The sequence below is a fragment of the Echeneis naucrates genome, chromosome 7 (genome assembly GCF_900963305.1).
Source record: "Echeneis naucrates chromosome 7, fEcheNa1.1, whole genome shotgun sequence".
NCBI lineage: Eukaryota > Metazoa > Chordata > Actinopteri > Carangiformes > Echeneidae > Echeneis > Echeneis naucrates.
In genome coordinates this window covers 23,998,654-24,242,446 of record NC_042517.1, presented here as the reverse complement: position 1 = coordinate 24,242,446, position 243,793 = coordinate 23,998,654, and the positions used below count along the sequence as shown (strand labels likewise).

Genomic DNA, 243,793 nt, shown 5'->3' with positions numbered 1-243,793 from the left:
ATATCTACACGGATGAAGGGTCCTAGGTTTCCCAGCAGGACATTCTCCAAGCATTACCCTGATTCTCACGTGTCCGCATGGATGTTCTGACAGCTTTCTATCAGAATCAGTTTCAACACTAGCATGAACATGAATATTGCTGCAGTGTTGGAGATGCTCTGATTTAGTCATCTGCACATCACAATTTGGGCCATGTCAAAGTCATTCACATCCTCACACTTGATCGTTTTTCCTGATTCAACATCAACTTCAAGACTAAATGTTAACGTGCTGCAAAGAGACCACACCCACTGATAGGGAACCAGATACCAAATATTATTTACTACACCTATAAGAGCTCATGAAGCTTTCACTTATGATGCAGTCACCCCAGACTCATTGACTGTATAACTCATAGCTTCTTCTCATCCAGTCTAAACAGTAAATTGTCTATAGTTGCCTCACTTTCATAGAAGTGTTCAACCCAGCAGGTTTAAAAAGGGCACCAAAGCATTTTTTTCCACCTTTTGCAGATTGTGTGTATTTTGAACTCAAGATAAGAGGCATAATAAGTTATTAGCAACCACAGCTGCTCTTGTTTCCTTGCCAATGAGACAGAGCAGAAATAGATTTCCAGTGAGAGAATTGACAGGCTGGAGCCTTACTGCTTAAAATTCCAGAGTGGGTACCAAGATGAGCAGAGACTCCAAGATTAACTCATGTTTCAATCAGCTGACTCTATCGGAGGCGGAAAACGAATCCCGTGTGTCTTTCCTTTGATACTAAATTGCTTTTGCCAGATTGCACAAATACAACTCAGTATTCCTTCTTCATGTTGATTTTGTCATTTGTGCCTTGGAGCTGAAGGAATGACTATGTCATTCAGACCACTTCTTTGACTGAGAATAATGGTTGAATATGAAATTCCAGACGCTCGTGCTGACATCATGTTGAATTGTGCCATCAACAGATCAAAATTTCACCAAATTTCTTTCATGATAAAGTACTTTGCATGTAGTCGTAATTAGCAAGAAGAACTCAAAACAGAGAGAGCATGCCAGGCAATGTATTTTGAGTACCAGCATGACAGCGCCATCATTGTGAACCACGTGTTCGCTAGTTCAGTTCAAGTCTAAGTCTTTGGTCACAAACATAACTCAGGTTGCTGGTCTTTGAGTCCAAGTCCAGTCTGTGATCACAAAGCATTTCCGTCTCTTAAGTTTTTGGTCACAAGCCAAATCAAATCTCTTAGGCTTGTAATTTACAGCCTACTGTCTGCATTTAGACACCGTGTTGCTCCATCTGAGGCATATAAGACATCTTCTATATTTCCATCACTCACTTATCTATCCAGCTGCTCATGAGAATAAGGGACAGTATGACAAGTCTGAATCAAGTCTCAGGTCTTTTGGTGACAAACTTCCAATGAGCCAAGTAGAGTTCATTTCACAAAGCTCCCCTTTGTGTTGTGAGCATGAAAAAATTCAGGCAAATACAGTTTCATAGAATCTTTACCTACCTACCTACCTAATCTGTGGCTCTGGACCAGGGTTTGGCTTTCATCCCCCATCTTTCATCCCTCTGCTGTGGCTCCCTGTCAAAATGGAAAATAAATTATTTATATTTAATTTGTATTTATTTTATTTTAGTATGTTAGTTTTTTAAAATATAATTCTAAATTTGAAGAGTATGGTGATCTTGTGTTATGAAAATAAAACGTGTTTAATTTTTTTGTCGCTCAAAATATGCGTCACAAACTCCTGGCTTCAGAGGTTCAGGGCAGTGCAGATTCTGGGAGAGCGTGCAAGAGGAGGATTGTATCATTTGCTGGGGGTGCTCTTTTGAATTATATGAATATACTATGTTTAACCTACAAACTATTGACTCTTGATGCAATGCAATGCAAGACGAGTAAAAAACATAAAACAAAAACTTTTCAACACAACTAGGGCTAGCATCATTAAGCATTGCTTAATATGTGGTGAGAAACTGGCAAACAACAAAAAGTCAAAGGTCGTGATAATGATGACATCATACAGCCCTGAGGTGCAGATGCTGTTCGCTGAGGTTCAGGAGCAAAAATCACATTAACCAAGTAAAATAAGGATTTGAATTGGCCATTATTTTGCAAATATATATTTTATATCAAGTGAAATAGTCCTTTTTTTTTATTAAGGTTTACAGCTGACTGCTCGCTCCAGTACACCCAATGATGATGATGATGATAAAAGGATGAGAGCTCAGAGAAGCAGAAAACAGTTTGGTTTGCTGCAGGTGGATAATCTAAGTTCGGCTTTTCATTTCATCAATGCGAGGTGGACTCAAATAGACATTGAGTATTTTATTTGCAAGTAACCTTCAACCCAGTGGATTTTTTTTTGGAGTTCAAAATGTTGCAAGCAAAAATAACATTTTATTTTCTTTGTTGCATTTATTTGACTCTATAAATGCAAAAAACGAAAGCATAAAGGTAAAAAAAAAAAAAAAAACAACGATATGCAGTGATTCATTTTAGATGTCAATATAGTTTTGTGGCTCCCAGTGATCTCTTGTCTGTGGAAAACGGGCTCAAATGGCTCTTTGAGTGTTTAAGGTTGCCGATCAATGCTCCAGACTCTGGTGTCATTATACCAAAAGTAGCAGGCCCTGCTGGACCTGGGGACCAAGAGAAACTGAAACCTTTGTGTTTACTTTGTTAGCACAGAAAAGTGGAGTGCAGAGCAGCTTTTTGAAAACACACTGTACATTTTCACCTTGTTTTTTAATCAGGGGCTGATGGCTTTGTGTCTGGTCTACTTCCTGTTTCCCTTGCCTTGTCTAGCTTTTTTCCCTCCTCTTGGTTGCCTTCCATATCCCAATGCGATACACCTGTGTCTTGTTAACACCAGTGCATATCCCTTCCTTCCCTTCTGTGCCACATTGTCTGGTCAGTTTTCTTTCAGTGTCTGTCCTAGTGTGAATTCCTAGTGTTAACTGACCAGTTTTGCTTCTTTGGATTTTCAGTTTTGTTTTTGTTTTTTTTTTACTTTTGGGATCTCTTCTACCCAGTGCTCCTGTCTCTGCCTATTTGTGGCTACGGGAGATGTCTTTGTTTGTTTACTTGTTGTTTGACTGACAAAGCAACAGCTAAAACTGTTAAAGATGAGGTATAGCTGTGTGAGCTCACAGGTCCACTTGCACGCCTCTTAAGTTACAGATGTCATAAGTGCAAGGACAAGTGAGCAGCAGCGAGGACAGGGAGACGGGCAGATGGATGGGTTCACAGACACTGTGGAAGGGGCAAAGTATCTGGGCATGCAGTGAGGTGTTAATCTGAGTGTGCACGTTTGTGATGTGTGTAAGTGTGCATGCACTGGGGTTCTTCCACAGTATGTGAAATCAAGCATCCATCTGCACCGAGATGCCCAGTTGATCCTGTGCCAAAATAACCCCCAGCTGCCAGATGCCTCCGATGTGTTTTCTTTTTTTTTAAATAAATGTCACTGAGCTTATCTGTTATCTAAATATGGGGGATTGGAGAGTATGCCACACAAGGGGATGTCCATCAGGAGTTTGGAAGAGGGCACAAATTAAAGCTGGATTTGATTGGCTGGTTTCCTCTGAGGAGGGAGGCTCTTGCCCAATCCTGATCATTTTCAGTAAAAGCGTGGCAGGATAAGAGGGTACTTATGGAGAAAGTAAAGTCACAGTGCTACCTAAACTCGTGTAGAGAGGAGACTGTGTTACCCAGACGTCTGTTGTTTCTCCTGGTGTCTGTTGTTCAGCTCAGCCGGCCACCATGGTAAGAAACCAACAGTTGAGAGGGAAGTTAAAAGGGGAAACAACTGGGAGAAGGATATCTAATTGTAATGATTGAGGAGTTCCCTTTTTCCCACTGATGAGGATTAAAAACCAGGTCACTGAAGATGGACACGATTATGTGATCTGCTTCCCTGCAGTCATCCACCAAGTCATCTGCATGAAGGCTGGATTTAAATGCTCTTGGAAATCCTGAAAGTCTGGGGATTTATGTATTAAGGGCTCACACGATGGCTACCTGTGTTTTTCATGGCTACATACTGCGGACAGAAAATTAATTTTCCTCACTGTTTGGAAACTTCTGCAGAACTTCAATAGGAATCCATGTTGTTCGGACTGAAGTGATTTTTCTCCGCTTCTGTGTTCCATTACTTTGTATCTCAGCTCAGTCTGATTAATATCGAGATTGAAGGGCGACGATACTAAAGTTAGAAAGCTCACCGCTGAGTAAAGTGAGAAGACATGCTGACTTTTCTCACAGGTCCTAACTTAGTGCATTCACCTTGAGAAAATTCCTGTCAAATCCTCCCTCAAGTCTCCCCTTAAAATTAGCTTTAAGTCAAACTAACCAGTGCGTTTATTTGGCCCTCCAAGTGTGACATTGATGACAATCTTTCAAAGAAACAGGAGGACAGAACATTATTCATTGCTCTCCATTACACAAAATGAAGGGTCTGTATAACACATAGATAAGAACTGAATAGAAGGAGCTTTTCGTCTTAACTAAACATATGTGCATTGAAACAACAAGAAAAAGGAAGTCAGTGCTGTCGAGAAAGATTTCCATTTGACATATGAACAACTTTACAATTTTAAAGTTGAAATTTTAAGTTTTGAGAGCTCAGGCTGGAACAATACAGATCAAAAACCACTTTATAGTGGTACATAGTATAGACCTTCAGAAATACTCCACTCCTACATTTGTGAATAGTCAGTTTCATATTGAGTGATGTTCCCCTTTAAGAGCCATCACCAACGAGAACGGACAGCTGGAGGGGGATTAAACATGACTTCTTACCTGACCTAGCGCTATTTCCAGTCTTTGGCTGTCACTTGGTCTGTAGTGGTTCTATCTCCAGCTTTAGGTTTCTCCTTTGATTTTCCATGGCTCGCTGAAAAATGCAGCTGAACTACGAGGAGCATATCTGCAATATCAGCTGCAGCAAACTAGTGTTTGAGTTACTTTACTTTGTAAAGAGCTGATGAAGGTGTTGGTGTCGTGCATGACTCGTTTTAGACTCATTAGGTCAGGGACGTGTTGAAGTAGCTGCAGGTGTATACAACTTAAAGGAAACGTAAATTCTCTTTCTCTTTTGTTCAACTCTCCTCTCAACTCTGCCCCTTCTTCCTTTTTTAATTTACCTCTCTAAAGCCCACCGACGCCCAGAGCGATGCTCGCTCCTTCCTGACTGAGGAGATGATTGCAGGTCAGTCACTCCCTGTCAATGGTTTTATGTCATCTCAGTGCCCCAGCGTGTTTGATTACGTATCACCCACACATGAATCGCAATTCAGCACTTTTGTCAGCATTCTCAATTTGAACTGTTTCCTCATCTCATCCAGAGTTCAAAGCTGCCTTCGACATGTTCGACACTGATGGCGGTGGTGACATCAGCACCAAGGAGTTGGGTACCGTGATGAGGATGCTTGGCCAGAACCCGTCAAGGGAGGAGCTGGATGCCATCATTGAGGAGGTGGATGAGGATGGTGAGATCACTGTGTACCTAAATGCAAAGAGTTTCAAGACTTGGTTCAACTCAACATGGACATTGAGTGTTGGACTTCCCTAAAGTCAGGGTGTCTGAAGATTTTCTGTCATCCAGGTCAAGTGGACTTGGTTGTAGATACTTGAAGATGCTTGACAGGTGTCTGCAGTCCTGACTGATGAAAAGAATCAGCTATTCAAGTATTTACAATCAAGGCCAATTAAACTTTTATTAGACTGGGGGTACTTTTTTTCTTTTTAACACAACCACTGGAGCAGGACTCATTACTCATGCACAAATATCAGAGGTCAAATTGGCAAGAAGAATAAAGCTGAAATGAGAAGGAAACGTAAACAGCATACAGACAAAAAAAAAAAAAAAAAAAAAAAACAGGAAATGATAAGAAAACAAAACCTAAAATGCAGGGTGGGACATGATACTCTATATGTGACACTCACACAAATTCTAGGATCCTAAAATTACCCGATTGTTTAAAGCTTTGTCTTTCATTTTTAACACCCCAGGTTTCTAACACAGGTTCATGTTCAGGGTTATTTTTAGACTCAAAACATCTTGACGCAGAGCATAACATATGCTATGCTGCTATTCCCCACACTATGTGGGATTGTTCATGACAATAACAATATATTTATTTATGTAAAAATAAATGTGCTGGACTCCCATCCAGTTGTTTTCCAGAAAGGATTTGTTTTTTAGTTAAATGTTGCAGAAGAAAAGTCACTGTATTGATAAATGATATTTAATAAAAATGGGAACACATGCTGTGGTGCCACTAAAGTCTTAACTCAAGGTGAGACAATCTAATGGTGACAGCCATGTGTAGACAATTGATGATGCTGAAACTGTCCTTTTAATTAAGAGAAGAAACAAATATTGCTAATGCCCAATGTGATGATCCCCACCGGGCTTTCCACAATAAGTATTTCATTCAGTCATTCCTTCACATTGGACAAGGGCAGGGTACATCCTGGACAGGTTGCCATTCCATCACAGGGCTACAGTAAGTAATGGTTTTAGTTTATGGCAATGCTCTCCTTCTGCAGAGGTATAAAGGGACCTGTCTGGAGGTTTAGGGTTTAGGTTTAGGGCTAAAAAGTAGGCTGTATTGGGACTTGGCCTTAGTATCACAAAACATTCACATGATCTTTTGCTGATTGTTACAACCCGGCTCTCAGGGGAAAGGGATTTAGCACAAAGAACCCAGGTGTTAATGGGTATAATGTTGTTTATTGTAACTCAAATTAGAGAAAGTGGTTAACAGGCAAACCAAAGATAAACCAAGGAACGGGGCCGGTGGGTGCTGCTTTAGATCAAAACAGAATATAACCAAAAGAGAACTCTCTAAGAGCTAAACAGTACCATTAGGGCTAGTGCAAACTAAAAGGACAACAAAGGCTGGCTGAAGCTAACTAAACCAAAACTACAACACAAACAGCACCCCTGAAACTAAAGTAGACAATAAGCCCAATGGCTACAAGGCAGACAATCAAAGTAAATCTGGCCTCCACTTCCAAGCTTTCACAGAATATCAAGTTTTCACAATTCAAACACATAAGCTATAACAAGGGCTGCTATCTTAGCTTTTACAAAACAAAGGGGCGAGCTGTCACACACAGTCAGGGGTTTTGAATCAGCTGTTCTTGACTGGGGCGGCTGGGATTGGCCAGTCTCCAAACACATTTGGACAGAATCCAAAAACCTGATATTAATATGACATTGTTAGAAACAGACAAGTCAGAAAGATGTTAATCCCGAATATTAATGTATTGTATTGCAGATACATGAATATTAAATAGTGCAACATATATTGCTACATTTCAGGGCCCTGAGTCCTGTGTCCTGTCTACTCCTGACCTAAACTTGTTCAGGCCATCATTTCCTCATTTGTAAGTTTACAAAGTAATATTTGGATAAATCTGAGACAATTTAAATAAGCGCTGTGACAAAATAAAGTTACTTTGGCCCTCAAAGATTTTTAATTTTTTGATGTAAGTATGGACCCAGTTGGAGTGTCCAAACCTTTGTAAATGTCACAATTAGTTCAATTTAGTTTAATATTTTAGTTTCATGAAATACAACATAACAACATGCTAACAAATTAATCATTCTATTGTTGTAATGTTTGTTTATTTTGTTGTTTGTTTGGCTAATTTTCCCACCCCGTTTCCTCCCATGTTCACCTTCCCCTCATCAGGTAGCGGCACCATCGACTTTGAGGAGTTCTTGGTCATGATGGTGCAACAGCTAAAGGAGGACCAGGCTGGAAAGAGTGAAGAGGAGCTCTCAGAATGCTTCCGGATTTTTGACAAGTATGACACCACATAACGTTAAAGCCAAACATTCTTGGATGTGTTACTGTATTTGATATGTATTGAGACATTAATGACTTGAACTTTATTTTGCACCAAATCCACAGCCAGTACAGACAGCACATTGACTAATTTACTATCTAACTTCTTTCATTAGCATGTAAAACTAAAATAAATAAGTATCAATGAGATGATACTAAGGGTTTGTATACATGAATCATTCTCACCACTGCTGGATCTTCATTACAAATACAGAGAGCGAGCAGGACCTAACCAGTGTCTCTTTAGGAAACCAAAGCGATTTCTATATGTATATTTCTGTATCTGAAATTCTGTATGGCCTGTCTCCTGTCTTTTAACATATTGTCAGCTATTAAATTAAGGCAAAATGACTGCAAATATTTCTTTGTAATAATTTCTATTATTTATTAATTATTACTTAATTATTAATTTATAATATTTAAGGATAACTAATTATTAACAGAATGAACCATAATTTCAAATCAATGTCTCAAAATAAAACACATTGGAGTTACTGAAACTGACTTGACCTTTAAAGAAAATCAGCACTCCACAGTACAGTTTGTCTACTGTAGTTGCATCATTTTTCACTGGGAATTTGTTTCACAGGAATGGAGACGGATTTGTTGACCGTGAGGAATTTGGAGAAATCCTTCATCTCACTGGGGAGCCAGTCACAGAGGAGGATATCGATGAAATGTTTGGGGAATCAGACACAAACAAAGATGGAAAGATTGACTTTGATGGTAAGATTGGTATACTGAGTTAGAAAAAATGATGGGACTATGTTTTCAACAGTCTCTTACATTGATTGAGGCAGAATTTAAAAGTAGTTTCTTGGGACTGTTCTATGTGAGAAACAGTGTCAGTAGTGCACTTATAAATTACATTTATCAGTAAGATTTATTCTGAAGGCCAAATGATGTCAGAAGAAACCATATTTGGAGGAGAAGTTGGGGAGGCGAAAGGGCTGGAGCTGATCTGTGCTCTATCCTAATTGGGTGGTACAGTCTGTTGATCACAAAGTAACCACGCCCTTTCCTCAATATGAACCGTAATTTAAAAAACGAACATCATGTAGTATTAAAGAATATTTCAAACTAGAGACTGAGAGCATGAAACTTCTTAACGGAGCTTTATGTTGAACTTAGCTCAACAGGAAGGTGGAAGCAGCTAGCCAAGGTAATTCTATCCGGATAGGCATGACCTCCTGGGTTGACCTCTTCGTGTCTCCCTGGACATGAAAACAGAAATTCAACCACTTGGGTAGACAGCCAGTGTTTTTATGCTCCAGGATGTTTCAGTTGTGTAACTGTTTCTAAGTTGTTTTGCTAATTAAGAAATGCATGTCTCCGTTAAAACCCTGCAATGTTCCTTTACCAGTACGTTCAGGTTCATTGTGCTGGAGGTGGGTGAACCTCCATACCAGCCTCAGACCTCTGACAGAAATACAAAAATTGAACCGTTATAAGTGAAATCTAATACTACCTTCTTGATGGGAGGCCAGTCCTAGTTTGGTTCCATATGCTATCTATTGTGTAATAACTGATTCATAATTGATTTTTATTCAAAACTTGCAACTCAGTCCAAAACTTTGGCTCTGAACTGCTCAGAATGGTCTTTCTTTTCAGAAAAGGTGTATAGTGACATCATGTGACAGATCATGTGACAGTAGGATTGCACTCCAGTGGACCTTAATCATTCATTCATTCGTCTTATCCTTTTCTGGGTGACCTGGGGTGCTGGAGCCAATCCCAGCTCACTCTGGGCAAAGGTCACCAGTCCATCACAGGGCCAACGCACAGAGACAGACAGAGGCAAACACAACCACTCACACTCACACCATCACACCATTTAGAGTCACCAGTTAACCTAAAGATGATGTCCTGGGTAACACGCAGCCTTCTTCTTTTGAGGGAGCAGCTAACCACTATGGCACCATGCTGCCGCAGACCTTAATGAACTTAATCAAATTACTGGCCTACATATGTCTTCTCATTTCAAAAACACAAAAGGTCCAAAAGCCAAATTAAGCCAGGTTTCAAAACAGCAGTTCACAAAGCAACGGGTATTGTCGACTCTTGATTCCAATCAAAATTAATTCATTCTATCCATCCATTATTTTTCTGCAGTATAATTCAATAGAAGAAAACGTTGAAATGGGGTGAATACTTTTATTAGGCACAACACAATGTAATTCTTAGAAAGTAAGTCAACATATTTCCCAGGATTCTGAACTTTTGCTTCACTAAAGTCCCTGGTAATAAAACAATTTTTGATTGATTAACCAAGATTATGTAACATTCCTCTAACAATAATTAGGCTCAGATTGGAGGATTACACATCAAATCCAAACCAGATAGTGATTTTAGTGTTTGTACTGTCTCGTCTTCTTGTGTTGCCAACGTGAAGAAGGTTTGGTTTATTAACTTCAAAACCAGCACCAGATTATATCATGTTCATATATGGTATATAAGAGAGAGCTGACACAGAAATATTAGCATTTTATTATGTATTATATATAAACTTTGAAAAGACTTGAAATCTGACAATGAAAAGCATAGAAATGTACGTATGTTGTTTTTTTGTTTTTTGATTTTTTTTTTTCGAGTGACATTAGATTTGGACCTTTGCTGGAACAAAATTTTAGTAACTGGACCTCTTTGAATTTATATTTCTTTGATCACACATTACTTTCGCATGTGACCTGGATCCAGTAGCCCCATGTACAGGCTTTGTCTGTGCTTGAAGCTGATTGATTTAATGATTGCTCTGACAGCTGGGTGGTGGGTTGGGTCTTTGACTGTTACATTTTCTTTCTCTCGCCAGAGTTTCTGAAAATGATGGAGAATGTCCAATAATGAGACCAGCTCTACATTCCTTGGTGACCCTTTCTCAGAGAGAAGCCCACTGTCTGATGGAAATCTGCCCGGAAAAAACTCAAATTGCTGTAGAAACCCACACAAGTCATCACCCCTACCCCCATCCCCTTCTCATATGAAACCCTGAAGCTTGCTGAGGATATCTATAAATATCCGCTCAAACCTTTTAAGACGAAGACACTTTCTCCTGGCCTCCTCCTTGCGTGGAACGCCTCTCAGCTGTCCATTTGGCAGCTGTTTTTTCAGAAATGCAACACCACCTAGCCTCGGCCCCCACCCTTCTACTCCTCCTCCTCGAGCTCAAAGCTGAATATCTCCTCCACCCTGTCCTGTGCTTTCTAAATAAATTCACTCTCTCTTTCCGCTTACTGTTCATCTTTTTTAAGTTATTCTACCATGCATGCTTCACATGACTTATCTTTCCTTACTCTTGTCTGTTTCATGAAATTTTCTGTAGCCTTCCTGGGACTTCTACACAACCACTGCTTGCCTTTCCTTACGATTCTCGGAGACACACAACCACCACAAACTCATGAACTTTCTACATCAACAGCAACGCTATCCCTTTATACACACATGCACACACGTTGAAGTACAACTAGTCTGATCTCTGTGATGCAGTCCAAACTTCAATCTAGCTTCAATGCATTTGCATAAATCTCGCCTGACACCGACTCAGCCTCACTCCCTGCCACATTCAACAATAAAAAACTGTCATTTCTGTGGTAAATTTCTGCTATCTGGTTTAAATTGTTGTCTTCCAGTCTGTCAGAGTTCTCAAATGCTGGTCTTCACACAGCAGTCTCCGGGTACAGAAATCAGTACTCCAGCTAGGACTAAAGGCTTCAGCAGTCACAAAGCAGATGAGTTAATTCTCCCTTTGGAGACCACAGGTCTCCCTCCGAGTTTATAGCCTGCAAGCCCCCCACCACCTCTTAAGATCAACATCTCCTCCTCTTCCATCACAGCTGCTTCTCAGCACCCTATCACCCCCATCCTACCTCTCACCTTGGGCCCTCCCCTCCAGGAACTACCAACCATATAAGGAGTGTTGGGTCTTGTTGATCAGCTGATGTACATTGGAGTGTGAGAGTGCTGGCCTCGAGTCCCTGTTCCTTCTGTGCAGGCCTAAAATCTGCCTGCTATTCAGGGCACAGCTAAAGGGGTGGAGGCTCCATGGTTCTGGTCCTGGGTTTAGGGTTGGAGGGGGTTGAGATTGGGGGTCCACCCTGTGCATTTTTCCCTTGGTTTTGAGTTGCACTCCCAGATTGAATCTCCATCATCACAAAATCCCAATTCAGTCCTCCTCATCCACTGTCCACATCCACTTATATTTGCCAGGTCTAAATGGAAATCAACAGTGTCACTGCATCAATCTGAAAAATACTGTGGATTAGATTAACCTGCTGCATTAGTTTATTTTACAAAATAGCTGAGAAATGTTTCAGCAAACTGTCTTAAAATCAGCGTTCAGTGGTCTCAGTTTTCGCTAATCATATGACCGAAAAAGTGAAACATCTTCTGCGTAACTGCAACATCCCCTGAGGATCTCTGGCTTTAGTTACTTTGCATCTGAGGCCTTTACTGCAGATTTTTCTACCTTGACCCAGAATCTGACAGTGCTAAAAAACTCCTGCTTTACTTCTTTTACATTCTTAACCCTGCAACTTCAAGAAACCAGTGTGATTGGCTTGCTGTGGCCCCAGAACCCTAAAAGTTCAGGATACTAAATCTGGAGGCCTGTGAGATGCAAGGGGCGGGACCTGGCTGTCCCGTTTAAAGTGTGTCTGAACCGTCACTTGACGTCTAGTCTCTCTGTCGGGGTGCACACGGATTGACCACTCCTTTGGGCTTTTCTTTTATCCTTGGATATTTGGGGGGGAAAAGCTAATCAGCAAACATGGTAAGACCAATGGTGCAAATGATCTGCAGCAGCTAAGGCCAAGCTGCCAAAGTTGATAAACCCATAGCAATTAAGGTCGATGTAATAGTGATTGACTGATTGATCAGGGCTTTTGATTGTGTAAAAACCAATGTGGGTGGTTGAAGAGCATGTTCTTCTGCTGTTAGCAAGGTTTAGATGTTCACATATTGACTTCTCTAATTGGCTGCATTTTTTTTTTCTCTAGATGCATCACAATCTTTAGAGAAGTTCCTACTTGTAAATACGCTTCAACCGTTTAGCCTTAAAAATGCTTCTAATCCATGGAGAAAGCTAAGAATGGGTGCTTAGGATCAGGGAGGGTGTCGGTTGTGGATTCTGCTTGGGCGACAAATTCCCAGGGATTGGATGTCTGCAGGCCATATACAGCCAACCTAATGTGTTGAGCCTGAAATAGCCCAGGAAGCATGTCGCGCAGCAGAAGTTAATCTACATACCCTATTTACAAATGCTTATTATCACAAACTTTAATCACAATACTGTTTCTAACATGTATACATAGTGGGTGTTTTTTTTTTTTTTTCATTTTGTTTGTTTCTTTTGTTTTACGGTTTTCATTTAAAGATTCACACATTTCTAAAATGAATCATAGGAGATCTCTATGTCCTGGAAATGGACAGCCTTTTTATATGCTAAATGTTTTTCACCGCAACAATGAGTGAGGTCTAATTTGACGTGTACTGGCTGATGAAGTGACACAGTGGACCCTGTTTTCTTTCAGACTGACGCGCAACAAGAGGCCCGCTCCTACCTGAGCGAGGAAATGCTGGCTGGTGAGTATAAGTTCAGACCGCCACAACACGTTACTTTTGCCCCAGTAAGGAGACAAATTACTCTGACCTCAACCATCTTGGTCCAGTCAGCCTACTTCTAAATATAAAACACACACTTTTACGTGTTGTTGTTGTTGTTGTTATTGTTGTTGTTATTGTTATTATTATTATTATTATTATTATTATTATTATTATTATTATTATTATTATTATTATTATTATCATCATTATCATTAAGTGTCAGTGGACAGTATGAGATCCTGTGCATCAAATAAGCCACATACAAAGTCACGGTGCTTGGGGATGATTTACTTCAATTATCAATTATCCAGGCAGAAACGACCTTTCTGAAATTGAACCATCTCCTATTTTCCTCCAGAGTTCAAAGCCGCATTCGACATGTTCGACACCGACGGTGGCGGTGACATCAGCACCAAGGAGTTGGGTACCGTGATGAGGATGCTGGGCCAGAACCCGACAAGAGAGGAGTTGGATGAGATCATTGAGGAGGTCGACGAGGACGGTGAGCGAGGGATCGGATTGTTTATCTGATAGTGGTGTCGTTACGCCTGTGCGCACTGTGCACGCATGGCGTGTTTACGCACCGGTAACAGTACCTTGCACTTGGAAACCAGAGTTTCCTCAGCTTGGTTCCGTCCGAAATGACGAAGATCAGTAAAATGTCATTCTATTGTGGTTCATGCGTAAAAGTGGCGCGCTGTCATCTCCAACATGGAAACGCTTCAACTTGAATCAGTCATGTGGCCTTTTGCTGACCCTCAGGCAGCGGTACCATCGACTTCGAGGAGTTCTTGGTCATGATGGTGAGGCTGCTCAAGGAGGACCAGGCCGGCAAGAGCGAGGAAGAGTTGGCAGAGTGCTTCCGTGTGTTCGACAAGTACGTTCACGTACTGTTGCTGCGTAGTTCACTCTTGTCTTCTGCTGATTATCTACGGACCCGCCTCTGTTGCTCTCTGATGTCGTGCATGGGTCTGTGTGTTAAATCCAGGAACGCGGACGGCTACATCGACAGAGAGGAGTTCGCCCTCATCATCCGCAGCACCGGCGAGGCCATCACAGAGGATGAGATCGATGAGCTGATGAAGGATGGAGACAAGAACGCTGACGGCATGCTGGACTTTGACGGTATGTGCATGATGATGATGATGATGATAGTGAGGCATAAGTGTGATGAGGTTTTAATAACTTCAACTGGTCAATTCAGTCGTCTTTTATTATGGTGGTGCAACTTTAGCATGTGTGATGATGAAGAGCAGTAATAACACTGTCCTGTAACTCTTATTTTTCCCAGAATTCCTCAAGATGATGGAGAATGTGCAGTAAAACCAGAAAGACTCATGGACATTCCTCCTCCCCGCTCTGAAGACATCTGACTCCCCCCTCACACACTCCTCCCCCTGCTCCCTCCTCTCCTCCTGGTTCACTGGGTCTCTTCTACATCCTCATAGACATCCTGAACAGAAAGCTAGGGCGTCTGACAGGGGTCGCTGGCTGGGCTGCATACCCCACCCACACACACGGCTTGTCTTTGAAGGCACACCTGCTACAGATGATGGGCCGACACTTTACCACCTTGGTGAGAAATCCCCTGCACACACCTTCGGCAGTCCATGCTTGGCGTTAATATGCCATCAGCGACCCTCTCACCCCCTCTGCTGGTAATGCTCTGATCTAGAGCTTGTCTAGCTAGATGGGCACCCTGTTACCTGCTGCTTAGACCAATTCATCCAAACACTTCATTGTACAAAGAAGTAATTTGCTTGAACAGAATAAATCAACTAACACATGCTCACTTGTAGTTGGTCTGTCATATTTATGGTCTGTGTAAAAAGTTTGTTTTTGAGGAATATCAATAAAATCTGTTTGTTTCTTCTTTTTGTCAATTTCGTTCTAACCACAGCGAGTTTGACCTTAAACTTTCAAACTATCTTAAAATAAATTTTTGAATGGCCTGTAGGGACAAAATGACATTACAACTGGGGAATGCGGTGCAAACCTCAGAGTCCAGAGGGTCCACACCACAAGGCTCTGACAAGAAAGGCACTGTGTGGGTAATATTCATTTTATACAAGAGCCCAATGAAATGACAGCACTGAACCCAGTGTATTGGACCTTCTTAGATTTGAAGAAATGCATTTTTCGTATCAAAAACTCCTGGCACCGCAAATGATAGTGGCAACGTCAATTTCGGACAAAGATCTTTAAAATTCTCAACACAAGTCAATTTTTCTTCACAAATAACTTAAAGTTCCCATATTTCTGACTTGTCCCTTTTATGTGATGCTATGACATCCCAACAAAGATACGTCTTTTATGAACCAAAAACCAGTTTAGTTTTACATTTTCTCTCTTGGACTTCTCTCCGGAGCGCTAGTAACAAAAGTTCAGTTAAGTGAGAGGATCTGACCCGCAGATCCATGTGAGTTGGACCTGGGAGTACTTTCATCTACACCTGATTCATAAACAGGACTTATAAAATATAGGAAGTTTTTCCTGCTCATTGGAGGATCTGTTGGGTCTCTTTAAATCATATTATAAAGAGTTTGGTCCTGACCTGCTCTATATGTAAAATGTCTTGATGTAACTTTGTCATGATTTGGCGCTATACAAATAAATCTGATTTGATTTGATAAACAGTTTTAAAGGCCACATGTGATTCTATGGGGACCCTAAAATGTAATTTGTGCTGTGAATCTCATTTCTATTCTTGACTCAATTACTACTTATCTTTTTTATAGGGCACAGAATTTTAAAAATTAAATATCCTCTGCAGCCTCCCCACAGACATTTAGTTTACAGTCCTTACAGAGGAAAAAGGAAAACTGCAAAAATGTTCACATTTCACATGATTTAAATTGATTAACAAAATTGCTGGTGAATAATGTTGAGGCATTGTAGGGTTACTCATCATTACATCCCTACACTAAGCTGAAATGATGCTGTGCTTGCAAACAGTGATGATGCAACTGCTGATACAACACGCAGTGTGAGGCTTGTTTCATTTGGCAGATCTAAAGAGCAGCATCTCCTGCCTTCTTTGGTGCTCTAATCAACGTCCACATCTGTGTGTAGTAAAATCTTATGAAAGGTACTTTATTAAATGTGTCTCAGGAGCCCTGACATCATTTTGACATAGCTCCATATTGTCACAAGCGTAAAATAATGCAAATCACTTCACAGGTTACAAAAAGAGGTTAGGAGAGCACAAACCGGACTACTTCTAGGGAGGTGGGAGGTGGGAGGGGGGGGGGTGATAATTAAAGGAAATAAACAGCAAAAGGATGTTTATGATCCATAGTTGGCTTCATCGAAAGCTTTCCGGGCTCTCTTCAGCTCCTCGTTCATGGTAAGCAGGTCTTTGACTCTGGCGAACTTCCGGGGGTCTTTGCGGATCAGAAAGACGATGTCCTCCACCTGGACGCGGCCCTGGCGTCCGATAGACATGGCTTTGTGGGTCATTTCCGTGATAAACTCGATCACCAAGTCCTCCAGAATATCCACGGACTCCGTGTACGGGTTCTGGTCATCCCCGAAGCCGTACATCATACACCGGAGCTCCTTGGAGAAGAGCCTCTTTCTCTTCCCGTGGCCGGCGTCCACCCCGCTGGACCCGTCGTCCAGCTCCTCGTCAAAACCGGTCTCCTCGTCCTCGTCCGCCATTCTGATGAAAAACACACGTGGTCGTTACACTGCACCTCGATAATATGAACGTTAACAGTCAAAGCAAAAGTCGGCACCTCTGAGTTCGGCCAGACAGCAACGCAGCTCAGGCTGTTGACTTCCGCCTCTGACTCTTTCACCCCGGAAGTGAAGGCGGAAGAAGAAGAGAGCTGCTGAGTTTGCTGCCCCTGGCGGTCACTTCCAACAAGCTTCTGTCTCCCTGTGATGATCCAGGCGAAACGTCAACACAAAGTTTTGATAAATTCATCAGCCGAGAGACAACACGACCCCCGGTAGGTGTTTTCTGTTCAGACAACAGCTTTACTCTCCTCTGAGATGATCTCTGCTTCGGTGTTTGGAGACCAAACAAAGACGAGCTTCACTCGAGCAGTGTGTTCATTGAGACATCTGTTTATGCGCTCAGTGTTTTCAGTGCATCGCTCTACTAGGAGCTAAAGCACAGCAGTCAAACGTTTGCCTAAAGTGTTTAACTCTGACTGACATGTGAAAGCGTCATTGAAGACCGACCGGGCAGATTTCAGGGGAGAACCTCCACCGTCTGCGGAGTTCGGTGCGCCGGTGTCGGCTCCTGAGAGTGACACGTTACCAGGCTGGGTGATGGTGGTGATGATGACAGCTCACCGGAGTTCACTGTCTAGATACAGAGAATAGCAGCTGCTTGTGTCGCTTTAGCAAATGGCTAACATTAGCCGGCTACTATCGATCAAAGCGCTGTGAAACTTTGCTAAACAACGACCTGTTAGGCTGAACGGGAAATAACTCACTTCCCGTACGACCACCTGATGTGGGCCAGCAGTTAGCTCATTGTGGCTGCCAAAGTTGAGCGAAAACTCGCGTGTTCGTGGAGATAACAGACTTCTTCTTCATATTATTATTATTATTGTAATCGTCCACATGGGGGCTCTGTCTCCTCCTGAAGCACCCAGGAACGACTGGCGGCCGGAGGGGGGCCGTGTCAGTGTGCAGATGATGGCCCATCTACAGTAACTGTCTGACCGGACAGCTGAGCCAGGCAGCCCCGCATGGCGTGTCCAGTCCAGTTCCTATGCCGGGGTCTCCGCACCGTCGGATTAGTCCTGCTCTACTATGTCTTCTCCATAGGGATCACCTTCTATAACAAATGGCTGATGAAGGTAAGTCATTGAGTTCACTGGTTTGCTGTTAGTAACACTGTCCCTCCTATTCAGTTCAAGAATATTAATGAAAACAATCAGAACTGAAGGCCGGCGCTGTTGTGTAGATAAAGCCACGTGATTCATCTCTCTGGAAATCATTGGGGGTGGGTTGAAGTTGTTTGGCCCACAGAGTCTAAAGATCCAGGACTGTGGATCAGAACCAGTTCACGTGTGTGAAATGACCCAGTCTGTTTCTCTCTCTCAGAGATTCCACTATCCCCTTTTCATGACGATGGTTCACCTCACCATGATCTTCTGCCTGTCAGCTCTGACGCGTCGGGCCATGCAGTGGCGGACGGGGAAACCTCGTGTGATTCTGAGCTGGAAAGATTACCTCTATAAAGTGGCTCCCACTGGTTAGAATTCAGTGCCGCCCCAAGCATTTCCCCAAACTTTTCAAACAGGCAGCAAGGAGAGTTTGTAGAACACAACTAGAAAATGGACACGCTATCAGTTCTTATCACGCTTACTGACTGATGAAGCTTTGCACTGACAACACTTTGGCCAAAATCCACACTGATAGAAACATAGTGGCGTAGTTGAATGTTTTAGTAATCTGACAGAGCAGTCAACCACAGTAGATGAGCAGATGTATCTCTTCGAGCTCATGTTTGGATGTATCACCCGTTTTCTGATTTGTCTTCAGTCAGGAACAGACGGGAGCAACTGCAACATATATGCATTGAAACTGATGGATTGATTTACTCCAACTCGGTGGAAATTTGTTTTTGGCCTCTCCAAAAGAATGTCCAATAAAAATAAAAACAGTCCACATAACATAGCACACCATTTAAAATATTTGCGTACATCATATAATAGGGAAAATACCTTGCTTATCTTATATCTTTCATATTTTTCAGTTAGTTATGCAAATCAACAAAGCAACTCCCTTTACCTTTGATATCCTAGCTTACTCATGATTGATAGTTAGAAAATAGTAAACAGGCACATTTGTTTGCCTTCTAAATTCTTTTTGTCTCCCCCAGCCTTGGCCACAGCACTGGATATCGGACTTTCCAACTGGAGTTTCCTCTTTATCACAATCAGTTTGTAAGTATGTGTGTGTGTTGTTGTTGTTGTTGTTGTTGTTGTTTTTATTTAAATACTAAAACATTACTTCAACTTATTGTTTTATTATTAATCTGTTAGCTGATTGTTCCATTCCTCTATGGCTTTTATTGTGTCTCATTGAAGGTACACCATGACCAAGTCATCAGCTGTTGTGTTCATCCTGTTTTTCTCCCTGGTGTTTAAACTTGAGGAGCCAGTAAGTGACATTGGGTTTTTATTGTTGTTTTTTTTTGCCTAAAGCATTTATATGGTGGCTGAATTATTCCAAATTGACAATTAAATTGTATCGAACATCGAATCACAGTGGTTCCGACCAGTCTGTGTCTGGTGAGGGAGAAACTACAGACAGCTTCAGGAAGTTTCCCTCTGAATGATGGAAACGATTATCTACAAACACACTAACAAACTTTCAAAGCGCCTCACACTGTGGTTCGTTGTGTTCTTGTCTTTCCTCTTCTGCACTCTCTAACTACATTAAATAATGGACGTATTGGTCCTTGACTCAGCTGCCTGTGTGTGTATACGTGTATGTATCGTTTCCATACATTTTAAAACAAAGCCTTCTAATTTAACTCTGCAAAACAAACCATCTGGTACTTCAGGTTATTATTCACAACAGTGTACACAGAGCTACTACCAAAGAACATCTGCTTCTCTTCTTTAATTTCATGCCTTTTGTTTGTTTCTCACCATCACTTTCATTTGTCTTTTTCAACCAGAACCCATTATTGATCCTGGTGGTACTGCTGATTTCCAGTGGCATGTTCATGGTAACATTTCAGGCCCAACAGTTCAACCTGGAGGGATTCATCATGGCGCTGATGGCATCCTTTATAGGGGGGATCCGCTGGACCCTCACTCAGGTCCTCATGCAGAAAGCAGAGCTGGGTCTGTATTGAGCCACTGTTTGTTTTAAAATGTAATATTTGTTAAGCAAACCTGTAACAGTTGTTTTGCTTAAGGGCACTGTAGCCATATGATCAAAAAATATAAATATGACCTTAAATTAATTGAATAAACAGAAAAATAAGAAGCTTTCCATGAAACGTTGAGAGAAAAACAGCAGCACACAAATCTCAACATGCAGTAAAGAGAAGAATAAAGACAGCAATTACATTGGCCACACATGACAGGGCTTTTTCACACTTTTGGAGTTACAGTAAATTTTAATTTGAATGGAAAGAGTGATTTCAGAAAGCTAAAGCTTAAACAAGTTTATGGCCTTCCTCTTGTCATCCTCCAGGCCTTCAGAACCCAATAGACGCCATGTACCACCTGCAGCCTCTCATGTTCCTTGGCCTCTTTCCCCTCTTCCTGTTTAATGAAGGTGAGATTTCATAAGATGCAGTTTGGGTTTAAGCCATCTTTATATTCCAGGTTACAGTGTTAATATCAGAAACATGGATGAAACTGCAATGAACAGGTTCATGTTTTTTCATGACCATGCTACGATGCGATTGGTTTAAGTGATGGCGCGGCTGGCCATGTTTGTCTCTCTGCAGGGCTGAGCCTCAGTACCTCAGAAAAGTTGTTCCGGGTCACGGAGCTTTCACCTCTCCTTTATTCACTGTTCACACTGAGTATCGGCGGCTCACTGGCCTTTGGTTTAGGCTTCTCAGAGTTCCTTCTGGTTTCCCGAACATCCAGCCTCACTCTATCCATATCAGGGATCTTTAAGGTACTTTTTTAGTTTAATATCTTGCTTTAAATAGAGGATTTGAGAAAAAACATGTATTAACTAATAATACAGTCCACTTCTTGTCAGAGCCTCATGGTGTGAACCCATTGACCCTTCAGGTGGGCGCGGCCTTTCCCAAATGTTATGTCATTGTACAGCAGTTTATGTGGGTTCCCCATAGTGAGATGGCTTTTGGTACAAAGATATATTTCAATGGATATCAACACTTTTGTCAATGAGTGACATAGGTCAAGAACTAAGTTTGGTTCAGATATCATCATCTCCTGTTTGCCTCAAGATTGAAAATACCATTTAAGTATTTTGTCTCAATCTTCTGGGTGAGCTTTGATCAGAGTTATTTTCTCCTGTGTTATGAGCATTACATTTTTGTGGAGTCTCATGAGGCTGCGACGTTGAGGTCTTGTACAGACCTACCAAACACATAATTTTTTCTGCTGTCTGGGTTACCTGTAGGAAGTGTGTACTCTGCTTTTGGCAGCAGCTGTGACGGAAGACAAATTGAGTACACTCAATTGGCTGGGATGTATCGTGTGTCTGTGTGGCATTTCACTGCATGTGGGACTCAAGACATATTATTCAAAAAGTAAGTAAATGTTACTGTTCATGCACATATATATTGAAATACAGAGTTGATCAAATGTTTAAAAGTTCAGTTTTCTACACACAAGAAAAACAGACTAAACCAATGTTCATTCTTTTTTTAGTGAAAAATTCAATTGTCTAGTTCATGACGTTCATGAACCTATTCTCGTCCTTAACGTCTTTACACAAAGTGTTTCTTTTTAAATTGAACAGACCTCAAGTCTCAACATCACGCTTATTGCACACTGAACCGTTATTGGCTTGCATGCATGCTATGCATGTCTTACTCAAAGATTTAATTAGGCTCAGAGACATTTTCCCTCCTCAGTTGGAAAACATGAAAGCAGCCTTCAGTGTTGTGCTCCATCAAGTTAACACATCGAAGTAACTATTAGTCTATTAGGGACTGAGAACTAACAGTTTTAAAAAATTTTTCCATCTTGGTTGTTTTATAGCTCTATGCTTCAGCAGGATGAAGAATTTTATCATACATTAGATGCTTGCTCCATAGCCAAAGTCACATTAAACAGGTGATGATAACATTGTCAATGTCAAATTTGTCTTCCCATCAGATAAGGTTCTTTCCTTAAGGCAGTTGAACAGTAAGAGCCCAGAGCTGGAGCTGCCGTTACTGCAGCAGACAAGAGAAGAAGCAGAGGATTCAGATGCGGACGAAGACAAAGAGCAAGAAATCAATCTACATTGACGTAACAGGATGCCAGTCCTCTACACATCTGTGTAAAACACACTGCCACAAAAAAGAGGGGGCAGTTTTTAGCCCTTTACCTCTACTGATCTTGTCTTCAGGTGAGGCCTTTTGTCAGCTCACCATTAACTGTGGACTTGGACATAAGTTATGATCGCCGCCTTTAGGCTGCTCCAGCAATGTAGCCAATACATAAAAGTGTCAAATGAAATGATGTGTGGAGGAAGAGTGCCACTTCTCTCAATGATCTGACACCTTGAATTGTAGCGGGTTTTTCTTTGTTCAACACTTCAGACACATGTGCCCTCAGAATTAGCTGAAGGACAGAGTGGAAACTTTGTCTTGTGGGCTATTTAGGAAGGGTCAAATAGAATTTTATTTGAAATTGTAAGCAGTGATATAGTCCTACACCAAATAATGTTAAATGTGAAGCCTTATTCTGGAAAATACATTCTGAAGTTATTTTGGATGAAAGACAGATTGTAATTGTGTGGCCCTTTTTCCAGAAGGCCTTGTATTTAATACAACCAGACCAACCGGATCTTCAGGGCTATGTTGATTGTCTTCATTATAAATCAGTCTGCAGGGTATTTTATTATTGACTAATCAAATAGTTATTCTGTGTTAAAACAGAAAAATACTCATCACAACTTCCTAAAGCCTTAATGTTTGTCTTGAAATGTCTTGTCTAACTCACATTAGACAAAAGCAGTAATTCCTCATTTCATAGACGCTTTCAGACAGTAGGAAATGTTATTTATATTTGTAAAATGATGTAAACAATTAACTGTCAAATTGCAGGCTCGTCTTCTGTTGACTAATTTGAGTAACCCACAGTTTGAGCTGCCGCTACGTAATGCCGAGGTGTGAATCAGATGCCAGAAATGGAAGAAAATAGATATTCATTGTGCTATTATAAAGGATGAATTGCAGACTTGAAAGAGATGTGAAATTAATGTATCTTAATGTGCCTTGCTAATGTGGAAGTTTTCCTAAAGGTTACTTTGAAGAGCTATTTTCAAAATCCATTAAACCAGTGATTAGGGAGTTGAAGTTCTCAACTCCATGCCCTTTCTGAGGGTAAATTGTGTTTGTTTTTTTAATTATATTTGCAGCAGGTAAAATAAGGTCACCCTTTTTCTCAGCAAATATATTTCTAAAGGTGGTGACATGAAATTTACACCTATGCAACCCACACATGAAAGGAAATCAAACCTTAGATGTTCATAAATTAAGTTGTGTGATAAAATGGAATGACACAGGGAAAAAGTATTGAACAAACTTACTTCAATTTATTTAATACTTCGCACAAAAGCCTTTGGGGGTAATAACAGCTTCAAGAGGCCTCCTGTATGGAGAAACTAGTTTAAAGCATCGCTCAGGTGTGATTTTGGTCCATTCTTCCACACAAACAGTCTTCAAATCTTGAAGGTTCTGTGGGCCTCTTCTATGAACTCTAATCTTTAGTTCTTCCCATAGATTTCCTATTGGATTAAAGTCATGTTCTAGCAGCTTTATTTTCTTTCTCTGAAATCAAGTGAGAGTTTCCTTGGCTGTGCTTTGGATCATTGTCTTGCTGACATGTCCCCCCTCTTTTCATCGTCGGGAACTGAACCCGTGACCTTATTGTGCGGTGACAGTGCTAACCATTATGCTGCCGTGCTGCAATTATGGCATCCAAAGAGTTCAATTGTGGCCTCATCTGGCCGTTGAGTGCATTACTTAGTGTTTTCTTTGAAACAATTGTACCTGCTAATTCCAGTTCTTTCTAGAGCCCTCCACAAGTGGTCCTCGGCTCTCGGACAACTCTTCTGATAATTCTTTTGACGACTCTGTCAGAAATCTTGCGAGGAGCACCTGGTCCCGCTGGTTCCCTTGTTTATGGGGAAATTATGTTGTTTCCACTTCCAAATTATGGCCCCAACAATGCTCACTGGAACATTCAGAAGTTTCAAAATCCTTCTGTAACCAATGCCATCAGTATGTTTTGCAACAGTCTTTAGAGAGTTCTTTGCTTTTACCCATCATGAGATGTTTCTGGTGTGACAGCTTTTTATAGGCCATCAGTCGGGCCTGAACCAGCTGATATTAATTTGCGCTGACAAGGGGCAGGATTGCTCTCTGATTACTGATTTCTGCTGGTGTCTTGGCTTTTGGTGCCTTTTTGTACGTCCATTTCTTCATGTGTTCAATACTTTTTCCTCTGTGTCATTCCATTTTATCACGCATGACTTAACTGACATCTCGACATCTAAGGTTTGATTTCCTTGCATGTGTGTGTTCATTGTTGCCGACATCTGGTGAAAATTTCACGGCAGAATAGATAGAAATATATTTACTGAGAGAAATGGTGATGTGTTCAATACTTATTTGACCCACTCTATATTTATATATGCAAGATTACAGCAATATTGCATGTAAAATGAATGAAAAATAAAGAGGAAAAAAAATACAATATTTTTGACCCAGAGTAAACATGAGCGAAGGCTAATCACGTATAGCACATTTTAAAATCTAATTCGCTGTTTTGTCCTTGTCGGCTTGGATTTCATTGCATACCTGTCCATCCATTTGACTGCAGTTGCTCAGGATGTCATGCTAACTTGAGCTGTCATTTGTATAACCGAATTTATTTATACTCAACTCAGCTAAATGGATTCCTGCAGGGTACAGAAGTCTCTTTAAGTCCTGCTCTAGTCCAATAATCAAGTCCTACATCAACAGCTGGAAATTGACATTGAAATCTGTTTCCTCTTACTCCCTCTCCTGAATATAACTGTTGTATGTATTTGCGAATGCAGAGTCTACATTTTTCCTTTGTCCATTTCTAATGTTATACTTTGATATGTATAACAATTTATGCCTGTAGTTTTAAGAACAATTGAGCTTTACACCTCCTCTCTCAGGTGCCTCTATGGAGCTTGGGACTACAGGTTGGTGAGCCAATCAGAAGAGAGAATCAGAGCGTCTATTCTGGTTGGCTCACCAACTTTCCGTTTTCTGGCTTTTCCCTATAAAAAACAGAGCCTCTCATAGAATCTGCAGAAGACACGAATAAATAGATAAGATAATACGTTATTGATCCCAATTGGGGAAATTCAAATGTCACAGCAGCACAAGACAAGCAAACAGGTGAGGGCCGGTGACAAAAACATTAAATAAGACAGAGACAACAAGAGCACAGAACCACGACAGAACAAAGTGATAAAGTTACAGAAGCTAAAACACTTAATTGTGACATCACAAAGTCCCAGAAGTCCTGACAGCCGGCTCTATGGCTCTGAATACAGGGTGTGAGCATTTCTCTGTGGAATGAGACCTTTGATACGTTCCCTGATTAATATAGGACCCAAAGCTAAACCTGATGAAAGGCCAAATGGAGGTCTGCCTTCAGACATCTACTGACCTTTAACAACGGACATATTTAAGTTGTTGCCCTTGACTCAGTGGCGGGATCCACTGTGAGGTTACTGCATGCTGTCCCGGTTGTGCTTTCTGCAGTGGATTGAAATAAATAACACCCACCGCTCACCTGGTTGACCTGCCAGTCCAGACGAATCTTTGGAATCTATCGCAGGGATTGAAATCCAAAATAACTCCCGTAGGCGGAGAGTCTGAGCTTCTACACCTACAGGCACAATCTCCAGCGCTCCCCGGAGCACCACGCCCATGCCGGGCCGGCGGGAGGGCCTCTCTTCTCGGGTTTCAGGCCGGGCAGTCCACCCACTACCTGCTGCCGCAGCTGGATCCACTTCTCCGGACCTGGCCCGTGGTTCGTTTTGCGGAGGGAGACGCTGGACTCACCGAGCAGGTAAGAGCTCACCTGGCGGACACTCTCAGGCTGAGGCCACTGTTTCACCCTGGTGTTAGAAAACGAAGAAAAGCGTCCAGGCCAAGTGAAAACTGACGTCTTCCACTCAGCCGTCCGCATTTCATTTGGTGTTCATTCACCGTTCGTCGTCAACAGCTTTGCGTCTCTCGTTGCGCCAATAAACAGCCTTTAGCTGCTGAGTGTCCATCTATAACTCAGTATGATGAAGTAAGAGCATTTAATTATGTTTACAACAAGCATATAATCTCTAAATATGTGCTGTTGGCTCCATAATATCACATTTTTATTAGTATGGATCTCACAAGGGGACATATAATGAATAAACCAAATTGTATGTACGTATATCTACTCTTAATCTAATGTAAGTGTGTTATGAACATTTATTGATTTAATTTACAGATAATTGCTTAGCAGCGTTATACATAATAATGCTTAACACCATTTTTGACTAGTGCAGTTAAATGTAACAACAAGGACATTTTAAAGTATTTTGAAATATGCAGTGATTTACAACAAATACAAGATTATCTTTTTTTTTTTTCCTTCATCTGTTTGTATAGATATGCTCACTATGGGTTCCCACAGGAGGACTTTATCTTTAACACTTATAGATACTAATATCTGCTGTAACCTCAGTATTTCCATTTATTCATGTTCATATAACTCTTATAATCCATACATATGTGCAGTTGCATTGCAATTCATGTCTTCATAGCATCATAGTCATAATACTATGAGTTCCCATAAGAATTCAAATAAACAAATTAACCCCATTCATAATTTGATTATAGTGTTTTATAAACATTTGGTGTTGCTGAGAAATTATTCAGTAACTCCTTAATTTGTGTCTTTAGACATACAGTTATGTGTGACCTCAAAAATAAATCTGTCTGTTGTTGCATCAGTTGGACACCTGGACACTTGCTGGGTTAACTGGAGTTCAAGCAATTTGAAGGAGGTCATTCCTTCTTCAAGGACTATAAAAGCATCAATAAATGAATAACGATATTGGCTTGAGGCTATGTTCACTTCACTGTCGTGGTCATCTGCAAATCCATAGTAGGCGAAATCAGACCAATCTCAACATGAAATAACTAGTAGATATTAATAACGGATATTGAATCTCAATTTGCAAGAATTTAGTTAGTTGTTTGTTTGTTTGTTTTTTCCTCAGGATGAATTGAGATATTAGCGTTTTTTTGTTTTGTTTTGTTTTTTTGTAGTTTTTTTGTGTGTTTGTGTGTGGTTTTTTTTTGGGACAGGGGAGACAGTGGACTACAAATACCTTTTAAAAAACAATTGATTCAAGACATCCATGCACGGAGAAGTTAAAAAGGGGTCATGGAACACATAAAAATTCTGATACGCTCTTGGAAAGTAGGCCTGCCGACATTACATAACAATACCCATCTTTTCCTCCATGTCTGACAGACAGGTGGGCTGACAGGTAAATGCAACTCAAGCATTAACTCAGACTTGGCAGCATTCAAGCAAGCATGTACATGCGAAACACAGGAAAAAATAGGAAAATGGCAACATAGTCACGTCACATTCTACACACGACGGCTGTATATCAAATCTGAAAGGCTTTTAGGCATCCTCCATGGTGGCCAGTGAAATCATGGCCTATGTCTGAAATACAGGTGGAAGACTCTAAAATACAGGAAGAAAGCTAAAAGTGAAGACAGAAAGGCTTTGCTTCTGTCATATGAGATAATGTGTGGTTAATATCGAGCCTCTGCTCATGTTGCCAGTAAACCTGCCTGTGGCTTCTCACCTCTCACCCATTTTCCTTGTTCCTTGCATCATTTTCACTTTGAGCCCATTAATCCTGCTCTTTTACCACACATGAAGGAATGAGAGCAGGATTTTCAGTGAACACGTCTCTCGTGCCTATTGTCTGCTCATTGTGACAGCTGAGCTCCCAGTCAGTCAACTGCAGCTTTGTTCTGCCTGCAAGTCACTTGAACAGTCTTCTTATTCACAGAGAACAAATGTCAAAGGTTTTCTAAAGAGCACCTGCCTACGCGACTTATATTCATTTTTCCACCATTTTCCAGCAAATTTTCAAAATTATACATCACATTCAGCTGTATTGGACTCTGGCTTCTTACATTTATAGATGAAATCTGGCCACTTGACCATTTAAATCATGGCCCTCTTAATGCCAGTGATACTCCATTCATGATGTTGGTATATAGATTTTATAACAGTGAATGCCAAAGCTGTGTCATATAAAAAACAGCATGGTTGCAAAAAGTCTTTCTCTCTGAGACAATAAGCATCAAAGTGGTCGGATAATGTTGGAGTATTAAAATAAGTTAAAGTTATTCAGTGTAGATTCCTTGTACTGTAAAATGCTGACCATTTTAGACTGAGGTGTGTTGGTTTATGACCTCCTAAAGTGCTGCATGCTTGTTAAGATGACAGCTCTGTGCATGTCATTATCTGTGTGAAGTCTGAGGGTCTGTAATGGGGACTGGAGCACCTGTAGTCTGAGTAATCCATAAAAACAGTTCCCATGGGAAAACAGAGCAGGATCTGCTCAATAAGTGTCCCGTGTCTTTTTCCAAAATGAAAAGGATTCCATATATATTTTTTCATGAAACCCCCTCGAGAGCCAGCTTACCTTTCCAGAAAAGAGCGATATTTTGATCTGATATGATTTTGATTGATATGATATAAATATCTTTTATTCATTCACATATTTGCATTTTTCACATTTAAAAAAATTACTTCAGTGATGGCAAAAATCAAGTCATCCAACTCTAAATTGATTGATAATGAATAATAGGAAAATAAATTCGTACTACTTCTCTCTTTTTCTTGGTTCCAGGCAGCACCTGTCTTATGTCTCCTCACCTCCCTTTGTCACCATCATCATCATCATCATCCCCATCTCCACCACTATTCTGTCTAATGCTGTGTTTCCTGCTCAGTGTTGTGCTGCTGTCCCCAGGAGTCCATGGCCAAGGTAGGGTGCCTTTGATTACTTGAGTAGTCCACAGATTAAGATAAAAAAAATAATAAAATAAACAACCTGTCAGCAGCATGTCTGGGAGAGAGCACTTGCAATTTCATGATATCAGCGCAGATATTGACAAGAATGGCATCTTGTCTTATCTTATTTTTTTATATATATAATGTTCCACTCATTCCCCATTAATATATGATGTATTATCAGTTATTATATTTTCATCTTATCTGTAGCACACTTTTTGCTGATGAGAGATTATGCCAGTGATGCCCTGGAGAAGGAAATAAATGTCGATTGGGGAAGTCTTCAAATGGATATTCAATTAAATATACTCAGGATGATGATTGATTTTGAGAATTTTTTTTTAGTTTTGATGGTTTCTTCATTCAATGTGTTGCTGAAAATCTTAAAGGAATTACTATTTCAGTGCTGGACTAAAAATGAGAGCCAAGACCTTACAAATCTCTTACCCCATAAATCAGTAAAGAAAATGCAGCCACTGTGCTGGTCTATGAATACGTCTGTCTAGAAAGTTGTTTTTGTTGGTGGTCTGTGAGACCATCAGACTCAATCTCTTCTTCTGCCCAGCACTCAAGAGAAGGAGGACCCTCCAGAAGCCATTGGCACAATTATACAATCACACACAGTCCCACACAGACACACACACCCACACACAAACAGACATACACATACATGAATACATATATGTCAGTAAAAGGTCGGTTGAGTGTTTGGGGTCATACATCCACAGAAGCGATAAACTTCTGTGATTCATGTTCATGTCTACACTCCTTTGTCCTCTTTGCTTCCGTTTCCCCTGTTCCCCGTCATCTTCCTCTCGGTCTATTACCGTGCCACATTTTACATACAAAATCCTGACACAGTGTATGTCTCTGACAGTCCTCTGACATGACCCATGACCCTCCAGTCCCCAACCAGCATCTAGTTCCTGTTGCTATACCAGACAAGAGGACAGGGCATGCTTTTATGGAAGAACGAGCAGCTGGAGAGAGGGATAGATCGAGGGCAAAAGGATAGAAACAAGAATGCTTCTTGTTAAAAAGCCCCTGCTGGAAATTATGTAGATGAAGTTGAGACAAGAGCTTGATTTGATTTAGAGAGCAGGAAGTGAGAAGGCTCATTTCTTTGATCTCTGAAAAGCCAACAACTGTCATGCCCTTTTTCTTCTTCTTGACCCAAATCTTTCACAAAGCAACATGGAGGCACCCGTATTTCAAAAACTGAATCTTTTTTTTTTTTTTTTTTTATGTGACTCCCCTTTGTGTCTGCCGATGTCAAGGTCGTCTGAAGCTGACGGTCCTATCCGAGGACAGGCTGCAGATGAAATGGAAGGAGGCTGAAGGACCCATTCAGGGCTACAAGGTCAGAGTAAGGCCCATCTCAGGTGAGACTTTTCTGACTCAATCAAAATGTTGAAAACAAGTGAGAGTATTCAAACGTGACTTTATGTGACATCCTTCTGACAGGTCTCTATTTTTATAACTATGGAGAAAGAAAGATTTTTGTATCATTAGGATAGCAGTGATGAATTGTCTGAGCACCGAGCTCTGAGGAACACCATATTTTATTTTTAGCCAGATACAGTTATTTGATTTGTGTGATTGGGCACAAAAGCACACAATATTTAAGACAGCAATGCGCTCCATCTTTGTGCCAATAGTCTGAAGAAGTGACAGCCAAAATCTATTAATCTATTAAGGCAAATTGAAACTGAGCAAGGCAGCAGCAAGCAGTTGTTTTTTGCTGCTGTTTTTTGCGGGGTTGGATCAGGCACAAGGATGGCGAGATAACAAGGGAAGGAGGAGAGAAGATGCAATAAGAAATGCAAACATACTCAGTGCTCAGTGCTTAGTGAATCCCCCAGCAGTCTAGGCCTGTAACAGTGTAACCAAAGTGTGAAACTTTAACTTTTAGCTATAGGTTTTGTCACCAAGGAAGGAAGGTTTTAAGCCTGATCTTTAGCCAATGACGGAAAGCTTGCACAGGAGAAATGTGACCTCTTTTCCTAGTTCCTTTTAATATTCATGCAGCAGCATTCTGAATCAACTGAAGGCCTTTCAGAGATTTGTTGGGACATCATGATAGCAATGAATTGCAGTAGTCCAGTCCAGAGGTAAGAAATGCATGGACTGGTTTTTCTGCATCCTCTTGAGACAGGAGCTTTCTGAGCGCTGCAATATTTCGTAGGTGAAAGAAGGCTGTCCTACTGACTTGTTTTATATGAAGGACAAAAGGCATGTCCTGATAAAAAAAAAAAAAAAATGACTCCAAGATTCCTAACAGTGGAACTGGAGGCCCAATTAATGCCATCCAGAGAGGTTATATGATCAGATAGTGCTTCTCTAAGGCCAAGTACAAAAATTTGTATGTCATCCAGGCTTTTATGTCTGTAAGACGTGCCTGAAGTGTGTTAGGGTTAGTTTCATTTGGCGACAGGTAAAACTGAGTATCATCTGCATAGCACTGAAAAGTGATGCTGTGCTTCCTGATAACATTGCCTAAGTGAAAAGGATTAGTACAAGGGCAGAACCTGTGGAACTAAAACTGAGTAACTAAAGTGCGTAAGGAAGAGTCGTTGTTAACATGAACAAAGTGATATTTGTCTGATAAGTTTGATTTGAACCAACTTAATGTGGTTCCTTAGTGTTTCAGCCTTTGTAATAGAATACTATGGTCAGTGGTGTCAAAAGCAGCAATAAGGTCTGACAGGACAAGTATGGAGGCCAATCGGTTATCTGCAGCCATTAGAATGCCGTTGGTAACTTTTACCAGGGCTGTTTCTGTGCTATGATTTACCCTAAAACCTGACAGAAACTCTTCAAACAAACCATTTCTATGCAGATGTTCACAGAAGCCTTTTCAAGAATATTAGAAAGGAAAAGGATCATATATATATATATATTTATATATATCTGGATTAAGATTAGATTTTTGCATTGGAGGTTAGATAATTGCAATAGTCAAAGTTGTTGATATGTAAACTAAAGGTATATGCCAGTAATGATCATCTCTAAGTAAAATGGCTGATAAGCAAGCAGATCTGAGTTTAATATATAAATGCTTGGGATGAATAACTGATAGAAACGTAACCATGCTCAGTCTCACCTATTGTAAGTATACTACTAAAACGTGCCCATCAGGACCCAAGTGAAAAGAAGTTTCAATTCTAAGTGACTTGATGAATACGGACTCTGATGTGCCTCTAAGTCCTTGGTTTGGGGTCAGTGGATGCCAACACAAGCTTGAGCAGCTCAACCTCTGCCTCAGTAGACAATGAAAAAATGAAAGAAAAAAAAAAAAGATCATCACATTTTTATTACTGGAGTGTGAAATGACATGTCAGTGTACAGTGTGAAAGCGCCTCTTTATCTCAGTGTAATCCAGACTAAGTGTGGGCCAACGATGTGTTAGTGTCTTTTGCTCCACAGATGATGGTTTGGATAAGAATGCAGTCGCCTCTCCTTCCTCCTCCCTCATGTCTGTGTGATTTTCCTGCCCTTCTAACTTCACATTTTTTCTCGGTTACCCTCTTATCTGCCATTCCCTACTGCACAGCTAAGTCCAGGCAGGTCTCGAAGACAGACAGCGGTGCTTAGGGAAGGATTTGCATCCGACACAAGACTTGATGTGCCTAGAGGTGTTGGGTCTGGGAAATCTATTCCAAAACTGGTTGTGAAGTCTGTGATTTGAAAGAGGGAAAAAGAAGCATTGAAATGATTCTTAGGTTTATCGCCAGGTCGAAATGTAAATACAGTTTCTATTTAAAAGTGATTTTACATTAAGATGATAGAATAGATACACTGCACACTTCACTTCACTCTACAGCTCCAGCTGTAGAGTTGACATTGAGGTTTTACATCGATTGTTCTGTATTGTGGTGCATTGTCACTGCAAAAAATACTGTAGCAGAGACTTCTTATTTGATGACACTTCTAGTGAGACCTGCAGCCTAAACTCCTGTCGAGAAGAAGGCTTCTCATCTGGCCATGTTTGTTAGGATTCAATATTCATATTTACGCTTGCAAACAATACAAAAAGATCATACACTGTGAAAAGAAATACGAGGGCAAGAACACAAAGGAGGCTTTATATTTGAATATTATATATTCAAATGTTGTCAAGACAAGTTAAAATAATAAGATGATGATGACTATATCAAACTTAAAACAAAACTCTGTTCTAAGCCTCCAAGCCAGCAGAGTTGCTCCTATTGCTTTAATGTTTGTATGCAGATGATTGACTTAGATTTGCTGTGATAAAGATCAGATGACTCAACATCCTGGAAGGAGGTGTCAAAACTTGTTAGCTGGTGCAGATATAATTGCATTCAATTTAAGACTATCAAAGCAGTAGAACAATCTAAAAGATTATTCATTTCCTCTGCAAACTCTGCAAATATCTTGTCAGCTCACCCACTTTTTTTACGAAGTGTTGCTGATATTTTTAAAATTTGATTTAGAAGTGACACTAGTCATGGAACTAATGCATTTACAGAATTATGACAATGGCATCTAAAATCCCTAAATTACAAGCTCGGACTGAAAGGTCAAAACTGAGTGCTGAACATTTGGCACTTAAGTCTGCACTTTGTTTTTAGCTAATAGTTTTTGTTGGTAATAGCTATTGGACTGAGTTGTTAAAAGTCCCATGTGGTTGTTTTATGTGACGCCTAAGGCGGGTGGAGGACCTGAGCTAGACAGAGGAAACAGAGAACGCCTGCAGAGATGAATGGGGAATTTTTTGAAGTCTCTCTACTGGTTGGCTGACTGTTTTCTCAGTAAAACAAATTACATTCAGTAGTTAAAAAGTCACCTAACCAAATCAAATGCTCTATGCTTGGCTGGTGGGGCCAAGTAGGCGGGGCTTTGCATATAGCTAAGGGCACTGACTGCAATGCTGTGACATCACAAAGTCCCAAAAGTCCTGATGGCTGGTTTTAGGGTTTCTGAATCCAGGCTGGGAGTTTTGATCCTTTCACTGTATTAATATAGAAGCTAAACCTGATATATAAAGACCAGATGAAGGTTTACATTTAGGACATCTAGGACATCTGTATCAGTAAGTGCAGGTGCACTTACCCCCATGTCATAGGGGACCTTACCTTCCCGGCCCATGGACCCTCAGGCAAGAGGCAGCCAAGCATTAAGACCACAACAACAAGGCTTAAATGCAGCTTCTGCCCAGAGGCTGTTAGACAGGTGAAGTCCATGCCTCATAGAAGCACTTTTGCTTAGTATAGGACTAATTACTACATGCAATTTTATAGGTTAGTTTTGACTTATTATATTGTGACCTGAGTACAAATTTCATTTCATGTGCAAAGATGCAAATCAACGTTGAACGTTGAACCTTGGGACTGTACGAAACTTTAATGTTTGGGTTTATTGTTATTGTCTTTTTATGCCATGGTATTCTGCTTAAATTCTTTTGCATGCGTGGTGACTTAATTAGGATTCTGCTGTGATTGTTCTTTGTGCTTTATTATGAGCTGATGAGGCTTATAAAGCTCAGCTCAACTCAAATTTAAAGTACAGGCTCTCTCCCATTTTTCTCCTCATCTTCAATTAAGTCTGCAGATGTGAGTTTCTCTTTAGACAGAGTGTTCAACACCGATGTGGTCATTAATCACTATAAAAGTTCATCATGTTTTCCAGATATTCCGCAGCCAGAGCTGATGCTGACCACTATGCGGGGCCGGGCCACAGTGGCAGGACTGGACTCCTCCCAGGAGTACGCCCTCCAAGTCCTTGTGCTTAATGGGACAACAGAGAAACTTCTTGCCAAGAGACGATTCACAAGTAAGAAACACACAGCGAGGCTTATTTGAAGAATTAGAAAGATTAGGCTGAGAAAAGAAAAGGAAATGAGGGGGCTGCGGACAGCAGAAAAGTATGAAGGGAACAAAGAGCTTATTGAGATTTAAATCAAGTAGTAAAAGAGAAAAACAGACTTTGCTAATGTTGGACACTGATGGTGAAGGCTAAGTGTTGAAGGCAGTGTATTACTCACACTGTACAGATTCTAAACTTTTGTCACTTGTTTGCATTTTTTATGGCTTAAGATTTGGCACAATTATGTTCTTACCCTCAGAGAGTGACAGGTGGGTTAGCGTATCCTTGCCACAAACCAGCACGCAGTGACATCTCAGCTCAATACGCACCAACCAGGCACAGCTAACAGGGTGACAGTGGAGAGTGTATAGTTTGAACAGGGGACAGAAGATCCAAAGGTATAAAGTGATGTATGACACTCACTAAAGATAAAAAGAAACTATCAGCCCGGCTGTAACAAAGTCAGTGGCATAACAGCAAAGTTGCATCATCGGAAATGGTCAGACTTTGACATTCTTGCACACACATACTGTATACACAAACACTTGTGTTTGATCTTCCTGTGTGTGATTCACATAAATTAAGTGTGTTCCTGGATTGTAAATCTAACCACCAACAGTAAAACAAACAAACAAAAATGAAACATTAATGACTGTCTACCCACACCATGGAAGGATGAGAGGCTCAGAAGGACGAGAAGCGACTGTTGACAGGTGATTTTTGAGACGCAGGAGGAAGAGGTTGGACCTTGACCTTATTTCATCTCTGTCTGTGGCTCTATTGATTCCCTTCCCATCTGGAGGCCCTTTTTACTTTTTACATTTATTGCTTCTCTGTGTTTAACACTCTTCCAAGCATACAAGACTTCTAGATCACCCCCACTTCTATAGAGTTTCTTCTCAATATATCAACTACAGAAATTAAGATTTAATGCCAATAATAATAATAACAATCACACTATATGCTGGATTTATAATTTTTTCTTTTTTTTTTACAACTAATGCCTTTCTCTTTATACATCGGGGAATATGTGCATGGAGCCCGTTGTAGCTTGTGAAATGTCGAGTGAGAGCGGGTTACTGTGTCGAGGTGAGCATGTCCTGGCAGGCCAGAAAAACATGTGCAATTGGAAAATTGTAACACTGGCTGTCTTGCTGGAATGATGGCAGTCTGGGAATTCCTTTATGATGTGTCCTGCCTTTCCCATTTGCCTTAAATCCCTCTGGGCCTAGTACTTATTTTGAGCCAGTGCTTTTAGGTTTCTGTGTTTAGACAGTCTTTATTTCCTTGCAAGTTTCACAGTCAATTTGCTGCTGTTGACCTTGACTCTTCACTCCAGGGAAGGATTCGCTGATGACCTGACAAGACAGTTAACACAGTGAAGTAATATAAAACACCAAAACAGCTCTGTCTTTACCTGCAGCATTTTCAGTTTTATCTCAAACCTGAGTACTGAAATCCGGTCTTATGTACACATGTTGTCCAGCCATGTTGTTGCATAGTGAGCATACAGACAGCCTGGCAGTCATTTTACTCAGAAAGCCCCACTTCTATTAAAAAACAAACCTGCGTGTGTGGCTGTGTGGCCTATACTGACAGATCATCATTTCCAATTGACTTTTTGTCTGAAATAATGAAAAGTAAGCAATTTTTGGTAATATTATCCCACCAGATGCCTGACCAGAGATCCCTGACACATTGCTTTAACACACCATTTTCACTTTGTGGCGATCACTCTGACTACACTTTAATCCTGCTGCATGCTATGTATTGAAATTGAAATATTCACAAACAGATTATGTTTATCCGCACCAGAAAAATATTTGTGTCCGTGTTGCTAGGTTCAAATGATCCTCAGATAAGGATTAACTTTGGTAATTCTCCCTCTTTCCATCCAGAAGCACCAAAAATCAAAATTTTCCAGCTTTTTAAAACTCAAGTTAATGATCAAATATCTGCAATACTAATAAGAGCATCAACCAATATGATGAATATGACAACGATATCACTGGGCTCGCACTGTTGTCTGCTGCTGCTGCTGCTGCTGTTGGCCTGCTGAAATAAGCAAGTAGCTCAAAGCATTGTTAGGCCCGAAGGGGTTTTTTAAGATTAAAGTAAAATGTCCATTAGAATTGTATGAAATATAAATATTTCTTTGACAGTCACATTATAAACTATTGTCATTGCATAGATGATTTTTTTGAGGTGGATTGTTGTGTTCCTGCAAACTGCTACATCTGGTTTGTGACTTTTGATTCTTTTCTGCACCATTGACAGTGTCATATATCCTATAATTATTTCAGCTTCTATTTCTCTCTCTTTCTTAGTGGAGGGCCTGCGGGAGGAAGAGATGATCCGCAGTGGCAGCCGAGAACAGAGGAAGAAGATGTTACCGGGTGGGTCAGGGTCTGGAGACCTGGATGATGGAACAGAGGCTCTGCTGGGTCTGCCAACTGTTCTATATCCAGACCCCACCACCACCACCGTCACCACCACTGCTGCTACAACCACCACAGGTAGCATGTGCTGCTAGACAATAACGCATATCCACTCACACTCACAAATATCTGGTTGTGATTCATGAAATTAATAGAGTTAACGTGATTCTGGGGAGCTGAACCTTGATGCAGAGTACATATTGGCTTTTTATAGTAATTTTTTAATAGCAATTAATATTACTATTTGATACATTTATAATTATTATTTTCATGATATAGGTGAGCACGAAGTGATTTTCACTGGGGAAAAAAACTGTAAAAGTAAAAGAAGTGTATAAGTCTGTGTAAAATTCAGTGTTTGACAGGTCTCTGTGTTTGGTGCCGTCTGTCAGTCACACAGTAGCCTCTTCCCCTAATTCATACCCTGCTTTATGGCCTTTATGGACGTTAACAAGCTTGTAAATCAAGCAAGAAGTGGTGTCATTTTCCCTGAGAGGTCGTTGCATTCTGATTTCCTTTTAAAACCAAGTCGCCCCCCGATGGTCATTAGATAGAAAGCAAGTTTCAGGCCCTTAACCTTTGGCTTCACTTCACTAGGTGGACCTACTGCAAGAGTTTTTTAGAGTTGTGTAACCAGCACAAGCACTTACAATTAGGCTCTTTTGAGCTAAAAGGTAGAGCTGTAACAGATCGTCCAATCATAATTTAGCTGAAACTATTTGGGCTTGCAGACTCCTTACATTATGACAGGACCACCGGGACGATGTCAAGCAACACTTTTTCTTTCTTTCCTTATTACCAATTTTAAATGAAGACTTCAGTGAAAATCAAACAAGTTCCAGCTTAATGTTATGGGCATTTTTCAATACTGCTTCTCACGAAACTACACTCTTTGGATTGTTAACATGAGAAAGCTGATTTGACTTTGCAATTGTACATCAATGTGCATGAGGTGTCCTGCATGCACACAGACACTGGAAATGTGCTTGATGGATACAAACAAAAGTGTTAAGATGCTTTCATCCATCTCATGAAAATTAATCCCACTACCCCCCAAAAAATGGCTTTAATAGCAGTTAAACAGAGAAACCGTGATTATGTCAAAAAATCGCGGTTTCAATTATGAAATAATTGTTACAGCCCTACTAAAAGGTCTAACTGATCAGACCTGAGAGGCCCTTTGACACAACGAGGAGCTTAGAGTTTATGGATCTACACTGGCACCTGCCAATGTAGAGCCCTCTTTAAAAGGATTTCACAAGGAAGCCATTACAAAGAACCTAAAAGTCTGGGTGATCTTTGTCTTAGTCAGAAGCCTGACTGATCAGATCAACACACCTATTACCAAGCAGGCACATGTGAACCCACTGTACTGTATCCTGTGGTTATTCAGAGCTTGGTACCAGCATAAAGACCGTAATGACAATCGAGCAACAGAGGTTAAAGTGATCATTAGAGAACAAAAACAAACACGGGAAGGAAAGGCAGAAATGAGACAGAGAGGGTATAAATTTAGTATAAATTGTTGGTTGCTGGTCCTCTAAACAATCTTTGCTTATCTGCTCTGACCCCACCCAGAGCTCCCAGCCACAGAAACCCCCTCTGAGGTCCCTGACAAGACCCCAGATAAAACTGCCAAAGAGAAGAGGAAGAAGAAGAAGGAAAAAGAGAGGGCTCGGTCGAAGGTGGAGAACAAGGAGGAGCAGGGAACGACACAGGGGAAACAGGACGAGGAGAAACCCCGGAAGACGCCATTGCCCACCCAGCCGGTTACAGGTGACCCCTCCCTGACAAACGTGATACAACAAACTCAGATATACGCTTCTATTTGGGATGCTTTAATGAGCCAAAGCATGGTGATGATAATGATTATTAGGACAGCTGCTATTTTACCAGGAAGTTTAACGGGTTACCTGACGTCTGGACACCATCAGCTTCAGCAGAATGAAGGAACAAACGGCTTGAGAGCAATAAGTGTTGGTTTGAAATGTAATAACAGTGTTTACACAAGGGGAGGGACAAGTAAATGAAAGGATAATGACAAAGCATTCAGTTTGGCTGCAGGGCGCATGTGTCCTCCTTCATAATCCGAGGGAGCAATCACATTCACATGCACAGAAACTCATTCATGTACATGTGTGGGCTCTGCCAACACATGTAGAACCTCAGATTTTTGTTTCCTGTTTTGAAACCATACGTCTACCTCATACTCACTAATGCATATATCTGTGACAAATGAAAGAAAAACACAATGTAAAATGAATAAAGTCAGTCATTTGTGTTTTATTAAGGCATGTCTCCAAGGAAACCATTTGAATGTGACAGTGATGCAACTGCGGACATCATGCTGTTGGTGGACGGCTCCTGGAGCATTGGACGGACTAATTTCAGACGTGTCAGAGACTTCCTGGAGGGGCTGGTGACACCCTTCCACATTGGGCCGAACCACATTCAGATAGGTGAAGATCAAAGAGTGAAGGATGAAACCTGCTCTGCTCTCCTTCCTTCTCTCCTCTCCTCTCGTTTCCATTTCCATGGAGGAAATTAACCTCTTCCGTGAGTGTGAGCATGAGTGGCGGTGGTGGACGTGAGTGTGGCGCAGAGTTTTGAATTGGTTTTCTTTCCCTGGTTTTCCTTGTTTTTCACCTGTTCTTCCAACTTTTCATACCCGCATCGATTAAGTGAGATTTATTGGTTTTGATCACTGGTAGTGTCGCGAGGACGTTTTAGGAGGGATGCCGTCCTCTGAGACGCCACCTCCGTCTAGCCAACAGGGATGCGGATAGTCCCTCTGGACAGTTCTGTCACTGTTGAGGAGGTTCGGCTGGCTGTAGGCGAGCAGGTCGCATATGAACAATTAACTAATGCATCTTGAATGAACAAACCGGTGGTCATGTTCATAAAGAGTGAACTTCTGGTCTATCGTCTGGTTGAGAGCAGGGTGTTTATCAGGGATTTATTTTTGCAGGTTTCCCTGTTCTTGGTTCCCTCCACACGGATCACCATTTCAGGTGCGCCGCCATTCATCCCCAGTGAGCTGTTAGAGAACAAGCTCCGTTGGTTTGGAAAATGTGCGAGTGGTTTTAAAACTGTCACTCTGGGGTGTAAAGACCCTAAACTTGAGCATGTACAAGTCTCTGAGGAGACAGGTGTTCATGTTCATGTTCAGCTGCTTCACACTTGACTGTGGACTTGTCCAGTGAGCGCTGGAGGTCACAGACCGATGGAGCCAATAGGACCACATCATCTGCAAAAAGCAGAGATGCAACCCTCAGCCCCCCGAACTGCAGCCCGCCTCCCCCAATTCTACGCCTTGAAATCCTTAAAATTTCCCAGTGAGGCTGAGGAGTTTGATGCCTCTGTAATTGGCACACATCCCACCTTACCTAACTCACCTCCAGGTGATCATCAGTTGACAGCTCCGCCCCTCTGTGACAGCGTCACGGATGACAGTACAGTTTGTTGCCAGTAGGCCAGTAGGAGCAAACGGCACCGCTGTCTGCTCTTCTTGTCCTGCAGACGGTTTCATCACCACGGCTGTGCCTGCAGAAAAACGCAATAGCTTTGGCAGCTTTGAAATAAAATGCTGCCTTTGATCTCTTTTCTTTTTCTGTGACCTACTTTTGTAGCTTCACTTCATCTTCCTCTCTTCTCTCTCTTTTACTGTTATTTACTGTTTTGAATTTTCATTCATTTTCGCATGCATTTAGATGATGATGATGAGTAACATGGACCATGTAGCGCAGACTGAATGCGGCTGGACAGTCGGAGACCGTCAACAAATGAGTAATTTATCAAATTAGGCATCTCAATGCTATTGTGTGAAGGAATTCTTCTAAAAACAACAAAAAAGGGGGAAAAATATAGAGAGGGCATATTTGGGGGCCCAGGTTTCCAGGCGAATGCCTGGTGTTCCTAATAGTACGCTCATGAGTTTTTGATTTTTTAGTTTACATAGGTCTGTTCACACACAGGCGCAAATACTCTTGTTACTGCTCTAGCAATGTCACAGGTTAGGCATCACTTGGTAATATAGTAGCAACCACATCGAATACAATAGCAACAGCTAGCACCCCAGTAGTAAGCAGTTTGTAGAGTAACTTTTGAGTGACCCAGCAGCAGGCAGGAAGTCCATGACAACCAAACCACACAATAACCAAATAGATTAAAACCATAAAGACACACGGAGGAGAAACCTGGTCCAGGGGCCGCATTTATAAAGCTTGCGTACGCACAAAATCGTACCTAAAACTTGTGTACATAATTTCTGCACAAAGGTTGTGATCTATAAACATGTAAAATTGACGTAAAATGCACGCACCACTACAGAAACTCTGACCCATGTGTACGCACATGTTGAAGGAAAAGGGGACTTGGTGATCCCTTGCTGAACTGAAGTCAGATTGAAGAAATGAAGAGTGGGAAGAATGATTATGTTTTTATTACTGACCCTCACACATTCAATTTCAACCCGTATCATGCCTTAGAGCCATGTCATCAGAATGATGTAATTCAACTGCGTCATTTTGAATTGGACTGAGTCGTAGTTGAAACATCTCCATCGAATCTAATAACAGAAAATTCTAAATCAAGATCCCTTCTCTATATTTAATCACCACCGTCTCCCCGTCATACTGTCCACTCCCGGAGCGCAGGAGGAGGAGAGGACAGCACGGCTTCTGCCTAATGTGTAAATAACATAGTGTTTTCCTGTGATGCTGTGAACACATAATATAATGCCAATGAAATCCTCAGTGTGGAAAACAAAGCCATTAACAATCACTACACTTTATACTTTCCTGTTCTCAGTTCATCAGCTTTTCATAACAAACCAGGCATAAAGAAAACACCCATGTTCACACACTTCAGTCTAAAGAATATTTTTCATGGTGGGGGTTAGCACGAACTGATTATCAGTCTGATGATTGTAAACCTATAAGTACAGCGGTGAGCCCCGTGCGTAATGCTGCACTGCTGGAGGACTAAGCCAATGGCAGACTTAGGAGGGAGAAGGTCTTCAAGGACCGTTACGACTTGTTGGCTCTGGATGATGACTGTCTTGGCAGCCACTCAACAACTTGCCAGTTGATCACAGGACTGGCGTAAGGAAACAGTCATTCATGCTCATACTCCCATCTGCAAGAAATTTAGAATCACCATGGCCCAGTGTTTGAACCCTCCTTACTGTGAGGCGACACTGCTGATCAATGACACAATCAAGATTTAGTCTAGACATAGAAATGGATGATTCTTGCTAATTTAGCCTTTACGCCATAGAAATAATGAAGGTTCCTTTTCATTATCACGTGGAATGTTTTAAAAATGTTCATACATAACTGATGCCAAAGCTTTTTGTTTTTTCTTTTTTATATCCAATCTCTTTTTGGCCTAGGTCTAACCCAGTACAGTGGGGACCCTCGCACAGAGTGGCACCTCAACAACTTCACCACCAAAGACCAGCTGCTGGAAGCAGTAAGGAATTTCAGATATAAGGGAGGAAACACATTTACAGGTAAACACACATAACACAGTATGGAGCCTATCTGACACTGTACTATCTGCAGTGATGGCTGGATAATGGGTGGGGGGGTAAACTAATGCATATTTGATCTTGTGTCCTTAATTGCGCAATTATGCATCAATCTCCTAGGCCAGGCGCTCCTCCACGTTATGGAGAAGAATATGAGGGCTGAGGTTGGAGCAAGGTCAGACACACCTTTTTTCCTGGTCTTGTTGACTGACGGGAAATCTCAGGATGATGCCATTGCTGCCGCGAACCGTCTGAAGAATGCTGGTGTGGAGATCATTGCAGTAGGTGAGGATGAGGTGGTGTAGACATTAAATACCTTAGCGGCACATTCATCCCCTGCATTTCTCTGCACCATATTGTGATTTCACAGCACCTGTAACCGTCTCAGTGTTGGGTGTTTGTATTGGAACTATCTTTGTGGTGTTCAGGTGTGAAGAACGCGGATGAAGCAGAGTTGAGACAAGTGGCATCGGAGCCAGTGGATCTCAATGTGTACAATGTCAATGACTTCCCTCTGCTCAGTAAACTGGTGGCACGACTGGTCCACATCCTGTGTGGGAGGATAGAGGACCGTGGCATCACTAAACGTAAACCAACCTTTTACTGCCTGTCTACTGACTGACATCTGTCTGTCAGTCTGCTTTTCATGAAATGCAAACCATGTTTTTGGTTTGGTTTTCAAAATGATCTCTCATCAAGTTATACGGTGTGACTACGTTGTTGCTGCCTCTTCAGGAATGGAGCCTGCACCCACAGCAGACCCAGCCTTGTCCTACCCCAGCCCTACCGATCTGCGCTTCTCTGACCTGGGCTCCAGAGAAGTGAGGCTCCACTGGACCAATCCTGCTAAGGCAGTCCAGCAGTACAGAGTGGTCTACCACAGCACAGAGGGCCAGAGACCACAGGAGGTCAGAAACATCCCGACTGATTAGACATGAGCACTGTTGTCGAAAGGAAGGACTAAAGAATGAAGATTTATTTCATTTCAATTTATTTTGTAACATACATTGAAAGTACAGTTTACAGTCATTACAAAGAAAAGCGTATTGTCAGACACCTCTCCGCACTAACCTGAGCATTAAAAAAACATACAGTCAAAGAGAAGTCAATTAATAAAAAAACATCACAAACAGATAACAATGAGTAAATAGTAAGCCAAACACATTAAGTGCTGCTGGTCAGTAGTCTAATGGCCTGGAGATCAAAACTGTACTAGGTGGTTGGTTGCCTTGATGCTCTGCAGCTTGTGTGCTGAGTACTTTTAGTCCTTCAAGTTGTTGTGTATCTTCTTGCTGTAGCAGGAAAGTGCAAATGTCAGACAACTGTGGCAGTGGTGATTCAAGTATTTTGGAAACAGCATTTGTTGTCCTTTTTCTAAGTTGTGCTACACAGACAGCATTTGAAGCATGGAAATTTGCTGGGGTTCCTATGGACATGTTGTTTTTCTTGAGACACCGTCGGAAAAATAGTCTGTGTTGCGCTTGTTATTTCAGTTCAGACAATGCTGAAGCTGCCAAAGAGGAAACCAGAAAAGCACATTCCTATCAGGATACAAAAATTCACCAGCCATTGTGTGTTTTTCTATGTGTCTCTGTGAGAGGCTATTTATGAGGACCAGCTAATTTATCATGGCTGGGTCACTTTCCAAATGTAAGTCCATGTAATGACCTTTGACTACAGAAAATTTATGGGATATAACATTGACATGTTGTGTCACAAGTTTTGCACAATTGCTACTCCACCCTTTCTATTGTTGAGTCAGCACCATGGCTGACATCTGGCAATTTGAAAGGAGGCTAATCAGTATAAACAAAAGTTTTTTTTGCATTGTCAACGAGCGGCTTTTGTTTTTAAATGACAAATAAAATATCGCTCAGTTTCAGCTGAAAGAAAAACAATTTAAAGACTTCCATTAATCATGGTTTCTGTTTTATGTTGGCACTTTTTAGATGTCTGGGTTTGAATCTGGGTTTTGTGTATGCTTCATCTCCAGGTGGTGTTGGCAGGTTCAGAGTCCTCAGTGCTGCTGGAAGGCCTATCCTCTCAGACACTGTACCACATGTCCATCTTCCCTGTGTATGAAAACAATGTTGGGCAGGCACTCAGAGGAACTGTGACGACAAGTAAGACCGACAGCACTGTTTAATGTCATATATCGAAGGATTTCTGTGTTCACAAATCACGTTTTTCTTTCTCAGTTTATCATTTGGAGGATTTCAGTCAACATTAAATCTAAAACTTTATTATTTGAGTATTTTTTCTGCTAACCTATTTAAGTGTCACAACTGATGTTAATATAACAGTGAAACTGGTGTTGGTTTACAGCAGCACATGAATGCCAAGAAAGAATTTACAAATTTGTAAGCTGTTATAAAAGACCCCTTTGTGAAGGTTAATTTATATTATGTTCATTCTATAAAAATTGCATTTTGCTGCTCACTTCAGTTTCTGAAAGATTGTTAAGCAGATACATAAATGATTAACTTATTGAATTACATTTAATCAGCCCTACTTTGCCGTATCAGATCAGATCAAATTGTGTAGAATAAAATCATATTGAATCAGATTGTATCATGATTGGGATGGCAAATTATATTGTGTTGCATCCGTAGTTGCTGTATCATTATTAGAAATTGTCTGATCGTTGGCAGTGCATTTATATTTGTATTGGCCACAGAGTAGAGTTGTGCATTCCTAATATATATGCTGCAGACACTTCTGACTTACTCTCCAGACAACACTAACTCTGCCCACTTCATTCCTCCCTCAGTGCCCCTCGCCATGCCTGCAAACCTGGAGGTGACTCCTTTCTCTTTCAGCACATTGCGAGTTAGCTGGGATGCGGCATCTGGAGCAACACAGTACATGATCCTGTACTCAGCCTTGAACCACGGAGAGCCTGAAGACGCCAAGGAGGTGAGAGCTGCCTGCACTTCTTAGTGCAGCAACGGCTGACTTGCAAGCTGCAACTCTATTGTTTACTAATTCTTTACTCAATATCCCAGGGAAGCATGTTGTAAATTACTGCAAAATAAACAAAAACAGACAAGTAAAAAAAATAAAAAAAAATCCCTAATATGGATAGACAAAAGAAAAACTGTCCATCCTTCTCCTCATCTTCCCCCAGTCCTCCCACAAGAGATAACAGCATGTTTAATTAATATTCCAACACTTATTTCTAGAAACTACCTAAAGCAGCTTGTAAATATAGATCAAAAAGTGTAGCAAAATCAAGACCCTTTCCTTCTTTAATTCTGTGTGAAACTAATTCTGGTGCCCAGTTGTCAGCAGGATGTCGTTAAACTATTTGTACTGTTTCAATGATTATATAAATGAAAAAAAAAAAAAAAATGTAAATGTATAAATGTAGGATTAAATTAATTTACAAGCCAGTCTTTAATACATTGCACACTTTTTCACTTATATTACACTTTCTAACCTTAATGTGCTGTCTTTTAAAACAAGTGCAAATGAAATAATCTTATGATGAAATGAGGCGTTATTATGGGGCTGGTTACTAAGGTAAATTAGGATATTGTATGAAGTTAAAATGTAGAGCTCATATGGTCTTAAACTTTTCATAAAATATGCAAGAAAATGGTCTATAAAGTCATTCTTGAGGCCTATTAATATTAATAATAATATTTCCTTGCAATGCCGCAATGCGAATAGAAATTTCAAACATATGCTTTTATTTCCATTTTACTTTTTGTAACGACTGGTTTATGAGGGTGCCCAATTTTCTTTCCTTAGTTTAAATTGATAAGAATGTATGTGAACATATTTATCGATCAACCATGACATTATGATCATCTGTTTAAGGCCAAAAAAATCTTTAAGGTCTGGACTCTTCCAAACATCTGAACCTGAGCTGTGGTATCTGGACCAAGATGATAGCAGCAGATCCTTTAAGTCCTGGGAGTTTTGAGTCTGACCCTGTGGTCCAGTGGTTTTCCTTCTTGGGACCACTTTTGGTAGACTAGGAACATGCCAGTGTGTTGCAGATGATCTGACTCCATCGTTCACATCACAGTTTGGTTCTCACACTGGACCATTTTTCTACCATTTTCTACTTCAACCACAATTTCAGGGTTAAATCTTCACCTGCTGCCTGATAGACCAAACTCACTCACAGGTGCCATGGCAACCATATAATCAATAATATTCATTTACCTGTGGTTATAATGTCATGGCTGGTTTGTGTATAAGTTTGAATATGTTTGGTTATTTATGCTGTCCAGTAGGAATGATATTGTTTATTTTTTGCTTTCTTTATTATTTATATGAATTCTGTGTAATAATTGATGAAACATCACCACTGCAGGAGAAGTTCAGTGCAGCTCAGACGGTGGTGGAGCTGAAGGGCTTACTGCCAGAAACGGACTACTCTGTGACGTTGTATGCTCTCTATGATGAGGATCCCAGTGACCCCGTCACTGCTGTCGCTGCCACGTGTAAGACTCACAATAACACAAATATTCTCACCCCTTATTTTATCCTATTCAACTTCTACTTTCACATTTTCATGTTTGTCCTCCTTTATCATTTTCTTCTTCCATCTTTTTCTTTTCTGCCAATGTTGTTTGTGTTTATGCTCGTTATTGATTTCCTTTTCTATTACAAAGGCTCAAGCTCAGTGTCGCTTCAGTGCTCTGACTGATAATATTTTTTTCTTCTTGTTGTCTCACCCTCTCCCCCTGTACAGTCCCCCTCCCGCCACCTTTAAGTGTTCACTTTCCGATGGTCACCCACAGTGGGCTAAGGGTTAGCTGGGTGCCCGGCGCTGTGGACGTCCCCGGCCACAGAATCACCTACAGCACCAACCACGGTAGTGATGTAAAGCAGGTAAACAAGAGATGACAAAACTTCAGCTGCAGTGCTGAGACCTTATTGCATGATTGCTTCAGTTTCCTATAGCATCAGCCACTTGTCATGAAGGAAGACACACATCTGTGCAGATTGGAGCATCCACAGAAATCCATAACAAATTATGTGTAAGAAGGAAAAAACTTCTTAAAGGAAGCTACTGTCACCAAGTGCTTGCTCTTTGAGGGAAATGTTGGGTCTCTTTAACAGCTCCATAAAGAGTTTGGTGTAAAAGCCAACATTTTGTTATAATTTGGCACTACATAAATAAATGTCATTTGATTTGATTTGATTTAATCCATGACAATACATAATAAGAAATCCATGCTCCTAATTAAACAGTAATAATCTATGTTATCTTTGAAGTCAACACAGGTTTCAGTTTTGTATCTGGACACATGCACTTTATATTTCCTTCATGTGTTAGATTTATAGATGCAGCCTGAGATTAACTTGTGAACATCCCTTTAAACCTAAACCCCAATGTGAACCTGTTGGCCATGTGATTAGAGCATTTGATTCTGTTTGAGTACTTATTAAGATGAATAAACTGCAGCCACAGTCACTGATGATTAACATCTTCTCAGGTGGAGGTAACAGGGCTCAACTCACTGCTGGTGCAGAACCTGTCCTCTTTGTCCAGATACCTGGTTTCAGTTCAGTCTAACTACCCACAAGGCCTTTCTGCAGCGCTCACCAGCAACATCACCACACGTAAGGACCTCGTCTTAGATTTCCTTTGAGGTGTGTGTGTGTGTGTGTGTGTGTGTGTCGGGAAGTGAACATTTTTTTTGTTGTTGTGACATTAAATGAAAGCCTTTGTCTTACCTTACAACCTTCCTGATCTCCCAGTGAAGGTGCCTTCACCATCAGACTTGCGGGTGACAAACTTTTCAGGAAGTGACATCACAGTGCGCTGGGAGGCAGCAGCAGATGATGTTGTGTCCTACCTCATCAAGTGGATCTCCCTCAGTGGGGGAGAACTCAGGCAGGTGAGGACGGATTAACAGGTGGTTGATGTTTACATCAACCATGGGTTGTTACAGTATGATGAACGTAACATGCAATTTCAAGTTTGTAAGCTTGTTGTGTGTTCAGTTGAGGGTGAGTGGTGAGAGCGAGGGGGCCATCTTGGAGGGGGTGGAGGACGACAAGGAATACCAGATTTCTCTTTCTGCACTTTATGGAGATGGAGCTCAGAGCGAAGCTGTGGCCATAAGATACAGCACCTGTGAGTCACACACATTCGTCTAGCATGAAATTCCCACACACTTACACACCGCACAACAATAACAGGAAGTGTGGACAAATATCACTCATGAATTCTAATTAGCATTGAGGATGATCATGCATTGATCATGTTTGTATCAAGCATCAGTATTGTAGGGCTGTGATGTGATAAAAATTGTTTATCTGATTTATCACAGTGTTGCTGCAGGTTAATAAAGACTTATCACCATTCCTAAACATGACCAGAAAATTCAAATTTTCTGTGTATATTGTTGGAAAGATAAATGACAGTAAGCTAATATTCAACATTTTTTTGCTTGCTTATGACAAATCCAAATGAAGTAAATACAGGATTGCTGGATTCCTGATTTTTTTTTGGTCATATTAGTAATGTAAAGCAGTTTTCACCAATGTGTCCTGATTGGCCATCAAAGAAAATGGCTTTATGAACTTGCCTTTTAGATTTATTTCAAATCAAAAGAGACATAATAGACCTGAGGGCAATGTGTACTTCAGAATTATACAAGCTGCTGATTACTTTTGACCTGTCTAATGAGATGTTTTGAGTCTCTTTTTAAGTAAGACCAACCATCAGAAGCGAATCATTTGTCGTTTACCTCCATGATGTAAGCACCGTCAGGAAACTGCAGGCGGCTAGACAGCATGTTACGGGTGCAACAAAGGGACAAAACAGCAGTATGCATGCAATGCGACTTAAAAAAAAAAAATGTATGTATTAATTGCGATCAATTAAAACTACATGATTAGGGTTTTTGGGTTTTTTTGTTTTTTTGTTTTTTTTTCCTCTGAGCTTGACATTATAGTAGGTGTCCATTAGCTGCATGCAGTGTTTCTGAAACTGCTGACCTCCTGGATTCCTCAAGTCTCACAATAAAGTTATTTGTATTTTATCCTTGCAGTGTCCGGTGGAGGCCCTTCCATTGTTACTGTTTCTGATGAGACTGCAGTCAGCATGGTGGTCAGCTGGGTGCCCCCTAACGCCCACGTCCTTCAGTACCGCGTGTCTTACACTGCATTGACTGGAGCTGAAGGCCAGGACAACACTGTAAGTGCCATCATCCTTCAGCTGCTTTGTTCTTCATCTTCTGTGCTTTGTCCTGCTGGACAATGAATCATTTTGTTGTTCGAGGTTCAGTGTATCCACAGACATACTCTTTTTTTTGGATGTTTCATTTTAAAAGTTGTGTTGGTTTCCTACAGGTGTTAGTCCCAGGGCCACAAAAGCAGGTTGTGTTAGAGTCTTTGGAGCCAGATACACGTTACAGCATCCTGGTCACCGCTGAGTACCGCAGCAGAGAAGGAGGCAGCAGTTCTGCCCAGGGCAAAACCAGTGAGTCACACACACTGAAAAGATGCATACAGTCTCATGCTAAGCGCGAACACGCTTTACACACTCACTCATTTATTTTCTACCGTTTATCCGTTTCTGGGTCACGGGGGATACTGGAGCCAATCCCAGCCAAGGTTCTAGGTAAAGGCGGAGTACACCCTGGACTGGTCACCAGTCTATCGTAGGAACAACACAAAGAGACAAACAGAGACAAACAAACATTCACACTCAGACTTACGGACAATTTAGAGTCACCAATCCGGTGAGACTGGTAAGATCTGGAGTGGAACCATCTGGAAAGAGTGCACACATTGCTTGATAGAGATGTGGCTGTGCTAAAAAAAAAAGCACGGTGATCACATGCTAATGTTATTCTAATCCCAACATAGCCTTTTGATGGGAATGCATGCAGTCGATACACAATAAGACACGTTAAACAGCCTCCATTGATTCACATGCTTGGTTTATCAGTTAAATTCCAAATACGATTTATTAATTTTGTCATTGTAACTGAAACAGAAGTGTCATGTATATGCCATTTCCAGCAGCAGCTTTAAATGTCTTCAGTATGTTTAATAACGTCAAAACTATTTTATTAAACACTGGTACTCCCAATCTAAATGCTGTTGAAGGACGTTATTCTCTTTGCTTGTTCATGTGCTCATCCTTTTTTCGATTCACGCCAACTTCTCCATCCATTTCTTATCTCCCTATTCAGTAGCTTCCCTTCCATCCATCCATCCATCCATGCATGCTTTATAGAGGGCAGGGGTCAAATAGAGACAAACAAACATTCACAGCTATGGCCAATTAAAAGTCACCATTTCATTTAATGTTGGGGAGAAGAAGCTGTAGAACCTGGAGGGAACCCACACAGGCAGATCCTGCAAACTTCACACAGAAAAGATCAAGACTCGAACACATAACCTTCTCATTTTGAGGCGACAGCTAACCATTGCACCACTATGCTACCTGAACAGCCTTTCATTTTGCTTTTCTGTCTGTCTCCCCACTTTCTCACTCTCTCCAGCCAGTCTGCGGGTGAGCAGTGTGAGTGTGGTCAGGTCTGACCACTCCAGCATCTGTGTGTCCTGGAGACCTGTGTCTGCTGTTGATGGCTATCGTATTGTTATTCAGTCTGTTAAAGGTAACCAATAGTGACATGCGTAGGAAGCAGCGGCCCCATGTGCTTAATACTGCGTTGATTCACCCACTGGTGTATGTGTGGCTGTGTTTGTGTCTGTGTGTAGGCAAGGACACAAAGGAGGAGACTGTGGACGAGTCTAGCAGCAGCCACTGCTTCACTGATCTGCAACCAGAGACTCTGTATCGTATCAGTGTGCACTCGCTGCTCGGCTCAGCAGAGGGCGCCGCTGTCTCTATCCTTCACCCTACAGGTTTGATCTGACGCAGACAGTAAAGGTCTTTGATATACATGTCTAAATGCATTCAGGCCTCCCTTTAAAACCAGACGTGCTTACACATACAAATTGCTGAGATGATGGTGCAGGTTTTGTCACAGAATTAAATTAGTTAACAGTAAAATCCTGCAACACTGACTTAAGACCTGGTTTTGTTGGTCAGTCACTTTTCACTGTCTCAAGATATCAATGTGCCAATAATGCACCTGAGCATGCAGCATTTTAAAACCACCACACCCAAGGTTGTGCTGATCAGCCATCTGTGTGGGAGTGGGTTCTGGACAGGAACATGACATCTGTGCCAATCTGAAACAAAGACAGAGCCCACTGTTTCTGATGTAAACATTAGTTTGTGTGTTCCTGTAAGGACTGCTGCTCCCACATCTTCATGAACTCCATCCCGCATCATTTCTATGAACTTCATACAGCATCATATGTTCCTGCCAGTGCCTGTATTGAATGTCTCCTTCCATGCTCTCATCTCTCCCTACTCTACCCAACTTTGCCCCCCTCCGTGCCTCCCTCACTCTCTCTCTCTCTTTCTCTCTCTCTCAACCCAAACAGTCGAGGCAGATGGCCGCCCCCCCTGAGCTGTTCTGCTCGAGGTTTCTGCCTCTTAAAGGAAGTTTTTCCTTGCCACTGTCGCCAAGTGCTTTCTCCTCGGGGGATCTGTTGGGTCTCTTTAAATAATTTTATAAAGAGTTTGGTCTAGACCTGCTCTATATGTAAAGTGCCTTGATGTAACTTTGTTATGATTTGGCGCTATACAAATAAATCTGATTTCATTTGATTCATGACAGCTGCTTTAGAGGACTTTCTAATTAAATGAGTAATTGACAAGTAATGGTACTAATAATATAAATAATAGATTTTCTAAAGAGCGAGATGGGGTTAGGATTTGTACAATAGAAGTTTGGACATTTTTATTTTTGGTTAAATGTATCTTCTTTTTGTTTCTTTCAGCCACAGCTCCAGCCAGAATTCCCATACATCCCCGGATGTATCCCATCCATAACGAAGGTGATTCATCACACTAATCTTCATCAAAGTGCCTTTGTTATGATTTGGAACTATATAAATAAATCTGATTTGATTTAATCATAATTGTTCAGAAGTACACCTCTTGGTGTTACTTGGACACATCATCAGTGATGAACCAGAGGTCATAGGGTGTTTCAGGTCTTAGATCATCAGACACCATACTTCAAGGAGCCCCCTCCGGATCCACAGCCATCTAGAGGCTTTTTCCATAGCCTTTGTGATGTTCTTGATGGCTCTTTTGCACAGCTGACCTTTTACTCCAAGGAGTTTGAGGGTTCGGTGTAATGACTGGCCAGCGAAACTCTGGCACCCCACCTCAACTGGTTCGCCATGTGCTTTCCAGCCATTGCTCCTGCACTCCATCACCAGCTCAGTGTATTTGGCCCTCTTGCGCTCATTAGCCTCCTCAATCCAGTCTTCTCACTGGACAATAAGCTCTACCAGAACCACTTGCTTTGTTGACCTTGATGTTAACACCATGTCTGGGCGGAGTGAAGTGGTTGAGATGTGTTTTGGGAACTTGAGCTGCCTTCCCAGGTCGACTTGGAGCTTCCAGTCCTGTGCAGTGGTCAGAAGCCCTACGGAGGAACTTGGCTGCTGTTGTGCCTTCTCCCCAGCTCTGACGAAGGTGATGGATTGCCCAGCATGTGCTGGTACTTGCTGCTGATGATCACCATGCTAACTGTGTCGGCCAGGGCCCTGAGAACTTGGTCATGACACCAGTGATACCACCCATCGCCCAATCCCTTCAGACAGCAACTGAGGATGTGTTCCAAGTTGCCTCTCTTCTGACACAGCTGTTATGTCGGAGTGTCTGCTAAGCCTCAGTGGTGCAGGTTGTTTGGATTTGGGAGAACTTCATACACGGCTTTGATGAGGAACTGGGTGTGCTGGGGTTCTAATCTCCAGAGCTCTGGCCAGGTGAATTTACGGTGTTCAATGTGCTCCCACCTTGTCCAGGCGCCTTGCTGGTATGCCGACCATCCTTTTCCAGTGGTCTCCCTTCGCCTCTGCTCTTATCTCATCCTGCACCATTTGACGTTCCTCCCTTACTCTGACTTTGTTGTAGCGGGGTTTGGTAAAACTACCAAGTCCTGCCCGTCCCACTGCCAAATTGCCAACCAAGATGCTGTGCTGTAGCCAAGCCTTTGCTCCATCGACAGTTTCCTGTGCCTTCCACTTCCTTCCAGTTTTCACCAGGATTCCCACTACAGAGGAGTAGCGGTACATCATCACCTCCGAGCACGCACAACCAAATTACTCTGACAAGCCACTGATGGGAAGCCTTGGCAGGACTACATGTTGGTACATCCAGGCTTTGAATTTTCCTGTGAGCTCCAACTTGTGTATTGCTGTGAGCCAGGATATCAAGTCGCTCTTGGTTTTTTGGAGTGCATCTGAATCCCTATCATCATCATAAATTGTAAAGAATCTGATCAGGACATTCATTCAGTCCAATATGAGCAGCAAAGCTAAGGAATATGCCAGTGCTGTGTTTCTTTTGTCCTCTACCGATAAACACCATTTTATCATGATCCTGGTGTTGAACTTTATGTTCCTTGTCAGTTGCATTAAATTAGCAAAGACCATTTGAATGCACACTTCTTTCGTGTATCATATCTCATAACATCTTTTTATTCTAAATGGTGTTGGTTGAATGGGTAATTTATAGTAATGTACCTGGAGACTCAGAACTCAAAACGCTGCCTGAATTTATTAATTTATTTTCCACCTCTTATGTTTTCAGTCTGCCCTGAAGTCACCATCAGGAACATCATTGTCAAAGGTGAGACATTGTGTCCTCACACATGACTACACTCTTTCTCATTTTAAAAAGCTAAATTACAAGGTTTTCTCATGCTGCTTAATTTTATTCCTTTTCCTGTTTGCGGTCTCAGGATTTGACATGATGGAGGCATTTGGTCTGACTCAAAGAGCTCACTCCTCCGTGGAGGGTGTGGCAGCTGAGCCATTTGTCTTCAACACTGTCCCTACCTACACCCTGTACAGAGATGTCCAGCTGACACAGAGCACCAGGTCAGATTTACTCTTATCTACACCCTGGACAGGTTGCCAGTCCATCACAGAGCCAACACATAGAGACCAACAACCACCGACAATTTAGAGTCACCAGTTAACCCAAACATGTCTTTGGATGGTGGGAGGAAGCCCACACAGGCACGGGGAGAACATGCAAACTCCACACAGAAAGGCCCTGGGCCCAGGAACAGCACCAACCATTATGCCTCCATGCTGTCCTGCTGGTTAAATTAAATTAACGCATTATCCATCCACCCATCCATCTTCTGCCACTTTTCCGTTTCTGGGTTGTGGGGCTGCTGGAGCCAATCCCAGGATACGTTCCAAACAAGGGGCAGGGTACACTCTGGACAGGTCAAATTAACAGTATTTATTTATTTCAAATCTAATTTGAGGTAGCACGATGGATGGTGGTTAACTTTGCCATTCCCTGCCAGCAAGAATGTTTAGCCTTTGATTCCTGGGCCTATGTCCTACCCTCCAGGTAGTCTGGCTTCTTCCAAAAGTCCAAGGACAGATAATAAATGAATGAATGTACAATTTGAAAGTCTGCATGTAAACTCATCTGATCCTCTTCAGCATAGCTGAAAGTGGCAGGCAAATGGCAGATGTAACAAGGCAGTGACTCTTCCTCGGTCCCTTCCCTTTGAGCTCACTTTTTCTCTCTCTCCTTCAAGGTTTATCCACCCTGCAGGTTTCTCTCCAGAGCACACCATAAGCATCGCCTTTCGCATGCTACAGGAGACTCCCAGGGAGCCCTTTGCCCTCTGGCAGCTCACTGACAATGACTTCCAGCCCAAGATGGGAGTGGTGCTGGACCGTGAGTAGCATTTGTGGTCCTGCCAGTGTCCTGCACAGTAACAAGCTTCCATTTCCTTCAGTTTGTGGGGAAGCCCAGAGATGGATGCACAGAGCTGCTTTTTTGATCTTTCATTTTTTTCAGTGGCTGTATATCCTTAGTGGGCTTCATGGGTTTTATTTCCAGCTGAACAATTGATGACATTAAGAGTGAGAAACTGTGTGAGAACCTCACTAGAGGCCAGATCCAACTGGTGTAAAGCAGAGAGATGGCTATCAAGAGCCCAGTGTTTAATGGGAGAAATAGAGGTTATGTCTGAATCTCTTTCTCTCTTACTTTACACAGCGACTGCAAAGCATTTGGTGTACTTCAGTCTGGACTACAGGGGAGAGGTGCAGGAGCTGACCTTTGACCAGCCACAGGTCCACAGACTTTTCTATGGCAGTTTTCACAAGGTGAGATTATCAATACATAGCTTGTTTTACCTTCACCTTCATTGTAAATATGATAAATATGGACAATATGTTTTTAGTCATCCTCTTAATTAACCTTTAGAGAAGAAAAATATCAGTGCAAGAAGAGCAAGGAGGATGATCAAAGATTAAAGAGATGTGAAGAAAGAGCACAGAAAGAAAAAAATTAAAGGAAGACTTAAAAAAGACCAAAAGTTACGTTTTAGAACCAGCGAAGAGTCTTTAATGGTCAATGGGCTCAATTCATAGACCTGAAGTTAACATAAAGCGTGACCATGGCAAAAAGGGTGGACAGAAAGAGGGCAAGAAGGCAGTAAGACAGGGGAATGAAGGTTATTTAGGCGCCAAAGCCCACCTGGAGGCCTCAACATGAAACCACATGGTTACACTCAATGATCCGGCAACGCCACACCCAGAGACACATAAGCAGTCACACACAAAGACAATAGAGAGGGGCACAATTCGGGAAACCAAGATCATGAAATGAAGTACAGGAACGTAATATAATCTTTAATACTGTTTTTTTTTTTTTCTTCAACATTTTTCATTTGGCAGGTCCACCTGTCAGTCAGCCAAGTGAGTGTGTCCCTGTCTGTGGATTGCCAGCATGTGGGGGAGAGACCTGCCCGTCCACTCGGCAACCTTCCAACTGATGGTTTTGAGATGCTGGGAAAACTGGTGAACACCCGAGGACCCAACAGTGGCTCTGCCCCGGTACGATTGTCCCATTCAGTCCGACACCTTTGGTCTGAAATCTTAATGGAACTCATGTCATTCTGCTCTTCATTGTGTTCAGTTCCAGCTTCAATCATTTGAGATTGTCTGTAACACCACGTGGGCTTACGAGGACACCTGCTGTGACCTGCCAGGACTGGTCAGTCTCTCACAATTTACATGTACCCTCATTGAACCGGCACTTAACATCGGTCTCAGGAGATCACAGCATACCCTAAACACAATGAGGACACGTGCTGATCACAAATATATCCTTGGCTGCATTGAAGGACATCACAGCCTGACTGGTCCCAGCACAGTTTTACTGAAAGCATCTTACAGTGTTTACCCCACACTGATTTATATACGGCAGCAATATTGTCAGATGGTTAAAATATTATTTAATCACTTCATCAAAGAGTTTCCTGTTGAAGGAGCAGCAAAAGCTGAAGTTAAGGAATGATCTGCTGTGTATGCGAACAGTAAAAAACACAATTTGGCTACTTAAAAATACCCACAGAAGAAAGCTAACATCAGACTACGCATCAGCTCTGCCTGACTGGAACAGCTGAGTTTACTAATACAGTAGTTCCACAGTTCACTGTGCCAGGTGTGAATATCTGTGATACACTATGCCTTTTTTGCCAAATTCTGTCTTTTTTGTCTGTCTGTTGTCTGTTGTGTGTGGCAGAGAGATGAGGAGAGCTGTCCCGCCCCAACATACACCTGCACCTGTTCCTCCGACATCCCTGGAGCTCCTGGCTCTCCCGGACCAATGGTACATCAAGGATCAACCAAAAATTTACATTACCTATTGTAGCCATGCCCCCTAATGTATACCCTGGTTAGTGGTCCATTTTCCTGTAATAATAATAATAAAAAAAAAAACTACATCATTTTGTATTGAACTAAATCAAGGGAGAAGTAGGGACATTTTCTCATAGACCTCAATGAAATCTGACTTCTAGCAACCAGTGAAGTCACCCTCTAACAGTCACAAGATAGAATGACGGTTTAATACTCTTCAGAAGTGACTTCATTTTTGAGCCCCAGGGTCCAGGTGCTCCTTCATACACTTTTATCTGTGGTCACCATTACACCCCATGTATAATTTTTTTTATTTTATCAGGGAAAACCAGGTCCTCGTGGAGTGAAAGGAGAGAAGGGGGAACAAGGTCAAAAGGTAAGAATATTCAGATGTTTTTGATTTTACATGCTTCAGCATTTGGACATTACTAATTTATTTCAGAATTATTTACAGCCAAAACGTATATATTCAATTTAGTTTACGTTTTATTTCAGGGGGAGGTGGGTCCCCCAGGCAAACCTGGATTTGAGGGACGCCTCGGACTCTTGGGTAGTGCCGGGCCCAGAGGCATAACGGTCCAGGGCAAAGTGGTGGGGAACTTGTTTTCTGAAATGCCTACCTTCAAACAGTATTAGTAACCGTAGTTCACATTGGGCTGCTCTGCTATAACTTTTCATATGTTCCTGCCAGGGTCCTCCAGGTGCTAGGGGTGAAAAAGGGGACCCTGGGAGACCTGGACTCCAGGTGTGTCGCAAAATTTCACATTTAGTACCAAAAACACACTTCCTCCCTCTGATGTTGCTTATTAGCCAATGCCTTTGTCTTATCCTGCAGGGTTTATCAGGACTTCCTGGTCCTAAAGGGGAAGAGGGCCCCCCAGGGCCCCAGGTGAGATGTTCTATTTGACCCCAGGCAATATAGAACAGTAAATGCCAGAAGCTCTTCATCTGTTCTCTTCTTGTCATGTGTCTTCAGGGCATCAGAGGGCTCGAGGGCAGCATTGGAGCACCTGGCATCAATGGACCCAGGGTAAGATTAAGCTTCACCTTTACAACCATCTTGGCCTGATTGTTCAATGTCGATCCGGTTGACAAGTTCTCCTCTGGCACCACCATCAGGTCAAGAATGATTTTTCTATGCTGACAGTTTTTTATGAGTCAGATGTAGATCAAGTTCTTTTATTGGCACAGAAAAGGAAACACTTCATGTCAATAACTACTGCTACTGTTTAAAAATGTGTAACTAGTTTTTTTCACAATGCCTTTAAACTGTATTTAACTGATGTGCAACTAATCTATTTCTGACATAATAACTGAAAGTCGTATATTGTCATATTGTGGCCTTATGTGTTGACATAATGTGTTCATTGTGAAGGATTATAGCTCTATTTAACAGTGTTTGGGAGGAGACAGCTCTATGTAAAAATCATCATACATATAATGGATGATCAGTCCAGAGTGAACCCTGCTCTGGATGTTTTGTGCATCTTTGTTCAGAAATTTGTGCATTAGTTGGCCTATTTGTTTTGGGTGATGAAAAATTTTATTAGGCACTTCCATACAAAATCTTGTGTGAGCTGTTTTCGTTGAAGTTTACAAAAGTTGTACCTTCTGTCTTTAAAGTCTTAAACACACACAAAGTCTGGATATAATAATTTGACTCTGACTTTTTGGTTTCTAAAACCGAATACAGTTCTATCAGATAGACATTTTAGTGGTACTGACCAGCACTGTAGGTCAAACAATGGGATGCAGTGAGATATTCTGGAGATGAAACCAAAATGAGAGGATGCAGATTTCACTTATACCGGTCTCACTGTCGGCCTGACTCCCTGTCCTCTCCTGTTACACCCATCCATCTGTGTGTTTGTTGTACAGGGGTTCCAAGGAATGCCAGGACACCCAGGGCCAATAGGGGAAAGGGGCCCATCGGGACCTGTAGGGCCCACGGTACGACCAACGGGACACACGGCGGCATCAGCTGTCTCCTCATGTGATGATTTATAAATGGGCTCATGTGTCTCTCACTTCACAGGGTCTGCCAGGTAGCAAAGGGGAACGAGGCGAGAAGGTGGATGATAATTTTATAAAAGCACAGAGATCATCAGACAATGATTGTAACTGGAGCCACAGCTGGTGAATCTGCTCATGTTTTACAGGGTGAACCTCAGTCTATGGCCGTGATCTACCAACTGGTTACACAAGCCTGTGAACACCTGGTGCACAGTAAGTAACACGGAGCACCACGACATACATGGTCCCTGGATATATATATATATATAAATATATATAAACTTAACACAAAAAGTAAGGAAATTTGTGTTTTGCTGTACCAATGTTTCTTGGCAATAAATATTATATTGTTGCAAAGCCTGTTTTCCCTTTTAAATTGAGCCACATTTGTACATGCATTTGTGGGATGAGCAGCAGAGATGAGTATGCGAGTTGTGAAAAATGTGCCAAACAGCCTACGGTGCCTAAGTGCTGACAAGGTGAGGGACATCCCTCGTTATATGGAACTGGGCCTTCACTGTGGAGGTGCTAGTAGGGCTCACTCCAAGTAATGTTGAGGCTTGGTTTTGCTTGAAGTTGGCCTATAGCAGGGGCCCTATGCAGATCAGTCAAACGTGGCATGCAGACTCTTCGACACCTACTAACCACTGCAGCAGGTCCCATGCTCACAGGTGATTGGCACCTGATTGGCAGCACCTGGGGGTACCAGAAGGTCAAAACAAAAGTCAACAGCAACAGCAGAATAAGCAGATGGGCACTGGCAGAGAACAAATTTCTTATGGTCACAACCCACACACTAAGCTCTGCTGCTCATCCCACAAATGCAGGTTCCTTTCAAATGTGGCACCATTTAAAAGGGAAATAAACAGGTTTTTCAACAGTATAAGATTTATTGCCAAGAAGCACTGTTACAACAAAGAAATAATCTAGCAAACATAAATGTCCTTACTTTTTTGTGTGAAGTTTATATCAAACTCCTGGTTCAAAAACCTTAACTTGTTTTTCCAGAGGAGGTATTGAAGCTCGACATGTTCATAAATGAGATCAATCGCAAGCCGGTTCCTATTGAGGAGCCAGTGGGGCCCCCTGGGGAACCTGGTATACCAGGACCCAAGGGCCCACCAGGTGCAAGGGGTAATGTGGGTAATACTGGCCCAAGGGGGAGGCCTGGCAGACCTGGATATCCAGGAGAGCAGGGTAAGAGTCCATGTACATAAATGATCATTATGCTACTTATTGTTATAATAATATGTGCTTTTCACTTTTCTGATCATTGTCGTCCTTGTCTGCAGGACAGAGAGGACTGCCAGGGCAGAAGGGAGAGGCAGGGAACAACATCCAGGGCCCCACAGGGGTAAAAGGATTTGCAGGTACCTCCTCATACATGAATAATTTCATATCAGTGCTGGAGTGTTACAGTTTACTGAGGCTCTAAAAGTGTGGACACTTGGAAGTGAAAAGTACTACTAATAATGTCTGAACTGACATAATCTATTAACCTTTCAGGAAACAGCTCTGCACTGATGTTTGCCTCTGATGCTCGTGTGTTGTCAATCTGTAGGTCCTCCAGGTGAGTCCAAGCTGGGGGTCTCAGGTTCCAGAGGTGATGATGGAAAACCAGGACCCCCAGGGATCCTTGGACCTCCTGGACAGCCAGGGGAGATTGGACCCCCAGGTGTCTGTGACAACAGTGGAGGCTGCCAGAGAGTTCCCCAGCAAACAGGTTGGTTGCTGGTAAAATTAGCATGGAAGTTGAGGAATATTAAACAACATGGACTAAAACATATGGCAGAGTTCAAGATTAGTGAAGTATTTCCTGAAGTCTTCCGCAGTAGCAAGAAAAAGTTTGTTCTTTGTAAAAGGATTATATTTTTATAAAATTTCAGAAGTTATGTAAAGTTTCTATAAAAGCAGATTACAGTTGATTTAGTTCAGTTCCTATTTGAAATGACGGTCCATTTTAGAGAAACAAAGACCAAAAAATGGGATTGATTTGGTGAAAGGCTACTGTGTGATCAACAGACTGTACCACCCAATCAGGACACAGTGCAGAGCAGAGCTCCTCCAAATATGGGTTTTTATGGTTTCACTCACAAAGTGGAGGCTTCAAAACAACTGCTCACAAACTAAAGTGTTTTCTTTACCTCACAGACAGTCAGCTAATAATTTCGGGTATGTTTGGGTAGACCAATAGGCTGAAAAATACAACACTGTATAATGGATATTTTACTGTCTAAGAAAAACTTTTATCGTTACAAATCCAGCAGACACAGCTACATTTACATTCATTGGACCTGTCTTTGTGTCTTCCTAATGAAACTGAGTTCAGCAATTTTATTATGTTTTTGTGTGTGTGCTTTCCTCATCTAGAAGACCCTTATTATGGCTACCAGCCCTGAATGGATATGAAGAAGTAGGCGGTGATGGTGGAGTGCCTAAGAGCTGTATGAAATGACTGTGGTTCCTTTGAGCTGAGCACCACACAGGACATGAAGCTGAACATAGCACTGCTGAGGAAGTTCAGAATGTTGAACTTTCAACTGACTGATGCAGAAGCTTGATCATATGTAAGAAAGAGGAAATGATACAGGAAGGATCTTGTATTCTTTGACTTCAACAAAACAGCTTAGAAAGAAATAAAGGATAAGGAGGAGGCTCTCTAATATAGAAACAAATTCTCCCACTGGGATCAAGAAAGTTCCGTCTTATATGCCATTATTCGCACTGAACCCCCTTTTACTTTGTTTATGTATTCATGCACTGTATCAATGCCAATGTAGTTTAGCCAACTGTGTTATATTCTACCTATTTCATCTGCCATTGTAACCTTAACTGCCTCAGTGATAATGAAAACACATAATCCATGGTGTAAAAGCTTTTTTTGTTCCATGGTAGAAATGATACTGTGAGAATGTCTGTTGTCATATGTATGATATGTAGTTTGTATATGGTTTATTATATTTACCATTATTCCTGTTATATTTTATCCTGTATGTATTCATATTGGAAAATTAAGTTTACATTTTATGATGAAATTGTTGGGTTTGGGTGATTTGCGTGTGTGTGTTTGACAAGGAGTGTGTGTGTGTGTGTATGTGTGTGTTTGACAAGAATTAAAAGAAGCAGTATCAGAAATTAGGAATTTGATTTGTTAATAAAGTTCCATTAGTATGTGTCTCATAAAGTAGAGATTTTATTCCATAAAAAAATGACTGTCCTGAATTCAGGGACAGTATAGGTCTTAATACTTTTATTTTTGAGGAAAACTATCCATAAAACATTTGGGATAATTATTGATAATGGTAAGTTGCCGGAACCATGTTGAGGAAAGTGTTTCCACTGGCATCTATTTTGAAGAGCACCCCGGAGGTTCCAGTCTGTAGGCAAACGTTCTGTGACGTTAGTTTTGTGACGCCCTCCATTTCTGGTTTTATTAACAATTGTGCTTTATTTTTCAAAATAAAGTGAAGGATACCGCTCACGGCCAGGGCAGCCCAAACCTTTAGTGGAATAACTCTATGTTTTTTTTTTTCTTTGCTAGTACAGTGAGGTATTAGTTTTGTCACGTTTTAGATGTTTGCATGTTTAACGTTTCGATGACTTCCTGAAATTTAACACAAAATTCAAGAGTTTAACTGATTCCTTCTTATTGGGCTACAGAGTAGAATTCACAACAGCTGGAATTGGGTGCAATTTGTACATATGCAGGATTAGTGAAATGAATTTTAATTTAATTACAATCTATAAAGTCCAGCGCGTACATGTCGTTGACCTGTGAACATGTGGCATTGTACGGTTTGGTTAAGCAGAATATCTGACCATGCTAATCGAGCGTTCGTGTCGCATGAGTCATAGCAAAATTTTATTGTGAAAATCCTAAAGCGGATGCTATGAGGCGTCTGAAAATTAGGACCTGTGGGTTTAAGGAGATTGACGTCGCGATGGCAAGCCGAAAGTCTTCTCACCCAAACCGGGATCGGGTGGACAAATATTCCGTTTTATTGCCGACCTACAACGAGAGAGAGAACCTGCCGCTGATAGTTTGGCTTCTGGTTAAATATTTCGGGGAAAGGTGAGTTCCGGAAAGCTCGCGGAGCTGCTCGGCTAGTGCTATGGTTAGCTAACATCACTGTGGTAGTGATGAGCTGTCACTCACCTGGGCTGTCTGTGGACCAAGACCTGCACGGCTGACCGTGTAGTGGAAGTTAGATCTGTGTGTGGGGGGGTTACCTGAAGTTTACTTTGCTGTACTTACAGTGGCTATAACTACGAGGTAATAGTCATTGACGACGGAAGCCCTGATGGGACCCTGGAGGTGGCAGAGCAGTTGCAAAAAATTTATGGAGAGGACAAGATAGTAAGTGAAGGGTAACTGCTCATTCTGCTATTAACTGTGTATCAGCGTTAATTATAGATACAGATGATGGTTTTGTTAAATGTTGATAACTGCTGTGATCTCAAAATCTTTATGCTCACTCTAAATCTCTCTATTCTTTGTTTCAGCTTCTACGGCCCAGAGCTAAAAAGTTAGGCCTTGGTGAGTTTCAAGTCTGTCAAAATGTATGTATTCATTAAAATAACCTTTGACAGCTATTGATGAATTCCCTCTCTCTTTGAAAGGCACTGCCTACATCCACGGCATGAGGCATGCAACAGGGAACTTCATCATCATAATGGATGCAGATCTTTCCCATCATGTGAGTGTAGTTTATTTTGTTGTGTGTGCACAGCATGTTTACCCCCATTAGGTGTCTTTGCTTCGTCTTTGTGCATGATATAAACAGATGGCCACATTTCAGAAAATGAAGCTGAAGCTTTATTTATTTATTTATAATAGTCTGATAGTTACTTTTCCTATTAAGTTATTAATCTTTTGGTTTGTACAGTGTACAATCATCAATTATGTCTTAAAATGTCTTGTTTTGTTACAATGTAAAGAAAAGCTCCTTTATTAAAATAGCTGTTGATGTATTTTATTTTGGGTGGCTTCTGACTAATTATTTGATCATCTCAGCTCATTCTGTAACTGAAATGCATTAGAGCAGCGGTCCCCAACCCCGGGCCGCGGACCGGTACTGGTCCACGGGTCACTTGGTACCGGACAACACTGAAAGAATAAGTACACTTAATAACACTTAACACTTAATATTTGTTTGTGTGGTGTATCTTATTTTGAAGGCATGTTTAAACATTACCATAGCAACCAGAGAGGGGCAGAGAGGCTGTTGCTAATGTTATGTTGTTGGCACGATGTTAAGGGAACGCTGCTAATAAAGTTGCCTATGAGTGCACAGTGGATTCACACTTTGTGTTATATTTAGAAAAGGCCACCATTTTTATGCTGGTTAGGGTTAGGGTGATCATTTTATTTTGTTGTATACACCTTAAAGGCTGGTCCATGAAAATATTGTCTGACATTAAACCAACCCTGGTGCAAAAAAGGTTGGGGACCGCTGCTTCAGAGGTAGTGTTTGGCTCTGAGTTGTGTTTACATTATTTCTGTTTTTCATTATTCAGTAAGTGATATTTAATTCCTTTTAATCTCTGCAAATTTTTCTCCAGCCCAAATTTATCCCAGAATTCATTGCGTAAGTGTTTTCATTATGTATCTTGTGATTTTATTGTTTTTCATTATATTCATTATATTTTTCATTTCATAGAAAATGAAACTGTGTGCACCCATTAAAAGACTATTTTGTTTTGTGTGCCAGAAAGCAGAAGGAGGCTAACTACGACCTGGTGTCTGGTACTCGATACCGAGGCAATGGAGGCGTGTACGGCTGGGATTTGCGCAGAAAACTCATTAGGTGACTGCAAGTCAGCAACAACTTGCAGAATTTAGTTCATCTTGTACTGAGACTGATCACAAAAGGCCAAGACTGAATCCTCATCTTTTTTCCCATCCTCATCTTTTGTTAATAGTCGGGGAGCAAACTATTTGACTCAAGTGTTGCTGAGACCTGGAGCCACAGACCTAACAGGCAGCTTCAGGCAAGTGGCGCAAGTGCTGTAAAATAAAAAATAAGCACAGACTGTTGAGTTGTACATGCATAGAGCTGTGTTTGCTCATATGTTTGCTTCTCTGTGTCTGTTGTGTCAGGCTGTACAAGAAGAAAGTGTTGGAGAGTCTGGTTGAGCACTGCGTGTCCAAAGGATATGTCTTTCAGATGGAGATGATTGTCCGTGCCAGACAGCTCAACTACACAGTTGGGGAGGTAAAGTCCTCATCCCGTCAACTCATTCATGTATTTCTGTATTGCTAAAGTGAAAAATTACAGCAAATACTTTCAACATTTAAACCCATTTTCTGCGATGTAAAAGAAATACGGGACATTGCCTGTGAGAATAACCCAGGAGGTGGTTATTAAATAGGAGTTGAATAACAGAGCTCAAGAAGGGTCCTGGAAAAGAGCTAGCATCTACATGTATGTGCAACAAAGTCCAGTTCCTCTCAATTCAACTCCCCATGGTTTTGAATAGAAGTACGCTTTTTCATTTCATCCAATACATTACACTGATTCACACTTCAAGACCAATTTACTTAGATTTATTAAGTACAACTTGAGACTGCAAAAACAAGAGAGCCTCTTTATGACTTTTACTGTATCCCAACCAAGTGTCAACCCACTGTGACGTCACCTATTGTTTTGGTGAAATTCAATTTTATATTTTATATATTTATTTTATATAAAGCCACTAGTTTGATTTTGCCAGTCTGGAATTATTTTGAACCAAAAGAAACCATATTTGGAGGAGAAGATGGAGCTAAAGAGGAGTGACGGGCGGATCTGCACTTATGTGCTTTGTATCTGATTGTCTGGCAGATCATTGTGTTTTAAATCACTTTTGGGACTTTTCTCTTTATTCCATCAAAATTAAGTGGCAGGGACACCAACAGGAAGTAGGGAGAACGAGAGAGGTGGTCAGAATCAAACACACCACAGCACACAGCAATAATGTAGCATGTGTGTGAACCACTTCACTTCATATGCATCATCCCGTATACTATATGGTCATAAATTTATTAGGAAAACATTTACTGAACTACTAAATCAAATAAGAAGTAGGGCATTTTCCCTCTGACTTCTCTTTACACTCATTGCTCCCAGATGCTCATCAGATAAGATGCAGGCTTAAAACTCTTCAGCATTGGCTTCACTTTTCAGCCCCACAGTTCAGTCCAGGTTTACAGGCCCTCTATGGTCCAAACCACATTCGACTTCATGCAGTTTATTAAAGAGCTATTCTAGGTCTAGCTTACTTTGACCCTTTAGAGTGGACTAGATTAAAAATTACACTTGAAAAACTGTTTGAAAGCTGTATTCACAGAAGTAATTTCACGGATGTCTCTGCAAATTATCAGCATTGTGAACCTGCAGTTAGGCCATGATAGATGTGCCCTCAAAACCAACACTGTCCTCTTCTTCCAAACAACAGGTGCCCATCTCCTTTGTGGATCGAGTTTACGGAGAGTCCAAACTGGGAGGAAATGAAATTGTGTCGTTTGTGAAAGGACTGCTCACTCTCTTTGCCACGACATGATCGGTGGTGTATTTACTGTGGACCTCCCACAGTTGTGTAGTTTTTGTCTTGTTGTCTTACATACTTTACTGTAGTTCAATAAGGATTATAATGAGAAAGGGAAAAAATTACTCCATTTGGCCTGTCAGGCAGCGCAACGACACCAAATGACAATGACATCTCTCTCCACCGTTACTGTCAGGATACTGAAGAAATGTAGTGTATCGCATTCCCACCATCCTCTTTAATGAATTTTAAACAAACCAGATAGTGTATCATTGTACAAAATTAAACTTTTTCTATCGTTGTCTTTTTTTCTTTTTTTTACACAGTTGCATCCTCTGGGACATTACTCATTTGTTACATTACAAGCTCCTGCTTTATTGTATGTATTGTATTTTGAAACCACAAAGAGGAGAAGAGAAAGTGGAGCTGAGGAGGACTAATGGTTGGATCTGATTGTGATTGTACAATCTGTCAATCACACAGTAGTCACACCCTCTGATGCAAACCCTCTATGTTCCCCAAAATGGGCCATCATTTTAAAATATTAACATCACGTTGTATTGAAGAAGCTGTAATCTAGGGACTAAGACCATAAACTCATTAAGAAAACATTTACTGAGCTAATAAATCAAGTGAGAATTATGGACATTTTCCCCTACACTTCAATACAGTATAACTTCTTTTTACAACCAATGGCATCACACTCTCACATACATCACATTAGATGAAATTAAAGATTGAAGGCTCTTAAGCACTGACTAAGTTCTCAGACCCAGACTCCAGGTCCATGTTTATAGACTAGTAAAATCTGAAGCAAATATGAGGGGTTGCTGATCTGCTAAACACAGGCAGGTCAGATAACACAGACCAAAGGACAGTAACTTTTTTTTTTTTTTTTTTTTTTTTTTTAACCTGCAACGATGTGCCAGAATTCTGAATACTTGATCACTTATGTCACTGAAGTCCCAGCTCATTATAGGCTCATCCAGCGCAGAATATATATATATATATATATATATATATATATATATATATATATATTCAACTTCATTCCTGACCTTGGGAATAATAGAAGTCAGGGTAAAGAAAGTCAACATCCCAGCGCAAATGCCCCGTGTGACTTGCAGTAGCCCAGAAGGTCCCTGAACACTCCAGGCATTTGTTTATCAAGCTAACTAGAGAAAATGCACCTGAAAGCATCAACATTTCTTCATCACAAAGACACGACTCAAAGAGAGTTCTTATTCTGACATGACAATAAGAAGCTAGCATCACTTTACCCATTTATAACCCCCCCTCGAGGTTTTTGTGTCTGGTTAATGATAATATATAGTATAATAAATAGCAGTGCCGCCTACTGTTGGCCTTGGGGTTATCTCTCCCTCAGCTGGGTTCTGTAGCACTTTGTACATCTGACCCTCCAGTCAGTGGGAGGGGGGGGGCACCAGATGTAGTCAGACTGCGCATGCGCATGAGGTGGAGAGACCCACTCCAGGAGGACGCCCGCTGTCGGCCGGATCCCGCCATCACTACGCCGGGTTGTTTACCCCAAAGCCCTGGACAGAAAAGCCAAAGGCTGGCCTCAGCCTCTGAAGGACGAGACAGGTACTGTTTACCACACATTTTCTTAATTGGCCAAATTGATTGGCGAACCAATCAAGAGTTTTAATGAGGCGGGCTCGCGAGGATCTCACAATGAGATTATTTATGCTAATCAAGTAGATGTCACTTCCGCCCCTTTTATTTGCGCCATTTTGGATAGGGCAGTTTCTAGGCTGGATGTGTATTGTCTGTCAGAGGAGAATGGTCCTAACGTTGTCGGCTGCAAGGCAATCCTAGGCAGACTTTGGGCAACCTATTTGAAAGAGAGGCTCGGCCACTTGCTTGTCCCAACACCGGGACATGTATCCGCTTCCTCCGCTCCGGGTAATGGAGGTTTTAATTGTCTAATGAGGTTCGGAGGATCCCAATTCCTGTTTGCCGACCAGAGGGAAGAGGACAGCCCCCGTCGGCGAGGGACAGTCGGTTTCGGAGGGTGCACCAACGGCTGGGCTCCCCCGCCAGGCTAGCTGTCACCTGAAAGGACATAAACCGGATATCGGGGGATACAGTGAAATAGTCTGGCCATCGTCTCAGTCCACCTTAGCAGACACCTTTCACTTGGACTGGTGCGCTGGATGTGAAAGCAGGTAAACTTGTCTGCCATAGCCGGTCGTGTTCCTCACAGGGGAGAGTAATCTGTTAGCTACCTGCGGTGATGCGATGGGTGGCGGTGAACTACAGCCGAGGTAACTTGGCTGTGGATAAAGCTAATGTTATGTTTGGAAGTCCTGATGTGAGGGGTGGACGTGACTTCAAGTTGAATAACTTCTCCAGTGGGTTTGTTCAGTTGAAAAACGCAGACAAATGTGCTCTTTGTGGAATTAAGGGGGGGAACGGTAACATTAGTTTGTGAATAATCCATGTTGTTGGTGCGAGTTGCTAGCTTAGCATGCTAACTTAGCGCGCTGTGTCTCCATTCTTTGTCAGCGGCAGCAGATCCCTGCCAAAGCTGCCGACCTGAATCCAGCCAGATGTTGATCAGAGACCAGACTGGCTGACACTGACGATGTCGCGACACATCTGGAGAGTTAATGTTTTTCAATACCAGTATTGAAAGTACAGCTTCATCACTGTACACAGAGTTTCCTCTTAAGGGGCACGATCCGTATTGACAACCACAGTCGGCGTGTAGTGTCATATTATAAGTTTACCTTTGAGTAAAAATAAAAATTAAAGCTTTTTTCCCAGACGATCCCGATATGACTAGGATCCAGCCAGGTGACACCGGTGCTGTGATGCACTCATACCTCGTGTTTAAGCAGGTGGAGGGGAGGGGGCGGGGGTGGTTGTCACTAGGTCAGTGCAAATGTCAGATGAATGGATGAACCATCTTCTACCATCGGTTACCTACCACCACCCCCCCCGGTACAGGTGTTCAGCCCATTGACACAACTAACCACAGTGCATTTTGAACAGCCGAAACTTTTCTGGTGTCTTTGTGAATGTAGACGTCACTAGAAGCTTCTTCCCTTGGTAAACATCTGCATCTTAAAGGAGGCGTGTAAACGGCTGCCAGAGCACAGGTTACCACGTCCCAGCGGAGGACTGGGGGAGCACAAGGAAATCAGCAGTTGAAGGTTTGTAGGCCTCTTGTTTTTTCTTCTTCACTCCACAGTCGAATGGGGAAACCTGTTTTCTGCCAGCAGCCCTCAGCAGAGCAGAGCAGCCGACTATCGCCTCTACTCCCTCTCCTCCTTCTCTCCCTCCCTTTCCTCCTGCTCTGCCTCTCCTTGGCTTATTTCTGTCTCTTTTTCTTCCTCCAAACCCCCCTCCCCTGCGTCCACAGCCATCGCCCCCTCCTTCTCTCACCCTTCTTCCATTTTCTCCCCCCAGCCTCTTCCCCTCCTTTCCTCCCTCCCTCACTCACTCACTCACTCACCCACCCACCCACCCTCCCCTGAGCCTGTCTGTCCGACCTCCCTGCCCCCCCCCTCCACTTCCGTCGCTCACACTGTCCTCTCTCCTTTCCTCTCATCTCTCCCCTAGCACTCCTTCTACCCTCGCTTGCTCATTGCTCCCCCTCCCCTTCCTCTCTCTCTTTTTCTTTCTCTTCCTTTCCTCTGAGCTCTCTCTTCCTTCTCCAGACCCCCCTGCCCCCCCCCTCCCCCCTCACACTCCCCCCTCACACTCTTCCCCTCTTCATGCTCTCTCTCTCTCTGTCTCACTCCCGCTTGTTCTGTCCCTCCCATCCTCCCCTCCTCTCCCCTCCCTTCCCCTCCCCCTCCACTGCAGACATATTGTAGAGGCTGCTGCTGACTCAATAGGAGGCGCCATTCTGTGATGGTATTGCGAGGCAGGGAGAAAAGGGGGCAGGCAGAGCATAGGGAAGCTTACATAATAGAACTCCTCTGTAGCGCCATCTAGAAGTAATGGGTGGAGAATGTGATGGAGGGGAAGTGAGACAAGGGGCAGGCAGCCAGGGTAGGTTTCCCAGTACAAGACAGACAGCATGGTTGACAGTGGGACAGACAGGAGGGTTGACTTTGGTCCTCTGGGCCCATTACTAGACCAACAGTTGAAACAAGCAAACAGAGAGACAAATGCAGCCCCCCGGCCCCCCCTCTTCTGTTTTTGATTTCTAGAAGGTAAATAAGCTGAGCTATTCACAGGAACTGTCTGGGTCAGTGTTGCCTGTTGTAATTGAGCTTACTCGGTGTCATAATGCATTACTGACCTTTGACCCCCTCCTTCTACATCTAATTCTGATTTGAATAGACATGTTTAGCTGCAGACAGTGAATTAAATGGGTCTTACTTCCTCTGGTTAAAGGGGACTAATAATAAAATAATTGATATTGAAAATCGCACATAATGAATAAATGGCTCAGGGTCACAGTCGGGGTTTGACTGTTTTTGTATTGGCCCAAATTGGTCTGTCTAGTTTAAAAAGACAGCTTTACGTGGTGAAAGTGAAACGTGATCATTAAGTCATTAGCTGCTTAGAAAAATTTGTTAACAAAAATTGAGGTAGTTATCGTGTAAACGGGGCATTGTCTTGTGACTTTGTAGCAAGAGTTTTCTTGATGGCGATAAGTTTGCTTGCTTAAACTCTGGATCAAGGGTTTGCTAACAGAAAACTTTTAAAATGTCACAGAAGGAAAGGTGCAAATGATATATAATTCTGCTGACCTCCACACTGTCGTGGTCTGCTGGGATACTGTGATCATTGTGAAATGTTGTGATTCTCCTGTCAACACAGTGGGGAGGGAGCGACGTTGGGCAAAACAATGCAGGGTGATCCGGCAAACTTGCACCAGGCTCCTGCTTTTGCTGCAAAGTAATTGCAATTCTTTGAGCTTTTCTACTGTCTTTCTCAAAGAACTCTACATTCTATGACCCGGGGTTCAGCTCTCAGGTTCCCATCCTAATCTCACCTACAAGTGTTGATCAGTGCTTTGTGTGTCTTTTCTGTCCAGGTGGGCAGAATGTTCCAGCTCCCTGTCAATAACCTTGGCAGTTTGCGGAAAGCAAGGAAAAATGTCAAGAAGGTTCTGGGAGACATCGGCTTGGAGTTTTGTAGAGATCACCTAGAGGTGGGTCTGCCCACACTGTGGTATTTTTACAATGACAACACACTCTCCTGCACCTTTTGGATAAATCTATGCCTGAATTTCTTTGACCATCTTCAAGAATGTTCCCAGCTTCATTTTAATCTTTCTTTGAAGTTTCAGGATGGTTCTTCTGGGGGTCTATGCAGCACCACTGTAAATACTAGCGATATGTATGGCTTTAATGATGAGTTCCGCTTATGAGTTCAGGCAGTTTTTCTGTTTGGTTCGCTGCAGGAAATGAGCGTTAACAGTGGGGTGCCAGTTGCTGCTTCATCAATGTAGATAATGCATGATAAGAATCTATGAGTTGGAATTTCAATGCAAAACATTATATGCTCATCATCATTGACACCATGTCCTCATTCTGTTATGTCTCACTTAATAGATGAGAGGCTGCTGGTGCTCTGAGCTATAGTGTTAGCTTTTAGCATCCTCACAGCTATTGTCCGATTGCATGCATTTAAAAACTGCTGATATTTTGGTCTAATTTTCAGATGTCAAGGTTTGACATCTGTCCATCTTTTGGTTTTACATGGATTTATAAAACTTTAATCGATTACTCATCTCCAATCGATCCAATATATTATTCAATTTTATTTTTTTGTTTTGTTTCCTAACTTTCACTGCTGGTTCTGCTGTTATGTTTCACACGGACACTTATTGTGATGCACATGATGCTAGGATCATCACAAACAACATGGAGTGAAGTTGAGAAGAGACAACAAAAAGGCAGAAAATGTCTAAAGTGTGGGAACACTTTAAAATGGGGGGGGAAAGTACAGTGCATCAACTGTTGTTGCAGAGCTCGGACAGCACAACTTCAATGATGCAGCATTTACAGGGGAAAAAAACCCAGTCTGCATTACTCCTATATAGATATTTTTATGTATACTTTTACACTGTTATTTCTATATAGATATTTATTATATTTCGTTTTACATTTATACTTTTTGTGGTTGTTTCGGTTGGTTTTGGAATAAAGGACAAGTTGTTTGTCATATTCAGACATGTCTTTTTCGTATTTTTACTTTTTTTTTTTTTTTTTTGTTGGGGGGTTGGTACTATTCAAGAAGAAAACAGATATATTAATCAGTTACCCAAATAATCAATAGCTGCAGCTCTACTCTAAATATAATTAGTGGTTAATCAGTCTTGGTCCACATGTGGTTGGGGCTAAATCCTGGTTTTGATTTGTGTGTTGACGTGGCCCAGTTTATTCGGTGTAGCTGTGTATATGTCCCATGGCCTGACATGCAATTCCCCAGAAACATGAGTACATATTGCTGCAAGGTTGACTATAACAACTTTATCTGGTCTCCTTGGTAACATGTTTGGTTTGTCAGTTGCAAGTTAAGTTCAGAAAACTTACCATCCTTTTGTCTCAGTCAGGCCAATAGATGGACTCACCCTTTCCTCCAAAGTTTGCCATATTCCCACGTTGCTGCAATTAAGGTGATTGTAGCAATCTTCAACATTTGTCCAATTCCAACTCCCGCATGATCCACTTAGCATCCCTGTGCTACTCTGTGTGAAGCACACACACAGTTGGGACCCGCAGCCAACTAGTGATTTGGCTAGTTACTGTAGAGCGACATGGACGCACCAGTGTACAAGTATAAATGCCCACATCAACGTAGGCCACTTGTGTGGGCTGCAGCGTAGGTTCTGCACTGAAGTATAAACCAGGCAGTTCCACGCAGTGGAACAAAAAGTAGAGAAGGGAACCTCTGCTGTAAATGACAACACACTGAAGAGCCTCGCACTGAGCAGGAATGAAACAAGTGAACATAAATTATGAGTGTAAAGGCCATCAGTCACTGCTTGGTGAATGTAAATAAACAGATGGATTGTGCATTTGTTTCATCGTCAAGTATTAATTTTCATCTCCTTGTCATTTAGGACTATAAAGACTTTACTCCTCCTGAGGTATACATCAAGCACACTACCTGGGAAGATGTGTGCATGTGGGAACCCTCGCATACAAAAGTACAGGTGTGTAGCGCACACAAAAATATCCTGGTTCTTTGAAGCTGCTGTTTTTAATTATTTGTTCTAACTGCACCAAGAAAAAGAACATGAGATTAAATACATTTGTTTAAAATCTTATTTTTTCCCCACCCCTTTGTCTCCAGGACTACAGATCAAAGCCTTTCTGCTGCTCTGGCTGCCTCTTTTCGTCCAAGTACTTCTCTGCATATAAGAGCCACTTTCGCAACGTCCACAGTGAGGACTTTGAGAACAACATTCTGCTCAACTGCCCCTACTGCACTTACAATGGCAACAAAAAGACTCTGGAAACACACATCAAACTTTTCCACATGCCCAACAACACTGTGCGACAGGGTCCCAGCGGACTTGTGGCAGGGGCTGGTGGGCTCATGATGAAGGATGGGGTTCTGAAGAGGGCGGGGGACAGCATGGAGCAAGCTGTCTACTACTGCAAGAAGTGCACCTATAGGGACCCTTTATACAATGTAGTGCGAAAGCACATCTACCGGGAACACTTCCAGCAAGTTGCCCAGCCCTACATCGTGAAACCGGGAGAGAAGACTCACACTCAGAATGGCGGCACAGGGAATACAGAGAGCCACAGTGCAAACAGTGTGAACAGCAACCAAATTCATTGCAAGAAGTGTCTGTTTGTTCCAAGGACCTATGAGGCACTAGTTCAACATGTCATCGAGGATCACGAGAGGATCGGCTACCAGGTCACCGCTATGATTGGGCACACCAGTGTGATAGTCCCCCGTCCCAAACCAATTGTCATGATCCCCCCTAAATCCCAAGGAGACAAGACCATCATTGGGATGGGCCCTAAAGGTGCCGTCATGGCCACTACCAGATCTCCTGGCTCACAGCATGCGGGTCGGGTACTGATTTCATCAAAGACAGGCTTCAACTCTCACAGTCTTCTATCTGGGATGAAACATGATGCGATAGGATTAAAAACTGGGGTCTCCCAATCCTTCTCTGTTGGCGGCCAGCAAGTCAGGGTTACTTTACCTGGGAACGCCCAGGTGTCGGTGCCCCAGCAGTCACATGCAGCGAAGCAGCTTATTTCTGGTGGCAGCCTGCGAAGTCCAGTTATGGTCAATGCCTCTTCCTCGCTCAAATCCAACCCTCTGGGCTCACGTGTTCAGGCAGCAGCTACAACTGTAGCATCTGTCACGGCCAAGAAGGGTGGTTCCTCGGTCCTTGGCACGTCCTACACCCAGAAATGGAAAATCTGCACCATTTGCAATGAACTCTTCCCAGAAAATGTGTACAGTTCTCATTTCGAGAAAGAGCACAAGGCGGAGAAGGTGCCTGCTGTTGCCAACTATATCATGAAAATCCACAACTTCACCAGCAAGTGTCTCTACTGTAACCGCTATCTCCCCAGTGACACACTGCTGAACCACATGTTGATCCACGGCCTGTCTTGCCCACACTGCCGTGCAACCTTTAATGATGTTGAGAAGATGGTGGCCCACATGCGGCTGTCACACCCAGATGAGAGTGTAGGCCCACGCACAGACTCCCCCTTGACATTTGACCTCACTCTGCAGCAGGGCAATCCCAAGAATGTTCAGTTGATCGTCACAACATACAACATGAGAGACGCCCCAGAGGAATCGGTGGCATTTCATGCTCAAAACAACAACACCTCTGTGTCATCAGCGTTGTCTGCCTCCCTAATATCCAGCAAGAGGTTAATGCCTCAGCACCCACCCAAAACGCCATCAGTGGCTGCTGACAGTGCACCGACCAAGAGTGCCCCACAAGCATCTGTGCCCTATAAGAGGGATGTGGGCAAGACACTATGTCCTCTGTGCTTCTCTATTCTTAAGGGTCCGATATCAGACTCACTGGCTCATCACCTGCGAGAGAGGCACCAGGTGATTCAGACTGTCCATCCTGTAGAAAAGAAACTGACGTACAAATGCATCCACTGCTTGGGGGTTTATACTAGTAACATGACTGCCTCCACCATCACTTTACACTTAGTGCACTGTCGAGGGATAGGGAAATCCCAGAACGGACAGGACAGCCGGGTGGCTCATTCCTCTCGGGTCAGTCTGACCCAGAGCAGCACCCTCAAACGAGCCAGCTTTGATAGTTCAGACACTAGTGCACCAAAACGAAGGAGACCTGGCCCACCTGGGGAAAGGGCTCATCCACGAGATAGCAACGGTCCGTCTACATTTGTTGAAGATCCTGATGAACTTGTTGTTCTGGCTCTAGACCCAAAAGGACATGAAAATGAGTCTTATGAGTCCAGGAAGGCATTTCTAACACAGTATTTCAACAAAGCACCATACCCCACACAGCGTGAGGTGGAGAAGCTGGCAGCCAGTTTGTGGCTGTGGAAGTCAGACATCTCCAACCACTTTGTCAACAGACGCAGAAAATGTGTACAAGAATGTGAAACCCAAAATGCAAGTGTGCTTCTTGGGTTCAGTATGCACGAGCTCAGCAAAGTGAGTCATGAGCTGGCATTTTCCCAGGATGGCAACTATGAGGGCCGACCCTGCAAGAGGCGGACGTCCAGGAAGCGTAAGGGAGTGTCAGAGCAAGCCCTACAGAGACACCAAGAGCTTGTAGCTGCTAATGGTGGTGGGGCCCCACCAGCTAAGGGAAGACCAGTAGGGACCGCTGAAGAGTCTAAAGCAACACTTTCCGCCCTCAGACCCAATAATGCCAGCATAGACCAAACCAAGACAATCAACTGCACCTTAGCACAGAAAATGCCTCTAGAGCTCTATGAGCCCATTGCCATTGACTCTGATAGTGATGAGGAAGAGCAGCACAAAGATAATAAGGAACTAGAGGGAGAAGTACATCGCCATGGTAACAAACAGCTTATTGGAGCTAAGGAGAAAATGGAGCAGGGGACAGAGTCCAAGATTGTTTCAGATCTGGATGACTTGTCGGAGGACGACGACGATGACGATGAGGACGACGACGATGATGACGACGACGATGATGAGGAGGAGGAGGAGGAGGAATATGAAGGGGCACACGTGGAGAACGGCTTCAGACCCACAGAAGGCTCAGAGAGACAGACTGCTAAGGGGAGAGACACTCTGCCTATCATTATCCCCAAGTTTGTACCATCATCGGCAAGAAGCCGGAGAGATGGGGCCCAGCTGGGCAAACAGCAGGTCTGACTGCAGGAATCAGAACCAGTCCTCTGTCAGAGACACTTTAGGTTTGATCCTCGCCAACAAATCTGCCTCGCAAAAATTGAAGGACACTGCCGTGTTACATTGGGCATCTAGGAGGGAGGGAAGCAGGTGAGGTCTCTGTGAGTGAAAACTAAAACAAGCCATTCAAAGACATTAAAAGGCAGGAGTCGATGCACAGCTAGGACTGATTTCAAGATTTGTGAACAAAGTTTTAATGTTTCCTCCCCCACCCCACCCCCTCTGAGTGCGAGAGGGGGAGGCACAAAGACAAGTGAAGTTACACCAAACAAGTAGAAAGTTTTCTGCCTTCTATATTCTTTATTAAATGGAGGATTTATTAACATTGAGTTAGCCACTGAACTTGTTAGTGTGGCTGAAAACATTGAGTTGTGAGGTAAAGCTTTCAGGCCGACCAGATAATCCATTGTTTTTCATGTAGTTATACCGACATAGGTAGTGTAAATTTGTACAGTCTTTTAGACATGTTTGGACAGATGTTACCGTACATGTACCATTAAATATTTGCTATTACCTGTGTGTAAGGTAGCCTCATATGTTCTATATTGATATGCTTAACGATAGGTGTTGCTCTGGTGGCTGGTATTTTTCTTGTATGTTTAAATTTATTTTTAACAGATCTGCTCATTTTCTTTCTTTTTTTGCAAAATAATATATCTATATACATATATATATCTATATATATATGAAAGAACTGAATTGATTTGTTTTTTCTTTGATTTGATTTTATTATTTTATTTTGATTTTTTTTTTTTTTTTTTCCCACTATTGTGAGAATATCATCTACTTCCAGCCTTGTGCTCATTAGTCTAAACTCTACTTTCTATTTTCAGTTTTAACTTTATGGTTATTTTCCCCACAAAACTGGACTGTAACCACCGTAAGAGAAAGCATTATTTTATTTTATTTTATTTTATTTCGGACAGTTGTCTTTAGTATGTGTTTTTTGAATTGTGTGTACTTGTTTTTCAGTTTTCATTTTTCACTTAAGCATTTATGAACAATAAAGTGCTGTAATTGTGCTTCTCACAATTAATGACCATGTGTTTTGTCTTTTCTTATTTCTTTTCTTTTTTTTGGTTGGTCGGGGGGGTCGGGATTGTGCAACAGAAGTTGGTTCTGGATAACCCATCCAGTCATTATAAGACTTGTCTGTACAGGGTCACACCATTCAACATAAACACCCAAGGGTTCAAATGCAGAACCTTGTTGCTGTGCAACACACAGTGGTTGATATATTTAGAAGTTTGAAAATCTATTTGTCCTTAAACCTGTTTGTGAATGCTGCAACATGTTTTTCAGTTCAGGTTAGCAGTCTTCTGGTTGATGGTGCAAAGTGCTTGCCATAGTTAAATACTGTGGTGCAGTGGAGCTCACCCCCCTCCCCACCACCCTCTATTGCAAAATGTTCCTCACAGCTGACACATGTTGCTCAATCAGAAAACTAGCTCAGCACCTCCAGACTGAGCTCTGTTTGATTCTGTTAGCTGGCTGCAGCCAGGGGGACAGGGAGCCTACATGGCTGTGTGCAAAGCCAAAAAGTTGCATTTGGTGGTTAGTGGTGCTGTTTTGACATCAAAGTGTCCCCCACCCCCAATGAGCACTTATGTCGGAAGTGTCCTGATGCCACAAGACTTCACAGGATGGAGTTATTTCTACAGTTGTGTAAAATTCTAAATTAGTTGCATGTGACAGGAGAGTAAATCATCAGGACGCATTTCTGTGGCCTATTGTGATCATGTAATCAGTTTCTTAGCGAAAGTAACTGAAACAGCAGGCATGCTAACAGGTAACCTGACCTGACTGATGTGCTTGTCTGTGTTTTGTTGAGAACCACAGCAGCAGCATCTGAATCAGCTGTAGCTGCATATTGGTTTATGCAGCTACAATGGTTTGGTTGACCTGTGAAAACAGTTGCAGCAGTCTACGCCGGAAGAAGCCATAAATATTTTTCTTTGTAAGTCTTTCTTAGACATCAGGTCTCTGACAGGAGTTGTGTTTTTGAGATGTCAAAACACAGATAAAGTTGTAACTTTAGGCCTCTGAAACTAACATCCTCATCATTTAAGACCAAGATCTTTAACATGGGTTGAAGTCTTAAATGTGCTGGTCAAAACTTGCTTTAATATATAGAAACACAGACACACACTCACCGACCACTTTATTAGGTACACCTGTTTATTTGCTTGTTAACACAAATAGCTCATCAGCCAATCACATGGCCACAAATCAATGCATTTAGGCACGTAGACATGGTCAAGACAATTTGCTGAAGTTCAAACCGGGCGTCAGAATTTGGAAGAAAGGGGATTTAAGTGACTTTGAACGTGGCATGGTTGGTGGTGCCAGACGGGATGGTCTGAGTATTTCAGAAACTGCTGATCTACAGAGATTTTCCCCCATAACCATATCTTGGGTTTACACAGAATGGTCTGAAAAAGAGACAATATCCAGTGAGCAGCAGTTGTGTGGACAAAAATGCCTTGTTATTGTGAGAGGTTCGAGATGATTGAAAGGCAACAGTAACTCAAATAACTACTTGTTGAAACCAAAGAATGCAGGATACATACATCTCTGAAACGCACAACGCGTCGAACCTTGAAGGAGATTCGGCTACAGCAGCAGAAGACCACACCGGGTGCCACTCCTGTCAGATAAGAACAGGGCTAGGGTTAGGCTAGGGTGAGGGTGAGGCTACAGTTCACACAACTCACCAAAATTGGACAGTAGAAGATTGAAAAAAATATTGCCTGTTCTGACGAGTCTCGATTTCGGCTGCAACATTCAGATGGCAGGGTCAGAATTTGGCAGAAACAACGTGAATATCAACGGTTCAGGCTGGTGGTGGTGGTGGTGTAATGGTGTGGGGGATCTTTTCTTGGCACACTTTGGGCACCTTAGTACCAACTGAGAATTGTTTAAACACCGCAGCCTACCTGAGTGTTGTAGCTGACCATGTCCATCCCTTTATGACCACAGTGTGCCCATATTCTGATGGATACTTCCAGCAGGATAATGCACCATGTACTCCGATGGCCTCCACAGTCACCAGATCTCAGTCCAATAGAGGACCTTTGGGATGTGGTGGAATGGGAGACTTGCATCATAAATGTGCAGTGGACAAATCTGCAGCAACTGTATAATGCTATCATGTCAATATGGACCAAAATCTCTGAGGAATGTTTCCAACACCTTGTTGAAAGTATGCCACAAAGAATTAAGGCAATTCTGAAGGCAGAAGTGGGTCCAACCTTTTACTAGCAAGATGTACCTAATAAAGTGGCCGGTGAGTGTATATCTTCCCATATTTTTCATAACAGACATAGACCTTTATTCTTCAGATGTGAAGTTAATCTTTGTCACACAGCAGTTGTTTCTCCAAGTCGCCAAAAATAGTTGCAGGAATAACCAGCATTGCTTGGTAACCAACATTAAATTGCCCAAAAAAATAAAAGTGGTATGATGTCTCCTGGGTAATCCTGCGAAGACTCAGCCTTCACTGGCAGGTGAAGCTTCATCAGTGTGTTATAAACAGTAAAACCTACAGATCAGGGAGATCATGATGTCATTGTTATGATGGTAGATGGGTTTGAATGAAATGTGACTTTGAGTGTCTATCCTCGAAATACAGTACCTGTTTCCCTGTCCATATATACATATAGACAGAGACAGCGATGGAGCTTTGTTTACATGTCTTTGTTTCCAGATGTTGTAAGGAAGCATGAAAAAGAATGTATGGTATGTTTTGTCCAAAAGCTGCATTCGGTCCCTTTGTGTTCTGGTGTTTAACCCTGATGCCAAATAGACCGTCTGCATGTTAGCTGAACGATACATTATTAACCCTTTGCTGAGGTGCACCACTGGATGTAAGGTGACTCTCCCAGACCAGGAATCAGTCAGTTCTGACTGAGTTACACCCAGTGAATCACCCTGTTCTATCAGCCCAAGTAAACTGAGTGAGGTTGATATGAACATTCACTATGTATATTTTTATCTCCAAGTATTTTATCAAAATCCCATCTTTCGCCGCCCAGGGATGAGAAATCTAAAATGGAGGGAAATTACCCCAGTGCAATAGGGAGAGAGAGAGAGAGAGAAAGAGAGAGGCAATACGCTCCTTGGCTGGCTAGTCAGTGTTGCTATGCTGTTGAAAGGAGCAAGGGAGAGGGAGGAAGGAAAGGATGGAGGGAGGGAGGGAAGGAGTGGTGGGGGAGGCTGAGGGAGAGTGAGAAAGAGAGGCCTGGCAGACTGTGGGGGAGGCGGAGGCCTCATCTGCAGTGCTGTGTGCAGAAGGAGCGCTTAACAGCCCGTTCAAAGGGGGGAAGGGGAGGGGAGAGAAGGGGGAGAGAGGGAGGCAAAGGGAAGGGCTGGGGAGAGGCACTGGGGGGAGGGGAGGAGAGGAAAAGGAGTTGCAGAGGAAAGGGAGCACGAAGGAGGAGAAGTAAAGCGGAGGGAGAGGAAGGTGGAGGAGATGAAGGTGGTAAGGTAGTAAGAGGGGAGGAAGTGGTTGGGGCAGATGGGGGGGGGGGTGTAGTGAGAAGGAGGAGGCAAAGAGGAGAAAAGGAGGAGGGAGAGGAGGATTTGGGGGGAGGGGAGGTGATGGTTTAGAGATGGCGCCCCCTGTTGCTGGAGGAGAGAGATGGAGAGGCTTGTGTGTGTGTGTGTGTGTGTGTGCCAGACACAAAGAGGTGCAGCAGGCTTCAGGGACAAAACAGCCCCTTTACAGGTAGGTAATGAGTGGAACTAGACACAGGTCAGTTTAGGATTTGCCCCCCACCTTACCTGCAGCCTTCGCTCACCTGAGCTGAGATGACCAGGGAGGACAGGGAAGAAAGAAGGAGAAGTACTATGTGGTGGTGGGATGGCAGATTATAAAATAATACCGTCTGTGGTAGCGCCCTCTATAGGAGGCTAACAGGAGCCAGTGGGCCAAAGGGGCAAAAGATAAATAATGTGTGTGCAAGTGTGGGCATTTTTTTGTCCGTTCGTGTCTTTGTGTGGAGGTCAAGGTTTCATCTTGTTCCTCACATCTTCTGAAAATTGCAAATCAGTAGAGGTCATCAAGATAGATCGGGGGTGCCACACAAATGGGACAACAGCATTAGCACAGAGACAGAGAGTCAGAGATGGAGTGGAGGTGATGGAGGGAGTGGGCGAGTGTGCGCATGGAGGGTGGGGGGGCGCTAAAGAAAGGTCTTGCAGACTCCATGGGGAGACAAGAGGCCTCTTCTACACTGCTGGGCAATGGAGAACGTGATGATGGGAGGGCTGGTGTGAATGGGTGGATGGGGGGGGCATAGACTCAGCAGAGGGATGGGACTGAGGGGGGTAGTGTGACAAAAGCGGGGGGGGGGGGGGGGGGGGGGGGGGGGGGGGGCAGAAAGAGATGGTTACAAGCCTATCCCACCACCAGCGCCTCCTGCAGTCAGAACAGTGTGTTGCAAACACACACACACAGTAGAAATGATTCATGGAAAGAATATGGTAGAAATTTATCATTCAGCAGACAATATGGACAGAGAAGAAGGGGGGGGGGGAGGTGATTCTTAAAAAAAAAAATCAGCTGGGGTGGGGAGTGGGACAAGGAGAAAGCAGGGGAATAAATGGGAGATAGAAAAGCAAGCGAAGATGACACAAGTCATCAAAGAGATGACAAGAAACCAGGCTCCTGCCACTCTGGAGGACATTCATGCTCTTCCACTACTGTAGAGTGGCCTGAGTGCACCGTGGTAGCATCCACTTGTGTCAGCACAGAGGAACAGGTAACTGGATTGATTACTCAGACAATCTGAGTGGAGAGAGAGCAACTTTGATTAAACTCATAGAAAATCAAGACATTTCAGACAGTTCTACATCCAGGGAATCCAAATGAAGTAGGATGGCTGAGAAGCTTGCGCAAACCTTTGACCCCTAAGTAAAAGGTCAGGCGCACACTGTGTGGTTATGGGCCGATTGTTTTTAAGCACACTTACAATCCAGTGGTAGACTTTAAAAAAGCAAAATATCATCAAGATAAAATCACAGGAACAAAAAGACAAAAATTTGGAAAAGTTCAATCATGTGGTGAGCCTTTACAAAGATGAAGCCGGATTACGGTGGATATTTTGAACTCTGCACTGTTAACAGAACCAGCTGCAGCAGATCAGGGCAAACAGTGGGAGTGTGTCTTCACTTTAACAAAGTAACAAAGTAACAGCCAACACATGCTGCAAATAGGCTACAATTTGCCAGTCAAAATGTGAATCAAACTTTCCAGGGTGCTGCATGAATAGGTTCGCAGAAACTCAGCTGGTGACATCATCATCATTATCATCATCAGCGTCGTCATCTTTCTGGAGCGGGAGAGAGACCGAGAGAAAAAGCGAAGACTGAGGACTTTCTCTGCAGTGGTGGGTGGACTAAAGAAGAAGGATGGACTGAGGAGGTGTGTGTGTGTGTTTTTGTGCATGTATTTGTGCCTGTGTGTGATGATGAGGCAGCTGCTGGCGCCCCTTGTAGGTGGAAAGATGTCTGCTGCAGCGCAGTGCACATATCATGGGAAGGGAGGGGGAGTGTGAGGCTCTGGTGAGAGATAAAAGGTGTTCAGTTACAGTACAGATACACTGATTTCTTGGCCTGACATCTGGGAGGTCAATGCTACAGATACGATATCTAAACTTTTATTCTGAAAGGAAATGTTTCATTTCCTGTTGCTCACAAGCAGGTGGAGTTGATAGCACGAACAACTCTGGTCAGTGTCCTGAACACCATCATGTCAGCTGGACATTTGCTTGCAATGCATCAGTCTCCTCAGTCACCACATAACCCTGTTGCTATAAAAATACTTATTTTAGTCCAAAATAAATGAAGTTGTTCTTTATGGGCTTTATGGGTGGTGGCCTGTTGCTGTTTGAGCCAGAAATTTATAGAGGAGGCGGAAATAAAAAATCTGTATTGAAAAGGGAATCTTTGTTGAGGTCATGTGGAGAAATATTCATTCATCTTCTACCACGCATCCATTTCTGGGTCGCCTGGGGTTCTGGAGCCAATCCCAGCTCACACAGGGTGAGGGGCGGGGTACACCCTGGGCAGGTCACCAGTCCATCGCAGGGCCAACACACAGAGACACACAGAGACCAACAACCACTCACACTCAGACATACGGACACTTTAGAGTCAGCAGTTAACCCAAACATGATGTCTTTGGATGGTAGCATGCAGGCAAACTCCATATAGAAAGGCCCCAGGCCTGGGATCAGAACCCATGACCTTCTCATTGGGAAGTAACAGCGCCAACGAGGAGCCCCGAAACAGTTCTTGCATGCTTGTTACCCATCATCCTGGATATTTTGTTGAATTAAGTGGCTTCCATAGTTTGGTGTAGTCTTGCTAAATCTTGTGATAGAATTCCTTGTAATTCCTTTTTATTGCAAAGGCTATTCACTGATTGTCATCTATTTGATTACCTTGCCAGGTTTAGCGTTGGTTATGTAAACTGTGATTTTCTTCATGGTTTGGATACTTTGCTTGCAGATGAACACTTTGTACACAACCTTGAGTTTTCATTCTTTTTGGACAAAACTATTTAGTTGTTCAGAGAAATTGCTGGCAAAGATATTTGTTTTAAATTCACAGTTGACATTCTGCTTTTAGTTCCACAATTTCTTTTCATTTTGACTTCACATATTTTGTGCTTGTATTTCACAGTTTGTTTCTCAATTACACTGTTGTATTTTATCCATGATATTTGCTGCATTGCCCATTAAGTTGTGCTTTGCATATAAAGTTATATTATCATTATGTACCAAGTAGAAAGTGGTATAGCTATAGTTGGACTGCTGTTGAAAAGCCTGTTGCTGAATAAATACACTTACACTAACGAAAGATGCTACACTGTAAATGAGTCCCTGGGCACTGATGTACTCCACAAAAAAGTTACATTTTCTCCTTCGTTGAATGCTGGAAAAGTCCGGGCAAGAACCCTTCATATGCATTTATTTTTATTTATATTATGAGTCTCATTCTCGGATTTTATTTACCGTTAAATGCATATGGCTATTATACATTGTTCATGCTCACAAATGTAGACTGTCCCAGAGTAGAAATCCCTTTATAACCCTGTTTTAGTTTTCTGCACTTAAGTATGCTCCCTCTAATTATTATAATTCCATTATCTATTTATTTACCTTCTTTTGACCAAATGGAACAAAGTAATTCATTTTGATATACACTGAACTGATTTTTACAAGAATCGGTGCTTTATGATGATCAACACCAGTAGGCCAAAGCAAAACAACAGCTAAATTCAAAACATTTTTGTATTTATTTTTTCTTTCCTTCTTTAATCACTGTAGAATCGAAGGACATACCTAGTGTGCTCTAACATTTGAGGGAAATCCATATTTAGCTGAGCTGCCCGCAGCAGTGTGCTGGTATGCCTTTTGACCAAAAGATGTCACTATACAGCAAGAAATGGCTTGCAGTCATCTGTCACGATTTACATTTATTACCCATATAAATTTTTAATCCACAGCTATTTCTGTCATTGTAACGACTCTTCTAATAAACTTGCTATTTACTATATACTCTAACCCTGATGTAATATGCTAATGTTTCTACAGAGAGTAAACGCGTTTCCTGTAAAATTTTGATTATCAAGCCGCTGCTTGAGAGCAGTAATGACAATGTATTATTTGCAAATGATATATGATTAATATATTATACACATATTACACATGTAACGACGATATCAATCATATATTGCTAAAATGACCGCTATTGTAAGAAATTTAGACTTACATATTTCCATCATTCTTATTTTAGCTTAACCAAAAATTTGTATCTTCAAAATTACACTTTTGGCACGTGAACATTTGACATGATTTTTTTTTTCTTTTATTACAGTTCATGCTCATCTTTCGTTTGTGTTTAGTACAAATCTTTTTGCTGTACCTGAGTCTCGAGTAGAGGTCTTTGCATAAGTTATGTCACCTCACACGTGACATGCTTTTATTTATAGCTCTGAAAAATATGCAGTTGAGGCTGATAATGATGACGGTGTGTGATCGTCAGTATTTTTTAATCACCTATAGGCCTACTGCCGGAGGGGCTGGGTGCAGGAAGGCTTTTATTTTGAAGTCGACGCCGCTCTCCTGGTGCAGAGAGGGAGGCAGAGTCCCGTCAGAGTCCGGTCAGAGGCGACTCCGGCTCGGTCTGCGCTCACTGTGTCGTAGCGGCGCTGGCTCCAGCGACCATGAGGGGGGGTCAGTCTGTGGGCTGAGCTGGTCGGCAGCCACTGTCACCTTCCCGGAGAGACGACGCTAAACCCAGGACGTCGAGAGGTCGTGGGGCCGTCCGTGTTGTTGGAGAAATACCCGGCGTACGGAGACACGGCGGCAGGAGCAGGACGACCGAGGAAGGGAGAGATTTGGCGGCAGTCCCGCTGCTCACGAAACATGAACAAAAACCAGCGAGTGCCGAGCAGCCGGTCCCTGAGCGCGGTGGAGGTTAAGAGCAAGGTGCTTATGCAAATGTATTTATCTGTGTTTGCGATCCGGACTGCCGCCCTTATCCCGATTCGGGCTAAATTAGCCTGCTAAGTGGCATGATAGCAACTTGGCGATATCGGACACATCAGAAAGGTGCGAGCTGAAGCTGAACCAGCCAACACCGGCTGTGTTGGTGGGGCCGACTCGCCATGTTTGAAACTTTAAAGCGTTGACCGAGGCGTAGCTCCGTTACAGGCCGACCGCAGAAGTTTGGCTGTCACCTGTCCGCCTCCTCCACCAGGCTGTGAGCCGAGTTTCGCTCTAGACATTATACGGCGGGACTTTTACAGAATTTCACACGGCGTATGTGTCAGATAATCCCGGGGTGGTGTGTTCCAGCAGGTCCCGGCGCGGTCCCGGCTCCCGCTGAGAGGTGGCTGGCTTTGAGGCGCATTTACCGGTTCAGATAGTGACACATGTCGACGTATTTCTGTTTCCCCCACCACTTCAAACAGCAGCAAAACAATATGGTAGCGACGCTGCAGTGGTGTTGTCCATGTTGGGATGTGCTGTGGAAGCGGAGCAGGTAGGGGCGGTGTGTGAGAGCATATGTTCAGCTGCGGAGTTTGTTGTTTGGCCCGGTCACGGCTGACAGTTACCCAGCAAACTGTCGTCCTGGCGGACGCTACAATATACTTTTCCCCTGAGACACTTATTTCAACTTCGTCCAGCTCCGTCCCAAATGGAGCAGGCCATTAAGAGGTCTTTAAGCACGTGAGGAACAGGCCTTGGACCTGCTCTGTACTCAGTCATCGTCCGTATGGTGAGCAGGGCTCAGGTAGATCATCTTCTGTTAGTGCTGGGCAACAGTAACTACAACATGTGGTCACCAAAAACCAGGCATCTGCAGCCAGACTACGCTGACGGGGACGTGTTTTTGTGGAAATGGTGTTTCTGAGAACAGCTGCATATCAGCCTTTTAAACATACTACATCCATGAACACAGGAAGAGAGAGATACACCACAAACTACATGAATTATTCATGGAAAGTGGAGTGTTAGAGCTGGTCCACATGGAAGACAACTCTCTTACACACAAGTACAATGGTTTGGATAGGATGAAAGTTAGTGCCGCAATGTATGCTCATCAGCCACAACACCTGTGACTCTATTCAGGAATGTTTTCCTTTTTCTCCTTAAGGTTGTGTGTGTGAATTATACGAGTACTTTTTATTACAATTCATGCAGTTTTCTTTGGCTCTGAAATTCCACCTTCAATAGCCGTGTGTGTGTGTGTTTTTTTCTTTTTTTTTTGGCTTGTGCATTTGTGGTTACAGTGCATACCTGTATGTCCTGTCCCAGTTTGGTGCAGAGTTTCGTCGGTTCTCCCTGGATCGGTCCAAGCCAGGCAGATTTGATGAGTTCTATGGCCTCCTGCAGCACGTGCACCGCATCCCAAACGTGGAGTTGTTGGTTGGCTACGCTGACGTGCATGGTGACCTGCTGCCCATCAACAATGATGATAACTACCTCAAGGCCATCTCCACTTCCAGCCCTCTGCTCAGGCTTTTCCTCCAGAGGAAAGGTAAGCTCAGAGGTCTGTCCCACATTCATAAAGAGGTACAAGCTAAGATTATGTTTGAGTTTTTAGCAGACAGTTTGTCACTGTAAACAAGCTACTAGAACCTTTCTATGTCCCACTTCTGATATACAGCAAGCTTATTTGCAATGACCTTGCAGAGAAGCTGTATTCACTCACAAACAAAACTATAGTAACACTCACTGCTTTTATTTTCTTTTTAAATTATCTGTCTGATGACCATTTATCAAACTGTACAGCAATCACACGGGAACAGACTACTGACAGATACAACTCATACACTTTTTGTGTATGGTGTGCCTCCTGTTTTTACTTCTTTACAAAATTAATTCCAATCGTTCCTATACTATGCTGATTGCCCTGGTTTTGGAATAAATAGTGTCTTAATAGCTTTGCGTAATTTACAGCTGACAAAACTTAATTTCCCAGGCTTTGAGACAGTCAAGGAGACCCCTGTATTTGAGGCCAAAAGTGACTATAGATGAGCTTCACACATGCATAGGAAATTTGTAAAGTTCCAAAGTGCCTCCTAACTAATGAGTTGCTGAGTGTGACCTGTTGAATGCAAGGGGACCCCGGGTGTGCTGGTTTCAGCAGCCCAGGCTGCACGCTCTGTTGTGCTTAAGCTGTCTCGTTGTGCCATATGACCCTATAGAAGCTAAGCCACTTTGTCAGGAGGAGATTAGTGGGGTCACTGTGTAGTGCTGTGTGGGACCATGTTTCAATTACATGCCTCAGACACTAGCCCCATACTGGGTGCACTGCTTCTCACAAGCTCACGTGCACATATGCACGCACACACCCCACAACATGAAAACACAGTCACACAGGCATCACACATCAGTCATGCACTCACAGAAAAACACACACATTTCCTTGTTTAAAAAAGATAAAACAAAGTGAGGAGACAAACACAAACGTTCACTCATTCATACCCCTTGCTCCACCCACTTCACCTTATTGCTAAACACCCCTTAGTCCCATCTTAAAAGGTTCTCTAGTGTGCAGATGCAGCAAATTGGCAGCTTATAAATCATTTATTATATATCTGCTGACACCGGTTGTTATTATCTCTGGTGATGGCTATATTGTGAGCTAATGGGTTGAGTGAGTCATGTCAGGCCCACTCAGAACATTTTGAACACTGAACACTAAGCGCTGTATGTTTATCAGCAAAGTTTTGACATCTTTAAATCCTGTTCTCTTGGGGAACTTGATATGAGACTGAAAGAACAACAGATTATTTTGTTTTGTAGAAATAGTTTTTATGATTATGATTATTTTTGCCTTTTAGCCATATTTGTTGTTACAGTCTTATCTGGATGAATGACCCCACATGGAAGACATACAACGGCAAACTGGTTTACATTATCAGCAGTACAAGAGGTACATGGGGTCATAGGGTCACAGTTTTCATGTCTGGACTGCTGAGTAAACTAAACAAACTAAACCAGTTTGTGTTTAGTGCACCACAGTACAGAGTTTCAGTTTTGCTGTCACAAGCTGGTTTCCGATGCTGTTAGACTGAAACTGAGTCCTCTTGAGACTGTCGATGATACACTATGTAAATGACTTGGAGAGGCAGTTGTTGGATTTGAGTTTGGTCATTATTGGACTTCACACAGCAGTGTGATTCATTTTTTGCTCCAATAGTACAGTGAGGTGTCACTACAATGAATTCTGTGACGTGTTTGTCTCTGTAGTTGTACATCGTTTGAGTTGACAGTTCAGACCATATGTTAATGTATTCAGTGAGTGTACATCCCAGGACAGGTCCTGTGTGGGTTTTGTTCATTCATTGGTATCCAGCTGGTCAAATGGCTGGACAGAGAGATGGATGTTAGGCTTTACTGTCTGTTGTTGTCTTGTTGTGGTCTGGTTCTTGAATAATGCCCACATTGTCATCAACGCTACATCACTGATCAGCCATTAAAAGTCGTATTGTTTAATGCTGAAAAATGGGCAAAGTGTTTTTGCCCATGTGGACGAGCAGACGCTGTTGTGGGGGGGGGTTTCAGCACACACTGATACAAATCAGCAACACCGGCTGTCCCCTATGCCCCGCCCCCGCCAGGGAACAATGTGTTGATAACTGTTGAGCTGGCAGTGAGATGTACACTGTTTGTCGGTTGTCATGGCAGCAATGAACAGGCCCCTTCATAGGTGGATTGCAGGGCAGGAGGCTCTTTAAGGCTGATGAGAGCTGCAAAGCATGCTGGGAGCATGGCTTTAAGAAATTAAAGCACAAATGGTCTATGTGGCCTGACTAAACATTTGTGTTTGATGTTCTCTGATATTTGTGGAGTGTGTTTGTCACAGAAACTCCACAGAACTACTTTTGGCCATAAAGTGAATCAATGAAATCCCAATTGCACCAAGCCTAGGCATCATAGTGCAATTCACTGACGTGTGAGGCTCCTGCTTCCTGATACTGTTTTTTGATAACCTCAGTGTGGAGAACATGAAGGCCATTAATGTCCTTCACTGTCACAAACAAAATTGTTCACTGAGTTGCGTATGTTTGTTTATCTTTAAAAAAGATTATCGCTGATATTTTAGTGACTTTTTAATGCTGCAAGTCAGTCTGTGTCTTCTTACTGCTAATTGTATGACATGTACACATACTACACATTCTGTACTGTGCACAAGCACGAAGCACACATGAAAAAAGTAGAGTGAAGTAAAAATAGCTTTAAAACTAGAAGTCTTAATAGTTTTTTTTCTCGATTAACAAAATCCAAAGTGAATGAACAGATGGGAAATCTAAATCCCTTTTTTTTTTTTTTTTTTTTTTTGAAAGCCTTCTTGCTCTACAGCACTTTTCACACCTGCCTAAAACGTTTACACCATACTGTACATGCTATTATTCATTGTGTATTGTGAAGAGGCTCCTCATAAGCCTCTGAAGACTCAGGTTTTTTGGGGGTCAACTAGTCCAGAAAGGTATTGACAGGACCGGAAAACACTTAAATAATTATAGGAAGGAAACAAATCAACATAAACATTAGAAAAATTTAAATCACACAATAAAATGAGAAAAATTATGTCATTTTTGCTGACTTACACTTTGACTATTTGGATGAAAACTGTGAAAGGTTTCTGTCTGCTTTTCAGCATCTCTACTGCAGAGTTCATGCTTGTGTTGAGTATATTTAGGCTCAGCCCAAAAGAACTGAGGTCCTGATCAACAGGATTCTCAGCTGGAGCCAGGAAAATTTAGAATGCATTGTTTGATACGACTGGTGCAGGGCTGGTCTATCATCTCTGTTTTGCATTTATCTAATTCCAGGTGATATCAGGGCCTGGCTAATTTTAGCTGCCCTGTTCCTGCTGACGTTTTATAACTGCCACAAATATCCCAAGATTGATATGATTGTGTGATTGCAGTGTGTGATTCATTTGTTCCACATTCCCTTAAATATTTGAACACACAGTAAACTATCATAGGTCTGTGTAGGCTTGTGAAAATAACATATTTCAGCTGTCCATGTTGGAAATCCAAATTAAAGAAAAGTTGGCTTTATGTTTGATTGACTGTCAAGAGGTTTCCTGGGTTAATGCCATGTTTGCTTTCATCTGTCATCAAGAACACCCAACATGCACAGAGTCATCCATATGCAGGATTCTGTTTTTTTTCCTAGGGTGTAGTTTTGTTTGGTGATGCTGCTAATTACGGGTGCAGTTTCAGTCCTGAAAGGTTAGTAACTCCTCACCAGGAAGTTAGAGTGAGAAGGTATGGGGAGAAACTGGAATGCTTGTATTTGCATATCCCTGTAGGGACTGCCTTAGCAAACAGTCATCAGCTCATGAGTCAGTCAGCCACAGAAAAAGAAAGTTACAATGTGAAGGTAGAATGCAGTCGACCCACCCGGTAGAGCAAGATATCAGGATTGAGTCTGTAAAGTAATGACAGAGAGAAATGCTGAAGTGAAGTGAGAAGTGCATAGTTGCGGGTGACAAATCCTAAAAAGTCCAAATGAGCAAGACATCACAACATGTACAGAACGAGAGATTTATAGACCAGGTTGGAGATGAAAGGATTATAAGAGTAAAGATGGCGTCCTGGCAGGTGCAATGGATGCCATTTCCCCCCACATAGCGCAGAAGTTGAGTTCAGTGAAAAATAGTTTTCCAAAAAAAGGTTTCCACGGAGCACAAATTATCCCGTGGGATTCTGTGTGCAATGAACAGGGGAATGGGATTCATAATGGAGGAGGAACATATCTTAGACCTAATAAGAGAGATTGAAGGAGAAAACGGGAGGGAGAGCAAAAAGTATTAAGGAGGGAGTAATGTATAAGGCATTGTGTAGCCAAGGCATGTAATTAGAAGCATGGGGGAAAGAGAGGGAGTAGTGTAAGTGTGATAGGAATGCAATGACAGAGAGAGAGAGAGAGAAGAGGAAAGGGAGGATAGTGGGAATAGTATTAGTGAGGGAGGAATGCAGATTGAGGCCCAGGCTGGGGAGGTTGGAAGAGAGAGAAAGAAATAAAGGGAGAGATGGAGGAAGAAGGGAGGGAGGGGGCATTTTGGGTGGAATGCGGCCAGGCTCTGATCTCGTCTGCTGGCTAGAGTAGATGGGACAGCAGGCGTGGACTAGACGTTCAGCCACTGAGGGGTAAAAGAGGTAGATGGATGGAGAAAGAGACAGGGGGTGGGCAGTTGAGAAAGGATAAGATGAAACGGAGAGCCATTTATTCATTATATATTTAGAATATATAAGACAAGAGAGGACAAACTGCCCAGCAAACTAAAATTACACACTCCAACCTCTGAACCGTGACTAATGAAGACCAAGACTAGGACCTCAACATGCTGGAGGGAGGCAAGATGAGATGTTGGCATTCCAGGTCTCAGCTCAGAGCTGTGAGGGAAAGAAATGGACTTTGCCTACTCGGGACTCAAACCAGTTATACATGTTAGCTGAAAACTTCTCCCTTCAGACTTTTTCTCATCCTTCCTATGTCGATGCTGTAGTCAGTTGGCCAGTCTTCCATGTAGCTTTGGAGTTTTTTGGAGATATTTTTCATAATTGAGGCAACTGTTTTATGGATTTTTTCAGCCTATTAGACATGATGTCATTAATGAGAAGGCCGGCAGTATCCTTTAATGAAGTATGACTTTAATGAGTGGCACCTCCTCCTGTCTTCATATTGAAGAGTCCTGAAGACACTGAATTCTAGAATTGCCTGTTGTGTCATCTGTGTGTGAATGTTGCTCAGTGGAACAAGTGATTCATCAGTAGGTGTGAACAAGTTGATAAGACAAGCAAAGTGCAGATCCTTCAGGTTCAAAGGTTTACTCACGTTGATATATAAAAAATCCTGGTGTACACACACACACAGACACACACAGTACAGGCCAAAAGTTTGGACACACTTTCCTATTCATTTGAATGAGAAGGTGTGTCCAAACTTTTGGCCTGTACTTTATATAAATGTAAACAACAATATGTTTTGCGCTGAAAAGATAATCTCATTCGTTCTGGTCAATTTTACTTGACACCTATTTGCCTCAGACAGTTTGATCTTTGTGCTGTGTCTTCTTGTTACTAATTGACATGTGAGGATAAACATGTACACAACTCAAACACGTTTACATGCACAGTTAAGTCAAGCTATGGTCATAGCTGAATAAAGCCATCTAATAGGACCTCTGTCCTTGTCCCAGTATACATGCACAGGAATGAAATCGATTTTATTTGTTGAAATCATGTTGCCTCCGGTATGATAGGTGGTGATATGCGCACTTTCGGCTTGTGGGTAATGGACCACTACCGATTGACCTATGACGTCACAGACCACAACAGAGGTGGAAAGAAAAAAAGACCAGTGAGCTACCAAGTTAGCCTCTGTATCCATCCGCAAATGACCTTTTGCTGTCGACTGCCATGTTTGACGCGTAGCAGTTAGCCAGCTTATTTTGTCTGACCTCCTACGTTTGCGTTTTAAAATGCTGTTAGACTTTCGGATCATAGCTTGGCTCCAAACTTAAGCACATGCACAGATAACCTCCTCCAGCTCCAGTCCGACCATCCGTAGGCATGCAGTAGTAGATCGACTTTGAATCGTATTATCTGGGCGTGTTAGTTCAACAATTATAAATTCAATTTCAGTTGAGCTAGCGTGTTTACATGTACTTTAAAAGTCAGGTTTTGGTCGGACTAATGCAATAATTCGTTTTTAGGTATCATGGAAACATAGTGAGTGATTATGACCAAGGATGGTGGATTTTTGGCAGTAGGTGAGGAGATGGCTGTCGTCGTCAGATATTTGCATTTTGAAATAATAATAATGGATTTTGATGAAATGAAAATCACCAAAGACCAGAGTTTATTTCTTCCCAAAATATAATAAGGTAAGAAACGTGATTGTCATTGTATAGCAATACAAGATTTTGTTTGGCATCTCTCATATAGCAGCTAAAATATCAATTTTTAAAGGTTACTAAATAAATAAATAAAATAAAGTGCCGTTGCAGTTGCAGGGAATCATGGTTCCTGTAGTAGTCTCTTCACAGCCATGGGGAAGAAGCTGTTCTACATTCTGTTGGTGCAGGATTTCGCAACTGAGTCTGCCAGAGGGGAGGCTGGAGAACAGAGAGTGTCCTGGGTGGGCAGGGTCATTCCAGATCTTTGTGGCCCTTCGATGAAGACGGCTGGAGTAGATCTCCTCCAAGCGTGGGAGTGAGGAGCCGATGATTCACTGAGCTGCCTTGATAACCCGCTGCAGTTGTTTTTGCGTGGCTTGCATACCACACTGTACATCCATACAGACGCACCTTCTCATTCAAATGAATAGGAAAATGTGTCCAAACTTTTGGCCTGTAGTGTACGTCAGGACACTCTCTATTGTGCAGTGATAAAAGTTTTTCAGCAGAGGTGGAGGAAGTTTGTTCCTCCTCAGCGTTCTTAGAAGAGACGCTGCTGGGCTTTTTAAATGATGTGGGTGGTGTGCACAGTCCAGCCCAGATCCTCTGAAATGTGAAGTCCAATGATATCAGAGAAAGACTCCTCAAATTCCCTTTATTCCCTGCTTTAAAATAAAGTAATAATGTGCTTTATGTGGTTTTATTTTGCCTTGCTTTCTCTCAGATCTTAATTAAAATGCATTCTTTCTGTCCCTTGTGCTGAAATGATACTGATATAGAGCATGATAAATCATATGCCTAGGACAAGTCAGACGTGCGATGCTTACTCCAAACAGTGTGGCCTCACTGTTGCCACTGTAATACCTTCCTGGAGTTAAGAATCTTCATGATTAAATGAGATAATCAATACACTGCAGGGAGGCTTCAGCTAATGTGAGGACATGTTGACATTTAGTCGTGATGGTTACACATCTTGAATGGTCACAAAAGAAAAGGTATCTGTGCAACAAATTGAATCAAACTTAGATTTGTCTAAGAAGACGTTTCGCCTCTTATCCAAGGGGCTTCACCAGTTCTCAACACATCAGTGTGATTAGTCCCCACTAGTCTGGTATGGTACTCCAGATATGACTATGACCTGGATGAATGAGAATATACACAGACAAAAGGAAGGGTACTAAGCCATAACAGCGAGATGTATGAGTGACAGGCATGTGAGACGAGAGGCGGGTTCCTCCAGCACACATAACCTCCCAAAGGTCCTCCCTCTCCCCCTCTTTTTCCTCCTAGAGGCTTTATATCTCAGGGCTGTGTAGAGGGATAGGTTTTTCAGACCTAGATCTAGCCACCATACCGCCATACTACCACCTATCACCAAATTTCCACATGACCTTCCCCTGTCCCACTTTACCTTGCCCTAGGCTCAAATACAGCCTAGACCCCGGGTCCATCCTGGCTACTCGCTGCCTAATGAGTCCAGGCTGTTTCGGCATCAAGTTACAAGGCAAACCTTTGTTTCCATACCAGATGCTTCATCTACTGTCACAGCACCGGTCTCAAAAGAACCACTGTGGCAGCAGCGTTGAGCATCATGGCATTGAGAGGACAGGAATAATATTGGGGGAAGAAAGAGGAGAATCTGTAAAAGCAGGAGGGAGAGACAGAGAGGCTGCAGAGAGATGAAACAGCGACTGAAGGACAGACTAAGTAAAAGGTGCGGGGTGGGGTGATGCAGGAGATAGAGAGGTGTCTTTGTCAGCACAAAAGAAATGAATTAAATTGCTTCATACTGCAATGACGAGATACAAACATACTCGCAGAAAAGTGTAAACGAATTGTAGTGTCTGTGTTAATTGTCCAGAACATGCTGCTACATTACACCTGAATTTTAGTTCCTGTGTGGCTGATAAATGGTTGATATCAGGACCCAGTAATAAAGAAGGACTAATGAGTGTAATAGAGAATTCATGAGTGAGCTGATGTGAGGAGGCCTCGTTTGTTCATTAAAGGATATAATAAGGAATTTCCTCAAATTGGCTGCTTGGCGACATATCGAAAGGTTTCATTTTGCTGTTTGCCTCTTCAGGTCTCTAGACCTCCAAAATGTTTAGTTTAGTTTTTTCTGGCCATCCTGATTCTGTCCTTTTTTTTCTCTCAACACACTCCCTTTGCCCCCACATCCTTCTCTTTCCACTCTTATCAGCAGCGTTAAGGCGCTTTTATCTGAGCTGTGCCAGGGAGGTATGCTCACCACACTAGGAATAGTAACCCTCCGGGAATTTACTCCTTTGAAAGTTTTTTTTTTTTTTAATCACACCCCACCCCCACCTCTCCTCTGTGTACTTGTATATCTATGCCTCCCCTACCATCTTTTGTTTTACTCCACCCCAAGTTTTTTCACTGTTGCACAAGTTCGCGCGCGCGCACACACACACACACACACACACACACACACACACACACACACACACACACACACACACACACACACACACACCCACACACCCACTCACCCTCCTCCTCCTCCTCCTCCTCCTCCTCCCCCCCCCCCCCCCCCCCTCCCCCTTGTGTATCGTTCTGTGTCAGGAACACTATGGCACTGGGTCTGTGGTGGACATCCTGGCTTGTCATCACAAACTTGACTGTTTCCAGAACACCACGACCTTTAACTGCTGCTCACTGTCTCTGCTTTTCTATCTCTGACTTTGAGACATGTTTTATGTTTGGATCCCGTAGACTGAGATTGTCTTGAATTAAACGTCTGTTGCTTTCAGCTGGTCCAGCACTGATGCATCAGAACATAGATTAATTTTCTGCTCTGCGATTTTGTTCATTGTTTTTAGTTTCATTTCTTTTTATGTTGTCCATAACTATATTCACATAACAGTAGCTACAGTTGTGCTGAGTTGCATCTTTACAACACAGATTCAACTTTTGCACCCCATCACCATCAGAGCAGTTAAACAAATACCTGAAATGAAAACGGAAATGGATTATTAGTATTACACATGAATAACTTTTAAAGTACTTGTAGTAATAATAGTATCAGTCACTTGGCTCCTTCCTGACTGTGTTGTGTCACCTGCACAAAGTATCAGGTATCTCTCTCATAGCAACTGGCACAATGAACAGGATTGTTAGTGTCATCAATGTCGTGAGGAGTCATTGCATTACCAAGAAAGTGGGAACTCCTGTCATCTGTCATCCTGCATCATCATTGATGATAACACTGTGTAACTAGACATGCATTGCTTACCAGATGTAATGAGAGTGTGGACAGGTCATTTTCAAACTGTAGAACATCTGATTATCATTTTTTTGTGTTTACAAAAACATTTTTTATGTATTCATTTTCTGGTCAAGAATGCCTGAATGCCTGCACATCCTACTTGTTCTGAGCCATTAAAGTTGGCTTTTTAAAGCAAGAGTATAGAGTCTGAGTGTGATGTGTCCAGAATGCATTAAAAATAGAGTGCAGTGGGAGATGATGTGTTTAACCAATTCACGCCAGCTCACACAAGTGGTTTCCTCGCCTCAGGCAGATTTGTCTTAGGCTCTTCAGTGTCAGGATGGAGATGCATTGGCTGCTTGTGTGTGTGTTTGTGTGTGTTATTTACATAGCATTGAGAGGCATATCTAAGCAACGCTCTGTGTCCTCACTTGTGACTGTGTGTTGCTGGGCTGTCATTTTCTCCTTTACTGCATCGCTTCCTCTGCCCCTCACTTACTCTATTCACTGTGTGGGAAATCAAAGTTGCCATTGCATAGCTGAAATACCTACCCTGTGCAGAGTCGGGTAGAAGTAGGGTTTGAGATTATTCTTTCTATTCATTATATGTGATTAATACCTAAAGTATGAGCACTGACTCTGACTCACTGCAGGTTGATCTTGGTTTGTGGGAAGGAGACCAGCAACAAAAAGAGCTATACAATAGTATTTTTTCACTCAACCCTCATTGCTTGAGGGTTGAGTGAAAACCCTCATTCTCTGATATAGGCTTTCAGTAAATATGTGTGGTCATAAGTCCATGATGAAAATACCCTGTTGACATCATTATGACAGTCGAGCCCTATGATCATGAATAGCAATGGTCCAAAATATCTCAAGATTTGTAAGGGACTGCAGTGAGTTCTGTTGTGTCACCTGCACAAAGTATGTTGGGGTACTGGGATTTTTTTGTTGTCACCAATGTCGTCAGGAGTCATTACATTACCAAGAAAGTGGGAACCAGACATGTATTGGTTACCGGGTGTGAACAAGTAATTTTCAAACTGCAGAACATCTGATTAACATTGTTTGTGTAGTCATATTCTTGTCAAGATAAATGGTTAGTGTCTTGGTGTCAATAGCTGCATGTCTGCACACCATACTTGTTCTGAGCCATTAAAATTGGCTGTTTTAAAGCCAGAGTATAGAGTTTGTGTGACTAGCCTAGCCTTTCTGACTATTTTAGACTAGACTAGTTTATTCTAATCTGAAAGGCACAGGATAACAAAGCCTCTTAGATGAGAGGCGAAGCCTCTACACTAATATACAGCAGGTAAAATAAGAATCACAATCATCACAATTTTTCTCAGCAAATATATTTCTAAAGGTGCTGACATGAAATTTTCACCCATGCAACCCACACATGAAAGAAAATCAAACCTTAGATGTTCATAAATTAAGTTGTGTGATAAAATGGAATGACACAGGGAAAAAGTATTGAATTCAATACTTCAATTTATTTAATACTTCGCACAAAAGCCTTTTTCAGTCTTCAAATCTTGAAGGTTCTGTGGGCCTCTTCTATGAACTCTAATCTTTAGTTCTTTAGTTTTTTATTTTATTTTTCCTTTCTGAACCCAAAAATAGAGTGTGCCACTGTCCACACACACCCCCACAAACAAACAAACAAAAAGAAAAACACGATATGAAACATTAACAACCTGTGATTGAAGGACATTTTGGGCAAAAGTCAATGATTGTTTGCTCTCATGTATGCTGCATGTATCTATGTGACATTAGGAGTCTGCTTGAATATTGTCGTTATTGTATTATAATGTATATAATCTCCATATGTGAAATCCAAACACAGAAAGATGGGCAGGAGTGGTTCTAGAAGAGTCATTTTTTTAACCAAAAAAAAAAAAAACATATTTAGAGGGAAACAATAACAATAAACATGCCCACATCCCATCCCCTGTTTTATGGTCTAGTTTCTTCTTGGGACCAGCATTAAAAAATGAACATCATGTTGTATTGCAGATTTTAAACTAGAGGCTGACATGATAAACTCAGGAAAATGTTTACTGAGCTAATACAGCAAGTGACGAAGGGACATTTTTCCATAGACGTCAATACAATCTGACTTCTTTTTACAGCCAGTGGCGATTCCCCCCAATGGTCTGTTCAATGCTTTTCATGGTCCATAAATATTAAAAGAAAAGCATGGCCATCAGCCTTCTGAGCATTTCAAACCATAATTCTCCTCTGATTTATTTTTATACGATTTTGTTATCTGTTAGAATTAATCATAAGACAAACCGGCTGCATACCTCTTCACTTAGTCATGCGTCTCGTCTATTCAATTCTGAGGGACCAAAAGTGGTGTGTGCGTGCGTGCGTGCGGTGCATAGTCCAACCCACACAACAGAAAAGAAGAAAGGGATGAATCTGCTAAAATAAAGGGAGAAGCAGTTGACAATTTCAACTAATAATAACAACACATAGACCTGCTGCTGTTCTGGCTTATTCAGTGGCTCATACTGAGACACAGCTGTCAGACTATGTGGTCAACATTGTTAACTCTTCTGACCTCATAGATGGAATAATCAGTCTTTGGTGTCAAAAAGCCTGGCAGCAGGTTGGTGGCTGTTTGTTATAATGGACCTCAGACATGCTTTCTGCTGTAGCCTGTTCTTATTATTGGACTGTGGGTTTGATCCCATAATGCAGATCAAACCTCTGGATCTAAAATGGAAATGTTCACGGCCATGTGGATATAACAGGATAATTGGTAAATGTATGTATGCATGTATGTACACACACACATATATAGATTATGGCATGCTGTTTAGGAAATTAATTAGTGAAACTTTAACATATTGAATGAAACGTGAAGATATATGGAATGGATGTTTGTATAGATTGAATACAAACTGACATCACAGCACCAGCGCCATCTTTTGTTCTGACATTATTTTATACGGATGTTGCAGGAAGAGGTGTGTGTGTCTGTATGAGCGAGTCAGCAAAAAAACTTAGTTGCTGCAATACTGAATAATGAAGAAGCAATCAACACCCTGGCGAATGCTTGTAATGTTTGTGTCCAAAAGACTAACATTAACCTATACCGTTCAATCGAAGCAGATGGAATACCTTCTCAGGCCAGACAGTTTGTATCAGGCTAACTTTCCGAGAAACATGCCTGCACTGCATCATTATTATTATTATTATTATTATTATTATTATTATTATTATTATTATTATTATTATTAATATTATTATTATTTTATAAATTACATTGGATGTACATCCAATGCTGTCTTACAATTCTGTCCTTTTTTTCTTTATCAAGTAGGCTATTTCTACTTGGTGATAAGATTTAATATAATATTTTCTTGTTTATTTTACATATAGTCTTGTATTTCCTTTCATGAAATGACTTAACAACATAATGGTTTTAGAGATGCTCCAATTGATTGGACACTGATCATGATCGCCATGGCATGACACCATTTTGCAAAGCTAGGAAATTCAGAGGGATTATCACTCTCGTGACAAGTTTCATTCCATATAGTCATTAATTTCCTAAACTGCATGCATATGTATGGATAGGGATAGGGATGCACCGATAACCCTTTAAGACTTTCGTTTGAGTACTCACCGATACCGATACCAAGTACTTACGCTATTACACGAGGTTACTTAGATTTTTTTTTTTTGTCTGTTATTTGAACAACATTCCTCAGTATGATTTTCTTGTACATGGGTGACTGTACTGCAGTGAAACTTGTGACAAACACAAATTTAACTAAATTGTCATATACTGACATTCAACATTAGTGCTTTTATAAACATGGCACTGCCACACATACTGAAAGATTTCATTAGAACTTTGTCATATACTGAGTACTGATGCTTAATAAAAGTGCTTTTATAAAAGTGCTGTTGAATTTTGTTCAACAGTAAACAAATTATTATATATATATATATATATATTTTTTTTTTTTTTTTTGATGAAAATAATGCTGGTTTGGATGCTGCGTTTGCGAAACCTTGGAACCAAGAATCCTATATTCCAACTCCCGATATCATAACGTTCACGCCACAGGTTAACTCGAAGGATAACAAATATGTTTGGTATATTGTCACTGTTAGCTGAACACTAAAAATATGTGCAGCAGCCATTTATGTTTATTCTAGAAGCAGTAGTTTTGAAGTTTGACAGCTGAGAGCTTGTTTCCCCCAAGTTGTTCCTGCATCAAAAAGTGCAGGATATTGCGGGATTATTGTTTTAATATTGATCTTTTTTTTCTTTTTTAATTGCAGTCCAACGACACTTGCCAGACCTCGGGCACAGTTCAGGAATACTTTAAGCCCCAGACATAATTTGCATTCTGCTTTGTTTTTGTTGAAAGTAGTTCCACACTGCTGACATGACTCCCCGCTTCCCGCCTTGTAGTCAAGCGCTGTAAACCGCGCGCTGCCATAAAGTGGTATCGTGGCAATTAGTACGAGCATAGTGTGAATTACGGAAGGGTTTGACCCTCCCAATCACGACTTCATCCCGCTGAAAGAGGTACAAGTAACAGAGTGGGGGGTTGAAACCTGTGTTCCCTTCACACCCTGGGGAAAATGTTGACAGCCTTCAATTGTCAATTCGCACACTGAATACAAGTACTCATGCCCGGACTGATACCTGATACCAGTATAGGTGGATCTCTAATATCTATAAATATATATATATGCCCTGAGGGACCTTCACAATGTTTTACCCAGCTGTATCTCTATTATCAGATCTTTCCCATGCTGGACGTGGAGAGATTTAGAGGAAGAGTGAAATGAGAAGTGGAGGGTGGCCTTCTTCCATGCATGACTGTGCTGTAAGAGCAACCCTTGTCTGTGATGGAGGAGCGTGTGTGTGCACATTTAAATATCCACCTTTTCCCCTTTGCTTTTGTTATGGTCTCCTTTATGTGTGTGGAGAGAAAACACAGGTCAAACAGGAACAGCCATCCAATGTTTAAAACTTGGACTTAAGTTCTGGCCTCTAAGATCAGAGGATGTGGTAAATGTCTGTACACTAGACTTGTGCCTAATGAGAATTGAAATGTGAAACTCATGCTCTTTTGTGGGACAATTGATCCTCGTGGGTTTTAGAGATGAAGAGGGGAGTGGTCTTTATCAGCCACCTGAATGGATGTTTTCCCAGGTTACTTACACATGCACACTCAGGAAGGAGAGAGGAATTCAGTGTTGCTCAAGCACTTACAGAGAACTCTCACAATCAAAAACATATTTCAAGTGTGCTGGAAAAAGTGGAAATCTTTAGGATATTTTCAGATGAAAAAAAAAAAAAAAAAAAAACAACTAGAAAGAATTTAAAAAGTAAAAGAAGAAAATAAATTGAAAATGATGTTAATGTTTAACAATTTATATCATGCTGGTTAACTATTAGGGAGACAAGGTCCAGCTCACTCACCTGGCCATAGTCATTGTTAATGTGAACCACTCTGGGTCAAAGTCTACAGCAACCTGGCAGTGAATACACTTCCACCTACAAATGTACACAACAAAGGGCACAGTTTTGTGGTCTCTGAGTGACTCATACAGCTGAAATGCTTTGATAATATTCTTGGATATTTTTGGCCTGTGAGACATACTCTGTCTCTCAACTGAAATGTTAACACCAAAATAATCTCTAAAGGAGCAGTTTGTAACGTTTTGGAAATATACTTGTCTTTTTACTCTCATATATGTGCAACAGTGTGAAAGTACAGCCAAGAGATAGTTCAAGTTAAAGCCTGGAGGGAAAAAAATAGCCGGGCTCTATACAAAAGTAACACTGATTCACATGTTATATTTAATTTGCTGTATCTAATATCAGGAAAGTACAAAGGTTTGTGGAGGTGTCAAAAACACTACAGGAAGATACATGTTTTTATATGAACTATACAAAATAAAGCTTCCACTGTGAAGCTTATTTTTTACCATTGCTACCAATTTGACCAACTGGCTCTATGTTGGAGCTTCAATATTAATAATTAACGATAATGATGTGAAACATCCATACAATCTAAAGTTAGACATTAAAGAACCATAGGGTTAAAGGTACACCGCCATGTGGTCTATACATCACTTGGTATAATATTGCTGTTAAAGTATCAAAGATCTCAGTAGCAAAAACAGATACGTGGAGTGCTGCTTGGGCGTAGATAGGTGTAGGCAGGTTTCCCTCTGGTGCTCTTCAGTATGGAGATTCCAGTAGTTGAAAGTTACTGAAAGGTTACAGCAATGGGAGCGTGCTTTGCACCTAACTATTTTAATCTGTTTATGGGACTTTGGGAAGAAAGGTTTGTATGCTCAAGCTTGAATGTTTACTTGGAAAAGATCATATGGTGGGGCAGGTACATAGATAATATTCTTCTACTATGGTCGGGGACGGAGACAGAACTTCTAGAATTTCACTCATATTTAAACAACACAAATAGTAATCTGAAGCTTAGCCTAGAATTTTCTCCAACTGAAATCCATTTCCAGTTTTCATCCTCCTTGGTTGATAGATAATATACTCTTCGGTCAATTTCAAAGACTTGAACGCATCTGCAACTCAGAAGATTTTGAAAGAAATGCCCAAGACATGAGCCACAGATTTAAGAAAAGAGGATTTCAACAAAAAACTACAGATACAGCTTACAATAAAGCAAAAAGTCTTACGAGAGAACATTACTGGTCCATAAACAGAAGTCACAACACTGCTCAGTGTATTTTATGACACAATACAGTAGTGAAGCAAACAGAATTAAACAAATCATTTAAAAGACAGTTCTCTCAGAGAAGCTCTTCCAGATGTCCCCACCATCAGTTTTAGACCAACCCTTAATGATAAACTTGTGAAGAGTTATCCCCCCCGTACAACAGAAAACTTGGTTAAGCATCAGGTAACCACAGGTGTGGAAATTGCAATCATTGTGGTAACATGAACAATAACAAATACTTTACTGATAAAACATCAGGTCATAATTATATCATTAAGTCATTTATAAATTGCAATATCCCATATGTGGGTTATAGACTCAAGTGTCCATGTGGTTGTTTTTATACTGGGAGAGCAAAGCAAACTGGCAACCCCCAATATCCCATGGCTTTACACTACTCATGGCAGCTGTAACTCTAAAGATATCTGGCATAGACCATATAGCAAACTCAATAAGGGGTGGAGACAGGTTACAAAGAGAATCATTTTGGATAAATACATTGAAAGCTAATCAATATCCTGGTTTGAATTGAGAACTTGATTTCTCTCCTTTTCTGTAAATTGTCTTTGATTTATGCATCTGAGTTCTTTGAATGCCATTGCAAAATCTGGCAAAAATTAATATTAGTTTTTTGTTGTTATTTAATTTCTGTTTTTGCCTTTATTATGGAAATTTTTGATGTGTGGCTTTTCCTACTGAACTGTCTCAAGTGACTATTGCCTGTCCATACTGATCATGTGATCACTTACTAACCTATATAGGAAGCAGCCTAAAGGCAACCATTTTGTACTTGCACAGATGAAGGCCTCAATGGCTGAAATATGTTGGCATATTATGATTCGGTAGCCATGAAGTATTAAAGGCTTTTTAATTTACTACCCTCCTGAGTGCCTCCAATGTTTTCAGTAACTATCAAAGATCTACAGAATAGCAGTTTGTATTCAGGAACAGAGCCTTAAAGCCAGTCATCGGGTCTTCTGGGACTTTGATGTCACAAAAAAGCAGTCACGAACCCAAGCCTGACCCAACTGGACCCATCAGAAGAGTTCCAGAGAAAGTCTTGAGAGATTTAATACTGAGAGTGTTGTGGTTCTTAAAACAATAAGAAAATATAAAGAAAATACACCAGAAAAAATAAGCAGTTCTGCTAATTAGCTTACTAAACTAAAAGTTGGTCAGCAGAACTTATGCCACATAATTGATCCCAGCAATAAAATATGTAGCCCAGACTGACAGTGAAGGACTCAATCAAACAAACGATGACACCACTCATATGCTCATAATGCCATACCACAAAACCTGTGCACCTGTGAGCCTGTGTGGAGCATATATGTTTATAATTTGTGGGTGGCAGTGTGTCAGTGTGTTGATTAAGGACTTGGAGTTAGACTGGCTGGCATGGCACTTTGCATCAAGCCAACCTGACGGGCTTGTGAGGATCAGCTTCTTGTGTGTGTTCAGCACAGACACCCTGAAGCGAAGCCTCAGGCTCAAAGACGATGTATCAGACTGTTATATATTCTTCTATAACTACATGATGCAACAGACTGTTAGCCTGAATAACTGCTTTATCCGTAATGAGCCCAGAATGATATTAATGAGAAATTAACCAATATCTCCTGTTTCTCTCTTCCTCTTTTTTCTATCACTGTTCTTCATTTTTCTCTTCTTCCCTTTCTTTATTTCCTCTGTTTTTTTTGTTTTGTTTTTTTTTTTTACTTTGCAGAGGAAGCCGATTATACATTTGGCACCGACTCCCTGACCAGGAAGAAAAACACAGTGCTTTCTGCGGTTCTTCTCCGGCCTGACTCCAACAGAAAAAAGCCACCGGTCATCATTAGCCTCCCTAAGGACTTTCGCCCTGTGTCGTCCATCATTGACGTGGACATCCTCCCCGAGACGCACCGACGTGTGCGCCTCTACAAACATGGCCAGGAGAAACCACTGGGCTTCTACATACGTGATGGCTCCAGTGTCCGGGTCACTCCGCAGGGCCTGGAGAAGGTCCCGGGCATATTCATCTCTCGTATGGTGCCTGGTGGGCTGGCTGAGAGCACTGGCCTGCTAGCTGTCAACGATGAGGTGTTGGAGGTGAATGGTATCGAAGTAGCTGGGAAGTCTCTGGATCAGGTGACGGACATGATGATCGCCAATAGTCACAACCTCATCATCACTGTCAAGCCTGCCAACCAGCGGAACAATGTTGTTCGCAGTGGAGGAAGTGGGGCAGCGTCTGGTAGCTCGGGACGCTCCTCAGACAGCGGTGCCAGCTATTATGGCTACTCATCACAGGGCGGGGTCGGTGCAGTGGCCTCCATGCCATCACACATCATCCAAAACTTCCCTGCTGGGGAGCTGGAGAGTGACGAGGATGACGAGGACCTGGTGATAGAGGGGGGAGGGGAGGCTGAGCCTATCAGACGTGCCCCTTCCAACTACAGCATGCCCTCCCTGCCGCGGTATGAGCCGCACCTCAACCTCCGCACCACCACCACCACGTCCACCTCTGCCCATTCCATCAGCACCAATGGGACCATGCCTGCGAGTGGAAGCAGCGGCTCCCTAAGCTACGCCAATGCCACTTCGTCCACACCATCACCAGACAGAGCAATGGAGCAGCGGAGTCTCGAGGAAGATGGCACTGTTATAACTCTTTAAACTGGGCATTCATACATGAATCACTGGGAATCTGAGAGACTCAAACACACTCAGTTACTTCTACTCACACTTGGGGGGAGTCATAAACTTGCAAACCCAACACAGGAACTACGACTGCACCTGAGAAGCACAATGATATGTGGATATATTACACGTAAACACTTGAACATTTTTCCATACACTCTATCCTATACTCACATCCTTTACATGCCAATCATCAAGCATGTGCCATAGTGGTGACACCCCCACTCCTCATCTTGAGTTCTGCAGGTTTAAAATTTCCACTAGAGATGACGATCCATCCTCTTTTCTTTCCCACAAAAACATAACGGTAGACCCCCTTCAGAGAATCAGTGCTGGTTTGATTTCTTTTTGCCCCGTAATCCCAATCCACCACTGCCATACCACACCATGGCAACCTGCCTTCCACGATCCCTTCCTCCAGCATGTGTTTGGTAAATAGCACCCCCCCCCTGCAGAATCCAGTACCACAACGTTGGACCGGATCCTGACACCTGCAATAAAACTGTGGTTTTTACTGTAGGACAAACGGCTTTAAAGTTAAATCTAGCCTCTTTGTGTTAGGGTTCGTGCTTTCAGCCACTGGTTCTTTACTGTGTCTCCTCTCTTCACCTGCTGAGTTAACGACTGACTGAACGTTTGATGATTTTTAATAATTCTTTGGAGCAACTTGTATTTCGCAGATCCCTTTACCATTAGGCCTGTGCTTTATATTATTTGAATAATGCATTTCTTTCATAGTCGGTGCTTGTATCTCACAGGTGACTGCACAACCATGTTCCATCTGACCAAGTGGTTACGAGTCACTCCCTGATATTGCTACGACCTGGGAATGAGACATCTTTTAGAATTAATTGACTTCTTATTGCACTCCTTCTCCTTTCCATGACAAGGGCTATTTCCCCTGCTGCATGTGTACAGATGAGAAAATGTGAATGTGATTGAGTTTTTTTTGTTTGTTCTCTCTCGCTGTCTTTTTTTCTCTCTATTTCTGCCTCCCTGGTCTTCCTGGACAACAACTTTATATATCGAATCTCAGTGCTGTGCGGGTCACTTATCTCTGGTATTTTCATGCCGGCTCATGAGTTCACTTGGAAGTTTCCTGAATCATTCACATATGAAAAGTGTTCTCTCCTATATTTCTACATCATTTCATTTTTTTTTCCCAATATGTGGTTCACTCAGCAAAAATAAGTAACACAGCTGCTGTATCCAAAATACGTTCTAAACATTGTAGTTGGATTTTAACAATATTAGCAAATAGAATGACTTTAAATGAGTGGTGCAAACACAGAGTTTTCAAATTTCTGTCCTCCTTGAGAGAGACTCTGAAGCACCAACACATTTTCATTATGCAGCTTTCAGGTTTATTTGTGGGATTTTTTAATGGCACTTCACTCCAATAGAATTGCTGAGCACTCAGAAATGTGCATTCCTAATCACATCCACTAAACAGAGTGATTCTTTGTGAGTTTTATTTACTGTTGGTGACACAGATCCATAGATGCCACTTACTGGAAGTCCGTGACCATCACTAACTGCTGTTAACTGCAGTGTGGGAGCAGATTGCCCAATATTTCCCTTAATGATATATATATGACACATATATGACATATATTAGATTTGTTTTCTTTTCTGTCCCTAAAGTGTGGTTGACACACGCACCCAGACATTTTATCGTATTAACTGGTTTCATTTGAGCCATTGTGCATGCGTACTTTCATACAGATCATCAGCAAACTGAAGTTAATCATGTTTAAATCAAGTTCATTTTTTGGATATCTGATGAACCTGTCAGGCAGTGAATTATCTGACTGGAAACCAACACACAGATAAACGTGTCCCACTATCATCTCATGTACAAAGCACTGTATCTTTGGTCTTCTCTAGTGCAGCAGGTGATGGGCTTTTGTCTTCTTCCATGTCCCTACATTAAACACAGTAATGAATGGTACTCTGAATGGATGACTTTTTAGAAATCAATGTTAATTTATTGTCTTTATTGCTTACTTTACTACAGGACACTGGGATTGTAACGACGACAACATCTTTATTTATTCCCTAATCATATGTTTGTCTTTCTTCATACACATATTTTTTATAATGGATGTGTTTTTTGTTTATTTGTGATTTCTTTTTTTTTTTTTTTTTAGTCATAAATCTCATGGTACAGCAGATGTTATTGCCCATTCCCAGGTTACAGAAGAATCTGTACAAGATGGGACATTTCTGTTTTTCCATACTGTGAATATCATTAAAATTTTTGTGGGAGATAAACAGTTGAATTAGCACAGCCTCAGAAGAAGCTACATGTTCTGAGTCCGGTTTGTTTGTGTTTTGTTCTTTTTAAACGATTGAGCAATAATTTTTGCTTGCCAGATAAATCCTATGGTATAGATTTGTAATGAAGATTGTCAGTATTTTCATATCGAGTCTATATATGATGTACATTTTTATCACATTTAATGAAAAATGTTTTAAGATTCAACTGGATAAAAGTATGAATAAATAAATAGATGTACACCTGTAATCTCTGATTGAAGGAGCTGGATAAAATAAACTAATATGTAGCAGTTGTCTCTGTTTTGATGTCAAGTGTGTGGCGACAGGTCTACAGGAAGTAGCAGTACGACGACCCGGTGGTTAGGTCTGTCGCTCCACATTAAGATGTTTTTCGGTGGGTTTGGTTCCTGGGCCTCGAAGTTTGCATGTTCTCGCCATCTCTGTGTGGGTTTCTTCTGAATCCTCTGGTTTCCTCCCAAGTTAACTGGTGACTCCAAATGGTCCGTGGGTCTGAGTGTGAGTGGTTGTTGGCCCTGTGATGGACTGGCGACCTGTCCAGGCTGTACCCCAGCTTCACCCAGTGTGAACTGGGATTGGCTCCAGCACCCCCTGAGACCCGGAAATGGAAAAGCAGTAGAAGATGGATGGATGGATGGATGGTCCATAGGAAGCACAGGAAGTATACACCGATGAGCCATAACAGTAAGATGGGAAATGAATCACATTGATTATCTGGTCAGTGAGTGGGGTCTATCAGGCAGTAAGTGAACATTTAGTCCTGAGGGACGATTGGTGTATACTGTCATACAGGGGTGTCTCAGGCTTCTCAGCAAAATACAATTTCTCAGGACTATATTTCCATCCTAATGAAGAATTTGAAGAAATATGGAAAATGTGACTAGCTTGGTCTTGGATTTCTACCCAAATTCCTTTCTAAGAGACTTTTTTTTTTTTTTTACAGTTTATTTTCTAAAACATTTAAAAGAAACGTTTCACCGTATGGGGACCAGTGGAGTGATCTGTGTCAGTTGAGGGTCCAGGCAGTGGAAAAGTTTGAGAACCGCAGCTGTTCACATGTGATGCTTCAGTGCCGCCTGCAGGACTGCACAGGAACAGCGTTTCTGTTTTTTGTTTTTTGTTTTTTTTTTGAGCGCTTGATTTGCTTCAGCGGCAAACGCGACGAACTGCTGCTAAGCTTGATGTCGCAGTTCAACCGGCTAAAGCTCGTCTCGTCTATTGGACCTTCAACCGGATCCCTCGGGTCATGTGGACGGGATACAGGTTTCTGTGAGCGAACACCGCGTCTCTCTGACCCCGCCCCGCAGGTTACCTGCTCCTCGGGGTGCCGGAATCAAAACCCAGACAGCTGAGAATCACGTGACATGACGTTTACCCAGCATGGCTGCGCTGAGCTGAGGTAGCAGCTCGACTGGACCGACACCGATAGCTCGGCTTTCGTTAGCTCTCCCTCGTCACCTGCCTACTCGCAGGGCCAGGCCGAAGATGTCGGCCTGAGAGAGTAGCGGCAACAAGACCGAGCAATGCAGCAACAAAAACAGCGGCCACCGCAGCAGCAGCAGCAGCAGCAGCACTACTCACAGTCGAAGGCAGAAAACAGTAAAACCAAGAGTATGTTCCTGTCCAGGGCGCTGGAGAAAATCCTCTCTGATAAGGAGGTGAAGAGGAGCCAGCACAGCCAGCTGCGCAAAGCCTGTCAGGTGGCGCTCGGTGAGTGTGCTTGTTTGGCGGAGCCCCGTGTTTTCTGCGGTGACTCGCTGAAATACGTCTGTCATCTCAGGCTCGGTGAAGCTACACTGGGAGCTAACGGAGCTAACGGAGCTAACGGTACTACTAGCATTCAAACGGCCTCCGTCGTCTGCCCAACTGTTTGCTGACGTTCACAGCGGCGTCTTCTAAATGTGTGTTAACATCACTCACACACACTAACGCTACTTAGGACACGCTAACACCCTGATCTGCTCACAACAGCAGCGGGACTGTCAGTGTTGGCGGACACGCAAGTTAATTGTGTGTCTGCGGTTAGCTTGTCAGTTAGCTTAGCTAGCCAAACGGACCAATCCCTGTGTTGTACGTAGCACTGTCAGACAGCCGGATCGCCTGTACTCGGACAGGATACTGTGCCACCCCGGGGAGAGTTACACACGCCGGCCTGTATGCTGCGTCGGTGTTTGTGTATAGTGTAGCCCGAACGGCACACCTGTGTGTGTCCAGATGTTGGGGCGACAGCTGGCCAACCTGTGACTGTGAAGCAACTGTCACTGAGATCAGGACAAACAGGTCTGGGCCTCAGCTCGCTCTCTCGCTGTCCCCCAATGACACACTTTCATTATTCATGCCTTTTCACCGCTCGCTCTACTGCTGCAGACTACTTTGTCTTTCTGTTTAATTTGGTCTGTGTGTGGAACCTTCACTGTGTAAATATCTATGTTGCAATGCCTTAATGTTAGATGTGTGTGAAAAGCAACAGAAAGAGTTGTTCAGTTAATACCTTGCTATATTTGGGTCTTGTGCTAATTCATACACCACAGAGAAAAGTACAGGGTTTACATTTTTACTATAATCAACCATCGGGTCATACATTTCTGTCAGTTATGTAAAAATGCACATTCAAAATACCAGTGACTGTGGCATTTCTGTGAGTATTGCATTGGCAAATTTTCTTTGTGAAGCTCTGAGTTTATTAAAGTTGAGTTTAGCTTGATTTTTACCATAATTCTGTGTGAGTCTGAACAGTTTGTTTGGTCATATGCGACTTATGCGAAGTGTGTCTGGCTTTCAATAGATCGATGAGAGATTAAAAAAAAAATGAAACGAAAGGGGAACAGATTTAGAACAGTTAAGAAATAATGACAGACGGGGAGATCTGAAGGAAACTGCTTAGTTGAACCGTTGGCAATAATACACAGGGATATTCTCAGGTTAAATCTTGCTTTGGATATGAGAGCATGATTTGATTTTTTTTTTTGTCAAAGACATATAACATGAGGTTAGATTTGTAAGTGGCCCATTAACCCTGGGATAATGATTCAAATTGTGTCATACTGCAATGAGATGCAAAGGACAAAGTTCAAACTTAAATAATATGTAATTCCCATGTATCTCTTCACAGATGAAATCAAGGCAGAGCTTGAAAAGCAAAAGTAAGTATTGGTATTGACACATCCCTTCTTCCCACTGTGCAAGTGAATGAATGAATTCATATATGAATGAATGCACATCAGTTGACTCAAGCTGTTTTCCAACTTTCTTTTGTGACGTGTGACAGGAAGCTGGAGTAAGACTTTTGCTGAAGCAGTCTACAGTAAACTCGGACTGCTCATAGTGATTTCTGACTAAGGAAATACAGCAGTTCCTTTGGTGTATATCAGCAGTGTTTCAAATTACCTAAATGTCATATGCTACTCATAAAAGAAAATTGTTTTCTTAAAAGTAAAACTTCAGTGTTGTGTAAAACTAGGCAGAAAGTAAAAATTGATAATAAGTATGGGGTATTTATTTATTTAGTTCGTTTTTAACATCCTCAGTTATCTTTTTAGTTAAGTTTCAGTGGCTTGCTTATTTGTGTTTATAAGAAAGCTGCTGTCATTATAGTGCTTGAAGTTCACTCAGCTGTTTGCTCCTGTCCATCCTGCAGGGATGGAACAGTGGTCGCACCCAGAGCCAACTACATTGAGGCTGACAAATATGTGCTACCCTTTGAGTTGGCCTGTCAGTCAAAGTCACCCCGGATAGTTAGCACCTCATTGGACTGTTTGCAGGTTAATAGTCACACACACACACACACAAATATATCCAATGGCTTATCCACACTCTTTCAGTTAAATACACTCAACAGCGTTTGTTTTCTTAGTGACTATTTCACCTTCTAACAACAGGTTTATTTTTGCATTATCTGCCTGGGTGGGGGTTGGGGGTGTGTGGGTGAAATCTTGCTATACCTGCTTCACATGTTGGCTGTACAACAAAAGCAATGACTTAACAGTCCACACAAACACACGCACACAAATGTGAAACTCTGTTTTCTTGCATGTAATCTTCATGTAATGCATATTATTTCATCTTTGTCATTGATTTGTTCATTAGCTAATTTTACCACCTGTAATTTTAATCATGGTTTAAAGTTCTTTGGGAGAAATACATTGTCACATTATCACTAGATAGCCCTTCCAGTTTTACTTGTTAAGTTCAGTTCACTCATCATAGCATAAATGTTATTTTTACTTTGGCTCGGAATAGACCATAAAGATGAACGAAGCAATGCTTTGTATTGCAAACATTGGAAATGTTGGATCCAGTGTTTTGAGGGCTGGATCTCTATTTGAGACTAAAAGTTAGGAATTCTCAGGTTCTAATGTTTTGTTTTGTTTTTTTTTTTCCATTATTGTTTGTAATCCATCTCAGTTTCTTTCTTGTGGCATAATTCAACTAAAACACTGCAAATGAACCAGGAAGTCACACACAGACATCTGAGAAGAAATGCAGACACTTTACAGTGAAGTTTGCTCCTGCAGCTCTAACCCATGTGCTGTCTCCCTTCGGTAGAAGCTGATTGCATATGGCCACATCACAGGCAATGCCCCGGACAGCAGAGCTCCCGGTAAAAGGCTGATAGACCGGCTGGTGGAAACCATCTGTAACTGCTTCCAGGGGCCGCAGACTGATGAGGGAGTCCAGCTTCAGATCATCAAGGTACACCCAACAGCTCTCTGCACATCTGGCATTCTTCACATCCTCCAGCTGTCACTGCTGCTGTTTATTTTACTTCCAGTTAGGTCCAATCCTAACACCCCCATCCTTATAAAGCATAAACCCTCAAAACCATAGACTTCACAGATCTTTCCTGCTACGTGATTGTTAGGCACTCCAAGGGCTCTTGTTGTATTGCCATTTTAACAAAATAGTCACGTAAGATCAGATCTGACGAAAGCAGATTTGTAGACATTTTGTCTCTCTGTTTTTCCTTTCATGCTTGTTTGATATCTGTTCTTCTTCTGTCTTGTTATTTTTTCCATTTGGTAGTTGTTATATTACTTTTTTTTTCTCTAGGTGCTTGCAGCTAACCAGTGTAAGTCTTTGTTTAGAGCCCCCATATCCCTCTAATGATTTCATAGGGGGACAGTCTTGAGCCTTCACACAGTTATCACAAATGTAGCCCAAAGTCCATAATGGTGGACCTTTGGATGCATGATTGATGAAACAGGACTGGGTCACTTTAGTCAACCATACTTCAGACCAAATAAAAAGGTTTTCATTCTTTCCTTCATCAATCTAATCTCAATAGCCTCAAAATGTATCTCCCATTCTGAATAAAGTCAACAAAGTGAGACAAGAATGATAAGGATTTATTTATTTTATTTTAAGTGTTTCTTCTCACAAATCAGTTGCATATATGTTGTTATCAAGACTTGCTACTTTACTTCATTTTATATTTATTTAGAATTTCCTGTGATCACACAAAATTTGTCGAAACGAAAAAGTCTTTAATCACAAAGCCACCTCTAGCTTGTTACATCTGTTCCTAAAAACATTTCTCTAAAATAAAGAAACTTGAAAAGTTTCCAGTTTTATACTTGTTGTAGTAGTTTTATAATTTACCCCATCAATCTAAAAGAGATTCAAGGGTTGATTTCACACCTCCATATGCAATTTAAAATGTAGCTTGATAACCATTTTGGTGTGTGTGTGTGTATCTGTGTGTGTGTCTGTCTGTCTGTCTCTCTGTCCAGTGGACTCAATTTACTACTGCTGCGTATTGAAGTGTCCCCGGTTAATGAAATAAACATCCTGGTTGGCTGTAAAGGGCAAAGTCTGGCCTGTAGGCAATGGACTGTATTATCACTGTTGACAGAAGATTTATTGGACAGATTATAAATATCAGTTTGGCTTATTTACATTCACCCCATAAGGACACATCAATGTCAGTGCAGTCATTTTTGACTCACAGATATATTTTGCTATAAGCAATGTTTAAATTACTCTGCTTTTAAGGTGTTGTAATGACTTAATTGGTGATCATCTGTTTTTCTGACTTTATAATGGAAACATAATTGAACTGTGAACTAAACACGCAGAAAAAGTATGAGAGATACATGTTCATGGCTTGTCCCAGAAGTAGGGAAGTCGACGGGTGATTCAGCAAGTGCAGCCCCTTCTTCTCAAGTACATCCTGTGTGATAATTCTTGACTTCCTTCTCTGTCTGTCAGGCCCTGCTGACTGCGGTGACCTCCCCCCACATAGAGATCCATGAGGGTACGGTGCTTCTCACTGTCAGGACCTGCTACAACATCTACCTGGCAAGCCGCAACCTCATCAACCAGACCACAGCGAAGGCCACACTCACACAGATGCTCAACGTCATTTTCACCCGCATGGAGAACCAGGCTGTTAGTTGAGCTTATTATTTACTTTATTGAAACTTCTCTACACTTGGTTTAAAAAAATAAAAAAAATCTGTTGCGCAATGTATTTCATGGACAAATTATGTGACTGCACAAAAGCAGCAACAGGAAAATGAAGGTCAAAAGACTCTCTTTGCAGCACCTATTAAGGTAATGTTTGCCAAATGTTATAAATTCTGCTACTTTTCTGTGATTCAAGTGAGGCAAGGCTTGGGTACATTGCTTGCAAGTTTGCGAAGTATGAACCTCAAGTACAGCAAGGATTACAGTGATATGGAGACCCAAAACTTTTACCTGACAGTTGCTACAAATCTAGTGACTCAGTGTGCCCTCCTGCATACAATCCTGTGCCCATAGTAACAGAGCAATGAATGCACATGAATCAGCTAGTCTGAATTTAGAACATGAAGAGTCTGTATTATAATGATCTTATTTGTATTCCTTTTCATTTTTTATTTGCTTATATAATTTTTTTTTATAAGGCATCAACATGCCTCATCTTCTGTGCTTCCTGCTTCCACAGGCTCTGGAGGCTCAGGAGCAGGAGAAGGACAGACTGCGACTGCCCCCCCAGAACCCATCTCCAGTCCCAGGCACTCGGAGGTCTGGCTCCCCCTGGTCTGACCGGACACCTACCCCAGATCCACAGAGCTCTCCATCCCCAGCAGCCAGTACTCCAGACCTCACCACCAATGCCGGCTCCACAACCCTGACATCAGCCCCTGACCCAAACCAGGACCAACCACCAGACACACCAACAATCAATGGTGAACCTGAGAGTGGCAACACTGTGATGAATGGAGGGGCAGAGCCGGGCATACCATCAAGAGGTTTGTGTCAACTTTTAAGTTCCTCTCCAGTTCAAGCTTGAAAGTCTTTCTTTGTCTGTCATCTAACTCTGCCAGGATGTAGGTGGCATGTCTGGATTGGTTTTAATCAGTAATCATTCTACATACTCAGTTTTTGAAGATGAGGGTGCCGAAATGCCTCCCACAGCATCACAGCAAGCTGAGGATGGGGACAAGCCAGCGAGCAATCAAAATGCAACAGAGCCAGAAACCACTGAAGGGGAGGAGGCAGAGCTACAGCCTACACAGATACACAGTGGAATAGGTCTAACGTAACTTCCCTCCTTGTGTTCTCTGTGAAAATGGATCTTTTCCTCCCCTGTTGTGACCTGGAAATGTGTATTGTGTACTGTACTCCAGCAGGTGAGCATCCCACCCACCCTGTCACTGAGCAGACAGAGGTGGCTCCCCCTAAAGTCTCAACAGAAGGCCAGCAGATGAACGGTATCATTGAGGACCGCTCGTCTGTTTCCTCCACAGACATGCTGGTGAGCAGCGTGAATAACATCACATTAATCTCCATTTATCCTGATCTACCACTCATATAATTAATCTTCTCCATTTGACTAAGTTACAGAGTAAAATTTCATTCAGGATTTGGGAGCATTTTATTAATGCCATATTCGTGTGCATGAATGGTGTCAAACTTATGTTCTTATACAAGGAGGGCAGCTAAAAGCCTCACAGCACCACTTTAGATAACTCACTTCCTTTTGTAGTAATGTTAAACCTCTTTGATTTTTATCAAGAAAAGCATCTGTTGCCTTCTGTTTCTCTCCATATTCATACTGGGTGGAAGACCCAAGATGGCTAAAGAGACTTAATAACAGTTAGTGATTTGGTGAGGAAGGTAAAATGTTTAAAGCAAAGCATCTTTAGCTAGTGAGACGGAGAGAGTGACCTAGGACACACCAGGAGCAGTTCAGTAGCCTTGGTCTCTTTTCAATAAAGTCAACTTTCATTTGTTCTTGTCTTAGGATTCTGAAGCCCTACAGGGACCCCACAGTGCAACCCGGTTCTCTCACATCCTGCAGAAAGATGCCTTTTTGGTTTTTCGCTCACTGTGCAAACTCTCCATGAAGCCTCTCGCTGATGGACCTCCAGACCCAAAGTGAGTGGTTTGTTGTTGTTTGTTGTCATCTCATCTCTTTATCTAGATCGCTTATCCTTCAGGGGGGTCCTGCAGCCAGTCCAAGCTGATGTTGGAGGGGACACCAGTCTATCACAGGGCCGACTTTCATTCATTTATCTTCTACTCTTATATGTTTCCATGTTTGTGAGGGTAGCTGGAGCCAATCCCAGCTCACACTAGGCCAGGGCAGAGTACACCCTGGCCAAGTCACCAGTCCATCGCAGAGCCAACACACAGAGACCAACAACCACTCACACTCACACTCAGACCTACAGACAATTTAGTCACCAGTGAACCTAAACATGATGTCTTGGACGGTGGGAGGAAACCAATGCAAGCACAGGGAGAACATGCAAACTCCACACAGAAAAAGAACCATTCACACTCACACAACAATCAACCTACAGTGCATCCGGAAAGTATTCATACCACTTCACTTTTTCCACATTTTGTTATGTTACAGCCTTATTCCAAAATGGATTAAATTCCTTTTTTCCCTCAAAAATTCTACACAAAATACACCGTAATGACAAATGACACCTGTGGCAAATTCAGTTGATTGGATGATTTGGAAATCCACACCTGTCTATATAAGATCCTACAGCTGACAGAGCACAAGCCAAGCCATGAAGTCAAAAGAATTGTCTGTAGACCTCCAAAACAGGGTTGTATCGGGGCACAGATCTGGGGAAGGTTACAGAAAAATATCTGCTGCATAGAAGATCCCAAAAAGCACAGTGGTCTCCATCATTCAGAAATGGAAGACGTTTGGAACCACCAGGACTCTTCCTAGAGCTGGCCGCTCAGCCAACATGAGCAAGCAGGAGAGAAGGGCCTTGGTCAGGGAGGTGACCAAGAACCCAATGGTCACTCTGACACAGCTCCAGCGTTCCTCTGAGGAGATGGGAAAACCCTACACAAGGACCACCATCTCTGCAGCCCTCCACCAGTCAGGCATTTATGGTAGAGTGGCCAGACAGAAGCCACTCCTCAGTTAAAAGCACATGACAGCCCGCTTGGACTTTGCTATGTTTTTCAGTGGCAGGAACTGGGAGACTTGTCAGCTAAGTACATCGACATCCTTGATCAAAACCTGCTCCAGAGTGCTCGAGACCTTAGAATGGGGCGACGCTTCATCTTCTAGCATGACAATGACCCTAAGCACACGGCCAAGAAGACAAAGGAGTGGCTTCAGGACAAGTCTCTGAATGTCCTTGAGTGGCCCAGCCAGAGCCCAGACTTGAACCTGATTGAACATCTTTGGAAAGACCTGAAAGTAGCTGTGCACTGACGCTGCCCATCCAACCTCACTGAGCTTGGGAGGATGTGTAAGGAAGAATGGGAGAAACTCCCCAAATCCAGGTGTGCCAAGCTTGTTGCATCAGGCACAAGACAACTGGAGGCTGTAATCGCTGCCAAAGGTGCTTCAACCAAGTATTGAGTAAAGGGTGTGAATACTTATGTATATGCAACATTTGAGTGTCTTATTTTTAATAAATTTGCAAAATGTTCTAAAATAAGTTTTTCACTTTGTCATTATGAGGTCTTTTGTGTAGAATGTTTGAGGGGAAAAAAGGAATTTAATCCATTATGGAATAAGTCTGTAACATAACAAAATGTGGAAAAAGTGAATTGGTATGAATACTTTCTGCATGCACTGTAAATGTGCATGTCAAGCCAGAGTACCTGAAGGGAACCCGCACAAGAAGAACATTGAACCGCCACACAGAAAGGCCTTAGGCCCAGGACAGCACTCAGTATCTCTTGTGCATTTACATGACAATCCCTGTCCCTAATGTACATAACTAGCAAATTTCTATATAATTTCAGTCACATGGATGGAACACAGAACACGAATCTTAAACCATCAGCACTCCTGCTTTGGAGCACCTTTGACCTTTTACCTCTTCTTAATGCTGCGGTTTGCCTTCACAGTCCTTCAGCTCAGTATCCTCAGTTTAATTTGCTCGTTTCCACCCCGTTGTGCCCGTCATCTCTGGTTACTGTAACATTAGATGACTAGGCAGCCACTGTGAATAGGCCAGAGTAAACTGAGCCAAGGAACAGGCTCTGAGAGAAGTCAGTCTGGCTTACAATTGATACCAAGTATCTATTGTTTCCCCCAGTTTGGAGTTAACCATGGAACAGTTTTAATACAAAGGACAATGGCACACATGAATCTCAGAGCTTTCTGTGATACACCTGTCTTCATAAGTACTTTTCAAGCCCTATAACTCATGCTAATATAATCCCTCTCCTCTGCAGGTCTCATGAGTTGCGTTCCAAGATCGTCTCCCTTCAGCTGCTGCTGTCTGTGCTGCAGGGTGCTGGGCCAGTGTTTCGCACTCATGAGATGTTTGTCAATGCCATCAAACAGTACTTGTGTGTGGCACTCTCCAAAAATGGTGTCTCCTCTGTGCCTGAGGTCTTTGAGCTCTCCTTGGCTATTTTCCTCACCCTGCTGTCCCACTTCAAGGTCCATCTGAAGATGCAGATTGAGGTACAGAGCCCAGACGGTGCAGATCAGTGAAGTCCCTGTCAGTCTTGTCAGTCTAGCAAATCTTAGACAGGGAACAGGGAAATGGGAAACCACAGTTGTGACATTTGAGAAACATTTAGGCAGGTGAAGCTTGTTGGTTTGAATGTCACACATCTCTTGATGTTTATCTCTTTTGTCCACTTTACCTCAGGTGTTTTTCAGGGAGATTTTTCTTACAATCTTGGAGACATCAACCAGCTCCTTTGAGCACAAGTGGATGGTGATCCAGACCCTCACACGGATCTGTGCAGGTACCACCTCACTGATACAAGTTTTCCACAAGAGCTTTAACAAAAAAAAAACAAAAAAAAAAAAAACAACAACAAACAAACAAACAAACAAAAAAAAAAAAAACACAAATCTTTTCCAGGAACAGATATATTTTTAGTGATCGTCAAACATCAGTGACTTAAATGTTAACATCACAGTTTATTCTCTTAACTTATATAAAGACAGAGCCAATGGCTGCCACAGTATTTGGACTCTGCCTCCTGTTTCTAAAATTCTAATAACCTGCATTAAATAACTAGACCTTGGACATCATTTAACTTGCTGGCTGTGTAGACCATGTTTCAGTTGATGTTCATTAATTCAACCATGCAGTTTATACAAATGAAAGTTGTTTATCCAAGGTTGGAGACAGCCAGTCACTGTGATACTACAGAATGAGGCTGCCATCATGTCAGATTTTCAGATTATCTTGAGGAAAAAAAAAAAACAAAAGACACAACTACAACTGTACTTGCAAAAAGAACAATTACACTTCATGGAGAGAAAAAAGGCAACAAGATGAACTAAGCCCAAGGTCCATGAGGTTTAATAACTACTGTCACATTATTATGCATTTACTATTAAAACATTAATTTTGAATTTGTAAAATATCACTGTATTCCGTGAACCCTACATGTAACATTAACTTGCTATTTACATATCCAAGTTCCTGACCAAAAGGGACTTGCAGTTGCCACTTCTACTTGTGCCACCTAAGGGAACTTTTATTCTTCCTGGCAGGTTTCGGTAAAGGTGGCACAGGCTGCATTGGAAATCTTGACCTAAAACATCAAGACTTCAGATTAATAGGGCAACCAACCATACATACATACATATATATATGTGTGTGAGGGTCGGCGTTGTCTTCATCCTGTTGTCTTAGCTGCAACTTTGCCCCCATCACTCAGAAGTTGTGTGTGCTGCTTCTTTTTTCATCATTTCTATCCCTCAACACTGTCCTGCTTTTGAGAGATTCCCATTTTTTTAAGATTATTTTCTCCTCTAGATGCTCAGTGTGTGGTTGACATCTACGTGAACTACGACTGTGACTTGAACGCTGCAAACATTTTCGAGCGCCTTGTCAACGACCTGTCCAAGATCGCTCAAGGCCGGAGCGGTCAGGAGCTGGGGATGACACCTCTGCAGGTACATCCTCATTCAGGATTTAATCTCAACACCATCTTTAAACCATCAGCAGCGGCTGCAATAGATGCAGTGACCGGGCAGGACTGTTCTAGTTTAGCACTGCTGGCATGTGTGACTTGTGTGTCTCTATGAACTACACAGGAGCTGAGCCTGCGAAAGAAAGGTCTGGAGTGTTTGGTCTCCATCCTCAAATGTATGGTGGAGTGGAGCAAAGACATGTACGTGAACCCGAACCTTCAGGCCAATCTTGGTAAGCGGAGAGCACAGTGAATATGCAAACAATGAAAAGGAGATTGATAGCATGTAATGATTGTGTGTGTGTGTGTGTCTGTGCGTGTGCGTATGCATTTGCAGGCCAGGAGCATCCTTCTGACAGTGAGGGAGGAGAGTTGAAGCTCCCAGAGCAACTGGTTGGACGTCGGGACAGCATAAGCTCGCTGGATTCTACTGTCTCTTCCAGTGTCCCGGTCTCCCAGGCCGACCACCCGGAGCAGTACGAGGTCATCAAACAGCAGAAGGACATCATCGAGCATGGCATTGAACTGTGAGCCCCTTTGTCTGAGCCTGGTTTGGATTTCCATCAGTATTAGTTGAGATCAGTGTGTGTGAGATTTGCAGTTTTGTGAAGAGAAGATGAGCATGCATGTGTTCCTCCCTTCTTATTCAAGCTTCAACAAGAAGCCGAAGCGAGGCATCCAGTACCTCCAGGACCAGAGCATGCTAGGCTCCACAGCTGCAGACATCGCCCAGTTCCTACACCAGGAAGACAGGCTGGACACAGTGAGGGTTAAACCACACAGCCCCATATTCCCAAGGCAAAAACTAGTCAATTCAGGTTAGTTATTCTCCAAACTCTTTTTCCCTGTGTGCACAGACCCAGGTGGGAGAGTTCCTGGGTGAGAACATCAAGTTCAACAAAGAGGTTATGTACTGCTATGTGGACCAACTTGACTTTTGTGGGCGGGACTTTGTCTCGGCACTCAGAGCATTCTTGGAGGGCTTCAGGCTCCCCGGTGAGGCCCAGAAGATTGACAGGCTGATGGAGAAGTTTGCTGCCCGATATCTGGAGTGTAATCAGGGGTAAGGTTTCACTCTTACTTTGTCAAAGACATGGGCTCACAGAGATTTATTAAAGCCTCTCAAAGTGATCAGTCTTGCAGGTAGCTGTTCCCTGACACGCTTCTTTCTCTGCAGACAGACTCTGTTTGCCAGTGCTGACACTGCCTATGTCCTGGCCTACTCTATCATTATGCTCACCACAGACCTGCACAGCCCTCAGGTGAGAACTCTGGATTTTTTTTTTTTTATATCTCCATCATCACCACTGTGTCATGGGCGAGGCGGCTGTGTCTCATGTCTTCTGTCCAGTTTCACATAGCAGTTTAACTTGCTATTACTTACTTCTGACTTCTGAAACACTTAATGGCCTGAGACTATTTCTATTATTTCTATAGACTATTTCTCAGAATCAAGTGTCCCAAAATTAGTAGCTTAATTTGGTAACTTTTGTTGTAGAATTTTGGAATTTTTTTGTGCCCTTTTGTTTGGAGAGAGGGAGAAAGAGCAAGGAAGAGCAAGTTTTTGAAAATAATCTTTAATTTTTATTTCAAGTGATTTTTCTGCATCTTGTTTGCTTTATTTTTTTGTTATTTTATAACAAATTGCTAAATAAACCTCTATAATTATTATTATTGTTGTTGTTAATATTAGTTAGAGATAAGTGGGGATTTGTTTTTTCAGGTGCCTGCAAAATATGATCCAAGAAATCGTACCCACAGGGGAAAAAAATCTGTCAGTTTTTTTTAACACTGTGTGTGACAGGACTTTATCATGCACAAATGATTTAATGAAAGCTTAGCTTTGGTCAATTCTTAGGCTGGGCAACTTGATGTTTGTTTGTTGGAGGCACCAGTGAGAGGGAGAAAGAAAGAGAGAGATGTGAATCAGGCATCAGACAAGGAGACCCTGTCTCGACACTGACAGCATTAATGACCATTACAGTAAACACTCCTCCTTTTACCCTCAATGGCTTCCTGCTTGACTGCATTCTAACATTTCTCCCTCTGTTTTTGTAACTACTATCCTATTTCCAGGTGAAGAACAAGATGACAAAGGAGCAGTATATCAAGATGAACCGTGGTATTAATGACAGCAAAGATCTTCCTGAAGAGTATCTGTCTTCTATATACGATGAGATTGCAGGCAAGAAAATCGCCATGAAGGAGAGCAAAGAGTTTTCAATCACCCCAAAATCTACTAAGCAGAGTAAGTGCTTCTACTTGTTGGGATTTTTCCCTCAGCTGTTCACCATCTGCTGAAAATCTCAATGATGTCTTTTCTCCAGGTGTGGCCAGTGAGAAGCAACGGCGTCTGCTGTACAACATGGAGATGGAGCAGATGGCAAAGACTGCTAAGGCTTTAATGGAGGCAGTGAGTCACGCCCAGGCGCCCTTCTTCAGTGCCACACACCTGGAGCATGTCAGGCCCATGTTCAAGGTATTGTGTGCGAGAAACATTTAAGGGATGAGTTCAGAAGACCTGAAGCAGAATTAAGGGTATTGGTGCCAATGTGTGTTCCAGTTGGCATGGACTCCTTTGCTCGCAGCATTCAGTGTGGGCCTGCAGGACTGTGATGACCCAGAGGTGGCCTCGCTGTGTCTGGAGGGCATTCGCTGCGCCATCCGGATTGCTTGCATCTTCACCATGCAGGTTTGCTGATGTTTTACACTCAGAATAAACCAGATTTTTATAAACAGCTGTCCATGTCTTATGTAATTCATTTTTAAATGGACTCAGTGTGGTTAGTGATTCACAACAGACACTGATCATCTGTTGCTAGTTGGAGCGAGATGCATACGTTCAGGCCTTGGCCAGGTTCACCCTGCTGACAGCCAGTTCCAGCATCACAGAGATGAAGCAGAAGAACATAGACACCATCAAGACCCTCATCACTGTGGCCCACACAGACGGGAACTACCTGGGCAACTCCTGGCACGAGGTGACAAAGTTTGATTGAATCTCTAAATAACAATACGTTGACACAGTTAATTTGTCATGTATCATGTAGTTTTAATTTAATTTAGGTGATTTGACACCCCCCTCTCTTTTTTTCTTCTTCTTTTTCTTCTTAATAAAATATGAGAAGAAAATCACTCAGAACTGAGTGACTGTGGGTTTGGTTAGGAATTTAAGATCAGGAGTATTCCTGATCTTAAAATTCTCCTTTCCGTGCGTGACGTCAGTGCGTTGTGCACCTGATTGTCTGATGAATATATCAATTGGAAACATACATTTGATAGACAGCTTTATCGGCCAGTGGTACTGTTGACAGTTGTCAGGTCAGTCTCAAAATTCAACGTACAGATTTCGTAAACGCACATTCAGGAATTAATATGCTCCTTGAATTTATATTACAAGTGTGCCTCAAAAAAAACGAAACTACTACTAAACTACGAAACATTGTATGTGCATTTCCCTCCCATTTTTTAAAATCATTGAATCATTTAACATACATGAAAGTCCTGTACCTTATCAGATCTTTCAAACTCCATTTTGGCTTTGATAATAAGAATTTTCTCTCATAAATAACTTCTGAAAGGCTAAAAAAATAAAAACTGACCCTGGAATTCAGGTTTTGTCACACAGGGAAACTAACGCAACCTTCAGGGCTAAACAATGAAATCGCTGATTTCAGTTAAGAGGACCATTAGTCATCTAAATTGGTTATTGTCTGCGCGTTGTAGATCCTGAGGTGTATCAGTCAGCTAGAGCTTGCCCAGCTGATCGGCACAGGGGTGAAGACACGCTACATCTCAGGGGTGGTTCGGGACAAGGATGCTGGCATCAAGGGCTTGCCCTCGGGCACAGAAGAGTTTATGCCTCTGGGGCTGGGTAGGACACATGTATACAATTATACATAACAATTCCCATTATAACCCCAACACAATTTCAAGTGCTGACTCTAAAGAAGCTGCTGTTAAAGCAAAAACAATAGTAAGAGTGAAGCTGTTCTGTGGGCCTTTAAATGGCAGACAAATCAAGAAGCTTGTGTTGAATACATTTGGTGTTGCAGGAAACCTGGTAGGAAGTCAGGACAAGAGGCAGATGGCCCACATCCAGGAGTCAGTGGGTGAGACTAGCTCTCAGAGTGTGGTGGTGGCTGTGGACAGGTGAGACAAAGTTCTCATTAGGGTGCACAAACATTCAACAAATAATCCCTTAATAATGGATAGTGATCTCTGTTTCTGTCAACACTAAACCTGCTTGTTATGCTCTCAGGATCTTCACTGGCTCCACTAGACTAGATGGAAATGCAATTGGTGAGTAAGGCACTCAGTGCCTGTGCATCTTGAATGAATAAGGCAAGCATTTACAGTGCTGCTGTTCAATTGTTTTCAGTGGACTTTGTGCGGTGGTTGTGTGCGGTGTCTATGGACGAGCTGGCCTCAGCACACCAGCCCAGGATGTTCAGCTTGCAAAAGATTGTGGAAATTTCCTACTATAACATGAACCGTATCAGGCTGCAATGGTCTCGGATCTGGCAGGTTATTGGAGACCACTTCAACAAGGTCAGTGAACCAGTGTGTTAAAACTTCATCACCTGAAAATGGATAAACTACCCTGTGTTTCATTACGGAGAAGGATGACAAAAAGGGATGAACCTGCTCCTCTGTGCACTTATGTGTTTTAGAAGAGGGATGTTAGTCTATCCAGTCTAAAGATAGATGTTTACGCTTCATACAGTGTAAAGTTACACCTCCATGTGGTCTTAAAGGTCTCAGTCTGCAGAAAAATGCTCACAGCCTGAATTAAGACACCGCAGCTTCTAAATGACTTATTGTTATAGCAGAGATATAAAATTATGATCTTTGTTTTGTTTTGTTTTTTTTACCCAAAAATCTAAGTTAAAATATAGACCTTTAAGCACCTTTCAGCTTTTTCCTCCATCTTTTATTTGCTGTTTTGGTTCAGTCCAACTGTTTCCACCAATGCTGTTATCAGCAGCAGCAGGCGCTCTGATAAACAAGGTTCACTACCTGCCCATTACCACACAGCAGACATACACCACCCTGTGAACACAGCAGATATTTATGTGCTGATGTAGAGGGGGAAAAAACAAACTGAAGTCTGAACATTGAACGTACCTTTGCTGAGGGTGAAGGGACATAACTAAATCAACTTGATCATAGTTGCTTACACAATGAAGTTACTGCAGAGCTGATAGCTTTGACTGCTGGTCTCTTACAGGTGGGCTGTAACCCCAATGAGGATGTTGCCATTTTTGCTGTGGACTCACTGAGACAGCTCTCCATGAAGTTCTTGGAGAAAGGAGAATTGGCCAATTTCCGTTTCCAGAAAGACTTTCTCCGGCCGTTTGAGCACATCATGAAGAAAAACAGGTAAGTCATGTTGTATTATTGATTGGTGTTTTCTCTACATAACCAGCCAAGAGATACTTTCATAAACATATTGACAGGCTTATTGGAGTGAGAAAGGTCAAGAACAGAGGCTTATATATACACATTGAATTTGGTGTTTGTTACGACCCCCGGTCTAGGGGAAAGGAGGACGCAACACAAAACGCCAGATTTTTTTTGGCAAATCAAGGTTTTATTGCCATAGGGGAAAAAAGGAAATTGGTAATATAACCAAAGGAGCAAACTGAGGAAGAAGGCCGGTGGATGCTCTTCAAATCAAAAAAGGAATAAAACATAAAGAGGACTCACTGAGCTATTTTTCTCGACTTATTTTTGATTTAAAAAGAAAAGAACACAAAAGCTGCCTGCTTAACTAAAAACCGAAAATACAAAGGACCAGCACCCCTGCACCTAGGAAGACCATATATCAAATATTTAACAAAACTATGTCAGTCTCCAGATATGACAAATAAAAAGGAGGTAAACCTGGCCACTCTTCTTCAGAACGTAAGGTTGAATCTATAAGATTAGAACTAACAAACAAGAAAACTCTCGAACAAGGAACCATCAAATCTCAGGACTTCCTGATTACTAAGTTCTGCGACGAAGGCACAGTCGAGGCAAACCGTTCGTTTCAAACAGCCCCCCGGACTGACTGACGAGTTGCCTCTCTTATAGTCTGTAGTCAGGCAATTGACAGGAGGCGTGGCCAGTTGGTCAGGTGCCGCACCAATCCGAATAGGTGGAACGGTCAAGGTGCAACCGGAGGAAAGATGCCATTCCAATCGGAGGGATGGAGGCGTGGCTAAGTGTGCGAGAGAGAGAGAGAGAGAGAGAAATAGAGAAAGAAAGACACACTCATACAGCACGGACCGCTGTACCCATATCATACAACCGTAACAGTGTTGCATCCCGTGTTGCCAGGTCCCCCACCATCAGAGACATGGTCATCAGGTGTGTGGCTCAGATGGTGAACTCCCAAGCAGCCAACATCCGCTCTGGCTGGAAGAACATCTTCTCAGTGTTTCACCAGGCAGCTGCCGACCATGACGAGAGTATCGTGGAGCTGGCCTTCCAGACCACAGGCCACATCGTCAGTGAGTATGACTGCAGGTGTTTTTCCTAGTAGTAATGATAAAATTAAGGTTTAGTCACATTGGACGCTTCAGATGGCTATGAAAGTGTCATACCAGTAGTTGAATGTTTTCTTACTTTGTTTTCATCGCTTTCTCTACCCTTAGTGAAAACTTTCCAGGAGCACTTTGCAGCTGCTATAGATTCATTCCAAGATGCAGTGAAGTGTTTGTCAGAGTTTGTGTGCAACGCAGCTTTTCCTGACACCAGCATGGAGGCTATCAGACTCATCCGACACTGTGCTAAATACGTGTCAGACAGGCCGCAGGTATCGTGTGCAAGAAACTTTTAAGGGATGAGCTGCATTTGTGTCAGAAAGCACTGCCATTTGTTCTTCATTTTACAAATTCCACTGGTTTCCTCCTTTGTCTTCCTGTCTGACTGTGTCCTAGGCTCTGAGAGAGTACACCAGTGATGACATGAACGTTGCCCCAGGTGATCGGGTGTGGGTTCGAGGCTGGTTTCCCATTCTGTTTGAGCTTTCATGTATCATCAACCGATGCAAGCTGGACGTGCGGACCAGGTAGGCAAATATAATCAGATGGGCTGACTTACTTTATGAACGGTTTGATAATTCAGTTGTGTGATGCTGCTGAAGACTCGACATGATCAACCAATTCAATGACATTATCATCAATGCTAAGATCTAGTAGGTTGTAGTTGATGTGAAGCAGCTGAACACGCACAACTTGTGTTGAAAGAAATAATTCAGTTGGATGTTTTCTGGCTTTTCATTAATAGTTAACCATTTAATTTTGAACCTACTGCAGACATTTAAGGTGAAATGTCACACAACCATTTCTTTTTCTTTCTTTTTTATTAGCCCTCCTCGTAGCACACATTTTAGTTTCTAAGAGTATTGGACTTTTCATAGGAAGATCAATTTTAATCAAATCAATTTATTTTAAATATCTACAACAGTCATTACTGTGGCAACTAGATTACATTTTTAGCAGTCAATTACTCAGAATTCTTGATTTATCTTAAACATGTCTGCAAAAATGTTGCCGCTGGTGCTTTACCTGACTCGATGTTTTGCCAAAACATTTGCAGGACTTAACAGTATTAGCAAAAAACAGCAGTAGGTGCCCTGCTTAACACCGTTTAGTAGTTCACCTATTCTACATATTGTTCAATCAGGAAGCACAGTGTTCAACTTCTGGCTTCATTCATGACTTGTGGTCTAAAACAGCAGTGATGAAGACTGTGTGGACAACTGGGTCAATTTGACATTTAACATCATGTTTTTTTTTTCATATCAGTTAATTGAAAAGATGATTAGCATCAACTGGGTAAGTACTAATAGTTAGCTGCCCTTGACAATGTGTACATTTCTATCACACATTTGTGTAATTTCCATTTTGTGCAACACAAACTTTTTACAGCTGGTTTTAAGATGGTTATAGATTCTGAGATCGCACATCATCATGTATTGAGCATAATTTTGCCCTCTGAGAAGAGTGGGACATCTCACTCATGGTTTTGGTGCTCTCCTATGGTGCTTGCATTCTACTGACGCCTCTATTCTTTTGTCTCTGTTCTCTGACAGAGGTCTGACAGTCATGTTTGAAATAATGAAGAGTTACGGCAACACCTTCGAGAAACACTGGTGGCACGACCTCTTCAGAATTGTCTTCCGCATATTTGACAATATGAAGCTCCCTGAGCAGCAGACAGAGGTCAGAAGTCACTGGGTGTTAGTGTTTTTGACAAGAACATTTGAAGGAAATCCTCTTGTGTTATTTAGACAAGAAATGCGTGAGCATATCTGCTCATTTTTGTTTCTTGTTTTCTTCAAGAAAACAGAGTGGATGACGACAACTTGTAACCATGCCCTGTATGCCATCTGTGACGTGTTCACCCAGTTTTATGAACCTCTCAGTCAAATCTTGCTGGTTGACATTTTCACACAGCTACAATGGTGTGTCAGACAAGGTGGGTGTTCAGATCCATGTGGAAAGGTAAATCATGATGCTTCCAGACCAGATAATGCTCAGCAAAAGAGACAACACCTTTTATTCCGACTATATATGCTGGTGTCTCCCTCAGACATAATATGTCTCATCAACATAATATAAATTTTGGTCTTTATTTTACCTTTGGTGACAGTGGCAAATATAGTTTTGACTAGTTAACCACCAATATGATTTTATTTATTTATTTTTTTTTGTCAACGGAAAGTTATTAATATAAATCTGAAAATGAGAAAGTTTTTTTTTTTTTCTATTGCTCTTTCCTTTTTATTTTAGCATTTTTAGGAAGATGTTTTTCCTTGCTAGATGGCTGACAGGTGAGAACTGATGGGGAAAATGTGCAAAGAGTAAATTAAAACAATGGTGCCCAGCTGCACTGGGAGACCTGGTAGCTGACTCGTTGTGGTGGGTTTAAGTCATACTAAACAGTTGGCCATCTGATTTGCCTAAAAATATGGAATACTTTCAGCCATCAAGACATGATAGTAGCAGCTTTATCAGTACATGCCAAAGAGATCTGTGTTTCTGCGTATCAGCTGTGAAGCAATTCCCTCTTACACACAGACAATGAGCAGCTGGCCAGGTCAGGAACCAACTGTCTGGAGAACCTGGTTATTCTGAATGGGGAGAAATTCAGCCCCGAAGTCTGGAACATCACCTGCTCTTGCATGCTGGAGATCTTCCAGAACACCAGCCCTCACACGTGCGTCCCCAACACTTAGCCTCACATTTAAGTGTGCTTTAGTCATTGGAAGTTAGTGCTGTGGTGCAATGGCACAATACAAACACTAATCAGTTAGTTTTTGTCTGCTCTTCACCTCAGTCTGTTGACATGGCGACCGGCTGGACAGGATGAAGAAATGACTGATGGGAAACATTTTGTAAGAAAACAAATAAATTGACTTTCAGACTAACCAACTAAAGATGTACAAAAGCAGCTGTGTCACACTGCAACTGTGGATGATATTTTTGCCAGGATGCTGATTTTGACAGTCAATCCCAGAGCAGCTACGACAGAGCTCTGTCTGAGAGAGGACACAGCCAGATGTCCAGCGATGACACCTGGAAGGGCAAGTCCAACGCCAGTGAGTACACAGCACGTACAAGCATAAACATCTGGAAACTCAAGCGCATGCAAACACAGGACTAATAGAATGAAGAATACAAAAGCAGGGGATTGAAAAAATGACTTGATATATATACACACTTTCCAGGGAACTGAATGTGTGCAGACCAGTAATTAGAAAATAAAAAAACAGAGCCGTTAGTGACTCCACATAATATATTTTTCTTTCTGTAATCAAGTGCTAGTCTCATGTATGTTTTTTGTGCTCCAGGAGTTTCTGACCAGAAGCTGTTTGCTGGGCTTCTAATTAAATGTGTGGTACAACTTGAACTAATTCAAACCATAGACAACATTGTCTTCTACCCGGCAACCAGCAAGAAGGAGGATGCTGAGAACATGGCTGCTGCACAGGTATGCCATAACAGCTGATATTTGCTTTGTTTGAACATTAACTTGGAGCATTTGTGACCATTCATTCATCTTCAACCGCTTTATCCGTTTTTGGGTCACGGGGCTGCTGGAGACAATCCCAACTCACATTGGGCGAGGGGCGGGGTACACCCTGGACAGGTCGCCAGTCCATCACAGGGCCAACACACAGAGACAGACAGAGACCAACAACCACTCATACTCACACTCACACTCACACTCAGACCTACGGACAATTTAGGTCAATCTCAACGTGTCTTTGCACGATGGGAGGAAACTGGAGTACCTGGAGAAAACGCAGGGGGAGAACACGGGGAGAACATGCAAACTCCACACAGAAAGGGCCCAGACCGGGAACCGAACCTGGCGACAGCGCTAACCATTGCACCATCTTTCCTCATTTATATTTGTTTGTAAAATTAGATATGTTCCTCATGGCCTGTTCTGAATTGCTGATCTCTAATCTGAATTAAATGAGCAGGTGATCAAATGTCACATCAGATCTAAGTACAGAATCCTAGAATTAAAGCCCTGTTAACAGTAAACCATCAATTTAAGATATCCAAACTTTTCTCTGGTCAGCGTGATGCTCTAGAGGAGTCTGAGGCAGAACAAGGTGAACTGGGTCCAGATCAGGGCATGTACAGACATATGACCTCGGCACACCTCTTCAAGCTGCTGGACTGTCTGCTAGAGTCGCACATGTTTGCCAAGGACTTCAACTCCAACAATGAACAAAGGACAGCACTCTGGAGGGCAGGTAAATCGAAAGGGATAGTCACTCATTTATTTATAATAATAATTATGCCTTTTATTTAAAAGCACCTTTCAAATAAAACATTAATGAGCAAAAGCAGCAGTGTGGAGGTGGGTGGATTGTGTAGTCATTTAGAGTTTCATGAGGATGGAGAAAGCTGAGGGCTTGGTATGAATGTAGATTTGTGCGTCATCAGTATAACAGTAGTGATTAATTACAACATATAAGTCCAAGGGGTACAATGTAGCTAATGAATAATAATATGCCAAGAACTGAGCCCTAGGTAAGCCATGGGAGATGGGGAGGTGGGAGACCTGAGGTTGTTGATGGTGACAAAATTACAAACTTTTCTATATGTTCTGTGGTCCTGAACAAAGATAATGGCGTGCTACATCCTGTCTAATGACCATCACAGGGTGAGACGACAAGTTGCGTCTATGTGAAAATTGCCCAATTTCTTACTCGATTTACAATCTCAGGAAACATTTTCCAAATGAGTTTATGCTGTCCATCTCTAGTTTCAAGTCCTTAATAAAACAATATGATAGTTCTTTAAATGATTGTCGCATTCAGAGGAAAGTAGACTATAAAGAGGGGGATTACATAGGGGGTTTGGCTACTGTGTGACTGACAGTCTGTACCAACCAATCAAGATAAAATATTTGTTTGTGATTTTTATAGTAATCAGCTGTCTCTTTGATTTCAGGGTTTAAAGGGAAATCCAAGCCCAACTTGCTGAAGCAAGAAACCAGCAGCCTTGCCTGCAGCCTGAGGATCTTGTTCAGGATGTACTCTGACCTTCAGCTGCAGGACTCATGGCCTGACATCCAGACACGCCTGCTGCTGTAAGTCCAATTTATGACTTGGTCACTCAGTTTCTGACACAGTTTAAAGCCTGTGACAGAAATGCACCATAAGAATACCAAAACCAACAGAATATGTAATCCCTCTTTTTCATACTTTAAAGAAAAAAATCTTTATGAATCAGTTATAAATGGATATTCTACTGTCCTAAAACATCTGGGCACTTTACAGTTTATTAAATTGTTCATTGAGGACAACTGTCAGTTGCTAATTCATACACATTTGTTGCACCATTGAGTGTTTATTATAACAAAGTGAGTCATATTTAAATAAAGGATCGTTGCTGTGTTCAATAGTTTGTGGATAACAAAAGAATGTGTTCTATCAAACTTTGTCTACACACATGGACAAAATCGTTGGTGCCCTGCATTAACGAAAGAAAAATCCACAATCGTCACTGAAATAAGCTGAAACTGTCAAAAATAATAATAATTTAAAAAATAATGGACATTAACTAATGAAAGAGACAGATCAGACATTGCTTTTAAATTGTAGTTCAAAAATTATTGACATTATTGATAATTATTTTAAAAAACAAACTAATGAAACTGGCTCGGCCAAAATTGATGGTACCCTGAGAAAAAGTTGAAAATAATTTGACCACTGTGACAAACTAAAATGTCTCCTGTAATGAGCATAACAGGTATCTTCAATCATCAAATCAGTCAGTCTGCCTATTAGCAGTCTCTATGCTGTTTGATATCATGGTGTGCACCACACTTAACATGGATCAGAGAAGGCTAAGAGGAGAGTTATCTGAGGATGTGAGCAAGAAAATTATAGACAAGCATCCATCCATCCATCCATCTATTTTCTACTGCTTGTCCATTTCAATTGGCTGCTGGAGCCAATCCCAGCCAGCGTTCCGGGAAAGGGGGCTGGGTGCACCCTGGACAGGTCACCAGTCCATCACAGGGCCAACACACATAGACAGACAGAGACCAACAACCACTCATGCACACATTCACACCCACGGGCAATTTAGAGTCACCAGCTAACCCAAACATGATGTCTCTGGACAGTGGGAGGAAACCTGAGTACCCGGAGGAAACCCATGCAGACATGGGGAGAGCATGCAAATTCCACACAGAAAGGCCAAAGGCTGGGAACCAAACTCATGACCTTCTTATTATGGGGCAACAGTGCTAACCACTATACTGCTGTGCTGCCCATTTCTTATTTTCATCAGTTAATTTTCAGTAAATTTTTATTCATTATTGTCAGTTTCAAGTTATTTCAGTGACCTGTGTGTGTATTTTTTATTTTTAAAGTGAAAGGATTCATTTGACATAGATACTAGGTACAACAACAATCACGGAGAAGACTGCTAGCTTGACAGTTGTCCAAAAGGATCAGCGACAGAGGCTCATGCCTGAAAGGTCTGGCTGTAGGCAGATTTTAATCCAAGATATTAATGGAAAATATGCTGGAAAGTGCCTCAAGGACAACTGCAGTGTGGTTAAGATTTCAAACAACTGTCCCATCCCATGGGGTGAAAAATACCTGGACTGTAGCTCAGTGGCCAAAAGTCTCCTTTTAGATGAAAGACATGTATATTTCATGGGTAAGTCCAGGTGGAGACTCTGGAGGGAAGTGGGAGAGGCTTAGAGAAAAAAAATTAAGGACCTATGGTGAAGTTCCTTCAGTGTGCGATGGTTTGAGGTTATGTCGTCTGCTGCTGTTAGTCTGCTCAGTTTGATCAAGTCCAAAGTCAAAGCAGCATCTACAGTAGACTTTAGAGACTCCAGGTTTCATCTGCTGACCAGCTTTATGGAGAACCCCATTTAGTCTTCTAACAGGACTGTTAGTCCCTCAGCTTGAATTACTTATTCAAGCTGAGGGAGTCCAAACAAGTCTGCGTAATAAATGAACAAACTTTACAAAACTTGTAAATTCCTGTATTATAATCTTATTTTGAGATTTGGGATTTTTTTAAATCTTTAATGACCTGAAAACCACAAAAATGGCCAGAAATAATCAGTAATACATTTAGAATACGAAAGGTTTTCAGTTATTATAATTATAATAAATAATTGTTAAAGAATAAATCCATAATATGGTAACTCAGTAAAGATGCACCTGTATAACTTGAAAATAATTATAGCATTAGGGGCTTACTTCAGGATGTCCTGCCTCGGCTTGTTATTCTCTATTAACAACATTGACCTTAAAGTGATGAAGGACAACTAAGTCTATACAGACTTTGGGATGCTTCTGTTTTTCTTGATCCTCATCCTCTTTTTGTGTGTTATCTCTCTTAGGGTGTGTAGTGAAGCTCTGGCCTATTTCATCAGTCTGACTTCAGAGAGCCATAGAGAGGCTTGGAACAGTCTGCTCATGCTACTGCTCACCAGGACGTTACGCCTGCCCGATGACAAGGCACGCACACACACACACACACACACACACACACACACACACACACAGCTCCAGCCACAATAGCATTGACAGGGACACCTCAGGATTCACATTATGGAGGATCAAAATTTAAAAGGAGGCTTGGAGATAACTTATGATAAAAAATAATGCATTCAAAACAATAACTGGTAATCAGATTGCCCCCCACCCATGCCACCACACACTTTTTCTTTTTTTTTTATATTTTTGTTATTTATTTGCATCCTGGGAGCTGTCACCTACAGTTTGTGTGAATGCATGACTCATCGATGATTCACGGCAGCTTGTGACTCAAGGTTTCCTTCCCAGAGCATTTTAGGCAAAAGCTGTTGCAGTTTTCAGAGAGAAAACAACCCAGCATGCAACTGGCGGCAGTAGGAAACGTTGGCGTTGTACTGCCAACTTTAGAGGAAAATGCCAAAATACCAGACAAACCACTACATCAACTAAAATTGTAAAATTGGACCCCTCTGCACCATTCTTCTGCCCAAGGCCTGCTATGACTTTTGAATTTTGGGAAAATCTTGGTGCTGCACATTGTTTAATTTGCCTGAGAATATTTTTCTAATGTAGTGAAATTGCGTTTAAAAGCAGAAAAACTTTGGAAATATACATCAGTGCAAACAGCCAATTAGCTTATGTACACAGTTTACCTCCCTGCTTTGAACTCTCTGCCCTTCCATCAGCATCCACACATCCCAGAGGAGCTGCTTTTTCTGTTCTATGATGTTCACCAAAAAAATATTTTCAAATACACTGCTTAATTCCAGTATATTTATCCATTATGCACTTGTATTAAGTTTTTCTTCACAATATGACCGTGTGCAATACTCCTCTCCATCAATGTCTTCATGCAATGTTTGCATTTGTACACCTTATACACATTATCTTATATTTTTATATTTCACTTATTTTCAGCTTTATGTCACTTGTGTTTGTCACTGTAATTTAGAGCAACGTGACACAATAATATCTTTATGAATGAAAAAAATATTTGATGAATTCATCTTATCCTATCTTACACATTTTTGGGGTTAAAACAGATATATATCTCACTTTGCTGCCAATATACATTTTCCTATCCTCTCCTCTTCCTCCAGTTCAAGCCACATGCTTCCTGCTATTACCCCCACCTGTGTGAAATGATGCAGTTTGACCTGATCCCTGAGCTGCGGGCCGTCCTCAGGCGTTTCTTCCTGCGCATCGGTTCCGTCTTCCATATTGCTGCTCTTGACGGGGTGCCTGCCCGGACTCCTGCATCCTAGATTGGGCAGGTGCAGGAAGAGGTGGAGGAGATGGATAGAGACATAGAAAATAATGGTGGATGTAATGCATTAAAAAAGACCCCCTGCCCCTCTTCCTCTCTCCTCAACTGGAACAGATTACAGAGGGGATACAATGTGAGGAGGAAGATGACAATGACTGTAGCTTTTCTCTTTTTTCAGGACACTGCATCAAAATGTTCAGCTTTTCTACTGCACTCAGCTAGTAGAGAAGGTTTCACCCTGTCATTCCTCCCTTCTTCTCTCTCGGGGATGAACAGCACTGTGACCAGCGCTCTCTGCTGACCGTTGTCATTCATCATCCCCTTGACTCATCTCAAAACTGTAATGACCAGAAAAGAACTTTCAGCAAATAATTTATTGATAGTGCAGCAAACCCCATATAAGATTTTTTTATACTTAAAAAGAAGTATATCTATATGCTGAAAGCAGTGTCACAACACAGTTGAATTTGATTAACCTTATATTTGCCCCTTGTCAAAATCTCTTGGCCACCTGTGCCTGTTGGAAAAGACTTTGGTGACTTTGGTGATCTAATCAAAATGTGTTGTAGTATATGAACCCTCACGTATCGATAACCATCCCAAAGCTCTTTTTGTCAGTTTTACTGTTTCTGTTCTTTTTTTTGTTGTTGTTGTATTCAGTAGCAGGTTATTTCCATTGTTAAAGAGACAGAAACTTGCAGCTGCATTTGACAACAGTCTGCATCTCTTACAACACTATCAAGGGTCTTTGCTTTATTTGGCATGTCAGCGCTCTCAGTGACACAACCATCTTGTCATCTCTATCTTTGTCTGTCAATGAGATTTTACTTTATTTATTTGACTGATTTGTTTTTGTTTTTTTTTTTTTTTTTGGTCAGGAAAATTGCTGGGTTACAAAAAAAGGTTGGTCTAAAGACTGGCTGCTTTCCTCTGTCATGCGCTCCTTCCTGCGTTGACTCCCTAAGCAACATACAGCTAGCTTCTATTGGCTTTAGAATTACTTGTTAAAAAATTTAAATAAACCAAAAACTAAATTACACTCACACTAACCTTTCAATTGGCCCTACACAGCAACTGGTCGTTTATTTTCCCCATATGCCTTTGCACATGTGTTGCCGACATGTATTAACACCACCCAGCAGACATTCTTGCCCTGGATGGTTATAGTGTCCATTTGTTTTGTCTCAGACTCAACAATAGAGTTCAGCCACAAAAGGATTTAGGAACTGAGCTAAACCAAAGCTCACATTTGCAGAGATGCGGGAATCTCTGCATCCTGGTTCCTTTGTTGTTTATTCCATGCCTTTTTTTAAAGAAGGATGTATGTAATTATTTAAAGTGCATTTAAATATTTTTTGAGAAGCATTCCTTCCCTCGCAACTACTTCCTTAAAGCTGTGTGTACACACACACACACACACACACACACACACACACACACACCATGGATGGAAAAAAAATGCTGGCTGTAAAGTTTTCAATCTAAGATACATAGAAATGAAAGTGCTATATGGTTCTATACATAATATTGTGATGTAATCTTACAAGCATTTGGTGAAGTAATCAATAAACCTAAATTCTGATCCACTGCAGTGACCATTGATGCAGCCTTCGTGAACATTGTGATGAGTCGGTCACAGGTGCAGTAGAAGACGGTCACGGTCCTCCACATGAGAGTCACTCCCGTTTCTTTACCCACATGTTCACTTCAGAGACTTTCGCGCTGGTGATAACTAAGCGATCCCAGTTGTGACTTTGGTCTCCAGGTCTCCAGCCTGCCTGTTTACGGGTGCCCGGAGGGAGGCGCTACCGTCACAAAGGTACGGTCCCGGCGCGCACTGGATTTTGGGGTAACAAAGGTTACCATGGCGACCTCGCATCCTTTGTTTGGCTAGCTGAAGTAGAGCGGTGCCTGACAGCTGCTACGTGGACCCCGTCAAGAAAATGCAGTGTTACTGGTTCACAGCCCAGCGAACAGATAGACAAATAGGCCGGACTGGGCTGCGTTAAACTGCGAAGTTGACTTATCGACTTAATCCAGACGCAAAACCTCAACAACACAGGCTAGCTCACTTTTAGCGCTGCCGTTGGCTGGAACGCAGCTTCTTGCTAACGCCAGGAAGTTTTCGGGTCAAGGAAGGGTGAGACTGACCAGTGCCAACCCCCGGTGAGACGACAGCGCTTTTCCTCCGTGTGTTCACGCTGGATGAAGCCATCGTCCCTCTGCCTGACTGGATGAAATTACGTAGAAGCGTAGCTGTGGGCGGATCTGAGCCAGCAGCTAACCAGGCAGGCTAGCAATGACGGATTGGATTGTCTCCGCCGGGTTCTGGATTCTAAGCCGCCAGACATGATTTTATGGAGACCACCATACAAGTAAGAGCTCCTGGCCTGTTTACAAATGCATTTCTGACTAATGTAACTATTTCATTTTCGGGAATGAGAAAGGGTGGATTTTCCTCCATGGATCCAGCTAAATGAAGGCAGTCGTCAGATATGGAAGAATGCGTAACCGCAATGTTGTTTCCTGCTTGTATTTCCCCACCCCAATAAAACCTCATTCTGTTTGATGCTAAGTACACGCGTAGTGCTGCGTAGGATGATTCTGCCATCGTATTTTCTCCTTACTGGGTGTGAAAGTGTAATGTGCGACTGGACTAAGATGCAGTAGGCTAATATGACAGTGACAGCCATCTTCAGCAGCCACCTACAGTATCGTTAGTGCAAGCGCAGCAGTGTCTCGTATGCTTTGCTCAGAAATTAGTACCTTAAAACTGATCTTTGCTGTTCGGAAGTTTGAGTAAAGCTGTGAGAGACAGCGGTGTCCCCAGGACGACTTTCCATGCGATATGATTGAAAGTCTTCGCCCAGTGCTTGTGACAGGGGACTGGGAAGAGCTTTGCTGCCTTCAGGATCTCACACGAAGCCCGTTTTTCCTTGAGAAAATTCAGTCTGAGGGATGTGCTTTGCTTTTCGATTGGAAATGGCAAGCGTGTGGGTCGAGTAAAGCAACACAAAGACACAGTTCGCAATTGGAGATTAAGTGGCGAGCTAGTACAAAGAAATGCGCCAGTAGTGTCTTTCATATTTTAGTTAATGAGCTATAGAAAATGTGTGACAGATAAAACAAACAAAAGCGTGACTGGCGTTTAGCGCTGCTTGCATACACAGGAAGTGGGAAAGAATGCTATGATTTCACTCGCCTTGTGTAACAGTTCACAATATCGTTTGCGTTTCAGGAGAGAAAACGCGATCGGTTATTCTCGGGTTGCATTAGCAGATGGAGTTTTCCACTGAGCTTCAAAGCCAGTACGATAATTGTGATCCACATATTCAGGCTTCTCTGAAGGCGGCTGTTACGTAATAGGAGGAGGGCTCGACCATCCAAAGGCTGGAGAGGGGGAGACATGGGAGGATACGTGCAAACGGACGGCGACTCTCACACAGTTGGATTTTGACAGCTTTTGTGGAGACTCAGCGACAGACTAACGGTGTCGGGACGTCGCGGAGAAAGAGCAGAGAATAACTTCATGTGATTTTTACCAAGTACGGCTGGTATGACGCCTCTTCTTACTCGATGTGTCTTTATATTCATCTGTGCTGTTTAATTTGTGATTTAAACTGGAATGTGAGTGCACGTGAACCGTGCAGGTTCAGACATAGAAGGCTGACAGAGGTGGGAAACTACAGTGTCGCTAACGCATGTATGGCCTTGGCTTGTTTATCTTGAAGTTGTAGTCCAGATACCACCAAAATAAATTCGACATCCGCTTCCCGTTTGCTTTACTCGAGTTAATATTTTAACGAAAGTCTTTACAAACCTTGTGTCCATGTGCTATGTTTCGCTATGGCTCGCTGTTGTTCCTTTAGGAACTGTGTGGTGTTTACATCAATGCTGGGCTATTAAAACCCGAGCCACGTGCTGGGAGACCATGTGGCCATTGTAAACACTGCTGCCTTCTGGGTTATCATCGACCATAACAGGCCCTTTCTGTTCTTTTCAATCATCAGTTGAATGTAGCTTTGGAAGAGGCTGGAGGTTACGGGTCTGATTAAATTTCAGCACTTTGTCACAAAAAGACTGAATCGCACTTCTTTTGTGCTACTAGACACAGTGGTTATGTATTATGTAATGTCACCAGGACTATTTGCATGAAACTACCCTCACTCTGCCTCACCTACTAATTATAAGATCCAGCCAACTATCAGCCCAAATGTCATTATTGTTCAGGGAAAGGCCAAGTTCCCAGATGATAAGCAGCAGGCGGGTTCGGATCATCGGCAGGTCATCTTCCTCCCACACCTTTTTGTGTGCATTCAAACAGTAGTTCGGGATAGTGACAGGCGGGAGAGGATATGGGGATGGCTTTGTCAGACAACCGCCTTTCGCATCGTCCTTTGTTTCAGGGATGCAGATCCACTTAGACTTCATATACTGATTGCTCGGTATTGATTGTTCACTACACAATCTGATAATGATGTCTGAGTTCTCAAAACATGATTTTCTTAAAAAATAAAAACATAGTTTCCTGGTCACTAATGCCTCTTTTTTTTTTTTTTTCAGAAGTTAATCTTTGTATTGTTTTCTGATAAATCACTTTATTGCTTCATTAAAAAATAATCAGAATATAATGATGTTTCCTACCATAAAGCCCAAAACTCAACATATGCCTTGTTTTGCCTGATCACACAGTTCAAACATTGCATATTCAAATGATGATTATATTAAATGGAGACAAGAGATGAGAATCCAAATTTTGTTGAGATTGCTGCTCAGAAATTAAACCATTCTTCATCTCTGCCATACATGAACTATTTCAAAATTATAGACGTAATTTAAAAATTTTCAGAATTTCTGCTGCAGCCATTTCCCTAGTAAGAATTTTTAACCAAAGGCAGCACTAACACACTAACTTTCCATTAATCAATACATCATTGGGTTCAACTCTACCCTCCGTCACCTTTCAGACCAGAGTGCAATCAAGATTATGGCAATCTCAACACTGCAATTGTGAGGTCCATCAACTCAAAAAACTCTAAATTGCTCAAGATATTTGAACTATGCATATTCATGGGCTTTCTGAGTTCTTTTGTAATTCACTGCAATATTTACACAGGAATGTACAGTAAAGAATCGTGGACTTCATCCAAATGGCTCATTCTAAAGTCAAAAAAACAAAAATATTTATTTTACAGGAGAAGCAAATTCCTCCAACAATTATTATAAGTTTAGAGTAATCTGAAAAGGATGATTTGAAGTGAATTATTGTCAGAACACTGTCATGAAGCAATGATAATGTGTATGAATGTTTTCAGACTAACCCCCAACAGAGTGTGACAGTATGCACACCTGTGTGGGTGAGTGGATGTGCACTTTTGTGTGACAGTAACAAAGAAAGCCTGGACCTGAAATAAACAAAGTGCTTCAAAGGTCAGACTGGAAGTCAGAGGTTACTGATTAGGATGTGGGGGCTGTCTGAATGGACCCTTAAGCCAAACTGTCCCTCTAAACTCTCCTCACCTACACCTCACCTTCTTCAGTCACACCTTCTCTCACTATGTATCTTGTCCTTTCTCAGACACGCGCACACACAAATTCCCTCCTCTATGGTCTCATTAATATCAATGCCATCTGTTCCATATGTAACAGCCCAATTAGAGAGATGGACTTTGACCCTACCTGTCCAAATTTAATTTGAAAGTCTGCAGCTGTCCTGGCACCCAGCCTCTCCCTCCCACACACTTAATCACAGCATGCATATAGGTTATCTAAACTTTGACATTTTCATTTTTCTCTCTTTACAGGGCCTGAGCTGATTTGTCAGCCTTGTGTAGGTTTGGTTTTCATCCCTCAAGTGTCCTCTGGATATCAGCAGACCATGGTGGTCTGAAGAGAGGAACCACAGAGAGCAAGCCTGGCACAGTGTATATTCACTAGATCGACCGCAAGAGGAGCAGAGACGGATCCGAGCATAGAAAAAAAGCTAATTTAAAAACAAAATGTCTCAAAACAGAGAACTGGTTGTTTTCTACATAAAATATAAACTTTCCCAGAGAAACTATCCTCTCAACCACATGGAGTTCAATGAATCTCTTCACAGGACTGATGGTGGGGGGGCAGGGTTGGTTGAAGAACAAAGGGTAGCAACGCATTCCAACGGAACTTTTAATGGCACAAGTTCTGGAACCCGGTCAGAGTCCCCACAGGGGCAGCAACACTTGGCATCAATGACAAGCCTGGATGCAGTGAAGGAGGCCCTCCTGGATTCTGCCAACGAGTTTGAATTGCGATACTCCCGCGCCTTCAGCGACTTGCACAACCAGCTGCATATCACACCGGCCACAGCTTACATAAGCTTTGAAAACGTGATGGATGAAGTGTTCCGTGACGGCGTCAACTGGGGCCGCATCATAGGGCTTTTTGTGTTTGGTGGGGCACTATGTGTCGAGTGCGTGGAGAAGGAGATGAGTCCACTGGTGGTCAGGATCATTGAATGGATGACAGTCTACCTGGACAACAACATTCAGCCCTGGATCCAGGGTCAAGGAGGATGGGTGAGTCTCACACAAACTAACAAGTGGGTTTAAGTAGGATGTTGTCTGCTTGGGTGGCCCTGCTTACACTGAGACCCTTCAAACTTACAGGCTTCATTCAGCCTTATTGGTATGGTAAGTTGAGGTCTGTTCGTGTGTTCTATAGTGTTAACTGTAGTCAGAAATTAGTATGACTTTTGTTGATGTGATTGGTGCCACTTCAGATATGGTTATTAATTATTGTTGCTACTAAGATCAGATCTTCACATGGCATGGCCTTAACTGACACCGAGTCATTGCTTGAGAAGGTATGAAAATACTTATCACAGTTTTTTGCTACCATGCTTGTTGTGACTTGGCTCATGCAGGAAGGCCCAGATAAGCTTGTGACTACATCAGATCCTACATTAGATTATGAGATGGCACAGGGGTGGTTCTGGGTCTGTGATCAGCAGGGGAGAAAAAAAGAAACTTAAGATAGTATTAAAAAGAAACCTTCTGTTCTTGAAACAATAGAAACATCATGTATGCTTGTATGGTCAGCAGCTGGTTCAGCTGTTCTCTAATTGATCAGCAGCACTGAGCTCAATGAGCTGAATCGAAGTGGGAGCTTAACAGGCCATATCAGGGCTTTGTAGCTCTCTGCAGCCTGCCTGGGGATCGAAGTTCTCTCATCACAGGGTGGGATGAAGTCCAGGGCTTTTACAGATAGCCTTTTGTTTTACTCTGGTCAGTTGATTGGATCTGTGCTTTGCTGTTTTTTTTTTCTATTCCGCTATCAGTCCATTCTTTCACTCCTCTGTCTATTTGCACTTCTGTTATGTTCTTCACCAAGACAGCTGCATACATTTGAAAGCTTTGCAGTTGATTTTTTTTGTTTTGTTTTGTGGGTTTATTTTGTTGTTTCTTTTTTTTATGGGGTCATTTTCAAAAGTGGGTTGTCCTGATACTGACTGAACACCTCCTGAACAGTCAAGGTCAATTCTTTTCCTTTGTGCCAGCCATTTGAGGGCACAAAGGAATAGTTGGGGCAAGGGGATGGGCTGTTTATGTTCACTCCACTGCTGTATAACAGCAGGTCAAAGGTGGATCCTATGGAAACTGACATACAATTGGCTGAACAGTCTGGCAAGAAAATCTAAGTGGGCAGACCATAGTATGATGTGTATCATATATTCACAGTTTTGATGTAATGACAGTCTTATGCCACAGGGCTCCAAGATCTCTCTAACGAGGCTCTCCCAAAACTCTTTTGTTTTGAACACATACTAATACCTGTCCCAATCATCTGAAATGAGGTGGGCTGTTACTGTGACACAGGATGCTGTTACTAGAGAGGTCCACCCATCTGGATTAAGAGCCTCTTTGTCTTTTAGTCATTTTGTCTGAGGTGCTATTGTAGATTGTTCCAGAGCTAACATTATACAAACTTCTAACAAGTTTATTAATCTGTGGCTGACTTGAGACATAACTTTTTGGGTGGAGTTGTGGACATCGGGTGTTGCTTATTTGAGTGCATACTTTCAAGAAATGCCCTCAGGTTGTGTGTACTCGAATAGCACGCTTGTTACAGAGCTTCCATACAACCTCATCTCGTGGTCCCACAATTTTGCCAACTACTGTCCAAAATCTGAAGTCTTTCCAAACAACTGCAAGTCCTCTTCCCCACATGTGTGCTGGATTGTGATCCGGCGGCAATCATCGCCACGTGGTTATTGTTTGTAATTATTAGCTTGTTTCATCTTGACCTACATTTTCTTTTTCTTTTTTTTAATTTACTTTTTTTTTTTACATTCAACATAACTAAATATACATTACATATATTTACATTTTTAGGCACAGTGTATTTTTTTCTCAAAGCAAAAAGAACAAATAATAAATACACACATAACATGAACATAGCAGTAGTACATACGGATTGAGTTACAGTTATGTGTATGTATCCATGCTTGCATATACATTGTGTCAACTTATAATTCACATTGGCTGTTATTCTCCCATCCTGGAAATATCATTGTAATGTCCATCCAAAAATTTAGAGTTGGGCTCTCCTGTGAAAGCCACTTTTTCATGAGGGCCTTTCTGCCTGCCACCAACAAAATGCTCAACAAATATTTATCTCTTTTTGACCATCCTTCAGGTACGAGTAAAAAAAAAAAAAAATTTTACTTTCCATGGGCATGTTGCTTCCAAAAATGTTTTGCATTGCATTATGTATTCCCTTCCACTATGTATTAATAGCCTTTAGGGCTGAAACGATTCTTTGAATAACAACAGAAAATGATCGAGGAATTTTCTCTGCCTCAAGGAAGAGCATGGTATTTTGCCCAGACTACTTTTAAGAGAGACAGAGCGCATTTAAATCCCGCCCACACTGGAGGGGAAAACAATTAAGAGCTCTCCATTGACTTTGTATTGTTGTCACTCTCCATGCCAGCAAACACAAACAAATGCCCAAAAGCTGCTGTGTGGTAGGGTACACTACTAACAGGGTAAACAACTCTGATCTTAGTTTTTATAAGATACCGAACAGAAAATATTAATCTTTAAGATGAGAGAAGTAGATATAGGCAGTAAGATGAGCAGCGTTGTCATCAGCTACACATCAGCCTCAAAGACCAGGTAGTCAAAGACAGCAGGTTTATGGTTCATCATTTAACCTAATAGCGATTTTAGTTAGTAAACGTGATATTGTGACTCCTGTCTGTCATGTAATACAGTCTGTCAATGCCGCACAGCTTTTTTTGTTTAGTTTTGTATAATTAGATTTATATAAGAATAATCAACTAATGTTTATTGTGTGGGTGTTCTCATAAAAAAATGACAGACACACCGATAATACACACTAGTACAAGACAATTTGCTCAGCAACAAGTTGGATGAACAACATGATGTAGCTGTGCTTTGTACCCAGACAAAGAGAAAAGAGTCATTTCATGTAAATGTTGAATGGACCAGTGTCTCCCAGCATCTCCTGGCACAGTTTCACTTCTGCCGATGATTTTCTTTGCACATGATGCCACTTCCTACCCACACATCACTTTCTTCAGTTCACTTCTCTTTGGTTGTTGTTGTTGTCATCAGTCTGCTTCTACCGGAGGTAGAGCACACAGTTGATATGTGTCCCTTGTTGGTTATTCTCAAGCTGACACACTTGCCACAGGGGTTGTCCCAGCGAGCTGCAGTGCAGATTAAAAAAAGGGTAGTTGAGTAGGTGGTTTTCTTGTCATTTTTATCATTTGCTTTCCCCGTCTTTGTCACAGTAGCTTCAGTTTCTCCTTTTTTGTGGTTTAGTTCTTCAAATTCACTGGAATGCACCAGAGTGTCTCAGCAAACCCACTAGAGACTTTGTTGTTTTTCTTTCTTTATGTCTTTTATTTCCCTCTTTCTTCCTTCCTTCCCTCCCCTGACACCTCCTCACAGGGATGAAGCACAGAGCCGTTAGCAGACGTTGAACCTGAGTGTAGCTGTGAGGCAGGTGTGTCCTGACTGTTGGCTGATGAAATACCACTCTGTTGTTAGTGGCAGCAAGGTCACTTTCCCTCTTTTCTTAGCAATCCTTCCATCTCATGATTTAATTTTACTTTTTATTTTTGTTGGGAGAGAGGAAAGGAAGCTTTTTTTGGAGGGGTGGGGGGTTTGCAGGTGACAGACACAAGATGGAACAGGATGATGCAAACATGGGTTTGAAGGTAATTTCTAAAGTGATTTGTCTGATCAGTTCAACTTGTTTACCAGAAGTTGGGAATTTACCGCATTAGCCTAATCTGCATGATGTGATGCGTAAGAATAGACTCTAGCAACATTTGGTTCACAAGTGAACCCTGAATGAGGGAAGCACCCATTTCTCCAGTATAGTTGAATATGAATTGTGCATTCTGTCCAGAGTTGAGGTAATTTGGGGAAAATCATATTTTTTCCCACCAAAAATGCAAACACTGCACATTTATGATTTGAGCTTTTATTTGTAAACAAATCAAACACTTGGACTTTATCACAAAGGTCTCTGTGGAATTATAACAAATAGGGGTGTGCCAAAAATCAATTTAAATAGAAAAAAAAAACAAAAAAACAAATCCACAGGCTGTCTGCCTCCATTTTGTATGCGGGCCCTCCTGATGTCACCATGCAGCTGGTTCTGGAACATACCCATGCGCTGTAAGCACCAAAACAGGGAGGAAACTACAATAATGGAGGAAAGAGAGATTCAACCAGCCCCTTCCTCGTTCAAGGCAAAGATTTGGACTTATTTTGATTTTTAAGATTAAGACCGAGCTTGACATGACTTATTTTATTGCTAGCTACTAGAATAGCAGTTGTGGTCCACACACATTGGAAAAGGCGCATTCCTTAGAATTGAAAAGGCAGCATGTTAACTTCACTATGTTTTTGTTTTTTGCACTTTTATTGTTGTTACTTAAGCAATATGTGATATTGCTTTTATGCAACAGTTGCAACAATTCCATCTAAGCATGGATAAATGTTAAAAATTTAATAAATGTGAAAAAGACACTTTAATGTCTCCATTTGTCATTCTGTCTTGCAAAGCAGACTGGAGTAGATCACGAGGATCCTTTGCACACACTGAAGCAGAAATCATTATGAATCACATAATTTTGAACCGAATCATAGCTCCAAAAAATCTGAATGAAATTGAATCATGAGATAGCAAAAGATTCCCACCCCCAATAACAACAAAATGCCCATAACTCTTTGTCTGAGCAAAACAATAAAGACATGTAAAAGCTTCTGCCTGTGTAAACATGGCTGCATAGACGCACTGCCAGTGAAATGGGATTTAGTAGTGGTGAAATTGTTGAGGTGACAGTTGTGCGTTGAGAAGTGAAAGGTGTTTTGCGCAGCAGAGTAAATGTTGCTGATAAACCTTCAGCCTAAAATGATCCCACTGGAGCTGATTTTGGCGCCTCCATTGTCTGGGATGCAGAGATATGTGACTGTAGCTCAGGATGGGAAGTAAATATGCTCAGCTACATTCTCCCTCTGCACCCTGTGCTCTTAAAGGAAGCAAAGAAGTGAAGCCATATATTGTCAGATAATAAACCTCAGCAGACAGCAGAGGCAGAGACAGTGCCATCGACCTAATAATGTTGTTTCCAGCAGAGCAGGCGATGGCAGTGATTACTCAGTGGAGATTGAGCTGCCTCAGGGTGGGGGTACGGGGTTATTACCAATTATGGATGAATAATATCTCGACCTGCTACTCGGGGAAACAATGTTTTTTCCCCTGACAGACTAATAAAGGCTAAACTCATTTAAAAGAACCAAGCTGCCAAGGCCTAGGAAGCTGGTTGGAGCTGGATGTGGATTTAGTTTGTTCTGCTTCATGTTGTTGATGAGCTCAGGAAGGTCAAGAAAAGGGCAACTACAAGAAAAATAACTTTGAGGAGTGAAATTCTAAATCTTCTCACTTTTCCAGCTTTGTTTTTTCCCACTTATTTTTTATCCTGTATTGCCACATTTTCTTATTCTGTATAAATCCCCTTAAAACCCTGAACTGATACAAAATCTAATTACCATATTGTATTCATCTGGACTATAGTCCTCCATTGTTGCTTAAAAATTAACAGTCCAACTGTTTTAACAAAGCATTTAATAAACCTCTATTTATTTATTTATGTATTTATAAGCAAGTGATAGATAGATTTTTTTACCTATTACATTATTATACCTATTTTTATGTATATATAATTATTCAGGATAAACATCCACAGGAACCAAAGGTGCTTATTTGCTGTATGTTTATGAACAGCCAGGTTGCATTGTAAAGAGGGTTTGATACTTGTGCTGTAATTAAAGGCCAATGGCAGGTAAGTCCATTGACTTGTTTTGAAGAGGGAAGCACCTGAGTTTTCTTTGTGCCATTTTCCTTGGCCGACTCATTGACTTGCTTCCAATCTCTCCCCCTCCCTTCCTCGCTTTCTGTAATTAACATGCACATAGGATAGCAAGTTAGATCCACAGAGTCTTCTGTCAGGCTGCCCTATCGATGAAGAGCAGGAAATCTCACCCTTGGGACTCATCCCACCCGCCTCCATCTCTCTCTGTCTCTTCTTCTCACAACCTCGCCGCCCCTTCATCTACTTTACATATCTCTCTCTGTTCCTCTCCCGTGTCCTTCCATCTCCTCTATGTGCACGTGTCCCTGAGACGCCAATCAATTTTGTCTCTTATCTTTCTCTTCATTTGTCCCATCCCTCCTCCCTCTTTGTGCTCTGTTAAGCATTTTCAAGCTCCTTTATTTTCCACCCTGTCTGCTCTTCCATCATTCTCTCTCCTCTTTTTCATTTCTTTCCCTGAATCTCTTCCTCCCATCTATTTCTAGTCTACATTACCAATGATAGGAGCTATATATGTTAGGCAGCTATGCTACATGACCCATCAATCTTTTCCAGTGCTTTTTCAATCGTCTTCGCTGTCTTGGTTTTCAAAAGCACACAACGGACACACAAATCTTGTAACACAGTCATCAGCACTATTGATTCCGTCCAACTTGACAAACGCCCATACACCCACCGTTGCAGCTGCCACCATCCCTTTATTTTTGCCTTCATCCTTGTTTTACTCCTCTTTCACTATCCCACCCTCCCGCTTCCCCCTTCATCGGTAATGGATCATGTGTGGTTAATTAAGAGAAATTATTTTTAATTTTTTTATTTCATTTTTTTTTCTTCCTTTTCTTCTTCGCTTTAAGGACAGTGCTGTTGCTCATAATGAAAAGTTTCCATGAACATCATGTGTTCTCAGAAACCCATGTTGCGCAGGGTGTTGCTCTATTTTTATTGTTTTTGTTGTGTGGTGGTCTGCTGCTGAGAGGAGAGGACGGCAGTAAGTCAGACTGGTCATGTGACTACCTCAAACAAAGGACCCATGGCCACATACACACTGAAACACCCATTGACATTTGCTTTGCTGGCTTTTCAGTTGTGCTTCCAGGTGTGTCATCGCTTTACTGACGAAAACATTATTCAAAACCAAATCCGAGTCCAGAAGCGACTTTGTCATTGTCTCATTCTTTAACTAAGCCCTCAAGAAAAGCCATGCACAGAGACAATACTCCCAGGCAGCTTCATTGCATTAGATCAATGACAGACACCTCTGTAAACTCCTCTGTGTGGTGTATGGCTGTATGTAGGTTGATATATGAACGTTGTTGCTCAACCATGGACAGGTCTGATCTCTATTTTTATGCGTTCACACTCTCGCACTAGTTTTTCAGGATCTGTGACATCAGGTGTGTCTGTGTCACTATTCAGTCATGTGCGTCAGAGTCACAGTTAGAAAATAGCAGCAAACAGATTGATTTGTTTTGTGACAAATTACCATGGATGTGTTAGTTGTGTTTATGCGAGTGCATGTGTGTCTTACTTGTTTATACACAGGCTTTTGTTCTCCTTAAGGGGAAAGGCTCAAACCATTAATAAGTGGCAGCAGGCGCCTACATGCCTGGTGCTAACGGCATGAGAGCTCAACCAATCTGCAAATGTAGTGAGATTCACGTCAATTATCTGAAAATTTGCAGCCAGTTTATTTTGATGGTTGTTGTGTCTGCACATGTTGATGTTGATTTCTTTTAGCACATGAAAGAAGCTAAAGCTTGGCTCCACATGGTTTCTGGAGAAGAAAAAGATTGTGACACTAATCTGAAACCAAGTAAATTGTTAACAATTCCCCTGATCATTCCTTGTAATAACTTTATGAGCAGGCCTATGTGTGTTTACATTTACTGTCATCACTTGGTCATGTGAAAGTCAAAACCTGTGGCCTTTGGGCAGTGCACACACCCAGACAGCGGGAAATGCACATAGCGCCAATACAGACTCTTAATAACTACATTTGTAGCATTCATGTGGATTTTTTTTATATATATTTTTTGTGTATCACTCATTTAGAAACACACGCTAGAAACACAGACTAGTGTTACAGTCGCTAGACATCCATATGTGGCTTACCCAGACACTGTTTATGTTCAGAGCTGATATCCAGCTGTGTAATAAATGAGTGTGTGTGTCTATACTGCCAGCATTCCGCGGAGCATGCAGTCATTAGAGCAGTTTTGCCAGACTGCTAGATATCAGACTTCCTATGCAGCTTACCATTATGTGCCCCCTGAAAGTAGCTGGCAATGCACTGAAGAGAGAGTGAGGAAGATGAGGGTTAGATAGAAATTAGGAAGACGGAGATGAAGGGCAGGTTGGTGACTCAGCTATTTGAGGATGCACTATGCAGGCCTGTAGATTCCAATGCATATCTTGTGTGTATATTTCTATATGTGCAGTTTACAGGCTGCATGAAGAGAGCAGCTGTGTGTTTGTGAAGCAGAAAGAAGACACCACGTTTGGTTGCTTGCATGCTGCTCCACTTCACTGTGGCTTAGTGGTGAAATCAGGTCACGAGCAAGTCTGCCCCCCACCCGCCCCTCTTGCCTTCCATCCTCCTCCTCATTCTCCCTCTCGCCCTCTGTCAACTCGTCCTCTCATTTTTACTTCTGTTCTGCAGCCCACATCCTCATGCCTCCTAATGTGACTTGTGATTTGTTGATGTGATTTTTACTTTTTTTTTTTTCTTCCCACTTTCTGTCTTGAGCGCACCGCATCTCTCTACATCAATCTCTACTGTGATTATGTTTCATTCCTTGCCATCCTTCCCCCTCTCGCTGTTTATCCGCCTCTTCCTTATGGTCTTCTTCCTGCATCCCTCTCTCTATGCTCATATCTGTGATCAGATTATGAGGCATATCATGGGATTAGTGACTTTCATGGCATGTATTAAAGTGGGAGAGATGATGAGTATTTTATGGTAATATGGCACCCAATCTCATATGGCACAGTTTCTAAATGATGATAAAAAACATCAAGGTCATTGTCTTCACATACATCGTGGGCTTGTTTGAATTGCCAAGAGGCTAAAGCAATAAAGACAAAACATATCTCTGTAATAACAGAGAGTGGGGGAAATAGGGGAATTTTTTCATGCATCAAACTTTGAAATGTATGGAAAGTATAGTTTCAAGGAAGACTCTCTGTTGCCACTTGCTCCTTTTCTTGCATACATTTCTGCCTTTTCATTTTTCAGTCATTTTCATCACAATTTTTATCCTCTTTATAGCATCTCTCTGTCTTTTGTTCTCGTTTTCTTTCTTGTTTGGTCCTACTCCCTGCCCGTATGTGTGTCTTTTACCCTCTCCCAATCTGTCTGTTTCTCTCTTTTCCAGACAGATGGCAAGTCTCATGGTCATGGTGAAGTGTCTGGGTGGGGTGGTACCCTACAGGGTGGAGGGTTATACTGCTGAAGATGCCCCTGACTACACTACTCTGTCCTCACACTTTCTTAAATATGCGTTCCCTCTGTCAGATGTACACAGACAGCAGTCCTTCCTGCTGTCTGTCTAGCAGTGTATGCATGGGCGTTTGCTGGCAGAATTGAGTTTGTTAAAAAGGAAGGCCCCCACTCACCTGCACACCCACCCAGATTGGGGCAGGGAACAGATTGGACTCTGAGTTTCCTTGTCCTGACTCATTAATCCCCTCATTAATCCCCTCTTTGTAGACCCACTCCAAGGTCTACAAAGACAAGGGAGAGTACACAGTAATACAGGCACAACCACCATCAAGTGTCATCTCTGAGGGGAGGTTTCATGATTCAGTTTCCTCATATTTGTAGTTTCCTTTCTGCTGCTTGGAAATCATTCATCACTCTTCAAATCAGTCACATGGTCCCTACACCCACTCAGCACCATCAGTGATCTGACTTTTTCCTTGTTCAAAATGAAGCAGTCGGGGTTCCATCGTTCTATCAATTGGCTCAAGCCAACTTGTTTTACAAATTACGTAGCAGGAGTCCTACTGTACCCTGAGGGATTTTCAACAGGATGATAAAGAACAATGTAGACTGCACTTTCTGCATTTTTCACAGTTTCATGCAATTTTAAAGACAATAATAGTCACATTTGCAAATACATTTTTAGTGTGTACAGTAGAATCTGTTTAATTGACTGTTAGTTTACAGTTGGTAATTTTTCCAAAATTCTGACAATTTTATACTGAGGGAAGATAAAAGTGTGTGTGTTGTGTATTCAGGACGGAAAGGAAGAACATCTGGGTTTGGTTGGTGAAGATTATTATTTACTGTGACTCTAGTCCTGAAATGTACACTATACATTCTCGTGCATGTGACTCCAGGCCTCAGTGGAGCAGTGGCTGGCACTGTTAACTTATAGCTTGGTTTGAACCCCAAGCCTTGGGTGGGATTGGTTGTATTGGTTATAAGTCGACCCTGATACACTGACAACCAATCCTGGATTGACTCTCACCTCGCACAACGGATACACCTAGACTCCTAGTGGATAATGACTGTTTCATTTACCATGATTCTCCTCCTGGGAAATGGAAAATTGCAGCTCTTTTCTTCTTCTTCTTGACCCTGCTCTTGTTTCAAAACTGTAAAGTCTGGCTCTTTAGTGCGTAGATCTGCTGCCTGTCAACTTTTAGGTGAATATGCCACATTTTATTAGACTTCAGAAAAACAAATAAGGAACCACATTCATTTATTCGGACACTTAAATTTGAATCAGGGGAATTCTGCTAGTTACATGAAGCATACATGTTTCAAATATGTGTAATATGTCATAAGTGTAATATGTATTTTCTTTCAGTGTATACATTCCCGCTGTTGGAGTGTGACTTTGAGTAGTCTATATTTTTGTCCCTCAGCATTTTCCTTGTTATCCCACATTTGGTTCTGTCACTTGCTCAATTAGATTTTATAACCCATGGGTTTTTCCTAATTTTACTAAAAGGGCATAATTTAAATGTTTTGTAGAGTTGGAGGACCCATCTGTGCTGTAGGTTTTTCAGTCAAATCCTTTTTTTCAGCATCATATGGGACCTTTGGAAGTTTGCTTGAATTCCTTGCTCCTGAAAATGCCTTCTTAAATATGATAAGCCTAAAAAAGGATCAGAAGGCCTTGAGGAGAATCAGGAAGAGACAGAATTTGAGTAGACGAGCACACAGTTGAGATGGTACGAATGTTGAGACTGAGATCATGCAACCACAAAGCCAAAGATGACAAAAATGAATGGAAGAATACTAATAATGGAGATCTTTATGTTTTATGGGGACACTGAACCAAGTTGAGTATAAGTGTTAAGACTAACAAAGCCATGTGAAGGAAAGCAGCCGTCTTGCGATTTCAATGGCACCTCTGTGTTTAGCCAATGCAGGGCCAGTCCTGTATCTTTCCACCGAGCAAAAATCAGTCAGAGAAGTTTGCCTGAGTTTATTGCAGTGACAGAGAAATGTAAGAAAGTAGAACAATCCAAACACGTATATGTAACATTGTGTTGAAGTTTCCTTTGGTTATTATGGTTTACAGTGTTTATCTATACTTTTTTTGTTATTTGTTTGTTTGTTTGTTAGTTTTTTCTTGGTTTATGAGTGAATATCCCCTATTAAAATGTACAGAGATCTTTATTAAGTCACATGTACAATGTGTTGAGATTGTTCCAACACACATGCTGAACTTCTACCACTAATCCGTTTCCGGGTCATGGGGATGCTGGAGCCAATGTTCTGGGCGAGGTACACCTTGGACAGGTGTTATGCCACAGCCTAGGGGAAAACCAGGGCAAAACATAAGAGGTGAATCCCCTCTTTCCCAACTCCCAAGGAATACCTGCATCAGCTGCTGTAGTCCAAAATGTGCTTATATTTACAATTATTAGTTACACGTGACAAAAGAAAAGTAGCGAAGGCGTCGGGGAGGGCACAGCCAAAATACCAAACATAACCAACTAAGGGTTGCAAACTAACCTGACAAAGGAAAAGAGGAAAATAAAGACAACAACTCCCATCCCCAACCAAAAAACAGAACACAAATTTATACAAACACAAATAGCTTCCTCTCAAAACTACCAATGTAGCAGTACAAATATTCAACAGAAATACAGCAAAAACATAAAGCACAGCACAGCACAGCGGTGTTCAATGTTAAATGTGTGGGGGTAGGAGGAAGACACCGGAGAACTTCCCTTTTAAAGGAGAGCCAGCCAGTCTCACCAATTACACCTAAAACAGAGTTTAGACACACCCCCACCCCACCCCTGACACACACCATACAACTACTAATGAACTCAGGAGTCATAACACAGGTCGCCAGGCCATCACTGGGCCTTACTTGTTTACTTGACAATTAAACTCAAAATGATTCTACCTGACCTAATCACCATAGATCAAATCCAGTCATCCAAAGACAAAACGCTAATTCCACTGCACTTGTTCTGAGGAGCACTATAAATTATGGGACCCTGTGTACACAGATGCCTCTTTTTGTGGATCATGTCCAGTCACCTGGATTTTGCAACAGATGGTCTTTGAGCAGGTCTGAAATTAACTCAAGCAAATTAATCAAAGCAAATATGAACCAATTGAGCATGAAGTAAATTAGGCGTATGCGATTATTATTCTTTCTCATGAATGTGATTGTCTGTGTTGTGCAGCCCGTGTCCCCATCAGGCCAGGGTTGAATTTTCCCAAGGTGAATCTGCTGTTTGTTTTGATCTTGACGAGTTACTGACTGTGATGCTGTGATCTGGTTACAGATTGTTTGTGACAATCTGAGGCAGAGGTCACAGGGCAAATCATTGTACGTGGGCTGTTGCTGAAAAGACATCATTGTGTTTCGCCAGCTGGGACATCATGTCACCTCCCTGTGCTGTTGTAAGCAGACACACATCAGTCATTATGACTGAACAGTCAGTTTACGCAAACAACAACAATATATCACGTCCTTGCTGTACTCTGGCCTCTGCTTGTGCAAGACCTCATGCACAAGACCATGCAGTCTGCTCATGTACACACACAGTCTTGTCAGTGATGTTGAAATGGGCTTGATGAATTGTCAGCAAAATGGTGTTGCTGCTCGTATGAACAGCCACCATAGATATAGTCTAGAGAAGAAACAGATGGCGAAAACATTGTTTCTCTTCTGTACAATGACTGAAGAGCTGGCATTCATGATAACTTGGTACACTGTGCTCACTCATCCACCACAGATGTGGAGATTTACCTTTTATAACGCAGGCAATGGAAATTTAAAGCATGCTCAAACCTTCAAATAAAAAGAATCTGTTAAAAAAAATACCAAACCCTCTAACTATATCTATCTCTCTCTCTAAAACATGCAAGGAGCACATGAGCACTTAGATTTCCTGTAACTTTCTACTGTACTTCATCTCCTTGGTTCAAAGCTGGCTCATCTAGATCAGAGGTGTCCGGTCCTGGAGGGCCACTGTCCTGCATGTTTTAGACATTTCTTGCTCCAACACACCTGATTCAAATGATGAGCTCATCATCAAGCTCTGCTGAGGTCTGATAAGGAGCCACTCATTTGAATCAGGTGTGTTGGAGCAGGAAACATCTAAAACATGCAGGACAGTGGTCCTCCAGGACTGGACACTTCTGATCTAGATTGTTGTTGTCAGGTCATTGCTGTTCTGAGGAGGCCATGCTATGTGTCCAGGAGGTGGAGATTTTCAGCTTTCTTTCAGTAAATCGTGTAGAACTTTCTGGTTAGTGATACTGAATTCTCTGCATGTCATAGGCAGCATTGCCATCCTTCCTGTTTCATCACAGTCGCCATGTCTGCGTCTTTCTACCAGTTTCCAGCCAGAGCTTGTGGCCAGTGTGGCCTGAATGTCAAAGATTCAGCAGATTGGCAGAAACTCTGATCTATCTAAGACATATTTTAGAATAGATAATAATAGTATTATCTTAGATAATAAGATAATACCATTCTGTCCAGTTTTTGGTGATATATATATTACATATATATATATTTTAAATATATCAAATCACAATATAAGTTTTTTTCAAGGCACAATAATATATAAATTTCTGGGATCTAGACAGAATGCATTTTAGTCATTTTTGTTTAAAAATATATTAAAATCCATTCGTTTATCAAACTTGTTGATCAGTTTCAGTCAGTTAATCTAATTGTTGAAGCATTTACCAATAACTGAAAACTGTTATTGTCATGGGTTAGGGTTAGGGTTACTGTCATGTCAATTTTTTCAAATTATCAAGGTGATAAGCAGATGTCTCTGTATCTGCAGTCAGATTGGACACATGATTGCTAATATTAACATAAGTTAGTGTCCTCAAGTTATAAAATTTCACTTCAATATCTTCAATGAATCATCGTCTAAAAAGAATGATTGTGCGCTTTTAATCAACATGTATTTGTATATGTATGTCGTCTTTCGATAGTTTCAACATCAGGGGATTTTAACGTTGCAGCTTGTTATGGTGCAACACTGGAGCAACCGACAAGTCAGAGCGGAATGGGAAACTGCTGCTAACGATCATTAAAATGCTCCTTTCCCCACATGTAGCATAAGGCCATTTATCAGCCGCAGAGATGGACCTAGAGGCCAAAACACACTGACAGACATCATACACACTAATCAGCTGCTTCCTGGTAACTGTGGCAACCAACGGCAGAATCTCCTTCCCTGTACCCCTGGTTTCTCTGACTTTCTCTCTCTTATATCCAGTCATATGCTTTCATGAGCTAATCCTTTTTTTCCTGGCTAAAAAAGAAGGAGAAAGTTCAGGACATAGAGGAGCCGAACAGAAATGGAGATGAGGCCTGAAAGCTCTCCACAGGCTGCTGCCTAGCACCTGATTTTCTCTGGGGACGAGGCAGAGATAAAGAAATAAAGGCGTTACCGTGTGAAAGAAAAGGAAGAGAATCGAAAAAGATGGGTTTACCTGCCAGGTGGGAATATTGGAAATTGACCATATCAAACCCTCAGTGCAGCTTTGACATATGCACAGTTAGTTATGCTGCTAAAGAAATAAAGCAGGGGGCCCTGTCTGGTAAATGAAGTTGTTTTTACAATGCTTGCTGCTCTTCTGATTCTCAAGTAATGAAGTAGGCTGGAGACAAAGGCAAAAAACTTTTCAGGTTGCGGGGGATGCATTAGCCGATCCCAGCTCACATCAGGCGACGTGTGGGGTACACCCTGGACAGGTTGCCAGTCCATTACAGCGCCAACACACAGAGAGAGACAGAGACCAACAACCACTCACACTCACACTCAGACCTACAGACAATTTGGAGTCATCAGTTAACCTAAAGATGTGAACATTCCTCAGACCGTCATTGGAAACCAGAATAACCAGAGGAAACCCATGCAAGCACTGTGAGAACATTAAATATACATTTAAATAAAATAAATAAAATTTTATCAATAAAAATCAATTACACTGAAACATATAACATATAGAAAAATAAATTATGATAGCAGTGCTGCAAACACTAGGAACCAGTAACAAAACTTTCTGCTTTTTGCAGCTTTCTGCATTCTGCTCATATAGCACGTTCCACTGCACCAACAACAGGGGCTGCCCACAGATGTGCCGGACTTTAAATTGGTGTTACTGAAACTGGGTATTGGCCGATGCCAATACATAAAAAAATGGCAACTATCAGCCCCATATATTGGCCAACCTCTACTTCAGGCTACACTGATAGTGAATATTTAAATTCTGAAAACGGTATGACACCACTACCACTGAAGAAATGGGAGAATCCTGCGGAACCTCCTAGGTTGTATTTGTGGACAGTTGAGGCCACTGTTTGTTCTTTCTCTCAGTGTGACATTGTTTGCAGTGTGCCTGCCTGGGGAGGTTTCGAGGAGTGACATAGCCCAGTAGAGATCATTCACTACAGGTTTTACTCACATTTGTTCTGCTGCACCAGCAGAGATGACCATACCTGTCACCACCACATTAAGAGCACATAAACACCTGTCTCTGGAAACAAGATCAAAGCTGGAGACTTGTTTTCAAAGGTTGGAAGTTCTTCACCTGTGTGACAAACTAACAAGACAATGTAGAAAGTCAGAACATATTCTTAGTTTGCATTATCTGTTGTTAGATATAACCAGTGGCAGCACCCTGGTTCTGTCTTTGATAGTTTCATTGAATCATTGAGAACTGGAAATTAAGTTGCAGTGACTTTTCTGACCAGAATATGAAAAAATTATCCTTTGTGTGTATTTACATAAATCGATTTGTTCTTTTATACGGATGTAAAGATAAATCAATAGTCTGCTAAAAAATGTTTAAAATTGACATGATGGAAACTGTTAGTTTAGATTTCTTTTTTTCTTTTTTTCTTTTTTTCGTGACAGTGAGTCTGCCCCCCTTCCCCGTCTAATGTGGAGACCTAGTTACATGAAATAAGTAAAATGTGCAGACTGTTCAGCACTTGTAGGTATCCAAGTAGAGGTTGTTTTAACCACATTTCTCTTAGTTACTCATCTCAGTATTTCTGAGAAGCATCATGGTCTTACTCAGAAAAAATGACATAACGTACCTACAATTGAGTCTGAACAAATATAGACACTGTTCTGCCTATTTTTGTAAATGATCACATAAGCTATAAACACTTTTTTATCAGCGTATTAAGTACTGTAGGATTTGTCACTCTGTATCATAACTAATGAGACACGAGCAAGAATATGATTACAGAAACCTCTAATATTGTTACATCCCGTAACCCTACCACATAATCAATAATCTGTGTGGTAAAATGTCCCGACACGTATTTTAAAGGTGTCAGTCAGCATCACAAAGTGATGCAGGTTTGTCCTCTACACCCACATTCCTCACATAGCTGTAGGCGGCAGTCAGACTGCCCTTCAGAAACACTTTAGGGGCAGCAATAAAAGACTGACTCATATTACATTATGTACAGTTCAGTTTAATCAAACTACGTCATTATTTACTTTAGCTCCATTTATCAATCCCATGTGCATAATTCAAACTGCTTCACTTTATTGCTGCTCATTGATCAAGATGCTTAAAAGCAACTTTCTCCTAATACAACAGCTCACACTCCTTCGTGTCAGTGCATGTTGTCATCTGTGACATGAGATGCATCAATAAACGTTTCTAATAATGACCAGAGGGAGATCAGAGCGAAGTTGGAAAAAAAATATTTAATGTCCTCTGCTGCTTCCTGGCATGTGTACAGTAAAGATTCTTTTTCCACATTCTTTAACATTGCCTTAGTTGAGATGTGTCTGTCCTGGTTTTATGCTGCACTCAGTTTTTATATTTTACTAAGAACATTAAATAAGACATGTCATGCTCTGACACACACACACACACTGATATTTCCTTTGTTGGTTTTGATCATTTCGTTGAATTAAGACAAAAAGTTTTAGCATTGTGTATCTAACAGTGGTGATAAATGTGGTGACAACGTGAATTTTGCCATAAATCATCATGCTTCTGATGTCACACATTCCAAACACTCAGTCAGATCTTACTTGAATTTGGGGCACGCCATAGCCACTCTTATCTCCCACCAGCACATTCACACCCTACACATTATCAGGAACATAAAGTCAAGATTTGTTTCCTCAGAAGCCCTGAGGAGCATTATGTTGCTGCAGACATGTCAAAGTAAAGCCAACACCAACTAATGTTTCACACACAGGTCCCCCTCCAACCCTGTGCTATCATTATTGCCATGTTTCCTGACAACAAGAACCATGAGACGAGTCAGTTGTTTTGGTTTTTGATCTTGAATGGTCCATTTATGGTGATGACACATCATGCCGGGGCGTGAAAGAAACTGCATGCCACAGGTCTGTAATGAAACAAAAATGGGAATGAGCTAAGACTGTTGGAATGAAGGAGGAATGATCTTCACCCTCAGGCCCTGTCTCTGTAATTCACATTTAATATGAAACTGTCACCACCCTTTCACTGCCACTTTGTTGTTCACTCATGACTTCCTGAGCGTCCCATTCCAACAGGCCACCACAGCTGTCACACACTGATGACTCCTTATTGATCCAGGTCATAGTGGAGCAAGTTCATGCACATGTATCCGCTTCAGCATCGTTCTCATGAATAGTTTTTAGTAATGTGACTTTTATACACAAACAGAACAATATTGTCTCTCCTCACATAGATACTGTCATTTTAGTAATGTTCTGGAACTAAATGCTCAGTGCTCACCAGTAGATTCAGGATTACTCTACTGAGGGTCTTATTTAATCCACTTTCTGGAACAGGCCTCACGCCCAGCACCTCCTTGCCTTCTATTTGTCTGTCAGTAATTCCTACGCCATCCTTTCACTTTCTCCTTCCTGACCACTCCCCCCATCGTCAGTCCACCGCTCTGGATTAGTCATATTTCATGTGTTCCCATTAAATTCTCATGGTTTGTTTTCAAAAGGAGCATCAGCTGAACTGGGGGAAAGTGCTGATGCTTTAACCACATACAAATGATCAGTAGTGAAAGCTGGTGTCCAGCTCAGCTGATCTGCTGTTAGTTTTCACCTGAGATTTGAGCCTGGCTGGTGCCTCCCTGTGGCCTTATATCAAAACTGCACACTTTGCTCATTTCCAGGAAATGACTTCAGTGGGCGGCAATGTAGGCTTGGCACAGAGAGGACAGCGTTGGGAGAGGATGCATGAAGCTGATGGGAACCCTGAGAAAGGAGGGGTGGGTCTGTGGAGTTGCTTTAAAGCAAGAAGGTGGATAATGTAGGTTGAACAAAGGTTGTTTTTTATTTATTTTTTTTTTTTTCCATGACCTTTTTTCGTGGTCTTGGTCTGGAGAACACACAGCTTCAGTGCAGGTGGCTTTTGGAGCTTTTTGCTGGTCATGGTACTGCCCTACCTGTGGAATTGCTGTCGTGCATGGAAATTTCCACACATGAACACGTGGGCTGTGACAATCATATGAATACAATAATGTGGGTGTCTGAGCAGCTGTCTGCTGGTTTGGGCCCTGCAGACCTTTGCAGTGGGGAATCTGCCTGCATCGCAACCTGTCTGCGGCTTTTTTTAAAGGGCAGTTTTGGGAATCGTGTGTGTTTTCGGGGGGATTGTTTTTAAGTATATCTCATGTTGTCAGCAGCAGAAACCCTTGTGTTAACCCTTTCTTTCCCTGTGTCTTCCAGGAGCATTTTGCTGAACTCTTTGGGCACGATGCTGCAGCGGAGAGCAGAAGGTCACAGGAAAGTTTCACCAAGTGGCTGCTGGCAGGAATGACCCTGCTGACTGGAGTTGTGGTGGGGTCACTGATCGCCAGAAAGCGCCTGTGAGAGGATAGAGATGCTAAAGCTCCCAACGTCCCTACGCCACCTTCACTACCTTCAGAAGTTAAAATGAAGATCCTCTTAGATGTCTCAGATCTGCTGACAAAGTTTACTTTCCCTCCCTCACACAGTAGACTGAAAATCCTCACGTTGTTGGACTTTTGAGGAAAGGACAGAAGAGGAAGAGTTGCTCATATACATGTTTTCACCTCACGACACCCTGGTGAAGAACACATGGTTCTACAGAGACAGGCTTATTATTCTTTAATTCACTGAATCATTGTTGCTTTGTTCTCTTTCTCCACTTGTTCCTGTACCATTTTTCTTTTTCGTATGTATTAGTTTTAACAAATTTCTCTTTTGCTCAAGTTGATTCTGATCTCTTCAGTGAACTCAGATCTGTCTGATAGAAAGAGTTTGCATGTTGTGCAGCCTAAGCTGCTCTACATGTCTCATCTTGGAGCTTGTTTTTGTTGCAAATCCCCCCAGTTCGGTCAGCAACATCTTTGTGTGTGTTATATGGAGAGTGAAAGCAGGGGAGGATATAGCAGCTACCCATTGGCAGCTTCTGTTGTTCCCTTTCCTCACAGCCCCATCACCAATCATCATCCACTATTCATCACTGAAGCTTTCATCTTCCTCTTCGTATGTTTTAGTGAAGACAACATGGCAGTCTCAACAGGAAGCAAAACATCCAGCTATTCGTATGTTGGGGTTTTTTTTGGGGGGTGTGGTGTTTTGGATGTTTGTGAGCCATTAACACCCCCCCACCACCACTCACTGCTCCATGCATCATGGTCATATTTGACTCCATCTGATCGTTTGTCAGGAGGAGCAAACCTTCACAGCTCAGAGCCTCTATGTTTACTTAACTGTAGCTAGAGCATGTGGCGAATACTGTAGCAACACACGCATACATACACAGCTGAGAGTTAGAGTGAACAGCTTGAAGGGTGCTTTAATCTGTAGGGTTTGTGACTGCAACACTGGCGTGTGGTTACACCTTACTTTAACCCCTAACTTCAATTTAATTTAATCAACACAAAGATGATTCTAACTCACTCTAATGGGCCTCTTAGCACACAATGACTTAAAGGCTTTTGTTGATGATTGTAGCCAGTTTAAAGTAGCTTCTAAACAGTAAACGATTGACAATATAACTGCTTCAGTCATGACATGAGAAACATCTTCACTGTGTTACTGGAAACTTCACAAACATTTCTCAGACCAGTCATTTTTTTTCTCCAAGGTGCTCTTAGCTTGAAGTTACTGCTCATGGTCTTCATCAGCAGCAATTTTCCTGAGCTGTCACTCAATAAATTAACAAAATGAAAATAATGAGAAAGAAGCCCAATAGTGAACAGTGTTTCTACGAAAAATAACTTTAGTCTATATTTATTCTATATTGATGCAGGTTAGCCATGTGAGGAAGTAAGAAAACAGATCATGATACATTGTCAGGGAGAATGTGACTAATAAGCTGTGCTGCAGCTATAACTGCTCTTTATGTAAATTAAACTGGAGGCTCACAGTGAGCAACACGCTGAACAGTTACTGGCTCTGACAGAAGCTGTTATATTGTTACTCAACTGTTCATTCTCCCACTACAGCAGCTTATCAGGAGTCGAGAGAGGAGTAAAATTGTTTTAGTAAAACCATAAAATATCTCAGTCTGGTTTCTACCACATCACGAAAATCCACCAGATAAGTTCCAAAAATGAGGTTGCATCTCTTCTTTTTCTCTATATGATAATAAACTGAATATCTCTGGATCGCCAACACTTTTCATTAATAAATGATGAACGGAGTCATCAAGAAATAGCCCATTAGATGCAGCCACAGTGGCTCTGTAGTGAGGGGAGGGTTATAAAATATCAGTCCTTTTCACTGATAATTTTGCAATAAGCTCCTGATCATTTGCTGCTTTTATCAAACTGAAAACAATTTTTTATGTTTTTTTTTTTGCTGTCGTAATTCAGTAAAATAATCTCCATCAGTCTCTTCAGAGTTATTCTTTATCATCCTCATCAGTTTATGTAGCAAACAGCAGAAGCGTTCTCAGCCTGTAAGATACGTGTCTCTTCGCCATTTCAAGCAAATCAGAAGCCGTCAGTGACACCCAAACCTCCATCTCCCATCTCACAGACACTCACTCCAAGATATCTGCGCATTACTTTCACAGTCCAGCCCCCACGCCTCCCCCCCCTCATCCTCCCCAGGCACTGCATATCTGTCAAGTCTCAAACCATTTCTCCTCCTCCTCTTCCTCTGTGGTCCCCCAGCTGTCACTGCACCTAGTCACGTGTGTCAGTCACAGCTGGCCCACCTGCTGCTTCACAAACACAAACACACAGACACGCCTGCCAGTCAGATGTCGTCCACAGGAGACATGAATAAGGAGACCTTGTCTTTGTTTCTCAATATCTCCATCTTTAATTTAGTGCTGGAGTTGAAAGAGTGTTTGTCGTCTAGTGTTTCGCACCCCAACAACTGGCAGCTCTGCTAATGTGAAAGGACAGTGCTGTGGTGGTGGTGGGGGGGGTTCTTCCAACTGCTTCAAATCTGATCTAATTCCAAATCCAATTTCCAGCTCACATGAGTACATCCTGGTGTTCGACAGCAGAATAGTGCAGCTTCAGCCATCTGCAGCTCATCAAACAGAAGTTCAGCTTGAAGATTCGACTGTGTGGAGCCACAGAGATTAAAGTTTAAAGGGGAGGGTTATAAAAATACAATCTGTGTCTCTATTTTCAAAGCAGGACTACTTTGTTCTAACTTTAGACTCATATAAATACCAACAAATATTTCACCAAATTAAAACAACAAAATAAAAACTGCTGACCTCCACCCCGAGTGTGTCCTGAGAATCTTTCAGCCAAGGTCTGCTCTCATACATTCCACTTCAGTATATATATATTTTTCTAGTGCGTGCCCCACCAAGAAGCTACTCCCAGGCTGTTCTCCACGCTACCAAACTACTATCACACAGATGATACTGGGAATGTGTGTATGCGTGTGTGCGTGGGTGTGTGTTTGTTTGTGTGGTTTCTGTTCCTAAGGGAGGCACAAAAAATGAAGAAAGTGTGACAGCATTGGCACAACCCTATACGTAAATATAAACACACACACATAAACATACATATATTAGTGTATGTGTGTGTGTACACGTATATATATATATATTTATATATATGCGCTAGTTATTTAAATTAGAATAGTACATTAGCTTAGTAACATATTTAAGAAGAACGGAACTGATGGCTTTTAAACATTATTTATATTTGGTGTAAAAAGCATTACTGTGCCCCTTCAAATGGCCTTAAATCCCCATCTTTGCATTGATGTGCATTGTCATTTATTGTGTTTTTATTTTGTAGGATTTTTGGGCTACCACTAGATGAAAAAATGTAAAAGTAAAGCAAGAGAATATTTTCCAAAACAAAACAAAATGTTGGGTATCAGATACATCTTTTTGGTCTTAAGTCTAGAGTCTAGAACAAGCACGTTCAATGGTCTGTTTGTACATCTTAGAATGGCATTGTAAAGTTTTACCTGCATTGAACCTAATAAAGCCCATATTGGAGGACATGCTGAGTCTACTGTATCTTTTTCTGGAGCAGTGAGTCAGACAGAGAGATTACAAAGGCTGAGACATGAAATTGGGCTCAAAGGAGCTGCACTAAGTTGGTCCAAATCATAATCATCAGAGAGATCTGCCTTTGTTCATGTTAACCATGGCTCTTTCTCCTGCACATGAGTTAAATGTGGAGTTCCACAGGGTTCTTCATTTAGGCAATATTATCCAGAAGCACAGCATAAATTTTCACTGTTATGAAGATGATACTAATCAGCTAATCAGACTTCAGGCATGAAGAGCTGGATGACCTGCAACCTTTTTACCTCTTAAATCAGACAAAACCGAAGTTTTTGTACTTTCACCTACGAAATATTTCAGAGCTCAGAAAGCTCCTCTCTCAAGAGGATGCAGAAAAACAGTCCGTGCATTTCTTACCTCTGGACTGGACTACTGTAATTCATCGCTTTCAGGATGTCCCAACAAATCTCTGAAAAGGCTTCAGATGATTCAGTACCATGGTGCATGATTTTTTTTATATATATATATTTTTTTTTTGTCCTCATGGTTTAGCACCACAGGTGTCAACATTATATGAGATTGATGCAGTTATAGTCTTGCAGCTAAATATTTTATTATTTCAGTGCTAGTTTGTGGCTCTTTATTGAGTGCATTGACCTTTGTGAGGCAGGAAGGCTACACCACAGTGAATACAGGATGGAATTATTCCCTGCTGCACGGATATCAACAGGAACTAGAAAAATAGATCGCATCTCTCCTGTGCTAGCTTCTAATCGTTGGCTCCCGGTAAAAGTCAGAATAGAATTTAAAACCCTTCTCCTAACGTACAAAGCTCTCAGTGAACAAACTCCATCATATCTCAGAGAGCTCATAGTTCCTTACTGTCCCAGGAGGTCACTTCCTCTCTGGATGGAGGTTTTCTTATGGTTCCTAGAGTCTCCAAAGGTAAATCTGGAGGCGGTTATTAGTTATCAGGCTCCTCTTCTATGGAACCAACTCACAGTATCAGTCCGGAAGCTGCTCTGAGCACCTCTCAAGGCAGTCGAGGCGGATGGCCTCTCTACCCGATCAGGGTTCAGTCTGAGGTTTCTGCCTCTTAAAGAATGTTTTCCCTTGCCACTGTCACCAAGTGCCTGATCTTGGAGGGAAATGTTGTGTCTTTTTAACAACCATAAAGACTTTGGTCTCGGCCTACTCTATGTGTAAAGTGCCTTGATGTAAATCTGTTATGATTTGGTACTGTATAAATAAACTGTTGTATTTTTATAACTGTTCATTAGAATCACTCAGTCTGTGAATACAGAACTTCAAAGCTTGTAACTATACTTAGTGATATTGGACCTCCAGTGAGGTAATTATTTGTCTCTTGGGTACTTTTATCTCCACCTCTTCTATTTCTGCCCCCTACCTGAACCAGGGTCTGTATCCCATCCCTACTTTTATCTCCACCTCTTCTATTCCCCCCCTACCTGAACCAGGGTCTGTAACCCACCCCGCTTTCACTGGTGCAGTTGGTGAGAGGTCAGAGTAGTTGACAGTAGTGCTGTGTGAGATAGTTGTCTTTGTGTGAGGAGCGGTGATGACTGGCATTAGGGGATGACTCTGGGACGCCAGTGATCACTGTCTAACCTCCTGGAGGTGTTGTGGGACTAACTAGATGAAACACAGACGAAAGGAGGTTCCCACCTGATCACCCCAAACACGTTAACTATCACTGCTCACTGGCCTAGTTAGATATTGTCTGTAGGGCACATACGCAGGGCAAAGTCTGTTGTTAGGGAGTTAGTCAATGAATGTGGTCCATTCTTTTGTCGCGCAGGTTTCTTGTGTTTACTCTGAATTGTGTTGTCAGAGTGTCTGTGAATGTCTTTTTTGGTCATTCAAACTGATTTTATGTCCTACACAAAATAACACAATGACACACAAGTGAATACACAACTTTATTATCACACAGCTCCATAAGCGCAGACAGAGTTATCATGGTGACATGAGGGGGGCAGCTGACTGACGGCCAGAGGTGGCTCAGTAAAATAAAATGGCCCCAGAAATGCTGACAGCAGACGAGCTCCGTCTTTTTAGTGGTATTAATATTTTTAACGCAACATTTAAATTCAGGTTGAGCTCAACAGCAACAGCAACTTCTAGGAGGAGCAGACTCAGAAGAGACAGAGTGATGGTTCCCGACCAACAGCCACCTCTACTTCCACTGGCCCTTCTCTTGGTCCCACTGAGCGCTGATGCCCTGGACTGGGTTCATCCTCATGTCCAGCATCCTCTGCAGCTGTTTGGCCTGCCAGTCCTCATCAAAGGTCCTCGGAGTCTTCGGGTAGACTGAAGGAAAAAGATATGACATCGTTTATCAGCCAATAGGAACACATCTGTACACAAACATCTGTTCACAAACACATCTGTAGACAAGCACATCTGTACACAAACACATCTGCCCACAAACACATCTGCACACTGACACATCTGTACACAAACATCTGTTCACAAACACATCTGTAGACAAGCACATCTGTACACAAACACATATGTACACAAACACATATGTACACAAACACATCTGTTCACTAACACATCTGTAGACAAACACATCTGCACACTAACACATCTGCCCACAGACACATCTGTACACTGACACATCTGCCCACTAACACATCTGCACACTAACACATCTGTAGACAAACACATCTGCACACTAACGCATCTGTAGACAAACACATATGTACACAAACACATCTGTTCACTAACACATCTGTAGACAAGCACATCTGTACACAAACACATCTGCCCACAAACACATCTGCACACTGACACATCTGTACACAAACATCTGTTCACAAACACATCTGCAGACAAACACATCTGTACACAAACACAACTGCCCACAAACACATCTGCCCACAAACACATCTGCACACTGACACATCTGTACACAAACACAACTGCCCACAAACACATCTGCCCACAAACACATCTGCCCACAGACACATCTGTACACTGACACATCTGCCCACTAACACATCTGTAGACAAACACATCTGTACACAAACACATCTGCCCACAAACACATCTGCACACTGACACATCTGACACATCTAAGTTGTTATGAGTCACTTCTTGTTCCTGTGGCCATTTAAAGGACCAGAGCTGTCATTAATGTTAGTAGTCGCTTCACTGACAGGTCAAAGCATCTTGTTGTGAACCAGGCCTCTGAATCAAAGGCAGCAGCACCGAACATGTGATGTTTGTCATCAAATTTATTACCGTAGACTTTCTGCCACCAGACCACCAGGCCGGAGAATGCCAGAAAGAGGAAGACGGTCCCCAGAACGGTCTTCCACTCATCTGACTGCTTCTTCATCTCTGCAAAGGTCTTGCAGAAAGACAGTCGGTACACTGCAGGGGAGCGGGGTATCATAAATAATAAATATTATCAATCAACTGCAGAATGAAAATGTAATTATATTTAAAAAATCCAAAGGTTTTTTCTGCAGTGAAATGTCTCCTGTAGCATAATATCAGTGCAAAAGGAGCCTTTTACTGTGACAGTATTTTGACCTTCTTCATATTAAAAACAATTAAATCTGTTTTATTTACTTATTCATTTTTTGCATCAGAACATAAAGCAGTTGAAACATTACTGCTCCAGACCCAGAGTGGGGGACAGTCAGACTGAGGGGGGAGTAAAGGGAAACCTGGACAAACTGTATATGCTGTTTTATTTAAGAGTCAGAAGAAATTTCAGGGAGATGATACATGTATTTTTATTTTTATTTATTGTTTTGTTGTTGTTGTAATGTTTCAAGCGAAATAACTTTGGTGAGCTCAGCCACTCATTTAATCTCAACTCTTCAACATCACTGAAGCTGCACAACTGAAATAAACTGCATTTACACTAATAATGTCCCTGCACTTTCCAATTCGTTGTTGCCCTGTGTGTGTACATCTATGTCAAGTGTGGATGTGTTTTGTTTTATATAGTGTCTTTTGTTGTGTTGCTGCCTACAGGCGAGTTTCTCCTCCTTGGATAGCTGGCCCCAGGGGCCCTTCTCCTTCTGTTTCAGGCTCTTTTCAGCAGCACTCACAGCCTCTTTGTAGGGTTTGTCAGGCAGAGGTATGCTGGTACGGTCGAAGTAGAGTGGCTTAGACAAATCTGTTGTCTCAGCCACCTCTGTGGGGACAGTAGGGACAGAAGTCAGCACCTGACAAAGCACGGAACATCAGTCAGATGATGACGGTACAGCAGCGCCATCTGTTGCTGTGACAAACATCACCAAACCACTGAGGACTTCAGTTTCAGCGTAAACTCTGGTTGCTGTTCTTCGGTAGATTACATTCCATATCATCAATATTATAGATAGACCTGAGATTTCCAGAGTAGATCAGTAGCATTCTAAATCAGTTTAGTTAAATATTCTGCTTTGATACAATGACATTTTAGGAGGAAATGTACTTTTCACTCAGCTACATTAATTCCCTATGCTCCATTATGTCAAATGAATATAATCATTAATTAAACTAATTAATTGAACTAAAGTTTTAGTTATTTTATTATCTTGCAGACTAAGATTATTTATGCAAAAATAATTGACAAATATATTAAAATGTTTAATTATGTTATTTTTACATATGAATTATTATTCAGATGAGCTCCACCTTTAAGTGTGGACTATTGCGCCAGTAACAATTACCAATAAAACCATTATTCTGAAATGGTTCATTGTGCACTGCGACTGTTCACATTTGATGTTCAGTAAAGGTTTGAATATCTGTAAAAACAATGGAGGTCTGTCATGTGATCAATATGTAGAATTTTTATAATAGCTTTATAGTTGAAGCCCATAATGACACCCACAGGTGCACTTTACCTGTAACACATGAAATGCATTCAACTTTCTGCCATTTTTAGCTGTCAGATTTGGAAAAGTAGGACTCCTACCGTGACCCTGGCTCACCATCTTCGCATTGCTGGTGATGAAGGATGCTGTTGCACGTTTGGTCAGAAGGCCTTCTATGTGCCGAACTGAGAGGTGGAGCATCTGAAAACACACAGGTGTTCATTAACCAATCACAGACATGAGGTGGATTATTCTAGCAATGAACATCAGGCGGCAAGTCCTCTGCTTGTAAAAAGAAATCAAACACACATAGAGATAAAGGTGAACACAAATGGTAGAATGGTAGAACAACTGGTAGAATAACTCTAACTATCATGGATCCATCCTCTGCTTCATAAAGTCAGTCTGTATGAACGTTAAGTACCAGCCTGGGACATTGATGTCAGTGCCAGATGACAGTGACACATCACAGGTCATCCCCAGACCTGCTACTGAAATTGGAAAATATGATTAACCCTCCGGAGTCTATGAAGTACACATCCTTTCTATGGGAAATATTTGAATTGGTTCAGTTTTAAATTTAAATGTTCATATTTGTAACCCATATTTATTAAGTTCAAGTTTTTCAGTTCATTAATCATGTTTGTGGTTTTTATTGTAAAAAAAAAAAAAAAAAAGATATTTTTTTGATGATTTTCATGTATTTTGAGGCCCAGTGTGATAATACAGTAGGTTAAAGTCAAAAACATAATTGTGCTGAAAAAAAAAAAAAAGATGCCAAATATGGGTATGTAAAAAAATGTGTGGTAAAGTATATAAGGCTTAAAGTTTTAGTTTCTCCCACATTGCTTTGTCCTTGCAACTGTCTCTCTCTTGACTGTTGGACACTCCCAAACACACACACACACACACACAACTGAAATGGCGGATTTTGGCATTAAGTCAAAGCAGGAGTCCTTTCTGACCTTCTGACAGGGACAGAAATGAGGGGAATGAGTCTAACTTTATGAAAGCAACAAGCATAAAAAAGTGTCTGATTTTTTTCATGCTGTTTTTCTCTCTGAACATGCTTTATTGCGTTGGGAAAAGGAGAAAGATGTTTGCAATCAGCTGCAAATATTGCTAATTCAGCCTCTCTTCTGTGTTATTTTTTTTCCTGCAGAGATTGCGATGAATTATATGGAGACATGTTTTTAACCAATAATTTATGCCCATTGCATAAATATAACAGGGTTACACCTGACAATTAAGCTCCATCTGTTTCATCGTCTTTTCAGCACGTCCACCTCTCCCAAACCGTGTTAGGGTTAGGAGAGTGGGAGGGTGTCTGCTCTACTCCCTCAGTGCTACTTACTAAAGTGTGTCGACTATTTGAATCAACAAAGACCAGATACTCACGGTAGTTGTTGGGTAGTGCAAGTACAGGCTCAGAAACTGCAACAGAAAAACATCAAATCCTGAGGGAAAAAGGCTGTACAGGCCTGCTTTCCTGTTTCGTCTCTTATCGCCACATAAAAGCAGTGCTGGAATCAACTGGTGGGTGGGTGAGAGAGTCTGGATGGGAGGAAGAGCGAGAAAGAGAGGGCGAGGGAGGGAGAAAGGGAGGGAGCTTAGGAAAGAAAGACCAAACAAGTTCAAGTAAACAATCTAGGAGAGCATGTGAATGGACTGGCAGACTGGAGAGAGGGAGGGAGTTTAGGAAGGACAGAGACCAAACAAGTAGAAGTAAACTATCTAGGAGAGCATGTGAAAGCAGAAGCACTAAAATAGAAAAGGAAGAGAGAGAGAATGGGTTGAGTTAAGTTTTTCAATGAGACAACTCAGGAATAATATCTGTTCTAATCCTCTTTTCAGCTTCTATTCACACAAGACGTTGGGTCGTGTGTGGTGAGGTTACATTAGGACACAGACTGGACTTTATTTTCCATGAGGCAGTGAAAGAGACGTTTGTGGAAGTCAAAGCGGGGAGAAGTCACCACATTTGACCATATCTAATGTCTCCATGAGTGCAGGTTAGCACCAGGTCACCATTGTCTCCCAGTTCTTTGGCCATGAGCCCAATGGATTGCTGATTGTGGAAGGGCCCCAGTAGAAGAGGCAGGAGGAGCAACGGGGTCAGATGAGGACAGGCCTGTTCACAGTAACGCCACACTGCTTGGCTGTGTGCAGAGCCCTCCGCTCTCCTGCCCAAAGTGCAGTGTCAGTTTGATTACACAGAGGAAATCTTTCTTCTAGTGCAAAATTGTATTTAAACTTGCTCCATTGTCTGTGCAGAATGACTCACAAAACAAAACAAACAAAGCATTGGTTAAAATAATGAAAAATAAGGTTAGAATATAAACACCTAAATGAAAAATTGAACACAAACACGATCATTTCTGTGCATTTAATGTCAATTAGACTTGCTGTATAAACAGTCAAACTTATAATGACAGTAATGAATGCAGCTCGGCTGTCTGATATATGGGCCTCTTTCCTTTTAGCTGAGTGTAGCTCAGCTCATTTTAACATAACATGGAAATCAGAAAAATAAGAGTTGCACTGTTACAGTCTCATTCTCTGTTCCACATGCAGAAAGCAGCATACACAAAAAAAAAATGTAGAAAAACAGTGGCAACAAAGTTTCCAAAGGGATACTGTAAAACTACAGTAAATAACTGTATCACAGAACTACATACAATAACTGTAAAAATACTGAGTAGGTTTTTATGATATATATATATATATATTATAGCTGATAAATTACCATTATCTGAGCCATATTCATTTTGTATTATTTTCATGTATTGAAATATGTGTTGTATTATTTTGCTCCATGCCACTAGGGGGCTGCATGTATTGAGGGGCTCAGCCGACCTCTGGGGAGCCCAGGCAGGCCTTTTTATGGAGGGAAACCCAAACACAGGTGTTGCTGCGCTAACAGTTTCTGGACTGTGCCTATGTGCCATTGTGGTGAGCAATTCAGTTCATTATTTTGATTACATATATTATGAGTTAAAGTTTGTTATATGATTCGTAAAATAAACCTGCGAGATAATTGTAAATTGTTCGAGCGCACTGGGTGCATGTCTAAAATCAATCTTCCATATTAGCAAACAGTTCTTGGACTTGTTCCTGGACTTTGTTTAGGACTTGGTCAGTACGATGTAAAATGACATACATATGTCAAAAAACATTAAAATCAGATATCTTTCAGATTAATCTCTTTAAATTCTCTATCTACAGTAATTTAATGATAAAATACTTCTCAAGTACAATAACAATGCTATTACATATAAAAACAAACTAGGTTCATAAAATTAAAGATAAATGTCTGCAAATGTACAGTATTTATGCCATTTTAGAGAAGCAATAGATGAAAAAAACAGCCAATGAAAAGTGGAAAAACAAGCTAAATACATTACAAATGCATCAAAAATAGCTGCCTTTAAGGACAATCCCTGTTAATTAAGGGCATTTAGTAGTCATTTCTTGTCCATCTTCACTGATTTGCTGCATAAATGTGGTTTCCCCAAGTAAAAAAAACAATGACACGTTGTACAAACAAAATATGTGTTTAATCAAATAGGACTTTCTGCACATTTACATTATTACAGTAGTTATTTCAGAGAATTTTGGACAAGGGGAAATTAAACACTGTAGCTCAAAATAAATTTAAAGATGCTATCTGTAAATTTATGGTATTTAACAATCATTTTAGTGAACTGAACAAATATTCACTGGGAGTCATCCTCTATCAGAAATCAAATAATATGTAACCCGTCTCCACTTTTTGTCTCTGTAGTGTCCCGAGGCAGGAGTCAGGACTGGATCTCTGGATCTTTACTGGGCAACTGTGGGAACAGACAGAAACACACACAGACTGTGAACTGTGTGTGAACCAGAAAAGGCTTTTTAACATATGAAACTGAAAATGAACAGACTCATGCAGGACAAGTGTGACATCAGCATTTTGAACATTCATCAGCAGAGAGCAACACAAAAGCGATGAATACTTTATCATTAAAACAGTCATCAGACACAAAACCAAACACAACGATAGCTACCTGCTAACAATAGCTAATGTGAGGGTAGTGATTTATCAGAGGGATGCTAATGTTAGCTCCAAGGCTGTCCACTGGAGGTATGAAATTAATTAAATTATCGTTCCCAGGCATTATCTGGGACACTCAACTCAAACAGTGTTTGGCTGACATGTTCGATGTGGCTGTCTCATACATCCTCCATGAAGATCATCAGTCCATGAGGACACTTCTGTCCCCTGCATGACTGACAGGACGGACACTAACTGTCATTCTTCAGAGTCAGCCGAGTCAGTCTTTAAAATAATATAGTATTATATTATGGATAATTACTTGTAATTCTAAAGTAAAATCTTTAAATTACAGCTCGTATCTGTTAATTTACAGTTATTACATTGTGTTGTGGAAAATGGTAATAAACCTGTAAAACAATACAGAAACGTGTACGTAAAATGACAGTTTAAGATGTACAAATACAATAAATTGTCATTAAAAAACATAATTTTAATGTAATCATAAATTATGGTGAATTAACTGTCATTTTAAACATAAAACCCCAAATTACTGAAAATACCAGTAAATCCACTGGCATTTCATTCTTTTATTGGATAATTGGAAAAATCTGTACAAAATTACAGAACATATCTGGTAACTTTACTTTCACTTTTAATTTTACTTTTCCTTTTTTACTGTGTATGCCTTTTCTCAGAGCTCTATTCAACTTCCTGCTGTCATTCCATATTCAATAAATCAAATCAGATTTATTGGTATAGCACCAGACCGTAACAAAGTTACATCAAGGCACTTTACATATAGAGCAGGTCTAGACCAAGCTCTTTATAAAATGAATTAAAGAGGCCCAACTGATCCCCCGAGCAAGCACTTGGCGACAGTGGCAAGGAAAAACTTCCTTTAAGGAGAAGCAACATTGGGTAGAGTAGGGAAAGAATGAGAGCAGGAGGAGAGGTGCAGCCAGGAACATATGATGCTGCATGAAGTTCATAGAAATATGGAGCAGCAGGCGTTGCAGGAACATGGGTAGTGATGATTCACCACTTGCAGGATGAGGACTGGGAGAGAGAAGAGAGGAGCAGGGTGATGGCCAAAATGCTAAATCTTCTAATCTGCAGAATTTTCTGACTGGTGGATTTAACTATGCAAACAAGAGAGGCTGCTAATATTCCTCTGCCTGTAAAAAAAAAAACGCCTTTTTCAGAGGAGGTATTGCTCTTCGGCCATTGAGGGTGGATTGTACATGGATGCCACTACAGATCTAATCTCCTCACTTCTAAAGACAGATGAAGAGTCCCTTCCAGGTTGGTCTTCCAATCTACACAAACAAGGGACGGGCAGACACAAATTTAGGCAGGTCAGAATCAGATCTCAGGGCCTTTAATTCAGTCCAAGGTCAAAACCAGAGAGGCAGTCCGACAGGCAGAAGTACAAAGTCGTCAGGCAAAGGGCTCAAGATCATAGAACCAGACAGGAAGTCAAAACAGGCAGAGATCCAAATTCGGCAGGCAAAGACTCAGAACCGATAAGTACTCGGCTATAACAACGCTGGATGCTGCTCTAAGACAATCTGGCACTGATACACACGGGCGAAGGGTGAATGAGACACAGCTGAAACACATCAGGGCGGGGGACTGGTGATCACACAGGGACAGGAAGTAAACACAGAGACTATCAAAACAAAACAGGAAACTGAAATGCACACAAAATAAGACAACAAATGACAGACCATGACTTTACTCGCTTACATAGTTGACACTAAGAAAGACAATGAGACACCATTAGATGCGATGATGATGTTTGATAGGCTGAAGGTGGTGGCATCTTTGGACAATAGGATTAGGGAAATGTATGCTGCTTTTGCTGATCATGCAAAAATTGTCCTGTCACCTTTTTCCATTTCCACATGGTTGTTCCTTCAATCCAGGCTACTGTCTGAATTCACAAGCTGATCAAAGTATATTAGTCCTAAATGAATCTGAGATATCTGAATAAAGTAGTCCATCAGACATAAAGATCAACTCTTTGTCAGACAATTCTGATATCTTGCAGTCAAAGTGTGACCCACTCTTAACTAGACAATAATCACAATAACCAATCTCGATAATCCAAATGAATTTATTCTACAGAGTAAATTTGGTCACTTTGATGGCTCCTTCATCCCTCCTATAGCTCACTGGTAGAAACTCAGCAATTGTTAAATATACGTAAAGCTGCTGGCTCAGACTCAAAACGTCCATTTCTAATCAGAAGCAGTTACGGGAGGTTGGGGCTGGCAAATCCAATTTTGAAATTAATCATTCGGTCCTTCTTGCTATCGCGTTTGATGAATTGATTTAACCTGAGGCTGCAGGGTCCTGGTTAGTCTCACCATGGATGTTGGGATCTAATTAACACCAACATTTCTGTCAAACTGTGCCAGCTGTGGTTTGACCGTCTTATTATCACATATAACCCAGATAGCAATCAGAAATTATGCATCGTTCAATGTCTGCAGCTTGATACTGAATACGTCATACTTCTTACTGCCTGTTGCTCACTGGCTGATCATATCAGGCTGAGACATATTCCCCTGCGACTGTGCCACAATCTGTAAGCGTCTTCACTCCTGAATGATTTGTCTCAGTGGATGGTTCCTGGGTACAGGAATATACATTTTGGTAGCTGGATGATTGAGAATCGCTGACATTGCCGGGCTGCCCTGGATTTGGGTGGAAAAGAATAGTCTTGGCTATTGGTTATTGATTATTGTACAGTGTTGTTTTAAAATAAAATCTTTCTTTGTCAAACAGCTAATTGAATTCTGAATTCTTCTTGAAGTGTATCTATTATTTTCAGTCTTGTGCTATTTGCAAGTGCTCCAATACTGTTACCTGACACCCATTTATAATACTTTGTGTTTTATGTAAACACAGAATGCTTGTGTGGCAATCGAGCTGTATTATTTGTTAAACTAACTGGTGGAAAGTACTGCAGCTAAGTGTATTTACCTAAGCACAGCACATTCAACACATTGTCATGAGTGCATTCATGTTGACAATCACTCAGAGTCACAGTGGCATGTCTGGGGAGAATTTTTGAATAGTCTAAATTTAATAATTTACTGACGCTGTTTCCATTCACTTCTACTGGGTTGAACATAGAAAATACAAAGCCTAGAAAATGAAACTCATTTCTCAACTCATTTGAGTGGCCTCAAATGAGGAGGCCCCTGTTAGTTTAATTGTAAGTCACAGAAGCATCCACTAGAGGGCAGCACCTGACAAACCTTTGAGGTAGCTCACTCACTCACTCACTCATCTTCATCCGTATCACGGGGCTGCTGGAGCCAATCCCAGCTCACATTGGGTGAGGGGCGGGGTACACCCTGCACCCTGGACAGGTCGCCAGTCCATCACAGGGCCAACACACAGAGACAGACAGAGACCAACAACCACTCACACTCGCATTCACCTATGGTCAATTTAATGTCGCTAGTTAACCTAAACATGATGTCTTTGGACGGTGGGAGGAAACCAGAGTACCCGTAGAAAACCCACACAGACACGGGGAGAACATGCAAACTCCACACAGAAAGGCCTCAGGCCAGTAACCGAACCTGCGACCTTCTTATTGTGAGGCAACAGCACTAACCACTACGTCGCCTTTGAGGCAGCTGCAGATGTAAAATCAGAATCAGGAATAATTTATTATTCCCCGTGGGATCTTTGATGCAACCTGGCAGAAAATTACATTTTGCAGGAACTATTGTTGGTTAAGACACAACATGGGTCATTCTGACAGTGCTGGATAATGAGCCAAATGGCCAAAAATCCAAAGCTAAATTGCTTCAGTTCTCATTAAAGTAAGTCACGTTTTATCGGGTAACTGAGACTTCATCTGTTACCGTTTGAAAATTCATGAACTTTAATGATACCCTGCCATGTTCAGAAATACTCTGCCTTGTTCCCTCAAAGCCAGAGCACGCTGCTTATCCTGGTTTTCTTCTTTTGATGGTTAGCACAGTTGTGCCAGTGAGTGCCCCTTTCTTTCAATATCTTCAACCAGCCTCATGCTGCATGACCAGCTGGGTTTTCAGCTTCCTGGAAAAGCAGCTGAAGCCAAAAAGCAGAATGTGATTGGGATTCAGCAAATTTTCCAGAAAGGCGTGCAAAAGCAGCCTCAGGGATCATTAATTGATCAAAAATCAAGTGAGTTTATCTCTCCTGGCAGAAATTCATTTTGATGAGGCAGCTCCCTTACTGACACAAAGACGCCACGTCTGTTATTACGAGACAGCAGCTGCAAGTACAAGCAAACACAGTGGGGCACACGTCCTTCATTCAATTATGGAAATTAGGTGAGGACTGTGACGCTGCAAATAACCTCTAATCTACCCCCCCCCCTCCAAAAACACACTTTATGCTTTATCTTTTGTAGGGTTTCACCCCAGTCTGACCCCCAGCCCACCATCTCCTGTCCCATTAGAATTGGAGATGTTTCTCTATCTCTCTTGAGGAAACATTTGCCATCCATCACCTCTCCTTCCCCCTTTGTGTAGCCCCCACCCATCTCCCATTTACACAACAATAAAGCAGCAGAAACAAGGATTGAAGCAGAGTAATCAGCTCACAGCGTCAGGTTGGAGTCAATCTGGCACGTTAACCAAGCGACACAAAACGGCAGTCACACGCCTCCCGAAAACAGTTTCTGACATCCTGAGAAAGGACATCATCCCGCCACTTGCTTACAGTGACGCTGCTGCCCACTGAAAAAGAGGGGGATTGTTATCTATCATCTCTGTTTAGATGAAGCTTTGTCACATTGGCATCACGAATTTGGTGCTGTGCACCTCTACAGGAAAGAGACTGAGGGTGGCCCAATCTTTTCGATTTTACTGTGCTTTTCAAAATTTTCTCTCCAAAGATTTTCTTTCATCTCTACATACATAACAGAGCAACAGCTTACTCATCTGAAGAGAACCAGCTGGACAGAAAGACAGAAGCAGTGAGTGCTAAGCGTCTGTTCATCAGTCATGAGAATGGCTCGCAAGAAAACCTTAATTCCTCTAACATGGTGTATGTAGGTCACAGAGAGCAAAAAGCCTGGTGTGATGGTGTGTGGCCTAGCATTGTTCTCCCACCTCCTCCTCTCTGCATGTGCAAGCCCCAGACCTTGTCTGGCTTGCTGTCACCACTGAATGTCAGCATGTCCAGACTTGCTGCATTTGGCCTTGTCCTTCCTGTAGAACCTGCCTGCACCTTGGCAGAACGGGATTGTGTGTGTGTGTGTGTGAGTGAGAGTGTAGGCACGTGAGTTTGCATGATTATCCGTCCCCTCCACTTCCACCCTTGAGGCATTGTGTGTAACTGGGTCATCCTGCCATCGCTCCCATGCTAATGATGTAGCTCCTCCTCCTCTTCTCATCTTTTCCTCTCCTCTTCATTAGTCCTCCTCCTGATTGCTTCTGCTATATTCTGCTCTGCTGCTTTGTTTTGCATTGCTGCGCCCTCTGCTTTCGCCCCCTTATTGGCACCTCCTCAAACAACACCGATGCATGACTAGGATTGAAAGGAACTGGGAAGTGGCCATGATTGACTGTTTGCTCTGTGTGCATACTCCGTGGCAGTGGCCAAATGCACAACCTATATTTCTTTATTTGATCCTTTCCTGCCTGGTCTGCAAAATAACAATCATCCCCAATTCTATGTAGCATCCATCCGTCCATCAGTTTCTTACCATCTGACTGAGTTGCCATTGCAGCAGTAGTAGGCTAAGCAATGTTCCTCATTCCCAGCCACACCCAGGCCTGATCGGATCCATCCAGCATATTTTGGATGTCAGACACCCACACAAACCCTCCTCAGGAAGGCATCTGAAAGAGATATCCAAATCACCTCAACTGACCCCTTCTTCAGGGAGCAGCAGTTCACTCTCAGTTCGCTCTGTTCAGACAGAAAGCAAAGGAAAGTTTTGCATGTGACATTCAACCAGCGGTCCATTTATACTTAATTTCCCCAAACAACCACTATCCCCCCTGCACAGACAATGGCTTTAAGATAGCCATGTACAAACTGACTTTATCTGTGGGAGCTCACCGGGTGTGGGTTCTTGTGGTTTCTTTTTTCCTCTCATCTCTTTACATCAGTGAAGAACGCTCATAAAGCTGTCCAATGTACACAGATTTTGTTTAACCCATATATGTTTGTTTTTAGATCAGTGTGCACTACTGTGGGTGAATTTGGCTCTAACTCTGTCTCTCTCATTAACATTGCTTTCTGTTCTCACAGAAAAGGGGATGATTCCAGCCATCCCGCAAAGGAAATTTTGAATTTTTTATTTATTTATTTTTTTTTTCAAATGAAATGCTGCTTTTGCCAATACTGCAGCAAAAAATTCACAAAAAAGATAATTGTTGTTGTGGTGCAATTGCAACAGTGGAGGACTCAACATATTCCAAGGGGTTGTAGTCTCATGACTTTGAGTTTCTTGAAGAAAAGGACAAAAAAGATCTCACAGTAACGTACACTTTATGTGCTAGAAAGCCAGGATTTCCAATTTTCAAATTCATTAATCTTGAAATAATACAATACTGTAATTCAGAGGGGCAATATTTACATAGTAACCACTGCTTGTAATTCACCTTATAACCAGAGATGAAATTGGCCCCGAGCTCTCAGCTCTGCCTCCTCACCTCGGCAGTATAGCCTTCCTCTGCTTCTAACTTTATAATATTCATGGCTGTAGCTCCCACTATATGACTTTTTTACCCCCTCAACCCAAACCCTAATCTGACTCTACACAGATTGTTCACTTAGCTAACTGTTAGCAAATGGTGAAAAGAGGGTGGTTAGTTTTCAGTTTTCGTTTGATTAATACTGTAGAGAAGACTGCTCTGTTCTTGGATGACAGGCTCTTGGTTTGATGTTTACGCCCCCGGACAACATCTCTCTTGGGCAGGACAGGAGCTGGCTGGCTAGTTCATTTATAAACTGGATCATACAACTGACAAATATTTTCCTTTTTGAGGAGCAAACTTTGGCCTACTGCTGAGGGCTTTGGGTAAATTCCCAGTTTCATAGACTTACTTTACAGTCAGTTGTACTTACATTCAGTATCTACATTCAGGTCTGACTGTGAGTGGTTGTCGGTCTCTGTCTGTCTCTGTGTTGACCCTGCAATGGACTGGTGACCTGTCCAGGGTGTACCCCACCCTTGCCTAATGTGACCTGGGTTCCAGCACCCCCCATGGCCTGGAAACGGAAAAGCAGTAGAAAATGAACGGAATGAAAAATAAAGTTCATCAGTACCATGCTGTGACACAGTACATCATCATCAGCAGATCATCTTCCTTATATCTGTTCACGAGATGAAAAACTTCCAGTGTTTACTTTTCTACTGTGGAAGTAGGAAAAGGGATTAATCAGCAGCATTGTCTCTGTTTCCTCCGTCATACTTTCTCTTTCTTTCTCCCACTGACTGCTCTTGTTAGTTTCTATTTTAAAAATAGTTTTTTTTAATAGATCTGTTTAGGTGTGATAACATTGTCTTTGTTTGCAGGCTTGGCACTGTCATGTTTCAACTGGGCAAGGTGTCTACCCTTGTTCTATGGCTGGAGAGTTTCCCTCATCCAGGAAAACAGTGTTAACTGTTGGCTCCATCGGATAAAGAACAAAAGCACTCTTCTTTCACATCTGTGTTTATCTTCACACAAGACCATCAGATGTTGGGGAAAAATCAGGTTAAGGGAGGAAATTCAAGACTCTACTGACGTGCCCTGAATAACAAAATTATTGCAAAATGTGATTAAACATGACGTACTGGTCACTGCCCAACTCCGATGGGGCCCCCCAAAGTGGAGCCTGCATGCCACCCCTATACTAAAACCATTCATATTTGGGTTAACTCTAAATTGTCTAAGTCTGAGAGTGAGTAGATGTTAGTCTCTGTATGTCTGTATATGTTGGCCTCGCCCTTGCCGGAAAGTGAATGGGATTGGCTCCAGCACCCCAGAAAGTGAGAGAGAGAGATCATGTTTAAATGGTGTAACTCATGAATCAGATTTCTCCTCTCTTGTCTGCTACAATCACTATCAACTTCAACATATGTAAACTCAGTGCAGTATGAAGACTATAATAGGGACACTGTGATGTCACCAATTGATTTATCAGTTGCTGTTATGAAACCTCCAGCAGTTTATAATTTGTCTATCACATTAATTTGCAGGAGAAGGTGGAACTACATGGTAACCCCCCCCCCCCCCCCCCCCCCCCCCCCCTGTTGTATTGATGACTTTAAACTAGAAACTCACTCACTCATCTTCTACTGCTCCTCTGTTTCTGGGTTGCGGGGGTTGCTGGAGCCAATATCAACCAATGCTCCAGGTGATGGCGGTCACCAGACTATCGCAGGATGAAACTAGAGACTGAGACCATTAAATGTTTCATGACCTAATAAATTAGTACAACCTAAAATGTCATATATTCATACCATATATAGTGAAATAGCTTATAAACTATGTAGAAACATGATGTAGACATTCTTAAGCCAAAGTGCAGCAGCTGACTAGTTCCTCATACATCAGTTACATGATACATTATCTGTCTGGCTCTGAGCTCTGCAACCATGATACCATTTAGAATCTGGAGCATTTGATCATACATGCACCAGATAATAGAGTCTTGGACTGATACTGGATGGACATTCAATTTAGATAGTTTTGTTAAATTAGGTTTCAAAACGTAGATGAGCAATGTCAATGCTTCTCCGGCTTTGGCCTTTTTTATGGGCATCAAATCAAGCCACTTTTCATTTTACACAATATTACAACAGAAGTACTGATATTCATGTGGTGCCTATCAGACACAACAATGGGCAACAGTGACAAAGAAAAACTCCCTTTTAAGAGGTGGTGGGTGGCCAGCTGCCCGGTGGCAGGCCTGTCATCCTTAAACTGAGTCTCTTTAAATTTCAATTTACATGAATCAGGTCCTTCCACAGTGAGCAAAAGCAGTAAAAATCGTGTTGCTACCGATGATAATTCATCTAATTGAGCCATGTTATTAGTATACACAACCCCAATAAAGTACCATTCTGGCTTTTTGTAGCATGACTTTTAGAACTATCTACCTTTTAAAGCAATAGGAAAAATCTTGACTATAGTTGGGAAGAAAGGAAAATGGTTTTGCTCCAGAGTATTCATGCAGGGCTGCTTTTAGTGCTGATGTGTTGGTTGGTAACTGTGGCAGCGAGGGGTCTGCTGTGCCTTTGCCCTTAGAGCGGTGAGCCCTTCTCTGTGAATTAGCCAAGGTTTAGTCCTCATGATGGATCACCTGTCGACAGGGTTCTGACCAACTGGGGTTCCCAGCTACATACCAAATAACTTAATACCAATTAATCTACAACCCTGCTCTGCTCTGCCACCTCGGTGAATGGGCTCTGGACAAATGTAGTGGAAGTGATTCAGATCCTGCCCTCTGTAATTGGTGCTAATGTTACTTTTGAAGGGGACATGACAAACAAAGGAATGCTGGTTTGTCAGCATTCTTCATTCATAGTTAAGGTGGTTTATCATGATGACACAGTGCAGTCATTTAGTACTTATAAAGCCTAGGCGCCTCATTGCTTACTCAAAGTAAATGATTTATTTAGTGTTAATAGCCAAATTGCTTGGTTTTCAATGCATGTATCTATTGAGCTAACAAGTTAGGTCCTTAGCATACAATTTTTAGCGTATCAACTTAACTTTTGTGGAGTTCTTCTGTCTCCCAATCCACCACTAAACTCCTAAAATAGAAAACTGTTCTTACTGTGCGTTTACATTCAGAGAAAAAGCGGTAGAAGATGGATAGTCATTTATTCATCTTCAACCGCTTTGCTGTTTCTGGGTCTCGGGGGTGCAGGAACCAATCCCAGCTCACACTGGGTGAGGGCGGGGTCACCCTGGACAGGTCACCAGTGACACCAACAACCACTCACGCTCTTGTTGTGGGGTAACAGCACTAACCACCATGCTGCTGTGCTCCCCGTATCATATTGTTTCTCTGTATATTTATTGTTGCTGTTACTGTTTTCATTAATGTCATATTAATAAAATTCATGTTAGTCTTTCTCCTGCTCTCTATTCCTCAAACCAACTGGTTGAGGAACATTGTTGCCCTCCCTCCTTATGATTTTGCATTTTTTCAAGTTTTTCCTCCCCAGTATTGCCAAGTGCTGCTCCTAGGCAGGAATTGTTGGGCCACTGTCAATCAAAATAATAACTGTACACTGTAAATAATAACAACAATAGACTCAGACCATCAATCAATCAAGCTGCATCTGCATTTTTAGTACATTTGAACATTTTCTGAGGTTTTACCTTTTTGGTTTTAAATACATAGCAAAAAAAAAGAAGCATGAGAAGTGGTGAAATCCCTCGGCCACTAGAGGAATAAGGCTGACTCATATTCAGGTACTGTACAGTTATGTCAGTGGAAAGTAAACTCTGCTGCAGGGTGCAGCCACACAGCATGTCAGTGGTCCTGGATCAAACTCTATTAAATTGGTTTGTTGTTGATATACTGTAAATTATTATATCAATATGCTGAGTTGACCTGACAATTGCACATTAAAACATCTTCACATGCAAAGGCCTCACATTCCATTTTTACATGTTTGCACTACAGCGTCAAATCACGTTAAGATGACAGTGCATGAGATCTGTGACTAGTGTGACTTGTGATTAGCACTATGGCCACACTGTGTTCAAAACTTGATGATGCCGCCCGTCTCAAAAAGAAAGTAATCAAACAGAGGAGGATGGCTCCCTGGTATAATTCCCAAATCCGTGCCTTAAAGCAGACGTCACGGAAATTAGAAAGATATTGGCGTTCCAGTAAGTCAGAAGAGTCTCACAGAGCCTGGAAAGACAGCTTAAAAACAAATAAAAAAGTTCATATTACTCAGCACTCATAGAAGAAAACAAGAACAACCCGAGGTTTCTCTTCAGCACTGTAGCCAGGCTGACAGAGAGCCATAGCTCAGCTGAACCCCTTAGCTCTTATGGACTTTTTTACAGATGAAATTATAACAATCAGAGAAAGAATTCATCAGCTCTTACCTACATTAGACAATCTTCTACTGAATACAGCAACTCCTGAATCAACTGCAACGCTTCTTTTACATCTGGAGTCATTCTCACTTCTGAATCTCTCAGAGCTAGCTTCTATAGTCTCATCATCCAGGTCATCAACATGTCAATTGCTATCTCCAGGAGTAGAGCAATGAGTGCTGACTCAGTGGTATGGTAAGGTGACCTGTGAGGCATAAGGACATAAGGAGACAGAATATCCTTGAAAATACTGTAAAAACACTTAAAGGATTGATTCAACATTTTTAGGAAAGCTTCTTAATCACTTCCTCACAAAATAAAAGCTCACGATCACTCTCAGCCTTTGTCAACTATAAGATAAGTACAGTATCTCCTCTGCCAGGAGATGACCAGTTTAGCATAAAGATTACAAACGAGGACTAACAATTACCAAAGCTCTGTCCAAATTTATCAAATACTCCTTTACGGCTCACGGATGAACACATTTATTTTGTTTGTTTAATACTTATAAAGCTGGGGTGTAAAATTGACAATTTTTGATATCATGGAGCATTATGTGTTTACTATTTTATGATTATGACTTTCAGAGTCTGTTGTTTACCACTTAATCATCAAAGAGTCTGTGAAGTGGAATTACACAACTGTTATGTCACGTTTCAGAGATTGGCCCAAAGTTAAATGGTTTCTCACAAGCTTTAGTCTACCTTTATTGCTGCATCACAAATCACTGTCACCAAGAAAAACCAAAACATATAACTTTCTTTCTTTCTTTTTTTTTATTACAAAAACATTCATTTTTGCCCAATAGTTTTGCTGTTAGTTGCTCAGCTGATTGGACACCAAATGCTTAGAATGAGGAGCCTCTAAATGGGACAGGCTTGTCTTGCCACTGTGACGTATTTGGTCTTCAAATGTAGCCTGCAGTGGATGCAGCCTCTGGATTGGTACACTATGCGACACTATTTATTGGCTGTCTTCCTCACTCCACTTCTGGCCTTGTGCATGACTGTCTGTTGTCAGGTTGCAGCTTCATTGAAATTATTAGTATTGATAGGGGATTTTATTCAGTTGTAATTTCCAGCACTTTTCCCCTGCTTAGTTGGCATTCTTTGAGCTCTTCTTTTTAGCTCAGCTGCTAGAAATTCTACAAATCTCAATTTTGGAATTACAAGTCAAAAGCTCAAGTTGCCAGTCTTTCTTAGTCAGTTGCTTGTGATTTTGAGTTTGAACACCAAAGGAGGTTTCGACTTGATCGGAAAATCACAGCATGATGATTCTGGTTTAGATTAAACAGTAATGATATAGTGTTTGAAATATTTGTGAGCTTTAGACAGGCTGGTATATGGAATTCGTTATCTTTGGGCATAGCAAGGCTAGCTATCCACAATACATGCTACATAAAGCTACTTAGTGGCTGGATTAAGCTTCAGCTCCAGCTTCACATGTGAGCAAGATTCCTTCATTAGTCCTTCTTATACGCTCATCCACATGAAAGCAGGTGAATTATTTCCTTGCCACTGTAGGGGCACTGTTTTCGGAGACACTCATAACATTTTGTCAGATCTTTGTATCCACACTGAGGACTTACTGATTTGACTGTGAAAACTTTCCCTTTTATGGACGTTATTGTGAAGTTCATGGGGCATATTCAAAGCACACGTTTGTCAAACTGCTGATTTCTCTGTCTTTTCCAACAAGTTTTACTTTGCTACCCCTCTGCCAAGAGGTTTTTGAGCCCACTTATTTGACATAATGTAGGTTGGCATTGTGGAAAGTGTTTCAATATTCCCCTTTAACTCCTGTTGCTGTGAAGTAAGAGGAAGTGAAGTTGTATGACCTACTTTTTGTATGTGGTGCATTGGTGAAAAAGGAAAAAAAAACAACACTTTTCTAAAATAACAACTAACTTTTAGGAGCATAGAGGAGAAGAATGGGGAACTGATGGAGGATGAGAAAGCAGAGTGATGATGCCTTATACCTTCCCATGGGACTGGGGATATATATGTGTGTCCTGAGGGTGGAGGTTTTCTGTCCCCTGGGCTCTGACCCTGACTCTACCGTTAAACCCAGACCCTCTATCACATGTCCATGGCTAAACACCATACTAAGAATGTAGGTGGGGGTCTGATGGACTGGGACCCCCAAAGGCAGTTAGATCAATGTGTGTGTGACAGAGACCTCTAAAGTCATGTGTGTTTATGTGAGTTTGACCAAATGAAGAGTGTGTTACAACAACAGTGGCAGTGTTGATGGAGGGGGATTCAACACAAAGGATCCTAGAACATGCAGCTCTGACCTGCCACCTGGAATGTCTAGTTGCACCCATCCACCCCCTCTCCTCCATCCTGCCAGTCCTTCTACCCCCACCCCGTCTACCTCCATCCGTTTTTTTCCTCTCTGGGGGTCATCCCTCTCTCAGATGGAGGTGAAGAGCAGCAGCTGGTTGTCTGCAAAGAAAGGAAGCGGAGGTAGCAAAAGAATGGATGAGGGGACGAGTAAGTGGAGCAGAGAAAATAAAAAGAAAATTGATCTTATTTATGCGTATTCACTAACCTTTGGCACAGATTTGCAGTGCTGTCAGATATCTTTGACTATAACAGTCATTCATTCATCTTCTAATGCTTATCGGTTTCCAGATTGCAGGTGGTGCTAGAGCCAACCCCAGCTCACATTGGGTGAGGGTGGGGTTGCCAGTCCCTCACAGGGCCAACACACAGAGACAGACAGAGACCAACAACCATTCATACTCACATTCAGACCTACGGACAGTTTAGAGTCACCAGTTAACCCAAACATGATGTCTCTGGATGGTGGGAGGAAACCCAGGCAGACACAGGGCGAACATGCAAACTCCACACAGAAAGGCCCCGGGCCCCAGGCCTCCACAGTCAATTTATCAAATTCATTACAGATTAACAAGTAGTACAACTCATAGCTGAAAAGCTTAAGCATGTTTTGATATCCAAATAAAAAAAAAATGCTCTGGACTCAAAGGAATGTTTTCATATTTTGGAAAATTTGCTTTTTCCCTTCACAAGAGTTGGATGAGATTATTGACACCAGTCACAAGTAATGTCTGTCAACAGATTTGAAACCAGCAAGTGAGCGGTTAGCTTGATGAAAAGACTGCAAACAAGGAGAAATATTTAGCCTGATGAATGGTTAACAGCATCTCTAAAACCCCTTAACAAAACCTACATTTAACAATATTATATGCAGTTTTACAGAAGGTTGACTAATGACTGAACAAGATTCCAGGAAGTAGTGGCCTAGTAGGACAAGCGATCCAGCAGATAGCTCAGACTGTCTGTTATTGTACAATTTGTTTGGTAACCACACCATAGCCCTGTGGAGGAAGTGTTCTCTGCCTGGCCAAAACCATGTTTGGATTCCAAGTGACTCTGAGTGAACCAGGGTTCAGATGAGCAAAGACAACAGCGGCTAACAGCAAGTTAGGGGTTTCATTCATATCTGAACTGGGCTGGTAACACGCTGTACTACTGTCTTGATATTTGAGCCAATCTTCAGGTGTTTACCTCTTCACTTAGCAATCACCTTTGCATTGGATGAACCATTTTTCTCTGTGAAAAGAAGTTGAACCAAGGGCGACACGAACCAACTTCACCAGCTCATCAATTGTTTGGAACAAACAAACAAACAAACTATTGATTTGAAAATGTTTCCTCTCCTTCTACATTAAGCTAAAATTAGGAATCTGTCTCCATCTATCTTCCTAAAAACAACAAATATGAGTATGATACCAAAAACTATATTCCCTATTTTACCAGTGAAATCCTTCCAAAAATATCATTAAAAACACATGTGTAAAGAATGAAAAACTCAAATCAGGGTTATAAATAGACTATTTGCAAGTTTTGTGACTGTTACACAGCAGACTTTAGCAGCCGGTTACTCACTTTTCAGGCAAAGGGTTTTATGTTTAAAATAAAACAATGCAAAAGTATTCAACTGGGACGAACTCATCAGCATGCTAACTTTTAGAATCTAACTAGAATCATTGGGAGAAACAGAAGAAAATATAGCATATAAATATAGCAAGTAACAATAAAGTTACTTGCCATTGCTGCACACTCTTTGAAAGGAAACAAGTGAAGCTTGAAACTGAAACTGCTTTTAATGCTAATGTTCAGTATGTAACAATAACAACATTTACAAATGGCTCCTTTAGGACACAAAAATTTAATTGTTTCTGTTTCTTTTATGTACCACCAAGTTTTTTTTTTTGTCATTACTTCCTCATTGTCATTATTTTTTATCTAGTCCTTATGCCTGTTGACTTGCAACCAGTCCCCCACCACCAAGGATGTCTGTAGTTTCCCCAAGGGGACCTGCTGCCAAACTGTGGTAAATCACCATCTGTCCCAGCTCTGTGATCATCTGACCTCAAAGTGTCAGCCTTGACCCTTAACCCTGCACCTCCACACGTGCCTGCTTGCCTCTTACCCTGCACATACACACTTGGTTCTTGAATGGATGGATATGAATGTAATAAATAAAAAAAGTGAATATGCACCCATTCAGATGGTGTTGGTCGATATTTCCTGCACTTTAATAAATTTACATTAATGTTCGAGGTAACAAATGATACACATCCCCAAACAAAATTATTTGCAATGTAAATTGATACATTATCAATATACAAATAATCATATTTAGATTAATGGAGACCTGCCATTTTTCATCTCCACAGAGCATAGCCCTTTTCCAGTCTAGATGTTAACTGATGTTCTGATGTTCCTATATAATAGGACTGGATGCAACTGGATGCTCAGAGAAAACTGTTCAGAAAGACTGGTGTGGTCTACCCTCCCTTGCGGAAATTATACCCTTCAAAACAACCCTTTCTGTGCTTCTTCAAGTGCAGTTTTTCAGTTTTTTGGAAAACAAACAATATTCCCATGGCACAGGCAGATATTCCAGATGTGGTAACTAACTTCTGCAAAGCTGTAGATAACAAGAGGTAGAGATAATGAGCTTTTGTTGTGATTTGCCTGAATTGACCATTGTCAACATATTTTTAGGGGAAAAGAGTGGTATATAGTTAAAATGGACAGAAATGTGTGTGGTTTCTCTCTATAGTTTTTTTTTTTTCTGTTCAATCACAACCTTTCTGTTAAAGTTGCGAAATGGCTTTAGTTGGTTTGGTTTTTCTCCTACTTTTCCTGCTTTTTGTAACTTGGAAGATCGCCGCCGGCAGTTGCGGCAGTTGGTTGCGCTGTGTAAACCCGCGCTGTTGCCTGGAGACCGGCCTGTGGTCCCGCAGGAGCTACGGAGGAGACGCCGGGGCTGCAGGTCCGGAGCGAAACGGAGGGAAAAAAGGAGAAGACACAAACCGGCGGTCCCAGCGATCATAACGGGGAACTTGAGGTCTTTGGGGAACAAGACGGACGAACTGGCAGCGCTTGTGAAGACCCAGAGGGAATACCGTGACTGTAGCATATGTTGCTTCAGTGAAACATGGCTGCACTCGCACATCCCGGACAGCAGCGTTGAGGTCCCAGGTTACAGTTTGGTACGGGGAGACAGAGACTTTTCCAAATGCCATGAAGGAACGTCTCTATAACCCAGACATCGAACTGCTGGCTGTAGGAATGCGCCCTGTTATTTACCAAAGAAGTTCACGTCCACCATTGTTGTCACTGTTTACATCCCCCCGTCAGCTGATGCAGCGGTAGCCTGTGACGTCATCAGCTCCACCGCTGCCAAACTACTGACTGAACACCCAGATGCATTCATGTTATATTTATTCCCTGTGTGTAATGCTGCTGTTACACTGCAATTTCCCAGTCTGGGATAAATAAAGTATCTATCTATCTATAGTTTGCTTTTAACAGTATATTTTGTTGTAATGATAGCGCCAAATAAAACACATTGTATCACCACGTGAGCGTGTCCAGGTCTTGGTGGTCACTGCCACATGTGAGTAGAAATTTGTTGACTTCGTTATGAGCTCATGGTGCAACTGAATGAAGTTATGTAGCCATTGGCTTTTTATACATGTGTGTCAGTTTTTCCTCTTTTCTCACATTCCAGTGAGTGGAGCTAACACAGCTCTACACTACCATTATAAAACCCAGAAAAACGCTGTGGTCGGTGCCGCTGGAAGGCTCCTCTGCTTCAGGGCAATTGCTCTGTCCACAACTCACGTTTTAAGCAGAGCCCAAGGCAATCCACATTCAGACTTTTCACTCGATCATGTTTCTCTCATAGTTGGCACCACTTGTGCAACATGGTTTTATCATTTTCTCCAGAGTTGGGCTAGATGGGTTGCCTCAGCGGGTATAAATATTTAGCTCATATTAGTCACTCTCTATTATATCAAGGCTTATACCACAATTTAGTAAAGTAGCATCCCCCCAAACATTAGAACTAAATCACTTTTCATTTCTAATGTGTTGGGTGAACAACAACAACAGAGCAGCAACCAGGAAAAATTCCCAAGTTCAAAAAGTGATTATATGATTATATAACTTCCAATAAAGAGTCTTCAAACACAATGCTGCTATTTTTTATTCCTGCTTCCTAGATACTCCATAAATAGAATTGTTTGGAAAACTGAGTGTTGATGAGGAGAGAGGCAACGAGTTGGATGAATCCAGCTGAAGTCTTGAGAGAGTAGAGCTGTCAGCGGTGATGGACTACCTGTATCCAGGGCTCTGAATACCCGGAAAGCAGCTGTATAAATAGCTCTATGGTCTGATGCCTGATCGAGAGAGCTGATAAAAACAACACAAATCCACATATATGGTCAAAGCAAGAGGGAAATAGCTGAAAAAAGCAGACTGGATGTTGTGTTTCATTATTGTTTTAATGCACATAGAAATCAAAACATTCTTAACACTGATGTATGATAAATTAGTTATCACCCCAATCTTGAAGGAAGTAGCATTAAATGGAAGAACGGGTTGAATTTCACAAGTAACAGCACGGATGAACATTTACCATTGACAGAATACAAACTATTAAAAATAGTAAAGTACACGTGAGTTTATATTTGGTGCCACTAGTCCTGGATAGTGAGAATCTGTCTGTCTGACTTACATCATTTGAACTCTTGGGGAAACCACTGTTTTTTTGCATGACTTTGAATCACCCACCACGGATGGTTGCCACAGATGAATGCAAGTGTCATTTACAAGGAAATTTTGGATCTGCATCTACTTGTTTTCACAACAGAAGAAAGTGAGAGAGAAGTTTCTTCACTCATTCATTCCTGCTGGTATTATTATTATTATTATTATCTTCCCACACTTAATTCAATGTTCCATTTAAAATGCTTTTGGAATAAGATATGTTTAATTAACAGCAAGTGCAACATTGCGAGATCAATGTGATTGTTTATCTTAATCCTGCCTCTGCTTCTACACTGATCATTTCTCTAGTGTTTAGCACTGTTGCCCCACAATAAGAAGGCTCCTGGGCCTGGGGCCTTTCTGTGTGGAGTTTGCATGTTCTCGCTGTGTCTGCCTGGGTTTCCTTCGGGTACTCCGGTTTCCTCCCACCATCCAAAGACATCATGTTTCGGTTCACTGGTGACTCTAAATTGTCCGTATGTCTGACTGTGAGTGTGAGCGGTTGTTGGTCTCTATGTGTCTCTGTGTGTTGGCCCTGTGAGGGACTGGTGACCTGTCCAGAGTGCAACCCGTCCTCAGCCAGTGTGAGCTGGGTTTGGCTCCAGCAACCCGCGACCCAGCAACGGAAAAGCAATAGAAGATAAATCAATGAATGACAATCATGAAATAAAAATTGGCACGGCAAGGCAGGTTTAGTTCCTTTAATAATATAAGCCCAACTTTACTGTTTTATTTAATATTTCAAATGAACTCTATGAACTGCCTCAAAGAAAAAGACGTTCAAAACCACTAAACAGCTGATAGACAATGTCAGCAACTAGCTGGTGAATATAATGGAGCATGAGAACAGCTGAAGAACCAAATGTTTTTCTCAGGAGTTTTGGAAACAAAAGCAAGGATAAAAGGAGAGTGAATTTTCATTCACCAGGTGAACAAAAACAAGACTGCAGGGGATCTCTGATATGTTATTGTTGCTTAAGGTCAATTTCCATTGCCATCTATTAATGCAGGTTTAATATACAGAATCCAACTGTAAGAATGAATGCCTTGCCTATGCATTCCACTATATGAAGCATCATATACAGTAACAACTTTCTCATAAATTCCACCGCCTCTTTCATTGTATGTTATTCCCTGTGTAACCAAAAACAGCCCCACCAAACTAATGATATTGTCCGTAGTTTCCAGGAGCCCTTGAATGATTTCCTGGTTTCTGAAGTCTAGTAGTTCAATGAGGGTTCACAGTCTGAGCTTCCTCCTTTGCTGGAAGTCATTTGGAGGACAATAAACCAGTGCAAGTGGAGGTGTGACAGAACCTGCTGTTTAACTGGCTGTTCATTGGAAGTGAAGCTGCAAAATATGGATCAGAAAATTACTTGGAACAGTTTCACTGTGCCAGTGTGTGCAGTAGGAGAGTTTGTGTTGTTAACTGTTCGGACTGTAAGGGCGTGTTTTGATGCACAGGGGTTAGGTAGAAAATAAAAGAGATAAGGCAGTTTTGCAACCAGAAAACTGAAACCTGCCAAGTCTCACAGTGCACATCCCTTCTCCAGACTTACTAAATAAAGCCATTGTTGCACAGACACCACAGCTTTTGTTTTGTGACTCGTAAAAAAATTAAAAGAAGAAGAAAAAAAAATAAACATAACACTTTGCCATATCTGATTTCACCATCTCAACTTCTCTCAACAACCAATCTTATGCTGCTGGTTCAGATATGTCATTTTAGTGGCTAATTTTTCTTTCACCACTAACAATATTCAAATGAATGACACAACAAAGAGTGCTTAACCAGTTTATTTTATTTCACTTCTCTTGGTGGCTCATACTTGGATTAAATACAGATTTTTTTTTTTCCATGCATTTACCAATAACTTCAGACATCAGTGCTCAGAGGCTCTTTTATTGACACACAGCCAGCTCTATGCAGAAAAGAAAACACTGTGTTTCTTATGTGTTAACTTACGAGTGATTTAATAGAGAATTGTGTGTGGGATATTACTTCGAAATCTGCAAAACCTGTTTGGTTCTGGGTGATGGCTCGGAAAAACTCACTTCAGACCTTCATCAGGGATTCTGGGAGGTTGAGGGTGGACTGGGCTGGGCATGGGTTGCCACCTTGACTAAAAGATTTGGTCACATTACCGTTTCAGATGATCTGGGGCATGATGTCACTACTCAGAGATAAATTTTGAACAGAGTACACTGCAGTTTATAGTGTAGGAAAAGCAACATTGTAAAAATCAGAATGATGGCACACTAAAAACATCCATCCATCCATAGCATTTATCCTTCTGGGGTCAACAAGGGGCTGAGAGTGGTCAAGGGTGGAGTCCAACTTGGACAGGTTGCCAGTCTATTACAGTGCTGCCACTCAATCAACCATTTACACCCAGCCTTACGTACAATTTGGTAACACCAATTTACCTAAACTTGCATGTCTTTGGTCTGCTGGAGGAAGCTGGACAGCATGGAGGGAACAGACACAGGCACAGAGAAAACACACAAACTCGACACTGAAATTTCCCAAGTCAAACCCCTCTTGCCTTTGGAAGACAATGTCACATAGAGCCAGCTGTGTCTGAAACCCCAACTAAGATGAATAATACACGGGGCCAACTTTTCTCACACAACTTTATTGTTGGCTGAACATAGTCTGACACTAAAGGGCTGAAGGTGAGGAGTGGCATCCAGGAACGAGAAGGTGATGTGAGAGCATGTACTTTGAATTTTAAACCCCCTAATCTTCACCAACACACTGCAGTGGGCTGTAGCACGCACTTTAGACTAACTAGTAAACTCAGTTTGATTGTATATCAATGATGTGTGGGGAATGGATGTGGGCCAATCTCACTGCAACAAAGTTTCCAAGATGATGTTTTTTACAAGGTGTTTATTAGTATTATTTTCTTGATAGACTTTGCATTGCAACAAGTACTTGGGCTCCAGGAAAGGAATGGTGATACCATTATTGACAGTGCTGTTTATCAAGGCTAATGGTTCTTCTTTCTCTTTCCTTCCACATTTCTTTGCAGCTCCACATCTGAAGCCAAATGGTAGGACAGCATTGCAGTTCATGGGTTTCATGTTTTCTTTGTTATTTCACAGTAACTAAACTAAATCCTGTTTTTCAATGAGTACATTCCTGTTAAATCCATGGAAATTGAACCTCCACCACCAAACGCCTGCAGTCATATTATGAGCTATGATCTCCTCGCATACAGTTCATAGAAGCTCTTTCATATATTGAAAGTATAGTCATTGCATCAATGTCACTCTTATCACTTTTGTCCAGCCGTTTGGTGTCTCCCCTTAATTTTTAAGAAGAACTTTCAGAGGAATAACACTTGGGTTTCTAAGGAACAGAAAACAATGATTCTCCTGTCGAGAACTGTAAGTGCGGTAAGTGTTACATCCTCCTCTGCACACACATGGACAAAGGGGGAGAACCAAGTTTCCCTCTTTAGAGCTGAGATCATCCTGGATTAGTTAATTAAAGCCGGCTGTTGCCAAAACATTACATCATTCACCAGTTTGTTTTGTTATTAGCTGAGCCCAAGCCCCTCAATTGGCTCCTCTTTTAGAGAAGGAGTGCATAGAGCAAATGCAGCGCTCACCTCACTCACTTTCATGCTCGACACGTAGATTTAGATTTTTTTTCCGATTTGTTTCATTAGGGACTGAAAAATTTATTCCTGCATCTGTTACCCTTCACCTGAGGTTCCTTGGTAATCCTACAAGAAGTCAGTTTGATCCATTATTGGTATTTTGTCAGGATTTAGCACTTAATTCCTGTGAGTATGGAACATATGTAAGATTATAGTAATACAGAAGATTTCAAGGGACTTTGCACTCTCTCTATTCAGACAAGTCTTTCAGTAATGTTATAAGATAACAGTGCTTTTTAACAAATGTGTTTCTTTAATTTGTATTTTCGCATTTGCCATGTAAATACTGTTTTTAGTTGTAGTCAGACAGGCACTGAATATTGCATAAAAAAAGTGAAAAACAATTGCATGTTAACATTGAAAATTCACATTTATACAATGTAATTTTTGATACACAGATTCCTAATTAAAAGATGTTGAATAAAACCAAATGTTTTCCTCCAGTATAATTTTCATTTAGGTTTATATAACATAAATGGAAATAAAAGTCAAATACAAATAACAATATACAACAAGAGGTACTACTGTGACTAACATTGACAATAATAACTGAATAAAAACCCATGGCAGTATTGCAATGGTCTACCGTGTCAATTAAACAATGGTTCTTCATTTTGTTCAAATGTTCTCAGAAAAACATAATTTTTTAAGCAAATATTCAATAGTTTTATTATAAAATAACATTCTTCTGCTGAAATAATTTTCTGTAATTGTTTTATAAGCATATAGACCATAAAGTATGTTTAACTGCCAACCCTCATGTTAACCATGTTTCCGTTTGATTATTTTTTCACGCTTTTGTTCTCGCGAGAACTGGTGGTTGCTAAGAAACCCAGCACGCAGCGTCCTCCAAAACTGTAAAAGGCCCACGTTGACCAATGAGGTGAACCCCGACCGTACCACAGTGGGAATCATTTTAGGGGTGCGCCCCGACTACTTCGAAAATATAAACTATAAAGTAACAGGATTTCCGCCTTTCACGGTCAATAAACTAACATTAACGGATACTTATTGATCCGTTCACTGTCAAAAAGGCTGTAATGTGCTTCGACAGTGAACATCATAAAGCTCTTTATGTTGGACCGTGGTCGGAGTTGCGGCGTGGTGTCATCCACGCCATCATTAAAAGTTTGTTTGAAAGTGTTAACTAATGCCTTAAAGTAAAATGACCCGGACTAACGGCCAGAAAACCCGTCTGCTACACATTTTGTACGACTTTATTAATTAAAGTCAGCCTCATCGTCGTAATAAAGAGCTGCGGACACGGGTGAGTAGCTGCTGTTTTTCTTGAAGTGAAAGTTGCTACAAAATGCCATGTACCTGCGCCAGAATAACGACGTTTTCGTTCAACATAAGCTTTATGGCCGCAAACAAATCAAAACAAACGTGCTTCCTTTTTCAAAGGCAGTACAGCAGAGGAAGCCCCATTTTCTGACTTTGTGAATGTCCTCATTCACCTGCAGTGAGTCATCTCAGCTCCTGCACAACCTGGCCTGTCTTAGCTGGAGTCTCTGACTCCCAAAACAGTGTCAAAAGCTGTGAGATAACAAAAAGCCTGATGCATAAAAAGAAGCAGTCCACCTTGACTGAGGATATGAGTCTGGTGTGGCTAAGGGGTCACACAGGGCGTCACGCTGCTTTGTCATTGTTGTACATCCAGGTTTTCACCAGCAGGAGCATATAATTGAGGCATGAGATGTAGAGCTGCACAATCGCACATGCTTTTGTGTTTTATTCAGGTTGCCTTTATAAGATAAATGCACAGGGTGATATTTCTCGCGAGTGATAAGATAACTGAATCCTTCTCCAGACTTTTTTCCTGCTTTCCCAGAGATCAAAGGTCATTTTAGCTCAGTTTGATTGTCTTATTGAATGGCCATTTCCATAAATGGCCTATTTTGGTTGAAATTTCTACTATCCTTTGAACTACTTGCCCTTCTTGACACCTGAATTTCAACTATAATATGGCAAACCAACAGAAAAGTGAAAGTGTTTGGTTTAGTAGTTGGTTTGTACTCACCAAACACTGCAACTGACTTTAAAAAAAAAATGTTCACCTTAGGCTACAACAACAAACACACAAGTTTGTAATTTGCATTCTTAACCATTCACAGAGCAGGAATGTACATCCTGCAGTCTAAGGAAAGCTTGTTCTTACAACACACATTTTTTTAATGGCTCCATCTGTCAGTGAGGGTTAGGGTTAGGGTTAGGTTATTTATCTCTGGAAGAACATTTAAAATGGAAAAATCATACTGCTATTCAAATGGTTAAAGTTCATAATAGCGTGCATTTACTCCTGGTATAGAGCTGCCAACTGTTATTCACATCTGTCTTTTAAAGGAACTGCAGTCACTTTGTATCCTTCTGTAGGACAGGGGGAAACATTGAATGTGAGGAAGTGTAGAGTTTGGTGGTGTCTGGAAAGAAGCTTACGGGGCTTTTAAGATCGCCCCCACCACAAGACACAGGCTGACCACAACCCACTAGTGCTCTGTCCAGAGGGGTGCACATTTACATGATGGTATGGTATCGAAGCAGGAGATAGGCTTTAGCTTAAGTAATGAACTTGAAAGATCTTGGCTGATTATACTCTATTAGTAATAGTGTCTTCTAATTCAGCAGCTCAAACTGCCTTCTTTAGCTGATTCATTCCCATGACTTTAATGATTTTAAAGTCATGAGAATTAATCATGAAGTGAGGCAAGAATTTTAATGAAGTGGCCAACATTTTCTCATTTAGAATTTAAATTTGTTTTTCATCAATTGATCACTTCTGGAAACAGTGAATGTCTGAGAAGAAGCTTCCTCTGAAACAGCATTTAACGTCTTTTGTGCTTACCAATTGTTTTGTTTGATCAGCTTTCTGCCACCTCCTGAATTGGCTTGACTGTGGCTCTCAGGCCTCGCTGAACTAGGGTTGAAACAATAATATTTTCTCTTTCACAAATGGTTCCTCTAAGAGATGCATTTTAAAATTTTCAAGAAAAAATGGGAATCCTTTGTGGCTTTGGGGGTTTTCACGGATGATTTTGACTGCTTTAGATCCATGTGAATTTAGTACCTTTTTGTTCATTGTAGATTGGACAAAACAAGGCATTTTTATACACCACCATTTTATGACATTTAATTGACTTTAGCCTTGTGGAAAATATTATTTTTCCTGTAAGTAACCATCAAGGGCTCTAATAAGGCTTTTTTCTTTCTATTTGTTGGGTTAAGAAAGGAAAAGTGGATTAGTATTTTTGTGGTATACACACAAGAATTAAGATGCATGTGTGTACTGCTGTGTATGCAAAGTAACGTAGAGTATGTGCCACCATGTCTGAGGTTTGCTTCATGGGGTTTGCTCTTGAGTGTCTTCCCCCCCCCCCCCCCACTCTTTCTGTCTATTCTGCTGTTTATTTTTCAGTGTTTTGGTCTCAGTGCTGGTGATACCTGTTGATTTTAGCTGGCTTGGGGAAAAGAATGCGGGGATTCCTTGTCTAATGAAGGAGTTTGCTTGATGTCAGCAGTGGTAACATTAAAGTTTGTGGTCCACATAGCTGCCACACCAACAGACAGACTAAAACATTTAATCTTGACTGTTACATCAGCCTGCTGGGATCACATATATTATAGACTAACAAATGTAGCTAATGCTGGTGATGTTCTCTTCTTTTTCTCAGCTCTTTCAGGATCTTTAAATGACTACAAGCCTGTGATTAGATTTAAAATATATTTTTCCTACCAAACCTATACACCAATATACTGAATAGCCAGCAAATAATAGTGTAGCCTGGGCAAGATTATGCTCCACTTGCTGCAGCCTATAATATTATAGCTAACATAATTTCTACATGCTGCACTTTAATTGGTCTTTATTTTATTACTTATTTTTATATTCCTCCTTAGACCCAAGTATGTTTTTATTTAAAAAGAACCGCCCGTTGTTTTGAGAATTGTATTACGTTGAATGCTTTAGCTGTTTGACAACAAATGAAAAACAAAAGCAAGAGCTTCTTTGTTAGTTTTTTTTCCCTGTACCAAAATGTACTGAACTGTGACTTGAGTGTACCTTTACACCCTTAGTAAACATATAACTGTAGTAGAATGAAATATAGATTTTTAAAGTACAGTAATAAAAATGCTATAGTTACAGCCATAGTCTTGAAATAGAAATGCTTCTCTCTTAAAGCCTAGCCTGAAAAATCTTTAAAGTTCCACCATCCGGTTAAGCCCTCTCTGGCCCACATATCCTAGACAGTGGTAGTCATGTGGCTGGAGTTCCCCCCCAGTCATTGGGTGATCCTAGTTTGGTCGACTATCCCCCTGAGCAATGAGGCCAGTATGATTTCTTGTGTCAAGCAGTGTCTCTGCTATTGCTGAGGACTGGCTTAAAGATCTCTTACATGCAAACAAACAATTCATCTGACTGAATGTGATTTGCTAAATGAGAGGTGACATAGAATCAGAAGTTGTGTGTTTTTTTTTTTTTTTTTTTGTTTTTTTTTTTTGAAGGCTGGCCAGTCTTTCTGCCAGATAAAGGTTGTACCTGTGTGCTTTCTCTGTAATACAACCTAACACAGACTAAATCATGACCAATAATTACATCACAGTTTGGGAACCAGACACTTAAGACTGAATCAACAGTGACTACATCTGCACAATATCTAGTTTGATGAGTTTTTATGTGTCTTCAATGTGCCACAATGTGTGTGTCCCTATAAATGAGCAACCACTCAGCCATGCTGTGTGAATTTTGGGCACTAGGCTGGTGTATTTTTGGACGACAAAACCATCTGTCCTGCCCCACCAAGGCAAACAGCATCAGTCTGGATGCCAATCTTTGCTTCATAATCCACTCCCTTTTTTTTTTCTTTTTCCCAAACAGTTCTCAGGAGGGCCATGTGTAGTTACTACACGTGAGGCAGACTCTGCTGTCAGTGCCTCTGGCTGTTTGGAGGTCACTAACATGCGTTAAGTGAGCTATTATTTACCCTGCCCCCTCTATACTGGACCCACTGACCTATTAACCAGACAGCTCAAACAGACAACCTCAAACATGTCTGTGGGTTAAAGATCCCCGTTGGTGTGATCAGTGTTGCAATACTATGTTCATAAGTGGTTGAAGATGAATGGAGGGCAAAAAAAACAAGGAAAGCAGCATTGGTTTCACTTCATATGTAAAAGATGTCTAACCTTAACAACATAAGAGCTTGATTCATTCATTCCTCTTCCACTGCTTATCCAATGTACAAAAAAGGCCCCAGGAACTGAACGTGTGACCTTCTTATTGTGGGTTAGGGTTAGAACTCAACCAGTGAAAACAAGGTTTATTGTTTATCATAATTTTTTTTTTTTAAATCAGCTTCATGTTTTAGTCACAAAACATACACAGTAGAAATGCAATGAATGTAGAAACAGGCTAAACATCACATTAACAAATGAAAAACAAATGATTGAAATGAATTAACAAATAAAATAAATAAAAATATACTGGGGTCATGAGAAAAAATTAATTGAATTAAAAATATTTATATTTATAAATATTTATATTTAAAATATTTTTGATCAATAGTTTTGATAGCTTTCTTGTTTTTAGCAGAAGATATCAATTTAAAATACAATTCCATTTCTTTCACAAAAAAGTGGTTTCACTTTGGCAAATTTATATTTGTGGATGTAAAACTGCAAGAATTATAATGAGATTGATTAAATTATATTCTTTATCAACTGAAATGTCACTCTTTAAAAACTAAAATCACATTTTGCAAGAGAAGCTCAACGTCAGAGGATATTATCTAAGATAAATCAACAAATATCTGGCCATAGTTTATACAGTTATACAGTTTATATTTACATTTCCAGAAGAGATGGACAACAGTTTCAGTATGGAAGTCACAGAAGGCGCAATTTAGATCTAGATCATCATATTTGAATTTGATTAAAAAAGGATCTAACTGACTAACATCGATGAATAATTTAAAATTACACCTTTTTCACCTTATTAACCACAAAGACTTGTTGAGGCAGAGACCAGAGTTTTCACAGCATAAGTTATTTACACAATTATTCCAATAAGATATTTCAGCAGGAGCAGAAACAATATTACATTGGAAAAGAGCACTGATCTTACGGTTGTTTTTACAGCCAGATGGGTTGAAGCATTCTTTACCAACTGGTGAGTCAGTTACATAAGTGAAGGGAACATCAAGCACAGAAACAGAGCTATTACTCTTGAATAGCATGAGTACACCAGAATGGATAGTTTCAAAGACTATAGCATACTGTTTAGGAGTTACTGATATCCTGAAATGTTTAAGAAATTCCTGATACAAAAATAAAACACCTTTTCCGTTAAATAGTTGTCTAACCCAAATAATATTATTGTTAAACCATTCCCCAAAGAATATTGATTTGTTCTTATGGAATATATCTGTGTTATTCCATGTAGAGTAACAGTGCAGTGAAAAATTGTGTTTGCATATCATTGACCATGCCAGCAAAACTTGTTTATGGAAGTTAGAAAGAAATTGAAGTTAAATAGAATTTTTTCCTGTTACAGTTACACACTAGAAGAAATTTTAAACGACCAATTTTAGAGAAAACATAATTGGAGATACAATTCCACATTGAGTCGGGTTTTTTTTTTTTTTTGTTTTTGTTTTTTTTTTTTCAGGAATTGTTTGGTCCAGGTGTTGTTCAAAGAATCAAAATCCAGAAAGTGAAACCCCCATTCTGACATGCGTTTGTGACAAAAGATTTTTTTATGTAATGCTTTTTATTTTTCCATAAAAATTTGAACAGCATCTGGTCTATGCATTTAATGGTTTTATTATCAATATGTAATGAGAGGGCAGCATAAGTAAGTCTAGAGATTCCTTCTGCTGTTGTGATTAATGTTTTACCTCTTAAGGAAAGATTTCTTAGAAGCCAAAGATTAAATGTGTTGTTGTTGTAGTTTTTTTTTTTTTTTTTTTTTACTTTTTCTATAATCAGGGTCAAATTTAAAGGGTTAAAGGGATCTTTGGAGATGAAGACTCCTCAATATGTTGTAAATATGTAGCTGTATCATCTGCAAGATGACAAATGACGATTTTTCTTTCTGCTACTGTAATGCCTTTCAGAGTGCTTGATTTATCATGAATAGCTAAAAGTTGGGTGACAAGGAGGAAGTGGTAAGAAAGAGGACAACCTTGTTGGTTTCCACGTCAATGCCAATGTCAACCCAATGTCAAATCGTGAAGGTGTGCCAGAAGTCAATTTAATACAGCATTTAGTATTAGTATATAGGGTTTTAATAGTTTTGCTAAAAAAGTGCCCAAAACCAAACTTTTCAAAAGAACTAAAAATAAACTCATGTTCAGCTGAATTAAAGGCTTTGTAGAAATCAGAAAATAAGATATAACTGTTATCAGTGATTAATTCAGAATAATATAAGAAATCTAACAACAACCTGAAATTATGTGTGTCTGTTATTTGTGAATCCAGATTGTGATTCATCTATGACAGTATCCAAGACTAACTTAAGCCGTTTGGCTTAAGTTAGCAATTGCTAACACCTTATATTCATTGTTTAAAACACAAATGAATGGGATGCCAGTTATCAATAAGCACTAGATCCTTTTTAGGTTTCAGAATAAGTGTTAAGCCTTGTGTTAGTGTTGGAGGAAATGATTCTTTATCTTTGCTTTCTGTAAAGAAGTAATTCCAATCCACACCAGGATATTTGTTATGTTTGAGGCTATTGATGGAATCAATTAATTTCTTGCAATTTTAAAGGAGCATCACATATATATCTGTCAACATTATTCATATTATTCACCTCAATAGAATCTAAGGAGGCAGACGCACTCCTTTCACAATATTGAGAGACATATAATTTGCTGCATAAGCTTGAGCAGTATGTTTGGGGTTATCACTTAAAGCAATTTTAAGTTGCTGGATAGAATTAGTTTTGGAATTTTGGATCAAGGTTGGATTTTTCCAACCTGAAAAAGTAGGCAGAATTTTGCTCCCCATCTTCCATCCATTTTAGCCTCGACCTAATAAAGGCACCCTTTGCTTTGAACGTATATAAATTGTCAACATTGTCAACAGCTTACTCTGATATTAAGCGAGAGTTTCTTTTTCATTTATAGAAAGACAATCAGGACACTTCTGAGAAAGGGAGGTTATCTTGTTGTCTTCTACACTTCTCAGTTTGCCTAGATGAGAACTATATTTCCTCAAGTATAGTACTTAGCAATTTCAAACTCCACAAGTTTCCAATCGATGCAGTATTTATTAACAGTTTGAGCTTCATTCCAATATTTCTAAATAAGTCTTCTAACTTGAGCTTTTACATCTTCATAATTTAGAATTGAGCTATTCAATTTCATAAGAACCTAGGGATGACAATATGAATAGCTTGGTGGTCTGTTAATGGTGTAGTCTCTTTACGACTTCTGGACATGAGCCAATAATCAGTCCTAGATTGGGAGGATCCCGTCTTGTTAGACCATGTGTATATTGGGAGAAATTTTTCTCTCCAAATATCTATCAGATCAAATCTTTGTATGAAGAGCTTTAAAAAGCAGTTTAAGTTAGTATTTTGACTTGGTAGCCATCTATCTAACACACTATCAAGAGCAACATTAAAATATCCAATTAAAAGAAAGCAATAAGGGAACTTGCTTAACCATGTTAATAACTTTTGTTCCATTTTGTGAAACAAGTCCTCAATCCCTATTTTACTGTCAGTAAAACTGAATGATGATGCTTCTAGGCCCCTTCGCATTCTTTGTACCAAGGCGATGGAGTTATCAGGGTTATCACAGGTGTCAAACTCAGGCCGGGGGCCAAATCTCGTCCTTGGTGTAATTATATTTAGCCCACAAGATCATACCAAATATGCATTAGAGCTGGCCCGCCAGTGTATAGCACATACACTTCTCATATTACAAATCTTAGAATGCTTTGCATTGGCGTGTCAGCCGAGACCACTAAGCGCCCCCCTCCTTTTCTGCTGACAATCATTAGCATCCATTCTACCAAGCGCATTGTAGGCACCGAGGGCAGACTGAGCTTGAATGAATGTTGTCTATATGCACTATTTCTACTCCAAAGCATGGACTGTTAATAAGTGAATTTTCACTGAAGGGAATTATTATTATTTTTGGTTGTTTTGTTGTTGACTTGTTAAAAAAGATTTACATTAAATAGAAACTTGAAAGGGTACAGATGGAGAGAGACATAAGAAACGAATATGACTGATATGTGTTTTATTTCAAATTAAATTTCTCCTAAGCTTTGGTTGTTCCAGGTTTAGTGTTTACCTGTGTTTCCAGGACAGCAGTATTTTTTTTTTTTTTTTTTTTCACCATGGTGAAGTTGCTCAACTTGAGCAATTTTACCTTATCACTGAGATGACATCCACGCAAATGGAATGGATTTGTTTCTTCAGGTCTGTTATCACAGTTTTGTTTTCTTGAATCAGCGATTCAAGCTTATTAGACCGATTGTTAATTAGTTGGGCAAGTGAGGAGACTCCGGAGAGTTGGCTAAGTCAGTTTCCATACCGTTGTCGGCGGTGTCTCATTTTCCTTTCTTTTTGGGAGGTGATTTAGTTGGGGTAATTGGCACATTGGAAAGGTCAGTTTCATTCATCACACTGAGTTGTATTCTTTCATTTTCCACATAACCATGGTAGTTGTCTATCAGGATATTATGGCTGACATCAGTTCTGTTCGCTGGCCTTGCTTCATTGCTTGCTGCCCCGGTCTTTTTTTCTTTTGCCCATACAAAAAATTGGCATTTTTTTCACATTTGTTTTGACAAACTTAAAAAAGGACACCCTTTCAACAGTTCTTAGTCAAAAGCAGGCTCTCTGTATTAAGTTTTTCACTGTAAAATAAATTTTGGTAGCAGAGCTCGAGCCAAAGAATGTGTTCACGGCGCCATCTTGGCCTCTCTTTCTAAAGGGAGCTTTCTAAAGATCGAAACCATGTTAAAATTGATGTAATCAGTGCCATTATCAAAACTATTATTTAAATTACAGTTTGCTTCTTTGCCTTTTGTGGCCATATATAGCTCTCTATTAATCATCTTTGGATTTTAGATTTGCCAGTCTTTTGGAGATGGTAACCAAAAGGTAACTGTCCCTTCAAGGAAGTTTTTCCTTGCCAGTGTGCCAGTTTTACAGGATAGTGATATGCCAAATAAAATACTGCTGTTGTGTACCCACTTGCAATGACAACTACATCACGAGTGTGACTGCTGGCTTGATGCTTTGCTCACTTGACTTGAAAATGCCCATTTTAGATTCCAGTGTGTGCCTGCTGTGTCATGTGGCTTTAAAATTACCTCTTTCTTTCTTTCTTTTGCCAACTAATTTGAAACATCAGTTGGTGGCCCCTTCTCCTTCATTGCATAGCCAAGATGGTGACTGGTGAAAGGTGTCCAATGTTTTACAGTCAGCAGCCAGGCACTTTTAGTGCATTGTATTTTATGGCATGCACTCGAAAAAGCAGCTGCACTTTTGGAAGCATGTGAATCGAGGCAAAGCTTAGATTAGCTCACCGACTGCTTTGCTAAGGTGCAGTACAGTACGTCATTGAGCTGATGTGTCAATAAATTCTTCTTTCAAGGTTATTAATGTACCTCTTAATTTGAAATATATATAAGTATGTATATATATATATATATATATATATATATATATATATATATAAGAACTTGTTCAGAGGCTTTAAAGGAATGGCTGTGGATGGAATGTCATTATTGTCTTTAAAATATTAAGTTGCATAATTTGCTATGAATACTGACTATTCTGTGTTGTGTGGATGTATGGTTAATTTATTAAACACAGTACTGTGCAAAGGTTTTAGGCACGTGAGAGAAAAATGGAAATTAAGAATGCTTTCAAAATAAATGTGTTAATTGTTTATTATTAAAATGTGAATGAACAAAAGAGAAATCTAAATCAAATCAATATTTGAGTTCAATATGTATTATTTTATACATTATTCTATATATGTATTATTGAAAGGGTTAGGGTAAATATTTTACAGTATTTTTTTTCACACTCTGCTTAAAACTTTTTAAGTATTTAAGTAGTTTTTTAAGTATAAGTAGGCCAAGTGCTTTGACAAATGTTGCCCTAAAAAAGCCTTAATGCTTAAATAAACCCGGAATATTAACTAAGTGAGAGTCAACATGCGTTGAGTTGAATTTCAACAGTCATCTCTTCACATTTGTCCCATTTATTATGGGAAAGATCAGATAAATTTTAATAACACAGGTACAAAACAAGCTAACACAAAGCTTTCCAGCTGTGTTGCTTTCTGAGAAGTGTTGTTAAAGTTGCAGTGGAGGGCCTTAACTTTTTGGGGGCCATTTGTATGTTAGCGCAAATGTTTGTCTTTTCACGCGCGTGCGTGTGTGCATGCACAGTGCATGCAAGTGTGAGAGCAAATGATTTCGGTATGAGAGATGATGAACCAACGCTGCAGTAACTTTACACCTCATGTGCTCTATTGCAGATACAGATAACTTATATATCCCCGAAGGGCAATTTAGTTTCTACAGTCCACTGACCACATATATACATCCATTCATACAAGCACAATTACAGTATCAGAGGAAGCATTATACAGTATCACATATGGTAACACACACATGATGGATAGTACTATAAAACTAAAAGCTGCCCAGAATAAAAGATGGTAAAAAGATGCACAAAAATAAATAAACAATAATAAGTATACATAACTGTATTGTACATAACTATTTCATTCCGCTAATGTACTTCGGTCAAGTACAACGATCAACTAGAATATGCCAAGACAAAAAATTCAGGTAAACTCTTTACTTAACAGCACCAATGGCAGAAGCAATAAATGACTTTTAGCTGCAATTGGTCTTCCTGGAAGGTTGCGTATAAGGCCATCCTGATGGCATTCATACAAATTAATGCTATTAGAGGTCACTATAAAAGGAAATTTCCAGCTGGTCTATCAAAAATCAGATTTGTGAATAGAGCTAATGAGTCTGACTCTCGATCTCTCTCTCAGTCTGTGTTTGTGTGTACTTAGTAAACATGCAGAGGGGTGTATATAGCCAAATGACATGGCACCACAGACTCAGACTAATTCTCCTAATCCATCTGTCTCCACTGTGTCTCTGAGCCAAGGTATGCGTTCCCATGGAGGTGCATTACTACCTCGTGGATTGGCCAGGATGCTATCAGGGTGTGTTGAGAATATATCCCCCACACCTTTCACAAGGTATGAGAAGGACCGAAGGGTAGGAAGAAAGTTGAAGAGAGGAAAGACAGGAAAGGTGTGATGGTGTGGGTAAAAATGTAAAAAAAAAAAATTATACATATATATGATATATACAAGAGGAGGAAAAAAACGCAGATAGGCCATGCTCAGTCTGTGGCAGGAGAGATGGAAGGGAGGGGAGGAATGAAGGGAGGAGAGTGTGAGAAATGGCGTTAATGGCAGCAGAGAAAGTGTCGGAATTTGTTGACCTTGCTGAAATATTTATCATCCTGTCCTGTGGGCTCCTGCTGTGTGTTTTGGACTTCAGAGCAAACACTTGCTTTTCCTCTACAGTGAGAAGCCAGAGTGGAAGTCCGCTCCCTGCTGCTGCTTCAGGAGACTGACTGCTTACTTCTTGTGTGTTTATCTTTGGATGGTGGGTGTGGGTTCCTGATTCTGTGTTAGTTTGTATACATGTGTTTTGTGTGTGTGTGTGTGTGTGATTGAGTACCAGAATTTGGCTGGTGCTCCCCACCCTGCTGACAGCTTTTTAAATAAATAAGGCTGTGTGTTTTTGGACCATGAGGATGAAGGGCAGCTCAACTGTGGTGTGCAGAAGTGGAAAAAGTACTGATAGGAATGGAGAATCCCTACAGATTTAGATGGCTCTGAGGCAGATAGAAACATGAAGTAAAGAGCATTTGAGAGCTTACAAGTGTAGCTTTTATTATATTCAATTTAGATTTCAAGAAATTCAGTAAAAAACAAAAATATGAATAACTCTTCAATAAATGTAGAATAAATGTTTATTTGTATTTTTTATTTAATTTATTGAACATATTTTTAAAAAAAGAAAATATGGCAATAAAATAAGCAATGAAATAAAAGGCATCAGGAGAATGTAAACAACATAAGCAATTCAAAAACTTTTTACAATAATAACTATTGTTTACATTTATTACAACAGGTATAGTGAAAAGAGAGAACAGAGAATGGGAGGAAACTAACACTCCATTGCTGACGGATGGCCAGACTTCTCTGCACACAGAATGCATTTCTTCTTCTTGGGAGAAAAAAGCTTCTCATGGTCATGCATGCCTCACGATGGTCGGCACTCCATGCTCTCACATCAGTGACCAGCTCACCGGCCAGGTCCTCCACAAAGTCCTTCAGGCCATTCTTTGCTACTCCGGCACTCTTTGCCACGATTTAGGCATTGTTGCAGCTGACTGAGAGGAATTAAATGGTGCCACAATTTCTTGGACCTGTGTATAAAGATGTAGAAACCTCCCATCTGGCCCAGTAGGTCTACCAATTTCATATTCTTCTAATAAGCAGCAAGACAATTAGGCACAGAAACCTGGACCTGGATGACCCCTCCTTTCCTTCGCTGCACCATTCCTCTCTCCTTTGGGTCATGGAAGTTGGAGAGCACCTGGACCACCTTGTTGTCCTGCCACGCACAGAAGGTGAACTCATCGTTCTGGGCCACCTGATACTCATGTGTCTTCAAGCCAGATGGTTTGGGCGGGAGGGGGAGTCCCTTGCTGTTGGCCCGTATGGTGCCACAGGCCTTCACCCCGTTGTTGCTTGGCTCGCTGAGCAGCTCTGCGATTGAGTAAAAATTATCCATATAGATGGACAAGTAGGGCACAGCCAGATTCATCACCACACAATGAGCGAGGCCCTTCTCTCCCCTCTTCTTCACTGCATTGTCTTTCGTGGCCCTAGTATAGACCTGGAAGTTGGTACATTATCCAGTTGAGCTCTCTGGCAGAAGGCTAGTCTCCCTTTGAACTTCATGCTTTCATCAACTGTCCCATCCCATTGCCATCCACCTCATAGATCTCCTGGAGCCAGTGTGCCAGGAAGTCCAGATACCACCTGACCTTCCAGCGCTTGTTGGAGTGGTCCACCTTATCTGCCTGATTGTTCTCCAGGTGGAGGTATCTAGAAATGCACATAGCAATTATTAATGCACAAGAAATTAAGCAATTATAGCTTGTTTTTTGTTGTTAGTCCATCAATCGTGTTATCATTGTATTTCTATGTATTTATTGCTGCTAATTGAGAGCTCTGTAAAGTTACGATGAAGCTGTGCACACACATGCGTAAAAGTAACTGGACTGGTGTCCATTTCCCCAGGTGCCAGCTGGGTGAAGTTGTAGCAGCCCTTTGCTGCTCCTCTGTGAAAATTCTGGAGATGATCTCATTTGGAGTTGCTCCGTCGGGCACCAGGAACCTTCGTCTGGTGTACTCCCCCTTATATTTCTTGTTAACACGTGTGACAAATTTTCTTGGACTGGAGTTCTGCTCGTCCACCATCCAGCCATTAAATATGCCATTGAGCCCCATACCATCATCGTCACTGTCACCCTGAAATATGTCCATCAGCTTCTCATAACGGATTCCACTGACTCTGGTTTAGCGGATCCTTAGGTGGTGTCATGTCCTCATCTGAATTCTCCTCAAGCTCTGTATTATTCATGGGCTCAACTTCAATGTCGTTGCCGTCACTTGACTCTGTTTTGTTTATTTAGTTACTAAAATGTTGAAAGACTAATCTTGTTAGAGCCGACTAATAATATTTACGAGTGAGGTCCTCCTCCTCATGATTAGAGGAGAGAGGACAGCAGGTTTTCCTTTGTCTGCTTTTTGTTGACGGAGTGAGGAGTGAAATGGTTTTTTGACTGCTGAAGTTTATGTCTGTAAAGTTACGTTATTTTTGTACATTTGACCTTAAGAAGTCAACCACGGAGAATATTTATTTTATCCAAATAAAGCCCGAACCTTTAGTTTGACACTCAAGGAATCTCCACAAGTGCTTATTTTATAGTGAGTTGTTTACCTCCTCCTCAAGGTTCTACTCTGAAGATTTGCTTTTTTTTTCTTTTTTAATATGAAAGAGTAGCCATAACAAACCTCTTTTCCCAGGAGAAATTTTGAAAGGGGGTGGAGTACACGTGTAATCCAACCAATAACATAGACTTTGAATTGTATTGTTCGTGTTAACCTATTTTGACCAATCACACATCCTTTGCACTCACCTACATGGGGTATGATATAATCCTCCTATAATTCTATAACATAATCCTATAATTGCTTATATCATAATTTTAACATGTGGGCTACTGGGTTAGCTCTGCTAATGTAACTGTAGCAACACCACCACCGCAGTAGCATTTTCCATGTCACCTGGCAGAGGCGTAGAGCACAGTGGAAACAGAACCAACAGAACCCAAGGAGGAATTTATGCCAAAAAGGGGGAACTGGAACTAAATTGTTTGGCCTTAAAAAGTCAGACACTGACCAGCCAAAGGTAATCTGCAAAACATGCCGTCGGCAAGTCGTTACTAGCGACTTGTACAAGTTGAATCTTTTTTTGTCACTTAAAGACATGGCATGAACAGCAGTCCAGAGACAGTCTTAAAATGTCACAAAAACTAGACCTAAAAAAAAAAAAAAAAAAAAAAAACTAACTAAAATATGCATTACTTGAAAACTATTTGGACTACCAGATATTTTGAATGACATTTGACATTGTTTTTTTTTTTTTTTTTTTTTTTTTTTTTTTACATTTTTTTAAAATTGTTTTAATTGTATTATCCTTTTTATACATAAAATGTGTTTTATAAATAAAAGGAGAAAAGATAAGAGAAATTGCCATTAATTTCATGTGTGTATATATGCAATTTAATTTAAAAAATACTCTCTTGGGATATTTTTCGGTATCGGGATATAAATTTTGTCCATATCGCACAGTACTACTGGTCAATGTCTTAAAAATATGAAGCTGGATTTCACAATGCACAATGATGTTTTAGTTGCTACCCCCACCCTCTGGAATTCACTCCCAAAATCTCTTTGACTGCACTGACCTCATCAAATTTGAATCACTTCTCAAGGCCCACCTTTTCAAATCCACTTTCAATGTTTCAGTGAAGTTTCATTTCTTACAGTTTTTCGTCTCCGCGTGCCTTTATTGTGGTGATTTAATTTATTCAGTATGGTTTTCTGGCTTCTAATTACCTTGCGTCCTGTAAAATACATTTAAGCATTTTTGAAAGTGAATTATAAATAAAATATATTATTCTTTTTGTTGTTCTTCTTCTTTTTATGATTATTATTCATTAATTTATCTTCTACCGCTTAGCCATTCCTGGGTCATGGGTTGCTGGAGCCAATCCCAGCTCACACTGGGTGAGGGTGGGGTCACCCTGGACAGGTCACCAGTCCATAGCAGGGCCAACAGACAGAGACCAACAACCACTCATACTCACACTCAGACCCAAAGACAATGTATAGTCACCAGTTAACCTAAACATTCATGTGTCTGGATGGTGGGAGGAAACCCACGCGAGCACAGGAAGAACATACAAACTCCACACAGAAAGGCCCCAGGCCTGGGAACCGGACACACAACCCTTCTTGCTGTGAGACATAATTGCACTGCTGCCTCCTATTGTTTTTATTATTATTATTATTATTATTATTATTATTATTATTATTATTATTATTATTAATAATATTATTACTATATGTTCCTGGCCTTGAGGCCTGGATGATATGCAGAAAAAATTAAACATTGTGATTTTTTTTTTTTGGTAGATTGTGACTGCAACATGAGCCTGAACTTTAGTTGGAATTACAGTTTTTACATTTTAAAATCTAAAAATGTTAAGACTCTGGAACACCAACGCTGATATGGAGATGGGATTCATTGCCATTTGCAACTTTTAGCTCCACCTAGTGATTAAGCAGTGTTTCCTAAACATTTATTTATCTTGACCAGTTGGTTTGGTTTTGTTGGTAAAGTCAAAACAGCTAAAAGAAAAATGGTTGGATGGTAGCTCCAGGTGGACCATGCTCAAGGTGTCGCTGGGAGCTGCTTTGTTGTGACATTACAAAGTCCTAGAAATCCTGATGGATGGCTGGTTTTAAAGCTCAGTTTCTGAATACAGGCTGTAAGCATTTCCTTGTGGACTGAGACCGTAGATCCCGTAATACTCACAGTATTATTGTAGACCTGATTATATAATCTGTGTGTTGAACTGGAAATTTAATATTTTTAGTAGCAATTCCAGAAGTAGCTTACATTTTTTGGGAATAAGGAGAGAAAGAAAAAGTAGTCTGCAAAGCAAAATCAATCCTGGTTGGAAAATATTTTGTTTCCTGGATCAACATAAGTAGTGGAAATGGTAGTTCACAAGAAATTCAATGTGTTTTGTCAGGGAAATCATGTGATTACAAGCAGAGGCTCTCTCTTCCTGCCCCGTCAACCTCTCTTCCTGCTTCTAGACAAAGGGGGAGGAGTCCTTCTGAGCAGTGGGAGGAGACGGAGGGGGGCTTATTAGCCTAAGGATCGGAGAGACACTCAGGTTAGTGTTTATTTTGGCTCACTCACACACAGGAACACACATACTGGCATAGCAGCGCTCATCACAGACCCACATTTCTGTACAGCTCGTGTGTTCCAGAGAGCGGCTTCAGGGATTTTACTGCCTGTATGCACTATGTAAGTAAACTTTACCATCTGTCCTGTTTGAAAGGAGCTTTCTACCTTGAGTGTTATTGTTATTTTTAGTAATTGTATTATTTCTTCCTGCTAATGTCTAATGATAACTCATGGATAAGATTCAACACTGTCACTTGTGGACATTCATTCATCTTGTACCGTTTATCCGTTTCTGGGTCGCGGGGGTTGCCGGAGCCAATCCCAGCTCACATTGGGTGAGGGCGGGTTACACCCTGGACAGGTTGCCAGTCCATAGCAGGGCCAACACACAGAGACAGACAGAGATCAACAACCCCTCATACTCTCACTCAGACCTACGGACAATTTAGAGTCACCAGTTAACCTAGACATGCATGTCTTTGGACAGTGGGAGGAAACTGGAATACCCGGAGGCACGGGGAGAACATGCAAACTCTGAATAGAAACTCCCTAGGCCCCAGAATCAAACCTGGAACCTTTTTGTGAGGCAACAGTGCTAACCACTATGTTGCCGTGCTGCCCTCACTTGTGGCCCCCACACAGAAAAACCGAATAAACAGAATATCTTCGTTATGACAGAGGCTGCGGTTGTCTCTTTCTGTGTTCCTGCCTAGGCTTCCTTGCCCTTGAGATGGCATGCCAGATCTAAAAATATATGTCTTGATTATAACATTTGGCAACACTGCTCCTGACTATTTTCATTCTGAGAGGCAGAGTGGCAGCACACATGTATTGCAGGTCTGACAAGCTGATTTATTTGCAGCAGAAGAGGAAAGTGTTTCAGAGTTATCACACCTTTAGATTATCTCACTTACTGAGTTGGTGAAGATCAATGGTATAATAGAGGTGGAGTAACCATGTGTGGTTTTACTTAAGTTTGTAAGCTTATATGGGTGAGCGAGATGTGTTCACTGTTGGCTGAAGCAAAGATACTCAGCTGTTCATAACTATTTTTTTTTTTTTTTAACACCCAGCTCTTCTCTCTGTCAGCGAAGAGCTGATCAGGGATAGAACAGGATTAACAGTGAAAGAATGAGTCCAATGTGACTCTGTTTGTTCTTGTGATTCAACCAATAACGTATGTGCTTGTGTGTGCATGTGAGTGTGAAGCGCTCTTTATATGCAAGCCAGCCACTGAGCCGATTCCACAGTGACCTCCCCACCGTGTGTGTGTTATGCCAGCAGCAGTGTGTAATTGTGTCCATGCCTGCATGTTTCAGGAGTTTGTTCATCACCATGTTAATAGTTTGGGGGGGTGGGGGGGTGTTTGTGTGCCCATGAGTGTGTTGGATGAGAGAAGTTGCTTATGACAACTGCTCTGAACACATTTAAACGTGTGCCCCCCCCCCACCCTGCAAATCAGTTTAGAGAGTATCATAACACTGTCCATCATCAGCAGATATTCTTTGCTGGATCAGTCATTTCACCCTCTTGAGGCTCAGTTATGCCAGAATCTCTATGGGCATTAAAGCTCCGTGCTGTAGTTTTTCAGCACAAGAAGAAAAATGCACAGAACGTCTTATAATTATTACACTTAAATAAATCAGGCAACAATAAAATCCAACTTTAAACCGAGCCATCAATGTTGGGATATATTGTTGTTTTACAGAAGATGCACATCTAACTAGATCAGGGGTGTCTCGTGATGGTGAAGAACTTTTTCATTTTTCAATGACAGCTATCTGATTCATTTTCAGTAGAGACGAGTGGATGAAAAGTTCTTGTATATATTGTAAATACATATTGTCTGGTACTGCCCAAAGTTGAATCAGTTGTAACTTCAGTAGTAAATATATTCTTTGGATTTTACATGCATTGAGGTTGAACATGATTTTGAACATCATGGTAGGAGGATACGATTTGTAGGCTGCAGGCATCTCTCTGCATCACTACACTTATGTAAACAATATATAACAATTTTGTGACAATTTTTACCTTTTATTTCGAGAATATTGCAGTGCATTTTCGATTTTATTCTGATTAACTTTGTAATCCTGATTTATTTTTTATTTATTTCTTTTTATTTTCTGTGTCACGAATAGCAGATATTGGACTATGTTTGTCTTGAAAATTTTCCTGAGGGAACACTCAGCCACCTGCTCTCCACTGATCACCTACTCAGCCAAAACTCCTCATGACATAAACGCAAACAAAGAAATTAGGTTGCTGACATTCACTGCAATGCATAAACACCCAGGATAGGACTTCTTTGGACCCCCTCCCCATCCCATCCTTGGGTGTAATTGTGCATGGCCTGTGTGTTTCCTGGGGCCACAGACACAGACAGTGATGGGCTCAGGTGGAGGGGGAGATGGCAGGTTGGGGGTGGGGCCGGGGGTTGTATTCAAAGATGGATTCTAGATGCTATAATAACTCTGCTTATGGTTCAGTGGTTGTTTTTGCAGTTGACTAGACCCTGGTGCATATCAGGGGTTCATAACCCTCCAGTCCAGACACTTCAGTCATGCATGTCACTGAGATCTCCACTCGGCCAGGAGCTATTTTGTGTAGGAAATGTGCAGCATGGCCAGAGCTGATAACTGCACAGCACTGTGTGGTGAAGCGAAGGCATTAGAGGTTGAATCCTTAAGTCTGGTGCGCTGGTGCTCATCTCTGTCTTCATTACTTGTTTTTGGTGCTCCCTCATGAGCCCAGAGGGGGCATGGCTGATAACCTTTTGACCCTTTCTTTCAAGCTTTTTATTGACTTAAAAACTGAAGCTTGGATGCCTAAGTGGAGTGATGGCCTGAGGTTTGTGTTGTATGCACATAGCCTGATAGTCCACGACCTGAATAGGAACCTCCTCGTCATGTGGTTAAGCTAGCGTTCAAGCAGAAGACACTAGGAAGATGCTTCACTGAGTCAGTTAAATCAGACAGTTAGAGTCAGTTAAATGACAAGAGCTGATCCTACTGTACATTTCTTCTCCTCCTCTGGTACGTCCCTCCTCACTTGCAGTTCTTAAGATTGCACTGAAGACTTAATAACTTCTTAAAAATTTCAAATGTGATTACATTGCGGTCTCTGGGCACTTTTCATATTTTATAGATAAACTCTAGAAATGGTTAAAATGGGATCTCATTTCTGAACTGTAGCAGTAGCATGGTTCTCTGGTCTCCCAGTGGCTCCACTACCAGGATCTAGACTGACCTCAGATTTGGAGCCAATGCTAAAAAGGAAGCTGTTACCATTAATATATCTGAAAAGAAGGGGGGAAAAAAACAGAGAGTGGCAGAATCTGGAGGTAGTAACTGAAATATATGGATACTGGGTTGAACAGAAATACTAGGGTTTAATTCCTGGTGGGAGGATTTTATCATTGTAGTATCTTTAGAAATTCCCTGAAATCAGCCAAAGAAGTCCTTGGGCAGGACACTGAACCCCTGTCCTGGTTCTGCTTGTCTGTATTTGACCTTTACCTCTGACCACTGAATGAAACTAGAAGCCATTTCCCCACCTTTAAAAATCTTTGTTAAGCAGTGGATTAGACCATCGATGTCACAGTTCACGTCATTGCGTGATTTCACTACAGTGGCTGCCATGTCATTGTGTACCAACTTCATGGCAAAAGTCCCAGTGCCCAGAAATGGAAGCTAAATTCACACTAAAACAGGGTTGAAATTATGATCTCTCACACACACACACGTGCTCAGCTGGAGTGTTTGCTTCACTGACTGTGTTTGTTTGGTTTTCTCTTTTTCTCACACATTTCCTGTTGTGAAAGGCGTCACAGGCTCCTGCACGTCCCGACTAACCAAAGCAATAACCACTGACAAATGTGCCCCCTCCTTTTTCTCACCACTTCGGGTAAGGTGATCCAAATTTTTCCAGAATGATTATCTAGCATCTATCTGCATAAAGGGATTTTATGTCAGGCCTCAGTGAAACTATCTCATCTACATTTCTTCATAGTGGACAGGAGAGAATTTCAGGTGGGGTTTCCCTTGTTTTCTCCGCAGTTTGGGGTCAATGTCCACAGGGACCAAGGCCGGTGAGATATGACAAACCAAGTGGCGTCACAGAACACACAGACAGATAAATGCAGTGTCCGTCTCAACCAATGTTTGTTTCAGGAACTTCTCTAGGAGGAAGGTATAAGAAGTATCGGATATAGCCTGTGTTTCTGTTTCCCCTTCCCCTTATGTCCTGAAATCTACTTCCTCACATGCTGATCTTTGCTATTGGTATGGCAAAGTGATAGTAATCTCTTCCTTTCAGCTAGAGCTTCAGATTCAAATGTGGATAAAACAAACTCACTTCTATTCTTTCTACTCTTTTTCTAATACATTGCTCATCCACGCAGTCACTGTGAAACACAATCTCTCTCACACACAGCAAGCATCATATAATTATCCTCTAATATGGTGGTTGGAAAGCCTAACATAAAAGCAGCAGCGGTTTGAATAGTTTTGCAGTTATTGAGCCAAGCCAGTTTCCATAGTGGAAGAGCAATATCACTCCAGGGTCTGACGCCGTGGTTAGTGTCGTGTCTCTTCTAAAAAAATCAGCTGTTTGTGTAACTGCAGAAAAACAAATGTAAAACAAAAGATGGAGTATTTAAAAAAAAAGTGACAAGCTGAGGGTCCCCCCCCCCCCACTAGAAAGGTATGATAAAATCTCTCTTGCACGCAGAAACATACATTTATGCCATGCTTGATTATTTAACTTTTTTTTTTTTCCATTTTACCCATTCTTGAACAATTTGCACCTTATTCTTTGGGCAGCCAGACGTTTAACGACACATTTTGCACATGTTAACACAACAGCGGATGACACTTTTAGCCCTGAAAGAGGAATTAAATGACAATAGCTGTGGTTTTTAGGATTGGTGACATGCAGTATTTGCATGTTGATGACTCTTCTCAATGCAGAGCTATAAGGGTTAGGGTTAGGTAACTGGGTATTCATTTACATACAGTGTGAATTAATTTAGAAGCTTGACAATTCATTGACAATAATTATTGTTAGTGGTTCAAGCTATCCGTCATTTTCTCCCCCTCCTGCAGTCTCATGTGTTGTGGCTGAACTCATTAGGACCAGTCAGGTCTGGATTCTCTGGACAATTGTCCCCTTCACATTTCTATAAATTGCTCTCTTTAAGGCGAGCCTTTAAATTGCTTGATGAAGTCCTGTTGAAAAAGCAGGGCGGGGGCACTTTTTAGGTCATTACACATTGAAATGGGACCTCTGTCGAGTTGCGTGTTGTTGTTGTTGTTGTGTTTTTGTTTTGTTTGTTTTTTTTTCTCTCCATTGGCCATTATTAAAGACACCGGTCTTTGACATAAAAAGGCTCTAAATCTGGACTCAAAGGACGTGTTTTTTCCAGGAGAGGCCCGTGAGGGTAATGACAAGGCCTCTGCATGCTAAACCTGATTGAGCTGAGGTTTCTGCCTTGAGACGTATGTCTTCATCATTTCTGGTAAAGTCTTTAGAATGAGTTTCTATGAATGGACACATATACAACCAATTCTATAATTACCTATAACTGTTGTAGTAAAGCTGGTGTTTTCAGTGTGGTGGCTGGGCAGGAGGCCTTTTTTCCCGTTTCCTCTTATCAGAAGTGTTTCACAAAAAGCATATGTCTGTAATGAGAAGGCATACGCAAATGTAATTTATTGTAAAATGCAAACATTAATGAACTGACTGAAAAGTCAGATCAAATGCTATTTATTTAATGTTATGTTTATTAAAATATCTCAGTGCTACTTTGTTTACTGTGGTCTTGTGTGTAGTTAGGATTTTTTTTTTTTTTTTTTGGACCACTGTTCTGCTGCCATGTGACAAGCAGTGAATAAAGTTGCATAAAGCTCCAGAGCTCATGTGAAGAATGAAAGAAATTAACAGACCTCTGCAGTAGAACTCACATGAATCTCTGACCTAACTGCCAACAGTTAAGTTGCATTGTGGGTAATGTAGTAGCCAATTGTGGCAGGAAAGAAAAGTACATTTTTTAAAAACAAAGATTTTCTTTTTGTATACATTTTTGGTGATTTTAGTACAAAGGGTTAAGCAGTGAAGTACTTGCTTTAACTAATTAACTTGGGGTTTAAAAGATAGATGTGTGCATCTGTCATCATCATCAAATCTTCAGTTCATTTTGAGTCATAAGCAATAACTGTGATGATGCGTTCTTACGCTCTCATGTACGTCTCACTGAGACAGTTTCTGTTTTCCACTGATTAAACCGAAACACTCCCTCCTTTCTTTTAATGAAAGACGTGAAATCTTGCGTAGCACACATCCTCTTTCTTCACTCTTTCCCTTTCATGATGTGTTCCTCTGGGATTTGCCTAAGGTTTTGGGTCACACAGGATTAGCGAATAATTTTTTGTAATACAAATGTGTTTTTTAATTTAAGGTGGACTATTTTAGACTCTTCTTTGGTTTGTCACATGACTCAAAAGAAATTAAAGAGCACAATTGTGAGTTTTCATGCTGTTATAGTTGCATTTTCTGTCTGTCTGATGTTCAGGGATGGGAGGTGGGGGAGATAGGGTCACATGTTGGAGACATAAGGGAAGAATGCTATAAAAAGACTAATTAAAAATGTGTGGATGATGTTTGAGGTGGAGGTGAGGATGAGGAGGGAGAAGTGTTTGCACTCACTGGGTGTGATGTAACCCTGGAGTGTAATGTTGTAAGGAGGAAGGGAGTGGCAGGCTGATGAAGGGGTGAACAGAATTGTATTGTTGTGTGTGTGTGTGTGTGGGGTGGGGGGGGGTTAGATGTTGAGAAAGAGGAAAATAGATGAACGGCGTGTGTCAGCAGAGCTTTGATTCCTGAACCTGAGAAACAGTAATTAGGTCTGAAATTTTAGAGCAGGGACAAAACTTTCACAGTCTTTGTTCTTGTTTCTTTGCCTGAAGAGGTACATTTTGATTTAGTCATTTTTTTTAGACTCTTAAATTCCAAATTAGGGCAGAATTAGATTGAGGAGTGAGATAATCTTCTATTGTTTACTGTGTCTCTGCTGTTCACACTTGGTCTCCAATGTGATTAAGACAAAGACCTGAAGAGGGGGAACAGTTGTGCAGGCCTTCTGTGTTCCTCAGTGTTTTCATTGCATCCCACTGAGCTTGATGCAATTCAATGTAAAATATTGCAGCTGTTTTGCTTGATGCCCCCCCCCCTGACCCCTCACACACACACACACACACACACACACACACACAGACCCCTACACACCACAACCCCCAACCCCTTTCTCCCTTTCAAAGAATTTTCATTTGAATGAAAACCCTGCCTCAGTGTTTTGTTGTGCTGAAGGGGGAGGGGTCGAACCGGTCAAAATCCCTTTCGAGGTTGACCAATGCTGGAATGCCTCCCGCCCATTGCTCCTCCTTCTTGGCCTGCTGAGGCTCCCGGCCTGATGTGTGATTGGCCGGCTGGGAGGAGCCAGACATGGTATTAAAGCCTGTCCCGTCTGCTCCTCTTCAGTGTTGAAGAGAGTCCCTGTTTGTCAGCCAGAGCTGTGTGTGTGTGTATGTGATTGTGTATGTGTGTGGAAGTATGTGAGTGCATCAGTGTATGTGGTTGTTTTTTTTTTTTTTTGTTTGTTTGTTTTTTTTTTAATGAGAGAGCTAACCATCCTGACCTGGACATCGTCTGTTTTTAACCCTCCCCAGGATTCACAAGCTGAGTTGCTCACTGGCCTTTTGTGTGTGAGCACAGCTGGACAGGAGGACGGAGCTGAGCAGACCAGCTGGACACAGACTGTGAACAGGGACCATAAAGGCCGTGTTGCCAGTTTCTTTGCTGGTTAACCCACCAGACCTGCATTTTTAAATAAAGAGCCTCCATCAGATGCACTGTGTATGACTGGGGAACCCGAACATAACACCCTTCTGGGCCATTACACGTGGTCCAGTTTGGCTTGATGTGGAATTTGACCTGGACTGACTTTGTCCCATCAGCAGCCTTTCACTGAGCCCAGAGGAGGGAGAAAGGAAGGGTAAAAGAGCAAGAGGGACGACAAAGAAAGGAGTGAGAACGGAAAACAAGTGTGAGCAGCAGCTAAGCGGTAAGGAAGTTAAAGGGGGCTCTGGGAACAAGGGTGCAAGGCTCAGAGGAGGGGGAGGAGATTGGGAAGAAAAAGGAGAGTACAAAAGAACTATTTTTCCAAGCTTAGAGAGGACATGTGGAGCACTGAATCTCTTTCTGTCAGTTAAGCTTATCCTGCACTTCCTCATGTTAACAACATAAGGATTTAGGACATACGTTTTTAATTTTTCACAATAAATATTCTGGTTCTCTGTCAGCTCAAATACTCTGTGTCTTCTTTGCACTTGATTTTTTTCCAAAAATCCTCTGACTAAATTTTTCTGTCTCTCCATAAGCTCCTCCAGAATGCCGGTGGAAACCCTGCGGCCTTCAGATGGCCGTCTGGCTGGCGGTCCCTTCACCTCTGCCATGCCCTTCAGGATACTTAACAAGGGTCCAGATTATTTCCGCCGTCAGGCAGAGCCTGGGACCCGTAAACCAAGCGCAGTTGAACGCCTGGAGGCCGACAAGGCCAAATATGTTAAAAGTCAGCAGGTGGCCCTCACCCGTCAAGCCCCCATCAAACCACCGATTATTCGCAAGCCCCTACTTCCTCCAGGGATGATGCTCCAGTGCCAGATCAGTTCTTCACCAGCCCGTAAAGTCCCCCGCTGCCCGCCCAAACTGGAGATTGGAGGAGGCCAGGAGGGAGCAGGAGGAAGAAGAGGACCTGCTCTTAACTTGGATATTCTAAATAATCTAATCAATGATGTATGTGACAGCCCTTTGCCCTGTTCACAGTCCTCCTCTTCTACCTCCCCTTCCTCATCGTCTCCTTCCTCAGGAACGAAAAGCATTGGCAGCAGCCTGTCAACAGAACAGGAGAGGAGCAATCGACTTCTTGACAAGCTCAAACCTTTGCACCATGGCACCACCAACTCATCATCCACCTCCTCCTCCACTTCTTCGCCCCTTAATAGCAAACTCATGACTCCTGTAGTAGAACTCAACCGACGTCCACCCCCTGTCCCAGCACGAGCACCACGCATTGGGGTTCCAGCACCCTATAGCTCCCCTAACTCAGTGACAGTGCGCAGGGTGGATGTCCGGCCTCAGGCTGAAATAAGGAAGCCACAGAAGACCCAGCTGCAGCCCCAGCTCAGGCCCCGCCAGACTCCCCAGGGCCAAGTTTCTCACTCCTTGGTTCCACCTCCACCACCACTCCTACAAGCTCATAACCAATCCCAACCTCACCCTCAGCTCAACACTCCTTCCCAGGCTTTGCCCACCCCCCCAGCCTACCTTCCGCCCAGTCCCATGTTGGTCCGAGCAGGCATGATCCCTCCAGCCTCCCCCGCCTTCACCCGTATATCCAATGCCAGCTCCAAAGGGTCCACGCGCAAGCACCCATCACTGCACCGCTCCAAGTCAGATCTGAGCGACCGATATTCCCGTGCAACAGCCGACTTAGAAAGATTCTTTAACTACTGCGGGTTGGATCCAGAGGAGGTGGAGGGGATGGGTGGTGTGGAGCGCTTCACAAGAGCCAACTCCGACATTGTGTCGGTCTCTAAGCTCCGCAGTGTCAGCACACCCAGTTCAGAGTGTGGGGACGAGGGCGAGCGGGCAAGGGAGGATGAGGAGGACGAGGATGGCCCTGCCACAGCCAATGAACGGGTCCCCTATGGCATATCCGTCATTGAGAGGAATGCCCGGGTCATCAAGTGGCTGTACGGCATCCGTCAGGCACGGGATGCCAATAACGCTGTCTCTAACGTGTAGACAAATAAGGACTTGAAATTACTTGACAGAAAAAGCAGGGGCGCTGTTCTTTTTGTATATCTGAAGAAGAGATTCTTCTGCTGCCTTATGTAGAATTTATGCATAATCCAGTAACTGTTTCTGTGTCCCGCAGAAACTTTTGTTTTGGAAAGTTCTTTTGTGGTCTGGAGGTCAAGATGACTTGGATAATACGTTTCCTGTTTTCCTTCACTTGATCTTGTTTAACAACATTCGTATATGAAAGCAATAATAGACTGGTATAAATGACAATGGTGTGGATGTCAGATGATGTTGCTTGTCTGGCTCCTCGTGTAATGGTACTTAATGGTGTGTGTGTGTGTGTGTGTGTGTGTGTGTGTGTGTGTGTGTGTAAATTCCTTACACACTGCTACAGTGGGGTGACTGTTGAGCACGCCAGAAAGAGAACAACGTTGATACTGTGAAACTTCATAAAAAGCAAATTTTCATAAACATTGTAATTACAAAAAATAACTTTTTGGCTGTCAGACTGTTATTATACAAGTTTTTGTCAGCATGTGAGTGAAATGTTTCTATACATTTACTTTAGAGTATGTCATTTCAACAAAGCACACCCACGATTCTCACCCTACTAGTCACTTTACTGCACAGATTTGTTCAGGTCAGTAATTTCAGTAGCAGCTGCATTTCATGTTGTGAAACATGGTGCCAGATGCAAACACCAGTTGCATCAATTAAATCAATTGCATCAGCCAGAAAAATCAGTTTATACTATGTATGTCTTGGCATGGATGAGAGAGCAAGTCACATGATGAGGGAAGGTTGAAGTGTTGAATGAACAGTTATTTTACCTCAAGAGGAAGGGTAAAAGTGGACAAACGAGTATATATATGTATATATATGTATGCATACATACGTAGTATCCAGTGTATTTATACAAATATGTACGTATATATATGGTTTTCTGAAAGTGTCTCAGGAAGATGTACTTGACATACTAATGAAAATGGACCAATATTTATTTGAAAATGTAATTTAATGTATTTTTAATATTTGAGTTTGTACAGAATTCGATCTATTTGCTTTTAAGTGCAATCTGACCCTATCTCTAACTACAGTGTATGTAAAGTCACATCTAAACTCATACAAGCACAGGCACCAGTCACCAGTGTGGATGTTGTACATAGAGGAATGCTACCTGCCTCTCAGTTTAGGGATGGGCACACAACAGCATGTGACAGTTGTGTATTTTTTGACTTCCTGTTTGTCGCATTGGGAGCGGGAGGAGCTCTATCTCCTTCCCCCAGTACAAGCTCTCCACCCTCTGCATCAAGCTCCTTTAACATTTCAGGAGCACCAGGCTGGTTTTTCCCCTCTTCACATCTGCACTTTTGGCAGGTAGAAGAGCACAAAACGCAGGGGCTGGAGAACACGACAGCAGCGATGGTGAGCAAAGTATGCTGTGGAATCTGCCACTGATTGCCCACAGAGTCCGCAAGAGGAGATCCAAGATACTTTACCGTGGTGTATTCTCAACAGTTAATAAAAATGTTGAAGTTATCGGTCTGCTCACTGTTTTTATTCTGCTACCCTTTCAAGTCAACCATAAACACAATAGAAACTCCTGTTTACAGTGTAAGTGGAAGTTCATGAAGCACGGCTGCTGCCAAGTCCTGGTCTTATTGATGTGAAATCTGGTGCCGGTCAAATTCAGCAGAGGCATTTGTGTGGATCATCAAATTTCTTTCCAGCATCAATAATTGACATACAGCATTTTCAGGACTCTCCTGGATGGGTTTTGTTTGCTTTGATTGTGTTTGACTGCTGCATTATTTACACAGTAAAACATGAACAGGCAACACAATCTCCAGCCCGGGTTTTGTGGTCTGTCACTAAGATTGTCCTGTGAAACTCTTGTAACACGTTACATTATTGTGTGACGCAGGCTGGTGGGCTGTTATGATCCCACCCTTTGCCCTTTAATATCCCACAGTCCTGGACCCTCTTTAGAAGAGCAGCTGCTCAATAAAACACACTTGGAAGGCATGGAGTTTAAAATGAAGGGGTGTGAAACAGGCACTTTGGCGAGTTGCTGAAGCTGTATCTGTCCATAGCACTGCAAGTTTAGGTTGAAACATGGAAATGCAGGTCCTGGCAGAGTGTCAGAACACTCAGCTCTTTGAGGTTTTTTCAAGTACAGCACTTATATTTTCAGATTTTGGGAAATGAAGATTTTCCCTCTATGGTCACAACATGCAGGTGGTTTCTTTAAAGATGGACTCCAGCCATTTGTATAATGTAATAAAGAAAGACTGATCAAAATCCAAGCGACAAACGAAGAGAGATCTAGATACACTGAACCCTGAATTTCCCATAACAACACTTAACAACACTTATACAACACTTAAGCTTATTTTTCTGTTCTGTGACTTCTATCCTGGCTCATTGGGCTCAACATTCCCGAACTTAAGAAAAGACATCCAAATGCCAACAAATTCAGAAATCATTTAAATAAATTTAACAACTCATACACAGCAAATAAGCACAGAACAACAGGAGTGTTTTCAGGGAACACCAGGTACTGATGAACCCGTGTGGGCCGATAATGTAAACGTATTGTAATACATCAATGTGTGCTATTTGTTTAATGCTTACTAAACTCAGAAGTCATTGACCAGTAAGAATGTCACAGCTGGGGACATCACTTTCCCCACAAACATGTCAATTATGTTGAGAAGTCATGTTGCATTTGTAGCAAAAATGTTCAAATTGATGATGAACATGTCTGCATGTTTGTGACACCATAAATCTCTGATCTCATCTGTCCTTGAGTTGGCTCAAGTCTCCTTCAGGCAACCGCTCATTACAAATCTCAATCCCCCGACTTCATGACATCACTGCGTGTACCATCTCCTCCAGAATGTTGTTTCTTTTGCTAATTTTTATAATGTGGGCAGCCATAGGCTTGGGGAAGTTTGGCGCTCTGTTGAAGGTGGTAAATGTTGCTGCCTGAAGCTGGAGGCTGGTCATCATGACAGCAGACACTTGATGTCCCAAGCCGCTCTGATTAACAGCCAGCAACATCAAGTGGAGAGGGGGACCCTCAGATCTAAAAGCCAGCCTCACGCGCTTCCTCTTTGTGCCTTTCCAAGGCACTGTCAGTTCTGTCAGGCTTTTTTGGGCCTCTGAGATGATGATCATTTCTGGATGGAGTGAAGCTGTCCCAATGTGCAGATCAGCCTGCAGCTGCCAATCGGGGCTGTGTGGAGGAGGGCTGTCGTTGGTTTTGGCCGAGTCTGGGGTTTTTCTCCAGCTTTGATGAAGGTGACTGCTTCCTTTGCTGCATGCTGGTGTTTGCCGGTGTTCATGGCTGACAGGACCTGATCATGTAGCCACCGATAGCAGCCATCTGCCAGAGCCTTTGGGCAGCCGCTGAGATGTTCTAATGAACCTCTTCCAGAGAAAAGTGGGCAGAAAGGCGTCTCGCTATTTATGGAGTTTGCCCTGCTTGGTAAAGCGTCTTTGACTGTCTGCACCAGGAGCGGGACACAACAGAAATCTGCCTGCATGATGTTTCACCAGGTGATCCTGCGCTGTAGTGTACTCCACCTTCTCACTTGCTCTTCACCCACCCACGCTCAGAGCTCTTCCTGGAGAAGGTGGTGCATTTTTGACCTGGGTATTTTGGAAGCAGCCCAGCCACCCAACCTGCTCTGCCAATTGCCACAGTGCCAACCAGTGCCTTATGTCTCACTTTAGTGTCCCTGGAGTACCTGTACTGGAGGACTTTCTGCGTGGAAACCACCGTGAACTCTTCCTTGAGTCCACTGAACAGTAGCTGCAAGGTGTTGCTTGTCCCATACAATGCTGCGCTGGTGAGGCTGCATGGAAAGCACAGCTACTAAAAAATAATGACTATTTATTCAATATTTCCAGTTCATCAGTGTATTTTCCTCCTTTTGTCATGGAAAATTGAAAACAGATTGTGTCTTGTGTGTCAGATGGATCCTTAATGTAAACAATATGGCAGCAAACAACACTGTTTTTTTTTCCTTCTGGGCTTTAGTTTAGTTCAACAGCTTCTGGTAACAGTGTCAATACAAAGAGCCCTAAAACCTAAGGTTTGGTGACGTAAATGGAAACTCACCCATTGTCTACAGCATCTGGACCAGGTCCTCTGAGGGATGTAGTCCTTTATTTGGTCTCAAATTATGATAACATTTTAGCAGACTGGATACATTGTAGTGCTGAGAGATTGAACAGTGAAGTTCAGTGAGGGGGCGGGACGGCAGAATGCCCCACAACAAGAAGGTCATAGATTTCAGCAATTGGTGACTTGTCCGTAGGTCTGAGTGTGAGTGGTTGTTTGTCTCTGTATGTCTCTTTGTGTTGGCCCTGTGATGGCTCTGTTGGGTTTGGTCTAGACCTGCTCTATATGTAAAGCGCCTTGATGTAACTTTGGTATGATTTGGCGCTATATAAATAAATCTGATTTGATTTGATTTGATTTGAACGGTGACCTGTCCAGGGTGTATCCGGCCCTCGCCCAGTGGGAGCTGGGATTGGCTCCAGCACCCCCTATGACCCGAAAACAGATGAATGGAAGAAGATGAGTGAGTGAGTGAATTAAGAGATGACAGAGGAGCAAAGTAATACATAAAAATAAAGACAGACATGACAGATTGACAGCCAGTTTTTGTTTTCACTCCCATGCTGCCCACGTTTCACATCAGTTCCTCCACCAGCTCTGTGAAACTTACATAACTAACTACTTCGTCTGGCAGCGATTCCCTTGTTTTCATCCTATAACAGTGTGATTGTTATGTAACCAAGAATGGATGCGTCTGACCTGCTATCTGTGGTAAAGTAAGGAGTCAAAAGGGCTAAACACTGTGGCTGTGGGAAAGGAACACATGTCCCAAGAGGATAGGCTGACGCTCTCTGCTGAGGTCTCCCCATGGACAGATGAGGGAAAAGAAGCATCTCCATGTCATCCTCGTCCAGTCTGTCTCGCTCTTCAGAGGCTGACCATATGTCCATATTTACCAAGAGATCAACTGGGCTTTGGTTTCCTGTTAGGACACACACGTGCATGCGCATACACAGTTTGTATTCTCCCGTGCTTGCTTTGTTGCGTGTCTCAGCCTTATTTGTGTTGTGTTTTCTAGCAGAAAGTCCCCTGCTCTGAATGTGTGTTTGCATGTTAACTGTTTTTTAAATGGTGTTTACACGAGGACAAGGTTTCCAATCTTTTTTGGATGTCTGTGCAGTGAGTGTTTTTCTCTGCATCCAGCTTAAGTCTGAATCTGTGTGTGTGTGTGTGTGTGTGTGTGTATGGTGGGGGTATTGGGTTACAAACTGTATGTTGCTTGATCCCTGTAGTCCCACTAATGTATGTCAGAGCTTGATACCATGATTCTGAATGGCCTCAGTGCAGGGAGTGATAAGCTGATTAAGGCGCCGGGGCAGATGGGAGCTCAATGTTTTTGACTATATTTGTGTGTGTGTATGTGTGTGTGTGTGTTTCACTGGGACCCACTGTGTATCCCGTGGGAAAACAAAACTGGGTTGTCTGTGTTAGCTTAACATGTTGTTGCAGAGCGATGCCCTTCTCGCCTTATCTCTCTTGTTATCCATCTTTTATGTCTTTCTGTTTCGGACTCTATCTGTTCATCTAAATCATATCAGCTCTGGGCTCTGCCTGCTGCCAAAAAACACACAGAAAACTCTGTTTGTTTATGCACCGCTATACATGTGGTTAAGCTTTAATCTTCCATCCAGTCAGCCTTAGACAGGATCAAACAGCAAATACCCTCAGTCTTGTCCGCGGCCTTTAGATTTAGGTAGGGACAGTGAAAGCAGTTGCATAGTCTTGTGTCTAAAAAATACTAAGCTGAAGCCATGAAAACGTCAAATCTCATATGCAGCATGTGAAACCGCCGTAATGATAGGTTTGATATCGTGTACAGATGACTCCTGGCTGTTTCTGAGCTGCAGTAGTGATGCGTTGATCCATGAGTGTGGAGTGAGTGAAGTGAAGACCTTGTTGTCTCTGTCTCCACAGCCTGTAGTAAGGCCGACCACAGCGTCTCTCAAGACTTGGAAAGAAATGGCACTGAAATTGCTCTGCTGACTCTTGAGTTCCTGCTGTGGTCCAGATCATCCAGCATGGAAAAGAGGGAACATGTTGGAAAAAAAGTGCAATGAGGACTTGTCAAGACCAGCTGGCTTGCTGCTCTACTGAATTCTGAACAAATGACTCACTGTATTTTTCTTACTTAATTCTACACCAGTATAAAACCACAGGCCCAGTGCATTTGAAGCGCTCCACCTGTACTGGAGTTAGCTGACAGAGCATGGACTGATCAGGCCTCACAATCACTGGCTCCTGGCAAGTAGCGTCCATTCATACTCATCGATGTGGCCTTCATAATATGACCCTTCACCGTCTGTTAACCTCATGTCTGGCCCTAGCTTCTAATGTTATAAAGGGGCTGTGGCGTTCACTGGTGTAGTTTATGTGGGAGAATCAAACATATCAGAAACATATTTCGGTGAAAAAACAAGTGAAAAACTCACAGACTGCAGTTCCAGGGAACACGAACTACAGCTAATTCATGGGGTTTTGATTTCATTGCAACAACATCAGTTTGGTCCAACTGGAAAATTCTCAGCCTATGTTGAATGATTAGATATTTGTTACGAGGATGAATCTAATGGTACTTAGGCTCGTACATGTCACACGAGCATCCGGTGAGACCACTTGCCCTTAAATCTAATCATCCATTCATTAGATTTTTTTTTTTATCAAAATGATCATCCCCCATAATCTACAAAAACTACAAAGCCAAATAGAGACCTTATAATGATACTACAGGGAATAAAAGGTATTTGGAGCCATCACTCCTCTGACCCAGTGGGAGTAACAGATAACACCATTGAAGAATACCTGCCTGTTGTGGTGAGCACTGACTGTCCACCAGCAGACACATGACGAAGTTGTGTGCTGATGAGCAAGAAGAGGGGCAGTGTGATGCGTAACTGCGTTACACTAAGATGAGTGTGTGCTAGTTTTAATCAAGTGTACTGTGTGCTTTGTAACACAGACATACAAACCACAGGACAGGTTAACATTTCCTAACACACACACACACAATATGAGCAGCCCAGTTCTGCTGAGGTGCATACGCACACACAAACACACATACAGGAACCACATTAAAGCTCTTTAAGCAAGTTAAGTTTATAGACATTGTGCATTATTTATCCTCTTTGATAAAAGATGTGTGTAACTTAATACAGTGATGCGAAATACAGTGATGCTTTCTGTTTCATGAACAGCTTTGCGGTTGAGATGCACAATTTAAGAATTATTAAATTAGAATAATAGAGATAAAAACAACCCTAACCCTAACCCTAACCCTCCATGAGTGTTTTTTTTTTTTTTTTCAAACTATAAGGAACCATAGTCGCAGAAGATGGGCTTGGATTATTGGATCTGACCTGCTAGGTATTCTATCCTGATTGGGTGCTACAGTCTGACAACAGCACAGTAGCAACAACCCCCCAATGCAAACTCTGCTATATGGTCTATTTCACTCTACATGGGATCGTAATTTATAAAATAAGCATGCTGCATTGAAAGAAAGAGTGAAGAATTTTATTTCAAACAATACTTGACGCTACAGACCAAGAACATAAACTAATTAGGAAATCATTTACCAAGACAATGACTAAAGGCAGAAGTAGGACCATTTCCTGTAGATTTCAATACAATTGGACTTATTTTTGAAGCCGGTGGAGTTTCCCCTCAAAAGTCATTAGATAGAATGCAGGTTTAAGGCTCTTCAGCGTTGGAGTCACTCTCTACATCCCTGTTTGCATACAGTCTAAGGTTTCGCCCAACGGTCAGAGCTGGTCATTATATTGAGTCTTCTTTGATTAAATGAGGGAATAATAGGGAAGTAAAATGTTAGGTTCGCTGCTATATTAACACAAGGAGGCATATTGGTCTTTTCTTCGTAGCACAAGTAAGCTGCTCTTATTTTCAGTAATTCCATTAATGCACTTCCTGGCCTTTTTATGACTAAGTCATTTTCCTCTGACTTATGTGTGGACTTTCCGAGGTGGACTAATCTGTAATTTAATGGCTGCAGACTCAGCTAAAGCAATCTGGGAAAAGATCTGCTGGACCTTGACAAAACAACAGTCCCACTTTCAGACCCCAGGCAGACAGGCCCTGTAGGTCATGTTCAGATCCTCCTTCAGTTTTTGCTCTTGTGTAGCTCAGTGTTCATCAGCCTGGAGGCGGAAAAAGGAGGAAAAATACTGGTGACTTGGTGTTCTTCAGAGAAAAGGATATTAAGCAGGGAAGCAGGGAGGAAAATTTACAGCATCTCAAAGTCTGAAAGGGGAAGGATTTAAAAAAATTTTTTTCAGCCAAAACAAAATCTCTGGCCGGCAGCCAGCAGAGCAATCAGCAAAAACATGGAGTTTACTGCCTACGAAGGCTGCCAGCCACACACTGAATGTGACTGGCACACGTGTGTGTGTGAGAGAGAGATATTGGTCATTCCAGACAAGCCAAAGGCTCTTCCTCTGAATTTTAATGTTTACCTAAACTCAAACTGAATCAAAAACATCAGAACAATACAGGAAGTTTTCCACGCTGCTGCTATTTCCAAGTTTCAGGTCACTTCACCAATGAACATAACTAATATATTAATACAATATCTTTAACATAGATGACATTTATTAATTGTTTTTATGGATGTTTGAAAGCGCGGTTTATCATCCCAGATCCAAATTACAACAAATGGTTTGATTATAAACTGGATCTAAATATCAGGGGATCTTCAAAGTCTGTGGACTCCTCTGTGGACCATGAATCTCTATACTATGATTTTAATGTCTGTAAAGCACTCTGAATTGTCTGATGTATGAATTGTGCTATACAAATTAATTTGCCTTGACTTGCCTTACTAAATGTCAACAGCTGTTGAAATACAATCTAAAAGTGGACCCGAACTCTTGGTCTGTAAAGTGGAGCCAGTACCGAAGTTGTAAACCTTCAGTCTAGCTTAGGAAGCGACCATCCGGAAGCACCTCCACTGGTTGTCAGAAGAAGTTAGATTGTATGGAAGATTATGGGAAAATGGCCACAATTTTCAATTCATTTATTATCTCAGTAATTTTTTTCATAACGAGTTTATGGTCTTGGCCTCTAGTTTGAATTCTTCTTTAAACTGATATGATGTTAATTCTTTGAATGATGGCCCCATTTACAGGAAAAAAAAATTGCCTCTCACTTCTCCTAAATCCACATTCTCCTTCAAGTATGATTTCATTGCTTTCAAGAAGACAACATGGCAACAATTACAAAGATCAGCTCACAAATGAATGAATGACATCATGGTCGTTTGACACTCGGTCTGACTGAGCAATGATCAGTCCACTTCATGAAAACTTCATGTTCAGATTAGAGATTTAAACTCACCGTTTTTGTTCTGTGCATTGCAGTTCCACATGGAAAAATCATATCTCAGTGACAAGCAATTATTTATGTTACCGTGGCAAAAAGTGAATAACTGTCCTTGTAACCAAGGAAATATAACCACATTTTGGTTCGTTTTATTCTCATTGAGGCTTTTGAAAAACCTTTAAAAACAATTTTTGAGGCTTTGCTTATTATCATTTTTATTATAGAGTCAAATGGAAACATGGGCCAGCCCAACAGGCAAGTGGTTAGGGTACATACCAGATAGGTTCCAGTCCTGGCCGCTGCTGTCTCTGTTTCATTTAATCTCTCTTTGTCCCATTTTCTTGTCCTAGTAGACAATAAAATGGCCACAATAATAACAATATGATAAAAACAGTAACAGCGATATATGGTTGAGAAAACCATGTCCTTAAAACATGCATTCAAATTGTCCTTGTTAGCTGTGCTGGTTGAAAATGGCTGAACCAACATGTTAGCTGCATGTTTGCATCACATGGCAGCTGTAGGGAAGACCCATCACTCATCACATCAGTGGGGCTGACGTTGGCAAGGGGTCTCACACATGACCTATAAACTTGTGACCTATTAAGCATTGCTCCAACTCTCCCTCATAAAGGTGCCACAACAGAGGCTCAGTGTTGAACTGTCAGCACCACCGCTCATGTTGTGGACGAGGCTGAATCGGACCTAAAACACCATTAAGTGACAATTTCTGTTCCCTTCTGCCAGAGACAAATACTTTGTCACCATGGCCAAGCAGACACACACACACACACATACGGTTAGTGAGAACATGAACAAGCACCTTCCCCTCCTTACCTGTTCTCTCCTTCACTCATTATTCTCCTCCTTCCCTGTATTTACCTCCAGTTTGTCTCATGTTTTCCTCTCCATTCTTATCTGATCACCTCTGACCTGCTTTAATGTGCAGTCCTGACTGGCTTAATGTTTCTCTACAGCTCAGTGTGTGTTTGATAAGATAGCACGAACTTGTGCCCTTGGTTAAATAGCTGCAGGTCTCAAATCTGCACGTGTCTTTTCACAGAGAGATAGTCTGAGCACAGGAGAAATTGAAAAAGTAAGAGAAGAGGTGGCTGTTATTTGACTTCAAAGGTTGTAGCTGTAACTTCAGTTTTTCAAGCAGCATACAGACTTGATCAGTCGTATGGAGACAGACGCCTGAAATCACCAATGATACAAGATCAAACCTTAGCTGTTTGAACAGCAAGGAAGTGCTTATTTGTTTGTCTTTTCACTTCCCTTCTACACCAGAAGTTGGAATGTGGTGTGTCGTGTAGCAAGATGAAGCAGGATGAGCTAAGCAAAAACTAAACAATCTATCAAAACACAGCGAGATTAGGGTAGAGGTACATTGTTCTTCTTCTTGTATAAGTTTGAAACACAACACTACACTTGTTTTGACCAGTCTCTAAAATGACTTTGTCTTAAAGATTTTCTGTCAAGCGACCTTTGCCTCCCTTATGTATTTTGCCTCTACACACTTTTGTTCCTCCCTTGAGTCTCTTCCATGGTAACTACCAGCTTAGGTTGCTGCTGTACATCAAACTAAAAACACAAAGACAGCTCGAATGACTGCGGGGGCAAACGCCTCATGACTTTGTTCCATCCATGTAAATGCGTTTGTGCTGCTGAATGGTTGAACTCTCTGCTCCTGCAGGTCATCATCTCCCTGTATTTATACATCTTATTTTGGCTGGCTGAGAGTGTTATTTTGAGTTGGTTCTTTGAGGAGGAGATTCATTGAAATTGTTAGGATATAATGACAGCAAACACTGCATCCTGTGAATTTAAACAATTCTCCAATAAGGATTTAAATATTTTGAAGAATCTTATTTGTTTGTATGTTTTGAAATCTTCCCGGTATGATTCTGTAAAAACATTTATTAGCTTATGTAGAGCATCTTTGTATCTTTGCATTGCATATTTTATGTCTATTTGTGTCTCATAAGTCTATGTTGGCTGGGATATAATTATATGCACGTTATAATAAACAGGGTTTCCTCACCACCTATCACCTTGTTGTTGCTTGAATTGTATTGGTCAATTTGGCCCTCTGAATTGTGGAGTCTTTTTCTGCTGGGTGGATGGGTTGGCCGCTGTGGCTGGGACCAAGACCCGGTGGTACCAACTGAGCCACAGAGCTGCCCTGGCTTTCTCTGTTCTAATTCTCCTCTGTGTTTCTTTCAGGTCCAAACCCCCTCCCCTCGCCTTCCTGACCTGCCTGCAAGCTGGATCTCTGACACACCATCGTCCAGTCTCCTGCTCATGCACACCTAAATACTTCCTCCTTCCTTCCTCCCCTGCCCTGGACACCACCTGGACACAGATGGACTCAGGGACCCACTCACCCTTAAAATGTCAGACCTCTTAGTATCTTGTACTGATTATTTATTAGTACTCTGTTAACGTTATTCTTCTGGTCTCTGACTGTCCATTAAAAATACATGATCTGTCATTGTGACAAGTTTTATTTAATTTGTGTATTTGTCAGTGACTGCGTATACTAATAAACATGATTGTAAATTTCCAGAATAAAGCCAGGGGCTAGGGTACATCTGTACTTTCTTCAATCACAATCTGTGTGGCAGTTATTTTCCACATGAGCCTCCCCTGTCATGTGAACCAAGAGTCATTATGACGATTGGTCATGGCAGCCCCATGTGCATAGAGGACTTACGTGTGTGTGTGTGTGTGTATTTGTAGGCGTGCCAGTTGTCTCATGGAGAAAACCGTTGGGCCACAGCTGGTACTCAGTGATACAGTAAAGCCGTCATGAGCAGCTGTCGTTTGGACAGTGGGAAAGTATCTAATACAGACAACAACACGCCAAGCCCAGTGCATTTGTGCCAGTTAGGATGGACCAGAACTGACAGGCACATTTCAATTTTTACAGTATGACAATTTCATTTAATTTAAGCAGAAACCTCTCCCAGAGGAAAAACACAGACCTGAAGGATGATTCACCGCCGAGACATTAAACCGACTGGATCATCCCAGGAAGAGAAGCAAGATTTCACAAACTAACCACAATTTGTAATGAATGAGCTGATATTTCTTCCTCCGTCTGGAAAAAAGATTGACTGGAAGAGTCCAAACACATACACGCACACACACAGAGAGAGAAGGAACATGTAAATAATACACACAACTGAACCCTTTTCACAAACAATGGCAGCCCTTCACTTCTTTCTTTACCCTGCTTTCATCCTCAGTTGTATGTTCTCTTCACACTGCTAAGGACATTTAGAGCTGAAAAAAAAAAAAACCAACTGCCTCATTACAAATGTATGATGTAGCCCAGTTTTGGTTCCAGCTAACTTCCATAAAAGTGTCTTCATAAGGCGGCAAAGCGCTGCACTTCCTCAACCACTCTTGTGTAAGATAAGTGTGTAATGCATACACATACACGGCCTCTTCTTTTGTATGTATTGTCGTGTGTCATCATAAACTCGTATGTACCCTCAAACATGTGCATTGTGTACCAAACACCATAACCTATATACAGATATGCCATAGTAAAGGAAATGACACACATCTGTAGGTGGTGAGGTCTTAGTAAGAACAACACTTGAGTTGTTGTGAGCCAAACTGTTGTGTCACGATGAATATGTGTGTGATGAGATGCTGCTACGGCGTGTGTGTGCTCAGGTATCTAGTTTATTAAATCACTGCTTTAGCTGTCAGGTTGTTGTGCTGATTTTGCTCTGTTTTCAGGCACAGCCGTCGTTTCATCATCCATGTTGGGCTGCGGAGCTTTGCACACCTTGAGGACGGTCACTAAACTGCACCAGTGCAGAATGAAAATGGTGAAATAAGTGGAGCAGTTTTAATGTGAAATAACTCCCTGATATGTAGGTTACTGTTGGGTATTGTTTCTCATCTTACCACTCATCTGAAGAAGAGTTCGTCTGTAAGCCAGGATTAATATTTCACTCCTGCGTCTGTGTGTGCACGTGCAGAGGCTTAGTGTTGTCCATGGGTGTGCGTCTGCGTGTTTGCAGATTCATCATTGCAGCATGGCTGTGTCTACTGTCCTGCATGTCTGCCTGATTGCTTTTGCGAATGCCTTCATTTTATGGTTGTGTGAACATGTTTGCATGTTATTTTTCACAGCAATTATCACTTCTAAGGTCAAAGTTAGTCTTTGACACTCCACAGGATACTGTCAAAGAAGAATTAACAAAATATTTTCCTCAAGTCTGATATGAGACAGTGGCTTTTAAAACTTTTTTTTTTTTTCTTGTCCTGTCCTGGAAGCAATAGCTTAGGTACACCTCAGTTTGCTTTAATCTTTCCCAAGACTAGAGGTGGGATTTTCAGGAGCAGTACCTTTAAATGAGCCCTTCAAAGACTGACACGTTATATGTATTTATTTTTTAGAAGCCAACCAGGGCTAAGTCATTTATATTCAGGTAGCAATTATAAGGTGAGATGTGGATCAGAGCAACTCAAATGTACACATTCCACCAACACATACCCTATTAATGGGAATTTTTCTGAAATATTTGTTACATTTCCTTTGGCCAGATGATGATGTGGGCCCAGTGGTGTCTGGTTAGGTGATGCTGGCTCTGAAGATAGAATAACAGTGGTCTGGTGTCTTACACTGATGTGGAGGCAGAACTAGTTGAATCTGTGGAAGTAGAGGGACTCTCATACTTTCATACTTGCTGTATGTGCAGTGGCACTGATGATATTTGTGGTTCTGCTGTTGCTTCCTCTTCAATTATACACTTTTCTCTCTGGCTCCTTCGCTCATTTTCTCACATTTCCCTTCTAAGTCAAATTTGTGAACAGTGAGCCAGGAAAAATGCCACGAAAAATGTAACACAGCTACATATGATCATTCATCCAAAAATGTAATAAATAATAATGACTGGCACTGGCCCAATATGAAGCATGTATGTCACATAGATGCTAGAACTCCTGCCATGTATCCTGTGAGGCTGTATCTTTAGAGAGAATGGATCATTGTGTGTAACCTAACACGTGAATATTTATTATTGAATCACAAAAACTGATATGGTTAAGTGAATAGTGCACATTGCTTTTCCCTCAAGACTTGCCAGTTGGTAATTGAGCGATTTCTCCTCCTCCTGCTCTATAATGGGCTTGTCATGCTGTGTTGCTCTGTGCATCTTCAAAAGAAACCAACTCTCTGTGGCTCAGAGGCGAATGCTGTAAACTAGGTCGCCAGAATGAGCCAAGGAATTTGGAAGACAGGAAAGGAAGTTGGTGTATGAGCACAGGGGTGTGCTGAAATAACACATTATTAAGGTGTAGTGGCTCAGACCTGGGTGAATATTTGGGTCTGGGGAGACATTTAAAAACACCATAAATTCATTCATTTATTCAAAAGGCACATTGCTATTGTTTGTTGAGAGAGCTGCGTGAAGCTGATGAAAAGTTGAAGGTAAGATGATGGTGACATCATTAGGTGTATAAGGAGAAAAGAGGACAGGGTGTTCTGCAACACCAACAAATTCTACTGTCTTATCATGACCGATAGTCAGATGAGGGCAAGTTTTACCCTCTCAGGCGTTGTGCATGAGCACTTGGATGCACCATTGCCTCCTGTGTCAGAGGTTGACGCTGATGATGATGATGAATTCAGGAATCTGTTTGTTTGTCCCTGACAGAAATGTTCCTGTCAATAAAAGGTGTCACACCATTCAAAGTCCCATCTCTTTCTCTTTCTGTATTATTGTGCTACTCCTAATGGTGTGAGACGAGGGATTCTTAGGCACGAGGATTATAGCCAAGTTGAGTGCAAGACCTAGGAAGCTTTTAGATTTCAAGAGGTGAGATCCCATGGGGCTTTTCAACATCGTTGTGTCAATCAGAGAACACAAACTGCAGCTGCATGTGTGTCTGGAAGTACAGTAAGCAATTTGCCTTTAAATGAATGCAAGTTTAAGTGTTTCTGAGTGTTTGTGGAAGTGCCTCATCATGCTATCTTCATCAAGCTTCCGTGAGCAGTAAAACATGGCACCCAGAAGTCTGTAATTCAGTTGCACTTCTCCATTAAGACTCAAGCCTGTATATCTAACTCATGAAAAATGTAAACAGAGAATCTGTAAGCAGTTTTGTTGTAAGCCTGGCACATAAGCCTGTATATATGTGTGCGTGTGTGTGCCTGCAGGCATGCATGGGTGGGTACATGTGAGTGCATGCATGTGTAGAAGGGGTACAGATGAATTATAGAGAGGCACTGGTTTCCTTTCAGGCTAACAGAGGAGAGTAGCAGCTGCTGCAGCTGACTCTGCTCAGTGTTTATGTACTTCGACCTGACAGGAAACGCCGCCTAACGTTATGGCACAGTGATATAGTTTTTGGTTGTTTGTCTGTTTGTATGCATTTCTCCTCAAAGTTTTATACCACAAGGTGTGTCAACTTTTTATGAGATTGATGCACTTTTAGTCCTGCAGCTAAATGTTTTATTATTTCAGTGCGTGGAACATCACCATCACCAGCCCTCCCTGGAAACTAGTTTGTTAATCCTTATTGAAGGACATGACCTTTGTAAGGCCAGGACAGCAGTGTTCCACTACACTGAATCTAGGAGGGGGGGCGAGGAAAGACAAGAATGAACAGAGGAAGGTAAGATGGCGGTGCTGCTAATGTATGGTGGAATGAAGGTTGCTGTGCTTTCCCTGTCTCCCCCCTCAGGATTATGAGAGTGCTGAGAATTTGTGTTGATCCATGGAAAGATGGGAGTCCAGATAGCAGAAAGTGTCCCAACAGAGGAGCTAGTCAAAGATGTGTAGACAGTGAATAAAATCATAGGCTTAGAGTTATATACTTAGAGCCCATTTTTTGGGCAGATTTATCAATTCCTCCTGATGTGATGGGGTCACATCACCATTTCTTCTCTCAAAAGTTTTGAATAAGTCTGTGTGCATCATAAGGAAGTTGTCATGGAAGGGGGGATGGAGATGGGTGCTTCTTTTCTGCTCCCATGTACTGAAATACATACTTGGTTATTCATTAAGTCTGGGCTGAATCAGATTGGGGAGATTGTGTCTAGTCTCCAGAATTTTCAGCAGGTAGGGATGGTGGAGGCAATCACTGGGTTCGCGATGCTTGAAGGTCATGTCGATGAAGGGGAGGTCAGAAATACTGATGTTGTTACAATCTATATGGTCAAGCACAAGACGAGCTGTAATCTTCATTTAAATGTATCCATTTGGCCATAGATTGCAGATAATCTGCCATTTGTAAAATTTGGTGCATCCAATCCTCCTTTGAATCTATGCCTTTGGAGGGGAGATAGGTTGATTTTTGCTTCTTTGAGTAGAATATATAGTCTATCCACTTAGAAGAAACTGCCAACTTGCTGTTTTGGCATTTTAAAATCAGCAGTTTAGTAAAAACATACATGAAAAAGTCAAGACATCTCTCACAACAACAATTTGGATCTGGCATTTAAATACATGTGGTTTTCATATGGAATTTACTGGTGTACCCCGTTAAGGTGGTTTCTCCACATAGCCCTGCCTATGGCTGTGAGATCAAAAGGAGCAAGAAAGAAACAAATTCTGGTGGTTGTTGGAGCAGGAGTTCGCGTGTGAGTGGGTGATGCTTTAGATTCGACTGGCAAATAAAACAGCCTGGATGTGAGCACACACTGGAGCTCCCATTTCTATGATTTCACTGATGCATGAAAGTGGTGGAAAATTAAGACACTATATCTGGGGGGCAGTGGGGTGAGAATCAGCTTTAGTGGAAATATTGGCCAGGATGAGAAGAAGCTGAGTCAGTCACATATTTTCAGAGCTTTTTTTTTTCAGACAAATCAGCATTCTAATGCTCGCAGTGACTATATTAGCAGGCTGTCTAAGTATATAAGTATATATGTGTAATGGCCGACACATTCACCTTCTCTGCATGCATGCATGTTAGTGCAAGTGCAGCTGAGATGGAGAGGAAGGTCATCTGAAGGTGTTTGGCTATTGACAATAATGTCACAAGAGGAAAAAGGTTCATCCTCTGGGGACCACTAATGTCTGCACAAAAATGTAGTGGAAATGGCTCAGTTGTGCTTGGCCAACATTAACACTTCCAGGGATCTTGGTATGAGCATGCTAACATGGCTAAAAAAAAAAAACCTGCATTGTAAAATGATTTGATGATTGGAGAAATTGATGACAAAATTATAATTAGTCACAGAAATCTCAAGCTGGAGCTCAACAGAGGATGAAGAAACAACGAGTTAATGGAGGAGAGAAATATGTTCAGTGCTCAGGTCACAGCATGGGAATCTAGTGTGATGTCACCAGCGGAGCACTGATGTAAGTCTGGCTGAGAGGTGAGAAAATGGAGGTGGAGAGAAAGCTGGTGATGAAAAGGAACACTTTAACATGGGAAAGGAAATGGGAGGGTTGGGCAAAGAGATTCAAACAAAAGAGGATTAGAGAGCGAGGAGAAAGAAAAGGACAAAGACATGGGCCCCATGTGGAAAGATTTGATAATTTTTCTATGTTACATTGAAATAGGAAGATAAGCCTTAGAATTCACACTAACATTTAGCTGTAAACTTTCCTATAAAATGAGAAGCTCTCGCAGTGTGAGAAAACACGTGCAAGACCCCTGTCTGCACATGTGTGACACGTGGGATGTGTTCTATACTTCTGTGTGAGTGTGTGCGGCACATGTGAACAGTGGATAAGTGAGGAAGGAGGTAAACATTGAGCTATACTCCTGAGTCCAGAGGCATGAAGATCTTCAGCTTTTAGTGTCAGCGTTCACTGCCACCAATTTATCTGCCCTTTTTCCTTCAGAGATTAAACCCAGTTTCATCTACAGCCTGTCACCTCAAATACATCATGATCTGCTTTATTATAATGGCTCATGTTATGTTTTTAAGCCATCTTTCAATAAAGAGTTTGAATTTGATGTGAGAGTAAGTGCACACGTTATATAGATTTTACACGTCTGTTCACGATTTAAACATTTCCTTATTTTATCATTTTCTTTTACATTGACTGTAGTGGTCAAAGCTATTACAGTCACATTTCTTCTTTTTTTTTCAAATCCTACAGATATTTTGATTAGAATAGATTTGATAAGACAATTAAGTTGGCCCATCAGTATATCCATAGTGTTATTCTGTAACAGGTAAATTATGTTTTGGGTTTAAATGAAGATCTGAGCTCTGATGATGTACAATTTTTCTCACTATGCAAGAGAGAA

General features: G+C 41.6%; 12 protein-coding genes across 18 annotated transcripts; 10 read left to right on the top strand and 2 right to left on the bottom strand.

The window, feature by feature from the left end:
• Positions 1 to 3,649: 3,649 nt before the first annotated feature.
• Positions 3,650 to 11,079, top strand: LOC115046066 (troponin C, skeletal muscle). The gene is made up of 6 exons (XM_029506176.1): positions 3,650 to 3,760; positions 5,150 to 5,204; positions 5,341 to 5,484; positions 7,699 to 7,813; positions 8,444 to 8,580; positions 10,664 to 11,079. The coding sequence occupies exons 1-6, from the start codon at positions 3,758 to 3,760 to the stop codon at positions 10,693 to 10,695; spliced, it is 486 nt and encodes a 161-aa protein (XP_029362036.1). The 5' UTR covers positions 3,650 to 3,757; the 3' UTR covers positions 10,696 to 11,079.
• Positions 11,080 to 12,510: 1,431 nt separating this feature from the next.
• tnnc2.2 (troponin C2, fast skeletal type, tandem duplicate 2) lies at positions 12,511 to 15,033 on the top strand. The gene is made up of 6 exons (XM_029507338.1): positions 12,511 to 12,619; positions 13,380 to 13,431; positions 13,811 to 13,954; positions 14,215 to 14,329; positions 14,441 to 14,577; positions 14,744 to 15,033. Exons 1-6 carry the CDS (start codon positions 12,617 to 12,619, stop codon positions 14,773 to 14,775), a joined length of 483 nt encoding a protein of 160 aa, XP_029363198.1. The 5' UTR covers positions 12,511 to 12,616; the 3' UTR covers positions 14,776 to 15,033.
• Positions 15,034 to 16,519: 1,486 nt separating this feature from the next.
• Positions 16,520 to 17,324, bottom strand: taf13 (TATA-box binding protein associated factor 13). Its single transcript, XM_029507339.1, has 2 exons — positions 17,190 to 17,324; positions 16,520 to 17,113 (listed from the first exon to the last, which is right to left on the bottom strand). The coding sequence occupies exon 2, from the start codon at positions 17,110 to 17,112 to the stop codon at positions 16,738 to 16,740; it is 375 nt and encodes a 124-aa protein (XP_029363199.1). The 5' UTR covers position 17,113; positions 17,190 to 17,324; the 3' UTR covers positions 16,520 to 16,737.
• slc35h1 (solute carrier family 35 member H1) lies at positions 17,286 to 25,070 on the top strand. The gene is made up of 10 exons (XM_029507337.1): positions 17,286 to 17,405; positions 18,053 to 18,266; positions 18,514 to 18,664; positions 19,295 to 19,358; positions 19,503 to 19,575; positions 20,099 to 20,267; positions 20,623 to 20,706; positions 20,882 to 21,057; positions 21,532 to 21,661; positions 22,233 to 25,070. The coding sequence occupies exons 2-10, from the start codon at positions 18,156 to 18,158 to the stop codon at positions 22,364 to 22,366; spliced, it is 1,092 nt and encodes a 363-aa protein (XP_029363197.1). The 5' UTR covers positions 17,286 to 17,405; positions 18,053 to 18,155; the 3' UTR covers positions 22,367 to 25,070.
• A 939-nt stretch (positions 25,071 to 26,009) lies between these two features.
• On the top strand, positions 26,010 to 62,926 carry LOC115046754 (collagen alpha-1(XX) chain). Its single transcript, XM_029507335.1, has 42 exons — positions 26,010 to 26,177; positions 29,035 to 29,172; positions 30,476 to 30,580; positions 34,851 to 34,994; positions 37,355 to 37,543; positions 39,044 to 39,241; positions 39,757 to 39,924; positions 42,858 to 42,977; positions 43,116 to 43,280; positions 43,424 to 43,582; positions 43,731 to 43,903; positions 44,989 to 45,118; positions 45,766 to 45,911; positions 47,320 to 47,449; positions 47,701 to 47,840; positions 48,449 to 48,575; positions 48,714 to 48,853; positions 48,960 to 49,092; positions 50,012 to 50,157; positions 50,313 to 50,442; positions 51,473 to 51,589; positions 51,693 to 51,839; positions 52,827 to 52,883; positions 54,652 to 54,690; positions 54,803 to 54,941; positions 55,622 to 55,764; positions 56,089 to 56,198; positions 56,772 to 56,930; positions 57,013 to 57,090; positions 57,622 to 57,708; positions 58,060 to 58,113; positions 58,233 to 58,328; positions 58,429 to 58,482; positions 58,573 to 58,626; positions 58,714 to 58,767; positions 59,616 to 59,687; positions 59,773 to 59,808; positions 59,897 to 59,963; positions 60,759 to 60,947; positions 61,043 to 61,120; positions 61,312 to 61,473; positions 62,121 to 62,926. The coding sequence occupies exons 1-42, from the start codon at positions 26,036 to 26,038 to the stop codon at positions 62,147 to 62,149; spliced, it is 4,944 nt and encodes a 1,647-aa protein (XP_029363195.1). The 5' UTR covers positions 26,010 to 26,035; the 3' UTR covers positions 62,150 to 62,926.
• A 724-nt stretch (positions 62,927 to 63,650) lies between these two features.
• dpm1 (dolichyl-phosphate mannosyltransferase subunit 1, catalytic) lies at positions 63,651 to 67,572 on the top strand. The gene is made up of 9 exons (XM_029506682.1): positions 63,651 to 63,822; positions 64,008 to 64,107; positions 64,254 to 64,287; positions 64,371 to 64,447; positions 65,313 to 65,338; positions 65,462 to 65,557; positions 65,673 to 65,741; positions 65,851 to 65,965; positions 67,188 to 67,572. The coding sequence occupies exons 1-9, from the start codon at positions 63,692 to 63,694 to the stop codon at positions 67,290 to 67,292; spliced, it is 753 nt and encodes a 250-aa protein (XP_029362542.1). The 5' UTR covers positions 63,651 to 63,691; the 3' UTR covers positions 67,293 to 67,572.
• A 1,473-nt stretch (positions 67,573 to 69,045) lies between these two features.
• On the top strand, positions 69,046 to 78,641 carry adnpb (activity-dependent neuroprotector homeobox b). Of its 2 annotated transcripts, none has more exons than XM_029507289.1 (5): positions 69,046 to 69,466; positions 70,328 to 70,456; positions 72,295 to 72,411; positions 74,329 to 74,421; positions 74,562 to 78,641. In XM_029507289.1, the coding sequence occupies exons 3-5, from the start codon at positions 72,304 to 72,306 to the stop codon at positions 77,577 to 77,579; spliced, it is 3,219 nt and encodes a 1,072-aa protein (XP_029363149.1). In that variant the 5' UTR covers positions 69,046 to 69,466; positions 70,328 to 70,456; positions 72,295 to 72,303; the 3' UTR covers positions 77,580 to 78,641. The 2 variants fall into 2 exon arrangements, with proteins under 2 accessions (XP_029363149.1, XP_029363150.1); XM_029507290.1 differs by having other exon boundaries at positions 69,807 to 70,456.
• An 8,127-nt stretch (positions 78,642 to 86,768) lies between these two features.
• pard6b (par-6 partitioning defective 6 homolog beta (C. elegans)) lies at positions 86,769 to 110,257 on the top strand. The gene is made up of 3 exons (XM_029506362.1): positions 86,769 to 87,112; positions 88,445 to 88,667; positions 106,741 to 110,257. Exons 1-3 carry the CDS (start codon positions 87,050 to 87,052, stop codon positions 107,670 to 107,672), a joined length of 1,218 nt encoding a protein of 405 aa, XP_029362222.1. The 5' UTR covers positions 86,769 to 87,049; the 3' UTR covers positions 107,673 to 110,257.
• A 1,015-nt stretch (positions 110,258 to 111,272) lies between these two features.
• arfgef2 (ADP-ribosylation factor guanine nucleotide-exchange factor 2 (brefeldin A-inhibited)) lies at positions 111,273 to 138,674 on the top strand. Of its 2 annotated transcripts, none has more exons than XM_029506001.1 (39): positions 111,273 to 111,704; positions 113,107 to 113,137; positions 113,632 to 113,755; positions 114,540 to 114,686; positions 116,202 to 116,381; positions 116,920 to 117,226; positions 117,357 to 117,509; positions 117,608 to 117,732; positions 118,222 to 118,355; positions 120,642 to 120,876; positions 121,067 to 121,166; positions 122,192 to 122,331; positions 122,473 to 122,581; positions 122,686 to 122,875; positions 123,000 to 123,111; positions 123,206 to 123,411; positions 123,526 to 123,610; positions 124,425 to 124,596; positions 124,676 to 124,827; positions 124,912 to 125,040; positions 125,171 to 125,329; positions 126,075 to 126,222; positions 126,404 to 126,500; positions 126,610 to 126,650; positions 126,730 to 126,899; positions 127,579 to 127,730; positions 128,673 to 128,845; positions 128,990 to 129,150; positions 129,275 to 129,405; positions 130,432 to 130,561; positions 130,682 to 130,817; positions 131,420 to 131,558; positions 131,679 to 131,736; positions 131,832 to 131,940; positions 132,193 to 132,332; positions 132,933 to 133,110; positions 133,814 to 133,952; positions 136,233 to 136,350; positions 137,469 to 138,674. In XM_029506001.1, the coding sequence occupies exons 1-39, from the start codon at positions 111,518 to 111,520 to the stop codon at positions 137,631 to 137,633; spliced, it is 5,562 nt and encodes a 1,853-aa protein (XP_029361861.1). In that variant the 5' UTR covers positions 111,273 to 111,517; the 3' UTR covers positions 137,634 to 138,674. The 2 variants fall into 2 exon arrangements, with proteins under 2 accessions (XP_029361861.1, XP_029361860.1); XM_029506000.1 differs by having other exon boundaries at positions 117,605 to 117,732.
• Positions 138,675 to 139,637: 963 nt separating this feature from the next.
• Positions 139,638 to 166,899, top strand: bcl2l1 (BCL2 like 1). Of its 3 annotated transcripts, none has more exons than XM_029507219.1 (3): positions 139,638 to 140,010; positions 143,440 to 144,189; positions 163,176 to 166,899. In XM_029507219.1, the coding sequence occupies exons 2-3, from the start codon at positions 143,635 to 143,637 to the stop codon at positions 163,317 to 163,319; spliced, it is 699 nt and encodes a 232-aa protein (XP_029363079.1). In that variant the 5' UTR covers positions 139,638 to 140,010; positions 143,440 to 143,634; the 3' UTR covers positions 163,320 to 166,899. The 3 variants fall into 3 exon arrangements, with proteins under 3 accessions (XP_029363079.1, XP_029363081.1, XP_029363080.1); XM_029507221.1 differs by lacking the exon at positions 139,638 to 140,010 and adding an exon at positions 140,736 to 141,180; XM_029507220.1 differs by lacking the exon at positions 139,638 to 140,010 and adding an exon at positions 140,736 to 141,189.
• Positions 166,900 to 168,829: 1,930 nt separating this feature from the next.
• On the bottom strand, positions 168,830 to 173,314 carry cox4i2 (cytochrome c oxidase subunit 4I2). Its single transcript, XM_029506422.1, has 5 exons — positions 173,151 to 173,314; positions 171,854 to 171,953; positions 170,921 to 171,085; positions 170,179 to 170,310; positions 168,830 to 169,239 (listed from the first exon to the last, which is right to left on the bottom strand). Exons 2-5 carry the CDS (start codon positions 171,951 to 171,953, stop codon positions 169,106 to 169,108), a joined length of 531 nt encoding a protein of 176 aa, XP_029362282.1. The 5' UTR covers positions 173,151 to 173,314; the 3' UTR covers positions 168,830 to 169,105.
• A 25,468-nt stretch (positions 173,315 to 198,782) lies between these two features.
• LOC115046270 (protein FAM110B) lies at positions 198,783 to 226,629 on the top strand. Of its 3 annotated transcripts, XM_029506537.1 has the most exons (4): positions 215,301 to 215,361; positions 219,065 to 219,147; positions 222,966 to 223,360; positions 223,677 to 226,629. In XM_029506537.1, exon 4 carries the CDS (start codon positions 223,687 to 223,689, stop codon positions 225,100 to 225,102), a length of 1,416 nt encoding a protein of 471 aa, XP_029362397.1. In that variant the 5' UTR covers positions 215,301 to 215,361; positions 219,065 to 219,147; positions 222,966 to 223,360; positions 223,677 to 223,686; the 3' UTR covers positions 225,103 to 226,629. The 3 variants fall into 3 exon arrangements, with proteins under 3 accessions (XP_029362398.1, XP_029362396.1, XP_029362397.1); XM_029506538.1 differs by lacking the exons at positions 215,301 to 215,361; positions 219,065 to 219,147 and adding an exon at positions 198,783 to 198,886; XM_029506536.1 differs by lacking the exon at positions 219,065 to 219,147 and having other exon boundaries at positions 215,236 to 215,361.
• Positions 226,630 to 243,793: the final 17,164 nt, after the last annotated feature.

What these genes read in the sequence shown, in the direction of transcription:
- dpm1 (XM_029506682.1), top strand. Translation starts at nt 63,692, where the DNA reads ATGGCAAGCCGAAAGTCTTCTCACCCAAACCGGGATCGGGTGGACAAA. An exon ending in GACCTAACAGGCAGCTTCAG is followed by an intron (nt 65,742 to 65,850) that starts GCAAGTGGCGCA and finishes CTGTTGTGTCAG; the next exon opens with GCTGTACAAGAAGAAAGTGT. An exon ending in TCAACTACACAGTTGGGGAG is followed by an intron (nt 65,966 to 67,187) that starts GTAAAGTCCTCA and finishes TCCAAACAACAG; the next exon opens with GTGCCCATCTCCTTTGTGGA.
- cox4i2 (XM_029506422.1), bottom strand. Translation starts at nt 171,953, where the DNA reads ATGCTCCACCTCTCAGTTCGGCACATAGAAGGCCTTCTGACCAAACGT. An exon ending in GATGGTGAGCCAGGGTCACG is followed by an intron (nt 171,086 to 171,853) that starts GTAGGAGTCCTA and finishes CTGTCCCCACAG; the next exon opens with AGGTGGCTGAGACAACAGAT. An exon ending in CAAGGAGGAGAAACTCGCCT is followed by an intron (nt 170,311 to 170,920) that starts GTAGGCAGCAAC and finishes GCTCCCCTGCAG; the next exon opens with TGTACCGACTGTCTTTCTGC.
- arfgef2 (XM_029506000.1), top strand. Translation starts at nt 111,518, where the DNA reads ATGCAGCAACAAAAACAGCGGCCACCGCAGCAGCAGCAGCAGCAGCAG. An exon ending in CCTCACACGGATCTGTGCAG is followed by an intron (nt 121,167 to 122,191) that starts GTACCACCTCAC and finishes TTTCTCCTCTAG; the next exon opens with ATGCTCAGTGTGTGGTTGAC. An exon ending in GACCACAGGCCACATCGTCA is followed by an intron (nt 128,846 to 128,989) that starts GTGAGTATGACT and finishes CTCTACCCTTAG; the next exon opens with TGAAAACTTTCCAGGAGCAC.
- adnpb (XM_029507289.1), top strand. Translation starts at nt 72,304, where the DNA reads ATGTTCCAGCTCCCTGTCAATAACCTTGGCAGTTTGCGGAAAGCAAGG. An exon ending in TTTGTAGAGATCACCTAGAG is followed by an intron (nt 72,412 to 74,328) that starts GTGGGTCTGCCC and finishes CTTGTCATTTAG; the next exon opens with GACTATAAAGACTTTACTCC. An exon ending in CCTCGCATACAAAAGTACAG is followed by an intron (nt 74,422 to 74,561) that starts GTGTGTAGCGCA and finishes CTTTGTCTCCAG; the next exon opens with GACTACAGATCAAAGCCTTT.
- LOC115046754 (XM_029507335.1), top strand. Translation starts at nt 26,036, where the DNA reads ATGCCGGGCCGGCGGGAGGGCCTCTCTTCTCGGGTTTCAGGCCGGGCA. An exon ending in GATGGGAGTGGTGCTGGACC is followed by an intron (nt 55,765 to 56,088) that starts GTGAGTAGCATT and finishes TACTTTACACAG; the next exon opens with CGACTGCAAAGCATTTGGTG. An exon ending in CGGGACCTGTAGGGCCCACG is followed by an intron (nt 59,688 to 59,772) that starts GTACGACCAACG and finishes CTCACTTCACAG; the next exon opens with GGTCTGCCAGGTAGCAAAGG.
- LOC115046066 (XM_029506176.1), top strand. An exon ending in TGAGGAGGTGGATGAGGATG is followed by an intron (nt 5,485 to 7,698) that starts GTGAGATCACTG and finishes TCCCCTCATCAG; the next exon opens with GTAGCGGCACCATCGACTTT. An exon ending in TGGAAAGATTGACTTTGATG is followed by an intron (nt 8,581 to 10,663) that starts GTAAGATTGGTA and finishes TTCTCTCGCCAG; the next exon opens with AGTTTCTGAAAATGATGGAG.
- bcl2l1 (XM_029507219.1), top strand. Translation starts at nt 143,635, where the DNA reads ATGTCTCAAAACAGAGAACTGGTTGTTTTCTACATAAAATATAAACTT. An exon ending in TCCAGGGTCAAGGAGGATGG is followed by an intron (nt 144,190 to 163,175) that starts GTGAGTCTCACA and finishes TGTGTCTTCCAG; the next exon opens with GAGCATTTTGCTGAACTCTT.
- tnnc2.2 (XM_029507338.1), top strand. An exon ending in GAGCGAGGAAATGCTGGCTG is followed by an intron (nt 13,432 to 13,810) that starts GTGAGTATAAGT and finishes ATTTTCCTCCAG; the next exon opens with AGTTCAAAGCCGCATTCGAC. An exon ending in TGAGGAGGTCGACGAGGACG is followed by an intron (nt 13,955 to 14,214) that starts GTGAGCGAGGGA and finishes GCTGACCCTCAG; the next exon opens with GCAGCGGTACCATCGACTTC.
- LOC115046270 (XM_029506538.1), top strand. Translation starts at nt 223,687, where the DNA reads ATGCCGGTGGAAACCCTGCGGCCTTCAGATGGCCGTCTGGCTGGCGGT.
- taf13 (XM_029507339.1), bottom strand. Translation starts at nt 17,112, where the DNA reads ATGGCGGACGAGGACGAGGAGACCGGTTTTGACGAGGAGCTGGACGAC.
- slc35h1 (XM_029507337.1), top strand. Translation starts at nt 18,156, where the DNA reads ATGGCGTGTCCAGTCCAGTTCCTATGCCGGGGTCTCCGCACCGTCGGA. An exon ending in CCTCTTCCTGTTTAATGAAG is followed by an intron (nt 20,707 to 20,881) that starts GTGAGATTTCAT and finishes GTCTCTCTGCAG; the next exon opens with GGCTGAGCCTCAGTACCTCA. An exon ending in CCATATCAGGGATCTTTAAG is followed by an intron (nt 21,058 to 21,531) that starts GTACTTTTTTAG and finishes GGTTACCTGTAG; the next exon opens with GAAGTGTGTACTCTGCTTTT.
- pard6b (XM_029506362.1), top strand. Translation starts at nt 87,050, where the DNA reads ATGAACAAAAACCAGCGAGTGCCGAGCAGCCGGTCCCTGAGCGCGGTG. An exon ending in CGGTGGAGGTTAAGAGCAAG is followed by an intron (nt 87,113 to 88,444) that starts GTGCTTATGCAA and finishes GTCCTGTCCCAG; the next exon opens with TTTGGTGCAGAGTTTCGTCG. An exon ending in GCTTTTCCTCCAGAGGAAAG is followed by an intron (nt 88,668 to 106,740) that starts GTAAGCTCAGAG and finishes TTTACTTTGCAG; the next exon opens with AGGAAGCCGATTATACATTT.